At 30.6% G+C, this 288,358-nt stretch overlaps 8 protein-coding genes and 2 long non-coding RNA genes across 34 annotated transcripts; 5 read left to right on the forward strand and 5 right to left on the reverse strand.

The window, feature by feature from the left end:
* Positions 1-5,233: 5,233 nt before the first annotated feature.
* On the reverse strand, positions 5,234-9,567 carry LOC100883024 (uncharacterized). Its single transcript, XM_012283122.2, has one exon. The coding sequence runs from the start codon at positions 8,683-8,685 to the stop codon at positions 8,182-8,184; it is 504 nt and encodes a 167-aa protein (XP_012138512.1). The 5' UTR covers positions 8,686-9,567; the 3' UTR covers positions 5,234-8,181.
* Positions 9,568-9,638: 71 nt separating this feature from the next.
* On the forward strand, positions 9,639-13,504 carry LOC100883357 (bolA-like protein 3). Of its 2 annotated transcripts, XM_076531206.1 has the most exons (5): positions 9,639-9,736; positions 9,863-10,392; positions 11,344-11,470; positions 12,096-12,184; positions 12,263-13,504. In XM_076531206.1, exons 2-5 carry the CDS (start codon positions 10,384-10,386, stop codon positions 12,326-12,328), a joined length of 291 nt encoding a protein of 96 aa, XP_076387321.1. In that variant the 5' UTR covers positions 9,639-9,736; positions 9,863-10,383; the 3' UTR covers positions 12,329-13,504. The 2 variants fall into 2 exon arrangements, with proteins under 2 accessions (XP_076387321.1, XP_003702388.1); XM_003702340.3 differs by lacking the exons at positions 9,639-9,736; positions 9,863-10,392 and adding an exon at positions 10,921-11,112.
* LOC100883468 (sodium-coupled neutral amino acid transporter 7) lies at positions 13,370-15,485 on the forward strand. The gene is made up of 4 exons (XM_003702341.3): positions 13,370-13,503; positions 13,707-14,067; positions 14,135-14,384; positions 14,482-15,485. The coding sequence occupies exons 1-4, from the start codon at positions 13,398-13,400 to the stop codon at positions 15,136-15,138; spliced, it is 1,374 nt and encodes a 457-aa protein (XP_003702389.1). The 5' UTR covers positions 13,370-13,397; the 3' UTR covers positions 15,139-15,485.
* A 409-nt stretch (positions 15,486-15,894) lies between these two features.
* On the reverse strand, positions 15,895-21,143 carry LOC100883692 (Kip1 ubiquitination-promoting complex subunit 1). 4 transcript variants are annotated; one of them, XM_012283140.2, is made up of 11 exons: positions 21,023-21,143; positions 20,444-20,746; positions 20,053-20,375; positions 18,935-19,879; positions 18,727-18,863; positions 18,526-18,626; positions 17,224-18,353; positions 16,821-17,149; positions 16,580-16,745; positions 16,360-16,500; positions 15,895-16,299 (listed from the first exon to the last, which is right to left on the reverse strand). In XM_012283140.2, exons 2-11 carry the CDS (start codon positions 20,539-20,541, stop codon positions 15,971-15,973), a joined length of 3,699 nt encoding a protein of 1,232 aa, XP_012138530.1. In that variant the 5' UTR covers positions 20,542-20,746; positions 21,023-21,143; the 3' UTR covers positions 15,895-15,970. The 4 variants fall into 4 exon arrangements, with proteins under 4 accessions (XP_012138530.1, XP_012138533.1, XP_012138532.1 ...); XM_012283143.2 differs by having other exon boundaries at positions 20,444-20,582; positions 21,023-21,141; XM_012283142.2 differs by having other exon boundaries at positions 20,942-21,068.
* Positions 21,144-21,217: 74 nt separating this feature from the next.
* On the forward strand, positions 21,218-26,859 carry LOC105662212 (uncharacterized). 2 transcript variants are annotated; one of them, XR_001095638.2, is made up of 4 exons: positions 21,218-21,306; positions 24,176-24,878; positions 25,069-25,383; positions 25,841-26,859. It is a non-coding gene; the product is annotated as an uncharacterized LOC105662212 (long non-coding RNA). The 2 variants fall into 2 exon arrangements; XR_001095639.2 differs by lacking the exon at positions 21,218-21,306 and having other exon boundaries at positions 24,205-24,878; positions 25,885-26,859.
* Positions 21,601-139,148, reverse strand: LOC100883803 (SLIT-ROBO Rho GTPase-activating protein 1). Of its 17 annotated transcripts, XM_076531266.1 has the most exons (16): positions 90,356-90,492; positions 89,519-89,610; positions 89,232-89,449; positions 73,014-73,315; positions 54,155-54,338; positions 48,201-48,366; positions 32,465-32,689; positions 31,673-31,801; positions 30,481-30,702; positions 30,093-30,368; positions 28,930-29,525; positions 27,691-27,912; positions 27,545-27,615; positions 27,283-27,463; positions 25,970-26,246; positions 21,601-24,209 (listed from the first exon to the last, which is right to left on the reverse strand). In XM_076531266.1, exons 4-16 carry the CDS (start codon positions 73,057-73,059, stop codon positions 23,166-23,168), a joined length of 3,639 nt encoding a protein of 1,212 aa, XP_076387381.1. In that variant the 5' UTR covers positions 73,060-73,315; positions 89,232-89,449; positions 89,519-89,610; positions 90,356-90,492; the 3' UTR covers positions 21,601-23,165. The 17 variants fall into 17 exon arrangements, with proteins under 17 accessions (XP_076387381.1, XP_076387383.1, XP_076387382.1 ...); XM_076531268.1 differs by lacking the exon at positions 89,232-89,449; XM_076531267.1 differs by lacking the exon at positions 89,232-89,449 and having other exon boundaries at positions 89,519-89,630; positions 90,356-90,491.
* Positions 90,821-144,692, forward strand: LOC100883135 (intraflagellar transport protein 74 homolog). 3 transcript variants are annotated; one of them, XM_076531273.1, is made up of 3 exons: positions 90,821-90,956; positions 142,264-142,510; positions 142,835-144,692. In XM_076531273.1, exons 2-3 carry the CDS (start codon positions 142,338-142,340, stop codon positions 144,357-144,359), a joined length of 1,698 nt encoding a protein of 565 aa, XP_076387388.1. In that variant the 5' UTR covers positions 90,821-90,956; positions 142,264-142,337; the 3' UTR covers positions 144,360-144,692. The 3 variants fall into 3 exon arrangements, with proteins under 3 accessions (XP_076387388.1, XP_012138514.1, XP_003702386.1); XM_012283124.2 differs by lacking the exon at positions 90,821-90,956 and adding an exon at positions 140,740-140,932; XM_003702338.3 differs by lacking the exon at positions 90,821-90,956 and adding an exon at positions 141,071-142,185.
* On the reverse strand, positions 144,326-147,627 carry LOC100882802 (leucine-rich PPR motif-containing protein, mitochondrial). Its single transcript, XM_003702335.3, has 3 exons — positions 144,801-147,627; positions 144,549-144,702; positions 144,326-144,480 (listed from the first exon to the last, which is right to left on the reverse strand). Exons 1-3 carry the CDS (start codon positions 147,474-147,476, stop codon positions 144,386-144,388), a joined length of 2,925 nt encoding a protein of 974 aa, XP_003702383.3. The 5' UTR covers positions 147,477-147,627; the 3' UTR covers positions 144,326-144,385.
* Positions 147,628-263,458: 115,831 nt separating this feature from the next.
* LOC105663232 (general transcription factor II-I repeat domain-containing protein 2A-like) lies at positions 263,459-265,445 on the forward strand. The gene is made up of 4 exons (XM_076531178.1): positions 263,459-263,776; positions 263,890-264,088; positions 264,375-264,988; positions 265,404-265,445. Exons 1-4 carry the CDS (start codon positions 263,459-263,461, stop codon positions 265,443-265,445), a joined length of 1,173 nt encoding a protein of 390 aa, XP_076387293.1.
* Positions 265,446-266,984: 1,539 nt separating this feature from the next.
* LOC143264274 (uncharacterized) lies at positions 266,985-269,463 on the reverse strand. Of its 2 annotated transcripts, XR_013037876.1 has the most exons (5): positions 268,840-269,463; positions 268,567-268,723; positions 267,646-267,795; positions 267,345-267,558; positions 266,985-267,219 (listed from the first exon to the last, which is right to left on the reverse strand). It is a non-coding gene; the product is annotated as an uncharacterized LOC143264274 (long non-coding RNA). The 2 variants fall into 2 exon arrangements; XR_013037877.1 differs by lacking the exon at positions 268,567-268,723 and having other exon boundaries at positions 268,840-269,462.
* Positions 269,464-288,358: the final 18,895 nt, after the last annotated feature.

Here is a 288,358-nt window from a genome sequence, read left to right on the forward strand (position 1 = left end):
CGGTCCGCGCCGTAGTTGCAGTTAGACTGACGACACAGTCAGTTCTGTCAACATGTCGACACTAACAATAAACACTTGATTGTACACTTGATCTAGACAAGGAAGACCAAAGTAGCCTAGTTGTGATCACATGTATATTTACCTCTTTATTACTTATTTTTAATTGTTCATTCGGTTTACGTCACACTAATTTTTGTCTGTTACAACCAGTAACATGAAATTGATTTAACAGACGAAAATTAGTGTGACGTAAACCGAATGAACAATTAAAAATAAGTAATATGAGACCGACGATGAAACACGATGGTGGAAGCTTGATGTTATGGGGCTGCATTTTTAGTACTGGAGTAGTGGGGCTGGTTTTTATTGAAGATATTATGGACAAGAACAAATATTGAGACATATTAATAAAAAATTTATTAAAAAGTGGAACAAATATAGGTATACGCGACAGTTTTATGTTTTACCAGGATAACGATCCAAAACACAAATCGAGAATAATTCAGGAATATTTATTATATACTTGTCCCAAAGTGCTCCATCCTCCACCATAATCACCGAAATTTAATCCAATTGAAAATCTATGGGACTTATTATATCATAATATTAAAACCACCCCCATAAAAACAAAAGACGAATTAAAAAATGCGACTAACGGAAGAGTGGAAACTCATTACTCAAAATTATTTAAATAAAATAATTTCGAATATGCCAACACGTTTGCAACACGTCATCAGACGTAAGGGATGTCCCAAAAAATATTAGATTAATATTAAAATTATAACTTCGTTGTTGCATACACTCTAAATAAGAAAAAATTTTATGTAATATTAAGTATCCGAATATTTTTTCGACACCAATATCGGGTCTAATTTCATTTATCATTCATTATGTAGAAAACAATAAAAAATAAAGTATTTAATTTTACATATTTGTAAACTAAAATATGTGCTTTAACTCATTACGGATCAGAAAATTCAATAATTACATTGCAAGTAAGTACATAAAGCTTTAATTTTGCAAATACCATAGTGTCCGAATATTAAATCGAGTAACTGTATATTTCCTGATACCTAATATCAATGAACAAGTTGTTCTTCTGATTGACCACATCGCAATGATAGCTTTTGTTATGATTATAAATAGTAGAGATATAATGCTTAATCATACATAATTGGTATATGTAATTGCTATATTAATTTGTTGAAAACACTCTTTATTTAACGTACAAATTTCGAAGCGTATAGATACTCACTATTTCATTATGTTTAAAACTTTATATAATTTTTCTAAATATTTATTTGATGAAATTTTTAAATATATCTGACATTATAGACTCTACTCCAGCGACTAAAATAAATTAATATTAGTAAATTAACAATTCAGCTAAGGAAATAATATGGGCAACCGGAAGATAACCGAGTGACTAAATTTTTGAGACTTTCGTGTAAAGGAGTCGAACTCACGACACTCAAGATTACGCTCTTTTAGGATTGCTTTTGAAAGCGTTGCAGAAAGTACATTGTTAATTTATAAAACTTTTGCACAGCCCTAATCCGGCATTTTATATCCTTATTTGCTTCACATACGTACGCACCATAAGCGATAAAAGTATTCTACACTATTTTCAGCAGAATAATTTTCTTAAAATTGAAGCAAACCAGTCGAGGTTTGTCAGAAAGTCAAACAATTAGTTTTCTGAATGACCCACTTTTATCATTTTCAAAACATACCAATTTGTTAAAATCACGAAGAAAATAGTGAAGATCATTATTTGCATTTTTTTAATCTCAGCTTATAAAAAATTTAAAAGGTATACATATTTATGTATTTAAATAAGTTCAAAATTTCATCGAAATCAATTAACATAACTGTCAATTACAAACAATTACCAAAATACGTCATTGAGAAAAAAACTGCAAGCTATTTGATTAATTTTAGAAAAGGTATTCTGTTTGAAACGGGGTATAGATACCTTTTTCATTCATTATAGCTGATAAACTGTTGTTTTAAAGATCGGATTTTACGCCTAATTAATTTAACGACTGGTCAATACTTTTTCGGCAACTTTGATACTCTTTAATACTCTGATACTCTAATCTTTGATAGTTCTCTCATTTAATAGTGTCATTTGTGTTGACCGCATTAATGATTCGTCAATTTAAGAAATATCAAAATTGTTGTTTTTCATTTTGTTATTATGAAATTGGTTCAATCGAATAACTAAAATCCGTACGATAAAAGTAATACTAAACACAATATTATTTAAATAGTATACAGAGAAAATAATTAGTGGTAGTATTTCATTTTATCTTATCTGTCTTCAATGTATCTCATTCATTTATTCAAGAGGACTGCACAACTATCCATAACAAGAAAGAAATTTGCACTCGAAGTTTTTGTGATATTTATGTGCTTTGCTATCGTAAAATAGAATAAAACATTCATTGTAGACTAATCACTGGTGAAAAAGTTTTTTTAAGCCAAGAATCACGAGTTCGAAACTTATAACACATGCTGTTTTTTCATTTTTTAAACTTTTAATAGTTTTAAACCTTAATAAAAGAATTAATATAAACAAATTTTCTTTATTCATTAAACTTTTAAATACATTAAACTAGATATATTTATTTATAATAAAATTATTTACATTTTATTATTATGAAGTTTTAAAACAATTTGTGTTTAAACGAATTTTAACAAAAAATAAAAAACTGATAAAAAAAATATTTCGTTTCAATTTTCAAACAATTCTTAGAACATTTTTCATTCACATATACCTTTTTCTTTATTTTAAAGGGACGCGTGTTTTAGTTTTATATAATCATTACCTTTAGTATTTTCTACAATTATGAAAATTTCGGACGACAACAATATTTTGGAAGTTATACTAACAATTTTACTTATTAACCTGACTAAATAGCAGTCGAGATTGTCTATCGTCTGTGACTATTTACAAAGTACTACTTCTTTTTAAAACAGATAATGCAAAAGAGTGAAATTTATAGGTCATGTACTTTTTATTACTTCTCATTTTAATAAGATTGAAAATTTATATACACCTACTTATTGTGCAATCATTTCAACGTTTTAAATAATCTGCTTAAATTAATATTTTTTCGATAACTTAATAAATTATATTGATTATACTGTTTACATAGGGAGAGAACCATTATTGAATGATTTTATAAAAAACCAAATTTCAATTTTATGTATATATTATAATATAATTAATAGGATATACTTTCGAATGAACCCCATCGAGTTGAGTGCTAAAATTTTGTGTGCGTATACAACTTTTCATGAGAATTCTATATCTGTTTTCAGAATCAACGAGTCTCTGATGGTTCGTGATATATTCGTATTTTAATGTTTGAATTGCTTATATAATTGTTCATGGAAACACTAATGCGAAAGTAAAATACATATATCAAAACCTGACCTAACTGAACCTAATTTAATCTAACATAACCTACCATAACCTAACGTCATTAACACGCTGAGCGCGACGCCGCGCCGATTTGCTATGCTTTACGCTTAGCCAGCAGCAGGCGAATACTTGACGGCGCGAGTGCGATATTTGTGATGGGGAGGATAAACAGAGGATTATTTTGTTTTGCTTTATTATGTTTCTTTTTAACTAAAACAATGATGCCACTACAAGTAGAACTGTATACATACTTCAAAAGACAGGAGGAAAGGTGCATAAATGGTGCTCAACGTGTTAATATTGGAATTAACTTGAAATGTGAATATCTCGCGAATGGTAAGAGACCCGTTGATTCTGAAAGCGGATATGGAATTCTTGTGAAAAGTTGTGTATGCACACAAAATTCCAGCACTCAACTGGATGGGGGTCATTCGGAAGTACGACCAATTAATATATTAAACCGTTGTAAAAATATTAATTCAATGTACACATAAAGAGGAATTATTTCATTAATCTTTATATAAAACGGCTTAGCCGTTTCCAGTTGGCAATTATGTGAGAAGATAGCAAGGTACACCTCTACACGTATCAAAATGTTCATCTATGGCCACAGGTGTGCAAGTTTGTGTCATTTTTTTGATATCCACTATCACTGATGAACAAGGTGATGTCAAAGATGGCATATTATGTTAAAAAAGAAACTTAAAATATCTTAGAAATTATCATTTCTTTACCATTATACCCTAATACTTTTTTATTCAGAATATTTCAAAGAATCGATTTATCTAAGAAAAACTATATAGTTCCATTTAAAAAATTATGGGTCATTTTCGTTCTTCCAAAAATATTGCAAATATAAAAAAAGTGCACACACTATTATATCAGCAATAAAGAGCAATAAAACTTTTTCCTCTTTCATTTTGTTAAGACACTTATTATTAATGAGAAAAACGTTTAATAGTAACGAGATACCACCTCTGTCTGTCGAAATTCCATCAAACTTTCGGAACCAATTCCAAATTATCAAATCAAGACACATGACAACCGATTTGAAATTGAGACAGGATCGTTTAAAGTTACTTCTCACACTCAAACCATCAATGACAAAGAACAGCAGTGGCTAGATAATTGTGTGAAAGGCAATTCGATTTCCAATTTCGATAACTTTATCATTCCTCGCATTGATAAACAATAAACTCACTTTACTCGCGTAGCGAGTATACACTGCTAGTTAATACAATCCGTCAAAATATTATTAAATTACTAGAACGTTTATATTTGTATATTTTCTATCATAAAAATATTATGTGATATTAAAGCCATTTATTTTATGCCTATTAATACTTCACGTTTAATTACAGAAATGAAAGATATCACATTAATATGTTATTTAAACTAATTTAAAGCATCATTCGATGCTTCATGTTAAATAGAATAAGAAGGATTAATGTAAAAGGAAAAAATAGTCATCAATTATATATAAAAAGTAGCCTCTGATAAGCCTTTTATCTAAAGATTAATGCTTTTAATCAGTATTACAGTTTTGAATTTCGAAAGTGTACACGCATGAAATGTGAAGGCCGTTATACGTATTTATGTATATCAATGATGACTATACATCGCAGAATACTTGAGAGAAAAAATAATTCTTTCGGTCGTATTTTCTTCTATAAGGTGAGCTTAAAAAAGCCTTATAACAAATTATTAATATTTAATTTAAATTCAAATTATTGGTACAATAGCGATGGACATTAAAAAAAACTATTTATCCATAATAAATTTGGAAAATATTACAACTCAAAATTAAATGTTTTATTTCTTTATTCATAATTAAGGTTAGTCGGACAACAAATCCGACCATCACAACGAGGTACAACATCCTCAATTTACGCTTTAAGGGTAAATTTAAAGAGGTATCTCTCATTATCTACGCAGATATAACTGCATAGTTAGAACTTCACACGATATCAAAGAAAAACACACTAATTCACCATTCATTCATTCGTATAATCACACGTTCACCGGAATTATTGGTCTAACTCAACATTTGCAGTTAACTTATTAACGTTTGTACACTGCGTATAGGTAGCACACACGTGACTCTGCACACGTATGTATGTTTTTGGGCTATAGAATGTTACGTTTCTGTTACACAAATCAATTATTGCGTCGGTTCTTCGGTTCCCTTAAATGAATCACACTGTACCGTTAAGCCAGTCACGCATGTGCATGCAATATATTTTATTTACACAAATTTACACGCGCGTACAGCATTTGTTACGTCGCTAACAATCGATAATGGTAAATAACTATAGTCTACATATGCGGATAACCTACGTGTCAATCCTAAATATGCCCACACGCTTACACACTTTTTTTATAAGCCGGCTGTGCTGCCTATTTAAAGAAATTTACTATATTATTGACGCATGAAAACGATAAACTCGTGGGCAAAATTATGGAACTTAAACGAAAGTAATTTAACAATATCGTTTTCCGTTGCTCACAATCAGTCGAACCAAACAGGCCCTCTGTTCGTAACGCACAAGTAAAAACAAATAAATGAGATCACTATCCTTCAAATTGCAATGCTTGGACGCGTAAAGACGTTCTAATTCGTTGATTGATTTTCACAAAGAGAAATCGTGAATTAGATAAACGCTTCTTGAACGAAATTGGGTTAAAAATATAAAAACCAGTGTATATAACTAATTCCGAAAAAATTAGACGTTAACGCTTTATTTTCAGTATAAAAGGTTAAAGTTGAAATTTGTAAGTTATCTTCTACAGGTTAATAGGTAGCAATGGTTGCAAGTAAAACGTTTAAATTATTAGTTGAAAATTTTCAATTTCGCAGTAAGTAAATTTTTTTCATATTTAACTTTGAATTATATTTTACGTTTCGTAATTACTATTTATAATTACTAATTATATATACATATAAGTCAAAGTATACGTTTATTATATTATACCGTTTGCAACTTGTTTTAAAATAAAATGTGACTATTTGAAAACAAAGTTGTATGCTTATGTGAAATAAATAAAAAAATTTTTAATAATTAAGACCAGGTCGAATCATGAATGTACTCTCATCAATTTTTACTTCCGTTCCATGACCTGTTCTAATGTACTAAATAATAGGTTTCAACCTTGTATCTCCCACTCACTTATACTCAAATCCATCTCTATTTCAATAACTGACCAATCACAGCAATATCGAATTCAATACAGAAATGACATAACCGTGAGTATTATTTCATGAACCATCAGTCCAGACCAGGCCACATACACGATTACGCATAACCCTCTCACGTATTTTGTGTATCACGATATAGTGTTTGCTACATCGAATAAAACTTATGAATGGATTGAAACTGTTAATAATCTAATGTTATTGTTCACACCATCTTGAAAAGAAAAATAAAAAGAATTTCTATAATCAATCGCAAACAAATAAAAAAACAGCAATCTTTTTTTGAATTCACTATTTATCCATTCTCTACAATAACGTTCACAATGTAGAATAATGTTGAGAAAAAGATGAAAAATTAACACAGAATTCCAAACTATAATGAATAAGAAGTAATTTACTAGATTATTGCCAAATTTTATGTATTTAGAATTATTATATCACATAGAGTCAAATATGGAAAAAAAAATTATTCGTCAAATATTAAATCCAAAACTTCAAATTGATAACCAAAACCTTTTTCACTTGCAATTTAAAAATTACAATTTTCAAACCAATTTTTCTTTACTCAAAATTAAAAAGTTAATAATTGATTTGTTACATACTCGTTGTTTATATTTCAAACCCAATTTCGTCCAACACGCGTTCCCCCAAACTTTAACTTCTCCTTATTAGACGATTTATTATTTCTCTACTAGTAACTGGACCATATTATCCCGAATCGATCGAGCGAAATTGTTCAACTAATATCCTATAGGATACTTCTCGTTCATACACGTGCTCTTTTTTCGTATTTCGCGCTATTACAAGAGTTCTAATCATATAACAGAGGTAACAGATGAGCTTGCAAAGGTGTAGAGCTACTTGATTATATCGTCGTTTACGTCAAGTCATAATAGATACCGTCGTCTTTTTTTTAAACGTCTTTTTTATATTACACTATGTGTGTTTTCAAATTATTTATACAACTTCCAGAAAAACGTTAAAATAGAGAAAATAAATAAAAAAATTGCAAACTCGTTAATTGAAAAGTAATAATAAATAAATCATACAAGCGACTTTGTAATGTCATTGATGTGAGTTGCACTTCTGTTACCCTGGACGCGAATAGCACTCAGGAACTGTTTTTTATTAAAAGAGAGTTGAACCGGTAGTTAAAAAAACGATGAATGTTGTCATGTAAATCGAGTCAAGAGCTTGAATCGAGGCAGCCATGTCTTCCACGTAAGCTTCGTGGATTGTCGATATAGTGGCGATCTTTGCCGAAGTTGCACGAAGCCATGTGTGAAACTGCTTTGAATAACAACATACCATATTTACAAACACGGCCATGTAAGGCGGGTTCTTGGTTAATTACGTTTACCTCGTTGTACTTTCTTTCGATGTGACCTACGGTGCTCGAGACAAATATTCTCGCTTAACGACATTTTTCACACGCACATCGAAAGTAAATGAGGAAAAGAACGGCCGTTAAAGGAACACCGAAAGTTTTGACCCTGATCCATACTAAAAATTTCTCCTTCAAATTTAACACGGACGAAACCCACAAAATAATTTAATTTCACAGCTCGAGTGGTTCGTATACCGGCGGTAATTGTTCATCTTCAGAGTCGTAAAAATACGGTTTTCTTCTGTATACCACAGACCGTTGATCATTTTCCTCCTCTTCAGACATATCCAATTTGTCGAGATTCGCTTGAAGTCTCTTCACAGCCTCTTTTATTAAACCACCTTCTCTGAGCAATTCCTGTAAAAGCTCGTAAGGATCGTCTTCCGTAGAAGTGGATCTTTTATGATGATGACTTATGTGATGACGATGATCGTGAGTTCCGGCATTCTTCGTGCCACATACTTCACAACTGTTTGGATCTGCCCACGATCTCGATGGTATTTGATAAGGTGAGGGTCGATTTTTGTAACTGATACTCGACTTAGCTTTCAAGCTGGACAATCGAAGATTCTCTTTTATCTGTGATACAAGGAGGTCCACGTCGCGAGAGAGGAAATCCTGCTTCGTGTTAGGCACTACTTCAAATAAGTATGTTGTTTCTTCGGCGCTCGGCATGGCGTACTTTCCCCCGTTTGCCGGGTACGAGAACAAAAGGACAATGGCACGAACGTCGTGTTTACACCTCCACGTCTGTGATACGAGCGAGTAGAGGCTACAATAAAACCGCTCTCGATCAACGTGTTATGACTCTCTCTCACTCTGTCTCTTCTTTTCGAAGATACACACAAATGCTCTTCACTACACGTACAACGTTTTCAAATTCTATTTTTTTTAACAAAACACTTATTTGGCACAGTTAGACAGGTAATTAAAACTGTTCGATCAGTGTGCTTAGCGTTTCTCTGACTCTTCGTGCACGTTGATGTTTACGAACATATTTAAAAACGTTCGTGTAAACATAGATGGCCTAAACTACCAACCGCGTCTCATAATCGCATGAAACGCGTGATTCACTGGGTAAATACGCACCATCTATCCTTCCCCTTCTCTTGAACCTTTCCTTTTCTCGAATGTTGAACGAATCATCAAGTTTTGTTTCGTACTTTGTTTCAAAGAATTGAATGAATGCACTCACGTTAACACATACACCGGTTCATTATATACGGTACTCTGTTCAATGTATGCAAATACTTCTTTATTCCTTCTACATTTGATCGTGATTACTTCGGCAACATTGTTTCTTGATCTTATTACATTTCAATGTGAACGCACGTTGCACAATAATACACGTTTTGACGCAAGTCTGGCTCTGGCTCAGGCAGCGTGTACGTTGAGAAGCGAGAAATATACACACGCAGTAAATATTTCAACGAGTACTAACTAAGTAGTCCGAAAAACGTTGAACTTGAACGTTTCGTTTAATCGAAGCTTGTACACGTACGAATTAAAAGTACGACAACGTTCGTACGCCCAAGCGAGCGACCGCTCATCCGCCAGCCACAAACCTTCTACTCTCTTATTATTGTTTTGGTTCTGCGGCGCATGCGTATTTTCCCCCACGCTCGTGTAAACAAACCGTTAACTCGTGAGCTCAGGCGAATCGATAATACCTATGCCACTTCCTTGTTCCTCGGTCCCCTGCCCCTTCAGAAAACTATAGTGAAACGTAAGCTGAAACAACTTTACTCTAATCGTCATTGGATTTGTAACAAACATAAATTCTGATATGAATTAATTGAATAAGTCTACTTATATGTGAAAAGTGTTGTTACTTCAGAAGTACGTGTTTCAGCTTTGGACAAAATTCCAGGATCAGGGATTGCAGGGTAAAGGGAGAGAAACTGCAATCTACGGATCAAGGTTACACTCGAGCCCGTGTGTTAATCTACGTCATCCTTTGCCAAGTTTATCGTGCGTGCGCACACGCGCGTGTTCTCGATTTCTAGTTGCGATATATATGTTTACTATACACATTTATCTGGAACTAGCGAATTATTCATTGTCCTAACCTGCAAGACAACGTTACCTGTTGTATAGGTATTTCAAAGGACTTATTAACTAAATATTACGAAATTCTAAGAAAGGTTACTCTAATCGCATCACCATGTATGTGTACTTTCTTACGTAGATAATTGCCTAAAAATCTATGCCGTATCGTTGAGCTAGATAATATTGTATTACGATAAATATATCCATATATTGTTAGTGAATGCCATGTGCAATAAAGTTACATAATTTGTAATCGCTTATGTAATTTTTTTTTGTTTTAAATGTCAGTAATATGTATAAGATGTATTTATATACACGTATTATATGATAAAGGTATTATTAATATATTAACCATAAAATTATGTTTTATGGAAATAATGAGGAATAGATTAATTAAAATTTATAAACAGATAGTTTATTTCTTAATATTTGACATAAGTAAGAAATATTATTTTTAAATCTAAAATAAAATAGATTCTTGTTGATCTTAATATGAAATATTATACATTAATATGGAATACTTTTAAAACATTTTTGACTGTTGATGCTTCTTATATTTTAATATTAAATACCTGAAGGTATTTTTAATAGATATTATTATTTTTAAAAGTTAATATTGACAAAATTTTGTATATTCTTGCTTGGTTACAGTACGCATTGCATATTATAGCTCTAATAACCTGTAAAAATAAAGATAAATTCGCATTTATATGATTTCTATATATAATGTGTTTAAAATAAAATAGGACGATATTTTGTGCATATATACATTTTTATTCCTTTCGTACAACAAATTTATTTCTTCTGGGAATACATTGTAGTTATAGACAGTTAGATGTCGCCACTATAGATTTTGCACAAATCAGCTGATTGTAAAGAATGTAAAATATTCGTATTCATTCGGTTTCGTCCAAGTATCTTTTTCTTCAATTATTTTTACTGAAGAATTATCACGTTATAAATTTTAAATATAAAAACAAACGAAGTTTAGCACGACCTATCGTAACAACTATGTTTGGTCGTGTGTTTATGTTAAATTTTCGTAATATTTCGGTAGGTACAAAACACGTTTTCATATAAAGTTTCTATATTATAAAAATTATACAATAAGTAAAATGTTCCTCATCTATATGCTTAATGCATTGAAGCCAGATCATTAAATGTTCAGTTTTTATATTCGAAGAAATATGCAATTTCTTTTTATTTCCCATGCATAAAACATAATAAATAAATTAATTAAATCTACTAAGAATGAGAAAGATGAATAAAATGAAAGTTTTGCAGCTTTTATCACGGGTATGGAATGGACCCAACAGAGTATTGGCTGGAAAACAGGCTGAACAAAAAATGATATCAATTTTAAAAAATAAATTTCCTAATGCAAAGCTTATTGAAGTAAATGATGTATCAGGTAAAAAAGCCATGAGAAGGGCTTAAAACATTTATATTAAAACTAATTATCAGTATTATAAAATAATCTTTATAATATGTGTCATAAATTAAAAATAATTGATTAACTTTAGAGAACTTTTCATTTTTTTTTTAAATATGTAACTATTATAAGGTTAAAGAATTGTGTTATTCCCAATAAAATTATTATTTTATTTGTACAATTATTTAGATAATATTCTGTGGCAGTCAATTGCTGTAACTTGTATAGTCTGATACTCTTGCTAGTAGACTCTAAAGCAAATGCAACCAAATACACTGCTCGACTGCTCTTTGCTGTGCCATAAAAGGTCGACATGGTCCAATATCAGCACTGGTTACCAAAACAGAAACAACTAAGTTATGTATACAACTATATATCCTAGAAGGTGGGAAAGAAAAGAGACCGAGTAGAGTAGTTGATGACACTTTCTTTGGAGTATACTAGTGAAAGAATCGTCCTGTATATGTATTATGTGAAAGTAATTAAAAAAGGCAAATCGAAATAAGTAAAAACTAATCCAAAATAAATTCTGAATTGTTTTTTATTATAATATAATATATACTTTTGTTAATTTAAAAAAATATTTTTATAATTTATTTTTTAGGAGGATGTGGTGCAATGTTTGAAATAAACGTTGTTGCTGCCGAATTTAAAGGGCTGAACACTATTAAACAACATCGAATGATTAATGAAGTAAAAATCTTTAGAAAAGTATAAGAAACCTAGTATTTGTATTAACAACTTATACTTTTATCATAATTATTTTTGTAGGCGCTTAAAAAGGAGATTAAAGACATGCATGGTATACGAATATACACAAGCGTTCCTGAACCATAGATGATTTTTAATTTTCTGAAGATTCATTTTTTAAATCTACAGTTATATGTATAAAGCATACACAGACTTGCATATTTTGTATACATATTTATATATATGTACAGCTGAAATATTTGCTATACAATTATCAAATAAATAATAAATATTAACTAATATTTACAATAATGTGAATCATATATAGGTAAATGTACATTGAACAACTTAGCAACAAACCTGTATATACAATAAATAATTCAAGCAGTATTTCAATAAATATAAATATAATTTTAATATACATTTTATTCTTGTGTATAAGATTATCTGAATTTTTATTATTAAAAATCTATCCATAAGTAATTAAAGTATTCAAAATATGTTTCATAATAAATATTTAAATAAAATAATATCAATTTTATCATTTTTTACTTAACCTTCAACCAGATCATATAAGAAACTATATGTATATATATTAATAAATATGTAATATTTACTACATTATAATTTATTATTTAATAAATATTTAAAATTTTATGATATTTTATAAAGCAATGTCCTAAAGATTTTTACATAATTTCGATATCTATGTTACTTGTTTCAGTATCAGCAGTTTTTAATAAAGTTTCCAGTACGCACACGATTTACATAAATTTACAAAAAATACTTCTTAAACTTTCGTTACAACCCTAGATAAAAGTATTATGAAACACAATTTCCACTGTTTTCATCGTAATTTCGACCATTAGATTCTTTTTCAAAACAATAAAATCACGTGATCTAGTAAATTAATGTTTCTAACTTCTGTAAAGAACTCAAATTATTTGGTTTAATTTTGATAAAGTTATTGTTTTAAACAGTATAGTAATATTTTTTAATACTGTGTGTATTTATCTATACATGCATATATATAAGTATGTAAAACATTAAACACGAAATGCCTTTTCTTAAAATGACCTTTGGTATAACTTCAGTCAAATCGTAGACGTTATATACTGATAAATGTTCTTTTTGCTTGCAAGAAAGAATCATTTTAGATAAGAGCGGCATAAATTGTTAGTCAGAAATAACCGTTCAATCTGTAGTCTCATTTACCATGAATTGTTTAATTGGTGAAACTGATCAACTCATCAGTAATGATATGTTATTATGTACTGCTCCAAATCCTTCATCTGTCCGCGATAATCAAACTGGCCGATCAGGTATATTGTATTTATTGTTTTAAAATCTCGTAAATTAGCGTTACGATAACATGTTATTATGAATCTTTTTTTATAATAGTTGAAATAAAAGTAAAATTGTAACAGCAATTACAATTCTTTTTAAAAGAATATATATATATATATACAATTTTATAAAACATAACATAATAAAATTCTACAAAAATTATTTGTAATTTTTGCAGGAACAAATATATTAAGCACAATATTTTTAATTACCAATGCTACCCTAGGAGCAGGTCTTCTAAATTTTCCACAAGCATTTGACAAAGCTGGAGGAGTAGCTACTTCCATTATTACACAAGCTCTTTTCCTAATTTTTATCACTGCTGCGCTTATAATTTTAGCAAATTGTAGTGATGTTACAAATACTTCCAGCATGCAAAATATGTTTTTAAAATTTTATGGACAGAAATCATTTTATTTATGTGCGATATCTATTACGCTATATAGTTTTGGAACTTGTTTGACATTTTTAATTCTTATTGGTGATCAGTTTGATAGAGTTTTAGCAACATATTATGGATTCAATTATTGTCACACTTGGTAAGTAAAATTTATTTATATAATGTTGTGAATATATTTAATATTACAAATGTATTTAATATTTCAGGTATTTGTCAAGACCATTTATCACAGCTGTAATGTGTAGCATATTTATATTACCCTTATGTTTTTTTAAAAAACTAGATGTTTTAAGTTATGCTAGTTATGTTGGTTGTATAACTATTTTGTATGTAATATGGTTAATTGTTTATAAAAGTTTTACAAAAATTGGATCTCCTATTAATCCCATGAAAATATGGCCAGATGATAATTTTGAAATACTTCAAATAATTCCAATAATTTGCTTTGCCTATCAGGTATTGTATTTTAGTAATATAAAAATGTTAACAGCAACAATTATATATTAATTAATACTAAATATGTAATTACATTATTTCTAAACTTCATTTACAGAGTCACATGACAGCAATACCAATGTATGCTTGTATGAAAGATAGAAAGCTTGGAAAATTTACATTTTGTGCTGTAGTAAGTATGATGATTTGTTTTGTTGCTTACACAGTGGTTGGAATATGTGGATATGCAACATTTGGTAGTGGAAAAGTTCCTAGTGATATACTTCAAGGATATGCAGAGAAAAGTATACTTATTACATTAGCTATTATATTTATAGCAATTAAAAATTTTACCACCTACCCAATTGTACTGTATTGTGGCCGTGATGCTCTTTTAAGTCTTTTTAAAATGGATATTAATGTAAATATTAAATTCAGAATTTTCATAACATTGATTTGGTATATATTATCTTTGTTAATAGCAATAATAGTACCAGATATTTCACCAGTTATTAATGTATTAGGAACATTATCAGCTTTTTTTATTTTCGTTTTTCCAGGCATTTGTTTGTTTCAAAATATTCTTTTAAAAGATTCAGAATTACATCTAAATAAAGATCGCTTGCTAATATTTTTTGCCATTTTTATTACTGGACTTGGTGCATTTGTATCTGGTGTTATTTTTATAGAAGTTATAGAAGATCTAATTTCGGTACCAGACAAACCATCATTAGTAACTGGTTTTAGGCAGCTAAAAGAAAATTTGTGTAAATGATTTTTTTCTGAAACTTAATGTTTCAAAAGTTAGTGAAAAAAATCATCAAAGATTTAACAGTAAACTGCCAATATTGAAGTCAACAAAATGTGTAAAGTTTACAATAATGAACTGCTTAAAAATTTGCTCAACATATAATTTTAGATTAACATTATAACATATACTCTTATAGAATTTTAATGATAGTATTAAGTCAGAAAAGACTGATGCATGTACAAAGTCATTGCCATATCTGATGCATTGTGTCAGAAAATTTTTTAAAACTAAAATTTGTAATCTTTTATTTTTGTATTACATTTATGTATTTTGCAACAAAGAATACTAAATAAATAGAACTTTATATGATATTTTTTACAATTTTCTTATTTTCCTGTAGAAATATTATTTAATTATTAGAAATTGTTTCAAAGGTGTAGAAATGAGAAAATTGTAAGCCAACAGATGGAGAGAGAAAAAGAGAGAGTCTGAATTTATAAGTACAGCTTAAGATGAGTGTATATTAAGAATAATCATTAAAAGCCCTGTAACATAATTAATAAAAATGATTTAAATTTTAATTAATTTGTGTTATTAATATATGTAGGTATGTATTATTATTATTATTATTACATATATATATATATATATATATATATATAATATATATATACCAAACATTTATATATATATACACACATAATATATATATATATATACACACCAAACATTTATGTTCAATATGTAATGTCTTAAATTCTTTAACAACAAGAATCTATATTAATCTTTACAAGAATTTATTCATAAAATTAATTTCATAACAATCGTAATTTACAATTCATTTATAACATTCGCATCAAGATAATTCTTCAGATTGCTTCACAAATGTAGTTTCATCACTAAAATCGTGCAATATGTTACCGGAAAGATCTACAACTTTATCAATTGTCGCTTTACAGAAAAAACATTCTCTAGCATTTAGGAGATGCCGATCAATACAAATACGACATGTTTGATGATGACAGGGTTCAAATGTTGCTGCGATAGGATACGCATAACATATCGTGCAAGTATTGTCGTCATCACTTAATATTTTTGAATCTGGCAAAATAGCACGACATTTGTCTAAATATTCAATCATATCTTTAACTTTTTTTATTTCTTCCTTTGTTACATCATCTGGATCTACAACAAACATTATATATTTATTAAATATTTAAAATTTTGTTATAACTATATACTCACAGTTCGAGAAAGAGAACGGCTTTATGTTTTTTTCCGTTTTAAGTTTTGTATCTCCTAACATGAAGTAAAGAGAACTTATTTGAAAACTAGGTTCCATCAGTAAAGTTTGAGTAACTTTTGGTACCTCGGTTAATGATTTTGCTAATGAAATTTATTTTCTTTGAATTAAATTATCTATTATGTATGTTCTATTAATACTTCAATTAAAAGCAATACTTACATTTAAAATTAGATATATCGTCATTAAGTAGAGCCAATAAGATACCGGCAACCGCTGCCAGTATTGGAAAATGATCTACTGATTCTAAATCTGGAATTTCCAATAATACAATATGTTGGAAACAGCTAGTTTGTGAACTCATTCTATTTAACACTTGACACAGTAACTGTAAAAATAATTTAATATTAATAATAGAGTTCTAAATAAAGTATAAAAATATTAACGATATGAAAACACGTACTTGGCATAATCTAGACAATAAATTTTCACTGGAAAATTGTGATGGATTGTTAAAAATACTAGGGGTCACTGTAGCAATCATCTCTAACACTCTTAACAGTGAAATAGCCAAGTCAAAACATGTAGCACAAATTTTTAGTTGTCTAGATTCAATGAAGACTCTTTCAGGTCTTGATGAAACATTATGTATTTCTTGCACCATTCCAATAAATTCAGAAAACGCCCAATTCAACTGATTTAGCAAAGAATTTAAAAGTTTTGTTGTAGCTTGTGGATTCTTTAGTAGTACGTCCCTCACGTGGTTTTGGTATACAGCAGATGGACATGGTTCTAAAAATTTAAAATTATTAAGTTTTCTGGATATTTAATTTTTCAAATATTTATTGAGAACAATGATTACATACTTGCAGGTTGAGAAATTGATTCTTGTAAAAGTAATTTCGGTCCAACTTTTTTTGAGAGATGCGGACTTTTTTCATACCGAAAAGCAAAACCATTGCCTTGCCAGAATCTAACTAGAATCCAATTTGATTCAGCCCATGCTCTATTATCATATGATTTTAATAAATTCATGACAACTTTTATTCTACTTTCTTCCGGTACATTTTCTAAAATTTCCAAAGTAAGTGGATTGAATACGAATCCAGCTAGCGTTAAAAGTAGTGTGCTTTTTGAGTTTGCGTTCACTATACGAGAATCCATAAAGTGTACGCACAGAAATTCAGCTATATCTAAAAGCATTTCTCGATAATCTGGAATTTGTTCGATGCGTGCTGTTGGGTGCATATGGTTCCGTAAACCAACACATAAATCAGCTAATGCATCCAAGTAGTAATCAGGTACAAAGCTAAACATGTTTCCTTTTACGCTGGCATTTTTTAAAGTTAACGTGACTACTTTCAGAAGCCACGCTAGCTGTGATTGTTTTTCTTCCGAATAAACAGCAGCTCGAATCCATGCCATATGTCTTGCTTGTTCTGTTAATTTAATATTGAAGACATTTATTGTCCTTAATAGTTCTTGTTGAACTGATTGAGATGTAAGATCTTTCTTTTTCTTTGCTATTTCCAATCTCGCTTTAGTATCTTGAATAGCAGTGATATATTCTGTCATGCTATTTCTAAGAATGGCTACCTTTGCTAGCTGTTTTTTTGCCACTACGTGATAAAATAAAATAATGTTGTCGAGTAGCTCAAGCAAAGAGGTCATTGGATCTAAGGGGCCTAAGCGGAGCGGACTTCTATCTTCCCTTGTATATGGAAAATATCTTACATCAAAGGTCATTGAATTTCCTTGACCTGATGTATTTGTGGCAGTCATTCGAGCAAATGTTGGAATAACTATAGGTATATCCATCAGTCTTGTTCTGTTGTGAACATTGGACGAATCTTGAGTTTGATCCATTGTACTAATTACTTCGTGATTGGGTCCTAACAATTGTAGTAATTCATTCCTGAATGTTTTATTCAAATGAGACAAGACTCCACCCAGTCTCTCAGTTCTAGAGTAATCGATCGATGCGTCGTAGAACGCCCTGCCCATTCCAATTTATAAGGAAATGCTATTACGTAAATTAAATACGGCTCAATAATGCTTACAAATATACATAAAGCAACATTTATTGTTTATCCCTTGTTTGAAATTAATTAAAATGCACGTATCAATAACGATTAAAGAAATGGTAAATATATTTAATGGAATTTTACCTGCAAGGCACATAAACAGGAGATGTTCCTACTTCAGCATCCCACAGAATTCTGAATGCAACCAAAAGTCGATGGAAACAACATAACGTGATTGGTAAAGTCTGAAATATTAATTACTATTTGTAGAAATACTGTTTAAAAGTAAAATACTAATAAAATAATTCAAAATTCAAGAGAAAATTTGGTAATCTTTGTACTCACGCGACTCGATTCAAGATTTTCTTGAACAGAGCGTTTAAATTTCCTTAAGAATATCGTTCTGGATGCTGGCCTTTTTTCATTGCCATCAGAATTATCAAGCAGAGTCACTAATAATTCTACTTGCAATGTTTCTACTTCTACAAAATATGGATTGTAAGCATAATAACTTTGTGAAATTAACTTTTAAAGTATATCAAATTTATCATACCGGATATAGCAGTCTTAATTTTCTCGCAGGCATTCAAATAACTTAGTTTATTAACTTCAATTGTTGGTTCTACAGGGTTCATTTCCCACCACACATCATTAACTACATCAGTTAAACCTTCTTCGTCCAGTGGTTTCACATGCATAAAATTTGCAAACCTTACTCGATCAAAAAGTAAATATTGTAATAAATATTGACGTGTCAATGAATGTTGACAAACTTTTGTTAACAGATGCAAACTTTTACATTGATCAGGATATTCAAGTAGTAAAGAAACATGTCTGAATGTAGACAACAAGTACAGAACTGTACTTTCTAAACATGCTTTCATTTCATCTTCTTCAAGAAATGTCCATAACAAGTCTAAACAAGTTAACAATATAGGAGGATCCGCTTTTGATTCAGAAAGTCGTAGCATGAATGGAACTAAAATATATTCTGTAATATATGGAACAGTAACAAGTGGTCCAATATATTTTAAAACAGATCTTGAAAGACACATTAAATAGGCCTGAACACTCATATTTCCATCGTATAATACACTTTGATCATTCACAGTTTGTCTTGTATTTATTACCTCTGTTATTCTTAAAAACCAATTAAATAAAAGTGTAGCTTGAGCTATATGTTGCTTGGGAGCTGCTTGTAAAGGTTCATATCCTTCAATAGGATAGCGTATGGGCGTAGAACCAAAATTGGCTGTTAAATTTTCCGTCAGTGCAAGGCTTACTGTAGGAAAATATGCAAAACCAGCACCTATAGTTATATTTTCAAATGCTCGACCTAAGTTTCTGCCATTTCTATAAAAATCAATAGTTCCATTATCCATATCTATAGCACATCCAATAATATCTCCTGGAAGCCATGATTCTCCATATTTATGTGTAGCTACATTCCATTTTCTAACACGATTTCCATCATACGCATAAGAATTAATAGTGTCTCCTACAAAAAAAATACATTTGTTAAAACTGATATATTAGTGAATTATTAGTGTACCTATTATTAATTATAATGAAAATCTATATAAAATAGATCTTAATAACACATAACAAATAATTACAGAAATATTGTTAAAAAATTCATATGTGTATATTATATTAAAACATTTCTCTTACCAACTCCCAATTGCTGATTGAATTCGCATTTAGCAGTACTCCAACCTACTTGCATAACACCTTTAGATCCCAATTGTAATTCATACATCCACTTTCCCTTGTATACTGCTACATTTGCCTTCATTGTACTAAAGCTACTATGAGAGTTAATACTAAGTCTATCTGGGGAAATTATATAAACTCCTTGATGCGTTGATATATCAAATCTGACCAAATTTGGACCTATTCGACCAACTCTATTATCTTGCACATTTTCCGTTAGAGCATTTTCCCCCAGAGTAGCTTCAATATATTGGTCTATCAAGTTTAAACTATTTGATATTCTAAAATATAAACATATATTTTAAGAAATAATAATTAAAAATTATGGAAAGCAAATTATTTTAAATACCTTGAATGTTTTGCACTTCCTTTCTTAGGCTTTGTATCTGTGCTCCCTAAGAGCACATCAGATCCAAAAATTTTTTTCACAATTTCATTGATCTCCATATCCAAACACTTTTATCAGCAGTTAGCATTGAAAGCATTTACTATAAACAAATTTCAGAATTCATGAAACTTTACTACATAATTTGTTCACAGAATGAAATTAAAAGTAATGATTTTTATCTGTTGCTCAGTATTCTATTTTCAATGCAAGAAGTGTACTAATCAACATTGTTATTTTCCTGACACTTTCAATTTGCTATATAATCTGCAAACAGTACAATGAATTCAGATAATCGCCGCAAACTATGTCTTAGTTAGGAAATCAACGGCAGCATTTAAATCGTAATTAAATTTGGAGAAAAGCATTTAAACACAACTGTGATACTCGATATGGGAACTGACAAAATTATTTTTATTGTTAATAAACATGTATACGCGTGAAATGCATTAGCATTCCTACCGTTTCTTGAACGACATTTACATCAGCTGACATCAGCTGATCTTAACCGTGCTTGTGTATTTGTGTTGAGTATAAATATACCTTTCCCCACTATCCTTTTAACTTCTATTTGTTCTGGATGTAGTAATGCACAAAAAATTATACGCCGTGCCAAAACGTTTGTAGTACTTGTAGTAACATCAAAAATGTTTATAAATAATCGGTGATATTAAGATCCAAATTTTATGTTTATTTTCTCACATTTTCTGTTAGATTTACTGTTACTTTTTGGGGCTGATTCTGAAACATTTTTCACGCATCAATAGTTTCTATCCAAAGAAAGTGAACGACTGAACAAAACATGGTTTTTAAAACATTTGAAAAACGTACTAAAATAAATTTTGAATTACACACATTAATCATATTTTCGCTTTATTTGATGATTAAAAAAGATAGTCATTTTAATTGTTTGTATTATTTATTTCGTTTATAACAAGATTTAAATAATCCTAAAAAAATAAGAGAAAATTTGCGAACATACTGTTTCATATTTACGCTCACGTGTATAGATTTAAATCCTTGATTATTCAAACCGACATAGCATTCTGTCGTAAAAAAGGGAAATGAAAGTAAATACTTACCTTGAATAGATTTAGATACTAAATTAGGAATGCTGAGAATTATTGCATGAAACGGCCAATGCAGCCTGCAAGTTTCTTTATTGAAATTAATATTAGTAATCCTAACGGAAAATCGTCAAATTAAGCTTTCGCTTCTACTTAATGGGTTAAATTGACATAAAGATGTAACAAGATTAAATTACGCATTAAATTATACTGCATTCTCTCAAAAATAACAATTCGATACAGTAGAGTATACGAAAACGATGATAAAAATGTAACTCTCGTTGTGGTATATAAAAACGAACGCATTGTAGAAAATTGAAGCTTTAGCGTGTTCTTTCAACAAATATGATGCAATCAAAAAGAGGGCAATAATTCATTGGCTTTGGTATTTCTTATTGCGGTGGGTATAATGCGATAATATTTAGTACTAATATTTAATCAGTAACTATAAAGTGTATTAAGTTAGTCACCCTAACTGCATTCGCAATTCTTGTTACTTTGGGCTGGGATCATTTATGCCCATTTCGAACAACTTTATTTTTTTTTGTTCCGAGTATAATTATAGAATACTTGCATATCGGATTACTGTACGCATATTATTTAATCGAGTATAATTTTTTTTTAATGGGTTATAAGGAAAAAGGGGCATGAATACGTCGAGGTGTTACATCGTTTTCTTCCTATTTCGTTGAATTTTTTATAGCAGAATTATCAGTAAATACCTAAAGCTGACGTCGAATCATTAAATATTCGTGCATTATTGTACACTTATTACTCTCGAATAAATCGAACATCATTGTCGTATAGTTCTTAATAAAGATGTCTGTGACATGTTATAATGTCCAATAATAATAATAATAATAATAATAATAATAATAATAATAATAATAATAATATAATGTAATAATAATAATGATAATGATAATGATAGTAATAACCCCGACTTTGGGTACCGAACTCATCTCATTCATTCCTCCTAAGAAATAAATTTCTGGAAAAAGTTATTTTTAAAATTCATGCTCATTCATGTGCATTTCAAAGGAACATCGAACACGTTTGTTGCAAACTTCATACTGATACACCTTGAGAAGAAATATTCCTTGCAATAAATTACATATTGTCCAACGTACAAAATCTTTTTCTCCCTCTCTCACACACTTTCTTCCTCACTCTCACTCTCATGGTAAACAACTATTTAACTTCGAAATTGTAATTGTTTTTTCGATGTATTTTTTCGCTCACGCATCGTTTATCAATCGTCGCTCGATGACTAGAAACATCGTTTCGCGGGTCATTTGGTAAAAAAATTCTGCGAAAATGGAAAATAGTTGTAGAAAAAATAAACTCGGCCCGGAGACAGCATCGAACCTCGTATGTAGCGTATTAGCATTTTTAACTCAAACGTTATCATATCAAGGAACTATACTGTCCGGCTTTTCTTTCTTCTTGGATACAGTAATTAACACACTTTGTTTATGTCCTTGCAATTGGGCGGAGTATCTGGTCAATGGAAAGTCAATGGCAAATCTACGCGTCTGGAAATCTTACTCAAACACGCATGGATTGCTAAAAATAAATACATTTTTCGCTGCTACACCTCTTCGATACTTTGGCAGCAATTAATTCGATTGTTCAGCGCTCTGCGCTTGTTTTTCGATCTTTCTTGCGAGCTCTGGACTCATATGCGAATGAGGAAATGGCAGCACCGGCTTCCTGAGAATCGTCGGCTTCACCTTCACCTGTGGTTTGAACGAGGACACCTGACTGCCACGGCTTAGGTGCATATCTGCGAATTTCGCAACAACCTTAGGTGTCGAACGCGAAGGAAGCGGAGACCTTAAAGATATTGAGTCTGTGATTTGATTCGAACTAGTCGATCTGACCATTTCCTCGATCTCCTGTTCAGGTTCGTGTTCAGGTTCCACGCGTTTTAATTTTGGCACGTCCGGATTTGTTTTCGTATTCTTTTTCAAGGTGCATTGATTTTGTTTAGCAAATCGTTCTGCAGCCGTGCTCATATCAGGAGATTCGGGTCCACCCGTGGGTGACGTAGCTGCTTCGGCTCGTGATGGTTGATTTAAGTTTGGGCTTTCCTCGTCAGAACTGCTCAGACTACTTGATGAAACAGATTTTTTGCTAGCATCTTGCGCGGACAAAGGTAGATCCATCACAAGATCCGGTGTATGTTTTTGGCGCATTTCACGAAATTCTTGAGAAGTGCGGAATATCTTATGATTCGGTGGCGCAGGTGGATTTAATTGTGTTTGTGACGTTGCACGTCTTTGCCATAGTTCTCGATTTGCCGAAAATGTTGGTTGTTCTTGCGGTTCTTCTTCTTGGGTAACCGTACTGCTTGTTTGTAGAGAGTTTACTGTCTGCTGTAAAGTGTCTCCCATGCTTTGAGATTTCCAATGTTGTTTCCTACTGGTTCCACGTTTTGCTCCACTATCTAAATTCATCAAGGAGATTCGTTCCGCTTCTTCACCGCCAGCTTCTTCATTGCGTTGTTGTTGTTGTATCGATGACTCACTAAAATCCGACATCTTTTCATTTTCCACATTATTACTAATAATGACTGGTGCGGTGTCTGTACGAAGATCTGAAGTAAAGATGTGTTTTTCTTTTTCAGGCGTTGATACCTTTATCACTCGAGATCCACATTCCTGAAAGCAATTTAATGAGATAAATTGAATATAAATTATGACGAAGGAACTTGTAGAAAGCTTTTGAAATGAAATGTTCTAGTACATAATAAAGGGAAAGCTGGTGATGTTTTCCAAGTACCAACCATGTTTGTTGCAACGAAGTGCAAATTATTTTCTGTTGTTATGCACATGTAGTGCCCTGGAACTTCCCTTCAGATTGTTACTTTTAGTAAAAAACAAAGGATGATTATTTGAAGTTTATTAGACTTTGGAAATATCCAACTTGCATGAAGATTTATAGATTCCTATTTTTAATTTTCCGAGTGTAATGATTAAGAAGAGTTACTATAAAAATTGAATATTTTAAAAAGTATGTAATTAAATGTTAATAATGAATAAATATAGGAAATTTGTTATTTCCAAAAACGGGTGATAGAATACAGAGAAGTATTGAAAAAATTCACCTGGAGCATGGCGAATAATTAACCCGTGTGAAATAATCTGTAAGCTCTAATTTGTATAGGATACAAAAATGAACAGACGATTAAGATTTAGATTTGCATGCATTAATATGGAAACAAGGACTGAATATACATAAATGCACAAGATTGATATTCAAGCCAGGGAGAGATTAAAAACTGCTCGTAAAATTGACAATGAACAGGATGAATATAAGCAGGCAAATATGTAAATATGACAATAACTATACATTTGATACCTATCTCTCTACAGATGCCAACGATGAAGTTAATATTAACTGGTCTGGGGGTGAGATGTATTTTTACTCACCTAGGCCAAAAGAATATCCACTGCTTAAGTAGGCTCTGCGAGTAGCATTCCTTTTTGGTTTCATCTATAGACTGAAATTGTTTTACAGAATACTAGGATTCACAAACCAATCGAACTGTTAAAAACAGATGCACTCCTTCAATGAAACGAAAAATACAAACGATAGAACCACACAACACTGGCGGCAATTTTATCGAACAGTTTTTAGTCCGTTTCACCCACTACCTATTTACGTGAAACTTTTCTTGTCAACTAAAGGCTGATTAAACGTATATCTGGAAAAACCATCCCAACTATTAACATCGAAACTCGTAATCAATACACAACAGAAAAAATGACGCAAGACTTAAAGGACACAGGCGGCACAAGACAAAGGGACAGAGGCACATGCAGCAACAAACATGTATATTTCTATTTTATTTACAAAAAAACATATCATACAAATTATTACAGTTAATTGAGATACAACTATCTCAATGTAAATTTAACTTAACATAGCCTTAGTGTCGTCTCCTGCCATTTGGTGAAAATAAGTTCGTGGAATCATAAAATCACAGATTATAGTCCAACAAAATTTATGTAAAAGATAAAAAATAACATGTTTTGGAAATATAGAAAAAGTTAAAATAACAGTCGTTCTCACGTATAAGATTGTCATTGTTCAAATTATTGCTGATTTATATTTGACTTTGATTCAAATAAATAAAAAAGGTTCGTTTGTAATAATAGATTTTAGTCCCATAAAATAAGCGATGCTGATTTCTATTAGGCATGGTGTACAGGCAACGAATCTGTGCCTTAAATGGCAATGTGCATTCTAATTTCTCATTGCTTTTTCACTTAAATAAAAAAAATAATAGCACAATACCCATGCACTTGTGCTATGAAATTTAAACCTTTTCAGTGCGTCGCAGAAGATGTACAAGCAGACAAATGTATGAAAAGAAAAGTCGGATAAGGTATTTATACTAAACGGTAGTTTCCAATACCTCTCGGCTGATGATTGGTTGCGCCGAAGAGATGCAAGGAACATTTGTCACAATCGTTGAGATCACACCGCTGTTACTGATATTGTCTGTTGCAATTATATTCGTGGTAGCCGGTGTGTCGGATGTGGTACTAGAGGACCAAGTAGTCGGATTGCCAGACGGTCCCATGAGTGGTGAATTGTTACTCGACAGAATACTATCAGCAGAACTGGAAGTTCTTCTTCGCATTGATTCTTCACTCGACGATTTTAGAAGTTCTTTTTCACGTTCTTCATCCCTGGACAAATAAATATCAAACTTTTTATAATACAGAAACGGTTGATGAAGTACGGTTTATTTATAAGAAAAAGCGTCAACACTTTTATAAAGAAGCTTCAATGTTTTACGTTAAAAAAGCTGTAATTAAAATTCTAATCTATAATAAGGCCTTAGAAAAATCTCTCTGCAGTAAATCTCTTTATTCAACAACATATTTGAATGTAATTATTACAGTAATAGAAACTGTAATTATTGCAGGCACCGTACAATATTATAATTGTACATAGTACATAGTATAATTGTACTCAGTTATAGAAATAACATATAATTTATTCATGTTAGTATAATCAAAATGCTTAAATATTTTTATGTTTTTGTCTTACTAGTAAGGCTTACGAGTAAGCCTTATGTATTGCTTGAATTATTAAATTGGATTGTAAACATTTTATGTCGTAGAGAGATTTTATTCATACACTGTAGTGAGATATTTTCATTTTTATGTTTTATATTTAGTTATTTTCGCAAGCAAATTATTTGCTTATAAATACTACTAGATTAAAATGTTATGTCCCAATGAAATATATGTACATTTTCTAGCTGTATATTTTAATAAAAAAATAGGTACATAGTAACTTGTATTTTTTACCCACCTTAAAGTTACGAATGTTTAAAATAGCAAAATAAATGATATTAAAAATAAAGCATTGTCGTCTAACGATTCCAAGTACCATAATAATATTGGTACATGCATTTTTATATTTATTGTTAAGATTCAAGGTATACATACATTTTATTAAGACATTTTGCAGAATAGAATGTGAAAAGCAGTAAACAATGGAAGGGATCATACAGGGAAAACGGTTTACTCCTTAGAAGTAATTATATTAAAGAAGTATTTTACGTGAAACCTAAACATTTTTTTGTTTTGATGTAGCAAAAATTTAGATTGATTGAAATTTTGTTCCCTTTGGATTATTAAATTCAGCCACTAGTTAAATAGCAGGCATTCTTTGAAAGAAATAATTCACCACTGCAAGTGATTAAATCACACTTACTTTATCTTGATCATAATATATTTATCAGGAATAAGCCCTTCTCTACCAGCCAAGGCACCTCGCCACCAATCATTACTGACTTGTGTGTATAGAGTTAAGGTATCCCCTTTTTTGAAGCTTAACTCTCTTTCGGACCTTGCATTGAAATCGAATTGCGCTGTGGCTTCGAGGTTTTCCGATTCTGGGAATACACAAAACGTACGTAGATCCCGCTCTGTTGATGGATTCTGAGCGATAAATTAAATTTTATTATCTCACTCACCATCCTCGGATGGATACACTTCGGAATCCATGTCTTCCTGGACCTGATCCGTCGGCGAATCTCCTACGTCTCTGTATTAAAAATTTTCTTTGATCAGTAACTATACGTTAGTAAACGATAAAATTAAGCTTTTCAAATGTACTTACACGTCATCTGGTTCTCTACTGATGTATTTTTCGTACTGAGTACCTCCAATATCTTCTGGGAATATTTCTTCACAGAACGTAATGATGTTTTTGATCAGTTCGTTTACTTGATTTTGGTATTGCACCTGATCTTTGTCCTCAGGAACAGGTACCAGAGTGGGACCAAAACAAATAGCTAAATTGTAGGGGTCCATCATGTTTTCGTCCGAAAATTCTGAAAGGCTATTTTACAACAAAGAAAAAAATAAATATTATAGAATATTAAAAATTCCGTTCTATTACATAACAATAGAATTGTACGTAAAATGGTTTCAAAGAGGGAACAACACAGTGACGTTCGAATACGTGTAGTTTTTTATGAGTAACATATAATCATCGAATTGTTACTGATAATGTATACATATGCACATATTTTGTACATGAGTAATAGTAGTTTTAGAGCAATGCGCATTCAATAGAACTTAATTTCTTGATTCATTTGTAGAATTAGGTCATGTTTGAAATTTATATTAGCATTGTTTCACTTATGTATTCGAAAATATAGTTATTAATAACTTTGGAAAAAGAAATAAACATTATTACTTTTAACTTTTCATAACTGAATACATTTTAATTCAGAATAAATGTGTATAAATAGAAGCTGCTTCCCTTAAAATTTGCGTAGAAAATGGTACAATCAGTTCGAGAAACATTTTCTCGAGCTTGATGTTTCAAATTTTTTTATATTTCGCTTATCAATAAAAAATTATTTCTGATTGTTGTATACTATAAATCCAAATTCCAATTTTTAAGCCACGGGCAGTATCTAAATAAGATGTCATTGCTATTATCAAATACACCAAATTGTTAAATGAGTTGCTATTTAGTATAATAGATAATGGTATTAAGTAGCAATGTGTTAAGAATTCATTTACTTTTTTTGTACATATCCATTCAAACAATATTTTAATAACATTATTTTGTATATTCAACGCGAGTTAGCATTATGTACCGATTCATATAGGAATCAATTTTTGTGTTCATATTCATACTATTTAGGCAAGCGCTCCTCCATATTAGCACTTAATATTTTAGAAATATAGTTTTGAAGCGCTTATTTCAAAATTATAGAAAAAAAATTTTTTCGAATTGACATCGGATTGTTCTCGTCAGGTAATTTCCATTAAATAATCTAAAATTTGGGATTGTTGTAAATACTAGGATACTAAATTTTCATTTGAAAGAAATATTGATGCTTACTGATTAAGGAAGGCGAAGAGATATCGCATTACAATGACGACTGGTCTTGGAAGACTTGAAATTAGTTCCTTCATCTTATTAACGAACTCCTGTTTCGATTCTAATTGTGCTAATTCCATTAAATGTTCAAAATAAATAATTGGAAAAAGTGGTTCTCTCAATTCTCTCAAATAAAGCTTCAAAACACCAGCAACACTATTAATGTCTGACGCATCCGTAACATCAGCCAAAGGATCTTCTCCTCGCTCGAACCATTCACGGAAGTTGTTGATCTCCACCTGGGATCCCGAGACACGAAAGATACCCTGATGATGAAGACCATATAGATTGATTACTCTGATGCAGCTCTTCATAATTAAAGGTATCTCTTGATTTGTGCTTTCTAAATATTCTTCTAATGAGCCGCCAAATAATTTTGGTTGACCATTCATCTGCAATCTACCAATTCGTTTTCTTCGGGCCTGTTTCTGTTTCGTTGCCGACATTGACGGGTTTGGGCTAGCAGTGGAGCCATCTAATAGGCTCTGTCGAATATATTCTTGCTTTGCATCTAACCTAGCTATTCTTGAGGTGCCAAGAAGGTATTCCCTGAATTTCTGTAAAATTTCAATAAACAGTATACTTCAACTTGATTATATGTATATTACAGTACACTGATAATAATTAATATTAGCTTGTAATTTTGTAAATCCCACAAAAATTGATAACAGCACATTTAATTTTTCTTAGTTGCAAAGAAAATATCCTAAAGGCAATTTATTTTAAAATTTTGCTAGTGAAATAAATTTTTTAACTTATTTCATGCCAGTTGAAATTTTAAAAATATTTAAATGAGTTAGTGAAATTAGTTTCATTTATGTGAGCTTGACGCGTTGAATACAATAGTAATCTTATTTTTAATCCTATATGTAAAGATTTATTCTAATTTAATTTTGAATATGGAATTGTGAGTACGTACGGTTTAACTGAAAATGGTAGAGTATCTCACAGTAAGTTAAAATTATTAAAAAAATACTATAAAAGTTATTTATATTGCACAGTGCAAATAACATTTTGTAAGTATAATAATAATAGAGAGAATGTCAAAATTAAATTAATGAAATAAAATTGGTTAGTTAACAGTCCTGCATTCTAGTTATAAAATACTACTACTTAAAACTCACCGTGAGGTAGAATTCTTCAGTTTCTTGTCTGTCGGCTCTAAGCTTGATCTGCACAGTTTCTGGAGGTCTAGATGTGGGTACAGCGTTCTCTCCAAAATATCTAGAGCAATCGTAATCTTTCGCAGTTAGCATTTCTAACAGACTAGCTTCTGCAGTTTCTAAAGTTTTCCACACTTCCTCAGATTCGGTCCTCAAAGACATTACTCTTTGCTGTAGTTGCGTCAATCGTTGTTCCATCTCAGCGTGTAACAACTTTTGCAATTCGGGTTCCGGAGTCTGGACAGTCCGATAAATTTTATGAAGTTTGTATGTATATTGCTACTTATTATAATATTTTAATATGTGTTTTAACAGTAAATCGTAGTAATCAATTTTTGCATTAAAGTACCTCGTCTCCTCGTTGTCCTTGGAACTCGAATTTTTTCGGTATCATGAAAGCAGAATGATGGGATTCTAGAAACCTTTGTTTATCTGCCCTCGAGTCTAAAGCACCGACACAGGCAGCCAATTGTTCAGCACCTGATTGCAAGGAACGTTGCCTACCCTCTTCTGCGCTGCAGTGCATTAGCAACGCTCTGGCAATGCAATTGTGAAAGCCAAAATCCATGCACTGGAAAAATGACACCAAAGATTATAGACGATTTTACAAGATATCGATGGTATCATGAAAGTTAAAAATACGCGAGTTAGATATAAAAGTAAATTACAGTGAACAAATTTAGAAGAATCTTTTAATTATTTATGTACAAGTTAGAATTAGATTAAAAGGTTTTTGATGTTTGCATACCTATAACATTCACATACTACATGCAGAACCAGGAAACTAGGTGGCCAAATTTTGGTAACATACTTTATTTTTTGTAAAGATAGAAAAAATTCTGAAGACTCTTTCTGAATTACGAATATTTTCTATTTGTATCAAGCTGTAAACATTTCGTAATATGAATAGCTCTTGTCATTTTGGTCTTTATTAGAAGTCAATAATGTAATAAAGTAGGTTCTCTTAATATTGCAAAGAACATGTATTGTTGCGCGGAGAATTTTTATTCGTTTTTAGATGCTTTTTCGAGTAAGTTTCAAGCATTTTTTCAACGCAGAATTTTCAACGATGAATGATGTTATGACTGTTTTAAATCGTCATACCACCTCCAACCTCTTAACAAAGAAGAGCTGCTAGTTATCATCAGATGTATAAGTCAATGAGTGATTGTTTGGAGCAACGATCACCAAAGGCGATTAACACTTTCAGGTGACTCAACCGATTCAGTGACCTACTATCAAGTCACGTGTACGGTATCAAGAAGCCAGATTAGTGCTGTTTCAAGTTGCCCTCAAACTAGTGCAACTTAGTTCATAGATATGCCTATCTTGACGTTAAATTGTTCTACTCTGTTTCAACAAGCAACATAATAACTGTTAAGCCAATTTTTTATGAAATTTTGAAGAAATAATTACTAAAATTGATTAATTTATGACTGAAACAATCAATACTAAAAAACTTATTATACACAAATTAAAATTCTCTAATTATCTAAGGAGAGATATTCAGTTATAAGGAAGGTAGTATTAATGAAACTTACATCAATGAGATCCGAAAGATCGTCCACAAAATATTTGTGTATTGTCGTATTTGATGCTTCGAGACACAAAATGTATTCGTTTCTTGCTTTCAACGCTTTCAGCTTCGCTTCCTGATATTTGCTCTTTCTCTAAAGGAAACAAAAAATCAATAATTTGCATCAATATTCAATTTAATCGTAGAATTTAATTGAAAATTTTCAAATCACATGCATAAAAAAATGATATGTATATATGTACAGGTATATTTGTAAGGACGATCAATGAGTTAGCGCCAAGTTATTTTAAACACATAAATGTTTCTAATATAATTTTCTTGAACTACATGGATACTATAAGCTTCGAAACTTAATAGTAACTAGAAAAGAATAATGTCATCGGAAACAGTATTAATTACAGGATGCTCAAATTTAATAATTCCAACTGAATTATAAAGGAATCATTAACGACTAAGGTACATTAATTGATTTCCAGACAATAACCGCTTGGCATCGAAAAGCCTATTAATAGACTTCCGGTTGGTGAAGTGGTAAGGTTCGAAGCATGCAAGTGATAGATCAACAGGGTTCTAAAATTGACGGAACGCCGTGATACTTGGACGTGAGATGAATGAAACCGTGCTTTATTCAACGAGACCTCTGTTCACGTGTTTTCAGCGGCGAGAGCTTTCGTGACGGAAATCGATACTTCGTGTCTTGAAGTACACTCGACCCTTCCAGGGTCAGCCAACAGAGTTGAATCGAAACATCAGAACACGGTTTACACTCAAGAATAACCTTGATGTTTCATTCTACCTTGTTCACTTCCTTCTCGATTAACTTGTACTTCTTGCTGCGTGCTAGCTTTTCGGGTGGGGCATTTGCCACTTCGAGTTTGCTACGCTGTTGTTCAGCAACCCGAAGCTTTGTTTCCGCTTGCCGGGATTCTGCCTGATAAGCTTGATAGGTTTTCATCGTTGTGTGCAATTCGTGCAATACCCGGAGGATCTCTTCGTGCGTCTCATATCCTATCTCACGGCACTAAAACAAAAACCAACCTGTATAAAAGATAATGTTAGGGAAAGACAGGCAAAGGATAATATCGGATATTTTTGTGTCTTTAGTAGTAAACCGTAAACGGTGTAGAAAAACAAATGACAAGCCTTACTTCAGAAGTAAAAATAATTAATAAATCTATTATTAAACGGTCAATTCTTGTATATTTATACGTTATTTTTATCTTGAAAATGAGTTCAATGATTTTTGTGACAGTAATCATTAAGTTAGATTTTTCTGTTTAGGAATTGTGCCACCGATAATTCTTCCCTGAATCCAAAACTTTTTGGTTCTCCATTTTTCAACATTCGAAATTCAAATTATCAGGTTTACTGTGGTCGATATAAATATAAATATTATATGTATATAGGAATCATGCCAACCTATGAATCTAAGAATATATGAACAGAGTCCACAGCTCATTTATAAAGAAATATATGGATGGAGCTTAAACTTGATAGTGATAGCTTAACAGCTTGACCATTTTATGTTTTATATATTTTCTCTTTCAGCATCATAAATTTCTCGATATTTTAATGCTTGCTATCCCGCCAATTATTAGTTATTCACTATAATTTCTTCCTTTTCGATAGACAGGCATGATCTCCTCTAAGATAAGAGTTTGTGCCTTGATGAAAAGATAGAAAGGTTTTGTCTTTTTGATTGTTTGATTCGCTGGATATCTTAGCAAGATAGAAACAGAGGAATCTGCAGCCAATTTAAAATATTTTTGTAATTTCTGTGAATTATATTTTTTTATTCATTCCGTCTTATAAATATAATTTTTTTCAACGCATATATATATAATACATATACTACCGTTCAAAAGTATCCGAACATTTGCTTTTGTTACATAAAACATAGTTGAACTTTGTACGAAAGGTATTTAGGGCTATTATATCATTTGTAATAATTATTATTATTTTTTTTGAGGTATCATAACGTAATAGAATTAATTTTTAAGTACAAATTATACAATGAGAGTACGGAAGTAAAATACCTGTCCAGAAGTACGATATCTAATGGAACGCTTTCGATGCTAAAAAGAGTCTCAATTTCTACTTTGTTTCATTTCCATGGTGTAGAACGAATTCAGAGAGTTCTTCGATATGTTTTAAGTGTTTGCAAATTGTTGATGAGATGTTTAGGTTCTCTGAATGGAGATAAGAATGGAGGTAACGCTATGCACTCGACAGTTTCGATTTAGTTCGTCTGTAGCTTCTTTTCCATCGAGACATGAGTTTCAAACGAGAATTATTAATCGAAAAACGTTCCAGTATTCTGACTCTTGCAGAATAAAAATCGATTTTAGTTACTGTTGGAAATATTGAAATAACTTTTATGCAACGCGAATGCATATTTCGCATGTGTCCGGATACTTTTGAGCGGTAGTGTGTTACCTGTAACGCTACTCACGATTTTTCTCCCACTTGAAGCCACCTTACGAAAAAAAGTTTAGAACAATATTTGCAGGGTATGAAGTGCACAATAGATATTAGTAAAGCAAATTTTGAAAACAGCTTTTTCTCTTGGCAAAGTCAAGGTCACCTTGGGTTTTTTAAATAGGAACATACATTTTTTTTTATTCATATCGTTAGAGGACATCGAGACGAATTCAAAACATATATTACATGATATTTTTATTAACATATTACTCGATTTACAGAAGTGGAAATGTGAAGTAAAAGACCGGAATATTACGTGATGGAAGCGGCATACATTTTGAACATGTAATTAAATAAAGTGTATTTTCTTACATTCTAGTCGCGTGTTTACATTCAGTAATCTTTTCGGAATCAAATAATGGTCACATTACCAAAGTCAAAAGCTAAGTACTTCATATTTCCACTCCTGTAAATCGAGTAATATGTTAATAGAAATATCAAGTAATATATGTTTTGAATTCGTCTCGATGTCCTCTAATGATATGAATAAAAAAAAATGTATGTTCCTATTTAAAAAACCCAAGGTGACCTTGACTTTGTCAAGAGAACAAACTGTTTTCAAAATTTGCTTTACTAATATCTATTGTACACTTTATACCTTGCAAATATTGTTTTAAACATTTTTTCGTAAGGTGACTGCAAGTGGGAGAAAAATCGTGAGTAGCGTTACAGGTGTAACATCCCTGAAGAATTTTTAAACTTTTATTGCAGTGTCATTTCTTCAATTATCGACTGTATTTCTCCCTTACCGACCGCGACATTAGACAAATCGAGTATCATAAGAATTCAGTAAACTGTCGGTAATAAATGTGTAATTCTATAAGGAAAATTCCGCAATGCTATATGTTTACGTGCCGCGAAGCTCGCCCCGAATTTCCTGGAATTCTCGCGTAGTCTTAGAGAAGGATAGAAATACATTTTACAATTGCGATATTATTAGTTATTAAAAACTATTAGCTAAACAAATCAGTTAATATATATCAAGCGTACTAATATTATGTTATCCGGAAATAGAGTCAGATGTTAGTTTATTGCAGTATATATTGTAAATTATAATATTGTTCAATGGAATGTTCTGGAAGCATCGTATGCTTATACATTTAGCTCCGATTCGTATAGAAGTCGTGCACAGCGTATAGAAAGAGATAGAAAATGCAATTTCATTAAAACACTATTAAATTACTATTTTTATATCAGAAATGTAAACCATAATGTAGAATGCGATATTAATAATGTAATTAAATCGGTTGTTTGTACAATTAATGTCTAATTACGAATTTATACGATAATTATATATTTCGACGTTATGGGGGGTTTCCAAGAATTCGCCAGGCTGGCCGAGCGGAGCTCGCCAAAATCGCAGAACAGTTTTCGAAGTCGAGCCAGCTAGAAGTCTTCAGATAAGTATAACCGGAACAGTTTTCGCTGTGAAGAGCCGCAACGATTCTTAATACTTGACTGGTAAAGCGGGTATACGCCATTTGGATACTTGGTCGTGGGTCGTTCTAGTAGCTAGCTAACGCAGGCTCCCCATTCAAACGGTCTCGTATCTGAAACTCCGCTAGGAGAGTGCTATACTTGGCGCCAAGAAAGGCTAAGATATCGAAAGGATAGCTCTCAGCTACTCATATTTGATTTTACATCGGATTGCTAACGCGCCATCAGATTCTCGGAGCTCGCTCTGGGTCGTTTCGTAGCTAGCTAACGCAGGCTCCCCATTTGAGCGGCTTGGTCTCTGAAGCCCGTGTCTTTTGGGTGGCAGTTCAGCAATTACGATTTTATATTAGAATCAATTGATTTGCTACCCTGTCAACTTATACTGTTCACCCTTTTCCTGTATCGTTGGGTCGTTCTAGTAGCTAGCTAACGCAGGCTCCCCAATTAAGCGATCTGGTTTTGGCTGTCAGTGTTCGTTTTGACGAAAAGGGTCATGGACAATTAGTTGTCGAGTCAGATTAAAAGAGTAACTGTTCCGAGTAATTAATTCATTTAGATTCAAATAAATTTTGAACTTGAATTAGTAAAAGAATATTGTTCTGTCATTAGCGTAATCTCAGTAGTCGACTACACCGCGTTAGATAATAGATAAAATCGTTAATCTGTCTAACTTTGCGAAAGCGTATTTAGGCACACTTAGAGAATCACACTTAGGTCGTGTTCCTCGCTGCGGTAGACTATCACGCGCTAATATTAATAATTCCGAAAAGAATATTCATTATATAAACTACAAACGTATTAATTAATATAAACTTTGTCATTGCGATAGCGTTCAAAACAAGAATTAAATAATATAGAATATCAAATTCAGTAATTATATAAAAGCGAAGTCAGACTTAGGTACGAAATAATATAAAGTATTAACTAGCGAGAATCAGATTTAGTTAGATTCACAATTATCTATTACATATTGTTTAATTTACCAAGTTCTATTATTTCTATTATCAATATTATATCAAAGTCTATTTAGTTTCTTTTGATCAAACCAGTATGCTTTTCATATTTTGTTGTTATTTGTTACTTGTTATTTGTTAAATTCATCATCTTCGTTATTTTATTGAATAAACCTTATTGTTGAAAGATATTGACCTGTGGATTTCACTCCTTAACCGCACACCACACGAATCCCACAATCTTTACATTTAGTTATTTTCCAAAACGAGTCGTTCAGTTGGTAAAAGCCGCTCTTTACCTTACTAGCGCTAGTAACTATCTGAATCTAGGTTCCAGAGTCGTTACACAGGTAACACGCTGTATATACAGGGTGTTCAGAGATTTACTAGCCAGCGTTTTTCTCGTAAACGACTGATACGAGAAAAAAATAAAAGAGGAAAAAGTGATAGTGTTTTTTATAATCAACATAACGAATTACATAAATTTTTCGTGTTTATATTATTTTTTGAGAAGTGAAAGTAACCTTCAGTTTTTTAAGTGGAATGTTATATATTTTTTTATATCATATGAAAGGGCGTATCGAAACGAATTCAACGATGTACCATATCATGACCTTGAGACCCATTCAGAGTCAAAAACAAACGAAATATTTCAAATATTTCGTATTATTGTACTTACTGGTATTTCTTACTGATATGTTTACATTTCGTGTTCAATGTGGTTTCCATTAGCTAGAAAGCACTTTTCGTGGTTTTATGTTATGATTAGGTAATGATAATGGTGTTATGATAATGGGAACCACATTGAACACGAAATGTAAACATATAAGTAAGAAATACTGGTAAGTACAGTAATATGAAATATTTGAAATATTTCGTTTGTTTTTGACTCTGAATGGGTCTCAAGGTCATGATATGGTACGTCGTTGAATTCGTTTCAATACGCCCTTTCATATGATATAAAAAAATATATACCATTCCATTTAAAAAACTGAAGGTTACCTTTACTTCTCAAAATATAATATAAACACAAAAAATTTATATACTTCGTTATGTTGATTATAAAAAACACTATCACTTTTTCCCTTTTCATTTTTTTCTCGTATCAGTCGTTTACGAGAAAAACACTGGCTAGTAAATCTCTGAACACCCTGTATATACGAGGTGCGATCATTAAGTTCCGGGATTGTGTCTGCTGTGATCAAACGGATCATACGATTGACTTCTGCTCACAGAACATATGAATAACAATCTTCGAGACATATGACACGAAATTTGGAAGCGATATTTTCATTGAATCCTGTGTTATACAAGTTTATAATAGCATACGCACGCTCTCCTTTGTGAAATCACGATGGACTCTAAATTGGAACAAAAGGACATAAAAAATGGAACATGGTTGTCCTTCCTTACCTTCCGTATTCACTATATTTGGAACCCTATGATTTCTTTTTGTTTTCTAAAATCAAATTAAGGCTCAAGAGTCGCCGATTTGACACGGTGGATGAGATTCAACGCGAATCGCAGCAGGTGCTTGACATGCTTCGACAAGAAGACTTCTAGGAAGCTTCCCAAAAATGGCAGAGGCGCTGGGATTGGTGCATAGCTGCCCAAGGGGTGTACTTTGAAGGGGATAGTAACCAAATTTGAAACAGGTGATTTTATCTGCATATAAGGGACCAGTCCCGGAACTTAATGATCGCACCTCGTACATACTTATACATATACATATATATATTTATTTATTTATTTATTTGTTTATTATACATAAGTTATGTCAGCACAGAATTTAAATTGAGATTATGAACTTAATGTCACCGCTGGAATTTATTATGAACGATACTCAATTTAAAGAATTTTAAATTGCGCGCAGTTTTTCGTACATGTCTTTGTTTCATCATTGTTCTCACATTTATATTAGTTATATTGGAACTACCATTTCGAAGATTACGATTCCAATATCAAATTCGATATCAACCTTTTCAAAAATCCCTTAGGGCTAAATTTTCTTCAATAAATTTTACTGAATTTGTCAACAGTTATAAAAAAGACGAATTGTTTTAAGCACTTGCAAAAATATACAATTAGCAGCAGATTCTAAACATTTGATTTAAAAACATTTAAAAAACTAATTCGAAAAGTTCTTAATGTACGTATTTATCTTTACAGCAGTTATTCCGAAATTTACACCTTTTCCATCTAAATGTATTCCATTATTCATGTGTAATAAAATTTTTTACATCACATGATGTTCCCCTTCTACATTAAACAACCTTCATAATAACAATTTTTCATATCTTCAATCGTTTGCGAGATATCAAGTCTTATGCAGTTATAACCTGATCTGGTAGTACTTTGGTCTCCATCTTGGTATAGCAATGTTTGCAAGTACATAGTTCTTAATATCATGTAATATGACCGAAAAATTTTTAGTCCTATTGATATGACGGTTTCCAACTATGAAATTTAACACCTCTAGGTGTACAATGATTTCAATTACACTGACATCAAACAGACTCGCATTTTCGTAGTTGAAAATTAATAATTTTGTTACTGAATAATTTCATGTAAAAACTTCCATCTTATAAAGGAAATGGGCGGCCTTCGAAATACGAATTTGGTATAAATCTAGAAGGGACATTACCCAATCGACACACGCCGATTTCGACGCACCTTAAATATGATATGGAACTCGAAAAAATATATGACACGTATTTTTTTTATCGGAAATCGTCTATGCTGAAGCGATGAAAATAGCCCCTAAAGTTGGGGTTGCAAAATATATTTTCTTGAATATCTCAGAAACTATTAAACGTAGGCGAAAAATTCAAAATGACATTTGTGTTTTTGGATTGGAAATTTTTCTGACCATTTTTTTGATAAATTTATTTATTTAAAAAGTATAATGAAAAATAATATATTTTTGCCATCCTGTTTTTGGCAAAATGTTGATCTGTTTTTATAAAAATTGGTATAAATAAATTATATATCTTTACAAAGAATGCGTCATTGTTATTACGTCGCAAATTGTACTCACATCTCGACTCTGCTGCCCCTCTATAACGATGTCTGCGTTGTGTTTCTATAATCTTATTTTAAAATTTAATATATTCACCTGATTTTTTTTCTGTTTTCAAGATATACGATGCAGGTAACTTACACCGTAATATTTCTTACTGTTTGGACCTGCCGTTCCGATCGTAGACCCTCGCTATTGGTTTCGGCAGGCAGAGTCAAACATGTGGCACTACAATAATGTTTTTATGACTTACTACTCAAATTCAGATGTTTCTGCTGAAAATCAGTAATTTTTAAGCGTTATATCTTGAAAACTAATAAAAATCGGTTGAATACATTAAATCTTAATATATTCATTTTGAAATGCACTTTCGCGTGATCGAAAAAAATAGTTCAAGGCCAATACATAGATCACATTTTATCCTGCAATTTTCGTGTAAATAATTTTTCGTGCTATCAATAGTTCTTGAAATCGGAGGTGGTTCCCTTATTTTCTTCATATGCATAGTTACCATTTCTTTTTCCTTTATACCCGTTAACTATTATCGCTCGTCAAGAAATGGTCACTAATTACTACGATTTATAATTGCCTAGTGCAAAACGATTACATTTCACAATAGTAAGAATACAATGGAAATTTTCGCGCCACAGTTAGAAACAAAAACACCTATACTAAAAGGTTTCCTGTTTTAAATAAGATTATTTAAGTATAAACTTTTATACATAAATATTGTTTAAATATATCTTTTTAATAAAGAATAGAAAGCCCTATGTTAATGTTATATTTTGTTATTATTTTCATGTATGCAATATGTTGGTAAGGTTTAGCTATAAAAAACTAGAGCACCCTATATGTATATATAATAAATATATAAATAAACAACCTGTTGTTATTTCGTTTTTTATCATAACTTTTTAAGAAAAAGTTTATGAGTATATGTTTTTATGATATTCGTTCATTCCTTTTATTAATAAAATATGTGGTACAACAAATGAAAAGGATTTGCTTCTACTAGTGTTTGTATTTATTATAACCATGAACAATATTATTATCTATTTCCTGTTACAGCATCACTATTCTCAGGCACTTTAATCTTTCGATAAGATTAAAAACATGTACATTTCATTTGATAAGTGACAAATGTTTTGGAAGATGGATACCAATGTTGGATTAGTCGTGGTTATACTGTAAAATGATCACTAAAAAGTCGTAATAATGCCGTAATAATAAAAGTTTGATTGGTACGTCACCCGTATTTACACATATAATGTCGGTTAAATTTTCATATAGTTCTACGTATCACCCATATTATTACGAACAACAAAAACAGGAAGTAAACTCCAGTAGAAGCAAGCTTGCAAAGATAAAGTTTATAAATAGTAGAAATGTATCAAACAAACCTTTAAGGTGGTTTTTTCGAACACAAAGTATTTATACGCAAAAATTTTACTACACATTTTCAACTTATTTTTTCACGAGAAATTATTTCCTGTTCGGTTATACTGTAAATGTCATATGCAATAAATTATTAACTTGACTCCGGGCAAAGAATAAGTAGATAATTTATTATGATGCTCATTTAATGGTTGCAATATTTAATATTATTTGAAGCGTTTAATGCAAAAGTAATGCAAAAATAAATGTCACTTTAGGGGCACTTTACCACCTAATTGTCACTTTCCTTCCAATATACCTAGGCCAATTTTTGTCTTCTATCGAAAGATAGATACTTTCATACTAAAAATCATCAAAATTGCTTCACTGGTCTCAAAGATAGCGCAATTTTATCCTCACATTTTGGGGGGTTGTTTCATACCCTAAATATATTTTTCTGTAGATAAAAAAAATACGTGTCCCTTATTTTTCCATATACTATAACATATCCAAATTTCAGAAAAATTGGAGAGTCACACTTCCGTAGGTTTACTTGTTAGCTTATTTGACTCACGCCATTTTTGCATTAAATGAATAGATTGCAACTGCTATTTTTGTAAGTAGATCCGGGAACTACTAGACATAATTTTTTTCCAACTTATTTATTTTTAAATGTATAATAGGCGAGAGTCGAAGACACTGGAAGTAGGTAAAATAGAATTATTATTATTTCTTATGAAATTTAGATGGAACGTCGCTTTTATTGATATAGAGTTATCAGTTTTTTAAACATTCAATATGATTCCGCTAGTTTGGTTCTGCCAACTTAAGATAGGTGCAACTTGATCTTCGATGTATCACAATTTTTTCAGACTTTTTTAAGTGTCAATAGAAGGGAAAAATAGGGCGCAAACTGAAATTTCGAATTTCACCTGTTACATTTGAAGTTTTCAAATTTATTTTTTCCGAAAGTGAAGTCACATAAAAAAAATTGCATTCTATATTTTTTACTTATTTTTTTATGCAACTTCACTCTCTTTTCGGTTGTATCACCGCTTCGAAAATATTTTGCAGAGGATACGGATACAGTAAAAAATATGACGCTGCAGTATTTCTGGCTAATGAAATATGTTTCTTAACACGATAACGTTTGACCACCACTGTTTTATGTGATTATTATGGTCAATCACTTGCTTCGTTATAAGGTTTGTTCCACACCTAACTGTACGCCTTATTAAGCACCATTGTAGATAACGGTTTTTTTGATCGCTGGATTTAAATTTGATGTTACAATGCATATTTAATAGGTCACAACTTAAAATATCACGTACAGGTTAGGTCATCTCGGGTCAATCAGTGACATCCTAAATCCTCTTTAAGTTTTAGATATTTTAACCTTCCTATTTTGAATATTGCCTTGCTGTGCTTTTGTGTCGGCCAAGCTACTGATAAGTTGATATGCATTAAGATTTTTAGAATCTGATATAATTGCTCATAGATTACGTTTTTTATGTTTACTTTATTTGTTAGATTTATGTTATAGAAGAATTAATAGTGGATTAATAGTTACTAACGAAGAAGTAATAATTTTTATATCTTTAATATCTTTAATATCTTTAATATAATATAATATCCATTATGTCCATGTAATATATGCGCCTGTCTTATTTAATTTAAATGGTGAAATTGATTTATTAATAAGTTTAATACGATATTTGAGAATATTTATAATTAATTTTATATTTTTTATTAAGATTTATATATTCCCTATATTTTTTGATATATCAATTTTTCATTTCAATGTTACTACGAATAGCGGAAAATTATGTAATTTTATCAATTTATTGATTTCCTTTCAATTTAATAATTGCAAATTAAAACTTTTTTATTTGATATACATGCATACAGACAACACTATAAACCAACAATTTTAATTGACAATTAATAAGGGAGAAATAATCATTTGAAAGGAATTCATCAAGTTTTTCAATTAGAAAGTTTTAGAGATGTTACCTGACAACCTGACAAAATGCTTATAAGTGCATAAAATAATTTTAAGAAAAAAAATACACCGACTTCGAAATGCACTAAAAAGTATAAAATAATTTCTATTTCATTCAATCATACAATTACGTCACAGATATGAATGAAACCTATTTACTCGTTAGGTAGTGTATTAAATACATTTCAACCTTTTCGGAGGCGGCGCAAAATTAAAAGATTTTCTTGAACATGTCAACCTTTAGACAGCCGAACATAGGCAAAGCTTGTATAGCTATTTTTTTTCTATATATATAACTCGACAGCACGCCGCGAAGTAGGTGTTAGTGCGTATAGAATGGAACTATGGTCTATCTAGATTCATAGAGTATGCGACGGAAAGACTCGATCGCCGCATATTCTATAAAGATAGAGCCGATCTGCCGCAAATTTGGTAATTCCTGCGTCGTGGGCTCCGTTCATAGGTTCTTAGATCCATGGCTTCCACACGCGAAAGAAGTAGATTCAATTTCATTTATATCAGAAACGTTACGAAATGAAGATGCAGTCGTTACATTTACGTATAGTCCCAGATATATCTATAATGAATCATATTCTTTCTCAGGATTTATTAATTTCCAATACGCCATACCACAATCAACTGATTATTGGCAGCAACGTTTACTGAGGTATTTTTAATTTTGCGCCGCCTCCGAAAAGGTTGAAATGTATTTAATACACTACCTAACGAGTAAATAGGTTTCATTCATATCTGTGACGTAATTGTATGATTGAATGAAATAGAAATTATTTTATACTTTTTAGTGCATTTCGAAGTCGGTGTATTTTTTTTCTTAAAATTATTTTATTTCACGCTTTTTAGTGGAATGGGGAGAATTTTATAGGATACTGTGAGACAGTTCTTCCGGGCTTTTTTTTTGTCCGCGTAAATGCCATGAACATAATTAAGTAAAAGACAACATGGATATTCGTTTTTCAATTTTTTTTTTTTTATTAATTGTTGTAAAATTGGTAAATAAAATCGGCGATTGCATGTTGACTCATACACTACCAGAGGCACGGAGGCATACGTAGAATTCAATATACAGTATTCACTCCGTAAATGTTAAAAAGATCTCTACCGTAAATGTTAAAATTGTATCCCCACTACTGGGGGATCCCCCTCGAAATCAGTCAAGAATGAAACACGATCGGTCGCCGAAACGATGAGGATCGAATATCGGTGAGACACAACTAATGCAAGCAAAGGAAAAGATTGTAACTTTCTTATTTCTTACTATTTTTTCATGAAACTTTTACTGTTGTATTTGTCTAGATTTCCTGATTAAAATGACACCAAACATGATATAATTACGTTAACAATTGTGTGTGTAACGAGTGATTAAAGTTTTTAACATAAAAGAGGACGGCGAATAGGAAAGAAAGAGAAGCAGAAGGTTGACGCGTTCGGCAAACGTGAAACACTCGTGCGTCTTCTGTCTTTTAAATTAAAAAATAAAAATTCTTTATTTTTGGGGTTTCATCAATGAAGCTTTGATTATCGTATTCGTCTTGTTTTTCTGATTAAGATTAAAATGGTACCAAACACGGTATAATTAAAATCATAATTACTTGTATAGCAAGCCTTTAGAAGAAATTCGCACCTCTACCGTAAATGTTACATCCCAAACTTTTATGGCTTGTTACATAAGTAATTACGATCGTAATCATATCGTGTTTGGTGTCATTTTAATCAGAAAAACGAGACAAATACGATGGTAAAAGTTCCATTGACAAAAAACCAAAAATAAAGAATTTTAATTTTTAAATTTAAAAGACACAACACGCAGTCTTTCATGTTTGCCGAACGCTCGAAACTCTATCCCTCTTTGTCTTTTGTATGGCTGTCTCTTTCTACGTTCGGCACACTACAAAGAATGTAGGACCTCTACCGTAAATGTACAATCGAGACCGGCAAAAGTAACATTTACGGAGTGAATACTGTATTAGTAACAATAGTTTTTCGCTAATAACTCAAAAACTAAAGCTTCCCCTTAATTGCGGATAAGGAAAAAGTTGTTCCGAATCGTGCCCCTGATAACATATTAAAAGGACATTAAAATCGTCCAAAGTTGATTTCAAAACTTTTCAACAATTTTTCGCTAATATCTCGAAAACTAAAGCTTTCCGCGAAATTTTTATATGAACAAAATTGTTCAGAATCATGTCCGTGATAAGATATTAAAAGCGCACTAAAATCGAGAAAAGTTTATTTCAAAAGTTGCCGGTTTTTTTGCAATAACAACACTTTGCAATTGAAAAATGAAAAATTTTTTGATAATGGTACCAATGGGGAGTCAGAACCTACCAGATGCAAAAGGTTTCGTTCCGATCGGTGCATTCAGCTAGGCGTAATAGGCGGGCACACATAGAAAATAAAAATAATAATAAAAAAAAAAAAAAAAAAAAAAAAATATACTGATCGAATTGAGTAACCTCCTCCTTTTTCGAAGTCGGTTAAAAAGTTTAATGAAATAGAACAGATAGTCGGTTTTTTTGTCTTGACAAATCGTCCTTCATATAAAGTTTGCGACGTTCCATCTAAATTTCATAAGTTTTATTTTTTTAAGGTAATATATTCAATGTAATGAATATATTTACGTTTCGATAATACTTGTGTCGCTTGAATAATATAAAATATAAAAATATAAAATTTTAATAACGAAAATACTTTATTAGGCTTTTTGATATATAAGATACATAATAACTTAGATTCAATATCTGTACAGGAATTTAATCTTGTTTTCCATTCGGCCTTAATAGCATTTACAAGATCTTTCTGTCCAATACACTGACAATTACTCGTATAAATTTATATGGATAGGTGCCTCTAAACACTTTCAGATATTGTTCAGAATCTATTAACAGTATTAGTCAATTTATATAAATTATTCTTTGATCATTATATTTGTTCTTAATTAACTCAACTGGCTGATCCCATTATCCCGATGATATATCCATTAATGATATTAGGTTATGTGAACAATTTTAGTTTTTGTTGATTTTCATATCTTGGAATATTTTATGCATCTTGTTGCCCTTTTCTTACTTTTAAACCAATGACTGAAATAAATTATTCAAATGTTTTTTGACAAGATGATTGTATTAATGTTACAAATTAATTTTTCGTGTTGAAAATCGAATTTTGACTTGTTAGTTAACGAATACGGTTAGTTAACTAATGCGTATGAATTTTTATCTCGGAAACTATTTTTCATTTTAATCTTTGTGGCGGTTTCACTCCCACGCTCATCGTTACTAGACGGCGCATAGAATCGAGACCTAGACTTTCTCGCTAGTACTCCAAAAGCCTTCCTATTCATATATATGTATAGTTCCTGTCCATCCCTTCCTTACATCCCCGCGTCTAAGGCAAGGGCCTGCTAGAACGCCTTACTGATGAGTCCACTAGCAGGCCCCGGACGAAACGTTCTCCCTCTCCTTTACTTTTCCTAGCTCCTTACCATAGCTTGCTGAACCGCCAAAATCTTGAATATTTAAACTATCATAATTATTTTTTTTCATTCTCAAATTAATTTTCTAATGTGGAGTGTGGAATTATTTGTAAATAGTTGTGAATATTGTGTTTGAGAGAATCGATTGTAAATAGTTGTGAATGTTGTGTTCGAGAGTTACCGATATGTTTAAAAATTGATAGCGAGACAAAGAAGCGCGGAGAAAAAAACGGCAATCTCTGAGCGAATTTCAGAGGCGAAAGACGTTTCGAGAAAGTTGTCGAGAATGAATAGAAATACGAGAAAGTTATCGAGAACAATTAGAAATAGCGTTTGAGTGTATTAATTTCGTTAAAAACAGTTAATTAAAAGTTTTGTTGTTATCCGTGTTAGTTTCGTTTTGTTAAAAATAAATTATTTTGTGTGTTTTGTTAAAACCTTTGATTTAATTCCCACACTAATATCAAAAATTCTAAATAAATTTTTATTTTTTAAACTTTTGTATAAAGTTTAAATATCTAATATGTAATATATATAAATGGATATGTAGCTAGAAGTATTACTTACAAAACAGGACCTTTTGCAAAGGTCAGCGACGACATATTTGAAAAACATCCGAAAATACTGTTGTCGCGAATGATAATAAAGCGCGTGTGTGAACAAAAATGTGAATAACTCAAAAACCTGCAAATTACCACAAGATATCGTTACAGATCCTTGCTCGGGAAGCTTCCAGCTTTCATTGGAGCCTATATAGTGGGTGAGTCGAGGTGAAAATCGCAACTGTTACCTTGAATAAACATTAAATATGTCTATAGCTTATATCTCTTTCTTTAGTTTATATCAGTGTTTAAAATAAACATTTTGATGTGCAACTTACATAATTATAATACTAAAGTATCATGTAAAAAGCCAATAATACTGGATGAACATAATATTTAAAAAATATTGAACAGTATTATGTTAAACTTTGCCCGGAAAACTTGACTTTAAAAAATGTTCAACTTTAGAGGCTCATATCTTCGAAATGGTAATAATAAAATCATTAAAAGAGAACATTACGCACAGATTCGTTATAAACTAGGTCCACTGAACGGGTCTCAAGAATTGCGATTTTCATTTTTTGACTTTTGTCCATGTTTTCGCCGTTTTTTGCCACTGTGCGACGACTACAAAATTTGTAGTTTTGCAAATCATTATTGATCATCTTCCATGTTATCTTCATGACGAAATCTTTTCTTTCCTCCCAAAATTGTGGAAGTAAAATAAGTATTCATTAGAGTTATCTAAATTAAATTTCTTTTCCTTAGTAAATACTAGATTGTCGTATACTTATTTCTTCTTTTCTTAGTTTTTAGATGTGAACGAATGATAATTTCGTTCTTCTAATATTTCAAAGCCTTTTTCCTTATAATATTTTAATAGTCTCGACGAAGGAAAAGAAAAGTAAGAAAGATAGATAGACAAAAAGATATTGTTTAATTGCTAGGCCACATGAATACTTTCAGATTTTAACTAACTTAAAGCTTTTTAAATAAAAAATTAAAAAAGCAAATATTCTGCCCTTTTGGATAAACGTGTTTAATTATAATTTTACATTGACTAATTATATAAGAAAGTTCAATGATCTTTTATAATCTTCTTAAATTGTAATTATCCTTACTTATTTGACCATTGGAAAATTTACCTCAACGAATAGGCTCTGGAGTGCATTCGCCATTAAAATTTTCCTATTATCAATTTTACTATTTGCTATCTTAAGATTATACTTACTCGTTTGTATATCCGCTGTACGTCTTCCATCACCTGGTTGAGACGACCAACGAGATGTGTGCTGTAGACCTCCGAAAGTGCTGCATGATCTCTGCTTAAGGACTTTGTTTCGTTGATAAGTTGTTGCCAGCAAGCGTAGCTGGAGAATAGGGGCCACTGTTCTCGCCTAGAAATTATTTAATTAATTAAAATGCCGGATACGAAATTTGTATAATATTAACACTTTTATGATTTTTGATAGAAAATGCATTTTTCCATTGTAAGGAAATAGAAAATCGACGAACGGTCGGCACGGGCCACGCGCTTTTTGTCAGTGCATTCCCCTTTCTCAGGGAAACTTTGCTGAGCCTAAGTGCCATAAACAGCCATGCTGACGGGGGTGTCCTCAAGACGGGATCATGTCTAGAAAGACATTCTTGTATTGGCTTTTGCCGCGAAACATCATTAGTAAAGCATTGCCAGTCTACTTTTAAAAATCGCCCACAAGTTATTTAGTATACCTCACCAATAACATTCCTGATTACCCTTACACCACTTTTACAAGTATGTAATATTAAGATAACAAGAACAAGCAAGTATTTTTTATTAAAAAAATTATTCAACGAAAAATGTTATTATATTGAATATTTGCAAGATTTTGTGAAAGAACAATGAAAAATTATGATTACGATAGATGAAAATTATTTGAAATAATTTCGAAATTCAAGACTTATTTATAGTTGATGAAATACAATAATTTTACAGTATATTATTTTATGTAGCATATTTACAACAAAATTCAACGAAGGGTTGAAGCAGTCATATACTATTATTATCAGATAATCAGCTATTAACTATTGTTCATAATCCTCGTGTATAACCTGCAATCTTATTAGTTCTGTTGAAAGAATTTAACGATTCTGTTTCCGAGTAAATTTTATTTGTACTTTAATCTTACTTGATGGAATTTTCTACACTACATCAAGTCAATCGTAAATTTTCTCCTAAAAGTATTCTCTTTTTGACAGATATTCAATGATTTAGATAACGAGATAGTTAACAATTTTTAAGCAAATTGAATAAGTCTTAAGTAGGTATACTTGATAGTATTTATAAAAATAATGTATGTATTTACAATCTTTTGACCGAAGAAAACTAAACGTTTTATTGTGAATGATCTACAAATGTACAGCTGTCGGAAATAATATTATATCTATAAAATAATATTATATCTATAAAAAATTATAGAGTTTAATTTCGCACATATTTTTGCCGAACGGTGCAGCGTCGCACTTGCTTGTTTACGGCCATCTTATTTGTTTACATTAGCATCTGTCTCAAACTTGCACCTTTCAAAATTCGACTTTCTTAAATATGAGATATTTATTGCTGTTCAAAAATACCTGACTACCCTGTAGTGTAGTCTAGTGGTGAGTGGTGTACTCATTAAAATTTATTTTTGAATAAAACGAGTTTATGAAATTGACCATGAAGCTCAATGATTAAAAAAATGGAGTTTTTATGAGTACAACACTCACTAGTAGACTTCATCACGTGGTAGTTAACTATTTTTGGGCAGCAATAAATATTCGCACATTTAAATTTGAAACAGATGCTAATGTAAATAAACAAGATTGACATTAACAAACAAGTGTGACTCTATGTCGCTAACATTCGACTGATTTGCGAGGGATTATGTGGATACATTTTCTAGTGTAAGGATGCCTATATTTTACACAGAAACTTTTACAAAAATTATTATCGTTCGATTTCTTTCTTCACGTTCTCTAAAAAAGTTGTCCACAGAATGCATTGTTCCCGTGCCTTCCCCAATGTTTTATGGGGAACGCATCCTCACTTTGCACTTTTGGAAAAAACACAAGCTTGCCTGTTAGCGTCAAGCCGTGTGCAAAAGTGGCACACGTGTCAGGGTCATCGTATCTCGGATTTTGACCCGGTTCTCAGGGGTCTTGGGATGACAATAATATAAACTTATGTCCGTCATCGAGCTAAGGATCGGTGGTGTGGTAACCGATATCTACGGACCGCGAAAAATTCTAAGAGTCGCGAATGTTATGGTTAGAGGTTGATGCCTTTTCCTTTGAGGATCACCGAAGGTGTCGTGCCTCGTGGCCGATGACCCGACGTCATGGTGCTGCGTGGCACATGCACAGAGATTAGGGTATTCTAGTAGGATCTGGTCACAGAGTGGGGAGGATATTGCATCCTTCGTTAAGAGGACTTTGAGAGACGGCAAGATACTTAACCCAGAACCGTGAAAGAATGCGCATCGCAGATTATTATAAGAACTACTATTTAACATGCCGTTACTACGGGCCTGGAAAACATCAAGTGGCAATGAGGTGAAAGTGACCGGGTCTTGCACGAACTTGGTCACAATCCTCACCGAAGGTCCTGATTTACCAGTGAATCAAAATTCATTACAGTATTCTCTCCGTAAGTGTGAAAAAAAATCTCTACCGTAAGCGTAAAAGTTTTATCCCCACTATTGGGGGAACCCCACGGAATGAGTCGACTGTCAAACACGATCAATTGCCGAAACGACGAGGATCGAATATCAGTGAGACACATACAGTAAGTAAAGGAAAAGATTGCAATTTTCATATTTCTTATTGTTTTTTCATGAAACTTGTACCATGGTATTCATCTTCTTTTTCTGATTAAGATGACTCACCAAACACAATATAATCATGTTCATAATTACTTGTGTAACGGGTGATTAAAGTTTTTAACGTGAAAGAGGATGGTGAATGGAAAAGAAAGAGAGGCAGAAGGTTGAAGCGTGCGACAAACATGAAAGACTCGTGCGTGTTCTGTCTTTAAAATGAAAAAGTTAAAATTCTTTATTGTTGGTTTTTCGTGAATGAAACTTTGATTATCTCATTCGCCTCGTTTTTCTGGTCAGAATGATACCAAACACGATGTAATTAAGACCATAATTACTTGTGTAACAAGCCGTTAGGAAAAATTCATATCGCTACCGTAAATGTAAAGTTTGTCGAACATGTGAAAGTCCAAAACTTTTATGGTTTGCAACACCAGTAATTATAATCGCAATTATATAGTGTTTGGTGTCATTTTAATCAAAAAGATGAGATGAATACGATGGTAAAAGTTTTGTTCATGAAAAAACCAAAACTAAAGGCTTTTGATTTTTTTATTTAAAAGACAGAATACACACGAGTTTTTCATGTTTGCCGAACATCCCGAACGTCAGTCCCTCTTTGTTTTTGTGTTGCTATCATTTTGTACGTTCGGCTCACTACAAACAATGTAGTGTATACATATTCTAAAATGTGAAACTCCAGACTCGAAGGTTTGACACTTGTGGAGAGAATACTATATTCAATCAAATTGTAAATTAGTACGAAACAATAAAAAGAAAGTCTATGCCAGTGGAAGTTGAATTACTTTGCGTAATTATATTTACATTTCTTAAAAAATTCATACGTAGAAATAGTATTTATTGAGACAACATTCTAAATTATATAAAAGAGGATAAAAAAAATTTAATACTTTCAAACATTTTTTGCGTAAAATTTTTGTTTAGCGCTTTAACCAAAGACATTTATTCAAGTAAATGTAAACAAAAATTAAAAATATCTATTCTAATTATCTTTCCTTCAAATCAAAACTAAATTCTAAAATAAACAATAAAATAGAAATTGGCTAAACTCGTATAAAAAGAAATTTAACTTATGTAGTTTGCGAGCTTTTCATATATGACTAGTACGCTTACAAAAAACATTGATGACATATGAAACATCAAATAGTATGCATTCAGAAAATATAGATTCTTGTATAGTATTTCATCATCTGTCCTAATAAATATCTACTAAATTATTGATACTTAAAAATATTTCATATAGAAGTTGAATGATTTCGAGAAGTATAAATACTTTGACATGCGTTGAACATTAAGAAATTGTTAATTATAATATGTTTCTATTAGATACTAATACTTGTATGCACAGAATATTCCGACGAACTGATCTATGTAAAAATAAGTATGAAGTTCATTAAGGGAACAAAAAACGTAAGTACATTTTCTTTTTTTAAATTGAACTGCGCAACAATGACACTTTTGTTTAAGGATACCGATTCTCCGTAGCTTTATATACTGATTCGTTAATCGTTTTTGGGGAAAAACATAATTTGTTGAAAACATTATATTATAGTAACATATACACTGCTCAAAAGAAATGTGGCATAGAAAAATTTTAGGCAAAAATTGGTCAAATTTGATTGATGATAACTCCGTGAAAAATCATCGCAAAGTTATGCTCCTTTTTTTAAATTAAAGCTTGAGATCTCTACTTTAAGACCCTGTAGTTTGATTGTAGATGTGATGCATCCCTACCACAATAACACCGTAAATGTGAGGTCATGTTTGCAATATTGAAAATTACAAAGTTTGACGAAATGCATGGACTTGCTACATTTTGTTTTGGTGATACTGTTTACAGCAGCATAAAGTCCAAAACTTCATCTTTAATTTCCAGTATGTGAAAAATCGCTACCATTTTTTCAGCAAAGATACAGAACTTTAAAGAAACCCTTGCATTTATGGCATATACCGCCGGCATTAGCATTATCCGATATGCACGGTTGAGGTTGCTGGACAGATTTTGCACATCATATGGCTCTGACAAGAGCCTTTTTTGTGTGTGTTTGTGTGTGTGAATTATCGTCGAGAAGCCTCGTTGAGAATCATTCTCGAATTTTGCAGACCCAATTCAATTCGATTGTTTCCACATCAATGTTAAATGATTATAACAGAAATGAATTTTTGTTCTTGTTCAGATTGAAAGATAAGAGCTGTTTAAAAGGCAAAATGGAAAAGATGAGAATTAGTTTAAATAGTACAAATTAATACAAATTTAGTACTGGATGTACCCGCTTTGTTTTTTCATTTTTTCAATTTTGATATTTAATCTTGCTAATTCAATATTAAGTTATTAGCACCACGATTTTTTCGAAAACGGTGTGAAGTACAAACTTACTTTTTGTAGTACAAATTAGTATAAAATAAGCCAGCTTAGGAGAGGTCTGTAAATCATTGACGCGATAAAGAAATTTCCATATATGTTATCCTCGACATGTACGTTGCAAATTCGTCACCATTAATATAGGATGTTGCATCAGATTAACTAAGTTAGGATTCACTTTAATCAGTTTTTACACTATCCTGATCAATTTTATCAGGTTTCACGTCAACTGGTTGGTAATATGTACCATGCGGAAGTCGGCTCAAATGATTAAATCTCGCACAGCTGAGGCAATCATCGCGTTTATGGTGAAAACAGTGCCGAATCAGTTGCAATAATACACATCTTATTTTTATATTAAATTCTTATTTTATTGCATATATTAGATCTAACTCGTAAATGGTAAGTAGAAAAACAAGAAAGTTCATCTATACTCTGATGTTGCTTTTTTTAATCTATGCATGAATCTTATTTATTACGGTGGTATTTATTTAGCAATTAAAAATTTACAAACAAGAATTAGACTGCTAATTAGATGAAACTTAAGTGCGCAATGGAAACTGCACCTCACTGGTTACAGATTATATTATGCTAACGCGAATTAGAGTAACATTACGTGGAAATAAAAGTGGAAAATATTAATCAATGAAACTGCCTCATATTTGAGATAATTGTGTTTCAAATTTTTTTAAATATTTATAGTAAGAATATGCTTATATCGTAGTATGATGAGTTTAATATTCTATCATAGCAACGCTTAAATTGCGGTAACACTTAATGGTATACGAAAATTAAATCTCTTTCTTCAATTCCTCAAAATATCGTCTTTAGATGTATATTTTTCTATAAGTATATGCTTATATTTTGATCTTCATATGAATGCTTTATATGAATATTCTTTAACCCATTAATTCAATTTTAATTGTTCACAAACAATATTATAATTTTAAAAGATAAACTACGCACTTTTGCTTTTGCTCTTTGTGTCTGAGCTGTATACTTCTGGCCATCTTGTCTAGAGACTTGCTGTAATCGAGCTCCAGCTCGGCTCTTCTTCGAAAAAAATCCTGAAGCTCCGCCACGAGGGCGACTTGGGCCTCCATCCTGATGTCGAGACATCTCAGCTGTTCGTTCAGCTGCAGCCGTATGTCTGAAAGAAAGAAAGAACATTATAAAGATGAAAGTCTTTTTTCAACCTTTCCTTTTCCGCTAAGATGGTTCTATCACAAACGTACTGCTTTAAAACTTAATTAGACGTAAATAGTATTGTTTTATAAAGATTAGTCAAATTTAAAATATTCTAACAATACCAAAACCGAGATATTTTAGAATAATAACATTTAACACGTAAAATATAGGAAAATCATTTTCTAAACGTACGTTTTTTATTACAACGTGAAAATGTTAATACACTAGTCAAAAAAATTAAGGGAACAGAAAAATTCCTTAAATTTTTAGGCCATTTTCAAATTGCTCTGCCTCCGTTGAAATTCATCACAGAAGACATCCAGAATAGTCATTTTGCAGCTTCAGGTCTTTAGTTTTCGACCCTTTATCTCAAAAATTTTTTGAGCCTATTATCATTAATAAAACATACAAAAAATCGCGATGAAAAAATTTTAGAATTTTTCTTCTTTTTTTTAAGGTTTGTACAGACGTAGAAAAATTTTGTTGATTAATGCCACTTCTAGACTGCTGTTCCCTGTTCCTTCCCCTATAATTTGCACGTCCATGAAATTCGTTTCGATGATCGGTCGCAAAGTTCCGAGCTATCAAAGCCGAAATGACGCTTTTTCCTTTGATAGTCATTATCTCATGAACCCACCATCGAACAAAAATTGTAAATACGGTTCCAGAAAACGGAGAGTGTACCCTTTAAGATGGGTATCAATATCACGCATCAAAAAAAAACTATCCAAAAACTGATATACCCATCTTAAAGGGTATATTCTTTGCTTTCTGGAACCGTCCTTAATTTTTGTTCGATGGTGGATTCATGAGATAATGACTATCAAAGGAAAAAGCGTCATTTCGGCTTTGATAGCTCGGAACTTTGCGACCGATCATCGAAACGAACTTCATGGACGTGCAAATTATAGGGGAAGGAACAGGGAACAGCAGTCTAGAAGTGGCATTAATCAACAAAATTTTTCTACGTCTGTACAAACCTTAAAAAAAAGAAGAAAAATTCTAAAATTTTTTCATCGCGATTTTTTGTATGTTTTATTAATGATAATAGGCTCAAAAAATTTTTGAGATAAAGGATCGAAAACTAGAGACCTGAAGCTTCAAAATGACTATTCTGGTTGTCTTCTGTGATGAATTTCAACGGAGGCAGAGCAATTTGAAAATGGCCTAAAAATTTAAGGAATTTTTCTGTTCCCTTAATTTTTTTGACTAGTGTATTTCACATATTACGTTTTTCTTAAAATACTAGTTTCAAGTAAAGGAGTATATAGAGTAAACAAATACATATAATATGAGTTAATTTTATAGATATCAAGATAATTGACCGCACTACATCAACAATAAAGTCATACGAAAATAGGAAGTATTTTCCTTATTACTATCCTGTATCCAATAATTGATAAGAAAAAAATACATACGTTTTGTTTATTTTATATAGGTCAGCTATTTTACGTACTTCTCATTAATATTATATTAAACGTGCTTTCTGTATTAAAATATCTGATTTAAATTAGTTTAGGTATCATATTTATCAATGTAGATTTGTTTTTTTCAATATAAACATCTTAATCACTTGAACACTTGGGTTCGTTTCGCGTTATAAATGAATAAATTATTGAGGAATATCGTCGGTTCATAAGGTCTATATTGCTATACTTTGACTAATGGATTTTTATTCGTTGTGATAAATTACAATTCAAAAATTAATCATGAATTACTTTTCATTAAAAGTAAGGATTATTTTTTTTTTTAAGACTGTACTATTTCTTATGAGTGTTATTGAATTAAAAATAGCTATATGTACGAGAATCAAATGAAAAAGCTAATAAAACAACATTTTTGTTATTTTCCTTAAGGAGAATTATAATAATAAATTATGAAATGTTTCAACAATAAAATTTAAAAGTAATTTTACAAGTTGCATAACATTTAAATTTTGTTATAAAATCGCTGTGAAGTTCTTAACATATATTTTTCTACAAAATTTTTAATTTATTTTGGCCCTTTAATCAGTTTACTGCTAAAATAAAATATAATGATAAATTTATCTTAACATTAAAGCTTTACATATTAAGTATAGGGTTGAATAAAGGTTAAATATAGATTAAATAACATTTATTGAAAATCAAAAATTATACAAAATAATAAATAATGTTTATTGTTACTCATAAAAGAATAAGAACGTAAAATTTAAACATATATAGATTAAGCAGAATTACAGAGTGAAGAACGTAAAAAGATGCATTTCTGTAGGAGTCATCATTGTTACGCCAAGGTCTGTATTTCACCCTTTGTCACTGACCCAGCTAAACAAAACTTGAACTCTAGTTTCTAGAGTTCCCTATAATTTGCATCTAATCAATAGATCAATGAAGGTCATTGTAACTCGAGGGAAAAGAACGAACCATTTGTACCGACCCCTTTCTCATGGATTAAACGATTCTCTTTATAGCATTCGAGAGAAGAAACGGCACAAAGAAGAAAAAAATTGGAATGGGACCACAAAAAGAGCAGAGAAATGTTGCCCATAAAAACTTAACGATCTATGGTATTTCCTGGCAATACAAAAGAGGAAACCATGGTGTTTCCTAGAAAACAAACTGTACACATGGTTTATCTATTTATATTCTAATTTGGCGGACATTAAACTGTTTTATTAAAAAATTGAATATAATTTTAAATATAAAAGAACATATTTCGAAAATTTCTAGAAATGTATATACTTTTTAAAACTCGATGTCTCAAAACTTAACTGCAAATATAAAAAAATCTATCTATTACAATTGGAGAAATTAACTGTGTACTTGAAAGATTAAAATTTAAATTGCGAAAAAGTATGGTTAAATATAATTTTGAAAATTTATAAATGTGTTTTCATTAATGAATTTATGAAGTTCATAAATTTTGGAAAGGATTTGTTTGCTTATTATTAGTGATAACGCTTTTCTTAAAAAACCGTATTTTCATAAAATGTCAAAACTAAATCTTATAAAACTAGTACAAAACCAAGTTAAACAAATTTAAGAAAGAAAAACACTGTAAGAAGATCCGATGGTTCCTCAAGTTTTTAAAAGGCAAACGAAATTTTTCCCTTGAACCTATGTCTCCCAAGATGAACTTGCACCATTTGTTACCGAATCCGCTTTGGAACGTATCGATTTTTCGTGCTTCCGTGGTGTGTGATTCATTTCCCAAGTGGCCACGAGATTCTCAACCCCCCATAGGGGCTGAAATATATGAATCGATCTAGCCACGTCCCTTAAGAAGGTAAATAAATGCACTCCGTTGCATGCTGGGACATGTTGTCGGAGTGCAAGCGTCGCGTCGATCAAAAGGCGAGTTAGGGCAACCATAGAATGAGGATATCCAATATCCACGTCCGTGATAATTTCCTCTAAAAAGCCGTTTGTTCGATCCCTCGCATACTTTCTTTTATCATATCGGATAGGTGATATTTTTACGATAAATCATTTTACGATTAATAATAGCTCAGGCCTTTATGCTCTACATGGTTACCGACATTATATTACATAATTGACCTTAATAATAATAATAATAATAATAATAATAATAATAATAATAATAATAATAATATGTAACACGCGTTTAATTTACGTGAACGAACAGTCAACAAGTTACGTCGTGCGTAGGTTACCGATAATCCGTTTTATGACTTTCAGTTGATTTTATCGGAATATGAAACGTATAGACGATACATTTTACACGATTGACTTTATAAGAAAGTCAATCATAGTGTGCCTGTAAAATGTAAACATACATTTGCATGTCATCTATCATATTATTACAAATCTCCTTATTAAGGTTTTGACCAGAGACAGTTAATGATGTATAATGTAACAGTTAGTTTCAAAGAATGCAATGTAAAATTATTCAGCTGTTAGATTGCTATTAGAAGGTTCTACATTTGCACGCGAATTTAAATTCTCACGGAGTAATTTCAATTTTTTTTATAATTATACAACTGTTTAAACCAGTTTATGTGGTATGTTGTAGGAACTTTATAATACGTGTAATACTGGTTTTCAGACACCTTTTTACGTGCCTTTGCAGATAAAATATTAAAGAGACTTTGATACGAGTTTATTACTCAAGTTTGTACTTAAAATTGTTTTGTACTTTTCACAATATATTCAATGTTTTCTATTTCTCTCTCTGTTACATATTTTATATAATTTTAACTTAAAACTATATGTTCAATAAATGTAGGCGAAAAATTTAAATACAGCAAAGATTCTGAAATTAATTCTTTACTATAATTGCATAATATAAACTGTAAAATTATTACAATGCAATGCATACAACTTGAGCATGCAATGATTTAAACCTATACACAAAATGGGAGTCTTTGTTCTTCGACAATTTACAAGCCTACCGATTATTCTACATTATATTCTTTAAAATTAGCTATAAAATACAACAGATACTATGCTGCACCGAAACTTCAATATTGAATATTTTTGAAATTACTGATTATCTGCTACCAAAATCATTGGAAGTATAGTCGGCCTTTTGAACAATATACCTGGATACTTTTTTTAAAACACTTCGAAGCTAGCCATGTTTTTATTTCAGAAAGACGAGATAAGTTCTAAATTATGGTAGTACGATAGACAACAGCAGTGTCGTCTATTGAAAAAAAGACAATAGAATTTTTATTTGACGTAATCAATATTTTGGCGAAGAGTCGTAACGTATCAAACATCATACAAAAGCTAGTTCTTTCTTTTACTGTTATTTGGACAAATTTGATAAATAAAAAAATAAATGAATATTATATTTTTTTTTCTTAAGTATTTCCAGTCTTCAGAAATATTTACATTGATGTTCTATACGAGTCATTTTTTATAGTTAACTTCTTATTTTTCAGGTAATGAAATTATGTTGTTATATTACGTAGATTATTCATAGACTAACAGGTACACAAGCTTTGGCTATTGTAATTTTCTTTGTATTATTCATAAAATCTAAGAATTTCTGCATATGCCTGTTGTGCACAGACCACTATGCAATCTTCAAGTACTAGTCAATCTTCCAGTTGACTGTTCAAAACTCTGGAATTCATTGTCATCACTTAATTTGCATATGTACCAATATTTCGTTTCAATCTTCTACATTGAACGTATCTTTTGAATTTACGAAAACTGTTAAAAATATTAGTCCCGCAAGTAATATTTTGGAATAAAGGATTGTAAGAAGAAAACGATGAACATAACAATTTGAAATCCTAACACCAGTATCTTTTATAGGAATTTAGAAAAAAAAAGAAAAATAGTAGTAAAAAAAGCTGAGAAAGTAGAAGGGGAATCTGAAAAATCAAGATCGTAGAGTGGTTAAAATAATAAAGAAGGAAGTTTAACAAGTACGAAAATAGATTTTGACGAACAAGTCATCGAGCAAATCTTTCGCAAAAACTCATTTTATGAAGACTAGGTGCAGTGTATCAAATGTAAAGGTTGCGTTCATGTGTAATGCACTTACAGCTTAAAAAAATATCGATAATTTTATTTGTGATATTTGTAGATAAACGACAATTTTTTGTGCGCTGCAAATTGGAACTTCTGTATCTCTGTGCATTATTAATATTTACGATAAAATTTAAGAAAGATGATGCATTCCCTTATATCAAGTACTATAATATTACAAACTACTTCATCCAAAATTGACTTCTATTAAGTGTAATATACACTGACGTGCAAAATTTGAGGAAAACTAAATTTTGAAGTGTAATAACTCTGTAACAAAACATCCTACAACGATCATTCTGCACTCATTTTGAAGCTTACAAGGAAAGGCACGCAAGTGTCCCCCTCCGATTTTGATGAAACTTCGTAGGTTTGTTAAGCAGGCAAAAATAAGGGACACGTATTTTTTTTATCGGCTGAGACGCGGGTTTAAGGGGTGAAACGAGCCCTTAAAGTTTCGACCCCTTTTGGCTATCTTGAAAACCATACGAGATACATTAAAACTTCTAATAGAAAAGTTGTATGGTTTCTTGCGTATAATAACAGGATGTTAACGAATTTTGCAAAATACAATTTGTTTATAACAAAAAAATTTTTCATAACCTTATTTTACAATTTATTCAAATTTGTATAATGACAAAAAGCGTAGAGAATTTTATTACAAATCCATTGGTATATGTATATACGATATTGCCTCCTACAATTCCTCAGATTTTTAATATAAACGTTACGTGTGCGCGCCCGCGACGCGCCGCACGATACTAAATAGGATGAAATCGCACGATATTGCACTGTCAGTCAACATTATTTATAAGCATAAATGAGAAACAATTACATTTGCGTTATAATTAACATTTATCGTTAAAGTACAGAGGTATTCTATATGTTAATTTTATTAGGTAATGAATGTTTGAATAAGTATGGGAACATAATCACGGCAATGATGGTATTGCTCGAAGAAATGATTCAAACGGTTTTCGATGCACCATGCACATGAAATAATTGCTGCGTCACTACATATGTGGCATAGTGGTTCATTATGTGACGTTTAGCAAAATACGGGATTTTGAAAATGAGGCCTTGACGATATGTATCTACTTTATACCATGGAGTATTTGAACCTCGATTACAGCAGACCATGTTCAAGGCGATGAATATTTTTGTTATGGCATCGACATCCGGAAAACTTACAAAAGAAAATTTTAAAACCTGGTTAACAGAAGTTTATTCTCCAAATACAAACAACAAAACAGCTCTATTATTAGATTCTTGGAGCGCGTATTGTTGTCGTAGGGTTGACGAAGCTATTCCGATAAATAAAGAAATAATGTTATTTATGATTCTATCTGGAACTACAAAATATTTACAACTATTATACGTGTACGGATTTCGCGTATAGAAAAATTTTGTTTGTCGCTTTTCGAACATAGTTGTTATATTGCAATATGATATTAATCTCCACACACGAGATAGCATTCTAAAACTACAATGACTTGTTCATAATCAGTTTTCTTCACCACGATTTGAAAATTTCATTTTATGATATAAAAGTGGATTCATATCGTCAAAACCACCTCATTTTCCAAATACAGTAGAATTTTGCTATGCATCACATAATGAACCACTATGCCATATACATATGCCGTGACGTACCAATTATTACATATACTTAATGTCCGAAACCGTTGTGTTTGAAACATTTTTTCGAAGAATACCATTATTGCCACGATTATGTTCCCTAACTTATTCAAACTATTCGTTACGTATAAAATTGACATATACGTAGAATACCTATGTACTTTAACAACAAATGTTTTGTAATACAAATTTAATAAAATTAACAGTTATGTATAACGCAAATATAATTGTTTTTAATTTATGCTTAAAAATGACGTTGACTGGTAGTGTAATATCGTCCGATATGATCCGGTTTAGTATCATGCGGACGCTCGCGCGAACTTTTATGATAAAAATCTAAGGAATTGTAGGAGGCAATATCGTATATATATATATACCAATGGATTTGTAATAAAATTCTCTACACTTGTTGTCATTATACAAATTTGAATAAATTGTAAAATAAGGTTATGAAAAATTTTTTTGTTATAAACAAATTGTATTTTGCAAAATTCATTAAAATCCTGTTATTACACGCAAGAAACCATACAACTTTTCTATTAGAAGTTTTAATGTATTTCGTATGGTTTTCGAGATAGTCAAAAGGGGTCGAAACTTTAAGGGCTCGTTTCACCCCTTAAACTCGCGTCTCAGCCGATAAAAAAAAATACGTGTCCCTTATTTTTGCCTGCTTAACAATCCTACGAAGTTTCATCAAAATCGGAGGGGGACACTTGCGTGCCTTTCCTTGTTAGACCAATTTCCTTACATCAATTTTTTAATTGTTTGCATTATTCTACATTCTATACTTTATGTGCAGCATTGTATAACAGTCGTAGTACTTCCGTTACGTTTCTATTAAGGCTTTGTTTGAGAAGGACTTTTTTACATATTTTGTGGCGCCCTTGGCACCACATACGCCATTGCCTTTTCTGTTTTCTATATTCTTTCTGTTTTCTAAAATTCTGTTTCCTGTTTTCTATCTTCTTTAGCTTTACGTTCTCTAATTGTTTTCGCTTTCTATAGGGTCTCGCCGGGGCCTGGTCAGTGTGAACGCTCAGGCCCTTGCGAACCTCTTTACTCTCTGTTTTATGATTCTCTTCCGCTGTACCTCTCCTTTTCCGAACTTTCAACGGTTTTTCTGGATTTTCCCACTTTCTACATTTTCTCTCTTTCTAAACTATTCCTTTCTTCTTTTACTGATGAGTTTTCGAGGAGAGGTTTTAACCAGCGACGAGACAGTCCGTCAGAGTCGTTCGTATATCTTACATCGTTTTTCCTGCTCGTACGCATTTAATAAACTTGTGTGGAACGCAACTTAGTCTTGATTATTGTGTTAACCTTTATGCGAATCCCACAATTTATTTGAACGAGCATAGCTGAATAAAAGCATAAGAAATGTCTTTAAACGAAACTCAGTTTATATATGCCACTCGATAGCTTACCAAAGAAAAACATTTTATTCCAAATTTTAACATTGTATTTTAATTTGGAAAGGAATTTTAAAGGACAAAATAAAATTCACTGTATTGCGCAATTTCTTTCGACTTAAAACATGAATAAATTTTGAAAATTAAATTGGAAATTTATATCCAAAAATACATAAAAATCATAATTTTCTATTGAAGGAATTGTGGATCAATGTTTATATTTTTTGAGCGAATGGATATTATTGATATTATTATTATATAAATATTTATTTGAAAATTATTGGTTAGATGAACTATATGTAATTAGAAGAATCAAAAGTCGGCTTTTTTGTCGTTTTTCTTATGTAAATTGATGCAGTAACTCATGCAACGAATTGCCGTATGTTCTTTATAATTAGATAACAACATTCAAATCATTTTTGCACATTTCTTTGAATCTCACTTAGACTTATCTTTTTATGCAAGTTATATTTCTTTACTATCAAACTTTGTGATAATAATCAATATTTGCTTATAAATGATTCACGAGTGTTTTATCTTAATATTTTAATCTATGATACGAGTAAATACGATTGTAGAGTAAATTATAATTTTAAAAGTTGGCGGTTTAAAAATCTCCTTCATGTATTATTTAAATGTAGAAAATGTTAAATAATAACATAACTGACAGCATATGTGTTAAAAGAAAGAGTAGCATAAAAAGCCTTAAAATCTCATTTACATTTTAATACAGAATATCTCAATATTTTAGGGCATAAGCGGCACAATTTCATATTAATTCAATTTCCTTAGCTTTCTTAACTCTTGTGCTGAATTAGTGAGTGAAAAAATATTTAATATTGTGTAAAACATTTATTTCATAATTGACATAAGAAAGTTTGTCACTGGAATCACTGTAACACACAAAAAAATAACGGCAAATTGATTTACAATTTGCTTAATTACGGCGTACTTAATTAAAAAGTCTCAAACAAATATATATACAATAATAATGTCATTAATATATGTTTACTCAGAAAATATAAACAGTGATTAGTAGCTCTTTCAATATAAAATTGCTATTATTTATATCCTTGTTAGCCTTTTACAACCTTTTACAACTTCTATCTGCTGCGAAATCCAGCAGATGTGAAAAATCTATGTTTACATATTAAGAGGATTGTATGTCAACATACTATTGTATACGAATGTCGCATCATTGTAAAACCGAATGCGATAATATTTCCTTAACATATAACTTCTTAATCTTTAATAAATTCATCAATCACTTGCTCAATTAATCAATTACAGTTAAGCAATTATTCGTTTAATTTGTAGTTAATGAGGACTACTTTACTATTTTCTCTAGTAAAGTATAAGTTTTCGCAACGAATTTTTCAAAATATTTTACGTACGACTTTCTGCAGGGACAGTATAATTTCGTTACATCTTTGCATTGAATCTTAAATGCAAGTTACGCTCTGGTTGAGCTCAAAATGCGAAAACGCTACGTAAAGAGAAAACAATCAGAACGCATTGCAGTTTTACAGTGCATTTCATATTAGAGAATTCATTTCTAAAGAATTATAACAGATTCAAGCACATTAAAAACGCCATAATGCTAAATTCATGTTGTGAATGTCGGGGGAAATGGACAAAACGTGTTTCGGCCTTTTGAAAATAGCACAACGAGTTGTGATTATTATCATTTGTGTTCGTATTATGATGCGAAACAAGTTTATAACAGTATTCGAAAAAGGTAATAACAATCTAAATTCTTTACAAACTTACTTCTTTATTAATCAAATATGTATGTACGCAGAATAGATAAACTTACTTGTTGAATAAGAAAAGAAATTATATTTGTAAAGAAGTTATTTACAGATAATTAATTCATTTGTCTCCCCTTTGTAAATATGATTTAAATACAAGTATACTTGTAAACAGTTTACTGACAATTATGTTTTTTAAAACTTGTGGAGAAATTGCTTCACATCGCATCGTAATTGTAAAAAGTAACAACCATAACGCGTTGCAGTATTGTTTTCATAATACGAGAAAACGTGTTCTCGTTATTTTTTCGCTTATCTAACATTTTTCGTGCTTTCAGTTTAACACATAGACGGGACAATTCATTACTATTTTTATCACAAATTAATTAAACATCATTTTTCTATATATTAATTTATTAATTTATCTATTGATATAATTTATTCAGATGAAATATTTTAAAAATATACTAAATAGATATGTAGACAACAAGAGTTATATATATTTGTATGACATTAGGATTTCAGATTAGGATATTTCAGTTTTGAATTAAAAAATCTCGTAAACTACTGATTTTGTTATTTTTATATGATATTTTTTCACGCAGTGCATCTCAAAAAATAGATTTGCGCAAAAGAAGTATAATTCTATGTAAAGAATTAGTGATGAGTAACTGTGTGCATTTCTAGGTCATTCAATTTTCAATAAAAAAATTAAAAAATATCGTAATATTAAGGTGTTAACCTTTATAAAGTTGAAAATATGAAATTACTGAATTTTTAAATTTGAAATTCTGAATAATAATTAAAACTATAAATAATTATAAACTGTACAATAATAATTCTGATATTGTGGATGTTAAAAATTTGAGATGTCTGTGGATATGCAATATCTGATTACCGTATACATTCATCTCGGTACTCGAGAGCTCTTCGGTGGACACTCACTTTACCCACCACTGACCTAAACGAAAGTTATAACGATAATAAAGTGTTTCTTTCGAGACAGAATGACTTTAGTTTGAAACATTTGTTAGAAACTCACCAGTCCAGGAGATAACTGTATGGATAGGATAAAATGGAATACTTTGTATTCCATCTTGTTTCACTACCATACATGATTTAATATGATAATTAACAAATTTATAGCAATACATTTTACACAAACTCTTTTAAATAGTATGGGTATATTCAACTGTTGCGATTAATTAAAATAATCATACATATTAAGCATTGTATCTTATAAGTTCCTTTTGAAAATAAGATATGTTCATTAAAAATTCTTTTTAATATCATATACGAAATAAAAAAACTACGGAATAACATTTTGTAACAGAATTTAATTAATTATAGAGATATATTTAAAAATTTTAACAAATTGTGAATTGAAATAAGCAGGGTCACGTGAAGGTCATAGTAATACAGGCCGTTGGCTTCGTGTTGATCTCAGTTATCACGTCATGGTAATGAAAATATATTTCGTAAAAAAAATTTAATGGCCTTGAAATCTTGGAACAAATAACCTTGAAAAACATTTGAAAAATTGTCGAAAATTGTTTTCTTTTTTAAAAGTTTTTACAGTCGTAGGAAAATTTTTTTGATTAACGGCATTTTTGGACTGTTTTTCCTTGTTTCTTCCCCTACAATTTGCACGTCGATGAGGTTCGTTTCGATGATTGGTTGCAAAGTTACGAGCTACTGAAGCCAAAATGACACTTTTTTCTTTGATAGTCTTTATCTCATGAACGCACCATCGAACAGAAATTGTAAGGGCGATTCTGGAAACCTAAAAGTATACTCTCCAAGATAAATAAATATAGTTTTTGACAAAGTTTCAAATTGCTCTGATTCTTTGTTCCCTATGTCTCGAAGGATCAAATTTTGAGATTTGTGTGAAAAAATTCAAGAAACGTCATTATTGTTTTTAACACTGACTAATTCGTTTATTGGCTAAACAAATTTGTTCCTCTACATTCACCGGTACTCTTGCTGAATTTTCAACAAAATTTTTGGTTTGGGAAAAAAACGTAAACAAATTTTGTTTGTTTAAAGTACCGAAAGTATACCGTTAGTAGACGTTACATGAACGGATTTACGCTTTTTTTGTATGTGTGAGTATGCTTTAAGTAGTTCTAATGCTGATAATGGATGGTAAACAATTTTTTTACATTTTTTTTCTGAACACTCAACAATGCGAGCTATTTTAATTCGTACTTCAATAAATGTAATTGGATATAATATATAAATATTTACATTTCATTTTTAAAAAATACTGCATGTTAACTTGCGTTGTTTTATTTGATGTAGTTTGTATATTTACAGTATTTTGTATAACATTCTAATGTATCTGCTAATATTCTATTTGTATCTACTAAAACAATACATGGAAAAATAAGTCAAAAATATATAAGAAAATTTTGTCACACACGGTTTCGTTTTCAAGAGAATTAAATTCAAAGTTCTTCAAAATATTTGCACGATAATTTGTTACTACAAAAAAATATGACATCGTTAACAATTTATTCATTAATTTAACGATTAATACATGTAAGTAACGAATGTAATTTAACAAATGTAATTTAAAACTGCTGAAATATATTATCAGTTATCATACTTTGACGTTGTTGATACGTTAATGCATAGCGTAATACATGTAGATTTATTCGGGAGGCTAATAAATTCGTGCGTAAATAACAAAATTATGAAGAACACTGACTAATCTTATATTTTAGCAATATTAAAAGTTATCGAAATCGTGATTTTTTTACCGTAAATAAATGTTCGGATAAATACTTTGAAAAATATTTTAATTTAATTTACTAAAAAAGACAAATGATTTAGCCAAATGAAACACCCAATACATCAGTTGATAGCATATCCAAAAAAAGCATCTCACACCAAGTTTCAATCTCGTATCTCATCCGTGGGGGCAGTAAAAAGGAAAAATCGAAATTCCGGTTTTTGGCCCCTTTCTCCTATTTAATTTCGTACAAAAAATTTGAAACATTGACATCTACATACTGTATATGTATTATAGAATTTTTTCAAATTTTTTGATCGCAAACTGTAGTTGTAAAATGTGAAAAAGCACAAAAAAATTGTACATAATAGTATACATATATTAGGGGTACCGAAAAGTAATCAAAATTTCGTTTGCTTTCAAAAAACATTTATTTATTAAAGAAATCTTAAATGTTAATCAACAAAATAGTTTCTATCATTTTCAAAGCAATTGTTCGATTCCCTTCTTAAAATAAGTCCTTCGATATTTCATTAAAGAACTTTGAAGTCATCGAAGAAATTTTGAATACTTTTCGGTTCCCCTAATATAATATACTATCGACCAACGTATTGAATATTTCATTTGATTCAAGGGCATTTTTCGCCGTATTTTATTCGGCTAGGCCCTTTAATAAAATTTTCAACAGAGTTAGAATTCACATTATGTACAGTGTAAGTTCTATTAGGATTTCTAAATGAAATTCATGATAACGAGTTTTATGCAAGCAACACAACATGCAAACTGATCACTTTAATACTTTTGCAAATGTTTAAATTAGAAATTGGTAATATAGTATTTTGTATTGGAACAAAAAACTGTAATAATGAATTATAAAAGAATTATATTAATGTAATCTTCGATATGTCCTTGAAAAGGCTTTCCTTATCACTGCCCAGTGTGTTTATTAAAATATAATTATTCTTTTTTTTACATCTTTATATATAATGAAGTAACTAAAGACGACAAAAATTGTGATGACAAACTCTATAGCTTAATTTCTTAATCTAAACCTTATTCTATTCATAAAAATAAAAAAGGATGTTATATCGATGTAGGAGTCTAAACACTTTATTAAAAAGTCATAATAAAAACGTGAAATGATAACGGTCTGCTTTGTTATTCAAAATCTTATAAAGGGTATTTCAATTTTGACCGTGTAACTATCAGCATATTTTATAAACAAAATAAATAACGTAACAGTCTATATTTATATAATATTATTTAATCGTCTTTATTTGCAGAATATGATGGTGAAGTTTTATGTATCAAACTAGTACACACTGTACGTGGCATCGAAAAAGAAAGCAGTCCGAAGCCATTTTGTACTTTTTTTATAAGTTGGTAAAGTTTAGTGGTAAAAAACCGGGGTAACATGTATATTTGATTATTTGTTGTAATAGTAACAATAGTATACAAAATTACCCACCATTACGAAATTCAATTAGAACTTAAAGGCAGATATAACAAAATAAGATTGTCAAAGGAATCCCTAAACCAATTTTATTTGCTGATATACCGTTCAACAATCTACCCAAAAACATATCACACACCAAGTTTCGACTCTCTACTTAAACTGGAAGTTGTTACTGTATAAATTCGGATTGTCGGTTTACACCCTACATCACCTATTTGTAAATAGGTAAAAATGACATTCAACAATTCTATCATTGTAACAAAATATGTTACAATGATAACATATGATACACAATTTTTAAAAATGTTTTCGTCAAAAATTTTAAGTGCAAAGGATTAAAAATATGTAAATAATTCTGCAAAAGCAAATTTCATACTGAAAAATTAGAGTTGTTTTTACAATAACAAAGTATTGATTATGTTTTTGCAAAAAAATCAGTTTTTACTTGTCTTTAATTTTGGCACACCATATCAAACAATCTAAGAAAAACAGGATAATAATAGTCTTGTTTACGTGTTGCTACTTAGAAGAAGTTGTTACAATACTTTAAAATTTTAAACATCAATACGAAATTTATATTTTCCAATATTTTTTCCATTTTTTACACTTTGGAATTTTAAAGAAAATTTTACAATATTCCAAACTATTTTTTAAATTTCTGATTACAAATAAGTAAATAGAATATGTAAACTGATAATCCAAACTTACCTTGTATCTATTATTTCGATCGACTTAGAGGTTTGAAACTTTGTATACTTTGTTTGAAATATTGTTAGGTAACACCTTCATAATTTTTGTTTTTATTATAAAGTAGATGATTTACTACGAATTTAAATAGACGATTTACCGATTTTTTATCTAAAAAAACTCAAAGAATAAAAATAAAAACAAAGTAAAAATTAAAGACACGATAATGCTTATTCATTATCTAATAATAATTGATACATTAAAAAGGCAGAGGATTGATTTTGATCCTGTTATATTCCGTTCGTTATATGTATTTCGATAATAAAAACTCTTACTTTCCCATTATAAAAATTAATTGTAAAAAAATTGCAGATTTAAATATTCGTATGAGTATAAAGGTTAAACAGAATAACATTGATTCACTATGTGTTAAAAAAAATCATCTGATCGCGGAAATATCAAAACTTTTATCAGTTTCTTTTATTTGTCATTTGATTTCTGTAATTTGTAAATGTCTAATAATTTTTTCTTAATTAAGCTGTCATTTACTGATATAAATTGTTCAGCTAGGAGTATAATTATATAGAAATCCTTAAAAATTCCATTTTACAGTTGGTTTGGCTTCTTTCGTAAATGACAATATTAGCAGTTAATACCTTTAACATTTAATTTCTATACGAAAACGTACGTATTTAGTTTTATAAATTAAAGAAGGTTAATGACTTTTCAAATGGATTCAAAAGTATCTGTTTTTTAACTATATATGTATAACATATTTTGATTTTCTGTGTGAAGAACAAGAATTAATATGATTTTGCCAAATTTTTATTGCTATCTCATATTTTAAGTACAATTTTTTAGTTGGTATAAACATCAAGTGCTATTTCTTGCAGTATTTTTAATCATTTAATTTTGAATATTGCTAATACTTCGCTAAGAGTTTAAAAAATAATATGATATGTTATTCAAATATTCAAAATTATCTGTTATCTAAAGATTATATATAATATTATACATATATACATGATGATATAAAATTGTTATCATGTTGCAATTTTTTATTTGTTTGATATTCATAAAAATTGGCAGATTCAAGGTCGATTGTGTGCTTTTAAATAGCAATGCATATTTCTTCTTCTATTACATTAATTTTTTAGAACATTCTGTATAAAAACATGTTAGAGAAAATTTGTAAAATATTTCAAATTTGATGTTTTTTGCGATCAGATAGTTGTATTAACACAGAGTGTGACTTAATCTTTAAGCTATAACATTCGATTATAATATATATACAATGCATATTTATTGAGATCGACTTAAGCTCACAAAGAAAGTTTGCTAAGTAGGCAAAAATAAGGGACACGTATTTTTTTACACAATTCGATGACATCCTGTCATTATACGCAAAAAACCATACAACTTTCCTATTAGAAGTTTTAATGTATCTCGTATGGTTTTCGAGATAGCCAGAACGGGTCGAAACTTTAAGGGGTCGTTTCACCCCTTAAACCCGCGTCTCAGGCGATAAAAAAAATACGTGTTCCTTATTTTTGCCTACTTAACAAACGTACGAAGTTTCATCAAAATCGGAGGGGAACTCAAAATATGTAAGATTCATATTTTTCAATAATAAATAAGCAACAGGAAGTGAAGATAATCTAATATAAAATTGATAAAATCATCGTTAATAGTTATAAAATCAAGAAAGATAAACTCTAGAACGGATAGAAGAAAAAAATTAAAGTTAATTAAAAATCTGTTGATCATAAAAGAAAAAAATAATAAAAAAGGATATTCGCAACAAATACCATCTTTATACAGTAAATGTTGCACTAGTTTAGTCAGCACTATATACAATTAAAATCAATAGCTACGATTCTTACTGCATATTACACTCATTTTTCTTTCGACTACATTATTATATTATGTATCTCTTACCAATAATACTCAAAAATTCTTGAAAAGGAAAATGAAGGTTATCCAACTTTTTTCCTTCATGAATTTGCGCTATTCAACCAATATTTAATTATTACATAATGTAATACATAGTTAAAACAATATATTGTCTCTTTCTCCCTAATTTGTCCGGATCATAATGTATCAAATTGTTACAAAAAACTATACTGAGACTGCTTTTGGATTAATATAATGGAGCTTAGTGCATGGACATTCAATTGTGCCAGGACTGCATGACATTTGTATATGCAGGATCCATGCATCTATTATGCAGAGAAATCATTTAAGACGTTAACCTGAAATATCTTTAAAATTGTCGATCATACCGGAAACTGTTTCAAACAAAAATTAAACGGAGTCGTGAAAAACATATGCTGATACAATTAGTTAATTTTTTGAAGTAAACATACGAACATGTGAATAGTTGTTTTTTAACAGAATCCTGTACTCTTAATACGATAGAAAATTCCGTTTATTATTTCTGATAACAAAGTATGAAGTTATTTATGTGAGAAAATCGATTGTTTAAAGCTTGATATTTTGCTTGAAACATTACGTAGTGATATAGTACATCTACTTACATTACATTTTTGTTAACGAAAAGTGATGTCCTTTTTCTACAAAACAATAAAAGATGATGAGTTGAATTTATTAAGCAGCTTAATATATTTTTATGAGAAATAACAAATTGAATCAGTTAATGAATGATTCAATTTTGGAAAACAAATTCGTCCATCACAAAACCTCTATACGTTAATTCAAAGGAAAAAATGATCCTACGGAATTATATTTTCTATAGTATCCTTTTACCTGAAACATTTGTTAATACAGTCAAGAGTAAGCCTGGTTTTCTTAAGGAAAATGACGTTATGAAAGAAACTTCACGACTCATGTAGCTTTTATTGGAAAATTTTTAACTTTAGATGATTAGAAATTTTTTAATTTACTAATTTTTACATTTAAAAATTTGAGCATTTTCATATTTTGAGGTTTAGAAAATTAGAGATTTGAGACTTGTTGGGTCCGTAAATTTAGTTTGGAAATTTTTGAGTTTTGGAATTTTGGAATTTATTTATTTAAGAATTTAAGAGTGTAAGGATTTGAATATTCGGGAATTTATGGGTTTAGAAACCTGGGAATTTCTAGATTACATAATTTTGAAAATTTAGAATTAAAGATTTAAATAAAATGGTACGGAAATTAGTCGCTTTTACTTTTGAACATTTGTAAATTAGAAAATTTGACAATATAAACATTTGTAAATTGAAAAATTTGAATTTTAAAATTTGGAAGTTTACATATTTGATTCTTCTATAAGCGTATTGAACCAAAGTGTCTACGTTGCACGCAAGTGTACAATCAACAATTTCAAAAATACTTCAGGTTAAAATGTTCAATGATTCACCCTGTATGACTATATATGACCGCACTTCCCACTCAATATCCCCATTCAATACAACAGGCTCATATCCCGTGGGAATTGATAATGGTTACGATTTGTAAACGGCTATGCCATTTACCTTTCGTCCAAGCCTCCCATTCTTGACGTCCGGCGAGCTTGAACATTTTTCCCTGTGAATCCGTGAACCCTCCACTGATTTCCGTTGATGGCAATTGTCCTTGTCGTGCACAAATCACTTTTGCGTTACTCTCACGCGGCGAACAACACAACACGTGGTCACGTTTTATTTCACGCTACTCAACACGTCGTTAAACTACTTCCCATTTTACGAATCTGCCAGTTTCTCGAAGACGCCCGTGGTAGCACCTGGATCACTTTGTCTGATTTCTCACGTTCCTCGACTTCAATAGCCGATCGCATCTAGATTTCATTTGACATTAGTATAAAAAGCTATTAGATCTGGCACGCGAACATTGATGGAGTGGAGATGTAACGAGCAAAGCCGTAGAAACTACAATCTAATTATCAGTTGATTGCAGTAAATGCATCAATCTAATTCCGTTATTTGTCTCGATGATACGTTAGATAAGTATATTGTGAAGAGATCAGTGAAAAATAATAGTTATAAAATGGAAATGATAATATCTAATGGAAATGATAATATCTAATGAAAATGTTATGCGCTTCTACACAATGATTGGGAGTGAAAGAAGAAGGAAAGTGCTCGAAATCGCTCTCTAATACAGTACTGACTGTTAATGTGTTTTCGATGTAAATAAATTGATCGTTTACTGTGAAATTATAATAGTGATCAAGTAAATTTATAGCAGTGATTTGTATTCTTTTTGCAAGCAAAATATGTAAAGAACCTTGCTTCTTAAAAGACTGATATATGTACAGTGGCTCACGAAAGTATTCGAACGCTTACATATGCAAACTTGAATGACCAAAATAATGTACATTCTAGCAATTTACTAAAACAAGTAGATGTCAATAGGAAAATGGAAGTCTTAAGATTATGCCAGTAAAATTTGAAAAAGATTCAATAACGTAAAGAGGAGTTATGATACATTTATTAGAAACACGTATGATAAGAGACTCACAAAAGTATTCGAACGCTACATGTATTATTAAATTGTATATATTAATATTTTGTTGGACCACCTTTAGCTGCTATAATGTCTCTTAGCCGACGTTCCATACTATAAACCAATGATTTTGTAAAACTACACTCAATGGAGTTCCATATTTCTATAATTTTATATTTCAGTATTTGCTTCGAGGTTATTTGAAATTTATTTAATCTTTTTCCGATTTCAGCCCATAAATTTTCAATAGGATTTACGTCTTGACTTTGCGGTGGAGTAATTAACATGTGTGGTGTGTTGTATATGGTCCATTCTTTTACAATTCCAGCAGTATGCTTCGGATCATTATCTTGTTGGAAGTGGAAATCTTCCAATAATCCTAGTTTACTGGCACTTTCTTTAAGATTATTCTTTAGAATATTTAAATACTTATATTTATCAAGTATTTCGTCAATAAATATTAAAGTTCCGGTGCCACTGGCAGCCATACACCCCCATACCATGACCGATCCACCTCCGTGTTTCATTATTTGATGTAAATGTCGAATTTCCAATTCTGTATTTGGTTTTCTGACTCGTTCGAAAAGATAACTTTACCCCAAAAAAAATTATCTTTATTAATGTAGGTTTTCGCAAAAGTCAATCTTTCTTTACGATTTACCGCATTAATATAATATGGCTTCTTTCGCGGTACTCTGCCATGAAAATTATTGTTTCGTAAAATTCGTCGACATAATTCCGGGTGAACTTCTTTATGAAACATATCAGCTACCTAACCATAGTTGCGAGTTGAGGAGCGGATATAGTAGGATTCTTTTTTAATTCGCGAATGATAACTTTCTCCTCTCTTCCAGTCAATTTCTTTGGTCGACCTGATCGAGCTTTTTTGCAAATGTTCCCTTATTCTTTGACTTTTTTATGATATAATGTACTGTAGACTTACTTCTGTTCACAATCCCGGCAATCTCGTTATACGATTTGCCTCATGCAATCGTAATATTATTTCTCTTTCACACTTTTTGGTTTCAGACTTTTTCGTGTTCATTTTAAATACTATTGTACACACTTTTACGTTACTGTTACTGAAACGATTTCCTAACATCAAGTGAACGTACCAATATTTTCATTTGGCAATGATGTTTACATTTGGTGCAAAGGAAGATGAAAAACTATCAACAGTGTTACAGCGTTCGAATACTTTTGTGGCTCACTTATCATGCATGTTTCTAATAAATGTATCATAACTCCTCTTTACGTTATTGAATCTTTTTCAAATTTTACTGGCATAATCTTAAGACTTCTATCTTCCTATTGACATCTACTTGTTTGAGTAAATTGCTAGAATGTACATTATTTCGGCCATTCAAGTTTGTACATGTAAGCGTTCGAATACTTTCGTGAGCCACTGTAGAACATATTTAACAAATTTTTATCCAAATGACTAATTGTATAGGACACACTATGAGAAATATTTTAGAAACTTTTACAATTGCCTATAAGCGTCCATAAAAATAAGAAATAACAACGAAGTCAAATTAAGGATAACAGTTTCAAGAATAATTTTCTGCGATGATTATTCAAAATAATTCAAATCTTCTTTTAACACAAGCCTGATCTAAAATTATTAATTTTTCCCCTCATTCTACCGTTGCATTTATGTTAGACCTATGAATGTGCAAATTTTTACTTTTTGAATTAAAGCATACTAACTTTATGCGGTCGTTCATCAGTACTTAATGATGAAAATATTTTTGCTGTCTTGATCGTATGTCTCCTCTCAAACACCAAGACAAATAATTATTCTGATCATACATTACATCAAATCGACATTATGTTGGAGATACGGATACGGAGATAAAGATATGTACTGTCATATTCGAAATGTGATAATAGCATCCAAAAGAATAATCCATAAGTTATATAAACTCATGATACACCTGGACATCAATAACGTATATGAAGATTGTAATCTTCAGAAAAAGATAAAAAAAAATAATAATTTCTCATGTTTTCTTTTATACATATAGTAGTCTTCATATAATGATAAAGAGCGCTACATTATCCGACTTTGCAGTCTCTGATCTCTGTTCGTTATAACATTTTAAAAGCGAAATTGCAATATCGGATTCTGAAACACCTTCTACCACCATACAAAGGATATTTTTTAAAAAAAAACCATAAGAAAGTACTGTCTTTTCACTTCACATTCTTAGAATAATGAAGTCGTATCTTTCAATGCCAGAATGTTTACTGTCTGTATTTTTTCTGAGGTCCCTGAAGTCTAAAAATCTATAGTCCTGAAATCTAAACCCAACGTTCCTAAAATCTACAAATTAAAAAATGGAAGAGTTTCGGAATCCAAGAGTTCACGTTAGTCAATGCTTTGAAATACATATACCGTATACTATAAAAATGCTATTAGAATTAAGAACAAATACAGGGTGCACCAGTTTTACATAGCAATACTTCATTAACATATTCAATTTGTACAAATGCGAAATGACAGTGAAATGCTTTATTGTTTAATATCACATATAATACGTTTCAGTTTTATCTGTACAATGTTAGTAGTAAATTCTACAAATAATTATTTAAAAAAATGTTTACATAAGGGTCATTCCACGCCAAATCGATCATTTTTTGACGTCACCATCTACGATTTTGCTCTAATCAAAATATGTTGTAGTCCATGTGAAATTAGGGGGAGTCATCATTTCGTCGGTTTCGAATTTGTTAAGGAATAACAAGCCTTTAATGTTTGCAATTTTTGCCCATTTTTGCGAAAATAGACCTCACTTACGAATTTTTTTCTCAGAAACTACTCAATGGATTTAGCTAAATTCTTTTTTGTTTTATTTATGAAGGATTTGACTATTTAAGAGTCAACATTTATATAACATTTTTTAATCGATATCATTTATAGAACATGATGATGAAGTTTTACGTACAAAACTGAAACACACTGTACATGGCATCCAAAACTAAAACAGTCCAAAATTATTTCGTACTTTTCTTATAATTTTTTAATAAAGTGTTCAAAACTCTTCATTAATACACTATCTTTTTCTTAGTTTTGTATATGAAATATGTTGTTAAAATTTAGCGGTAAAAAACGGAAATTATGTATATTAATCGTAGTCCCAAAATTAACAAAAATAGTAACAGGTGTCAGAAGCTTAACCTATTATAGTCACAATTAACAAAGAAATGATGGATGGTCTATGAAAATCAACTTTTTAGTTTCTTCCGAGCGAAACTGTAACGAAAAATACATAACGTTTCTATATACATACGTAACATTTCACGATTAACAAAGCGTACAAAGATCTACTTTGCATCGCGTGCTAGAAAACTGAAAGTGCGGTGGCATAAAAAATTGCAACTCGTATGAGTTTCAGCGGCCATTATAACCCGAGAAAGGATTCTGTTAATAGAATGCAACGATCAGCCCTCGGTCTCGTTCCCTTGCAAGCTTTTGTTTTACGATTATCGGCTCTGATAGGTTAGATGATGCACGTTGTGCGTGAAGTTCTCAAAGAACGACCAGCCCTGTTTTCATAGTGCGATGGTTGTGCAAAAGACTATTTTTATGCTGCTTGTGAGAATGTCCTTAATAGGGCAAAACCGTCCTTATTAATAACTATTAAAAATTACATACATTTATCAATTATGCACAGAAACAGCCCTTATTCGTTAAAAGTAGTATATTTGTAAAATATAACGATTGAACGAGGTTATTCGCTGCAAAATATAATCTTATCAATTTTTTTTTGTTTGTTTCAATTAGCTGAGTAAAGAATTCCTTTAAAATAATAGTACTGATGATAATAGTAACTAAATTAATTTAAACTGATTAGACTGATAATGAAATTCGAGATTATATTGATAACGACTATCAATTTATCACAAATGCTAAGCACACAATACTGCTGAATACACAAACATGAATCATGTATAAGGATTATGACAATGAGTATATGTTTTTTGATAAAGCGTACAAAGAAACAGTATTATCGCTGTTTCAACAGATGTAGCTGTAAGTTTTGTATTTATTTGTTTAGTATTATATACGATTTCGCTTGTCAAACATTTTTTTTTAGCTTTCCTTTAAATAAAACAATTGCGATTACAAAACGAACTCGATTAAAATAGCATAGGAGTAAGTCGATGTACAATGCCACAATTAAATTTGTGATATCTCGAAAATATAAATACGTACAAGAAAAAAAGTAAAATTATATGATAATATGATTGAAAAGTGGTAGATACTTTAACATATTGTATACGGGTGACGAAATATCTTGCCATTAGCAACGTCGTGACCGGGCGACGAGATATCTCGTTTTCAGGTTTTTTTGACTCAATCAATGATTTAAGGAATTAAAAATAGATTTTCTTGTTACGTTACCAGGGCAACGAAGTCTCGCGAATTCTTTTAACAAATGGTTAGCGAAAGAAAATTAATGTCGACATTTCGAGAGTGCAAAACTCAGTCAAAGTCTTCCAAATACAATATAGGCTCTTGGGTAATACGAAACAACATACCCTTGAACCAATAATAGGCAAAGCCAAGAAGAAATTCCCAATAAAAAATGTAGTCTATGTGTCCAATGAAAAAAAGGAGCGAAACCAAATATAGTTGCAAATTGTGCCAAACACCATTGTACAAAGAAGAATGCTTCACCAAATAACATAATCTAAACAATTTTTCAAGTTTATAAAAGAAATAATAGTTAACATGTAAGAAATGTAAAAGATGTATAAAAAAATATGTAGTAATATTTAAGAATACCTTATGTGAATATTGTAACAAATGTGAAAGTGCATATGTATATGCATCGTACAAGATGTTTTTAGAGCACTTAAAAATGTGCAAGATCAAGAAAGTGAATGTAAAACTAGTGATTCAAAATTCATGAAAATCAACAATAGAGTAATCCAAACAATAGAGAGATGATTAAGGCCTGTAGAAGGACAATAGGTTATGGCGACATTTTACATATTAAATACAATATTAATTAAAAAACATTTAAGAAAAAAAAAGAAACAATAATAAAATTACCATGGCTGAAATTAATGTATAATTAATGAATAATGGTAAAAAAAGTCTTCGTAATTAGGTAAACGAACATGTATTAAAAAAAGAAATATCTATTTTGGGCAGGGCATACAAGAAAATTTAATAATCATTTTTTATTTCACTATAGCTTTCTGTAAACTTTCCTTTGACTAATAGTTTTGAAAAAAAAAATAGAGTACACAAAAATAAAAGGACATCACGATCCAACTGTTGTGGGTATGTTATTTGTAACACATTGTACTAACAAGCATTTTACCTCGCAACCCTATAAAAAAAAAAATTGAAAATTTCTTCTCAAAGTACCTGATTTTAGTGTATGCTTGAAAGGCTACATAATTTATTCGTAAATGTAATTTATTATAATATCTCAATTAACTGCCGTACTAATCGCACAAATGCATAATTAACACTTTAGTTAATAAATAAAGTCACAACTTCACTGGAACTGTTAGGCATAAACAGAAATAACTGCAAATATCTAATGTCGTATTACATTGCAGAACAATTAATTGCGAAACAAAATAAATACTTAAATGACATTTCTGAATGAATTAAGAACTTGTTAAAAAGTTGTCTATTGCATCGAGTTATTCTAATAAATTTCTCGATCAATTTTCTGTGCAGTAACTCAGGAAAGAGCTATAATCTGATCTAGTTTCCAACATCATTATATGCAAATCTACATGTAACGAATCCAATGGACGATTGTTCCGTAACCTTTAAATTATTCCTCTGCCTTAACGACTTCCTGTTTCAAATAAATAATTAAGTTGAACCTAATTTTATCTGAATATTCGATGCTGAACTAGAAGAAAAAAACACAAATTTTTTTATAGAAATCAACTTTTAACCTAAAAATATTCATGACTATTTAAATTAAAGAAATGTTTATGGAAAAAATGCTATCATTCGGAAATTAAACATTTTGGCCGTCACAATAAGAAGAAAACTTGAAAATTCATTTTTATTATTTATGACTTCACACAGTTAGTATAACATACAAGGACGAAGTATTTTCTCATTTTTGTTAAGTTTTATGACATTATAATAAGTTTATAATATACCTTCACTTTTTGCACTATTCTAACCAATTGACTTTTCTCTCAAAGTAACAGAAGTGTCATTCCACGCCAAATCGATCACTTTTGGAAGTCACCATCTCCGATTTTGCTCTAATCGAAATACATATGTAGTAGTCCACGTGAAATTAAGGGGGGTTTAAGTCATCATTTTGCCGGTTTCGATTTTGTTAAGGAATGACAAGCCTTCAAAGTTTGCAATTTTTACCCATTTTGGCGAAAATAGGGTTCACTCAGGAATTTTTTTCTCAGAAACTACTTAACCGATTGAGCTAAATTGTTTTTTGTTTTATTCATGAAGGATTGGGCTATTTTAAAATATTTTTTCTAATATTGTCAATTTGTTATAAAATGTTGGAAAATTTAAACAAATTCTTTTTTTGCGTTTTACTCAATGAGGGGCGTAAAGGGTTAAAATTAAAAAAAAATATGGTCATATTCTTTGAAGCTTCCCTTTTAAAATGAGCCCTTCAGAACGATGGACCCTCGAAAATTGACGTCCCTACAAGCTGGAAAAGGACGCGTGGTACCTCCGTTTCAGGTAGGTGGGTCGTGTGCTCCGATATTATGATCGGTTTTTTATACCACTGGTCTTAAAACAATACGACAAGACTTTCTATACGACTAAATGACTCTATTCATACCTAGTAATGTATACTAGCACTCACTTTTGGAGAATCACACATTTTTTAATCATAACTTCATTTATAGATAATAGTTCCTATATTTATTGCTTATATTTTAAAAAAGGCATCATTACTTGATAGAATCCGCGAAAAAGTGGTGGTTTCTTTCTATCGCAATGAGATAATGATGGGTTGTGATCAAAAGTATGGAAAGCATTGTGTGTAGTTGGAAAAAATATAATGACAGATAGTTCATACACTAATTGCAAGTGCAGAGCCATCATTATCGTACGAGCAAGCCCTACTTTATTTTCTTTATTTGATAATGACGCAAAGCTATAAAAACTTTTAGACCCTGTTATTGATAATGCTGTTGCCAAAGGAGCTTATAAATAATCGGTATATTTAATATATTCATTTTGTGTTACATAATTAAATGCTATGTTCGAAAAATTCTGCTCATTCAAATAAATCTTTAGAAGTGAGAAATTAATTTACTAACAGTCTTTGTAAACTAGCGTACATTGCAAGTTTTTTAATGCTCCCTTCAATAAAATAGCATGGCCCCTCTATCATGAGTTGTTGTACAAGAATGCCGTTTTGCAAAAACACCGAAATCACTTAAATGAATAGTTGAATTAATAAAACTCTTTTTGCTTTTATATTGCGTAGCTGTCTCGTCAGACATGTTTTCTAGAGAGTAATGACTTTTACGCTTTTATTATTTTCAAACCGATAACCAAACAAATAGTTCACTCTTATATCACTTTAGGATTAAATCTAACATAACTATAAGTGCATCATTGGCCAAGAGTACTCAACTTCCATGAAAATTTGTTTCGTAGTATTCGTAGTATTCGATTAATCATTGTCATTGGTGTATCAATACATATTGTGCAAAAGAGTGATTAAACGGAGCAAATTTAATAACATGCACCAGCGGAAGGGGAAGTCGTATGTCTGACAATAGAAGATAGAAGAAAATAGTTCGTCCGTAAGTTCGTTCATTCGTTTGTTCGTCAACGAATCAAACGCCCACGGTCGATTGAAAGCGTCTGACTGCGGCACAATTGCCCTTAAATTAAAATGTACTTTTGACCATACTGTTTCGTTTGATACACTTGAAGCAGTGACGGATTCAAAAGGGGCCATAAGGATTCTCAACTCCAAAAATGATGTATTCTTAATAATGTTAATTTATATTGTAAAATGATATTGTATTTGACAGTAAGATACATAGTGATCTCCAAACAACGAGTACCAAATCTCATGAAAATTTGTCAGTTCCTTTCCAAAAAAATCTTCAATCTTTTTAAATCTTTAAAGTTATTTTTTTAAATAAATATAAATATTTTTAGTTAGTATGGATATAAATAATTATAACATTTGGTTATGTGTATTATGGATCTTAATTATCAAAATAATATCTAAATAAACTTTGATTTGGCTGAATTTTGAAAATTGTGTAAACAGCGTACAATTAACCAGTTAACTGTGGCGATTTTTTTGCAAAGCGCGCACCAGTGTGTGTCGCGATAATCAAGCGTTGACGAGTTAGTTCTCAAGAATTTATGAATCCATCTCAAATCATTTACACTTTTTATGTGTTTATTTCATTTCGTGTTGACACCTAAACATTCTAAACATATTACAATTTACGAATATAATTTAGTTTTCGCCAAAATTACAATTTAAATATCAAATTGTAACAAAATTTTACGCATGACGGATATAGTCGTCATGACACAAAATTCTGCCACATCTCCATGACGGATACAGTCGTCAAACACACTTAACTGGTTAATAGTTGCCTCCAGTAACAATCTCTGGAATTTCAAACACAATTGACCGTCATATCATTATTAATAGCAATTTCGCTTGATTAATTTTGCATATTAATAATTAGCAATTATTTTTTGTATAAATAACTTGTTGAAACCTTGACATTGCTGTAAGGATATAAGGACCTATATTCCATATTTTACATATAATATACAGGAAAATTAGTGGTTTCTCCTTTTTTTCCATCTACATTTGTTTCTTTCGTTCAAAATATTTGAATATTAAATATAAAAGATATTTGAGTTATATACAATATCCATGTTGGCTAAAAATATTTACTAATTGTTTTGTAAGAAAAATACGAAAATAATGAATTTCGAGTCAAAAGAAAAATTGTAAAATTGTTGAAGTAATGACATTATGGAGAAAAAGTATCTATTTCGACGAAGATTTTGTTTCTTTATTGCGAAATAAAAACAATTTTATTATTGTTAGAACTTCATTATTTGAAGAGGGTAGAAATATATTTGAAGACAGAAGTAGATGAACTCGTGTCACATAACATTTTCACAAAAATTTGATTTTTTTGGCATAATAACATCATATTTTCCTGGTATCATTATTTCCTTTTATTTTTATGATAATAGTTTTATCTTTATCTTTTGAAAATTCACGCGACTACTTACGCAATTTTTTATTTTAAAAGAGAAAATGTATCTTTTCTATCAGTACAGTTAAATAAAAATAGAATGTATATAAAAATTTCGGTAAAAAGTCTAAATCAGCTTTATTCCTAATAACGAATTTATAATACGTTTTATATTTTTGTACCGATAAAAATGAATAAGTTAATTTCTTTCGGTTTATGTTGTATATTAGTTTCAAAATAGTAGTTTTAGGAGAAACGTGTTAAAAATTTATCATTAGAAATTTGTTAGCTACCAACAACTGATTTAGTAATCTATTTATACTACATAGGTGCGCACAATAAACTCTTGAACAATGTTGAACTACTAAATTGCTAATTTATTATCAATTTAAATTCTCTAAATTATCTCTAAATTAATTTACAGATTTTTAGCTCTTAATACAGTAGTATAATTTTTTAATTGTTATTTTTTTTTACTGCAACCTTTTTGATCATATTAGTGAGGGTTTTCCAAATAAAATGAGACCAAACACGATATAATTTGGATAATATTTAACATTCATTAAAAAATTCTCATTTTGCAACGAAGAGCGCGTATCCCTCCTTAGATCGGTCCGAAAACACGTTCCAAATTCTCACTTTGCAACGAATCTACTCTAAATCCAATTCCCGTATTGTTTCTAGAAACACTGATGGAATATCATTAGGTATTTAAATGTAACCGCTTTAAAAAGCGTTAAAATTTCTAAATTAGTTACAAAGAAAATACACGAAATAATCTAATCATGACTAAATTTTCTTTTAGGGAATAGATGGATAGATAAAAAGGAACATGAAATACCGATTGCATTTGAATTGAATTTGTATAAGATATATGGAAATATACTTGGCTACACGAATCATTCTAAAATTGTTTGAAATTCAATTTAGTTTGAGTAGTGGTATTTCGCTTATCGATATGGACTATTTTGGAATACAAATTCCTATTTCCAACAAATAGGTTAAATATTGATTGTAACTGAACTTAATTTTAATCGACCCGTTCACTGTTTTTTCTCACTGTCCTGGATATAAACTTTATTAGTATAACAGTAACAACAAAATCGTTACAGATCGTTGTTACACAAAGCTATTAAATTTGAAGTATTAATTCTTGAAAATTTAATTAGTTTTTAAAATGGAATTCATTTTTTTTTATCGTAAAGAAATAAATATTGTGCCAATCATGTTCACTACTTCTATGAAATTAGAGTTTGTTATTTTATACGATCAGATAAAATTCATTTACATTTTGAAGTACTACTTAATACAGAATGTTTCATAGTGTGGAGATAAAATTTTGTCAGTATATTCTAGAAGTGAAATAAGAAAAAAAATGCATATACATAAGTCTACAAATACAGTGTCATTACTTTGCTTAAAAAAAAGTATCTGCAAAACATTTTTCATTGCTGAAAATGTATAGTTATATAACGTTTACAATTTTTAATAATATTACGTTAATATATGTTAATAATATTAGCGTTATGTAACCTTTATTAAAGCATTTTATTTATCCATTATTATATTTGATCTCTCCCTTCCTCTATTTAGTTATTATATGTCTAATTTTTTACCTAGTTTCACTTTATAACATTGTTGTGAATTTTATCATTGTTATCAAAAGATTAATTTTTCCACTACAAAAACACAATGAACAGTGAACGGATTGTTAAGAAATAGTGAAACAAAGTCACGACAAGATAAACAGAAAACGATATTATTCGCAATATTCCAAGTAAATTACTAGTGCATTATTTCTACTAAATGTTTCGCGTATGTTTTGTGAGCCAGTTACATATTCCTTCTTGGATATGCTGAACTAAGCAGTCAGCAATTTCAGCACTACGTAATTACAAAACGTACTTACACGAATATTTAAATATAATTTGCAAAGTATGTACGTGTGTTATGATAACAACATAAAATTGTCTAAATATATATAAAAATTTAAATTTATTAAAAAAAGATCTCGTAAAAATAGCTTGCTTTCCTTTCCTGTCACATTAGTTGCCCCCATAGAATATGTTTCCAAACGTTCAGTTACAAAATAAAAAATCAAAATGCAATGTTTCTGATGGTATACTTAATTTGAACCTATTAACCATTTCATTTTCATATTACAAGTTAAATTTAAATATGCAGTTGATTTTCGAACCTGCAGTGATACATAAATTAGGTTTTATGGTTAGCATGAACATTTAAAAACAAAATATTCATTCAAATTGAAGCACTTTTGCTTCTTCATATTTTTACTAAATCAGACGCGAAAGCTTACATTTACTAGCAGCAGTTTAAACATTATGACTTGTGAGTACATTTACTTAGCAGATTACTAACTGCATACATTGTACTCACAATCAGTGCATACTACATTGGATAAAATGTACAGTTTTATACATATTACATACATGCTTTGTTTACGTAATGCTAATATTGTCCATTTGCGATTAGGTAAAATACCAATACATTTATTATAACTCAAATTTCCATATGTCTTCATAAGTATTTTATTCTATTGTTACGCAAGTCAGCCGTCATAAAAAGTGGAATAGAAAATTTTATTGTAACAAACTAATTAATTTTGGATTTGCTAAGATTAGATTAGCAATAGGCTTGGATTGAGTTTGTAATTAAAAATAATTTCGATAAGTGTAATTTCTTTTACTTAAGTATACATATATGTGTATAATCTAGTACAGTTCTACTTCTATAAGTACTCGTTTATTTATTTCTTGAATAGATACGGAGAAAGAAATTACAAATTAAGTTTTGCCTGTTTAATGTTGGATCAATTAATGTAAATCATATGATACCAAATATCAAGCATATGAGCCATAATCATTAATTATGCATGGTAACATGTGATGCCGCTATTCAAAATAAGTACCAACAAAAATACAATATAATTAATTTGTCTGAAACAGTTCAAATAATGTATACCATAATTACGCAATATATGAACTGATAGTTTTAAACCATTATTAATTTCGTTATGATTTAATAATCGTACATATTGCATAGAATCTACGCATTGCTTATAATAGATACGTTTATCGAATTAATGCTTTTATTCACCATGCTAATTTATTAATTTGATGTTGATTTATTATTATTTCATCGAATTCAATTTAACTTATAATTATCTCTTTTAATCATGTAGAACTAACGGGGTTATAAATTCCCATTGTTTGCTGATGAGAACACAATTACTGAAAATAAACATGAATATAATAGTTGCGTACAGTATTTTTTATTTTATATCTTGACACTATAAAATTATTTTTTTTTTATTACAGCAACCTTAATGTAAAAATTAATTGATAGAAATTAACTTCGTAATCAAATATATACAAATACTAGGGGGCGGTGCCCCCTGGCCGCTTCGCGGCCCAACCCCCCGAGGCGCTTCGCGCCTATTTCGTGTGAATACGTTTCTAAAATGACATGGTGAGTGGACCTTGGACTGTGGAGTAGAGGGGGTAGCGATTCGCGTGACAGCGTTACGCGTTATGTTACGATTTTATATTATAGAGTATGAATAGAGTATGATTTGCAAAACCGTTAACGAAAATATAACAATGCGAGTTTATAATCGAATTAGCTGTATATGACTGAAACAAATAATTATATATTGAGATGAATACAATTAACTTTTTTACTGTGATTGTATACAGGGTGTTACCTGTAACGCTACTCACGATTTTTCTCCCACTTGCAGCCAACTTACGAAAAAAAGTTTGCAACAATATTTGCAGGGTATGAAGTGCACAATAGATATTAGTAAAGCAAATTTTGAAAACAGTTTGTTCTCTTGGCAAAGTCAAGGTCACCTTGGGCTTTTTAAATAGGAACATACATTTTTTTTTATTCATAGCTTTAGAGGACATCGAGACGAATTCAAAACATATATTACATGTTATTTTTATTAACATATTACTCGATTTACAGAAGTGGAAAAATGTAAAGTACTTAGCTTTTGACTTTGGTAGAGTAACCATTATTTAGTTCCAAAGAGATTACTGAATGTAAACACGCGACTAGAATATAAGAAAAATACACTTTATTTAATTACATGTTCAAAATGTATACCGCCTTCCATCACGTAATATTCCAGTCTTTTACTTCACATTTCCACTTCTGTAAATCGAGTAATATGTTAATAAAAATATCATGTAATATATATTTTGAATTCGTCTCGATGTCCTCTAAAGCTATGAATAAAAAAAAATGTATGTTCCTATTTAAAAACCCAAGGTGACCTTGATTTTGCCAAGAGAACAAACTGTTTTCAAAATTTGCTTTACTAATATCCATTGTGCACTTCATACCCTGCAAATTTTATTCTAAATTTTTTTCGTAAAGTGCCTGCAAGTGGGAGAAAAATCGTGAGTAGCGTTACAGGTAACACCCTGTATATATACATATATATATATTGTATATGTATATATACCTTCATACGTATATTTTAGATTACTGTTGACATAAAAATTACATAAATGTAATTTTCACGTATAATTGCAAATTAACAGTACAAAATTTTCAATGCCGCTTTATTGATAAGGCAAATGCACGTTTGTAAACTTGCTGATTTGGCTTAACCTCCCTACAATTATTAAAAGTGTAAAAATTAATAGTTTTGTGAAGTTATAATACACTTCTCCAGGAATGACCGAAATTCACGTTTTTTTCTGTATACATCTGTAATCAGCCACAAATTCAATTCTTTTCTAAAATTAAAATAATTATACTTTCAGAAGTATACATGAAAACTCGAAATTTAGTTATATTAGTACGAATTTTAATCTTAACTTCTGCTATACCATTGTTAATTTAGTCGACTGTGTTAATAGTGCATTTAAAATACACTCAATTTACCAAAACATAATTTTTTAAATATATCAGAAGTTAAATATAGAAGTAAACATAATAAAATTAAAATATACCGAAAATTATTTCTAAACATTTTATTGGCAAAGTGTTAAGAAGATAGATAACACTGTCCAACAAATTTTAACTTTTTTTCGACGTTTCTATTTTCGTTCAGTGATTCTTATAGCATTTTTCGCGCTGATTACGAATCTGCAACTCATTTTTGTCCAGCACGTACAGTTTTTGAGAAATTTGAGTTTGAAAAAACACATTTTTAAAATTTTAACCAATTTTGTAAGGTAACTATAAAAGATATTAAGATTCTGTTTGCATCAAAAGATTCTATAGACTTTCCCGAATACAACGATATCTGCGTTTTATGCATTCTGAATGTTTAAACATGTTTAAATGGTCATTGAACGCCGAGAGACACGGATTTTGCACCAATTTTTACGTACATTTTTCAATTTATCTTAAAAAGTAAGGGTCTAGTGGAAAATTGAACTATACTACGCGATAGAGCAGATTTTCACCTTTAAAATGCACCCATAGAAAGTTGCAGCGTCGTTTTTTTTTACGATGCCAGAAAGCAAAATAGCAACGCGCGAGACGAAGCAAGGGCGGTGGTGCTTCGCGCCAGGGCGCCATCGCGTTATTATTCGCGCGATATGGAACGGCCGCTCTAACATGATTCTAAAATTGCTTTACAATAGGAATTTTTTCCGTATTTTTTAAAGTACATTCTGATAATAGAAAATTAATTTTGAGAGGATGAATAATTATGCAAACTTAAAACCAAATCACCAAGTTTACACGCCTCCTTGTAAACTGTACACTACATTCTGGTAATAATAATACACGATAATAGGATTAATGTCTATGAATACATACTCTCAAGTACACAATAATTTTGAATAAAAAAATAATATTCAAATGGCGCTTGTGAACAATTCACAAATATACAACAAAATGCAATTCATTCTATCATTAATTCGTATTTCTCTTACCTAAAAGAAGCAAACACTTGAACAATTAATAATTTAAAAAATGATTTTTCAGTGGCAATCAACGATAATCGACATAGATTAGCGGTTTATGTGCTCGAGGGATTTTTGTCTCACCTTTTACCGCGTTCAATTCTAACGCAAACAGTTTCGCGACTAGTACGATATTTTTGTTGAAAACGTAAATATATATTTCTATGACTCAGTCGACTTTTATGCAAAAGATAAGGAAAGTTCAATACAGCTGGTGTCTTAAAGTTTTACTCCTACTACATATTACTATTATGTTATACATATTTCCACCATTACTGAACTGGTTCCTTTCAAATGCACACCTATAAAAATATTATGTTGCGAAACTTGTCGCATTTGCACAGACTTAATAAATGTTCATTTTAACTCACTCCACTAAAAAACGCGAGCGTTGAACTGTAAACGGGAATTACCGCAAATGTCATGCGTCTTTAACGGAAAAATATCATCGAGATCTCAAACACTATAAATATCGACGAGACACTGAACACCAAATCACCAAGCACGCGACATATAAAACCAGCATTGTTTTGATTACCGAGGTTTGTGTATTCACAAAGACGCGACATCCGGAACTTAAAGGAATTTAAGAGTCTGGTTATTGCGTCTTATGGTAATACAGTTGTCATATTAAGATGGTTGTATTATGAAATTCTTTTAAAATTTGACAAATAATAATATAATATATCGCTAAAATTTTAGAAAATCTCATGGTACCAAGCAAAGCCAAAATAACATTTGAAATTATAATATTTAATTTATACAAATGAAACAAGCATTTGTTAGAAGTGCATTTTTAATTACAATGCGAGAAAGTTATTTTTAATGTCTTTTTTAACTTTAAAATATTCTAAAAGGATATATGTTACTTCAAACAAACAAAAAATGATAGAGGAATATATGTATAGAAAGTAAGTACACTGCTCGAAAAAAAGTAAGTACACTCCTTGATAATAGCATGTGTCCGATGATAAGCATGAAAATATTTTCTGTTTATTCTATATTGTTAGGGTATACAACTCACTTCAGATCAATATTATAGTACATTAGAGGTTATATACTTTACTATTAAAATATCCGACCGTCAACAAGATTAACTTGATTTCTGTCGTATCTATCAAATGTCTAAACTTTTGAATTCGACTGTCACACTACAACCACCTTAAACTTCCTTTTTTTTCATTGACGATCATTTTTCGGCGAAGTACCTAATATATACAATCCGAAAGACCGTTTCCACAAAAGAGGCAACACTGTACTGAACGACTTCAACAGTTGACGAAACGAAACTGCGAATCGGACGAAACTCGATCGAGACCGTTTCCCGTCGATGCAATGGTTGACGTTAACTCGACTGAAACTGTTGTGCGTTCCGAGATAGCGGAGGATATCGTATCATAAAATTCGCGTTTTGAGATAAAAGCAAGCAATGCTACGAAATTAGCAAAGCGTTTCGCGTTCGTAGGCAAATCAGGACGGGCCTACACCAGACACATATCGATAGCAAATAACAGCGACGTGCGGTTTCGGTGACCGCGAGAGTATTGCACATTGACCGACCAGCCGAGAGGGACTTGGCCGCGTGAACTGACCAGTAAGGACAGCTAGCCGTTGCTTTGACTGTCGTTAAATTAACCACAATTACCAGCAAGGCCTACACGCACGCGCCTTCCTCTCTACGCCTACTGGTCTATACAGAGTCTTTCAATAATCATGCTACAACCAGTCAAAGCTGTAACCTAGGAAGGAACTGATTCATTCTTATCAGAAATATTTAGAATCGAATACACCTATTCTCCGATGTACAAGGTACTTTGTTTACGCAGTATTTGACATTAGATTTACAGAACTCGCCATAATAACGGAGCTTAGATGTTTTATTTTAAACTACCAAAATTATTAAGAGCTTTTGTCAAAATACATATAAACTTTTGTCAGGATAAAGAATCATTGTATAAGCTAGTTTACGTATTATACGTTATTTATCTATTTTTGTAGTTTAATTGTAATTTAAATATAAGTGGTAATTAATCATTGGTAAATGTAAAGTAAAATAACGAATTTAAAAAAAAAATAATGAAACTTTTAAGAATAAAACTTATTTTTTTTTTTATTATGAAACTTTTACCGACAGATTTTTGTCATTCTTTTTATTCAAATGACATTAACACGATTTAATTTAAACTATATTTTATTAACTAGTTTAATTAACAGGAAGAAATGTCGCTTAAAAATTTAAACAAATTTTTTACACTAAGATAATGGACACGCAATTTCAGTCATTTCATAATTAATTGTATTATTATTTTTTTTATTTTTTAAATATTTCTACTTATATTTTAAAGAGTACTTAAAATCAATTTTCTCGAAAATCATTTACTAAAATTTTCTCGAGGCTGGCGTAAATAGTACTCAATAATTTTTATTTATGCTCTGAATGAATAGCTCCTTTCTAATTCTGTCGAGATTATTTGGACACCATGTATTAGTGTACTGGGTGTCTTGTGTAAAATCGAACATTTAATATTTTATTTGTCTTTAATGATGATTTTTACCATAAAATTTAAATTTTGAATGATTTCGATGGAAAATATTTCATCAAGGAAACGACATTTTTTTTTGCCTTTTGTCAAAGTTATTAATATTTTTTTGCAGAATGTTACTTTTCTAAATTACTTTATAACATACAAAAAATTCTAATAGACAAGTTTGCATCGTAACTTTCAAATAACCTTGATGGTGATCAATGATGGTCATTTGATGATCATAACTCATAATTACCAGATGCAATGGAAAGAAATATATTTCTCTGCAGAAAAAAAACATAATAGGCCACCCGTGTTCGTGGATTCAATATTCGTTATTTCACTTATATGCAATTGACCAAGTTGATATACAGGGAAAGATGTCATTCTACTCCTTACTTTTCAAATTTAAAAATTTTTTCATTTTTAAATCTTGTAGTTCAGAAATGTTCAATTTTACAACTTCAGTAATTCGGAAATTTTGGGGGTTTAAAAATTTTGAAAAATTTCGAAATTTAGCACGTTTGAGAACTTAAAGATTTGACAAACTTAAAACTTAAATTTAAAAATTAAGAAGTTTAAAAATTAGAAAATTTGAGAACTTAACAGACTTGGCAATTTATAAAATTTTGTAATTTAAAATAAGACATTTATCAATCAGTTGATCGCTTTGGTAATTTTAATATCAAAACCAAAAATGATATTTAGGTGTTCAATTTCACGTGAGACACTCTGTAGTTTATATCCGCTCACGTATATACATCTATAAATACATCCGTTTTAATTTTGCTCGTTTGTGTGCATTTATGCTCTCGCAAAGACCATTAAATCAACCATACAATGAACTTTATGTAAAGCTATTAACAAGAAACATTGTCAATAATGATTTTCGTAAAAGGCAGAAAAAAACTGTTATTTCTAATTTTAGAAAGTTAGCAAATTTTTAATGATTTTTACACTTTGTACTCGGTTGCTCCCTCTGAAGGAACATTTTAAATGGTAGAATAAATTTACAAAGGGTTAATAATGTTAAAAATGACAACTGATGTTACGTATTAATGATTTTGATATGTGACGTTTCGTATAAACGATCTTTAGATTATTTCTATTTACTGTATTACGTATTAGTTTCAACTTGAGAGGTGATAATGTTCAAGAGTACATTATAGGCACTCTTCAAAGTATTTCACAAATTTGTTTTGTTGATATATAAGGAATTTAAAAATACACTGTTTTGACGCAATATACGACCATCAAGATATTAACATTTATACTTTCTTCAATGCAAAATAAGAAATTAAAGAAAATGTTTAAATTATTTCAAAGCCTTTACTTTAAACTAAAGCAACAATTATTAAACACAATTTAAGATTTAAAATAACAAGACTTAAATGTTAATGTTTGAACCACAGAGACCAATTATGTTTCATTCCTATTCTGTCTGCGGCTCCGCAACGTTTTATTTAAATATAATATCCTTGAAAATAATCAAGGCATACCTATAAGATGTATGGCATTTCTTTAGTACACAAAGTGAAACAAGCAACAGTTTCGAGCCTCGAAATTAGCAAAGTATCCCCACTTCTTTGATTGAAGTCCGCTGCCGAGTGAGAGATCCGAGGAGTGAGAAGTCCGCGAAACCGAAGAAGTCATAAATTTTCACGGTCGACTGAACAACTTAGTGAGTGGAAAGAGGACAGAACATATATAATATATTGTTTTCTCACTCTGATGCATGGCGATTCTGTCGTATTATGAAAAGTATATTCTCCGAAATTATATTATATCAATATGCTTTTTTTTTTATATTTAATGGCTGACAATGATCAATAATTTGAGGTACATTTATATCTATAATTTTAATTTATTTATTTAACAAAAATAAAAAAAAGTTGAAGGAAAAATTATTTAAGTGTAATACACTATATATAATATATAATACTATACAGGGTGTTACCTGTAACGCTACTCACGATTTTTCTCCCACTTGCAGCCAACTTACGAAAAAAAGTTTGCAACAATATTTGCAGGGTATGAGGGGCATAATAGATATTAGTAAATTTAAATTGGTAAGTACTTCTGTAAATCGAGTAATATGTTAATAAAAATATCATGTAATATATGTTTTGAATTCGTCTCGATGTCCTCTAAAGCTATGAATAAAAAAAAAGTGTATGTTCCTATTTAAAAAACCCAAGGTGACCTTGATTTTGCCAAGAGAACAAACTGTTTTCAAAATTTGCTTTACTAATATCCATTGTGCACTTCATACCCTGCAAATTTTATTCTAAATTTTTTTCGTAAAGTGCCTGCAAGTGGGAGAAAAATCGTGAGTAGCGTTACAGGTAACACCCTATATAAACCATGCACACTGCAATGGTAATAAAACTAGCTACTCATTTAACCAGTTGACTGTGTTCGACGTGTATACACGTGGAACCAAATCTCTACTGCGGTGCGTTTGACGTGTATACCCGTCGTGCAAAATAAAAAATTACCATTCACTATAAAAACTCGAAATCTCAATAAAATGTAATAAGAATATTATTTGGTGGTATGTTCCCTTTACATTACCAATACGACCGCTACGTATTAGGTCTAGCGGAAAGTTCTCTCCGTTTTAGAATGGTTAGGTTAATTCTAAAAACGGACAGAACTTTCCGGTAGACCTAATATTTCATATGGAAATATTCCATATACTGGAATGTGGGGCTCGCGTATCAAAACTAATTACATACCTAACCCGCGACTTGGACGGCCAGCGTTGACTTGCTGAAAAACTGCGTCAGTAGTTAGCAGGGCCAATAATGGCACGTTGCTCTGTGAGGTAAAGTCTTATACATTTTTACACAAGACTTGTTTATGTATAGTATTATTTCTTGACAATTTTCAAACTTTTAATAAGAATAACATATCCAGAAACGAATTGTTAGTTTTTTTGACGAATAAAAATGTATAATAGTACCATTTGCCCTGCGTTCGACGTGTATACACGTTTTTCCTTGATTTTAATTCCGCACCCTGTGGTGACCTTTTGAAAGTAAATTCCACCGTCAACTGGTTAACCGTAAATTTTTCCAAGTTGCTTTATTGTCGCAGTAAGGGCGATGACCTACCATTTGTGCACATGAATATTTTTTAAACTATTTTATTTCAACAAATAACAATAGCAATAATAACACAACACATACATATGTAGGTGTATGTTAATATTCACATAATTGTAAAAAAATATGGTGAAGTGTGACAAATTAGGAATTGGAGCATGTTCCATTCATCTGATTCTACATTGATGCTTAACTGTTATTGTCTGAACAAGGATAAAACATAATGCTTTCTCACTCGGCGGCGGACTTCTATCAAATTAGTGCGGATAAAAATTTGCTAATTTCGAAGCTCGAAACTGTTGCTTGTTTCGAGGCAATACTGTATTATGTACATGTTCCATTCATAAACTTTTACTAGTATTAAAAAGGGAAAGCATGTTATGTTCTGTCCTCGTCTAAAGAATAACATCGCTGCTCGACCGATTACTTTATAGTTTACCGCTACACCCAATCCCCTGTTTTTTTTACGCGATTGCCGTCATCGCGCTCGGTAACAAAGGCAAGCCGAATAGCATACCACCCTCAGAATAAGCAACTGGCCAGTCCCAACCGTGTTGCTTGTTTCAAGGCAATACTGTATAATTAATTAGTAAGAAAAACACCAAGAACGCACCAATTTTTCGTGATATTTTTCAATTTATTTAAAAAACTATGGGTCTAGGCGAAAATCTAACCATCGCACATGACAGAGTAGACATTTCTGCAGAAGAAAGCATCAAGCGAAGTTACAAAATCGCCTTTGCTTTCTTTTTATAAAAAAAATAGTTCAACAAAACACGCGCTGCTGTCAGTGATACTCAATGTTGGCGCAGCGCGGCAGTCGCCCTGCCTATTGTCTTGGAGTAACGAAATAATTATTTCGCGACTCCCGCGCCGCGCCAACATTGAGTACCACTGACAGGGCCCGTGGTTTGTTGAACTATTTTTTTTATAAAAAGAAAGCAAAGGCGATTTTGTAACTTCGCTTGATGCTTTCTTCTGCAGAAATGTCTACTCTGTCATGTGCGATGGTTAGATTTTCGCCTAGACCCATCGTTTTTTAAATAAATTGAAAAATATCAGAAAAAATTGGTGCGTTTTTGGTGTTTTTCTTATTTTGATCATCATTTAAACGTATTTAAATATTTACAATATAATAACAATTTATATAGTTTTATTCAGGATAATTCACAGATTCTTTTCGTGTAAAAAGCCACTGAATAGCTGCTACGGTAAAAGCACAAAAAATTTCCAAAGTTGAAAATTTGCAATTTTTTTAAAAATTAATTTTCTCCAAAACTGTACGTCCTAGAGAAAAACGGATTTCAGATTCGTATTCAGCTCGCAAAAATCTATAAGAATTTCATAGTAGCCGTTACGAAATCCAAAAAAAGTCAAAATTTATTGTACAGTGTTATCGTGGCAAAGCAACTGTTATCAGCAAAACCAAATCAAGAGCAAAATTCAGCGTGCACACTTATAGTTAGTAATAAGAATATTTTTTTATTTAAAATTATGTTATGCACATAATAAACGAAAATAGGGATAAAAATGAGAAACCATCGTATACGTATAACATAACCTATTCCCTTTCCACCTATGTTTTTTTTAGTTTGCTGACTAATAAATTTTAATTATTTCTACGTTTGCAAATCTCGACTCGAGTAATACTTGATTCTAGTAGGTTTTCATATGCCATTTATAAATTTGAAAACAGTTTTTTGTCACTTCCAGTTTCTAAATAATTTCAGTTTAAGGAAGAATGAAATTTTTAATTTTAAAATTTGATATACTTTAAAATTATGTAAGTACTTGTAATAGAAAAAGCGTTGATAAATTATGCTACATATAATGAACGTGTTTACATATTTATAGTATTACAAAAATGTATTATATTATTTGTCAAGAAAAATCATTTTCTACAAAAAATATTTTAACAAATTTAGCAACTGAAGCAATATTTTAAATTGAAAATTTTACGTCCTTTCTTAACAATGAATTATTTAAAGAATGAGAAAGAAAGAGGTCTCTCGGCTTACAATTAGTAAGCAGTATATATGAAAATCTACAAGAATCATTTATCAATTATTGTAAACAAAAATACGTGGCGATCGATGTGGAAAAAGAAATAATTCTAGTTGTATAATTATTAAAATTCTTCATACAATTAAACACGAAGAAGCAATTTTTCTGGATAAATCCTCCATTTTGAGAATTCAAATGGTGCTGAACAATATTTGAGGAGCAACCGATATGTGATTCAGTGACGGCAGATTTAGGAAGGAGGTGGCTATGGTAATTAACAAGTTAGTTGCCAATTACCACGGTATCGTTCGTGACACCGTCGCATGAGCAAACACGTCATGCGCAGAAGTTGATAGCTTTATTAAATTAAATTGTTTACAATTACGCCACCAGACGAAAAAGGAAACAGAAGGAAATGGACGATTTAAACGATTTTTACTGGATTATCAATTGTGTTTAGTTATCATTTTATATAAACATAGAAATCTAGCAATATTATTTATAACAAGAAGTTTCATTATAGAAATATTGATATATGTATTACCTTTTAAAGCTACTTATATATCAAGGCAATAGGAAGATAAAATTCCGAAAACAAATAAATTTCAAAGAGAGGTTTCAGGTATCCGTCGTGGTTTGCTCTGGTTTTCGTATATTTTCGAAAATTGAAAATTAAGAAGCATATATTTTGGTCCATTTCTATATTTCATGGTTTATATATAATACTTTATATACGTACATATGTATAATGATGCAACTTGTTTTAACGAAACCACTTGCAAACCAATAAATACACTAGTCAAAAGAATTAAGGGAACAGAAAAATTCCTTAAATTTTTAGGTCATATTCAAATTGCTCTGCCTCTGTTGAAATTCATCACAGAAGACATCCAGAATAGTCATTTTGAAGCTTCAGGTCTCTAGTTTTCGACCCTTTATCTCAAAAATTTTTTGAGCCTATTATCATTAATAAAACATACAAAAAATCGCGATGAAAAAAGTTTAGAATTTTTCTTCTTTTTTTTAAGGTTTGTACAGACGTAGAAAAATTTTGTTGATTAATGCCACTTCTAGACTGCCGTTCCCTGTTCCTTCCCCTATAATTTGCACGTCCATGAAGTTCGTTTCGATGATCGGTCGCAAAGTTCCGAGCTATCAAAGCCGAAATGACGCTTTTTCCTTTGATAGTCATTATCTCATGAACCCACCATCGAACAAAAATTAAGGACGGTTCCAGAAAGCAAAGAATATACCCTTTAAGATGGGTATATCAGTTTTTGGTTAAATAATTTTTTTTGATGCGTGATATTGATGTAAAGAAACGTCAAAAAACGGTGTTTTTTCCTCAAATTACAAAAGTTACGGTATCTTTATAAATAGGTATCGCAATGATTATGCCTAGGTTTTTTTTTAAGCTTATAGTGTCCATAAAAAGTATGCGAAGTTTCAAAATTTCCGATTCTTTGTTCCCTATGGCCTGATGGTTCAAACTTTGAAATTTGTACGAAAAGAGTTAAGGAAACGTCATTACTGCTCCTATCCGCGACTAATCCGTTTGTTGGCTAAAAAAATTTGTCTCTCTACATTTACCGATACTATTGATATCGGCAGAAAGTTTAAAAGAATTCACCAATTCAAAAATTCGGCAAAATTTGAGTGAATAAATCTGAAAAAAGTACATGTTACATATTAATAGAAATGTAAACTGATATATTATATATGTGCTGACTCGCGCACGTTTATTCAAAAGGAATTAACCTTAAGAATAATATTTTAATATGAGACCGAACGATTGACTCAGAAAATTTACTATAAGTCCGTAACGAATAGTTTTCGTAAAATTTCTAAGTCCGACTTAGATGACTTTGCTCAGGATTAACTTTGTGTCCGAAACGATTGGCACTACTCTGTTTATTTTTAAGTCCAACTCGGATGACTTGTATTTGAATTCTAACGATGCGTTTCGTCTTCGCTTCCCTGAAATGTCGGAAGTGCAAGGAGGCATGCTGATTGGTTCTCATTAGAAACGTTGATTTTCCAATCAACATGCCCCTTGACTTGGGCCCACCCTCTCTTGCGCTCTGAGCGCGCCCTTTTTGGAAGAGGGTTGGAAAAAATACCGATGAGTACGGGAGGATCTCGAAGGTCGACAACGCCGAGATTTTTCCCTCCAGGTGACACGTACGTTGTCCTAAAAAGTACCGCTAGGACGGAACCGAGGCCCATCCCCGGTGACCCTTCAGAAAAAACCCTGTTTATGACGGAGTAGTTATTGAAGACTAAATGAAACTTAAAAATTCTAAAGGAATTGTCCGAAAAAATGTAAAACTAAATTGCCGTCGATGGCTAAAAATCTGTCTTTCAAAAATAACTGTTGGACCCGGACCCATCATAGACTACCTACGAAATCCTCGCGTACTGTGTTCCGTCGCACGTTCGGAACAGTATATGTATATACATTTTTCAATAAGACTGTATTTAGAAAAGTGCCCTTAAATACATTTTTATCATGATATAATATTTGCAAATGATACAATATTAAAGAAGGAAATCACCCCTCAAATTTAATTACAATTATACAAAAAATTGATCAATAAAGCAAAATTCGAATAAAAAATTGTAAAGAAAAAATATGTTACGCATTAGTAGGTGAACAAGTTGACGCTTTTTAATCCTGTTTAACATTTGTTAGAAATAAAACTTTATCCCTTTTAAAACAGTATTTTGGAAGCGTGAAATTATTTGATTATTTCGGAACTCTACAAAATCATTACAAACAAAATATTCTCAAATTAAACCAAATAATGTTTTATTGAATCCTTTATGAAGTGCTGATTACCCTACGGAAAAGTTACATCCTCAAATAAAAATACTAGTAGGAACAAGTTGGACACAGGGTGTCTCCATTGATATTTACATCTTCATATCATTATAGATTTATGTCATTATTATTACCGGTAGCCGAAAACGTTTCAAATAAAGGTGGAATGGTTTCAAGAGGATATACATATTCTGATATTATTAATCTTTTTAGGTAAACGTTTAAAGGTCATGGAAATCAACTACATTGTTTTAAACTTTGGTTAATACATTAGTCAATGTAGCTGGATATTGTGCATAAAAGAATAGTAAACCATCATACGTAGACTGAAATGTTAGCTTTATTTACAGAAAAATTTCTGTCTCTGCAGACCTACAATATTTATGATTTTATCAATTTGTTGTAATCTAGATTATCGTTATATTGGACTAGGCACATTATATTAAACAACCAGATAATCTCATGTTGATAAAATACCTGTTTCAATAAGCTGCGATTTCATATTTGCTAAAATAGAACTATTTTTGCTAGGGCTTTATTTTTACTAGATTATAATACTTTTTATATTTATTCATTCTTTGTCAAACAAACCTGTCCTTTTCTAATAAAATAAAAGTTGTTACGTATAACACGTACTCGGTAAAATACACGTCCCTGCCAGTGATACTCAATGTTGGCGCGGTGCTGGTGATCGCCTACCTACTGTCTTGACGTAACGGAATAACTGAATGGCGCAACGCGTCACGTTGAGTACCTCTAGTAGCGATGAATGTTTTTCCGAACTATTTCCCTTATAAGATGTGATTTCGTAAGTTCGCTTGATATTTTCTGCAGCAAAAATGTTTGCTCAATAACCTACAATTTAAATTCTTGCCTAGACCCATAGTTTTTTAAATAAATTGAAAAATTTCAGCAAAAATTTGTACGCTTTTGGTGTCTTTCTTACTTTCATTATTATTTAAACATATTTACTTAAATGTTTACAATGTAACAATTTACATCCTTTTTCAAACAAGATACTTGACTTTCTTCTTGGACACGCTCTCTTTTTACTTCTGTTGATCACGTCACCGACACAAATTTTCTCTGACCTAAATTTAATTTTTTCTTAAATATTAAACAGTTCATTTATTTACCACATTTTGAAATTTTAAAATGTTCGCAACATTTTAATTTTTATTTATCTTTAGGAAGATATTCGTTAAAGAGAAATATGCATCATTTAATACGATTTCTGAGAAAAGAGCATATAAGTAGGTCAATATAACATGTGTAAGTACATCTACTCTTTTCCCATCCAATTTTACATATACATTTATATATACACAAATATATATGTATAAACGTTGAATCGACTAAAAACAGATTAAAATACATATATTTATACGATCAAGGACAAATATAACTTTCTCATGAAATTTAACAAAGTTTGAAATTTAGGGATTTAAAAATTTAGGAATACAGAAATTCATAATTCTCGAAATTTCGAAAATTTGCGAATTTTCGAATTTAGAAACGTAAAAATGTGGAAATTTTAAAATATGGCAAGTTAAGATTTGTGAATTGAGATTTGAAGATTTAGAAATTTATGATTTAAAAAATTTGACAATTTTAAATGTTGAAAGTTTTAACATCTAAAAATTTGCAAATGAAAACTGGAAAATATGCAAATTTTGTTTGGGAAATTTTGAAATATAATGATCTGGAAATTTAGAAATTTAACAAATTGAAAGAATAACTTAAAGAACTTGAGAATTTGGAATTTGGGGAATGTAGGAATTTAGGAATTGGAGATTTACAAAGTTGGAAATAGTTTACCATTCCTATACATATACATAGATTACCAAATTCCGAAAAATTCCGGAAACTAAATGATTTGTTACGATACTTTTATTAAAATCTGCGTATATTTATCAAAATATAAAATTAATGTGTATATTATTATGCTGTATCGTTTGTTTATTTATTTTTAAACTTCATTTTTAATTTCAAATTAAGCGTATGGTATACACCAGTAAGTTTAGTGTTAATTAACTGCGCAACAAAAATAAATTGACGCATATAAAATTTAATAAATAAAATTATTTGAATTAATATAATATTTCAACGTACTAGGTTATTGTACATGATCTTGTATTTTATTAACTTGAAACGTAAATTTGGTCTCAACTCAAAATTTATTCTAAAAGGTGTAACATTCATCAATGTCAGTATGACGACATTTTCTTACATGACAAAATTAGTTTTGCGAATACAAAGCAGTATCAAATAATGTAGAATTTTAAATCGATTTTATTGCTTTAATTGGTACATAATCACAACAGAAATGATTTCCTATTAAAGCTAAGTGATAGGAGTTGTTTAAAAGGTAAAATGTAAATGACCAGAATTAATTTAAGTAGTACAAATTAGTACAAATTCGATACTAAATGTTCTGTGTGCTTTGTTCTTTTAATTTTTGTTAATTTTGACGTTGGATCCTACTAACGCAAATGAAGCTGAAAGCGCCAAGATTTTTTTAAAACATCACGAGTTACAAAATTACTTTTTGTGGGATAAATTAGCACGCAATAACTACTAAAGTTAAAGTTAAAAATTTTTTTAAATACGTATACGAAAATTTATCTATAACAAGAAAGATAGCGATTTTGTACATTTGTTTGTTTGTTAAATTAACAATTACTGGTTATTATAATCTAATAAACATAACTTTTAGCATCATTAACGTTATTTAATTTGTAACATAGCAAATGATAGGAATGAATAACCTGTTAATGAAATGTAATCTTAATATCTTCGGCATAATTTACAGAGGAGTAAAACGTCTTTAGCAAGTGATCAATTGTTTTAATCGGTACTAAAATAGGTCGACGTTAAAGTAAATATTTTAATTTGCTCATTTGCATATTAACTTTATAGTTTTGTGTCAATTTTATGAACATTTGGAGTTTCGTTTCTACTTTCATTTGCTTACTGGACTGTACTACATCTGTGACGTCTGCCACCGCTCTATTTCATAGATTCAATGTGTTAAAATCACCTTTTGTTATTGATTAGTATTCTTTATTATGTTGCTACTTACGTACATTCTGATTGTACTTACAAGTAATTTCGTTACACTGTATACATATTAATGCACCAACAATGTCATGCATGACAATGACTAGACTGCGCATGTTTATGCATTTATGATATATCGAAATCTGCGAAGTAGTAAAGACCCGACAGATTAAATTGATTTATGTATATTTGACACATTTTTATATATCATAAATGAAAAACTTTTTCAGTAAAATGCAAAAAATCCCTCAGTGAAATATATAATAATACTCTGCATTTATAGTGTTTTATATCTAATACTATTTTACAACTTTTGTTCACATATGTTTGCTAAAAAAATTTCTGGGTAAAAAATAATAAATAAATCTTTTTATAGATGAAAAATACGTTACATAATTTAAAACGTTAAGTACTTAAAGATTACATAAAATAACCAAATTTTTGTGATGAGAGATTGTTTTTATTTACTAAAAACGATGTAGTAAATAAATAAATGCTATCAAAACATTTGTTATCAAAGGAAAACTATAACAATCGTTTTAAATTTTCATAAATATTTAAAAGTTAAAAAAAAACCAGAAACAAAAAAAGTTTTTAATGTGATCATATAATACCATAAACGAGATCGAAAAAATGTAATTAGGATGACATTGGAAGCAAGATGGAGGGAGAATCTTCATGCACGAATCACACACAAATTGATATGCAGTGCAATGTTTCTCTATCAGCTTCCTTCCTGTACGAATTGAAGGGAAGCGTTAAATGGTTATTGCGTCGTCGCTTCAGTTCGCTTTTCGTTATCTCAATTCTGAAGCACACCGACGAACTGTAATTGTGTCGAAGTTCATGTATATGTGACCAACTAGAAACAGTGCTGTAACAGAAGACCAAAACATAGTACGATGGCTTCTGAATAGTTTCGCGAAGAAAATTGCTCATTATGGTACCTGCATCAATTAGTCTGTGATTAAGGGAAATCATTGATCCATAAAATAACTATTAAATTACTTAACTTTGATTTTGTCCGCAAAAATCTATACTGATTTCCTTTGTTAAATATTTAAGTATTAAACATGTGGTCAAATGTGGTCAAAACCGATTCAGATAAAATTTTATTAACAAATTCTTTTTAGATAAAAAATATCCAAGGAAAGTACTTCCTGATAACTCAAAAAATACATTCAACATTTTTTCATTATACATATATGTATATGGACTTGCAACGTGGTGAATACGAACCTATCCTATTTTCAATGTTTTACTTAAATCAAAGTACAGCAAAGGCCGCGAACAATGTAAACAACATGCACTGTAAACGTCACGTCCTCTAGTCTACATTAAAATAAATGTCATAGAAATAATAGACATTAATAAGTATGGGAAAAATAAAAATATATTAGAAATATCTTGTTTTGTATCGTTTTGTATGCTTTCGTATCGTTTTTACCTACAACAAATTTATTATTATATTGAACAAAATTTATATTTCGTTTAAAAATTTTGGAAAAAATATTTTCTTATCCTTATTATGTACTAATGTTGTTCTTGGAACTGCGAATCTATCCGTGTATCCTTCCTCTCCCATATTATTAGCAAGCTTGTTTAGAATTGTATGCTTCTAATTAATATGGTACGTACTCTATGCTACACTACCTCACAACAATATTTTCTTTTTTTTTAATTTCGTTGGTCTAATTAGTGGCATAAATAAAAAGGACTTAATTATAAAAATAAAATATACGAATATTAAATTACGGAACAAAATTTTATCGCGAATGTAGTACATATTAAATTTTATAAAGCGTACTATAATATTAGCTAAATCATTACATAATACATTATTGAAACAAATATAAAATACAACATGTAAAATTATTATATAAAATTATTACAATAATACAGTTATACTGTTGAAATGATAAACGAGTATATTGATATTGAATAATATTTCATTTTTATATATAAAAAATATTAAACCTTTAACATCACTATTCATTTTATTAAATTAAATCGTTTTATAAAATAATTTGGAGAATATATGAATAAATAGATGCCTCAAGATGAAATAATTCCTTACTGTCCTACGGCCATTAATAATATAATCTCACAATACCGATCTGTAACGGTTTCTTGTCACGTATTGTTATTTGTCAGTCGAAGTATGTTGTATACTAGGGCTCCCTCTGTTATCCATAAAAGTTACGTCTTATCTGAGGCAATATGTTCTTTAATGATGTATTACATGCTGTGTAACTTTTGTTAGACACGGTTTAATATGAGCATTGTTTTATTCGTGAATTTAATCATAATTCTCTTTATTTTGAATTCTGTGTATGATATTTTTTATTCGCTGGTTATTCCAATAAATATATACAACTCTAAATTTAAAAGTTGTAAATACATACATTTTACAAGTCCGCATCTAATAACAAATTGTTTAATTTTTAAACAACATCAAAAAATACTTGTATCTGAGATTATATGCATAAATGTTTCAAATTAATCGAAGTTGGTGATAAATAAAAACTATTTGAAATGTATATCTTAAAACAAATGAATAAAAGTAATGCTTTTACTAAAAAGAAATTTTACTTTCTGCAACGTTTTATTCACCAAGGAGTCACTAATGCAACCGTTAGTTTCACGTATCGCAATAATAAAAATTAACATCGAATTTTAATTTTATTTATGTGCTTCCCCATGTCAAAGTTAAATTGCAAAAATGAAATAGAATAAGGTAACTGACTCAGTGATCAAATGATTAAAGAAGCAATTAAGATAACTGCAAGTTTTTTTATATTTAAATCATATAAAATTATAATAAAATGCGTTTATCCGAAAAGGTACAATTCCTGCTTTGAGATAAAATAATAAGAATCTGCATTTCAGAGAAAACAAGATTTTAAATTAATTAAAATCTGAAAATGTTCATACGACTCACTAACTGAATAGTTCTAATACCATGTTCTAGTTATTAATTATTATTGTTCCAAATATTGAACTCTATTAATTTAATTATTTTCATTATTTCGTACAAAAAAAGGCAAAATAGTAATGTTTTAGTAATTCACTTCATTTATTGTAATAGGATTTTTTTTCCTGGATTAGTTTTGGCACATAAAATTTTTCGCTGGCAATTAGTAATAAACTGTCTGTTCTTAAATAGTGTTATTGCTGTACGAACGTCTTTTTTTGTGCCATTTTTTTCCTCCTGCTTTTTCTTCGGCATTCTAATAAATTTATGATGGTTTATGAATTCATGATTTATGACTTCATAATGCAAGAAAAATGATTAAAGGTATGTTATACAATTTTAGGTCATGTCGATATTATGAAGAAGTTAAGAATAAATAAAATTATATTTCTGTATATTCATCATTAACATAAATGTACAGAATACAAAACATACTTATTTTAATGAAATAAATATTAACAATATAATAGAATCACTAAAACTGATTCATTCAACAATCCGGTCTCATGCGAAATCGTGTGTCTGTAGATGACATTTAATACTAAACCTACCGAAGTATAATGCACTTTATACTTTAAAGTTATAAATGGAACTAAAAAATAAATAAGCAAACGATAAGACATAATACACATCAATTTTTTTATACTTACGAAAATTAGTATACATTTCAAAAAAACTACCTTAACGAATTTCATAATTTAAAATAAAACGTTTATAAAGCGTTCAGTTAACTGTTTCGATAGTTTTAGTATTAATGAATTGTCAACACTATGTCAACATTACTGAAAACATAATATTTAATTTGAATATGTAGACAAAACGAATAAGAAATTAAATTAATTTAAATTCCCTACTATTTAATAAATTCAGAACAACTTTTTTTTTTATATATAAAATCATAGAACATTAAATAATTAGAACTTTAACAAAGCTACTCCCTTATTTTGCTTGTACTATTATAAAACGAATTTAAGAATATTAAAACCTGGAGTATTAAGAATTAGAAAGTTACAAATATATCCATGCAAAGCTAAAACAGTTTACTACTATATTTTGATTAGTAGAAATGTTTAAAGTAAACAGAAATATTATTAACGAAATTCCCACTCGACTATTAATTACGTGTACTCATTTGGGCACTAGGATATTTACCTAAATACCTTGAATAAAAATGAAAAATTACAGTAACTTAAAATTTTGACGAGTTAATGGTTCAAACAGATTACACAACTGCAAACGATCAGAAAGCCACATGGAACCCCGATTTTCCGTGCGACATGTTACTCGGGCCTTCACGAGCGTCTCAACCGGAAACTAGTTTGCTCACAGTTCGTAACGCCATATGGTAGGAACGAATTCGTTCACTAAACAGATATAATGTACAACACGTAACTCTGCTCGGAAACAGTGGCGTCACGGAAGCGTGACTTTAATCGTTTAAAGTTTAGAGTTTGGGAAATTCAAACTTTTGTGAAACTTAGAAGAATGTAGATTCGGCCGCGCCTCCTCCTCGAGTATTTCACCGTGATGCTTTGCAACGAAATCATTAAAACTAAATCATAATGGTTGACTCCGAGCCTTAAATAATAAGGAAAACTAAAGTAATAGTAAAACAAAATGCTGACGATGTCAGTAAATAAATAAATGTATGCATATACACAGTAAAAGATAATTTTAATTTTTTACAATTACATTATAAGTTGACCAATCATTGTACAATTTAAAAAATAATAAACAACCGTTGAATATATTTCTTAAAAAACAGAGATCATCGGAGAAAGTGCTGTTTATAACGGAATAAATTTTTCATCGGCACTGCACATAATCGCATCATAATCATTAATATTTAATGCATTTTTTTAGTGGAAACATTACGAGAAATATAAATAAAATAAACTATTTTGTATATTATAAACTTCAAAGAATTAGAAGAATTAATATATTTAATACTACATACTAACATGTGTATATTACACAAATTTAAATGTTACACACATTATTATGCGTATATAATAAACTATCTTCATGTTCTAAATACAATTTAAAACACTTCTCCACGAAAACATTGAAATATTTATAAAAAGGAATCAATTCCGATTTCAATTATTTTTTAATACGTTGCTAAGTCCATCAGTCTTAGTAGTATTGTGAACATTTCATTTGAGTTCGCAGTTTTTTAGAAAATTATTGTCAAAAAATGTTTACCCAAAAGTACATAATTTTTTAAACACCGTTTGAATTTAATATAGTGCGCTTTAATGACATTTCTTTATTTATGCGCAATAACTCGTATAGCTTATCTTTGTGTACTATTTTTCATGAAATCTATGCTCACAATTTTTATGATTACGTCCTGTGCATTTGATTTTTATCTTACTTAAAAATATATTTGTATTAGACTAGATTTTTTTTAATAAGGCTCCTTCTTCAGTCCACCCATGTATTATACAAAGTCTTCATTAAAACCTTTTCAACACTATTATAGGGCGGTAGCCTTGACAACGTATTAAAGAATTACTGAAATTGGAAATGATTCCGCTTTTATAAATATTGATAGAATAAGATGTTCTAATTACGAACGAATAAAAAGTACGTTATAAACAAAATTTGTATTTTTTCTAATATTTTGTAAAATATATAGTTGTTGGAACAATACTTCAAAAACTGAATTTATCACAAAAAAGGGGTAATAACTTTGAACAATCAAAATTTAACACAGAAAAATAATGTACACAGGTACATGTATATTCGACGTTAAAATACGTAAGAATTTTAATAACGCTAATATGTTTGTTGTTATCAATTCATTGGGTTTCACCAAGATGTATACGTATATGTATACGATAGAAATTAAAAACAACAATGTACAACATTAAGCATAACTGCTTGTTTCTTATAATCATAAATAATAAACTACTTTTGTTCAGTGCAAATCAAATACCTTCCCAACGCGTAATTCTAACAATAATACAACCGTTCACATCGTTAAAACAGTAAATTCACGGCATAATTATTTTTCAATTAACTCGCCAAAGTAAGGATAAGCAAGAAGGAAAATAAACTGTATTCAATCTAACAATTAAATCGACACAAAAAGTAACTTAAGGAATCAAGAATGTCGTTTACAGTACATTCAACTCTAGAAAAGTTGCGCAAAGATCATGAGAACGCCACCCTTAACACGGCTTAAATTAATAACGCATCATACGTGTTTTATTTTATTTATTTAACTATACCTATAGCACGTCACACAGTGATGAAATGTTTCAAATATACGGCAAAATATCAGTCAAATAGTTTTTATCAATAAAAATAATAATCTTAACTCGAAAGCGATGATAAAGTAAGGTCTATTAAAACTTTGTAATATGTGAATATGTAAATATGTAAATTTTTAAATAAGGTAATCAATATGACACAATATACCTCACAGTACCATCTATTTTGCTGATGTTTTCAATTTATCTGTTTGTAAGGTTCTACTACATTTTCTGCGTAACCACGTGATTACCGTATTATTTAATAGTGGTATTACCACTTTTTTGATTCTACGAAAATTGATTTTTAATCAAATTTCTGATTTACAGTAAATTAATATTATATTAATAATTAGACGAAAATTATTGCTTATATTCCTCATATTATATTACTCATATTAAATCCTGCAGCTAACACAATAGTCAGTGTTATGTTGCTACGTTAGAAAAACTTACTTGCTCTTATTTTCTGTTGCTAACAAATAGATTTACTAATTAGAAATAAATTATTCATGAAACATTTTCTCCCACACTCGGTCCTACATACGCTATATAGGAAAATGTGTAAGAATTAAAGCTGATTTAAGGACAGAGTAAAAAATTATTAACTTACATGTTACAATCGATAAAACAAAATTTTGCTGTTTAATGATAGTTTTATTATAAAAATGTCACAGATGTGTTTAATAAATTTACATTAATAATTTAAAAGTAAGTCACAGTTAATTTTTAGAGCTGGACAGATCTCACGCTTAGAAACTGCCATACTTTTACCGATATTTAAAAAAAATGTAAATGACATCTGAAGCAAAGAAATATATAATTAGTTATTTTCAATTACATATGTTTAATAATTTTAGTTTAGGTATCGCATACTCTAAGAACGACTCTGATTCAAACAAAACACTATTTTTTCTATTCAAAGAAGTTATCCTTCAAAAACGCATTGCTGAAACTAAAATTGCTATTATTGATTTTCATTACAAAGTAAAACGAGTTACCTTTTGTTGTAACTTTTATCAGTATTGTGTTATTTGGTAATTAACAATTAATTTAAATGTCGTTTATTTATATTTCACATATTTATATTCCGCTTAATTTTGAATCTTATGTCGAATAAACATACTTAAAGATTTTTCTTTCTTTTCTTGTCAACGTTGTATAGCTTTTCGCGCATTCCGAGTAACACGAAGAGAGAAATTCTATACATTTAAACGAATGTTCACACGACTCTACATCAACCAGTGGCATTAGATGTCCTAACCTATCTAGAATTTCCAATATTGTATAACGCGTACACATTGTGTGAACACGATATACGCACAAAAACGAAAGAATGTGATGCATAGAAAGAAGTTTAGGGAACAAAAAACGTACGATGGTGATTTAAAATGAAAACGAGAAAATGAAGTCGACATAAGCAACATGAAACGAACAGAGCAAAGCGACAATTATCTAAACACAACGAATTTTAATAATTAACTAACTTGAGAGACTAGTGGCACTGACTCACGGTTTTGAATTATACATACAACTAACCACCGAAATTTTACTGAATTGATTACCATATGAAAAAAATGATATTGCTTCTTTTACGTTTAAATTTTATAGTCCTCAACTACTTCAGATGCAATGAAAAAAAATGTATTTGCATCTAATGAACCATACCTGGAAATACGTCCTTGGTGTCAGGATTATAAGGATGAATCCATCCGTTCCTTTGCTGAATAATACACTGGAACATGTTGCTGGCCTATACGTAGATTTCGATTCGCGTTGATCGGCTATAGCGAACGACCGAACAAGAGAAGGAGGAGGAAGAGAGATAGATAGAGAGAGAAAGAATAACGTCGAAAAAAAAGAAAGATGAGGAAATAGGATGAAAAAAGATATGAGATCCGTTATAGTTGGCAAGCTTTTTCAATGGGCCAACTTTCCTCCCTTTGTTCCTTTTAAGAATATCCCTAGAGCACTCGAATTGTTCGCGACATCAATTCAGTGAATCGATTTCTTTATCGATTATCGACTAATCTTATCGAATTGTAAAATCTATAACAAGCAAACGGCTATGCGCAATTTCTTGATAATGTTTTCAGTTTTCGGTTCTTTTCTAGAACATAATCGTTATTTTACTTCTTTCTCACTAATCAAAAAATCGATTCGGATCACAGAAGTAACCGACATCGATTCCAGCTATCATAACGCCGATGGCAGTTGTACGTGCAATATCGCATTTCGAAAATATTTCTTCAGTTATTTGTCGATTACGTTCCATCGAAGTACATCGAGATATTTGGCAATTTTTATTGCATAACGAAACTCACAAGGATCGAAGAACTTCATTTTTCTAGCAAAATTTTGCCGAACTTTTATCCCCTTATTGGTTTTACTCTACGTCAAACTCCTCTCTTCGATGCTCGGCTCTCTCCTTTCTTTTCGAACATGCGTGTGCATCCACACGCACACTTTCTTCTGTTTTTATCCCTGTATCGCTCGCTCGTTTTATCTCTCACCAACGAGGTTACTCTTCTTTCTTCCGTTTTTTATTCTCTTCCTTTCAACCGAGGCTTCCCCCGCGGTAGCCCATTCTAATGACCACTCTCATCATAGCAATAAAATGAAACACTGTCCTAAGCGATTGCACATTCGACACACAAACACGTTGCACGCAACGCACTCTCGATCGACCACTACGGCCGTGAAAGCAGCAGTTCTCTTCTCGAACTAACTGAAATCCATTACCATCCGAACGGTACAGCGAACCGACGTACTCTGTTAACACGAAAAACGGAGGGGGTTGAGCAAGAGACTATCCAGCGCAGCCTGGGGAAATAAAGGCGCGGCGGTGTAGAAAAGTTAAGAATGACAAGAAAAAGGAAACGAAGGCAGAAGGTAGTCGCCTTCTCTCGTTGCTCCTGCGTCCAGAGGGTGGCTGGTCGGCTGGCTGGGATCGAACTAGATGGCTCGTCGCCAGGCAACCGGATTTTCTTTCTCTCTCTATCAAGCCTCCCTCCCTTTACGCTCGTTCTCTCTTTGTCCAGCTCTCCCTTTCTCTCCCTGTTTCTCCGTCTCGGTTTCGTACCGGTGCTGGTGCTCTTCTCGTATCCGCCACTAACCTCCGCGCCCCACCTTCTCGCCCAGCTCTCTGTTGCTCTCTCTTCTTCCCATCAGAGCCGCAATACACCGGTTCCTCTTTTGCCAACTTGCCACCCCCTGCATCCTCCGGAACGCAGAGGATTCTCTTGTACCTTGGCCGATGACTTTAGGCCGACTGCACACCGATGCGCTGCGCCACCAAAATATATTGGATGAAACTTTTTAAAAAGTCACACTACACAATCGTTATGAAAAAAAAAAAACAAAGAAAAATTCTGTCAGTGGATTCCTTTATTCCGACCTTACTATAATTATTAAAGTGCCTTCAATTGTTTTTCACTTAACTGTTATTGTACATAAATTATGCATTTCTAATCATTTGCATAGTAGATTATCACATATATGTACACGATCGGTCGTGTCAAAAGGACTAACGTGGCGTGGCAATTCGATACGAGGTTAATCCGATGAAGTACCTTCAGCCCCGTATCTTGCACTGGGGACGTACTTTATGAAGAATTTGCAGAAGATGAAGAAATGTAAATGAAAATCTTTAATTGTGATATTCGATATCTGAACTACAGATAAATGTCTCAGGGATCAACTGCAAACACTTCATTTAGAATCGAGGATACCTGAAATACGGAAGATACGCTTGTTGGAAGCGAAATAGGCGTTTATTCTATTTCTTGACGCGTGTTGTTTTCTCCATTGCAAAACACTGGCACATCTTCAAAACAATTCTCACAACAGATACGACAATTCTAAGATATCAGCGAATCCCAGTCGTTATAGACGTAGGAAAAAAGAGAAAAGTCGAAGTTGTTAAGCCAAATAGCAGAGAACTTTCTACGTTGAAAGCGTTTCACTTGCAATCGGAAAAAGGGGACGGGTCTGTAGAAAACTGATTACCAAAGAAACTCCACCTCCCGATGCACCATTTCGAAATCAACTGAATCGCGTAATACCGTTGTGGAAGCATCGAGCGGAAAGTATATCGCGCATCCAAGTGAAAGAGAGAGACGATCATTTGCCGAGAGGGAAAGAGTTAATGAGAGGCCAAGTGAGAAAGAGACGTCACCAGAAAGAGATGAAACAATCGTAATAAAGCAAGTGGAACGGTGCAAAAGAGATGGCCGCATATGCTGGTAGGGGAATCAATGAGTTACTCGCGCTACGGCTTTTGTTTCTCTCCTCGGCCCCTCCGCTCGAATATACTCTGTACCGCCGGGGCTCCCATCGTGATGTCCTATATAGACTCATCCAACCCTCGAAGCGTGACCGTGACTGTGACTCTGATCAAACCGAGTGCACGTGTCCACCGTGTGTACGGTACTCCCTGTGCGATTCTGTTCTTCTTCGTCCTGCCACTCTATGACTCGTCTCTCCACGTGGAATCGCGTCATTCTTCCTTTCGTGGCCATTATTTAGTGCAACAACACACGAGCTAATAAACATCATAACTTTTGGCAAGCCCTTCGACGATCTCTTCAAAACTAATAAAATGCTGGATTTAACAAGTTCAGATCGTATTTACCTCCCATCTGATAAAATATGGATCTATTTTAACACCTTTTTTATTTTTTTAATTACCTTTACATTTGTAAACATCTTTATGGAGTTCTGACCACATTTTAGAGCGAGTATACATCGATTATAGGTTAACGAAATTCATAACAAAAAATATTTTCATAATGTCGGCAAAGTTGGACTTGCTATAATTTTTACTCAATACTAAAGATTAGATTTTTTAGTAAATTGGAAATGATCGACCTTCTTAATTGTCTTACAGTATTTATCGTTCCGAATCCAAAATAATCAGTTTTAATTTTTGACGTATATTGGATCAATACTGGAAAAATGTTTTACAAGAACAAGTTTAATTTATTTATACAAATATTTATGCTTAAACTACATCACTGTACATTGCACTATATATTTATAAAAAAAAAGGTGAGATAGCCCACAACAGCTGCACAAGAAAAAGAAACAAATATAAAGCAGTAAAACATGAAAATACAATGAAAAAAGAATAAAATGTATTTGTGTTTGGAAAACTACTAAACATTTCGAATGCACTGGAACAAAAAATAAAATATGGTATTCAAAATGAGTAGAAGCCAATAGGACGCCACCTAATCCATCAAATATGTTAAAAATGCTGAATTTTATGTATGATTTATTTTTAACCTGGCGGACTTTCAAACTTAAAACTTGTATTTTTTAATTCTATTCGTCAAATATTATCAGAATATGTAAAAAGCCGATAACAACATTTAGATTCCTTCAATAAAGTTTACCTCAAATAATCGATACATATGTGTATGTATAATACCATACTCCTACAATATGATTCGAAAATGGAAAAGATTTCGTCTAATTTTAAAATTAAATAATGTATCCTAAAAAGCATTCAGAATAGTAGTAATCTATCTAAAGCAAAAAATTTTACAAATATTTAATTCCATACTATAAAAAATGATGCCTTTTAGGCCATGTAACAAACACTAATGCGTTATACATTATTCATTGTGTAATGCTCAAATACAATTGCGAGATATAAAGATTAGGATCAAAGACTGTGAAGGCTAGGTCCTACGAGTAAGAAATATGGGAAGTTAAAAATCGAAAATCGTCCATAATCATTTATCATTTAGTGTACCCTAACATGTCAAACACAATAAAAATATTTTGTACGTGTTCAGAGGATGGCTTAGTGAATGTACTTCCAAATATCTTGCATATTTTAGGTACCGTATTGTTATTACAATATGGGCGTAGCATTCCATTGTGGAAACTGCATTTCTACAGGTAGGAATAGTAATGCACTTTTATTTACTTCTTTCAGACATACTATTTTGTTGTCTATTGTTTCTGTTTTACTGAGTTTACGAAATATAATCTAAATTGTTTAAGATGATCCATACTCTAATACATTTGACCTCCCATATCAGATATCTTACTGTACATTAAGCATAGATATGTATTTTAAAGCTGTTCGCAAATGGTTCAAAATCTATATTCTATAAATTAGGACACGATTCTTTGTCAAGAAAATGTAGGCGGCAGAAAATAATAGATTTTTTTTGAGAAAGCAGGACATATAATTTAAGATACTTGGAAAAAAATCAGACGATGAGAATATTTTGCTAGAACAGAAAGCGCTTTCATTTAAACCTTTAAATGTCACGGTTCATCACTAAAGGTGCACTCCACAGTGGCACGAATTTTTCATTACTGGTATATGTATACGGACAAAATGAGAGGAACCCTTCTCAAGCGCCCTCTCGTAAGAGAAAATAAATACAATACAATGGTATATGTATATGTTACATTATCTAGTCATTGTCGACATTAATTGACTAATGTTATTACAATGGGAAAATACTTTAGTTGAACTAATTAATGCTTACTTTAACAGACGAAATGCAGCTAATGTTCAAAAAATCGTTTAGTTATTATTTTTTTCCACTGCGATGCAATGTGAAACAAATTGTTGCTAGCTTTTAAACCAAAGTAACGGTAAATGAACTTTTCACAAATTTTTTTTAGAAATCTTAATGCATCAAGTAACAAGGAAAAGCGTCATTGCAAAAAACAAATCTACTTATAAGAGGACACAGATATATTGTAAGATAAACAAATAAATTTATTCATCTTACAAATAGATTTACTTTTTTTTTAACAATGGCAGATTTTAATAATTTTTGTATGACTGACAGTTACCATTGTCTTTGGTAATTTTTTAAAAATATTTATACTCTCATCGATGCAGTGTCAATTACAACAAAGCCTATTTGTTACAGAATTTTATTGTAAACACAAACAAACCTATTTGACAAGAAAATGAGTTTATACAAAATAAATCTATACTTCTTTTGCAATAAATTTGTTTGTTACATATGTATATTTAACTAACAAAGAAATAGACTAGTGTTGGATTTGCTATCTACTTGTCGGTTTTTGAAACACAAATGCTTCTTATAATGTATTTAAATATGGCATATTCTATTACTATGTGTCCACTACAACACTGCTTTTTTCAAGTATATTTTTGTATCATATTTATTTCAAGTAAACTATATTTCAATATGGTATATTTTACTATCATGTATTTACTAATCAAAACAACTGATATTTATCTAAGTTCATGCAACGGAGTATAAGTGATAATGACGATATATCGAAAGGTAATGTAAATAATTGAGTGCATCATACTTTTAACATTAGAACTACTAATCAGTAAAAATGACTGATTTCAAATTTTGCATTTTATATTACAAAATTTTATTGCTGTGTTTTTGTTGAAATATTTGTCATATTTTGTTGAGGTAAAGAATGGTTGCGTGTGTATGTTAGTTGATGTTTCAGTATTTACTTATTTAATTTTCAATTTTATTTTTAATTTAAATAAAAATGTTTTAACACTAGTAGTTTTAATGTTATAAAAACGATCGTATAGTGGATATGTATGTAATAGTAGAATATGTCATATTAAAATTTGTTATTCTATTTGTGTCATGATAACCTATAAGTACCAAGGATTTATTTATTTGTACTTCCTCCAGAAAATTAGCAAAAGCTTGTTTCATATCATATTGTGATGACAAAAATTAACAAGTACAACGCGTTGTAGTAACTTTTTACAACAGCCACCTGATATTTCCATTGGTTTATTTCGCTCATTAAGCATCTTCAAACTACGAATTTATACGTACATATACGAAATATTAGGTTGGGGAATAAGTTCGTGGCGTTTTGACATTTTCTTTTTTTTACAGCGACATTTTACAATTTGCAAGGGGTTATAATATTCATTCGATAGAGCTCTTTCTGCTGTACAAAACTATGTTAATCGTTTTTTTCAGTAGTTTCATTCGTTATTACTATTGAGGCTTAGAAATGGAATATCCAGGAGGTAAAAATTAGCACTTTCGACACCTGCTCTTCTTCGCTTTCTATCGCGGCCAAAAAGCTGCTGAAGCAGCCCGGGATATTTGCAATTTATACGGAGAAGGTGTCATAGGTGAGTCAACAGCACAGAAATGGTTTGCAAAATTCAAAAATGGCGACTTTAACGTCGAAAACCCGCCCCGCAGCGGAAGACCTTCTGAGTTCGACGATGAGCGTCTCCGAGAACTTGTGAAGTAGGTTGGTCTTCAAACTAGTCGTGAATTGGTCGAAAAAATGAACTATGATCACAAAACTATTCTCAATCATTTCCATTCAATGGGATTTGTCGAAAAATTGGGAGCCTGGGTGCCTCACGAAGTGAACGCTACGAACTTATTGCCCAACCTTAGGTTGAATTTTGCAAACCATTTCCGTGCTGTCGACTCACCTATGACACCTTCTCCGTATACATTGCAAATATCCCGGCCTGTTTCAGCAACTTTTCACAACTTTTCACAACTTTCTGGCCGCGATGAAAAGCGAAGAAGAGCAGGTGTCGAAAATGCTGCTTTTTACATTCTTGATATTCCATTTCTGAGCCTCAATAGTAATGACGAATGAATCTACTGAAAAAAACGATTAACACAGTTTTGTAGAGCAAAAAGAGCTCTATCCAATGAATATTATAACCCCTTGCAAATTGCAAAATGTCGCTGTAAAAAAAAGAAAATGCCAAAACGTCACGAACTTATTCCCCAACCTAATACATTGTGTAAAAAGAGGTTATATACGTACTCAATAGGTAGTTTTTGCGTACTTGATCTACATTTCTAATTTTAATGACGTGTAATTAATGTTTACAATAACTAGGTAGTATGCATATCCCCCAGTTAAAGTTGGGGCCACACTTCCATTTTTCCACTCAAACTGAAACACCCAGTTAATACTCTACTCTTACTTACCCTTACCCATCATTACCAACTGAATCCTCGTATTAATGGAATTTTCCACGTTAACATTAAGATATACATGTATCATAAATCATAACCGTTATTTGGAAAAAACATTTTACACGTTACAAAGAATATAATGTCCTTCGTAACTTGAGCATTTCGAATACCTTGCTTACTTCTTATGATAGAAAAAAATATCAGAGGGAAACATTATTTTGTTCAAAGAAACGAATATTGTGACGATTAAAAAATTTTTCTGCTGAAAACTTCATTTTTTCTCGTTTTTCAAGGAATTTTTTTTTAACGAAAAAGCATTATTTCGTTACCATGAGATAATATCCGAGGTTAAGAAGAATCCAGCGACCTATAATCTTCACATGACTTTGAGTACAAAAAATTCACAAAAAATACATAATTGATGAACAGAGTGAAATAACTAATAGAAAGATTAACGAAGAAAATTTTATCATAACAAGTTCTCGAAATGATGATCTGCAGAATGCCACAGTTTATACATTTAGATTCTTTTTTTTTAAGAGAAATAATATAAGTGAACAAGTTAGAAGAAACGCCGAAGACGTTAAACGTTTGTATTTTCTGTTAGTTATTTCACGTAAAAGTCATAGAATTATATGTCATTGGATTTGTCTTAACTCCAATAATTTATATCATAATGATGAAAACATGTTATCCTATTTAAAAAAATGACTTTGAAATCTCAAAAAAGATGACCTCAAGAATTGTCAACTTTCTTAATCATAATTTGCTTCTTTCAACAAAACAATACTTTCCTCTGATATTTTTCTCTATCATAAGAAGCAAGCAAGATATTCATGATGATCAAGTCAGATGTATGTAAAATGATACATTTTGAAGATTATTATTTTGCTGTGTACTTATTTTTTACATGGTGGATCTTTTTATATGAGGAAGTTTCCCTACAGATGATTTTTCATGCATATTACTGGTATTCCTCCAATATGATAACGTATAGAAATCCACGGAGACTGTCTGCTTTCGCTGTCTGCATTTTGTGTATTTTGTGCAGTCTCGATGGGATAGTGTGGTAAGTCATCAGTGATGGAACTAGTCAAGTTTGTATGGCCCTTTCCATAATTTTTCTGCCCTTACAATTCCTACAGCATTAAGGGGGGCAATACCTTTAGACCGATGAAAATAAGCTGATTTTTGTGAATTTTTTTGTATAGAATATCTTTGTTTTGCGTTTTTGAAATTTCAGGTATAATTTATTATAACTATTGTGTATTATACAATATTTTTTGTTTTTAAATACATTTAAAAATGGCGGAATTATAACAGTCCTTCCTGGAAGTGTTTGGGCGCGTCTCGTGAATCGGTGTGGGTTCTAGCTTTAGATATATTGGTCTGAAGCAAGTTTGCAGACAATATTTCGAAAACTAACATTCACAGTTAGTAGATGAACCTCAGAAATGTGCAAAATGTGTAAAATTAAAGTAATGGCACGCTTTTAAAGAAAAACTTTGAATTTTACTAAAAATTTTTGCAATATTTTGCAATAAAAAAGGACTTTAATGTTCAATTTATTTCATAAATTTAGGTTCATATGTTAGATAGTATTGTCATGGATATGTACAAAAAATTTGAGCGCGATTGATAAACTAGTTTTTGAGTTATCAGCCACACCAATTTTAAGAACGTAGTTTTGAGAAAAACACGATTAAAGTTTCAGTCCTCCGCACTGAACGCGTGTACGAGGTGTGACACAACAGTAACGAGACTAGTCCAATAAATCATTCTACCTGCAGAATCAGTTCTCCGTGACATTATCACCTTCAAAGTAGTCCCCTTCAGCATTCACACACTTATGCATTCGGCGCTGCTATTGCTGGTAACAATTCTGGAACGAGGTTTTTGGAAGTCCTTTCGGACGATTCTCCGTTTTTGCCTGAACCTCTTCAACTGAGGTGAAATGGGTTCCCTTTAAGCAAAATTTAATTTTAGGAAATAAAAAAAAGTCGCATGAAGCCAAATCAGGCGAATAAGGAGGATTCCCTATCACAATAATAATTTTGCTGGTCAGAAACTGCTTGACAGATAGTGCCGTGTGAGCGGGTGCTTTTGTAACGTCCCTGGGGAAAACTTTTTTTCTTTCTACCGGCATCATCGCGACAATCTTATATCCATCGATTAGAATAGTCAATTATCGACCATAGTTGCCAATTATCGACAGTACATTAGGTATCTATTACCATATCTATCAAATTCGACAGTCGGTAATCATAATATATATATATTATCATTTACATTAATTATCTTATAATTTTGAGTTAGAGTAGGTAATATTTTCCGCGAAAATAACTGAACATTAAGTTTGAATCATTAAAACAAAATTATGTATTATTTTATTTTATTTTCTAATAAATAGTTTGTACGAGAAATTTCCGTTACGCTATGATGTGCCTACGTGCCGCGATACTCGCCAGAAATCCTTGAGATCAGCGCTAATCCTAGAAAAGGATAGCGATACTATTTCTATTTTCGGCATTTTTGGACATTAAATTAATTAATTAATTAAATCAATTTATATACGTAAAATCAACCAGTGTTAAACTACTCATGGCCGGAACCACCTCTGATGGTTCTCGCCTCTGATAGAAAAGGACAGAAAATGTATTTTTCGTTAAAACACCATTAGAGTACCATTTTAGTATCGAAACGATAGCCAGAAATTAAAGAGCGACATTTAAATCATAATTAAACCGTTCGATTTTATAATTAATGTATAATAACGAAGTTATATGAAAATTTAGATATTCTGACGTCACAGAAATTCCAGGAATTCGGCGAACCTGCGAGTATAAAAGGGCGAGCGAAACCCATCTAAGCAGCAGAACAGTCTTCGAAGTCGAACTACTTACAACTCTCTGATAAGGAACAATTTTCGCTGTTAAAGGGCCAACAGATTCTTAATACTTGACTGGTCAAGCGGGTGTTTGCCATTCGGGTACTTGGTCGCTGGGTCGTTTAGTAGCCAGTGAACAACAGGCTCCCCGTTTAAGCGATCTTGTAACCGGAACTCCGTCAGGAAAGTGCGATACTTTGCGCCAGAAAAGATTAAAACATCGAGCGAAAAGCCCACAGTTACTCGTACTTGATTTTAGTCAAATTGCTGACGTGCCAGCGAGGGCAGTCTAGCAATTACAATTTCATAATTAGAGTCAAGTTTGATTTGCTACCCTGTTGGACGTATATTGTTCATCTGACTCTGGATCGTTGGGTCGTTTAGTAGCCAGTGAACAACAGGCTCCCCAATTAAGCGATCTGGTTTTGGGTGTCAGTGTGCGCTTTGACAAAAAGGGTCATGGACATTAGTTGTCGAGTCAAATCACAAGAGTAATTGTTCCGAATCATAATAATTCATTAGATTCAGATAATTTTTGGTAACTTGAATTAATAAAAGAATACTGTTCTCACTTAGCGTCTTTTCCGTAGTCGACTACACCGCGTTAGATAGTAGAATAAATCTGTCTAATTTTTGCGAAAGCGTATTTAGGTGCGTTTAGAGAATTTCACTTAGGTCGAATTCCTCGCGGCGGTAGATTGCGGAACGTTTAACATTATTAACTTTATAAAATTTCATTTATATAAATCTAGATACCGAATTGCTCTTAGATTATAGCGTCGAACACAAAAATCGTGCATCAAATTTAGTTAATATTACGAATGCGAAGTTTGCTTTATCAGAGACCCGATTCAGATACGGTCCAATATAAAGTATTACATAGCGAGTTTCATATCGTTAAATTCACAATTATCAATTACATATTGTTTAATTTATCAAATTATATTACTATTATTATTTCAAGATCTATTTAGTTTCTCTATTCTAATTAATCAATTATAATCTATATACTTTTCTTTATTTGTTGTTATTGTTATTTGTTAGTTTTATTTCTTTTTAATGAATAAATTTAATTGTTGAAAGATATTGATCTTTGGATTTCAATCCTTAACCGCGCACCACACGAATCCCACAATCTTAATTTGTAGAATCGAGTCGTTTAGAGGTAAAAGCCGCTCTTTACCTTTTAGCGCTTGTAACTAGCTGAACTTAGGTTCCAGGGTTGTTACACTTTGTCCCGGAGCAACAGCCATCCATCGCTTCACAACTGTGGCCTTTTTTTCCTAATTTTTTCACAAAGTCTTTTTAGTATTTCAATGTAATAGTGTTATTTAACAGTCTGACCACTGGGAAACCACTCAATCATTACAATTCCATTAATGTCGAATTTTGATTTTGACATGCGTTCTTTTTTGGATTTTGGGGATCCTGAAGACTTCCATTGCATCGACTGGCGCTTACTTTGTGAGTCATAGGTAAAAATACATGTCTCATCACATGTTACAAAAGATTTCAACAAATTTTACAAGAAACTTGATGTTTATTCGCTGTTCGGTTTTTACGTTAGACATTTTTCCGGCAGAATGCAGTTGCACGTGTTCACTAAATAACGCAATATTTCCAAATGGTATGACCGATTCAATCGAAATTGGCAACATGGATAGAGGAGGTATGTGGGATGATGCCACAAAAACAATTGCTGCTAATTCCATTGTTTTTTCAAGTTACAGACCTAGTCTCGTTACTTTTGTGTCACACCTCGTATATCCGTGGCGCTAATCGGCCATAACTTCAAAAGGGATTCGTATTTCACTTTAAAATTTTGAGACAATATTTTTAAGATGTTACACTAACATTTTATAGAAAAACAAAATTTTGTAATTTTTTAAGATTCTAAAGGTATTGCCCCTCTTAAAACAATATAGTGAGAACGTACACTCGACAAGAAATCTGACTTTCTTACAAATGATGAAAAACCTCTTACGTGTTTCTACTTAAATTTTATAGGTTTCTAAGTGTCTAGACCGAGAAATCCGTAAACTCCTAAACTCTTATACTCAAGTATTCTAAAATTTTCATATCCTTCAATCCCTACATTCCTGGAGCGCCAAATTTCTAGCTCCATGAATTCCTATGCCCTTCAATGTCTGTAATACTCGCAAATACCTAAATTTCTGTATCCATAGATCCCGAATAACTATAACTCCAAATTCCTGTATCCCGAAATCTGTAAATTCCAACTAACTCGAAAATCACATTTCTTGAGTTGTATAATTTTAAAATATATGTAAGACATATTATTTTATGATAAAATGATAATATACAGAACGTAACTCGTCTAGTAATGCAGTCAAAAACAAGATAATACAACATGAAAAGATAAGTAAAATAAGTAAGAAAAAAATGAATGAATTCAAAGGGTATAGCCGGATAAGATAGTCAAATGTGCCCTTGAGTCAAATCAAAAACTTAATACGTCAGACGGTAGGATATCCAAAAAAAACATCTCATATCAAGTTTCAGCCTCCTATCTCATCCATGGGGGTAGTAAAAGGGAAAAAACGAAATTCCGGTTTTGACCCATTTTGCCTATTTAATTTCGTAAAAAAATTTTGAAAAAATTCCGAGACATTGACTGAGACATGTTCTCGTAGCGCATATTATAGAATTTTTTCAGATTTTTTGATAGTAAATTGTAGTTGTAAAATATGAAAAAATAAAAAAAATCCGAAAAAATGCGATTTTTTTATGAAGATGTCGAAGCACTACTTTTATATTAATGTAGTAGTTACATATTAGCAGAACTGATATTTCCTACTTTTTTTAGATTTTTCGATGATATGCGACGTAGTTAAAAAAATGAAAAACCGATATATTCCTTCAAAACAGTACTTTCCACTTTGAATTTGCGTGCACTCGGTTACCTTTATTCATTAATTACCTAATATAATAACCACGAATAAAGAACGTAAAAAATATACTTTTCTAAAATTTTTGTTTTATTTTAATAAATTTTTTACATAATTTTACTGTCTGCAGTAGACAATTTTTTAAATTATGTAAGAAGATTGTATCGACAGTTCTTGCCTTTTTAATTGAGATTTTAAATGGTCAATGTTTAAGATAAGTAATTTTAATTTTAATTTTCTGACAGTGATGTAAGGGTTTAAAAGAATTGAAATAATAATACATTGTGGAAAATATTAAGCAACGAAGGGTGGGGAGTTGGAAACATAAAATCTTATGGATTCCTGTACCGAAGAGATAGTTTTTAGTAAACCTATAAGTTTATTGGTTCATTGTTAATTGCGTGGAATATTCTGTACATTATTTTTTAGTCACATTAGTTGCATTGTTTTCTTTTTATACGTTTCAATTTTTATTTTGATAAAACAAAGTAGTGCATGTTTCATTTCTATGTATTGCTTCTATGTATCTATCTTGAAGTTAGGAAAGAAAAGTATATGACTTTTTATAAACTCTGGTAAAAGTACACTTTTTGCTATTTATGCATCATTTTAATTTTAAGATTTTGTACTTGGAAAGTATTAATTGGAAATCTATTGCCCTTTTTTAAGAAATTAATAAAAATATAATGAAAGTATCTTGAACTTCATTTGAAAATTAAGTCAAAAAATGAAAAGACATCAAAATATATTAAACAAGCCGTAAAATACATAATTTGATCAGCTTGATACTTTTTCAGATTTTTAAATTTAAAAATTGGTATATAACTTCGGTGGATGATATTCTTATTTATTAATATTATTTTTAATTATGTTTATCACTTTCTAATGTTATGTAATTATTATTAACCGTGTCGTATTCCGATCGTAATAATTACATAAACATACAAAGTATTACGTTTCTAGTATTCAAATATTATGTCTAGTAAATGATAAATGCATTGTGTAATTAAACATATACAAGGTGATTCACCTAACTTTATCATCCTTAATTATTATATTATGTATAAAAATACAAAGAAACATGCTTTGAAATGAAATTATTTAACATTGCTTAACATTAACAAAAATTAGCAGTAGGTACATGACACATTTTGAATTTAGAAGTAAGAGATTTTATACAAACATCTGATATATTCTGCGAATCGTTGTCTTTTTTTTCATAAAATCTTAATACTTTTTTTGTTGAATGTTCACAAGAGTTTATCTGTGTTAGAAGAAATATACAATTTCAAATAAAAAAATGTGTATTTGTACTTCTTTTCTTTTTTGCTTAACGGAACTGTATACTTTTTTTACGTAAATCAATTCTTCAAAACATTTTACGTAAAAAATGTTAAGGTACAATCTAAAGGGAATAAGTTTACAAGGTATTTTAAACTTAAAAATGAGATATTTCCTATACAAATTTAAATGACATGAATTTTCAATTTAAAAAATTTTTTAAATGTTGCACACTAATATTTTTGTATGTAGAATATTTCAAAGATTAAAGCCATTTATAAGAGAAAATACTTCGCAGGACTACATATTAAAAAAAGAAAAAGGATCTTCAAATGATATCTGACCCCATCACCTAAGTACTTTTGCGCTTGAAACATCATAACTTTTGTTAAACATATTTTTGAGTATCTAAATAATCTCTTATGAAATTTTACAGTAATCGAAACTATTACTGATGTATAAATCTGCCCTAGATGTAAAAGGGACATACTAATCGACATTTCTGCATCGGAAATAACTATTTTAGCTTGACACGAATTTGATGGGTCAATGAAGATTTTCGAGTAAGTGCACAGTAAAAAGGCCAAGTGGTACTGAATTTGCACGCTTATCTAGACGAAGGTCGAAACTCCGAATGATCTGTGGCTTTAAAATAGCAGTGCTACGTAACGATCACATGCATAGAAGGTTCACTTTTAGAATAGTCACACGCTGAATGAACTTCATCTGCTATGCTTATCTAGCGATTCTTGTTTCCTATAAAAGCTAGTGCCCAAAATAATATTAACAATGATTTTGCGCCGCCTCCGAAAAGGTTGAAATGTATTTAATATACTATCTAACGAGTAAATAGGTTTCATTCGTATCTGTTACGTAATTGTATGATTGAATGAAATAGAAATTACTTCATTAAGAAATAGAAATTATTTAATACTTTTTAGTGCATTTCGAAGTCGGCGTATTTTTTTTCTTAAAATTATTTTATTTCACGCTTTTTAGTGGAATGGGGAGAATTGTACAGGATACTGTGAGACAGTTTTTCCGGGCTTTTTTTTTGTCTACGTAAATGCCATGAACATAATTAAGTAAAAGACAACATGGATATTCGTTTTTCAATTTTTTTTTTCGCTAATATATCAAAAACTAAAGCTTTGCATCAATTATGCATAAGGAAAAGGTTGTCCAGAACCATGTCCCTGACAACATATTAAAAGGACATTAAAATCGTTCGAAGTTGATTTCAAAAATTAATAACAATTTTTCGCTAATATATCGAAAACTAAAGCTTTCCACGAAATTCGTATATGAACAAAATTGTTTAGAATCATGTCCGTGATAAGATATTAAAAGCGCACTAAAATCGAGAAAAGTTTATTTCAAAAGTTGCCGGTTGTTTTGCAATAACAATACTTTGCAATTAAAAAATGAAAAATTCTTTGATAATGGTACCAATGGGGCCTACCACATGCAAAAGGTTTCGTTCCGATCGGTCCACCCAGCTAGGCGTAATCGGTGAACATACATAGAAAAAAAAAAATATATATACTGATCGAATTGAGTAACCTCCTCCTTTTTCGAAGTTGGATAAAAAACGCAATGAATGTAAAAGATACTTTTTAAAACAGAATATCGTTTTTAAAATCGGACCAGTCAACTATAACTTCCTTCAGAAGGTGGAAAGATTGATTTACAAAATGATGTACTTTTGTTATGGTGAGATAATCACAGTTGGTTGAAACCGGAAAGACAACGCAGGTCACCTTTTATCGCTCTTTTATGCGAGTTTGTAATGTTTAACAGATATTTTTGATCAATTTAAATAATTTCCGTGGATATTTTTATAAATTTAAATAATCTCATATACATATGCTGGAAATTCTGTTGAATTAATTAGCGTACTTATAACATACAGATATTTAAAAGCGGTGAAAATTTCAGTTTTTGACTCATTTCTGGAAAAATATATGTATAGGTTCTTTTATGTCTGTTTTTTATTACTACATCAATTGATTTCGATGAAATTTTCACACGCCAGTTTAATACACAATTCGAGGCTCTAGCGGCCTAAAATTCCAGGAACCATGCATTAAACGTGAGCCAATCACACGCGCAATTTCTTTATAGGCTGTTTGTTTATTAGTTGGACAAGCCACGCTTGTTAACAAAATAGGTTACGCGCATGCGTAAGTAAGGGTTATCGCCCATTAAACAGCGTAACATGAAAATAACACGAAACTGACATTAATATATTTATATTATTAACGCACATTTCGGTACAACAAAGGTTGTTTTTGGTTAACGATAAATGTAAATAGAGGAATTTCCTATCTTCCTCAAATCAACAACTATTAAAATGGTCATATGACCTCTTTACAAATGCCCTATGTTAAGTTACAAAATTTGTTAAAGTAGTTTTCTTGAAATCTATGTTGATTTTTATGAAGATAAAACATTATTATTTATAATTTCATCTTTAATTTAAAAAGAAATGTGCATTATACGTTAGTAGATTTAGTGTTAACTACCCATTTTCATAATCATTTGCAGGTTTTTAAATTTGCACATTTCCAAATTCGAGAATTTTAATATTTCTTAAATCCCAAATCTCTGAATTTCCAAATTTCCAACCTGCTAAGTTTAATAATTTCCTAATTCTTAAATCTGCAAATTCATAAATTTAATATTCTCCTTAGTTTGAAATGTTCACAGTCTCAAATTTTCAAATTTAAACATTTCCAAATCCCTATTTTTTCAAATCTACAAATCTCGAAAATTGTAAAAGATTCTAAACTTTCAAATTTCAAACTCTTCAAATTCCCAAATGTTCATATTTTCAAATTTCCAAAATTCCAAAATAATAATTTAGAAAAATGTTTAACTTTCGAAATCCTCGAATCAAATTTCTAAATAGCTATATTCTTAAATTCTTATATTAAAAACTCTTAAATTATGCTTATATTCCTAAATTCCCAAATTCCTACATTTCTGAATTTAAAATATTCTATATTTTTTAATTTTCTCCAAGGGAAATCAGATGTGCTCTCGAGTGTACGTGAGTAGTGAAGTTATTCTGCCAGTTGCAAATTATGTAATTATGTATGTATAATTACGAGGATGTATTGAAGTTGATCCGATACCGTTCAGGTGTCATGTTGTTAAGTGGACGATAATCCTTATAAGCATAAGCGATAGCAGTTCTTATCGTGTGTTGAGCGTGCGTTCCTTTAATTTACAAAAGATTATTTCTATATTTTTATTGCAGATTCGCATAAAAAAATTGTAAAAAGCACATTTTGTTATTTACTTAGCGGGTTTTTTTTTCTTTTTAAGTAACGACAGTATGTGATTAACTCGTTCAAAAAAATTTGAATCCTACAGTCTGTTTTTAAAGAAAGTTATTATTCAAATAATGCATGCATATTGAATATTTTTTTATCTCTTACATGTTTAATTAATAATTCCACTCATTCATTTAATAGTGTAAGGGATTCGAATTATAAAAATTTTATTGCTCAAGAAACAAAAAATGGTCACTGAACTATGTACAAAGAAAGACATATTGTGGGTGACACGATGGTACGCAATTTCTGCTCGAAAAGATAGACAGAACTATGGAAAATATTAATGACGTTATTGTATTTATTTAATGGATAATTTAAGATGAAATATGATCGAAGGTCTAAATTTTGGAGGAAGAATATACAGATGTGCATAAGTGGTATAAGAAATGGAACTATTTAAAAGGAACAGTTATAGCGAAATAACTCAATTGTTTGAAGAGTGACCGATGGCTTGAATTGTTATTTAAATGTATATACATATAATTAGCAAATATAATTTACGTTTGATAGTAATATCTAGTTTATTGATTATAATAATTTATTTAAATAACATATGAAGATCTTAATATTGAAAACATTAAGTAAATTATTGAAACTTTTTAAATATTTACAAATGCGTTAAAAATTAATCTTGTGTTGAAATTATAATGTCTTCTTTAAACTATTTGAATTAGTAATTTAAGTTTTGAGTAGAAATAATAATAATAATTTTAAAATAATAATAAAATAGAGCAAAGAATAATAAAATTAATCAATACACATATAAAAAAGAATATTAGATATTATATTCTTTCTATCTTCTAAGCCTTAGAATCTAAGGTGTTATATCAAGATATGATGAGATCAAATCGTAATTATTAAACGTCACTAGATAATGAACTTAAAAATCAGTACGGTAAAGGAACTTATGTTTTTCTAATCGTTTCTCGATACGTATGATGCAATAACTATCAAATTATCAAAGCGCATTTAAAATATAATAATACAAATAAAAAATATAATATACAAACAGTAATAATGTCTATGAAAAATTTTGAATATCTTGTTAACGCACTCAAAGCATTAAAAACTGTAAATAATTACAATGATAACAAAATCAGAAGTGCAAGTAAAATATAACAGTATAACAAATTACGCATAAGCTTATTATAAAAAATATTAATACTTTATATGTATTGATGTTAAAAAGAATCTGTATAGAGAGTATACCAACTTCTAAATCTTACTATATCTAACATCAAGGACAATATGCACATATATGCGATATAGTTTTTTTTTAAGATTTTCAAATTGTCAGTAAGTATTAAAAATGCATATATCGTTAATGATAATTATATATACTAGTAAAATAATTCAAAATTACTAGAAAATATTTGGAAAAGTCCAGTTAAAAATCTTGCAATACGTCACATTATGTAAACTTGATCATTTTCAGTGAAACATCCTTGATGCTAAATACTATAATACGATTACATAAGTAGCTATTAATTCAATTTTAAACATCATATAATTTCCCATTTAGACAAATCTTATTTAAACACGTTTAAATGTTAAAATGTTTTTATGTTGGAAAAATATATGCCATTTTATGTATAACATCTTGCATTTTCTATAACAAGAATTTGTACGAATTTTACAGTTAAACTACAAAAGATTCTTATAGCTAAAAGTTTGGCCCACTTTCAAAATAGAATTCGGATTTATAATCAATGCATGAAATCATATAATAATCAGTTAATCGATATTGCAAAATATTACAATTTACTATTCAATTGTAAATAATGTAATTTACAAATTCTTTAAACGTTATTTAGTATTCATTAACGTTCATTAAAATGTCGTGTTTTCACGTTATTGAGCTTTCAGAGATAATATAGAATTGATATTGAAATAAGAACGACATTGGTCGATAATTATTCACCACTACTGTAGCAGCGTCAATGAAATAATACATTATTCCATTGAACCATTTGGTTGACCTAGCCCACTTGCAAATAGGCAGAGTTCAGAATGCATTTTTTATACGTGCTTTTATAATACTTGCAGGCTTCATTCTCTGAACGAACCAGAACGATCTCTATTCTGTAGTCATTCTCTGGTGACCAGAACAAGTAATAGCCATACCTGTACAATAATGTATAAATTCTCTTAAGGCTAAAAATTAAAAAATTTTTATTTTCCAATTATAAATGAGTGCAACAAAAAATTAGGAAAATAGATTATATTATATTTTAATTTCATAGAGTGTAATGGAAGATAGTACAGAAATGTCAAAGTACAAAATACAATAAAAGAAAAATACGAGAAAGTATAAAGCACAATAAAAAGCAAAGAAAGTGAAAGTATAAAGATAGTTCTTTATAAAAAATATATATATTTTTTCTATGCTTAGAATACAGTAAAAATAAATGTGACATTCAGATATTTTTGGCAAATTACTTAAATTTTACTTTAGTTACTCAAATATAGTTTGGCATCATTTGATATTAGTATAGATAGAAATACTTTTAGGTGAGGACAAAAGTATTCTTACACTTGAAATATGGAAATAAAAATAACAATATTTTCTATATTATTAAGTATATACACTGCTCAAAAGAAATATGGCATAGAAAAATTTTAGGCAAAAATTGGCCAAATTTGACTGATGATAACTCCGTGAAAAATCATCGCAAAGTTATGCTCTTTTTTTTAAATTAAAGCTTGAGATCTCTACTTTAAGACCATGTAGTTTGATTTTAAATTTGATGCATCCCTACCACAATAACACCGTAAATGTGAGGTCATGTTTGCAATATTGAAAATTACAAAGTTTGACGAAATGCATGGACTTGCCACATTTTTTTGGGGCGATACTGTTTATAGCAGCATAAAGTACAAACCTTCATCTTTAATTTCCAGTATGTGAAAAACCGCTACCATTTTTTTCTGCAAAGATACAGAACTTTAAAGAAACCCTTGCATTTATGGCATATATCGCCGGCATTAGCATTACCCGATATGCACGTCGGAGAGGTTGCTGGACAGATTTTGCACATTATATGGCTCTGACAGGAGCCTTTTCTGTGTGTATTTCTTTTGATTTCCATATTTCTTTTGAGCAGTGTATTAAGTCATATATAGTTGTATATTAAACATTACACTTACAGCAACAAATGACCCAAAACAATAACATCATGTAGTAACTTGAAATGACTTGAAATTCACGAGATTATAAGAAATCGCCGGGACAGAAGTATTCATACATTATCATTTATATTGATAAATATAACAGTTGCGATGGCATCAGGATATTTTGATTAATGTAACCATTAGATTAGATGATGTTATGTTAGTGTAGCCAGTAGTAATCGTGGCAAACACACTTTAACACTAATATTTGCAACAAGAGGAGAAACCGCAATGAAACAACATTAGAAGAAAAAAAAATTGTTATACGGTTACATGAAAAAGGTAAATTACATAGAAATAAATCAGAAATACTAAAAAGAAGTCGATCGACTTCTAGTATAGATCGACGAACTAGTATAAAAAAGAAGGAATATTGCGGAATAAAGATTCGTCCAAACTATTAAAGAAAAACCAGATACCAATGCATCTAAAATTGCAGCACACCTTAAAGAATATATGTTGAAGGAAATTTACCCTAAAACAGTATAAAGAGTGCTGCATCAGGCCAGATACGAGGTGTGACACAAAAGTAACGAGACTAGTCCAATAAATCATTGTACCTTCAGAATCAGTTCTCCGTGACATTATCACCTTCAAAGTAGTCCCCTTCAGCATTCACACACTTTTGCATTCGGTGCTGCCATTGCTGGTAACAGTTCTGGAACGTGGTTTTTGGAAGTCCTTTCGGGAGATTCTCCGTTTCTGCCTGAACCTCTTCAACTGAGGTGAAATGGGTTCCCATTAAGCAAAATTTAACTTTAGGAAATAAAAAAAAGTCGCATGGAGCCAAATCAGGTGAATAAGGAAGATGCCCCAACACAGTAATATTTTTACTAGTCAGAAACTGCTTGGCAGACAGTGTCGTGTGAGCGGGTGCATTGTCCTGGTGCAACAGCCATCCATTGCTTCACTACTGTGGCCTTTTTTTCCTAATTTTTTCACGAAGTCTTTTTAGTATTTCAATGTAATAGTGTTAGTTAACAGTCTAACCACTGGGAAACCACTCAATCATTACAGTTCCATTAATGTTGAATTTTGATTTTGACATGCGTGCTTTTTTGGGTTTTGGGGATCCTGGAGACTTCCACTCCATTGACTGGCGCTTACTTTCTGGGTCATAGGTAAAAATACATGTCTCATCACATGTTACAAAAGATTTCAACAAATTTTACAAGCAACTTGATGTTTATTCGCTTTTCGGTTTTTACGTTAGACATTTTTCCGGCAAAATGCAGTTGCACGTGTTCACTAAACATCACAATACTTCCAAATGGTATGACCAATTCAATCGAAATTGGCAATATGGATAAAGGAGGCATGTGGGATGATGCCACAAAAACAATTGCTGCTAATTACATTGTTTTTTCAAGCTACAGACATAGTCTCGTTACTTTTGTGTCACACCTCGTATAACAGTAGAGTTGCGAGGAAGAAACCACTCAGAAGCAAAGTAAACGAAAAAAGGAAATTATAATTTTGAGAACAATACATAAATGCTAGCAAAGACTTTCGGAAAAACGTAATATTTTCCGACGAATCAAAATTTAATATTTTTGAGTCGAACGATAATAAAAAAGTTTGACGGAAAGCTAATACTCAATTGGATTTCCAAAATATGCAACCAACGACGAAACACGAAGACGGAAGTGTGATGGTGTGGGGACCTATTATTGCTTCTGGAGGCGGCAATTTAGTGATAATAGATCAAATAATGGATAAACATTTATATTTAAATATTTTAGAAGAAAATTTACGAAATAGTGTAGATGAATTAGAATGAATTAGATTTACAAATTACATGAATTTTATTTTCAGCAAGACTGTGATGCGAAACATACAGCCTATATGTATAGTACATTTGTGATTGTTAATACCAATACTCCCCACAGGTTAGCAACTCTTCCACAATTGCTTAACTTAAATGCTATTGAACATGTATGGGCGAAACTAGAAAACAATGTGCGAAATCATGATAATATAACGTTGAAAGAACACTTGAAAGAAATATTAAAAAAAGAGAATGGTGTAATATAGAACCTTACTTCATTAAAAGTTTAGTGTTGTCAATGCCTGATATATTACGTGAAGTGATTTGCCAGAAGGGTTATCATACAAAATATTAATTTATAAAATTCCTGCTAAAATAATTGTAACCATAATTAAATGTACGAATACTTTTATCCCGGCGATTTCTTCCAGTCTCGTGAATTTCAAGCTATTTCAAGTTACTACATGATGTTTAAATGTAATGTTTAATATACAGCTATATGTGATTAAATATACTTAATAATATAGAAAATATTGTCTCTTTTATTTCTATATTTCATGTGCACAAATACTTTTGTCTTCCACTGTATCTATGTGCATACATATAGATATAAAAGAAATGTGAATGATGAGATAATATTAATTTTGACGGAGAGACAAAATACATTTACAATCACCACGAAAAAATAAAAATTACAAAATTATGAGGTGAATGTTACAATATGTATAAATTCTACAATCAAGTCTATCAAAAACGTATATACGATGATTTAAATAAAAAAAATTCGAAAACGGAATTAAAGAAACATATTATAGTTCATTATTTAGAAGTAATTATTTTTTACCTATCCACGCATGCGTTGAATATTACGCGACAAAATAAGTATTCCAGAAAATTTTTGTTTTATTTCCATAAATTGAACTTATATATCGTCTAAATACTAGTGTGATATTGAAAGTGAGCAACTACATTGTTCTTCTCTAATTAAATAAATCGCTATACATAATAAATAATTTAATTTTTATATTTTATTATTTTTAATTGTTATATCTTTGTTCATTCAAGAATTAGAATACAATACAAAATTTTACATTTTTCTCATTTTGTGCAAATTTTCTTAAAATATAAAGCCTAATTGTTAGAAATTATGTGTCCGACTCAATGAAATAACACGCGTACAACGATACCGCTTTATTCACCTTATTTCATTAATAAACTCTTGGCAGTTTCTGAACAACATGTGACATTTTCCTTCTCAAGTTCATGACCTGTTTTATACATACTTATTAATATTTTTTCAGAATATAAGTGCAAACGGTTATATGTGAGAATAAAGTTCCAATACTCGAGTATAAATGTTTATTCAAGAAATATTTCGTTTATCAGCAATATTCTTTTACTTATATATTAGCTATATAGAATTTAACAATTAACATTAACAATAAACGTTATATCAGTTTCTGTTTTGAAATAAACTTTAAATTAATAAATTGAAAATTAAGATTTTAAGAATTATTATTTTTTCGTTTAAATTATTCATCCATTGTTTAAAACTTGAATATTTATATGTGTAGAAACATTTTCTTTACCAATTTAACAGTAGTGCATGTGGGTTTTATTTATATTTCAATTGCTACAAAAAACTTAAAATATTAGAGCAAATTTATCCACCAAATGAAAATTCCTTCCAAATTTTTACCTGATTGTATTTCCAACACAATCAGTATCAAAATAAATACTAACTTTGTAAAGCATAATACGTGATAATTCTCGAGTATGTATTATGTATATCGAACGACTACTTTTTCCCTACCACCATTTTAGCATGGAAGTCAATCGTCCTCGGTATTATACATATGTATAACAATTGATCATCATTACAAACGAATTACTCGACCAATTTCCAATCCATTTGTTTAAATTAATAGTTAGTTTGTAATCGTGCCATGTATCCACATTAAAGCTTATACACGCTACGAGTTAACTGATCTAACAATAATAAAGGATATACACTGTTCCTTCATAATGTCTTTGTTATATCCTATCGGAACTTCATCGTTAATGAGCTGAACTGAAAATGGATAGCTGGCACACACACACACACGTGTGAAAGAAATTACACCGCCCTAGACACGTATGTTACATCACATAACTAGGAAAGCTGGATAAATATTAGGGTTATATTTATAGACAACGAACACAGGTTAGTCATGTAGTAACAAAAATTATCAGGCTTAAAAAAATGATCTTTTCATTTTGAAATTGTATATGTAGTAATAATGTAACATTTGGAAAAGAATGTGTGACCATATAAGATAGATATTCGTTGAGTCTGAAAGTGGTACATGTGTTCGTAAAAACATCTGTCGCAGAAAGCAGGAAACGTGGTTCATTTTTAGTTCTTTGTTTCTTCCAGATTTCTCATGTAAATTTATCTCTAAAATAAGTTTAAAAAATATGTAACTTCCCTTCTTTATTCTTTCGCTAACATCAGTTTTCATGTTTATGAAATTGCAAATTACTGTAATTAATATTTGCTGAAATATTCAAAAAGATTGGTACTTCATGAACATAGAAAATGTACAAGCAAAAACTATTTAATTTGCTAACAAATGAATTCAAATTTAAAGAAAGAGATATTTAAATATTTATGCAAAAGCAATAGTTTAAAATATATCAAATATATGCTACAATCTGTGGTAACGAATGATTTAGAAGGCCGCCAAAAAAAAAAACACGAAAAAGCTATTAAAAAATTATTTTTCAATTGTTTTATAACCTGATTTTGAATGCGATGCAATATATTTTTCAAACTGTCTAATGTCAAAATTTATAAAAATCATTCACATAAACATATTTGCGCTTTTATAAGTATTACATTCCTGACTCCGAAAATATCTATCTAGTAAACAAAATTTGTAAACATGTTTAAAATCTATCACACCTAGCATGTCTACCTCTGCATTCTAACGCCTCGCACCGGTGAGACGCTAAAATCGATATTGAAACGGACAATGTTGCAACTGTGTGAACGGACATAAACACAAAAATCAAAATGCACAAAAGAAACGGTAGACGCAAGCACGCACGACACGTGGAGGGGGTTCCCTGTGAACAACACGAATGTACGCATGCGCGTAAGGGAATGAAAGAATACATAACCACACATTCAACACACGATATGCTGAAAATGTTTTCTAGCGTGTGCATGTATTCGCAGAACAGGGGAAGAGAGCAAAGAAAGAAAGAAAGGAATAACGTATATTAAAATAAAATCAACCGAAATTTTTTAAATGAAAATAGAGGGATGGGCATCGAGACACGTTCGTCTGAGAATTTTTAATCGAACCGAATAGGAGTGCCTGTAGCGTACAGAATGTGATGCGTAATTTTATCGTTCAAATCTATTTATTGCAATTTAAACTGAAGACAAAAACCAAATTTAGGTTACACTTGAAATTCAAACACGAATAAAAAGAATCGAATGAGAACATTAACTGTTACATTCTATTTTGACCGGCTCCTTTAGCAATAATATGTATCGGCAATTAATATCAATACCACTAATGCATAACATTCTTTATTTATAGTGATAAAGTAAATTTAATAAATTGTTGTCCCCAACAGTATTGGGTTCAATACATTAAATATTAAATATATAATATATTATGATTAATGTTGTTTATTGGTAATATAATTTTATTTGAGTCTCGATCCAGTACGCTAATAAACTACATTATTGATACTAAATATCACGAACGAGTACGTGTTTAAGACAAGGGATAATGGAATGATAGGTATAGTTGACAATGCAAAGTATGTATGTGAGAACGTAGAATGCCATGAAACCTATCCCTGTTACTTCCCACGACTTTAATATGCAGACGAGGCAATTTCAAGTATGGTGTGCCAACAGTTCAACTGAAAGACGTGCAAATACCTCAATTTATTCCATCGAAGGCAATTAGTGCTACACGATTATTCTATGATTTCGTAAAATATATTTTTCTTATAAACATGTCAATGGTAATTTTTTATTGGCATGATTAATATATAAATAAAAAAATGTAATATAAAAATTTACTATTTAAAACGAAATTTATTATACTAACAAAATTTTCTAAGCGGGTTATATGTTAATGATTTATATATATATCTGTGATAAATTGCTAATTCTTTATAGAAAAGTTGGAATCTCATAATTTACGCTATACGTTGGTATAACATCTTAACCATTACTTATTAAACCGCGAGTAAATAGGAATGTCTAACGCAACCTTTATAAGCATCAGCATTCCACAGAAGGTGTTATGTTATAGTATAGGCACCATTTACTTTTCAGTACAATGGTTTAAACTGATAACGACGAAAAAAACTACTAATATTTGTAAAACATTTTTATTCGCTAATAATATGCATTCTACATTTGTTATATGTCGTAAGTACAAATGCATCGTTTTTAAAAAAATAAATACATACATGATAAAATTTAGGAGAATAATTTTGGTCTCGTAATATCGGATGCTATGTTGCAAAAATATCGCTGCATTTCATACTTGCACGGGTATTTTCTAAGTAAATATTGCGTCGTGAAAGCAAAAAAATAAAATCTTTCTTCAAATAACACAATCGACATGTTCACGTTATTCCATGAAGCCTAGTACTACTGTACACGCACCATCGATTACGTGCTATAAGATTTTCTAACATCAAATTGCTAAGCTTTTCCTGCATTCCACATTTTATTTACATATAAAAAGATATGCATATTTTTTACACTACTAATGATCAATAAAAACAGAGATTATATCTGCTTTATCAATCAAATAAATACATACGCTCTGTATCCATTTAATGGATATTAATATATATTTTTTCAAATGAATTTTGACTTTGTTCAATCCACGACTAAATTTCCACGACCTTCCTTAAGCAAAGTGTATGTATAATTTGTATCGAATAATAAAGATGAAAAAAATGTTTATATTTTCGTAAAATAATCTTGAAAGCTTCTCTAACCATAAAAACATTTTGATCGCAATAAACTCTATAAATAAACAATAATTTAAAATCATTAAAATTAGACAAAGCAAGCTTGCGATCGGATATGTCAACAAACATATCACAGGATACGCCACTTACAGAAAAATAAACTTTCTTTGCAAGTAAAACAAGATAAAAATTAGTGTGTAGAATAAATAAAGGAAGAAAGAGAATGCGCGCGCGAGAATGCGAGAGAGAGAGAGAGAGAGAGAGAGAGAGAGAGAGAGAGATGACAAGAGCGCGATTGTAACTTACTGTTAAAGACGAGCAGCTTCCGCGTGGAGCCAAGCCTCTTGATGGGCGACTTCACACCGTCAATTTCTTCTTCGTCCATCACAATTACCAACACTACCAACAATTTCAACTCTGTTTGAACCTCACCGGATTGTTGATCCTGTTCACTAACGTACAAGCCGATAGTTTCTATAAACGTGAACACATAAAATACCTGTCACAGTTTTATAGCATTCTCGAGCACGAGGAGGTCACCGCTTCGTTGCGGTGAAACCGGTTTACTGTGCAGCGTGTACGCTATTCTATGATCTGCACTAGATGGGCTATCAACGAATACATGTGTCGACCGTATATACAGTAAACGTATTGAATAGAAAAGAAAAAAATGAAAAGATAACTAAGAAGAAATGCCAACACAACGAGCGGGCGAATGAGTGAACGGCGCGGCGGGTCGTTTATATGCGATGGAATAAATTGTAATGCTGCAGATAAACGTGGCTACAACACGACTTACTGTTGTAACATCAATTGCTTTCTGGCTATCCCAGAAGCACACTGAAGATATTCTTGGACTACTGTATATTAATTCGAGTTTGGAGGATCGGCGTCGCTACCGCCGTTACGGTCGCCGCGTCGTCACCATCGTGCATTTGCTACTTGATTGCCACACCGCGTCCCTTTTGTTGCTTAGCAACTGCCCCCAGCAAAATAGTAAAGCCTACTGCCATCTATCGTCACTTTGCATTTTACGTAATTTAAATTTTTTAAATGCATCTACTTTAAAAATCAATAAAAATGATTATGAATCATTTAAATTAAAAAATTAAGGTAAAAAAAAAGTAAAAATTAATTAAAACAATTGAGTGACATTAAATAATATTTCAATACAGAGGTGACGAAATGCAGTAACAGATCGAAGAGTTTCTTAAAAAATGATTAAATCTTGAAAAAATTTATTTGTATTATAAAATAAAATTGAAATAAAATTTTAATTTTACTGGATTTGAGTACTCATATTTTTTTTTTAAATAAAATATTGAATCATACATAATAATGATAATTGTTCCGTTTTTTATAATACATAAATAATTTATTTAGGTCACTATCGAATAGAAATTTTTAATGAATAAAATTCAAATCATACAAAACTGATTCCAAGAGATATTTTTACCATTATTACCATTATTACAAACATTTTATCTAAACATTAGACTTTTAAATTGACTTCACAGTGCAACTAAATCATAATTTGGTATAATATAATTTTCATGTTGTATATAACTAAGGTAAGAAAAAGTAATGTTCTTCAATTTTTGTAAAATTAAGTAGTACATTTTATTTTGCTACTTTCTATCTTGCCTTTAAAAAATGAAAATATATAGTATAAATTTTATTAGATTTTTAAAATTTTAAATTGCATCGGTTGTAATATATTATATAATTTAAATTTAAGAATAAAAAATTGAAAGAGATACCAATTGGTGGAAACCTCTGCTTTATTTTTATACATGTAAACAATAATAAGGAATAGTGACATATATAGAAACATCTGTTTACATGGTTTATTTGAACAAAGTACTTCTTTTCGATCATTAAACTCATAAAATTCAGTATTTTTTATATCTGAAGAAGTTATATATTAGTTAAGTTCAATGATTATGCAACAAAAATTGTAAGCTAAATTAAAATATAAAATAAAATGTATTTTGATAAAATTCTCAAGTTATTGAAATTGAAAACAAGCTCAGGATAGTACGATCATTGAACTCTGCATTTAGTGATTATCACACAATATATATATTTTACTAATATGTCCCTCCAGCGAAAAGTATTAATACTGTATCACTGATGGCAGATATTTAAAAATTTATAATAGTAAACTATTTCTTCCTTAGCTGTTATTCAATGTTTTTTGTTAATATTCTAATCAAATATATATAAAAATACAATTTATTTACATGTTATTTACATAAATTATTATTTATATTGCACTATTTTATATACAAATTTATCTCGTATTTTTCCTCATGCTAATTGTTACTTTCAAGAAATTACACTTATAGAAATTACATTTAGAAACTACATTTATTTTTAATTACACTATTCATAAGTGATATGTACAATTATTTTTAAAAAGAATGATGACAACTGCTTGCTCCTGATACTTGTGAAATAAAAACAATAAAAGCTTTTTTCAATTGAAACTTTTGTTACTCATTCATTTAACGAATGAAACAATTCATCAAAAAATATTATAATTATTACTGTTTCTTTAATCACAAAACATAATTTGTCATGATTCAAATTACATTTTAAATTATATTTGATATTATATTGCAGCTCTAATTTTCATACTTACTGCTGCGAAATATTTTTAATGCTATTTACATGTCCTTTATGATTGATTGGTTGATTAAATCCTGAATGCAAACAATAGCAACAACATATAAACCTGCGAGTAAATGTATGTATCAAAGATTATGTTATTTATTAATAAGTGAAGAAATATGCACTATTGTCTGCAAATAATCCTTTCATATTTGATATGAGTAAATTTTTCCTCAAGGCAAGATTCTTGATCACCAATTCTTTCTTTTTTAAATACTTACTATAGAGTTTAATAATCAATTTTGATTTAAGAAATCCATCTTTTCAGAAGTAATGTGTATATGAAGTTGAACATTTTTAGCATATTTGAAAGATTACTTTGACACTGCATTAACCCATAATTCGTCTAGTGAGTGATCTCGCTGCTTGTGTGCAAATTGAGGTAGTCCTACTGATTGCTACCCGAGGCGGCCGCCATAAGTGTCAAAGTCGGCCGAACAAGTAGCGCGTGGCAATAGAGCGATAATTTTCAAATGTTTCCGACTGTCCTATGTTGTTACAGTTCCTTACTCCGTGTGTTAGCATCAAGTCTTTTGCATTTCGTTAGTTCTGTTTAAATAAACCGAATATAATGTGTCGCAACGTGTTTTGATTCTCTCGTCCCTGCGAGATATTTTCTTTTAATAATTCTATTTCATTATATATTTCAACATTATGTTTATTTTTAAATGTATATTTAATAAACTGCATCAAATACTTTTACATTATAGCGTGATTTTGATGTTTTAAATTAAATATATCCAAAATACCTCAAAAACTAAGAAAATTTAGAAATCTTCCTTTTCTTTTCTCTCCCTTTTTTCCATTTTCTTGATTAAAACACATGTGCATTTATTACTACTTAGATGCGATTTGTGTATAAGTAATTACTTGACAAGACGCGTACACGTATTCGAATAAATGAATTCCTCAATTCAAAATTAACGTCATTAAATTCTATTCAATAAGTATTTTCAAAAAAAAAAAATTGCGACAGAAGAAAAGGTTTCTCAGCAGAATAGTTTACTTTTCTCTGCCATTAACTATTCGCTTTCTATGAATCATACCAGAGAGAGAACATATCTAACCATATACATATTTCTGTCCTTTAGGATTGTTACCAATTATCTTTGCAAAACACTCAGTCCACTATAAATATAAATATGCTATAGATAAAGTTGTTTCTATGGTAACCAATTTCAAAACAATAGGATACCAAATTTTTTAAATACGTTACATTAGTAAAGTTATTTAATTGTGTAATCGTTTATATCATTTATAATTAACAGTATTTGTTGAAACAAAAAAGTATTTTAGGTAAAGTGTTCATAATGCAAAGGCCACAAACGGGTAAAATTTGGTTTTAAAATGAAGTTGACAGATTTTATAAAGTAATGAAGATTAAATTAGAATCTTATATTGTTTCAGGAAGTAACTATCCAGCAACTTCTGGTCAAAATGTACTTACAAGACCATTGTCCGTTTCAATTTTACATAACCAAATGTCAACAGCTAATTCACGGTCAAATACAATTAGTACAAATAGTTCAGGGCATTTAAATGTAGGATTTCCCACAATTGGTTATATGAATATAAATGTTATGGAAAGACCAATTACACAACATGGGGTTGCAGCTATTAGGCCTGGAACTGGTAGGGGAATGCCAATAACAAGGTATATAAATTTACATAATGCTAAAAACTCATAATTATATTATTATTATATTATATTATGTAAGTAGCAGAAATAATAAAACTTAATATAGTCTGTTCACGTTGAGTCATAAATTATAAATAAACACATGCAACATTATTCATGTAGGATAAAGGCATTTTCATAATTTTCGTATATAGAAAAGTATGAATGTAGACTTGTTTTACAAAATTATATGAATTTGTTGTCTCTTCCATATGCAGTAATACATGAAAATTTTGTTTACAGCTGGTAACTTAACTCACAGTTTTTAAAACGATTCATAATTTAAATTTCTATTTATAGGCAAATTCAGGATAAGAGATACTATATTGGACTTGTGCAATTAAAAATAAGGGAATTAAATCAAGAAATTGCTGTTATTATGAAAGATATTGAAGATCAAAATAGAGAAAGGGCTACTTATATACATTATGACAAAAGGGCCAAAGACTTAGCAACTGAATTAACAATTTTGCAAGGGCAGCTAGCAGATTATAATATTGTTGTGGATAAGATGACTTCTGACATTGGAAAAGAAATCATTGAACAAGAAACTGAGGAGCTTGCAACAAAAAACGAACATAATCTATTAAAAATTGAAAATATGTATGAAGAAAGAAAGCAATTAGAGAACAAGTTAAGTAAAATAGAAGAACAATTAGAAAATGAGAAAAGAAAAACTGAACGACTTGTGGAAAGTATGAATGATAGTACAAGAGAAAAATATGAAGAATTATTAAAAGAAAAAGCAAGCTTACAAGAAAAAACAACTAAGATGCAACAAGAGTTAGATAAATCATATAAAGAACAACTTTATTTGGAAGAAGAAATAGCATTATCTCCTTTAAAACAGGAAGCAGTTAAATTACATCTCAAAATTATTGAAACAGAAGAGAAAAGGAATAAGTTGCAGGAGAAAGTAAAACATAGAATTTCACCAGATGAAGAAAGAGAAAAACTATTACAAAAAATAAAACAAGAAAATATGGACATAGCAGCAGCAGAAGCACAATTAACTGAAAAAAAGAAACAAATACAAGAAGCTGAACAAAAACTCGAACAATTGGAAACTGATATAGAAGATACTCAATCTGAAAAACAAATAAAGTATAAAGAACTTCGTAAACGAGAAGAAATTATAGAACAATTTATGATTACTTTTGAACAAAATAAACAGGATGAAACAATTAAATTGCATAAATTAGAAGAAACAATTGTTGAATATTTAGGAAATATTTCAAATATGATAAACGTTAATATTAATTTCAGAGGAAGCGACGAGATAGCTATCTTAAATAATTTACCTCCTTTTAATGAACATGAGTATATTAATAACGGACAAAGCTTTGAAAATTTATCAAAAGATAATTTGAGATTGCAACAAATTTTAAGTGAAATGGAGATGTTAGAAACAAAACTTAAAACAGAATCTGATGATCTTAATGAAAAAATGAAACAAGAGGAAAAGAAATTAATAACATTAGAGGATTTAGATAGCTTAAAAACTAAGTTGGCAATAAAACAAGGGCAACTAACAAAAGAATGCGAACAGTTAAAGCAGCAGCAGGCAATGCATGAACAAGAACTTAAAACAATTCAATTTGAGTATAATGAAATAAAACAACGATTAAAAAGCAATGATGAATACAATCAAATTAATATACTACAAAATACAGTGGAAAACTTAATAGAAGAACATAAAAAAATTGAAAATTTTATACAAAACCAAAGACAACGTAGCAATTATGGTCCAGTGAAAACAGATGTTTTGAATTCAATGAATAGCTATAATACTTTGTTAAAGCAAAACTTAAAACTTATTTATTAGATAAGATTTTTCTGTATGACTTTTTTTTATCGTACATTTGATGTTAATAATTTACATTTTATATCTTTTTCTTTCATCCATTTCTTTAATTCCATGGCACGTTCGTAATCATTCCGTTCATCTGCGTATTAATATAATCAGTTATAAAATTTTATATAAGTATTATAAATCAAACACGACATTACTTACCGCATATTTTTAGTGCTAAATGACATATGAACTCCAAATTTATTTTTGTCGTATCTTCAACACTTTCCAACATGTTCAATGTAAATGTTATAATCACATCAGTTTTTAAAAATTGAAGTTGATGCAATAAAAGATCCTCTCTTATATAGTTTTTCTAAGAGAAATAAATTATAACCTTTTTGTATATTTTGTGTATTTTTAAGATCAATGTGCTACATATAATTGCAATTAAAATAAATATTAATGTAATACCTTTAATAAAGATTGTAATTCTTTTATTTTGTTACATGCACCAAATGCTATTGCCAAATTCACATCTGCTATTTCTTTTCCACTCGCTTTTACTATGAGATCATAAATATTTTGCAGAAGATTCCAGTTTGGTGAAGAAGAGTCTGAAATCGATTCCAATATTTTTATTAAAAGTTCTTGTTTCGCAGGGGTTCTCTTTTGTTGTTCAGCACAAAGTTTGAAAACGTCTATAGCTGATTTTACATCATCTCTCAATATGTAAACAAGAATTAAATATTTGAGAATATTATCAGAGCCTGCACAATATCCTCGTTCCACAAGAAGATTTATCATTTTTGCAGTATAACTACTAGTATCTTTTGTGACTAATAAATCTAATAATTTTCTGATTGATGTCTCTGACTTTGGTTTTTGATTAACTGTACATGTATTTATGACATTAAGAGCTTCATCTATTTTATTGCACTCTATTAATAATGTAGCATAGTGTATAATCTTAAAATTATCAATTTGAAACTGTGGAAATTCAGATTGAAATTCACATAGTGTAAGTGAAGCTTCATCAAGCATTTTATTTCTTACAAAATAATCTAATAAACATAATTTCATTCCTGGTGTCCATTTAAAATTCTTGTCATTAAGTTCTGTTACAATTTCATTCACTCGTGTATCATTTTGATTACAAAACATCATTAATAATTTTCGTAGAACTCCTCTATAATTTTTTCCGTCAGACTTAAGTTCATGAAAATGCGAATATAATTGTTCTGGACTCATGAATTGTGGATGAATAAGGGTTTTATAATTATAATTATCCATAACAGTTGCAGCCATTTTAGAAATTAAGTTTAAAATATAATTCTTTTTAGAAAAAGGGTTTTCGATAATTTTATCTTTTATATATTGCATATCAGAAGGTGGTATTACTGTTTTATAATGACTCATTTCTATAATAAATGTAGCTATATCATTTAAGTCATTCGTACTATGGCTTAGGAGCTTTTTTAAAAATTCTACAGCAAACCCATTACCATTATAACATGACTGAAATAAAAAATCTATACAGGAATTAATGTCTTTTGATTTTGTATAACTAGAATATATAGAATCTAACAAATTGTTACAATGTATCTTTTTCTTGTAAAAAGAACATACAGTTGAACTTTCCTTCAATCTACCAGAATTTAATAAAAATGTTACAAAGGGCATTATTATATCTTTAACTGGCACTCCATTATTCAATAATTTTCGAACTGTAACAATTGGATCACTTGTATCAACGTATGGAAATATATAATCCGTAAGTGTTTCAGAGTCTATTTTGACATCTAGAGCTGTCATCAGCTTAATAATTGAATAAATATGAGTTTCTCTGTCATGTACATTTTCATTTAAAAAGGAAGGCCAAAAATAATTACAATTAATAAGAACTCCTCTTTTTTTCATTTCATTAAATATTGCAATGGTTAATGTTTCATTTCTTGTTCTCAAAGATAATAAAGCTGTTTTTTCCAAAATCTCTGAAATACACTGTTCTCTCATTCTCTCCAAATCATTTATAAATTGTAATATAATTTTTTGATCTATGTTTAATTTAATCATTTCTTCTAAGAGATAAAGTGTAAAAGTGTCCTTTATATGTTCAGCTTCATTTCTTATAGGAATATGAGTTACCACCTTGTAAGCATCTAAATAATGCCCTGCATGCACAAGTTGTACAATGACTGAAATGACATTATAATCTTCGACTGTTAATGGTTCCGAGAAAATTATAATATCTGGTATATGTATTCCATGTCCTGATAGACTAAGAAATTTAATAAGTTTCATAATATGTGCCCTAGATGGTTTGTAAGTTGATAGAATATGAGTTAAAGATTCAATATCATTATTTTTCGCATATGCATACATTAAATGTATGTAAGTTGTGGCAGATGGTTGAATGTTTCGTGTTCTCATTAATTTAATAATATCCTCAGCCTTTCTTGTATTTCCATTTATTGCATATGCATATACTAATGCATTATAGATTTTCTTATCATAATGTGAATCAGGTGTTTGTATATCTGCAATCAGACCTTCAGGTTCAGTACAATCAGTTGTGTTTGGTAATATTTGCAGCAAAAGGCAATAAGTATCATATTCCGGTTTAATTCTCATACATTTTAAAAACTCTTTTGTATCAATACGATAATCATTATCAATGTAAGTTTGTAGCAAGGCATGATAATGATCAATTGTTAAATTACAACTGTTTTTCAAGAGGTTCCAGACACGATTAGCTAATTCTTGTCGTATTTTTAAAGGTTCATTGTATAATACATGTCCACAACACTTAAGCAATTTTAAACTTAAAGTTTCTGGTATATCATAAGCATTATTTTCTAAATCTTCAATAACTGATGTTATCACTTTTATGTTTACATTATGGTTATAAATACTTTCATCCAATAAGTTTTCTTTCATTTGAATGCTTTGTACGTTGGTTACATAATTATTATAGTTTAAGGCATTAACGTTTTTCAAATTATATATATGTATAGGTATCTTTATTTTAGAACATAAACTATTACATTTGTAACATAAATCAATTATGCCGAATTGTGAGCCACTTATGTTATGAGCAATTATATATGATGTTTTAAACAATTTTCGCCATTTTATTATTGAAATCATTTTATCAATTTTAAGTTAATCGTGCTAATTTAATTTTTTAAAAGTATTATTATTATTCATTATTAATGTTTAATTTCTTTTAATGTGATGATATAAAAAGAACCGTAAAAATAATTGTAAAACACAATTTTTTCAAGTATATATATACATAAATATTTAAATTATATTTGGTAATATTTATATTTATAACTGTTATTTACTTGTTTATTTCTATTATTATATACTCGTAATAGAAACGATATGTATATTCCATTATTACATGTAGTGACTATAGCACAGTGTAGATCAGAGGCGACACTCTTTGTAGGTACTTTCGATCTCTCGAAAACGCTGTCCCTTTAAATTGCTTGTACAAACGAGCGGGAAAATGAAATCAAGCAAATCTACTTTCATGTCAATCTCTAATAATTTGGAATGTTACCGTGAAAGATCGAAATTGGAGAATGTCGACTTTCACCGGTGAATGTAAACACATACCAAATACGTCGGTGAAAGACCGACGTATTTTATTACATTCTTGTATATTCGGACCCTCACCGGTGTATGTCGACAATCACTGACTAAGTTTCCATCGAGGGTTCAAATCGGGTCAGAGTCGGGTTAGAGTCGGGTTTGAGTCGCGGGTTGGAGTTGCGGCAGGGTTGAACATTACCAACTGCACAAAGTCAACTACCATATTCTGACATGTAAAGGAGAGCAATATTAATTTTACAATATCAAAATAACATACAAAAATTATTTCTCAGATTACAAGATCACTGACAAAAAGTAATAATAACCTCTTCTACACCGATTAATACAACACGTGATACACAATGCAATTTGGATTTGTTATGTTGGCAACACGAACTCGACTCTTGTCGTTTCCATCGAACCCAATTGAACGCTACCCTAAAATTTTGTAGGGTAGAGTTCAACTAAACCTTTGGTGTTTCCACCGTAAAAGCGCTCACCCCAACCCGACTCTGACCCGATTTGAACCCTCGATGGAAACGTAGTCACAGATATGCTCTGGTGGAGGTCCAAAAGAGAGGAGCCGACAAAGAAGCGACTGGCTCTCTCCCGTCAAATCCTGTATTCTACGCGGAGTCAGTCAGCTTTGTCAATCTTATGCAAGCTTTGATGATGCGAGAAACGTTTTCTTAATTTTTTTTCCAATACCGTAATTTATACTGAATGGATACTGCAGTAAATCGTGATATTTTTCTTGAAAAGTTAAATGCATTAATTGCGAGAAAACGAGAAGACAATTGTTTTTATTTTTCTCAAGAAAAGTACTCTAAAATACTTTCTGAAGTGGTTTCTGCTAAAACTAAGTGCAACACATCTTTGGATTACAGACGATTAAAACGTTTTGACGTTTTAAAAATTAATGATGAAAGGAAATTAATTATACCATTAAAATCAGGGGAAATGAATATACAGTATTATGTTACCAATGAAAAATTGTTCAGTATACTATATGAAACTTACGCCAGAATAGGCCACGGAGGAAGAACACGTATGCTTAGAATGAACTATGTGTTTTAAATTCTTGGTTACTCCTCTCAGAAAAAGAGGCGAAAAAGTTATGTCACCCTTGTGACGTTTTATAGCGACTGAATTACGGAGAAGAAAATATAAATCTCCGACATGTTCAACATTCACCATTAGTACATGGTGAATGTCGACATTTACCGGTGTAAGTCAGAAATAAGGGCTTAAAGGGTATTTAGCAAATATTTCGGACATACACCAAGCGACTATGTGAATGTTGACATTCAGCGGTGAAAGTCGACATTCTCCAAATTTCAGTCTTTCACGGTAACATATATGTAATAAATTTTCTATATACATTATAATATTGTCTTTTAAGGTATTTGCATCAATTTGACGACGTTGCAAAGTTGAAAAAGAAAAGAATGTACTAAAATGATTACTCTACAAAATATATTTGAAGAATATGTATTACGGAAATGATTATTACAAATAACTTATAAGAAAATGGAAAACTATACATCACAAGAAATTACAGATGAATGTGTTACAAAGATATGACAAAATATTTATATACATAAAATTAAATTTAATATGTATGAAAGAAATTTTGACATCTAAATACAAAATAATAAAAAGGACAATAAAATATGATTTACAATTTAATCTTAAATAATATAAAATCCTAATATGAATGTATACATTTCGTGATACAAAGGTATGTTGGCGATACAATAGTAATATTGTTATATAATCTGGTTCTAACGCTGAATAGTTATATTTACGTACTACTTGTATTGACTGAAGGTAATCACTTCTACTTTATCAGCCTTACTCGTTTTTTTCGATTGTAGTTTCTAAATTTCCGTTCTGAAATATAGAGTGCACAGTAAGCGACGTCGGTATTTCAGATCTTACGATGCGAACAACAATCTCATGAGTACTTAGTTTCTTGCATGCGATATGTTAGGACATTCTTATTTTTCAGTACAGTGTATTTGGCTTCCGGTTGTACTTCTGAGGGTCTGCCACGCTTTGAAATTTTGCAAGTGAAATTTTGCATTATTATTTACTTTACAACAGTCAGGAACTATGTGTATAATAAAAGAATTTAAAAATCCAACTTTAATGGTTTTGAATTTCCGCTTGTATGGCTTTATTTCTGCTAACACTGTCTGCTCACTAGGAGTGCGACTCTCCCGCCATACTCCTGCTACATCTGGCAAATCATACTAATATCAATTCTTTTTTAAATTTTTTATAGGAAGTCGGTGACGTTATAGCTAATCTATAAACTAATCTTGTCTTTTTTATGTTAAATTATTTTCGCGTTTATGACAGTATCGTACGTTGGTAATATAGGGAATAGAAAATACTTTTTGTGATCATTATTTTTATCAATTTAGGAGCCACTTCTAAAATTTTTGTAAATTCGGTGCATAGAGTCTTCACAAGTAACATTATAACTTTATTTTGCATAAAATCAATATTTGGAAGAATAAATTTTGGCGACTGAAAGAAATTGTTGACGATTTTAATGTCATTCTCTATTTTACCGTTAGAGTATATAATATGTTTGAAATTCAGTATGAAGACAAGGTTTCCGCGAGATGGAGGATTGTGGCCAATTTTTGCAAACAAGCTTCTTTTTTCAAAAGGAAACATCTGTGAGAACGGGTTTTAGCGATTCGAACGAAAAATTTTTACGGAATACATTGCAACCAGCATTTTCATGTTGACAGTATATGCATTAATAGTATTCAGTATTGCTGCCTCCACCAAAAACTTCACCGAACCTAATCAGGCAGTATTTCTGTGTAGACAGCATTTACATTGACAGCATTCAATAAAACTAAACATGAATTTTCTATAATGTACATGTGCATATACATACACATACGTTTATTATACGCGACATCATTTTCAGAATATCGTCGGTACAGTAGGGAACAATACGAAAATGGCAAACAATTTTTTTTCGAGTTGCCAAAAACCGTCCTCACAGATGTTTTCTTTCTTAAAAGGGAGCTTATTTGCAAAGTTTGACGTGGTTTAGAGCATGACAGTTTTGCGAAGAGAAGTCGCGAGATGTAATACATCACGTAATAAAATTTGTTATGAAAACCGAAAATCGAAATTATATAATGGTTAAGGTTTGTTTGTTAGGTATATCTCTTCTAGTACAATGTATTCGAATACAATTTGTTCTGCATACCTATAGTTCGTGGCTACACTTCTGTTAATCTCCATGCACCGAGTTGGTTCAAATTTTAAAAATATGTAGACTTTAAACAAAATTTATCATATGAATGTTATTCCTTATTTTACCAGTACAGGATATTACGCTTTTTACAAAGCAATCGAGATAGTTAAAAATGAATAGACTTAAGTAGTGAATCTGATAAAAATTAATCGTTACTGATATCGATGCTTATAGTTGGCGTGGCCAGTCGCCGTGAGGCGACCGAAGTATTCATCTAAATCTAGCTTAAACTAATCTAATTCGCAGAAGTTAAAATTTGGATAATGTTTGCATGAAAGTTTGAATAGACCTTTCCCATTTTTTTTTGTTTGAAAACGCCACAGAAACTCATATATGTGATCAATGATAGTATTTTCTCCACTACTTCCTGTACCCAAAAAAGGCACCAGGATGATTCAATATTTTGTATATGTATAAACACTGCTATCTGTGTCTACAAAATTAGTGCTATGGTTTACAGTTTTATGAGCACAGTTATATTTATTTTTTACGTAAACCTTTCAGGCTGATATATGTTTCCTAATTAATAGAACGAGAGTATTTTCGTCTCGTTTGTTTCCAGTACATACTTCTAAATGATATTTTTGTCCTTCTGGCTCTATTATCCTTATTCCAAATTTTTAATATAAAATAAGAAATAAAAATGAAAAATATATATGTTGAAAACAACAATATCTATAAAAATTGTACCTAATATATATGTTCCTTCACACAAACATTCCCATTCAAACTTCTTACGTCTAATTTTGCACTCATCAATTTCAATTATTACACTAGGACCGCCGATTAATCTTCCGATTCATATTATATGTAAATGGCTAAGATACACATTTCCTCACATAATGAAAATTAATCAGCAATTGATTCTGTTGAAAGTGTTCCTCATGTTGAGTTTCATTAGATGGAAATCGCCATGCAAAAGCATAAGTTATTTATAAATTTATAAATAACACGTATGATACAACCATTATCTTAAAACAAGTTAAATAATAACTGCTAATAATTGTGTACAGCTGCATTACTATGGTCATACTTTCCTGATTTGTTAATGTTCGGAAATTACCTTCTGTTCCTATTTTATTAATGTAAAGCATCTTCCTTTCATTTTTTGCACACCACTTTTCCCTAGGAATTAAAGTTGCTTCTTGTAGTCATGTACTCATGCTCTCTCATGGACACTCATTTTCTCCATAAGAAAATATAATTTAATGTGATTCATTTTTGTACAATAAGCTTATTAGTAACGAAGTACAACGGATAGAGCTACATGTTACATTGTAATTCTATTATTTCTGATACATCGATACTTTTCGAAAAACAATTGAAATTGGTAGGTTTCATAGCATCAGAACCGCCTTCAAATCTGCTTCAAGTATTCTTGCTGGTACAATTGCGTCAGTAAAATAAGGAAGAACACCTAAATGACAACAAGATTTTTTCTCGAGTCATTATTTTTATTAAAAACAAACCTATACCCAAAATTCCAGCCAATTTGGAGCGTGGAGATTTTCGGAAATACAACCAGGTTTAACTCTTCTATATGCTGTGCATTCTACTATATAGTATAACAGATTGCAATCTAAACCTTCCATGTTATGATACCCGTAATACTGTCGAAATTTTGTAGCAATACCAAAAAGTATATTATGACGATAACATAATGAGTGATATTAAAATAACCGAAAAGTTTTATGTAAATTACTAAAAGACCTATTTGTAAATATTATTTTTATGCAAAATTGAACTATTTGTAACTCAATTTCATCAAAATTAGGTTTTTGTAAGTTAAACCTGATATCCTTTGTTCCCATTAAAAAAAATTGAAAATAGTAAGAATATTAAAGTTGATAAATGATGCGACTAGGAAATTGATCAGGATCAAAGGTATCTTGTATTACAAATCATAAGTGATTTTCATTTTTCCTATTTAAATGTTAGAAAATATACATTATATTAATGTATTATTGCCATATGAGGAGTAATGTGAATTACACAGTGATACCGTGTAAAGTATTATACCTTGTTATTAATTTTTCGCTTTAAAACAAATGTATTAAATGCAGTAGCTTATTACCTTAATGAGAAATTTCTTGTCATCTGCAGGATATAAGTTAAATAGGTACATACGTGTGACTTGCGCGTATAATATAAATATCCTAGTACTTGAACGCAATTATCTTTAAAAGAATTAGGAGCATGGAGAAAGTTATTTTTATAAATAGAAACTGTAGAAAAATTATTGTTGTTTAAACCAAATTTCGGTAAGATATATATAGTTCACCTAAAGCATCATGTGAAAATTCCAAAAGCACAATAAATTTTAAAATTTTATCAAATTTTTTATTGAGATACAGGAGGTGTTCCGATTGATTGATTTTATAAGGGCTTCGACTGCTATTGATATGTTAAACGGAATGGATCATAAAACAATTACAAATTATGTGTCTGTTGTCAGGAATTTTATTTATACAATTTTAATATATAGTTCAAGAATAAAGTTAAATATTTTTATAACACCAGTACGCTTGTCGGTCAAATTCATATTTGTTGACATTTTATATTGTAGTCAGTATTATTCCATTTTATGAAAAAAAAGCGAAATATTTATAGTATTGACATAACATATTTTATGTATAAATCACACGCGTCACACACAAATTTTTAAGTATATACTTGATGAATATATTTAAACAATCCCATAAATTGATATAAATATTATTATAATGAATAAATACTTGAAACGCACACACACACACACACACACATTGAAAGCCATAAATTATAAAAGGGATATATAGAAAGGAGTATATATTACATATGATAATCTTACGAATTAAAATAAATAAATTAAATGCGATTCATATGATACTCACATTGATCGCAAACTATTCTAAAGAGTGATAAATATGTAATTAAAGTATATACATATACAGTGTTATGCATCTTATCGTCAATATGATATAAATCAAACAAAATGAAATTTTCAATACGTAACTACATACACATATGTTTCCAGTCGTGTTCCGATATCGTAACCTTAATTATTTCGTTTCTTTCAAATTGTTATAGACTAGATTACTCACGGACTGAGATCAATTACTCTACTAAGTTTGCCAAATTGAATAGAGAAATAAATTACATAATAAAGATTAAAATTCCAGAATATATGATTAATATGATCGATGTACAATTTATACTTTCTTATTTTTTTTTTCTTTCTCATTCAGCTGGTTTAAACTGTTCGAGTTAATGTCCGTGAGTTCATTGACTAGATAGCACTCTTAATAATATACTTTATGTAGATAAATTATTTCTAATAAATAATGTTATATGCTCTTTGTTTTAGAAATCTTTGTAATTAAAATTACTATTGAGATCAAAGCTTTCTTTTTCTGACTTAGATCGATTTAGTCTAGATTTGCATCAAAAGATAAAGTAGGTATTCTTAAACGTAGTCGGTAAGATCAATACTCATTGTACCGCCAAATGTCAAGACAGAAGATAAATTACATAAATACAAAATATTATTTTTAATCATTAAACACAGCCCACTAATACTTTGTTAACTTGCATTTTCTCTCTGAAGCATACATAAATATATGTATTAATTTTTTAAACGTTACTTATTAATTTTTCCGTTTGAAAATTGTGTAAGTAGCTACCAACAAGGACATGTTTGCTTATTTGATTTGTTAAAATTAAGATTGTATGAACATGAATTAAAATAATCCAAAGAATAATGTATCCTGTGTTGGTAACATTTATTATTTTTTTCTAAAGATCATTTTGAAATTAATTAATTATTTTGCCAAAACCAGTTATTCTAACGACTACATTCTTTTATTCGATTATCTGCAATTGCCATGATTTTGAAGTTTTGAAACCTCTTATTTCAAAATTTCATACAATCGCAATATTAACATCAAACACACTGGCACATTTCCCAAAATAAATAAAAAAGTTATATTTACAATATTACATTTCTGACGTACATTGACTAGAATTACTTTTTAAAAATTATTGTACTTACATAAATCTACATCTGACAGTGTCATCTAGTGATTGTACCCTTTTACATTATAACTGATGATTGTTATATGTTTTGTGGCGTAAGTTTTGTATGGCATCTTATCCACGGACGATATTCCTTTTATAATGTATCTTACTATGCAAATAAATGACACAATTATGTTATACTTCAAAATAAAATTCAAAATTGCATTTATTTGTGGCCTGCATATTCTACTTTGAATATGAAACAATACTTATGATATTTATAGAAATGACTAGAAATACGAAGAAAAATTTACCACTAAAAATTAAAACTAAGACAAAATTTCTTGAATATGACTTTAAATTAGTTTACACGAATACACGATTAAAAGTCATTTACTCGGGACTCAAATCTGAATGACTAAATAGTACATGACTAGAATACAGTACTAAATTTCTTTCTGACTAGATTATGACTATACTTTTCTTTTGGTGACTAGATATTTTTATTCTGATTATTTGTATCGACTAGAAAATTCATATCACGTTTCGACTAGATTGTCATGTTGCTTTAACTTAAGTACTATTCCTACCGCTTATTTTAAGAGAATATTGTCTCCTGCATATAATTAAATAAATTAGAAAAAAGAAATAAAATTCAAATTTATAAGTAAAGTTGTTGTCTAATGTTTCGATATTTTTAAGAAAGTTATAAATTCTAACATAATATTTTGCTATCAAATAAAATTAAATATAATTCTAAGGTCCTAAATTTAATTGTATCTACATATAGTTAAATTAATATTAGTAAATATAACGCTAAAATCATTCATCACATATATTTACATTGGTATTAATAATTGGGGATTTGAATCGATAGATTTCATAATACGAAATTATTTTGTTTTTTTGATCTTATAACAGATGATGAGGAAATAAACATAATTTTAATTGTCACACCAATGGAGCTTCGAAGTTAAGAATAGCCGTGTATCAATGAGTTGTATCTTCATCCTGCTGGCGACATGGTTAATAAGTTTTTCTTTGTAAATAATTTACTTTTTAAAAATGGACTTTCATATTGTTTTCCAAATTGTGTTTACACAATACATTTATCCATTACTGAGTTCAAAATTAATTGTCATACTTTCAGGTTGCACTAATCGTTATTAGTGATCTACAATGTTGACTAGTGGTAAATAAAGAAAATTCTTATCCCCTGAACATAATTGATTTGAGTAGCGTTGTACTTTTGACATCAGTACTCTACATCTCTCTCTTTGTAGAAACATAAATAAATATGTAAATATGTATAAGTTTATTTACAGAAATCTTCGATAGTCGAAAACGATGACGATGGTCTTCATCAAAGAACAATTTTGTTTTTCTTGTCTTCTGGATTTCGACATCATTGACCATTCGTCGAATTAGGTGTCAATCGGATTTTCTAGATAAATGCGTATTGATCAGTGCATTTTGAAAAGCCTTGATATTTTTTCAGTGATGTCGATCATTATCTTTACATGAATTTTTACTTTCGTTATGGACATTGTCCTTGATTACAATATCTTTTAGCAGTACTCACAGTGATAGATGTCGGATTACTTTTCAGCAACTTTCACAAATTTGGCCTTGATGTCACTTTAGAATTTTGAAAAGTCTTGTTTCAGGTCCAATCCAATCTGAAGAGATTTGTATCAGTTTCAAGTGTGCTTGGGTAACGTTGATTGAATGATTGTTCCCGGTGATTTCAATTCAATGCGTCGAATCGGAATTTAAACAAAGCAAGGAGTTGTAGGCCCTCGGAGATTGAAGCAACTTTCAGGTAGCAAGAAAAGAGAAGAGACAGGATAATAAGTAAAAAAGAAAATATAAAACAAGGAAAAGAAAGGAGAATAAAAAAGGAATAAAGTTCTCCGAGGGCCACGCAAGCGCACACTTGCTCGCCTGCTTGTAGACTACCTCAAATTCTGTTCGATGCGCTCGAAGATGCATATTTCCCCTACTCTCTACTGTCCCCCCTCCACTACACGACAATTCGAAGTGTAAGTACAAGTTGGCACGTGCCCCACTTCCACGCTACCGTTTTGTAGCGTTGTTGCTTTTATTCCCCCCAAACGTTGCCTTTCCCCTCTTTGCCGGACTGTTTGTCACATCCTACAGAAACGTTTTCAGACATTCCGTTCAGGGATTCGCGCGGAGATTCCCCACTACCCAACCAATTTCGAAGATTTTTGCCCCACTGAATGTGCGCGTGCGCGTGTGCGCATGTGTCACGCCATTAACCGTCAGTGACATTGTGTTGCGAAGCAATGCCAAAGGATCTTTTCTCGGAGATTTCACTTTGCGCATGCGTCCGTAGAATCCGTACAGATTGCCACGTGCGATCTGTTATACATGTTGAACACTTACAGGTTACTGATTTTTATGAGTATTATAATAGAATTTTAAAGTATGAAAAAGTGAAGCGTAAGAGATCCGTTGATTTTAAAAACAGATATGGCATTCTCATAAAAAATTGTATATGCATATAAAATTTCAGCACTCAACTCGATAACGGGGCCATGCGGAAATATATCCAAATTTTTTATTACGCTTGAACGCGTATCAAATTTTATAAAACATTAGATTTAAGTAAAATACAGTCACACAAATATAAAATTATTCTATTCATATTGTATTATTATCATTTCTACATAGAACTGCTTCAACGGAGTGAACGTTTGAATTATGGACTCGATCATAATCGACGATGTCTCAATTAATTATCAATTATTAAAAATAAGAAAAATAAAGGCTTTTATTTAAATGTAGAGGTTATTTCAATAAAAATTATGTCTCTTTTTAACACTAGGCTTACGAGACGCGTCATTTTGACGCATTTCGAATTTTTTTTGGAAAATTACAAAAACTGTTCGCATTTTTATTTTATCTCTTGTATTGACTTTTATCCATCGAATGAGATAAATACAGTGAGTTCCAAAATTATTCGTACCCTCACAACTTCCAACTATAAATGATTATTCATATGTTTAACAAATCGTAACAAAAATGTTATTTATGCGGTAAGATAATATATTTAATAAGTTTTTATTTGATACCAATTTTATTAGAGAAGTAACAAATTAGTATTATATAAACGTGCCTTCTTACAAGTACATAGATAGAAAATCAAGGAAACAAAAGTATTCGTACTCTTCAAAATTAACATGATTTCTAAACATAACTGTTTAATTAATATTTAGTTGGATCTTCCTTAGCTTAAATAATACTACGGGGACGATCTGGTATGTTGTGAACGAGATTTGAAGTGTAATTGAGTTGAATATTATTCCAAATTTCTGCTAATTTTTCTTTTAACATTTCTTTATTTGTTATAACATTTTTTCTTAATCTTTTTCAATTTCGGCCCATAAATGTTCTATGGGATTAACGTCGGGACTCTGAGGAGGAGTAATCAACATGTGTGGAGTATTGTATAATATCCATTCATTAACAACGTGGGCCGTATGTTTGGGATCGTTGTCTTGTTGGAAATAAAAATTATTTTGTAACTGTTATTTTTGAGCACTAGATGGTAAATTTTCTTTCAAAATGTTTAAATATTTATTTTTGTCTATTATTCCATCAATAAAACTAAATTTCCAACACCACCTACTGCCATATACCCCCAAACGAGTACAAAGTCTTCTCCATGCTTTACGGTCGGTTTTGCATTTCTTAATTGTAGCTCTGTGTTCGCTCTTCTCCATACCATCGAACGTCCATCTGAACCGAACAGATTAAATATTGATTCGTTTGAGAATATTACATGGTCCCAGAACGTATCCTCTTTGTCCACGTGTTCTTTTGCAAATTGAAAGCGTTTGCGTTTATTAGTGTTACTAATAAAAGGCTTCTTCCGAGCTAGTCGTCCATTAAAACCTTGTCTCCTTAAAATTCTTCGACATGTTTTGCCACTAATATCCTTTTTGAAAGCTACATTAGCAATAGTAGCTAATTTTGGTCTACTAATTTAGGATTTTTTAATGAATTTTTTATGGGGTTTGGTATCCGATTTGTATTATATTAGGGTATTTTTGTTGCATTCATGTTATGTTTCTCACGTTTATTTCAGTGCACTCGTGGAGCGAGCAAACTAGTAATAGGTATGTTATGATTATGATGTTGCTCAAGCAGTATTGATAGATACTCAGTGGTGAAGTATTATGATATTTTAAGCATACAATATGAATGCGTATAGTGTGGATCACAAAAAATAAGTTGCGGAATGCTAAAAGGGCAAAAGAAGAGCTGTTATGCACGTTGTATGAGTATTTTGAGATACATAAGTTTATTAGTACTGTACTAATAGTAATTGTACTAATAGTTTCGTCTAATAGTAAATTGCGACCCGAATATACGTGTGTGTCGGGATGTACGTCTTCAATCTCATCAATCAAACCTGCATTTCTTTTATCAGACTTCTTGTGTGGGACGGTTCAACAAATTATTAGTCAAAGCGGCTACATAATTTAGTGTATCACAAAAACATAACGTGACGAGACGTACAACTAACATTTTCTGTGGATTCCAGTGTTAGCCACACACTGATTTGGGTCTGTGCCTAATTTCTAAAGGCTTCAAGTGTCATAACAATATTGGATCGACCACATGAACAAATTCCGTAACCTAATAAAGCTCCAGCTACGTAGGTGCCCTGTCTGGCTCGTAACACAGGCATGAGGAGAACCCTCGTTCACACCAACCGAGTCTCTCGAGTTACATAAGTTTATTAGTGAATGAGACTGTCACGGCAAACGATCAAAACACGCGAATCATATATGCACGATCGTGCCCCAAACAGGTGGGTTATATTATGATAGTATAACCAATAGAACCCGCACTTCTTTCATGTTTAATCTTTCCAGGTTTGAATCATATACAGGGTGTTCAGCGATTTACTAGCCAGCGTTTTTCTCGTAAATGACTGGTACTAGAAAAAAATGAAAGAGGAAAAAGTGATAGTGTTTTTTATAATCAACATAATGAAGTATGTATTTTTTCGTGTTTATACTATTTTTTAAGATATGAAGGTAACATTCAGTTTTTTTAATGGAATGGTATATATTTTTTTATATCACATGAAAGAGCGTGTTGAAACGAAGTCAACAATGTATTATATCGTGACCTTGAAATCCACTCTGAGTCAAAAGTAAACGAAATATTTCAAATATTTCGAATTACTATACTTACCGGTATTTCTTACTGATATATTTACATTTCGCGTTCAATGTGGTTTCCATTAGCTAGAAAGCACTTTTGGTGGTTTTATGTTATGATTAGGTCATGATAATAGTGTTATGATAATGCAAACCACATTGAACGCGAAATGTAAACATATCAGTAAGAAATACCGGTAAGTACAGTAATACGAAATATTTGAAATATTTCGTTTGCTTTTGACTCAGAATGGATTTCAAGATCATGATATAATACATTGTTGAATTCGTTTCAACACGCTCTTTCATGTGATATAAAAAAATATATACCATTCCATTAAAAAAACTGAATGTTACCTTCATATCTTAAAAAATAGTATAAACACGAAAAAAATACATACTTCATTATGTTGATTATAAAAAACACTATTACTTTTTCCTCTTTTATTTTTTTCTAGTACCAGTCATTTATGAGAAAAACGCTGGCTAGATAATTCGCTGAACACCCTGTATACATATACATATGTATATAATATTAATGTATGTGAAATAGTAGCTGTATACTCCTGGCCGGATTAAACCTTTTGGAGGCCGCTAACTTAGTAAGGTGCTGCTTGGGTCATTAACTTAACGGAGCCTTGATTTACAGATGAGCAGAAAAAATTTATAAGTAATTACTGATAAAATGTAATCAACTCAATGTTTTTATTACCTAATACGAAACATGTAATATGAATGCATTTTAACTTAAAATCTTTGATGTTTGCAGCGGTTTTAGTGGTACGCTCATTGCCACTAGATGGCGCATAACATTTCGAGACTCCCTGTCTCGCTAATGCTCAACGAGCCCTCTGGTTCGTACAAATAGTTCCTGTAAAAAGTTTTTTAAAAAGTAAAAATATAAAAGAACTTATTCTGATCTACCACCAGTATTAGAATTACCTGAAGCGCACAACACAGAAGTTGCTTGGTTGGATTTACGCTTCGTTGTGTGTGTGTGTCCCATTGATGGTGGATTAGAAATTTTTTTACATTTTTGTTTTTTAAAAAATATTTTTTACAAATTCGACAATAATATCTGCAAATGTCTAAAAACAAATTTTTGTTAATCAATAAAGGAATTAGCCATGGTTAGAAACAATTATGACGTTCTTTTAAGTCTCTTCACTCAAATTTCAAAGTCTGATCCTTTGGGCTGTAAAGAATCGAAGCGATTTGACACATTTTTAACCGACTTCGAAAAAGGAGGAGGTTACTCAATTCGATCAGTATTTTTTTTTTTTTCCTATGTATGTTCACCGATTACGCCTAGCTGGGTGGACCGATTGGAACGAAACCTTTTGAATCTGGTAGGTTCTGATTCCCCATTGGTACCATTATCAAAAAATTTTTCATTTTTTAATTGCAAAGTGTTGTTATTGCAAAAAAACCGGCAACTTTTGAAATAAACTTTTCTCGATTTTAGTGCGCTTTTAATATCATATCACGGACATGATTCTGAACAATTTTGTTCATATACAAATTTCGCGGAAAGCTTTAGTTTTCGAGATATTAGCGAAAAATTGTTATTAACTTTTGAAATCAATTTCGAACGATTTTAATGTCCTTTTAATATGTTGTCAGGGGCATGGTTCTGCACAACCTTTTTCTTATGCATAATTGACGGAAAGCTTTAGTTTTCGAGATATTAGCGAAAAAAAAATTGAAAAACGAATATCCATGTTGTCTTTTACTTAATTATGTTCATGGCATTTACGCAGACAATAGAAAGTCCGGAAGAACTGTCTCACAGTATCCTATATAATTCTCCCCATTCCACTAAAAAGCGTGAAATAAAATAATTTTAAGAAAAAAAATACGCCGACTTCGAAATGCACTAAAAAGTATAAAATAATTTCTATTTCCTAATGAAGTAATTTCTATTTCATTCAATCATACAATTACATAACAGATATGAATGAAACCTATTTACTTGTTAGGTAGTATAGTAAATACATTTCAACTTTTTCGGAGGCGGCGTAAAATTAAAAGATTTTCTTGAATAAGTCAACCTTCGGACAGCCGAACATAGGCAAAGCTTGTATATCTATTTTTTTTTTCTATACATATAACGCGACAGCACGCTGCGAAATAGGTGTTAGTGCGTATAGAATGTAATTATGGTCTATTTAGATTCATAGAGTATGCGACGGAAAGACGGAAATTTGGTAATTCCCGCGTCGTGGGCTCCGTTTATAGGTTCTTAGATCCATGGCTTCCACATGCGAACGAAGTCGATTCAATTTCATTCATATCAAAAACGTTGCGAAATGAAGATGCAGTCGTTACATTTACGTATATTACCAGATATATTTATAATGGTTCGTATTCTTTCTCAGGATTTATTAATTTCCAATACGCCATACCACAATCAAGTGGTTATTGGCAGCAACGTTTACTGCGGTATTTTTAATTATGGGCCGCCTCCGAAAAGGTTGAAATGTATTTAATATACTACCTAACGAGTAAATAGGTTGCATTCGTATCTGTTACGTAATTGTATGATTGAATGAAATAGAAATTACTTCATTAGGAAATAGAAATTATTTTATACTTTTTAGTGCATTTCGATGTCGGCGTATTTTTTTTCTAAAAATTATTTTATTTCACGCTTTTTATCGGCCGGCAAGACGTGTTTGTAGAAACAGTAGAAAATCGGCGACTGCATGTTGACTCACACCACCAGAGACACGGAGGCATACGTAGAATTCAATATATTAGTAACAATAGTTTTTCGCTAATAACTCGAAAACTAAAGCTTTCCCTTAATTGCGAATAAGGAAAAAGTTGTTCAGAATTGTGCCCCTGATAACATATTAAAAGGACATTAAAATCGTTCGAAGTTGATTTCAAAACTCTTCAACAATTTTCGCTAATATCTCGAAAACTAAAGCTTTCCGCGAAATTTGTATATGAACAAAATTGTTCAGAATCATGTCCGTGATAAGATATTAAAAGCGCACTAAAATCGAGAAAAGTTTATTTCAAAAGTTGCCGGTTTTTTTGCAATAACAACACTTTGCAATTAAAAAATGAAAAATTTTTTGATAATGGTACCAATGGGGAGTCAGAACCTACCAGGTGCAAAAGGTTTCGTTCCGATCGGTCCATCCAGCTAGGCGTAATCAGCGGGCACACATAGAAAATAATAATAAATAAAAAAAAAAAATATACTGATCGAATTGAGTAACCTCCTCCTTTTTCGAAGTGGGTAAAAAAATAGCGCACGTTGATAAAAATACCTGTTTTTAAATTGTCACATTTTCGTATGTTTGATATAATTTACTTTACTTAAATGCAATTTCTTTATGTTTTGGTCAATTACGGGTATGGGAGGTTTTACTATACCTTCGAACATTAATATGTTTCCAAACTGATTGATTGAACATAATGTAAATTAAATATTTTATGATAATTGATAGAATTGCAAATATTTAAGAGAGTAGTACCGTTTAAAACTTTTTGAAGATGTTCTTACAATAAGGTGTCTTAAAGTTAGGTTAAAGATTAAGTATATGGCCTCTCTAAAAATTGCAAAATACCTTGCAAAAAAAGATAGTCTAGGTCGCAATAATCATTATCGTAAGTGTCCGTGAATCGAATAGGGGTTTGACAATTGGCGAACAATTCTTAAAACATCACGTGTTGACGGTGAATATCAATGTCATGCCCGCATTGCAAGAATACGACGTGGTTTTCTGTAGTTAATTAAATGTTTTTAGATAGATGGTAATGTAGAAACGAGTTTTACAAAATTACAGACTGAAAATAGAACAACTACGAAATTTTCAGCTTGGAACACTCATGAATATAGAAATTTGATGAATATAATATGTATTTGTGAAATTCATAACGAGTGATGTTTTTTGTAAGATTTATTTAGAGCATTATTAAGGAAATAAAATTATCGCTATATAAAAATATTTTAATAAATATAACAATCATAATACTTCTTTTTCCAATTTAAACGGTATCTATAAATAATTATTAATAATTGATTCCATAAATTCGTGGAATCCAGATGGAATACATTTTCATTTCTTTAAGAAACATATTGTGTGCAATTAGGTTGTTAAATTTTGTAATGAATTTTTATGCTTAAAATTCTCTCACTAAATTTTCAATAATCAGTAAAAGTCTTTGATTTAATGATTATTTTAAATGAGTAGAATTATGTATTTAATTAGAGATTGAAACATAAAGTTTATTGCATTCTGATAAAATTGAATACATTGAATTTGATGATATGTATTAATGAGATTCCAGTTGTCTTTTGAAAAGTATAATGACTAAAACACAGTCGTGATTCTTTCGATATTTAATCACATATCGGATATACACAGTTGAAGACCACGTTTATCTTTTTATATATTCTATATTTGAACAAATTCGATATTAATCCAGGGTACTTTGTGGAACGTTGATTTTATATTTTGGGAATCAAATATTTTTAATGACACATTATTAATGTGCTATTTATTTGTATGATGCCTAACGTATCATTATATCTTTGAATTCTTTTCAGAAGATGTGAACATTAGTAATTATTGTAGACACATAACAGTTTATTCCACTTTGGAACAAACTGATACTTCTAATACTTCTATAAGTGACTGATACTTCTGTTGCCAATGTCTTAAGATAAAATTTGAAAAAATTTCCATATATTTTAAATATTGCCGATAATTAAAAAAATATACTACAATAAAATGCTGTTGTTTTATGAAGATTGAATGCCTTTTTGCTTTTGAAGGATCGCTCATAATCGTTCATATTAGGATTATGTAATTACAATATATTTTGAAAGACAATCTTTATTTTTATTCTTGGAGAATTACGTGTATACCGCATAACAATATAAGGTAATTATATGGAACATTAAACCACCTGCTGATATCACTGCCCTTGACATTAAGGTCATCAGTCTTGAGTAGTGTTAGGAAGGTTTTACTTACTTAGCGTTTCTTTCTTTTCGCGGTACATAATATAGATGTCAACCCATAAGTTGACGCGTGAGGAAGTCGATCAAAAATAAAAGAAACTACGCCTATCGTCATCGTGAACACTTTCAGCTTTACATTTCAACAAATAAAAATAATAATGACAATAACAACTTCATCACGCAATTCGAACTATCTCACTCATTCTCAAGTTGTTTTCCGACTAACTCAAGATTGTTTTTACTCTAATTGGTCTACGTGACCGTTCAAGCCAATTGTTCCTACCGCCGAAAATACGTGTGAGTCTAGGCTTCCATTTTTTTATTCTGACTAATTTGAGCTCTTTTAAACATTTAGGTCAGCCTTTTTATACGCTAACTCGTGCTTTGACATCGGTATATGTTTCGATATTTCTGAACTGTTGATATTTGCAAATTCAACATTGAAAAAGATGTTATGATGAATCAGTGTAGAAAAACTCGTTGTTCCCTTAACATTTAAGTATTACGAAATTAAATTTTACAATTTCATGTTAATCGAAGAATGTAATGCGTAAATAAATAAAATGACTACACTATAAAAATATTGGACAATTAAACTGTAATCAATCACTTATTATTTATTGCACATTCAGTAGTGTCAGGAAACCAAACGGCGTGAACGTCAACGAATACATAATTTATAATTGAAAAATAAGTGCTCTAAACGGAACTTGGTTTTTACACATTGTTTGTTGTTACATATTTACTACGTTTTCATGATGAATACTTCTCGACAAATATTTTTTAACCGACTTCGAAAAAGGAGGAGGTTACTCAATTCGATCAGTATATGTATATATATATATATATATATATTTTTTTTTTTTTCTATGTATGTTCGCGCATTACGCCTAGCTGGATGGACCGATCGGAATGAAACCTTTTGCATATGGAAGGTGCTGACTCCCCATTGGTACCATTATCAAAAAATTTTTCATTTTTTAATTGCAAAGTGTTGTTACTGCAAAAAAACCGGCAACTTTTTTCTTTTTCTATGTATGTTCGCCGATTACGCCTAGCTGGATGGACCGATCGGAATGAAACCTTTTGCATATGGTAGGTGCTGATTCCCCATTGGTACCATTATCAAAAAATTTTTCATCTTTTAATTGCAAGGTATTGTTATTGCAAAACAACCGGCAACTTTTGAAATAAACTTTTCTCGATTTTAGTGCGCTTTTAATATCTTATCGCGGACATGATTCTGTACAATTTTGTTCATATACAAATTTCGCGGAAAGGTTTAGTTTTCGAGATATTAGCGAAAAATTGCTATTAACTTTTGAAATCAACTTCGAACGATTTTAATGTCCTTCGAATATGTTGTTAGGGGCGTGGTTCTGGACAACTTTTTCCTCTTGCATAATTGACGGAAAGCTTTTGTTTTCAAGATATTAGCGAAAATTGTTGTTAACTTTTGAAACCAACTTCGAACGATTTTAATGTCCTTCTAATACGTTATTAGTGGCATGATTCTGAACGAGTTTTTCCTTATGCATAATTGACGGAAAACTCTAGTTTTCGTGATATTAACGAAAAACTATTGTTATTAATATTAGTGAAACGCCCCGTGCCATGCACGGGAAAGACAAGAACGGGCAATTACAATGCACTGTACCAAAACGCTAACTAAGCTTTACCGCTCTGACACGCGACTTATACAGCAAGATGAGTTCACGTTGACGTTGGTGTATTATTCTTATTGCTTGGTACAGTCTCCGTATCGTTCTAAAAATGCATCAATTTGATTTGTTAGAAAATTTGTTGCGCAGGATCTGCTATTATTTTACGAATACTTTCACCCTTGCGCAGTCCTAAACCGTAAGAGATACACATGTGCAGTAAATTTTTACAAAGAAAGTTAACAAAGAACAAATGGATGAAGCACCCTCAATCATGATGTAATTAGTTTGTACTTGTCCCTGATAGAGTGTCCCTGATTTTTTTTTCTATGCACTTTCGCCGGTTTTTTCCTAGGTGGGTGATCCGATCGGAACAAAGCCTTTCGCATCTTGTAGAGTCTGACTCCCCATTGGTACCATTACCAAAAATTTTTTTATTTTTTAGTTGCAAAGGATTATTGTTGCAAAAAAAATTGAAAAACGAATATCCATGTTGTCTTTTACTTAATTATGCTCATGGCATTTACGCAGACAAAAAAAAAGCCCAGAAGAACTGTCTCACAGTATCCTATACAATTCTCCCGATTCCACTAAAAAGCGTGAAATAAAATAATTTTAAGAAAAAAAATACGCCGACTTCGAAATACACTAAAAAGTATAAAATAATTTCTATTTCCTAATGAAGTAATTTCTATTTCATTCAATCATACAATTACGTAACAGATATGAATGAAACCTATTTACTCGTTAGGTAGCATATTAAATGCATTTCAACCTTTTCGGAGGCGAAAATACTGAGGTATTCTTAATTTTGCGCCGCCTCCGAAAAGGTTGAAATGCATTTAATATGCTACCTAACGAGTAAATAGGTTTCATTCATATCTGTTACGTAATTGTATGATTGAATGAAATAGAAATTACTTCATTAGGAAATAGAAATTATTTTATAGTTTTTAGTGCATTTCGAAGTCGGCGTATTTTTTTTCTTAAAATTATTTTATCTTAGTTAGACCGGAGACTTATTGAGTGACGTGTTATAGTAGTATAATTTACATCGCTGGAATATTCCAGAATATATTGTGCTACCGCGAAATAAACAAAAATCGGGCAACGACGTCGTCGCCCGGCGAATTATGTGCTTTTGTCAATAAATATCCGTACGGAATTAGTTTTCTTTTTTTTATGCTCGGAGCCTGACCTACTACATGTAAAAATTGTAATGTAAAATTTTACTTATGGTATCAATATTATGAAAAACTCACACAGATATTAGAGATATGTATACCAACCTTGCAAAGAAGATATTTTGTGATCGAATATTTTTGGCACTAGATATTTAATAAGTGCACTGACTCTATTAGTACAGTTTGCACTCTTCTTGGATCAACATCAACATAGCTATTTAGTCAAACCATTTATATGTAAATGGTTTGCGTGTAGGTAGATGATGGTATGAAGCCTCTTTTAATTCACGAGCCATTGTTTTGTCTTTCGGGACATTTAACTTGACACTTTTAATTATCTTACGATGTGCAATAGATCGATTCAATAATGTTTTACAATCCGATTATTCAGCATTTCTGAAGTACATCATTTATGACCATGTCACACTATTTGTTACGTACAAATTTTTGAAATGGCACTTTTGCAAATACTGAATTTTCAATGGCGATACCTTCATACAATCTTATAAACGATCAGAAATTATTAAATTATTAAAAGAAACTGAGTACCACTGTTCCTTTAAAATAAATATTAATTGATACAATCTATACATATTGTTGTATTTGGGTTGATCTCAATTCATTATAGACACTTAAAATTTCGAGTTTAAAGTTACAAAAGTAAAGTGATCTTTTACTTCTTCAATTTCGCATATTTATCATAGTAAGTACTGTGCAGTAATCTTCAGCCTTTGCATTATGTATTGTTGTGTTCTCCGATTCGATATCACATAAAAATATTATTGTGAAATTCTTCGAAATTCAACGTTATTAAACTTGTTTCATAATAACTCAAGCAAGCAAGGGAGTTCTTTTCTTAAAGTTATAATTAATTAATGTCATATAATTTGTTATCTAATAAAGTTATTTTAGATTTATTAAACAATAGCTAATGCAAATTAATCTTCGGTCTTGTTAATTTTGTTTATATATTAAAATTAACTATTGTGTTTGCAAACTTTTATTTTCGATTTTTGCATGTTAAGTTATTTCAAATAAATATAATTAATTTAAGTAATTAAATTATCAAAAAGTAGTTAAATGAATGTATTTAATTTCTTTCAAATTTTACATATATCAACAAAAAATAAATTAATATTGCTTCATTATTACTTCACTATCATTGTAGGTAAGTTAGAGTAGATTGATATAATTTAAAATAAGCTAATATTTGTAAAAATTATGCAAAATGACTTCTCTATTAGTTCTTAAATAATATAAATAATTTTTTGAATAGGTACCAGGTTTTATCCGTCTCTATGTGAAGAAACTGAGTTATGCATACTTCTAAAAAATCTTGTTTTCCTTTTGAGCCGAATATTATTTCTCAAAATCCTTATTTTCAGATCGTGAAAAGTCTAAGAAAGGTTTCTAAAAGCATATAAAGTTTGTACTATTTAACATCTTTTAATAGAAAAATACTTAAACTATTTAGGGGTACTTCATTTTCCTCTACTATTCAATTTCTCTTTGTCGTTCACATTCCAGATTTTTCTCTGGAAAAATTCTCTGTACATTATTTGCCGCACTCGAGTAATTTCTCCCTTTCGAAACTCTTAAAGTCTTTCTCACCCAATCATTCACGGATTTCACTTCATCGTACTCGTGATGAAATGTGAGTTACTTCATTAAGAGATATCTTCCATCTTTATTATAATGATTATAATAATTTAATTTTCGTTTATTTTTTACTGTTTGTTATATTATATCATAGATGCGTTAACTTTCTTCTCAAAGCTCTGGTTTTGAAGAACGAAGATAGAAAACGAAGATTTTGCCAGATATTAAATAAATATAAATGAATATTTGGCTATCGCAAATGAAACATTTCGTGATAGAATAGTATGATTCATGTCTAGCATATGGCGTATTTGACGAGCCAGGGCAGAGTTAGGTACTGATATTTAATCTTTTACAACTAGACATTTAATTTTATCGTGGAATAGTAATTTATAATCTCTGGCTCATTTAAAAATTTTTGTTACAGGTCGGTTTTTCGGTGCAAATATTTCTCTATACATCGATTATTGTATGCAGTTCAATTTTTAATAATGCTATGATGCAAATGGAGTCTATATTCATCTACAAATTGCGTTTTTCGAAGTTCGAAGAAATACTGTATCACTCATCTATACATCTAATATATTTGATTTATTTTTAAAAATGATTTTTTAATAAACGCAGAAATGACCGAAAAGAAGATTCTAGAACTTATTCATTATCTCGTGTATCTTCGAACAATTCCTCTTGACTGTTGAACTTCGCATGCTCTCTTGTAACCCAATCTTGAAATGAGTATCCTATACGATTTAATTAGCTAAGTATGCCTGCGGCGGGACATTATTACACCACATTTTACTACCCACCAGGCAATATTTCCATTCCCCTCTCTATCATTCTCATGCAAACAGCCGACCCGAAAGGGTACCCAGTCCCATACGAAATCTTCAGTCACGCTAATGTATGGAATAGATGTTATTGATACGCTTATTTCTGATACAGTCATATTTGTCCTCATTTCCGCTTAGCTTTTCAAGACAAATTCGCAATTTCGTTAAATATTTCTTTTTTATTTCTATAATTACGTTTTGTTAAATATATTAACTATTTTATTGCTGTTATTACTCCTACAATAATATTAAATATCTTCTTATACACGATGCTGTGGAAATATGGTTTAGTATGAGATGACAAGTATATTCATATGAAATTAAATATTTTTGTCAAGGTTGTGTATCTGAGATATCTATTAATGCCAGAGCGGTATTTGGATTGAGATAAATATTCCTATTCCGATAATATTAAAGTATTAAAGATTCAAATTCACCGAGATAAATATGTCGACCTTCCAAGGAATGTAAATAATAAAAAATTTTGTTTTTACGGTAGAAATGGAGACTGAATTGCGTATCATACACATATAGCACAAGAACTAGTGCAACGATTGGAACAGCTACTATCACACATGAATTAAAATCACTGATAGAAAATGTATTAACACTGATGATCATTACTGTGAACATTTATTTAAATTTTTTGAAGATTTAATAGTTTTAATTAGATAATTGCTTAATTTAGATTTAAAAATCTTTTACGGAATACGTAATTAAAATCGACTTGTTGAAAGCGTAAGGAAATAACAGAAAATAACAAACAGAATTGGGATTAATTAAATTATTTATTTACGAACACAAAAGTATACAATTCGAAATACAATAACGACGACGATAATTAACGAGAATAATTGACGATATATAATATACAATAAATATATAATATATAATATATATAATAAACAATTACAACACGTATTTGCAATAATATAACAATTAATAATCATACAATAAGGAATAAATATTAAATAATCGGCAATAATTGTGCAACAATTATGAAATAATCAATAATTATCGATAATAAGGAACGCAATATCTCAGCAATAATACTAGTGAAAATTGGAAAAGAAAATTAATTTTGTATCGTTTTGTAAATCAAGTACGAGACGCGTGAGTACGGAACGACTGAACCGAGCGGCGGCTATCGAAAGAGTGATAAGGGGTCTTAATCCATCGCGGCTCGGACCCCGCCTAGTCACGTGGACCTTCCCCCACTACGGAAAATATCGATCCGGAACCGATTCGAAAACCTGGTGGCTTTGCTCTTGGGTTAGCCTGTATGTCTTGGAAAATTACCGAAGTAATTTCCGTCCGTCGACCCTCACAACAGGAGATGCCTAGCATCTCCCGCACGGGGCTTCATGGAGGCCTCAGAGGGACGTTGTGAAGGCCCCCTCTAGCCACGGCTTGTCGGTCCCAGGTTCGCATAAAGCGCCCCCATGCACGCAAAGAGATCGCCCACCAGTCCATCAATTAACAATAAACTATAAGCAATTAACAATTTAACAATTTAAATGCCTCTCGTTTCGACTCGTTATTCCTTCGTACCCTTCACAAGCGTCTCCATAACTCAAATCATTATATATAATATCAAAATCGCAACAAAATTAATAAACATTGGTAATTAATAAACTAAACGAAGTATACGAGCGTTCCTGTATTCAACACGACTAGTGACACTTATGTAAGTAAGTACTTGGAATGAAGGGCAAATACTATAAAAATATTATAAATGTTATGAGAAAAGTAAGGCAAGACGAGAAGACATTACATTTTTACTCGATATAAAATTAACAATTCGTTACCGTTAAACGTAATAAAATACTGTTTTAAAATTAACGTGTATATACGTAGAATCCAGTTTAGTGGTTAATTATGTATATACTTATATACTGAAAAAAACACTGCTTATTCTATCATTTAACTCCGACTGCACAATTTTTGTCGCAAAAATATGATTTTTTTATATCAAAGTCATTTGGAATTTATCATATTTATCTAATTGAATTTTAATTTATTTAAGAAAAAATCGCTAAACTTAATACTTTGAATAATGGTCTTAATTAATGGACTCAAAGTGCAGTGGGGTATCAAGGGTATCAAGAAATATGGATGTTTGAAATAAGTCGAAAATCTCACAATAGTTTACGTAAAAAAGTATGAAAGTACAATTTGAAAAGAATACAAATTTTGGAATACATTTTAAATTGTTGCATGAAGTATTTCAGTATTGCAGTTAAAATATATTATCATTTTATGCTTTTTTATGCAAAATTTTTCGACGAATCAAATCAAGTAATAAGAATATATTGTTTAAACTTAAAAAAGTAGAACTGACTTCGAATTTTATAGAATGCCACTATTTCCGGAATCGTTACATGTATCACATCACATTCTAATCTATACAATTTAATTTTGCATAATAAAACTTTTTCTATCTTCCATTATTTTTAAGTTATAGCTTAGCCCCGTGGTGTAAAACAATTCTATAAATGCAAGTAGGTTTACACTAGAGGTGTTGGTTAGGTATATTTGTCATGGAAAACAGTGCTATTTTAGTATGGAAATATGTGGATATTGCGTGTTTCGCATTTTATTTTTGTTTGATCCAACTTCGATCGAATCAATATATAAGTTTCGAAGATAATTAAGTTACAGCATTGCTCGACCACTGACACAATAGATTGATAGAGTTCGATTAAAATAGTAACGTGGGACACAACGGTTGGGGAAGATCACTTTTTTCTTGATACGGGATAGAGGAAGGAAACGAGAAAGCAGATGTTGAAATGACTAGCAGAGTTATTTTTCAATTCTTTAATGGGATTCTATTATTAGAAGGCATAAAGAAGATTAATTCTTTCTGGAAAATAGTATTAATAATAACATTTTTACAAACTTAAATACAATTTAAGTTGTTACATATTAGTCAATTCTTTAATTATTTTTCTTACACTGTTAATGTAGGATATATCAAGAGAATAAAATGATTTTTGTGTTATTTATGCGGATAAGCAACAACGGTTAAATAATACAAGTGATGTAATAATATATTGCTATATTTTACATACTTACATTCGCCACTTTATACAATGTCAGATATACAAAATTATAAAAGATTACATGTAAGTCACTAAATAATAATTTGTTATAGATAGCCTGCTTACTTTTCCCTTGGATTCCTCATTTGATATTTAATTTTATTAGCTTATGTAGATATACATACATACATTTTTGACTAATGGTAATCCTCTAATTGTCGTTGCTTGCATAAGAATTTTATAAATGAAATTAATTGAAAGGATTAGAATAACTGTAACTTCAACCGTTCATTTTAGAAACTATGAAATATTATAAACTTTATATAAATTATTCTTAATTACGTTTTTAACAAAAATAATATATTCTACGATGTGTTCAACTCAATGTCTTATCACTGACTATCAACTCTTTTGATCACCCGTTACGGAAACGCTGAAGAACAAAAGATTTTATACAATATCGAACGATTCATTCGATTCACTCTCGTACAACTCTATATCGAAAACCGTTTATTCAAGACGCCAGTATGGGTGACTTCGCACGTAACACCCTACGCTACCCTATAGTATGGTTGATCAATTTTGACATAATTTCTTGAATTCCTTAAATTGAGCGGGGACACTGAAATCCAATCAGCATCCCGGAAACCTAAAGAATATGTATGCATAAAAGATTCGAGCAGTGAAAAAATTAAATATTAAATTACAAATGATCCGTACGATAAAGGCACTTTCACTCAAAACAGAAAGCAAGTTTGGCAATTCGTGTACTGTAAAGTAAATCTTAGTTAATCCAAATCCTAGTTATAATTTAAAATAAATGTCCTAGTGCTCAAACGAATACTGAATTCCGTAATTTACAATTTAGTACAAATTTTATTGGTAACAGTATTTCTGCTTATTTTAAACGCTTAAACTAATCAAAACGTATTAGCTTCACATGAAAGCAATATAATTGATGAGTTATTTGTAGCAGCAGAATTTATAGTAAAATTGTTTGCAATTTTAATAATAAGGATAATTCAGAATTCACAATTCAGAATTTGGAGAGTAATTTATCTTTAATTGCTAATATCTTTGAAGCAATCTATCTATCTAGCTATCTATCCTCAAAACAGAGTATACGAATGTTCACTGGATTTCCAGTATATAAGGAGATAAAGTTTTATAAAATGAATGAGCGTTATACTTGGAAAATTCTCCTCGTTAATGCTACCACGACTTTTAACAACAAAATCCAATATTTGATATAAAAAGTGCATTACAATTTAGATTAATTGTTTTGATTGAAATTTTAATATTTTAAATGAAAGAACACTTTTTTTGCTTAATGTTTAGTTAACATCTAAATAACGCAGTTCACGTTTTAGTCTACAGTGAATCTAGACACACGATTTTGAACAAATTACGTGCTCTTCTATTACTCCTTTATTGATTGAGGATCCGGTTAAAGATTCCCATATATTGTACGACGGTTAATTAAATTCAAGGGTTTGAATAAATACACAAAGAGCCTCGTATAAGCATGATGTACAATAGAAAAGAATAGAGGGAAGTGTCATTATTTTTTGCCAACGTTTAAAGTATTTGGAAGTACCTCGTAACAATCCTATCGCGTTTGATGCTTCATTATGTTCCACAGTATTCATTGTATTCAATGACGCCTTTCACACGAGACGCGATGGGACAAGTGTCATTATACATACGTATGAAGGAGATATGAAAGAGATCGGTGAGTGCTCTGAAAGAGCCCACCTGTTGCAGTCGCTGCTATAACAACTCGTTAGCTTGATCACCGCACCAGCACAGCAGGGCGTGTTGGAGTTCTGTGAATTTGCAAGACAGTAGTGTCTAACTCAATGTCTGCAGCAAATGCTACAATTAGTGTTTCATTATGGAATGGCTTATTGTTTAAGGAATTTCAACACTAACCGTTTCGGCATATAATGCATACTTACATTAAAATTAAAAATAAATAAACAAATGATAAAACATAATTGAATACACACATTAAGTCTTCATTTCCATAAAAATTAATACATATTTCAAAAAATGCATCTTAACAAATTTTTTAATTTAAAAAAAGAACGTATGAACTGGCCGTTTGTCTGGTTTGGTATAGTTATTATTAAAATATGTAGTTATGTAGTTTATTTAGACAGGGTGCTTTGAAACATGCATAGTCAATGATATGTACAAGGTATTACATGTTCTTTCGTCCCTAAAGATCATAACTCATGTCAATAAGAATAGAAACACAAGAGATCTATAACGAAATTAACTGTAACAATTAAAAACTGTTTAAAGTCGGCTTTTACAAAGAGTTCATCAATTATAATGATAATCTTTTTATTACAGATGTCCACTACCGTTTCTTAAACTATTTCACAATTTACTATGTTCAAAGATATATGAGTTTATTGTACCATGGAGTAGACTGTATCTTTTCAAAAACGTAGAAATCTAATCACTAAAATGTTAGTCACTAAATTGTAAATTAGAGACTGTGACAATTTTCCTATGATCCCGACAACAAGGCCCCATTGTAATTTTCATTGGTTCCAAAACAACGCTAACAATAGTGTTCGAGATATGATAGGCCTACTCGTTAAAAAAAAGATCACTTTATTTCCGAGTGGGGGCCTTTTTTAACCGACTTCGAAAAAGGAGGAGGTTACTCAATTCGATCAGTATATGTATATACAGGGTGTCCCGCAATTAGTGTAGGACCCGAAAAGGGGTGGTAGGTGGGGCGATTCTGAACAACTTTTTCCTTTGCCAAAATATTGGTTGAGGCTCCATTTTCGAGTTATTAGCAAAAAACACTGACCAATGAGAGCGCGCATAGACCAGGCGCGCGAAAGCGTGAGCAAAAGCTTCGAATGTGACGGCTGATCGTCGTCGTGAACAAATGTATTGATACCGCGTCGGTATAACGTCGGTATAACGTCGGTATAATAGAAAGCTGTTAGGTGAAAATTACATCGAATAATGAATAAAAAATCTGGATTATTCTTGAATTATCATTCATTCATGAATAAGAAATAACGAAATCAGTCCGTACTCACGTAATCAGAATAAATCGAATTTATTCGATACGTTTATTCGTTATGGCAAAGAAATAATGGATAAAATATGGAAAATTATTTTCGTTCGATATTGTGATGATGAAAAAGAACAAATTCTCATTTTTTAAAAATTAAATAACTTTTCTATTCAACAAATAAAAATTTGAATTGAATAATTAATAAATTTAAATGTAACTCACCCATTGAACCGCAAATAATCACGATGAAAATGCATCTCTGTCATTGGGTCGATCCATCGATCCTTACTCATAAATAATATAAATTCTGAAAAAACTCTCAAGAAACTTCACTGTCACCTATCACTGTCATCTCTCATTATTAGTTTTCATTATCACTTTTTTCTGTCATTTTTCACTAATTTTCACTAATTTTCACTGTGAGTTCAACACATAAATACGACGAATGAAAACACATAAACGAATATTCATAAATAATTTAAACTATATTATCTTGAAAGCAAGAAAACAGAATTTTTTATTAAAAACAACGATACATTTTATTTCAACACGTATCTTTCGACAATAAACGATGACTGTCGATCGACGCCGCAGTCGTTCAACAGATCATCGTTGCATGGCAACCGTTCGCGACGTATGCCTCGCGATCGAGAACGAAACCGCGATCCGTGGCCAGTCTAACAATGTCTTCTAATAAAATACAATATAATATCGATTCCTCAATTCGGATACCTTATAATGAGAATATAGCGTATCGTTAAACATACATATTTATGAATAATCGTTCACGCGTTTTCATTCGGTCCGTTTACCGGTCGTGCTTATGTTGTGCAATTATTAGAAAGAGACAGTGAAATAAATTGAGAGTTCATTGACCCTGCCAGGATATCAGCTGTTGATGCTCTGATCGGTGGATCTACCCGGTGACATAAATATTTTTTATCGAAGCTAGTTTTTTCATGAATCAATGGGTAAGTTTTATTTAAGTTGTTTCCGTATTTTTAAAATTATACGTACGCAGCAATTGATTTATTTCATTTCAATGAGGTACTGCATTAGATATTTTATTTCAATTTTATCCCATTTCGTAGGGAAGGTACTCATTCGTTTTGAAACGTGAATTTATTCATTTGCTTCATTAGAATAATCGACAGAATGAATTTTCGTGAATTTATTCTTTTTCCTTTTTGAAGGCTTAAAATAAATACAAGATACTTGGGTAAAAGGGTAAACAACAACTAATTGGTTTATCTCTCATTCACGAATTACGAAGAACTTAATATTATTCTTAACTTCTTAATTCATTATTCAATTTACCTTTCACCTAATAGCTTCCTGTTATACCGACGATATACCAACGTTATACCGACGTTATACCGACGGTATCGATACGTTTGTTCACGACGACGATCGGCCGTCATATTCGAAGCTGTCGCTCACGCTTTCGCGCGCCCGGTCTATGCACGCTCTCATTGGTCAGTGTTTTTTGCTAATAACTCGAAAATGGAGCCTCAACCAATATTTTGGCAAAGGAAAAAGTTGTTCAGAATCGCCCCACCTACCACCCCTTTTCGGGTCCTACACTAATTGCGGGACACCCTGTATATATATATTTTTTTTTTTTTTCTATGTATGTTCGCGCATTACGCCTAGCTGGATGGACCGATCGGAATGAAACCTTTTGCATATGGAAGGTGCTGACTCCCCATTGGTACCATTATCAAAAAATTTTTCATCTTTTAATTGCAAAGTGTTGTTATTGCAAAAAAACCGGCAACTTTTGAAATAAACTTTTCTCGATTTTAGTGCGCTTTTAATATCTTATCACGGACATGATTCTGACCAATTTTGTTCATATACAAATTTCGCGGAAAGCTTTAGTTTTCGAGATATTAGCGAAAATTGTTGAAGAGTTTTGAAATCAACTTTGGACGATTTTAATGTCCTTTTAATATGTTATCAGGGGCACGATTCTGAACAACTTTTTCCTTATCCGCAATTAAGGGAAAGCTTTAGTTTTCGAGTTATTAGCGAAAAACTATTGTTACTAATATATTGAATTCTACGTATGCCTCCGTGTCTCTGGTGGTGTGAGTCAACATGCAGTCGCCGATTTTCTACTGTTTCTACAAACACGTCTTGCCGGCCGATAAAAAGCGTGAAATAAAATAATTTTTAGAAAAAAAAATACGCCTACTTCGAAATGCACTAAAAAGTATAAAATAATTTCTATTTCCTAATGAAGTAATTTCTATTTCATTCAATCATACAATTACGTAACAGATATGAATGAAACCTATTTACTCGTTAGGTATTATATTAAATACATTTCAACCTTTTCGGAGGCGGCGCAAAATTAAATAACATATTCAAAATAATCTTTTAATTTTGCGCCGCCTCCGAAAAGGTTGAAATGTATTTAATATAATACCTAACGAGTAAATAGGTTTCATTCATATCTGTTACGTAATTGTATGATTGAATGAAATAGAAATTACTTCATTAGGAAATAGAAATTATTTTATACTTTTTAGTGCATTTCGAAGTCGGCGTATTTTTTTTCTAAAAATTATTTTATTGTACCTAAGCACCACCTACTCTTGGGAAATGCTATTGGTACCGACATATGTATGTATATTAAGGGAACCATTATTCGACTTAGAATCACAGTTTTTCGTGGCTATAAATCTTTTTTTGTTTAAAAACATGTAACTCTCTTTATTTATACTTTCAATAGACATAGTATACATTATATGTATATACAATGTTGGTCTGAAGGGTTAGTCTGCAACTTTGAATCGCATATAATCTATGATTATTCTATACATATAATGTATGTGTATATGTTGTATATCGTTAGGTTAACCATTACTTAACTTAACCCTTCAGACCGACATAATACATATAATACAACAATGGTACTATGATTAAGATTGAACAATTGAAAAAGAAAATATTAAAATATGAATCTCAAATTTAAGAAATTGAAAACAAATAATTATTGCTTAAATGAATATTTATGAATATCTATGTATCCTACATTAAATGAAGCAATATTTTCCAACAAACTAACCATCATGTGTTTAATAATAAAAATTCCACACCAAGCCCAAATAATATATGAAATAAACTTATTGAAGTCTCTCTTTAAACTTGAAATAAACTGCCTAGATATACGCCTGTATTTGGGTACATAATGTGTTGTTTAACTGGGAGAAAGCCATAACTATACCCATTTCCAAATCAAATAAAGGTAAGTACAAACCAAAAAGTTACAATTTATCTCCTCCCACAAACGCCATGTATAAACTTCTACAGAAAATTATTAACAGAAGTGTTCAATATTTAGATGATAAATAAATAAATAGAATTTATCTTAAACGTATTCTTGTTCATATAGATTAAAAATTCTCAAAACTGACAGGAATGCTATTTCCTGTTAGAACGTTTACCGTCAACAAAGTAACGGCTCGTAAAAGAACCGAGACGCAGGGGGTGCAATAAAACTTGTGAGTGTTCTGCACAGGTTCTACTAATTACTGCGAGAGAGGCGACAGCATCAACAAACGTAATTTTGCAGCCATATCATTAGAAATACACATAATGTTTATCTTCAACAAGAATATTTCAATGGCAATTAGAAACCAATAACCTTTTAATGTCAATTCGGTATTGATTTCGACAGTACTGCTCCACAATATATGTTTTAATCATTACAAAAACAAATATGTACATTGCCTTACAAAAAAGCGAATATTTTGCTGCTGTATACTTTAGTAACGAAAAACCATACATGTCTGAGAACCCGAAATTGTTAAAATTCTATCCATGATAAATGTCAATGGATACATGCTGACAGACAAATTAATTCAAGTAAAAACTAGCAGTACAACATTAAATCTTATAAAAATACAGAATGAAGAATACCAAGAATCTACCATAATCGTCACCATTATTTCTGGCTGCAATCAGTGATATCTCAAAAAACGTAAAAAGCTCTCAATCAACAATTTTATAATAATCTGTCATGGAAAAATTCTTAATACTACTATAGTACTGTACTATAGCTTTATATCTGCAAGTAATGCTACAACAGTTTTGGCCATCTTTTTGTGACAAATGTCTCATTGTGCAACGTAAAACGTTTACAAACGACAAAAAATTAAATTAAATTTATATTTTCGACGCCCGAACAGCGTAACGTTACAACCTCTACAAATTAAAATATTAATTATTTTAATTATGTATCTGAATGTTCAAGCCATTATGTGGAAATAATGTAAATTAAGAATAGAATGTATTTTATTGTTTTATGCGTGTTTTTATTGAATTTTTTGTTCTCCAATTATTCAAGTGTTTATAATCATACCAATAGCATGCATATTATCAGTAATCAGTAGAGTGATTCCGAGCAATTGACCAATTTAGTTATTTCCCTAATTATACGTTTAAACAGTGACTAAATCTGACATTTCGCAGAGATTGGAGAAATACTGAAGTTTGTTGCCAATTCTTGATAGAAGCAAACCACTACCGGTAGTTAATTGAAGCTAGACCTGTTAATTTATAAGATTCTTACATGTAGATAGACAAAAAGTATCCAATAACCCAAATAATTCACAGATCTTTACAAAAAATTTCTAATCTGTTCAAGTAATGTAAAAAATAAAAATTTGTAATAATACTAACTAGAAAAGCAACTGGATGTGTATACTTAAAGTTCACATATTAAGCTTTCGCTTCATATTTTTCGACCAGGTTATTGCAAAGAACGAGGAAAATAAGAAAAAGATACTTAAATAATATAAAAATTAGACATATTTCATATTGCTGAGTGTTCATATTTAAAATTTCATGAAGTTAAAAACACAACATTCGACATAACAAGTCGAGATTTTTCCCACCCTGTTCCAAAAAAGGCGCGCTCAAGACGCAAGAAAGGGTAGGCCCAACGACAAGGGGCATGTTGTTTCGAAAATCAACGTTTCTAATGAGAACCAATTAGCATGTCTCCTTAAACTTCCGACGTTTCGACAAAGTAAAGACGAAAACGTATCGTCAGAGTTAATACAAAAGTCATTCGTGTCGGACACAACGTAAAAGAATTCAGATACAGGTCAATCACTTCGGACCTAGAATTCATATACTGGTCAGTCGCTCCGGACCTAGACTCAAGTATACACGTCAACCATTTCGGACGTAGAATTCATTATACAAGTCAACGTTTTAAATTTACAAGGGACATTACCCAATCGACACACGCCGATTTTTATGCACTTTGAGTATGGTATAGAACGCAAAAAAATATTTGACATGTATTTTTTTTTATCGGCCATCGTTCACATTGAAGGGGTCAAAATAGCCCTCAAAGTTAAGGGTTGAAATCATATTTTTGGGAATATCTCTGGAATTAATGGAAATAAATGGAAGCTTCTTGTTAAATTATTGGTCTTTAAATAGGAAATTTTTGTGCGTAAACAAATTTTAATAAACTTTATTTGTTTAAATAATATTTTGAAAATTTATAATTTTTGTTTAAATATTTGTACTAAATGTTCAACTATTTCTTTGCAACTTTATGTACGTAAACTATGGATTAAAATAGAGAATACGTGTTTTTAGAATTTGTGGTTTGTAGCAATGCTTATTAGATATACATATAATTTAAAATCACCTCCTGTAAATAGGGGCAATCAGCATTTTTATTAAAAATATCATTATTTTTACAACCTTTTACAATTTTCTTGACATTTTGTAGCTCTTCACATGCGTGGCGCGGTTCTAATCACCGCCGCAAGGAACATAGACTTCTATGGCCAATATGGTTAAAAAATAATTTAATTCTATTTTCTTAGTTTCTTAAAAATGTCAATGTTTCGAAAAGTTCTAAATATTTTATTTGGATTGAAGACTTTACGGCTGTAAAAGTATAAAATCAGTATGATCAAATTTAATGTTATGACGAAATCTGATAATTTTCATACAAAATTTTTCCATGCGCGAAATCCGGAAACATCTAACGATTGAATTAAACGTGTAGTATTTTTTGGGATTTTTAAGATCTCTAAATTTATTCCTCCTGAGGCAATACTTTAAAGTTCACTGTGATACAGTTACCAGTAAAGACGTAGAAGTTCTTTACATACTTGATTATATGCATTCGAGAACTGCGTCCCGCAAAAGTACGATAAGAATACAACTTTGTTACCTATATTTATAACGTAAAAATGAAAATTCCATTTTATCCGTATTTTATACCTACTAGTATACGTTTCACATTAAAAATTACGGGAAGATATAACAACATTTAACCAAAAAAATTAACAAAAAACTGTCATTTTTTAATATATTATTTAAACAAATGCGAATTTTTTAAATCCATTCGCACATTTGGATTTTAAATTAAAAAGTACATAACTTTGCAATTTAAACCATCCTTCTAGCTGTACTGGTTCCCGAGATATTCCATAAAATGTGATTTTCATCCCCTTAAAAAAAATGGGTGTCGAATTTTTTTCGAGAACTATATTATATTCAAGTTTCATCAAAATCGGAAATTATCACTTCGGGATGGTCCTTGTAAGACAAATGCTGTAGTATGTAGAAAATACATATATTTACTGATGTAAAATCATAGAATCGCTCTGTATGTTACTAAAATATTGCATTTATATATATCACTCTTATAGTTAACCACGGATAGAAGAAAATAAAATAAAATAATTCGATTGACCAGCTCATTTGCTGTACATAGTATATAAACATGACAAAGTGTATGGAGAGTTCTCGCACAAAAATGTTGGCGCAAATAATATTAAAATAATTGCAAAAATAAATTTATTTTCAGTAACAAATGAATTAAAAATTGTTATTTAAAAATGTTAGAAAAATATTGATCAAGATACATACTAAAAAGTTATAATAAAAGGATAAAATGCTTTTGGATTGTTTTGCTTTCCTTTGCCACACGCAATGTTTTGCACGCAAAACTTTTCCAGCATGTTTTATAAATAATAAAGATAAGAAAATATTATATAAACATAGGCTCTAATATGTTTTATTGAAAAATTGTGAGAAATGTACGAAATGATAATGTACAATTTTCATCTTCAATGCTACGCATAAATAATTGTAGACTGTCATATTTTAACTTTTAATAATGCATTCAAGAGCCTATACTTGTATAAACAATTTTTCTTATTGTTATTTATAGAATATGGTGTAAAGTTATACAGACACAATTGGAGCATCCTATATGTGATATCAAACAAGAAAGCATTCTACTGCCATTTCGTATTTTTTAATGAGTTTGTAACTATATGTTGATATAATATTCTCCGTTTATTTTAATTTTTTAAGGAATTTACACGATTGTAAGGTAAAGTAAGACCTTTTCGTGGGAATTTTTGTTATAAATATTTTACGTTAGTTAAACTGTAGAAAAACGCCACTTTAATGCATTAATTTTAAGGGAAAATAAGAGGAAAGATTATTACCTGTCTAGGTTGTTTAACCGTTAAAATGTCACTGGGCATTTCAAGTTCCGCTCACCTGCTCTAGATTAATTTCTTTTTCGCGAGCAGTAGCGTATAATAAAACCAAGCTGGAAATCTTTCGTGACGGATTTATATGAATTTTACTTGTGCCTCGACCAAGCGTTGCATTATTATAAGCAATTAACGATAACTTCACGCCAAGTATAAAGTACCGTAAAAGTGACGGTGTTAGGTTAGGTGAGCATGCAATCTTTAGGTTAGTCGAGGTACAATAAGGACGGTATGTATCCTTCTGCATGTTTCGAATAAAATTTTTTATGAGAAGATCCGACGGCTTGATTAGCAACACTTAAACTGAATCTGTAACGAAAATTTTGTTATTTTTTCAAAGTTAATTTGTGTTCAGCCAAATGTGCAGTAATACCTGATAATATGATTTGTCACATTTCTAATTGCAATTGATTGAGAACGAATTATACATACATGATACTATACAAATATATTTACATGTGTATACATACTAAATGTTTCTTAATAATTTTTAAAACCTTCTAAATTAAATTTAAATAAAATAAGTAAAAATTTCAAAGTATAAAGCTGTGCTATTTATAACAAGATTTTAAGGTTACTGCTGTTTTTTTTCTTTTTAATTAAACCATGTACTTTTCTGTTTATATTCTTACAAAGGGTGAAATTATAAATTCAGCTGCCTGTAACAGTTTCGCTTCTCTGATCTTAACATATTTACGGTTGACTTGTATAATCCAAAGTTTACATATCTTAATTAAAATAATGACTGTGCATCTAGTAATTCTTGCGAAGTATTTTTAAATGTCTCTGATGTTGGTTGATTTCATTAGATTTCTATGTACAGGAAACGTTAAAAAATATTGTTTACTAGGAAAATCTACGACGCTACAGGATATCAGGCAAATAATTACTGCGTTGCGTGATTCAATTATTACGCAGAAAATACTGCATATACAGATCATTTATTATAAGACTTAAGTACCGCATCAAAGCAGCAGTCATTATTTTGAACAAGACATGTGAATGTGAAAAACCAAGTTTAATTTGTAATTAAATTCTCCATAATGATATGAAATAAAAAACAGGATTTAATTTAGAAAAAACAGTAACTTGGAAATCTTAAAAAACTGATCTTGAGAAAAGGCTTTTCTATCAACGAATTAGTCTTTTAAAATAGTACTACTTTGTCCTTTGGAATGTTTTAAAACGACTGATAATTACGAGAATATTTAGGTATTCTCATTTAAATTCTACATACATATATATGTATATAATTTATTATTAATTACTTGGCAAATATAAATTTAATTCTTGATGAAAGGTATTCTACTACCTTCTTACAATTATTCTATTCTAGTATATCTTAATAATTTATCAGAGAATGGAAGAGATTTGAACAGGATTTTAGTGAAATATGATATTGTGCGGAAATTTGTCGGAAAATAGAAATTTATAAGAAATCTGAAGCATGAGAGTCGATGAAGTCCCAAATGGTACTTTCCTCTTGAACTCCTGTAACTTTACCATGATCTTTTGTTTGATATAAAGTCTTACGTTCTGTCGAGTTTCTCTTAAGAATATTATATGAACTTTTCTTCTTTTCGTTATAACTTTGGTAATGGCTAATTGACCTAAAATATCGTTAATGTTGGTAAGAAATCTTCGATACTGTATTTACATGGCAGATTCCATTCTTATAAACCTCATCAATTTTCGACCTTTTTACTGTTCTACAAACATGGGCAAACTATTTCATGTAATAGAGACGATGTAACAAATAAATAAAGCAAATAGGAATAAAGATGTATTTATTTTAAAATTTTTTTAATTTCGCTCTAAATGAGGGTAATAATAGTAAAAGCTGGTGTTTCGATATTTGTCAAGTTCCATAGTTTAAAATCTAATATCCTAAAAAGAAATGCAAAGCGTATCGGAAAATTATTGTTTCATTTATTCTAAGGAAGAGTATGTTATAAGTATACTTGTAAATTATACTTTATAAATAATACATGACGATATTGAAGTATAATTATAAATTACAAGCTTTATTCAATTGTTAAAGAAAGTGAATGAAACCTTCAGAAATTCTGATGTACATACATTTTCGAAATAAAATGGACACGGTTGTATAATAACTTATAGAAAACTGTATATCAACGAATCAAATCGGATATATCGCAATAATCGTAAAATAAATAATATTCTTCGATAAAAGTTCAATTTTTAGTTTTATGTTACTTTGATTTAAAAATGTTGAAGCGCTTAGTTTGTTTCGTAATTGCAGGTAGAAATATTGAGCGATATTTCTTAATGTTCGAATATTAACGCGAGCCATTGCAGAGGGTGTGCAAAACAAAGTACCAGTAATCGCCAGGTAGAAAACTTTGAAAGTAAGTACCGTATCGATCTTGAGCAAGAAAAAAAGGTGTGCTCGTGGCGACGATAAGGGAGAAGGGAAAATGATCTGTAACGATCCAAGGAACTACACTGCAGTGACCCTATCGGAAACTGCAATTTTCTGGCAATCATTTACCTGCGGCACAATGTAGCATTTACCGTTTAGGACGAGCGTGCCTCGTGCATGTCTCACATACACTACTAATCTGATTACAGATTATATGGACATCCAACCTTTTCTTAGCAACAATTGAAATACATTTTTACAGGCTATCCGTCGTACATCTATAATAAAAAATGAATGTTATATCAACATAGTCTCAAACACCTTATTTAAAAATTATAGCAAAAATATGGAATGACAACAAACTGTTTTGTTGTTTGATATCACATACGGAGTGTAACAGTTTTATCTGTACAATTTTACTAACATATTTTATAAATAAAAATAAGAGAAAATATTTATACGAATATAAGCTCTTGAATGCATTATTAAAAGTTACTAAAAAAATATGGAAGTCTACAGTTATCCTATATTATGTTATCATTATAGGATATACAGTTATCATACAATTATCATATACATATAATGTAACATATATTATGTTACATTTTCTATTTTCAGATGAAAAGCAATTTAAGATTTTTCAATGTGACTGACGAATGTTAATTTGATAATGTTCAAATATTATATTAGATCAAAAGAAACACTGATGATGTAATTAATACACAGGGAGCGATATAATAATATGAAGATGTATCACCCGTTACGATTATATTATATATTAGTTATTACTGATTTTATATTAAAAGTGATGACATTTGTACGAATAAAAAGAATATTATTATTCCGTTTTCTGTAACGTTTTGATAAAAATTATATTTACTTTCTGACTGTATTCTATGTTCAGGTTTTTGCATATTATCTGTAAGCTTAATGTGAACAGTAAATAATTAAAAATAATAGTATAATAATTATTTGATTATATTTTAAATTTCTACATATTGAACGTGCAAAGAAAGAAATAGCGTTGTTTTTTACTTGTGCAAATACCAGCGCTATTCATTGCATATTGGTAAAAAAAAAGTTAAAACAATTTTTGTATGATTATATGTTATATAACTAATAAAAACAGAAATAGGTTTATATTTAATGACTTTTTGTTTTAAATTAACAAAACTAGCTTAGTGCAAACTATTGGGTTGAAAATTTGTATACTCTTTTAGCGCACATTAATGTAAAATGAAAAGAAACGATTTTTAGTTATTTTGGTCTTTTAACGACAACTAATCACGATTGTTGTATGTCTTCTATCGAGTATTCCCAGCTGTCCTGTTTCGGTTTTATGCTACTTCAGCTCAGAAAACTTGTTCAGGTTTCTTGTAAGGTTTCTCGTCATTTTTTTCTGTTACAATTTTCTACATGCTACTCATTTTCAATAAAACATGTTGAATAAGCAACTGTAAATGGAAATGTAATTTTATCATTATATGTATATAAATTGCAACTAATCTTAAAAATAAGCATTGCTATTATTCAAGTATAAATCCAAAGTATACGAGTAACAAGAAATACAAGTATAAATCACAATGCAATCTCGTTATTCAAATTCAGTTGAGAAATAATTAAAAATGAAAAATGTAGATATTATAGAATATCGATAATCTTCAGTAGTACTGTATTTTATAACATGTGATGTATGCATATTTTATGAGGAAGTTTTACTTTTTGAAATTTTGAAATAGTTTATTACAAAGAAGTATAATATACTGAAGAAGTAAACAAAAAATTTTAATGTTAACAAGAAATACTTGGAAACATGGTTCTAAAACACAATATTCATTTCTAATGACATCTGAAGAGGAATGTGTTAGGGATGTTAGGAAAAGGAATAGCAAGGTTAATGTCTGACAATATTGTACTAGTCGCATAAGAGATTTAGTTTCTATAAGTAGCGTTGTATAGACGAAATGCAAGATGTTTAATATTATATGTAATCACTTGTTTTCAAATACCGTTGAGAAGTTGCAAACCGAAGAAAAGTTGTAAAAATATGGAATTTCAATCAACGAAAGTAATAGGATGTCATATTTTAGTACTAAGGTCTGTATAAACTTAGGTATGTACCTTGTTTTGTGACATATTAGACTTCTTATTAAGAATGGGAAATTAATACAGTTAAAAATTAAAAATGGATATACTAAAAATACAATATTATATACAGAATTATACACGAGAATAAAATCACAAAAATTAAATTAATTTTTCATCATTGTAATCTTTTCAAATTCTTTTAAATAAACGAAACTGAGCATTTGGATCTATCTTCAAATTTCATGAAGATGAGTTAATTCACTATATGTTTGATCGATCTACTTGTTCTATATAATGTCCTATGAATAATCTTGTGATGTTAGTTTTACTTTGAGAAATTGATCGTTTGCGGAAATAGCTATACGTATAACCTTATCAAAATATTTAATATATCTTATAGTACGAATAAATTTCCCGGAAGAATTCAATTCAGTGCAAATATACTGATGTTGTACTTACCTACGTTACTTAATTACCATACAATCAAGGGACCCACAATTTCGGATTACGTCTGGATCAATGCAAAATAAGTCGGTTCAAGTTCTCACGAAACAATCATCGTGGAGAGCCTTCGTGTTAAACGACAGTATACGTGCAAGTGAACCTAATAAGATCTCTATCGAGTGGTGGTCACGCCGGTAATTTTCATCTGAAACTTGTTTAATTGCGCGGCCATACGTCGCCGTGAGCTAGCTGCATTAAGAACTAATCTACTGGATTGGTAGCAAAGATAATGTTTTAACTGGTGTGTAATCGTTTACGTACTGGATATTTCATGCAAAAAAAATTTCGGTCAGCTACGTGTCACTTTTAAAATCCGGGACAAAAGTATTTAAATTATGACAAGGCAAACGACAAATGCACTCAGTGTACGCAAAACTTTTGCTAATGGAAAGTGTCATAAAACTGTACATTGTGATCAATAATAGCTAATTAACAAAATTTGCTTGTTTCAGTGTTTATTATAATTTTAAGAACCGTTTATGCATTGTATGACTGCATAAAAAAGTATAATGAGTTAGTATAATGATACACTCTTTAAAACAGAATAATATTCTTAAAACCGGATTAAACACAATTGATCTTTTAGCGTATAGAAAAATTAGTTTACTACCTGCAGTACCTCTGTTATTTTGAAAAAAATGCGAATTGGTTGAAGTCATGAGGAAGAAGGTAAAGGATACTTTATTAAAATAATTTTATCTGATCTTGTAATAAAAATTTAAAATGTAACTTACTCAAATCCACAAAAGTGATATGTAAAATTTTTATTATGAGATCGGATTAAAAAGTTTTTAAAAGCGATTTAAAGTGATATCATTTTACAAGAGATATGTATTTTTTTAATGTTAATGCTAAAAGCAAATTACTGGAGATTTTTTAGGACGTTGAAAATAATTAGAAACTTTTCGCTTTAGGTTAAAATATCGTAAAATCTTCACGTGATACGACTAGATTTATAATCAACGCATCAAATTCTGCCAGACGCGACCTAGTTTCCTTAATGGCTAGAATGGTGTTGACTAGTACTATTTATTCGGTGAAGTTCTCCAATAAAGAACAAACTTTTTTCTATGCAACATATACATTAAGTCTTTGAAGTTCTCTATTGAATTGTATATACTTCGTATTATTCAAACTTCATTTTGAAAAGTATTATTTAAATAGATAGTCATTTACGATAAGAAGTTGCCAATTAATTATCCGATCATTTTTTGTACTGACTTCGTTCCCTGATTTTTTAATCGAAACAATTACTTAACACTATTTCTACCAAGAGGAGTCAAAAGGCACCTTTCGGTCGAAATAGGTATGTTACCGTGAAAGACCGAAATCTGGTGAATGTCGACATTCACATAATCGCTTGGTGTATCTCCGAAATATTTGCTAAATACCCTTATTTCTGACTTACACCGGTAAATGTCGACATTCACCATGCACTAATGGTGAATGTTGAACATGTCGGAGACTTATATTTTCTTCTCCGTAATTTAGTCGCTATAAAATGTCACAAGGGTGACGTAACTTTTTCGCCTCTCTGTCTGAGAGAAGAGACCAAGAATTTAAAACACATAGTACATTCTAAGCATACGTGTTCTTCCTCCGTGGCCTATTCTGGCGTGAGTTTCATATAGTATACTAAATAATTTTTCATTGGTAACATAATACTGTATATTCGTTTTCCCTGATTTTAATGGTACAATTAATTTCCTTTCATCATTAATTTTTAAAACGTCAAAACGTTTTAATCGTCTGTAATCCAAAGGTGTGTTGCACTTAGTTTTAGCAGAAACCACTTCGGAAAGTATTATAGAGTACTTTTCTTGAGAAAAATAAAAACAATTGTCTTCTCGTTTTCTCGCAATTAATGCATTTAACTTTTCAAGAAAAAGATCACGATTTACTGCAGTATCCATTCAGTATAAATTACGGTATTGGAAAAAAAATTAAGAAAACGTTGCTCGCATCATCAAAGCTTGCATAAGCTTGCGAGCCAGTCGCTTCTTTGTCGGCTCCTCTCTTTTGGACCTCCACCAGAGCATATCTGTGATTGTCGACATACACCGGTGAGGGTCCGAATATACAAGAATGTAATAAAATACGTCGGTCTTTCATCGACGTATTTGGTATATGTTCCGAAGCGCTCGGAATATAATTAGCGTAATATTTATGGGTGTTTTGTCAAACCTTTACTCTTGCAATTTCAAACGGATCTTCAAGACCACATGGATGTCTCTACAGCTTGACATTCTTAACTATTGACAATAACCTTTTAACAGGCCAGAAAAGCACATCTTTATAACGCCAATATATCTTTCCTTAAAGAAGTTTATGTCCATAGTCCTAAACTGTGCACCCTTGCTGTGTGCAGTGTTTACGAAAATCCTTGCGTACTCGGCGGACCAGGCACCCTGACTCGGTCATTCAGCAGTCTCGCAATGTGTCCCATTATTTAGTTCTTTTGAAGGACCCAAATCATTTAACTGTTTGGGTCACCTTATTAACGAAACGTTATTTACAACCCTGGAGTGAAGGCTAAAATCTTACAACCTCATTCGTCGAATCATCTCACCAATCACTGTCTTTTACAAATAATAATCTGTCCGGATTGGTCCCTTTTGGCAACGCCTTCACGTCCTGAACTTCTTCCTGTGCTTTCTTTTCTGGCTGTTTAGAAGCAACTAGTCAGTCTTAGATTAGCTTCGTTGAAATATACTTACTTTAGTCGGTCTTAGATTAACTCTGTAACTATCAACTACATCAACACACAACAACCAGTATAACTAGTGGGATGATGATCTACATCCTTCATTGACCTGGACACACCAGTGTGGAGGACTCTGAGCCACTATATAAACTCTACTTTACAATAAAATTCTACTTCATAATATTAACTTTAGAAATATTCCACGACTGTAACAGGTTTTGGAAACGCCATGGGTCGACGAAGATTTACAACCTTCGTAAATAACTGTAAACAGTTTATATTTTACCCATCGCGCGTAACATTTGGTCCTTCGAGCCGGATTCTACGAACTTGCTCAGTGCATAAACTCAGTTACAAGTGCAATAAACAGGATTATGTGTTACAATGTGTATCATAAGTGTTTGAAAAATCACAGTGAGTGACCACACTGGTGTGTTCCCATACGTGTCAAACGGATTATTAAGTTTAATCAACTCTAAAACATGTCAAACAACGGACAATCTGAGGATATTCCAGAGGCTTCAACAAGATAAGTCGACAAACCATATACAATTCCGCTTCTCTAAAGTAGGCTCGTTTAATCGTTTCGCCAATTCTTTGATATTCTTGTTACACGATTTTATGACGTCAGATAGTCATGTCAAATCCGTCAAGTATAAACAAAACACAATTCTTAGTACAAGGATTTAACATTAACAGCTTGCGACACAAATGAAGTAATAATATCAGCCAGGTCTCTTGACACATGACCAGTTTTCACGATTACGAAAAGTCACATCATTACGATGTATCATGTTTTCTCATGTAAATACAATTACTTGATTTAAATATTCAATCTTCTCGACAAAAATCAACTTTAATTGTTCCATGAATCTAAGTAAATATATAATTTCAGAATTCAAAATAATTATTATACCGTCATAGCCAAGGTTACATTATTACTCTGGAAGAGTGTCCGACAGGTCCTTCGACCCACTGTTTTAGCGCACTACCTGTCTCTCGCATAACTACCCTAATGGTCATAAAACCATTGCAAACACGTTTGCACGTATTCTTTGATAAAACAGGCTTATTATCCATTCATCTTCTTACATTTATTCAAGATCGTACAAAATGCATATAATAAAAATCTTCAAAGCAATTCTTACATCTGGTTGTACAGACAGATGACCAACTAACTTGCGGATCTTAATATCATTGGTTGAAATTACAGGTTTCTATCACAAATATGTTCTATTTCGATTATATTTCATATAATTTCAGTCTAATAGTATTTCGATTCTACTGGAATTTTCAAAGTCATTGTACATCACGTCAACATATTCAATCATTATGTACTATTAACCAGACTTGAATGAAAATCAGCACACGTTAACTTTCTTAACCAGATTAGTTTTATCTAATCATTCAGATTTAGTGTATCAATCATTCAATCCTCACTATTGTTAAGTATCTGAAATCTTTTCCTACATCGATCTAGATTCGTGCTTCTAAACATTTAATCTGAATCGGTTCATCGGGGGGAGCTCGACAGTTCCCCAACTCATACAAAATATGTCGTCCCGTGTGTAATTCAATTCACTTTAATTTGTAATGTAATCATACTTCGATTTGAAAAGTGACAGAATGAACAACAAGTTCAGCATCTGCAAAAATGCTTACGTCCTTCTTCTACTTTTCAGACTCCATGAACTCTTCATTTAAATTATCATTTAAAGTTCGTAATTCAATTCAAAATGAAACTTATTCATTGAATTATTTTCAAACTATTAGAGATTGTCAGTAATATGAGATCGATTGTAAACTCATTTATGATTTTCTTTTAAGAAAATTCAATAACTTTTTCCAAAAAAACGTGGAACAGTTGTTCAGGTTCGTTAAAAGAACGCTGACTTTGGGTATGCATATACACGATCATAAACAAATTTTATTCAATAAAAATTCAATGCCGACCTTTCGTCAGCTGAAATCAAGTGTAGAAGACGGTCATCAATGACATACTATTGTTATCAGGTTTCGACCCTCGTTTAGAATACTACCTGATGAAACCTTGGCTATCCTCATGGTCACAGAGTCCTATTTTTTATCAATTTTACATTATTCTATCATGAAATTTACTTTTCTTTAACTTCGTGGAACAAAACATCAGAAACACCACTAAATGTTATTATTGAAATCTATATTACAGATTAAGTTTGGATCATTGTTTATGATCAAAGTTTCATGAAATATTTCAATTCTGAAGATTTACGACCTTTTTGAATTGAAAATTCTGTGTAACACAAAAACAATCTACAAATACATGATGTTCCATCTAGAGACACCAAAACACCACGGATTCATGTTATTAAAACAGTTCAAACATTGAGGCTCATCCTCTATTTCTTTCTGACAGTTTTGAGGCAACTCGTTTAGTCTTGGTTTTTTATAACAATCAAACCTGTTCATTTGGCACCCTTTGTGCATCCCAGTTGTGCGCATTATCTTCCAATTCCTTGCTTTCTATCACGTCTTGTTTAGCTATCGTAAGAAAGCCAATTTATGATTTCGGACACTTTCCTCCTTTCATTCAACTCCTGAGAAAACCCAAACGGACAACATAGAACTGACTTTTCTTAAGTTATCACTCTCTGTTTCGGGGTCACATAAACGTACCTCCTGTGGTGTCACGGTCCGCGAAGTATGCGTACTTCAAGGACAGGGTCCCAAGTCAACGGGTCTTAACAAAATAACAGCTGCCCACGTGCACCACAGCCGCAGGTTTTTTCCAGGTAGCATACATGGGAAGCGTCTCTCGTGTTGGTAAAGGGGCTAGACGAGGCTAGCTCTCAGTCACAAGGTGACGCCCACGATTAGACCAACTCCCTGACGCTAATCACAATTATAAGATAGACACGAGCAGAGAATTGATTTGTTATAAAATGTAAGAAGGGAGATTCTTGCAAAAACAAACAGCATACATGGTGAAGCGTCTTTCGTGTTGGTAAAGGAGCTAGACGAGGCTAGCTCTCAGTCACACGGTGACGCCCACGTTAGACACACTCCCTGCCGCTAATCACAATTCTAAGATAGACACTTGGGTCTAGACAATAAACAGCTATGTATGGCGCCCGTTCTTTACTTCCTTTAAAAATCCAAATCATTCAACTGCTTGATCACCTTGCTAACCATCATAATGGCCAATAACTGAACTATCTTTTGGTGACGCACACTCACCTTTGCGAACTCATCGCAACAACAACATACGCAATCAAGACACGAGAATACACTAGAACACGAAGTGAGACGAAAAACCAACTTTCGTTGATCGGATCAATTTGAAACAATCTGTAAACCACACAAGCTCAGTACAACAGTGCCTCAAACTGTCTTTCATATAAGTTTACAACTTTAATATTCTTTGAGGATCTATCAGTCACGTCGAATGCATGTAACTGATTCAATTACCAATTCTTCTTCAAACTGTTTTCATCACAAATTCACAATGAAATGACAAACACAATCCAAATTCTACTTCGAATGTGTCGCAAGAACTAAATTATTTACACTGCAAATTACAACATGTTAATCATTCGAACAAAATCATTGTGAAATCACGCTTGTTCATGCTTATCACATCAGACGCAATGATTTACTATTCTATATTTCGAGCAACTTATTATTGGCGATTCATTAACGAGTCCTACAGAAGTAAAAGTCAAATCATCAAATAAAATCATCAAGATTCATTGATCAAATGAAAGAAAGCATCATTAAGAAAACTAAATACACCATCACTGCAATGGTCTCTTGGTGCCATGATACACTCAAGATCAGACAGCTCCATCCAGGAGTTCAACGTTCAAGATGCCACAACAATTCTTTTACGAAATCCAGCGAGTGTCACTTTCTACCAATCAAATAGGACAAGTACACTCGGTAACATCAAGATAATCGTAGGTGATACCACACGAAACTCTACAGTTCAAAGATAAGTACCCAGACTTTATTTTATTGATCGGTACCCTCTCAACGGGGGGAGGATGTTCCGAAGCGCTCGGAATATAATTAGCGTAATATTTATGGGTGTTTTGTCAAACCTTTACTCTTGCAATTTCAAACGGATCTTCAAGACCACATGGATGTCTCTACAGCTTGACATTCTTAACTATTGACAATAACCTTTTAACAGGCCAGAAAAGCACATCTTTATAACGCCAATATATCTTTCCTTAAAGAAGTTTATGTCCATAGTCCTAAACTGTGCACCCTTGCTGTGTGCAGTGTTTACGAAAATCCTTGCGTACTCGGCGGACCAGGCACCCTGACTCGGTCATTCAGCAGTCTCGCAATGTGTCCCATTATTTAGTTCTTTTGAAGGACCCAAATCATTTAACTGTTTGGGTCACCTTATTAACGAAACGTTATTTACAACCCTGGAGTGAAGGCTAAAATCTTACAACCTCATTCGTCGAATCATCTCACCAATCACTGTCTTTTACAAATAATAATCTGTCCGGATTGGTCCCTTTTGGCAACGCCTTCACGTCCTGAACTTCTTCCTGTGCTTTCTTTTCTGGCTGTTTAGAAGCAACTAGTCAGTCTTAGATTAGCTTCGTTGAAATATACTTACTTTAGTCGGTCTTAGATTAACTCTGTAACTATCAACTACATCAACACACAACAACCAGTATAACTAGTGGGATGATGATCTACATCCTTCATTGACCTGGACACACCAGTGTGGAGGACTCTGAGCCACTATATAAACTCTACTTTACAATAAAATTCTACTTCATAATATTAACTTTAGAAATATTCCACGACTGTAACAGGTTTTGGAAACGCCATGGGTCGACGAAGATTTACAACCTTCGTAAATAACTGTAAACAGTTTATATTTTACCCATCGCGCGTAACAGTATATGTCGACATTCACCGGTGACAAAGAAGCGACTGGCTCTCTCCCGCCAAATCCTGTGTTCTGCGTGGAGTCAGTCAGCTTTGTCAATCTTATGCAAGCTTTGATGATGCGAGCAACGTTTTCTTAATTTTTTTAAGAACGTCGACATTCTCATATTTCGGTCTTTCACAGTAACAGGTATACACAAAATTGTGGTAGAAATGCTGTTAATTCTGCATTCCGCAAAAACGTCTGGATCGGTTTTAAAATTTTCTTTAAAACAGTATATTTTGTACTTTTGTTGCTTTAATCTTCAAAAAATACGTTGCATCAGACATGACAATCTATTACGATCACTAGAGTTCATATGATTGATATTTATCAGACAACCACTTTGTGAGTTTCATAGATGCTGGAACTGAAACCAATTTCTAGATAATGGAGGCCCAATGAAAAGCACCGTGATTCCGACTTTATAGGGGCAGAGGAAAGAATTCCGGAAAGAGATTTGAATTACACCTCTACGAAGAGAAGTCAAGAAGAAAGGACTTGAATTATTTTCAAAAATGACTCCATCAATCCAATTAGATGATTCAAGAGTCGGGTATTAAGTTAGATTAATATTATTAGGTCATCTATTATGCAAGACGTTAACAAAATTGTTTTTATTTAGTTATTTGATAGTTCTTATCAAATAGAAGAATAAGGAATCAAACTGAGAAATATTTGTAAGAAATTATGTATTTTCCAAATTATATGCAATTTTCTGTTTTAGTTGTAGGGATTTACTTGCTTCTGGTAAACAACTATGTCCATATTTACAGGAAATTTGTCACACTTTTTTCTTTCATTTCCGTAAAGCTTTCATATTTTTGTATAAGAGACTTTTAGATTTTCATTGCATTGATTCACAAGTATTTTCTATACGTAATTTATGTACATTGTTTATTAATGAAGTATCCTGTAAAAGTAACAGCAAAATATTTAGTTATTTAAAAAAATTATGCAATAAATTATGTAGAAAAATACACAAGAATTCTATATTTAACTGTATTTTCCCCAGCATCCCTCCGTGGACCTTTCCAAGAATTAACACTAACACCTCTCTACTGAACTACAGTCAAAAGAAATCTGATTCAATCATGCTAAAGGCTATGTTTCAAGAATTAGAAGCGGGACTCGCAAACCACGTGCACATATACACAGACGGATCCGAGACACCAATCGGATCCGGATACGCAATTGTCAGGAACCAGTCAATCGAAAAAGTTAAATTTCACCACAAAACACCTATCTTTCTATGCGAACTTCAAGCAATTAAACACACCATCAAATCAACTTTAACCGACCAAAATACAAATTTTGCAATTTTCTGTGACTCCACAAGCGCCATCTCAGCAATACAGAAACTATGGACAAGTGACCCTGTCATCCAAGAATGTCAAGAAACCTATACCAGATCAAGCCAAAAGAACAATTCAACAACAATAATATGGATTGCTTCCCACATTGATATAACTGGCAATGAAAAAGCAGACCGCGCAGCTAAAGAAACAGCCAACTCAAATACCCCCAACCACTTCAACAACAGCACACATCTGGAAACGTTACTCTCCACTCTTAAAGAAAAAATTAAAGATTTTTGGAACAAAGAGTGGAGTACATTAACAAAACCCCGTATAAAATTAATAAAAAACGACTTTTACGAAAGATCCATTACCTGGAAATTACCCAGACCAGACCAAGTGACAGTATTTCGAATTATTATAGGCTACACTAAACTGACCCATCAACACCTCCTCCACAAAGCAGACCTACCTAATATGCGAAACGTGCAATGACCACATCACAATTGAACATATCATCATCCACTGCAGAAAATATATTCCAATCAGGCAACGGCATAACATAAAACTAACCCTAAAGGACAATATGAAGGATAATACATCGATCCAAAATCTACTACAGTACCTCAAAATGACTAAATTGTACAACAAGCTCTAATAATGTACTTTCCGAGTCGCTAATAACCCTTAGCGGTTGATGCGACTTTAAACAAATAAATGAAACAAAAAAAAACTGTATTTTACTTATATTACGTGAAAATATTATTTTACAATACAAAGATTTTTGAAATTCGTTTCATAATGACTCTAGCAAGCAAGCGAGTATTTTTGTTAAAGTTTTAATTAATATTATATAATTTTTCACATAGTAAAACTGTTTCAGATTTATTAAACAATAGAGAATTCAAATTAATCTTATTTCTAGTTTTGTTTTAATTTTGAAATTAAGCATTATTCTTTTATTACTATGATAGTATGATAACATCCGTATAGGTGAATTTTTAAATGTACAAAGCAAGTTCATGTTAATAATAACTATACAGAAATATAATTTTGCTTATTCTTAAACTTGTTATAATGTCAAGATAACATTAAATTGAACAATACTTTTTTAATAATTTTTTTTACAGAAAAGAAAAAGAAAAAAAATATCACTCAAAAATATATTCATGCAGCAGGAAAGCCTCTAAAGCACATACTTCGTTAAAGGTTGCCAGTAAAAAGTTTTATGCGCCAAAATTAATTGAAGAAAGAGACCCATTGTAAATGAATACAGTATAAATAAACTATTTTTATTCCCTAAAATTTCACCATTTTAACTCTATTTTTCATTAAACGATAAAAATAATTAAACTAATTCACATTTAATATTTGTGACATTAATAATTAATGATTAGGACATGCGATGAAATTTGTTCAATTACTGGGCTATATGAACATATTCAGATTTTAATTAATTTAAAACTTTTTCTTTGCAGATGTAAATTCTTATTATTTTATCTGAAAGTAGAAATTTTATCCTTTTGAATAAACGTATTTAGATACAATTTGACATTGTCTAATCGTAAATGAAATTGTAATTATCTTAACTGCTTCCTTAACACTTGGATATTTATTATTCTGTTTATTAAGAGAGTAGGAGGAAAGGGAAGATAAGAATAGAAGATATAATCAGCAGCAGGAAAAGGGAGCAAATAGTACACAATATAAAACGACAAGATATCTCAAAATTAGTTAAAATTAGTTCTACAAATCTGGTTAATTTCGTGACTTTGAAGGTGAAAATAGTAAAACTTAAGTTTAAAAGGAGCTGCTTTTATAAGTTATTAATTGTTCAAAATAGGCCGCAATTAAATATTCATTTTACAGCAAAGTTGATGTGTATTGTAACGCATGGTTTTGATTGAAATATTTGTTACATACGTCATCGTATATTCTGAAATAAAGTAATCTAATCGAACCTAATGTGTACGTAGAATGAATAGAACTATTTTATTTTACGTTTAATTCATGAATGAGTTGCGTTATAAGAGTAGTAATTACTGCAATATACTTTGATTAACTCTTAATATACATATGTATTTTTGAAAGCTACTTATCGGATAATCACATTTTAAAACATCTAATCACGTATGTTTTTCTTTGAATTTCTCAACCACGATTGATAGAGTGGATTATGTATAACTCGTTTAAATTCAGTTTAATTTGTTTATTGCATTTTGGATACGTCGGGTAATTTGTAACGATTTCTTCGATAATTATGAATCTTATTGAATCACTTATAATTGTACGTGAAATAAAGAAATTTGGGAAACAATACGCTACATGAATTCAATATTTTAAAAAATATTTTACAATGTTTCATTATTTCTCATCATACATATAAGCTAAAATGAAGAAATTCGGCATTTGCTTAAAATAAGTATCCTATACTTGTACATGACATAACAGAAAACTGAAACATTCATTTTGAAAATGTTCTATTGTTAATACTTAATATACGTATTATCATAAGAACCATTATAATGTGGTTCTCCGATGTGGTTCTACATGAAAGTGACTGTTCTTCTAACTTTCTTCGATTGTCTCTTACAAGGTAAATGTATCCTTTAGCAATCACCGCCTCATTAATAACCAATCCCCACTCCGTATAATGGACAAACTTGGAAATTTCGCAGTGTTACGAAATTGATTTAAAAATAAAAAGGTTTGTGAGTGTTGAATTTATTCTCTTTTTACTACATTAGATCATTCACGATATGATATAATATGTATTTTACACGACTAAAATACTGTTTATAATTAATTTATAGAAAACAGTAGATCAATGTTTTTCGATCAGAACTTTTATTAAAATTTTTGGAAGCACAATGCATATTCTTTGATAAATATTTACAGCACTGTAACATATTAAAATTATCGTTTCTTATTTTAAGTTTATATGCTTATTATTCATTTTGTTCAAGTTATTCACAGAATATCTAAGATATTTGCGTAATAAGGAATAAAACATTTTGAGCTGCAGTAATTAAATAACATCTAATTACCACTTTAAAAGTTACGAGTAGAATCGTGTCTATTACGAAATTAAATGTATACCATTCTAATACCATATAAGTATCTAAAAATATAAAATTTTATAGAAGATTAAGTACAATTGATCATTTCAGTCCAGTTTTATATTTCATATTATTATTTTGAGAATAAAGTCATTATCAAAATGCAAATTCTATAACAGCTTTAACATTTAAAGAAATTTTTTAATTTTTCCAGTACAATATAAGTATATTTTCGCCTCTGTAATTAATATTCTGTTTAAATTTTTAGATGATATTATATATATAAAAAAGGCTACTACATTTTTAATTTTTTACGACATCTAAAATCGTCAAATAATTCGTTTTCGGTATGTATTAAAAACACTATTTTTATTGTAGTGCTCCTTACTGAAACCTGCAATGTTTTATTTATCCAACGATGAATAATTTTATTAGATCATTCAAAGTATATGTAGTAAAAAGTAGTTGATATCGTCAGAGTAATCGATTACGTTCGTTGAAAATAAAATTACTGCTCGTTGAGACTTTTAATGGACTTAACGCGATGGTCAAAGTGTTCAAGCAAAACGCGATTTTCTTTTTTCTCTTGTCGACTACTTGTTCATCGCATGTTGCATGAAAATGAAGGTTTCCTCGCGAAGATAAAATCGTGTTCAACAGTGATGCACGATATAATGGACAAATAAAAGTTCACTATATCGTTTGGTAAGGTACCTAGGAATTTTTGACACATGGTCATGCGAAAACCGTAACAAAATTGAACTTTACTTTTGATGCTTGTTTCTTTTATTCTAATTGATTACGTGAATACGCATTTTGTTGTATAATACTTCTATCCGCATAAAATACAAAACATCTGATTTAAAATTGACTAGAAATACGAAAATGATTCTTCTTTTGAATAACGTCGACGTGTAAAACATTTCAAAATTAATAGTTTAATCATTTATATGTATAACATAAATAATATGTACAGAGTACTTCATACAGCAATATCTATTTTTTTGGAATCACTTTTAATTAATCTGTTGGATGAAATTAATGCACGAATTTTAGTTTGTTTTTAGTATATTATAAATTTCAATAATAGAGGTTTTCAAAATATTTTTCTTTCTTACAAAATATCATGTATTTTTAAATATATGTTGGTTGATATAACTTGTTATTTTTATGCAAAAGTTTTAAGTAATTTGTTTCACGAAATCAATGGTCTTTTATGAGCCATTACTTAGTTACTTTAATGGATATTACACCTACAAATTTTTGCAGAATAATCTCCGCTTGCATAGGAATGTATTTCATCAAATAATAAATGGAGGTAAATAAATATTTATTTTTGCAAAAGGTGTCATTGAATGAAAGTTCTAAATTTCTTTAAATTTTACTTACAATGGACTATTCAAAAACACTCTCAAATTGATGATGTTTTCCCGTTTAGTCATACAGATTATACAGTTAGAGATAAAGTTTATTTTTCTACTTAGTTATTGAAATTCCATATTATGTACTGTTGTAGTTTGGGTGTATTTATCTTGCATGTGAATGAATAATTTACTTAGATTATGCGAAAAAGTGACGAGTCCGATAAATAAGTACATATTTACTTATTTGTATACTATCACAATAATTTTAAAGAACATCATCATGTCAAATAGTAACAATCTACTTCCATGAAATTACCAATTATATTCTTATACTAGAATCATGATTCTGAAATCTAAAAATACACATAATTTTCATATTTTAAAGATAATATTAGTTATTTTTAGGAAGAAGACTAGTTAAAAATAACTAATTAAAAATAATAACTAATAAAATAACTAATAAAAAATAACTAATATTACATTATTACGGATTTAGAAATGTGAAGTTCTGACATGATTTGGTGACATAAAAGCATTGTAAAACAATATTTATATTATATTAATTCAAAAATTAAAATTTTTGTAAAAATCATTACATTAACAGTTCATTAAATATTCTGAATGAAAAACTTCTGATTAGTGACTACTAATTACAAAAAATGTAACAAAAATGATGAACCTATTTACATTTATAAATTAAATTGAATATTTCATAGATGAATATATTTATTGAAAAAATGTTGTCAAGACAATAGTTAGGACTTGCTGTTTTTTCTGTAGCAAGCCCCCAAACCAACGGCACGTGCGGAAGGTAGTGAAACCCGACGTCCTCCACGAAACATTATAGCTTTAAGATGCATCTGGTGCGAAATTATGTATATCTACGTGGGTTCCTCTATATCGAATATATTTAGCCGGTTATGTATAGCGTTATTGGTAAGAAGGAAACACGTAAAAGGATCTCTGCTGGCACGTGCCAGGATGCTACGTGTCTTACTGCGTATATGCGGTTTATCGATCTACAGGAAGTTACCTGTATCGGTGTTATACGCAGTCTTTCAAGTTCCAATGCGACCGGTTGAATTATAAGTGAAACAAGATATTTTACATTTCTGTTTTTATTCAAATCAGCTCACCGAGATAGCCGTTAATATTTGTCGGGTTTCCATCATATTGTTGAATTTTCATTTCAATGAAATTAGCAAAAAATAAATGCCTGTATTGAGAAGTCGGTAATCAAGTTCGTGCGTTTATCGATTACTTGTAAGATACCGCGCGATTTTTATCGCATCTTCGTATGTTAATAAAATAAAATCTATATATTTTTTCGCTATTGTTTTTTCTGATATAATAATTTTTTCACACGTATAAAATATAGTGGGTTATTTAGAATTGCTTTTTCAATATTCATAAATCCAGTTTAATTAACAAATTTTTAAAGAGGTCCTTCTAAGTCGTTTTTCTTAAATAATGAATTCATTTAGTCTTTTAAAAATTATTGTGTTTTTGTGTTATTTTAATTATAGTAACCTCCCATATTCCATCAAGTACCTTATCAATGTTTTGTAAACGCTATAGTTTTATCTTCAGTGGTGACTTCAATCTTACAGGAAATACTAAAAATACTGGCAAAATTCTGATGTTTTTATATTTGTTTTGTTACATCAAAAGAATATTACAAATACTGACGTAATATAATACAGCGACATTTAAACCTGTATAGTATGTTGACACCTGTATGTTGATAAATATTAACAGAAGAATATGAAGGACTCCATTAAGGATTGATGGTGCATGTACTAATATCGATTTGTATATTTTTAACAAATTTTATTTGTCTTATTATAATAAATTTTGGAATAGTATACGAATTGACTTGTCAATCTGCACATTTCAAATACAGGTATGTAAGTCATAATAAATGGCATTATAATAATCCAATCCACCCTGAAGCAAACAAACGTAATGGAAGTTGAGAAATAGTTTTCAAGATAAAGATTCCTGTGTACAATCAGCTTTTACGAAAGTGGGAAAAGATTTCAGAATTTAAAATTAATTTCACAAGTACTATGACAAATTTCTTTTGGAATAAAAGTCGTGATATTGATGTCTAAGTGATCGTAGAATCATACAGTAACTTCATTCTTTTTTATTTCTTTCCATTCGAACCAAAAATAATATCTTCATTGTTTACACATTAACTTTTAACTATTACATTAAAATTTGAATAATTACTCTAAAATGTTTGACAGACCATTAATGACTATTACATTATTATATAAATGCAAATAACGTAAAAATTTCAACAATATTTATTTTTATTCTATAAATTAATAATATGCAGTTTCATATGCAATTGAGCAACAGGAAATGTATTCAAAGAGTTATACGTTTTTTAAAAATTAAAACTTTCTCAAACCGCTTATAGTAATTAATAGTTAACTAAAATTTAGTTGTCATTGGTATAGTCTGTTTGGGGTATAGTGTGGGTATGAATTAATATAAGAATTATTTTCATACTTGTATATTTTGGAACTTTACACTTTGTACATTTTGGAATTTTTAAGTTTTCGAATTTTTTAACTGTGCAGCGATTGAGGACTCTGATATTATGACATGTAGAAAGTATTGAATTTTTATGTTTTGATAGTCTGGAATTTTTTAATTTAGGGACTTTGGGATTTTTATTTCGGGTCTCTCAACTTTGGAATTTTTAAACTTTTAAATTTTGAGATCTTGCGGTTTAAATTTTGAAATATTGGAAGTTTAGAAGTTTAGGATGTTTGATACTTATAATTTTAAAATTTTTTAATTTTGGGTCTCAGATTTAAAAATTGTGAAATTTTTTAATTCTGCGACTTTAGATTTTAAAAGATTTTAGACTTCAAACTTTCGAATTTTAGAGTTTGAATTGTAAATTTTTGAATTTTGAAATTTTGAGATGTGAACAAATTTTTATTAAAGTTTTTGAATTTTAAGATTGCGAGAGTTTGAATTTTGGCATTTTTAGATTCTATCACGTTTAAATTTTGCAATTTATGTACACTTCAATTTTTGGTGCTCTAGGACTGACGTTTTTTCATTCCTGAACTTTTACATTCAGGACTGTACTACGATGCCGAGTCGATTATGCAAATCAAACATTTGTAGTTACTAATTAAATATTTACAAGAAATTTCGTTGATTCTTGTGTCCAAAAACGCATTTCGCAGTAATGATCCTGTATTGTATTAACATTATTATTTATAACGATTCCTATGTTTGTATGTATAATTGCCACTATAATCTCGATATAGATTATTATTACAATATTAAACATTACATGAGTTATTAATTTTTGTGATATTTTACTGATATTTCTTTTATACTTCATATTCCTTCTAATATACTTCACGCAGAATATTTTAAAAAATTGATTTTCGTTTATCTATTTTCTTAAAGAACTGTATTATTTTTCATACAAATACAATTTTACGAATAATCTAGTTAATAGCAAATGAGGGTACAATGACAAAAAAGGGCAAGTATTCATTTATCAATTCAAAATATCTCACGAACTCTTTAATACAAAATTTTTTTATACGAAATTTATAAACAATATAATTTTGTCTAAAACTTTGTACCGTTTGAACCATGTATTTATTAAACCGCTATTAATTAAGTTTCTTCCTAACAAACGTAATTTAACAGCATTAATCTTTTGTCATACAAAAATCAATTCGATTATTTATTTTTGCTTATTTTAATTTACTTTTTATTTTTACTTTACTTTTCAATTTACATTCTATAAAGCAATACTATTTATTAATAGTGTCTCGCCGATAATATGTCAATTGCAGTGCTTACAATGAAAGTAATTGTCATTTAATTTTAATTTGTATTATAAGTTTATATCATGTTATAAAATGAGTTACTTACTGCAGATCAACGGTATTGAATTAAAAAGTTAGTGGGCAGTAAAGAGGTTTAGGCAAAAGTTTAATAATTAATATAAGATATCAATGCAATTTTTTTAGTTTGCCTATTTTACCACTTTTCTATGTTATTATTTTATCGATTTTATTTTTTTTATTAAAACTACAAGTTTCAGTCTGTAAACAATTTGGAATCCATGTAGATACGTAAGTCTAGTAAGAAGCTCTCTAAGAATTTGACAAAAAGATTTAAGGTATCGGTCAAAGATAGATGAAACCTTCTTAGGGCGAAATTAAATCTACCCTCTTTTCTCAACTTTTAACTGCTGTATCTACGATCTTCATTGAGAGCTCAGGCATAGTGAACACACAAATTATATGTAAATAGTATTAATAAAGGATTGTTTATGTAGGAGGTAGGTATTATTAAATAAAATCTAATATAAAATAGTCTATGACCTAGTAAGCAAATGCTTCAGTGTAACTGCCTATAGTCATATGGCAGTTCAATAACATGATTGATGATTTTTTATAATTCATATCTGCAGATAATTCATTATACACTAAAACAAATGTTCTTGTTAAAATGGAACTAAATAATCTGAGTTTTTGCATCAATAAGAGCGTTAGATGATAGTTTCTTATTTTGTAAAATCATCATATTTATTTTGTAGCTTTCTATGATTGCTTTTTCAACAAGATGAATCGCCAATCAAAAAGTGGCCTGGCGACTAGGTCGTTAGGATCGTTAGGATCAGATGATATGGGAATTAGTGGCCGGGAATTTAGTATGGCTTCAATCTCGATTATAAGTGTGTTGAAATTTTCAAACGTGAATAGTTCTTGTCCGGCAACACGTTTCAAAAGGTACTTGAACGATGTGACGGCTGCTTCCCACAGACCACCAAAATGTGGTGTTAATAGAGGAAATGAAACTCCATTCTATTGATTTTTCTGCGAGAAACGTGGTTACTTGATTTCGGTGGTTTTCTGATATCAGCAAAGATTGAAGTTCGCGTAATTCATTGTAGGCTCCTACGAAATTTGTCTCATTGTTCGAATACAGGTGCGAGCAAAGCCCTCGTCTTGCAATAAACCTTCTAAGTGCCGAAATAAAGGCCTCGGTGGTCATGTCACTGACTAATTCCAGGTGCACTGCTTTTATGGCCAAGCAAACGAAAACTGCGACGTATACCTTTACTCGACCGCGGTTCCGTACTTTCCGTTCTTTTATGAAAAATGGTCCACAATAATCCCCACTTCCACATGCGTGAATGGTCGAGATTCGGTTATTCTGGCGGCAGGTAGGTTTCCCATTAAATAATTGATAGGTGGTGGTTGGGCCCGACAACACAGTACGCAAGTTTTTATTGCCTTCCACACTTGTTGTCGAACATCAATAGGCCAGTAGCGCTGTCTGACCGCGTAAAGGGTAGCCTGGGTACTCTCGTGAAATTATTTACGATGTTCATACTCAATTATCAAAGTTGTAATTCGAATTTTTGGTAAAATGTTTTAAACGACCCCCGACACGCAGAATTCCTTCGTAATCTAGGAACGGATTCAGCCTCCTTAGTCTATCCTTTAATTGGTGATGATTGCCTTTAGATAATATTTTAATTTCCTCTGCAAAATAAATCCTTTGTATAAGCTTGATGATAACGTCATGAGCTTACCTTACTTCTGGAGCCGTCAATGTTCCCTTAGTAAGATTAGTTGGCTTCCACCGGAGACACCAGGCAATTACCCGTATTAATTTTTCCCAGGAAGAGAATCGGTCAATGATACTATTATCAGGAAGAATTGTTGTTAAACAGGTTACCTTTCTTTGTTCAAGAACAGTACTCGGAGGTGTGATTGGTATAGTTGGCCAAAAATTTTCATGCGTCCACAACTATTTCGGACCATGATGCCATATCGATGGATGTAAGAATTCTTCAGGTAGTTGGCCTCTGGAAATTAGATCTGCAGGATTGTCTGCAGTTGGGACATGCCGCCAATCTTCAATTTTGGTTCTGTTTTGGATTTCGGTTACTCTGTTTGCTACAAATGTTTTCAGCAAATGTGGTGATGTTTGTAGCCAATGGAGAACTATCACCGAATCAGTCCAGAAGATTGTTCAGTTGATGGTGACATTCAAGGCCTTCTGAGCTGTAGTAACTAAGGATGATAAAAGTAATGCCCCGCACAATTCCAGTCGTGGTATTGATTGGCTTTTCAGAGGAGCAACCTTCGATTTAGCCATAAGCGATTGTACTTGACAGTGACCATGTATGTTGATGGAGCGGATATAAATACAAGCCCTGTATGCACGTTCACTGGCATCACTGAAGCCGTGTAGTTCGATCAAGCTGGGCTCATCAATTAATAATTGTCGGCTGAATGATATGTTATTTAATAATGGTAATTGTTTATAATATCGGGTCCATTAAATGTCCATAGGCAAGGATTCGTCCCAATCTATTTTTAAAGTCCATATTTTCTGAGGTATAACCTTGGCTAAAATAATGACTGGTCCTAACAGTACTAAAGGATCATAAATTCGTGCAATTACGGAACTGATGCTCCGTTTAGTGACGAGGTTAGTTGAAGAACAGTTTGCAATGGAATATTTAATTGCATTATCAGATGAGTCCCAAAATATTCCTAATGTTTTAATGGTTGAGGATTCGCCCAGATGTAGCTGTTTGTTTATCGCCTGTTCTGGAAGATCTGTCAGTAATGAATTATGGTTGGATGCCCATTGTCGGATATTTAAGCCTGCCCTTTTTAAGAGTTGTATTAGTTGGTCTTGCAGCATCAACGTCTCGTCGATTGTTGCTGTTCCAGTCAAAAAATCGTCTACATAAAAATCGAATTTCAAACTACATCAAACTACATCATACATAATTGAATTTCAAATCGTCTCGCCCCTTCGGATTCATCCAGTTCCTCAATACTAAATTGTAAATCGTCGAATTTTTTCCAAACCTCGTTCAATCCATTGATGTGCATTTGTAATAAATATGTATCATTTGAATTTGATTCCTCGAAATATTCTAAAAAAGTTGCCAAAGATGAAATTTGTCCAATGATGTGGCCGCGTTTGCGTCGCAAGGTGCTAATGGTCAAACCGCCGCGCCGGTTGCAGATTGATTGTGAGATTGATTGGAATTTGTGGACGTGTTTGGGATTATGATGGTAATTTAAAATAATATTAGAAAGGATTGATCGTACCTTATAATGGATATTGTCTTTTTTAGTAAACGACCAAGTCGTAGGAAGCTCCAAATTTTGAAATTGAATGGTTAAATATTGATATAAACACTTCCAGTGGACGGGCCCTTTTCCTTGATTTCTATGATGTCAATGAAGCTGGTTGCAGATTTCGAGCTGCCTGAATTGTCAATTATACACTGAAGTTGGTGTTTGTGCTTCACTTTATTATCCGGCTCGAAGGACCAATGTTCTATAACGCGTTGTTTGATCGTTAATCTTTGTATTAACTCCCGCACTTTTCGCGTTTCCTTACTCCTTTTACGGAATGAAGGATGATTCAATATGTTATCAATGCTCCTTTTGAAACGAAATATAACTTGGTAAGAAAGATGTTGTTAGAATCTGATTGTGCGATAACGCTGCTCCGTAACGAAAGCTAAATCGACTCTATCTGATCGTCAACTCGAAACCTTAGACTCTGAATATGTCTTTTCGTTATAAATTGAAGTAATATTTACAATTGTCTGAACTGAACTTGTTCTCTTATTGGTTTCTTGTAAACCGATTCATCTCTCTGTCCTGTCCAATCTGATTAGCGATTGAGCTTCCGGAAGTTGGTCTAGCTTGAATGTCATCAAAAGTAACCAATTAAAGTGGTTGTTTGACCTTTGAAAAGATATGACAGGTTAGTTTTGAACAACCGTAAACACTTCCATTGTATGCCCGCCATAAATCCTGCTGCTGTGGTGCACGTGGTAACTGGTATATGGTTCAAGCCCGATACATTGGGAACCCACGTCCTTGAAGTATGTTTAATGAGAGGACCCCTTGATAGGTCTCATCTCTGACTTCGCGGAAAGCACCACAGGAGGTTTGGTGAAGACACGGGACAGAGATTCAGAGATGGTGCAAGCCAGTTCAGAATGTCGAGAATCAATTTCTATATACAATGATCAAGACAACAATTACAAAGATTATTTGAAAAAATGAATTGACTGTATTGCTTGTTAGAACTACATATATTTGCAACTCTACGGAACATCTGTTCTGTTCAGAATACAATCAGACTTTACCTTAAATCCCAAATTTCCAAAATAAAATAAAAGGTATTTAAAAAAATTTCATTTCATGCATATCACAGATATCTTATTTCCTTTAAATGCTGTTTTAAAATCTATAGAAATTTGATAATATAATTTTGTATTCAAAATAGAATTTTTCAAAAACTGAGAATGGTGGAAAACGACAGTTAGAAGTACATGGAAATCTACAAGATTTACTTAGTCTTTTAAGAAATTACTTATATTATGGTGCAGATGTAAGTAACGAGTCGATGTTATCTACGAAATGTTATGGAATGTATTTTACTTTTTGATCCATAACACGATTTTATACAACGTATGCATATACATTATAATTATTTAATTTACAAATATCAGTTTTTAATTTGCTTCTCTAAAATAAGATATTAATGACAGTTTAATAGCACCTTTAACTTCATTTTTAGTTTTCACTTTCTTTCCTTCTAATTTTGGATTGTTCGATTATATTGAATTTAAAATATCTGGTGATTTCGATGACAGTTAAATTATTATAACTTATTTGTTACTTGTTTTATAACCTGAACTTAAATATGGTGGTCATATTAAATATGTGTGAACTTGTACGCAGTATGTAGAAAACAAAAAAGAAAAATAGAAAATAAAAATTAAAAAAGAAATGTAGTTTTAAAATCATGTAATTACGGAGCAAATTGTTTATGTTGGATTACGTTCAGTTATTTTAATTATTTTCTATATATATATATACATTTGCATAAACATTTGTACCTCAATAATCAGAAAAAGCGAGTAAAAGTTTGTGCGTATTTTTAGTCGGTAAGATATTTACATACGTTTACTGGTGGTAAAAACAATCGATCAGCAAATGTGCATTCTTCCCACGGTGTATGATAGAAAAGGGGATGATGGTACACAATGCACGGTTTAACAGGAGGGTGTACCTTTCTCGCACAGGTGGGACAAATGGATGAGTTTTACGGTTTTTTTTGTCGTGTGTAAGTATGGGAACTTGTTCCCTTGTGACACAAATAGTACGAAGTTTAGTTATTCCGTGAAATTTCGAATTAGTCGCAATAAAATTTGATCATAACATATAATCGTATTCAATATATATCCGTATTAAAAATTATTATACCTGAACTATTAATTCAACGAAGGCTCTTTTCATAAAACAACGGCACATAAAATGCAAATATAAAATGAAATTCATTTTGAAATAAATTATATTTAAATTCTTTTACTACATTAGTGTGCACAAATACATACATAAATAATAATATATAAATATATAGTAATTCTATTTTTAGCTAAAGAATTTTCTCTTACGTTTTTCTTCAGTGAACAGTTACAGATGAACATAGATTCATAAAGTACTGTTATTAGATTCGTGTTCAGCAGAAAAATATTAGTAACTAAAAATATCGGTAATTTCTCAGTTTAATAAATACGCAGGTTAAATGTACATAAAGACATTGCATTCTAATATACATGCCTTCATTTCAAACCGCCATTCTTTGTTTATAAAAAATTAATTACAATTTGCAGTCTGTTATTAAATGTAACTGTTTGAAATCAGTAGCCGAGTAGCTATGGCAAGTTTCTATAGAGCAACCTGTACAATTTGTCTTAAAAAATTAAATAGTTTTTAACATTTTTCTTATACAACAAACAAAATTTGTCTTATGTAAAATTAAAATACAAAAGAGTACTAAATAATGTTTTTCGTTGTTCAAAAATTTGTATTGAATAATATTATTTGTTGTGCTGCGCGTCAACTTAATGCATATGCAAGCTGGTTAGGTATTGTATCAGTGACCACTACTCCGATAATATGAACAAACAACTGTTGTAGGAAGTATAAGTTAAACTTTATTTTTGTACTTAAAAAAAATCACACGACGTGGTAACGGACTTTTTAGATGGTTATTCGTTAAGAGCTGGCGAGAGAATCTATCTTGTCCAACATGAGTATTTTCCACGAAAACTAAAAATGCGGAGTGGGATCGGCATGTATTTGGGGGTAGACGAGCGACTTGTCAAAATTAACCATTAGATTGGTTGACAAAATATTCCAAGAAGGGGTAAGAACCGCCCTAACAAAATGTTGAGCTCAGGTCAACTTTGACCTGAAGAATGTCAACTACACCGTCGCTCGTCACCTAACGGTTGGACAGTCATAAACATAAATTATGTTAGGTCTTAATAAAAATATAAAAACATATAAAAATTTCGGAGATACAAATTGGTCCACAATAAACCGCTGCAACGGTAACGGTCATTTGCAAGAATATTCTAAGTAAAATAAAAATACGGTCTTAAAATACTAAGATTGAATCTCAACATTATTCTTTCTTCATTTTTTGCGTATTGAGTATAGTGTTCACACATGAATGTATTCAATCCATTTTGTTCCATTATTATTGGTATAATATATTTAGAAAGGTAAAGATATAATTTATAATACTATGAAAGATTTCTAGGAAACATTTTTCCTAGAAATTGATCTTCATCTCTACAGCCAAAGACAAATTTTTTTATTGTCGTATCAAGTACCGAGGGGATAAAGGTTCTAAAAGATACATTGCAAATCAACAATTTCTATAAAGAAAAACATCAACCACTCTCCATTAGTAATTGTGTTAATACGTTTTGCAATAGATGTACTGGTAGAAATCGGTTTACTTATCAGTTACTTCTTACATTGCAATTAAGAACTGCATTCTAGGAGATAAGTACATTTTAGCAATGGATATTTAAAAGAAAAAATAACCGTTGTTCTTAAAAGTAAATAAAGTTTTATTTATGGTATATTAACATTCCTATTACAAATTTAATATAAATAATCAGTTTTATCGTCTCACAATTAGTCTTAAACAGTTCACAGTCAGTTCCATGAGATTAACATTACGTTTCATATTTTTACGTGTTATTGACAGATCTGTTCTACAACTCGCATAAAATATCGTAATTCAGTAACAAATAATAAAAGACGACTAAATTCACAAATCTTTGGGGAACAGGAAGTCCTTGTGTGCATTTGTGAACACAAGAATACCAACAGAGAGATCTACGCGATTGATAGGTGTCCTATGTCAACACTTCCTAGGATCAGTTGAATGAGTTCATACGGTCTCATTATGCTTACTACGACTTTTTAAGTGAACTGTCTTAAATCGGACAGCGAAAAATACGTAATTCTACTTAACTCATATTTGGTGGTTCATTTTATGCTAGTCGACCGGTTAACTAATTCCTGAGTGAATTGTTTGATTCTTGGACCTCTTTCTGCTTCATTCCCTGCCGTATTTTGAGGCAATAACATTTGTGGTTCGGTTCGAATCTTACTTATAATTAGCATCTACACTTCTATTACATAGGTCAGAAGATTCTGTTACATCTTCTGTTAGATACACCCAGATTATGCACACGTTCAGTACATACACGATTTAAAAATTAATGAAACTATCATTTTCAAAACTAGTGGGTTAATTTGTGATAAACGATTGCATTAAAATATTTTATCTTTGCGACGAGTATTACGCAATAAACAAATTTTGCTTTTATAATTGGAATACAGACATCCCGTAAATAGAATTTACTTTTTATATTTATTTAAACGCAGTAAATATTATACCTTTTATTCCAAATACCTTATCCTACGATTAACTCTCCACATGTCGCTCTATTGTTAATTGTAATCTAATAGCCGATATTTCTGATTTCTACTGATATGTTGAATGCTCGCATCGCGTTTAGTGGAATCTACCATCTAATACTGTGAGACCCCGCTTAACGGTGCTCCATTTAACGCTGTTTCAATATTACTATAAAATTCTAATAATATACAAAAGAAAAGAAATAAGTATATTGCGCATCTAAAAAGTTACGATAAAACCAATATTTTTCTCACTTAAAATATTTCAAAGAAATCAGAGCTTGAAAACCAGGAGATGGGTGGGGAAATTGTCAAGGTAGCTATGAAACAAAGTTGGATAATATAAATGAGCAAGATATTGAAAAATTTTTGTAAGCTTCAACTGGTGAAAATCTTTCGAACAATGACTCTAAAGATTTATAATTAGAAAAATCACAAGTGCACAAAGATTACGAAATTAGTATTTCTAAAGGTAGGCAGTAAGGAGTCATCAACACTATGCCAGTAACCCGTGTTAGTAGCATTGCTAGTAGGCAGTCGAATTTTTACGTTTCGTACTTTGCTTGTACTGGGCCTGTAGTTGGAAAAAGAAAATGGTTTCTTTCCTTTTTGTTTCTACTGACAGACTTGGTACAAGTAAAGTAAGATACGTAAAAATTCAATTACGTGTTGGCAATGCTACTAACACCAGTTACTGGCATAGTGTAGACAGTTTCTAAAAGGAACTTTCAACGCATTTTTTTAAATGAAATTTAGCTTCTATAAGGAAATTATAAATCAGTTTATATGAAATGATTTAAATTTTGACAGAATTTCAAAAGCAAGACGAAGTGTCATTGATGCGATATTTTTGTATCGCCAAATGCCGATAAATAAAGAAGAAACTTCATCATCGTAAACATAATTTCTTTACTCGAACTTTTTTTAAATTTTTATGAATGCTTTATGAATAAATGAGCGATAAATAAATTAATAATTAATATAATAAAAACATATTTATCAATATAGATTACAAAATAAAGCAAAAAGTATTGATAAATTTTCTTATTTTCTATTCTGTTTCACTTATTCCTATTATTATCGTGTCAAGATGATTTTATTTAACGCTGTTTTATTTAGCACCGGAACTTATTTCAATGTATCCCTTGCGTTATTTGGTGTCAACATTTGTTTTACGGGAATGGTTGATTTACAGCAAATGATTCCGTTCAGATTTTCTATCCTCTTGACGGGAACTACATGATATGAAAATAAACAAACTTTAACCTTGAATTGGGGGTTAAAATCAGTTTTGCGATCATTTTGATTTACAGAGCCTCCCTAATCCAAAGGTTTAGTATTACGTTCTGAGGTTTGCGATATATCATCTTTTTTCAGCTTGTACGGGCATATTTTAACGGGTAAATAATAATTACCTCAAGAAAAAAATTAATTTAATAATGAATTGCTTCAGAGCGCTTAACAACAAACACATTTAACAATAAATCATGCGAAAGTAATATTTTCTTATTTTACCTTCATTGAAAAAATTAACTATCACACTTGACTTTTAAAAACGTTCACACAACATGAAATGCAACAACATTTCGCATTTAACGACACATTGTTAACGGTAAAATTACGGAAAATGGCCAATTGACTGTTTTACAAGTTTCTTATTTTAAGTTACAAAATTTATTAAGGTGATTTCTTTGAAATTTGTGTAGCTTTATATCAAGATTGAGAATTAATGTGTATTATTAATTTATGTTTTACCGTTCGTTTCTTTATTTTCCAACTTTATTTTTAATTATAATGTTGGTGTGCATTACACACTCGTAGATTTAGCGTTAACTAAAATTTGAATGTTAGTATGATTGTTTTTTGTTTGCAACAAAATATTTGGCATAATTATTGATTGATTTTACTACTTAATTTACTATAATCGTGCAGTTTAATTTGAAGCAGCACCTAAATTCCATATTACATTCCATATAAATTCCCAAATTCCAATTTCAAATTAAATAAAGTTACTTTACATTTAACATTTTGCATTTAAAAGTTGACTCACTATTAAGTTTAATATAAGAATTGATATAGGCATCTTTTAACTTTTATAGTGTTACGCATATGATTTGTACACATACTGACATAAACAATAGTGACAGTTAATAATATAGAAACAATAACTTCAAAAAAATTGGTGAGGTCAAAAATATTTACTTTGTAAGTAAAAAGATTTAGATCAACAACAAAAATACCTTCGAGTACAAAGGATTAAATTAGACATATCATAACTGCCATGTATTCAGCTTTAATTTATAATAAATAAGTAAGAAATTTCCTTATAAAATTAGAGATTTCTCTGATCAAAAATTAAAGTTACTCTGATGAAAATTACTGAATTACTGATTAATATAGTTACAATTTTTTATATTTAAATAATGTGAAGTTATAACCAAATATGTTTACTTGAAACGATACAATTTCCGTCTTTAGATATATTAATACGAATGTACATATACATATCATGAAATAATTAAACGCTGTTAATGGCATGTATTTATCCTTACTTCTTACTGTGCTAAATATTAAATCTGTATTTATTTTATTATTTTTATTGCTTAATAAAAAAAAATGAATTCATATAATTAACTGCAAATAGGCCTTTGTCTAAAATTTACTTTGGTACATGAAAGTTTTCATTAGAAACCTGTTATGCAAAAAATCTCTTTTTGCATTGTGCTTCCCTTTTTTTCTCTTTGATTACAACGTAAAGAAAATTGTTAAAAGTGTTTTGTAAAATGTGAGATTATGTTGACATTATGATGAGTTTATGAATAAGAAGAATTATATTTTTGTATAGTTATTATTAACGTAAACATTTAGAAAAACAAATATTAAAGATATAATCAATTTTTTTAGATTGATTCGATTAATAATTTTGTTTAAACATTCAAAATAAGCAGAAGTCTTATTATTAACAAAATTCTCATTCAACTGTTAATTATCGGGATTCGTTCGAGTCTTATCGCTTCAACTTTTATCGCCGATCTCTTGATTTTTTATGGATAAGAATACAGTACAAAAAAGACGGTCGAGAGGAGTATCGATGACGAATATCGTTCGCAGCATTCGTGCGGGTTCGAGAGCATGAGACACCGTAGAAAGTAGATAGGCAGGAGGCGTTCAGGAAGGAAGTGTCGGGGTCGCTCTTCCGGACAGCTGCTCTGGATATTGGCATACAGGTACTATGGTAAAGTAATCCACTATAGGACACCGTACAAGTGCCATTACTACTGGGAGGGGGCAGGGGAGGAGGTACCAAGGGCTTCATTTAATACCTCGTGGTTCATAATTACGATCTGAATAAGTATTATATTTACTTACGTTTTCCTTTTCATTTCCTGGTGTCGTTATTTTCTTTGTTTCTTTTTTTATTCGGTTAGCAGCTTTCCCAGTATTGAACGTGGGATTTTTTTATGGTATTTCAATGTTCGTTATGTGGGCATATAATACCGACTGTAATCAAAATCAATTTTAACGATGGCCAGACATTCTACTTAATTTTGGGATTCAAACTGTAATTATATTCATAAAGAAAAATGTGTTGATAAATGTATCGATAATGTATACGTCACAGGTATAAGATACTAACTAAAAACATTTGTTAGTAGTGTTCATAAATATAAATGTTATACACATTGCTGAATTCCTGTTGAAACACGTAATAAATTAACGGTAATAACAATATGTTGATTAAATCGCCCAAAATTTTATACTTCAAATATCATCAAGATTGTCGATTACGTTGTAAAGTAGTTTAAATGAACAGGATTTAGCAGATATAAGTTACGGTCAGTTTCACATTTAAGCAAAACGAAAATAACATGATTATAATTATAAATTACAAAAGAACAATCGAACAGTTAGAAAATTAGATAGATTACAACTAAAGTATTAAATGTAAATAAATTACTATCATTTACTTAATTTATTTAATAATATCTAATAAATTTGTATTATTTCTATAAAAAAAGGAATTCTATACTTTGTAAGTGAACAGGTTGCATGTATCATTATATTTACCATTTTAGTGCAAATTCTGATTATTTTTAATGCAATTCATAAATAAGTATAGTGAAGTTAGGCACGTTTTATTCTATTATGACAAAAAGAAGGACTATTAGCTCAGCAGCCTATGTGTATAAACGTTTTTTTATTTGGCAAGATCTAAACTATTCAGATCATTTTCATAATTAGGGTGTAATCCGATTTGTCTTGAAGATACAAGTGTCAGAACATTTAAAACATAAGTGATCTAATTCATAAACTATTTTTGTATATTAAAAGTGGTACTCATAAGACGGACAAATATACATATAGAAAATTATACTTGGTCAATCTGAGCATTTGAGATATCAAATAAAAGAAAGTTTAAGGGTAATTTAAAAATGTGTAAGATGTGTAAAAAACACGGCACGTTCATACAGATCGTTACCTTTTTTATATACATTAGGGCGATGTTCAGTTAATAAAGAGAATTTTGTTATACTTCTTCACGTGGTACCCTGTCAATGTGTTCATCTTTATAAGTCATGTAGTATTTTCTATATATCTTTCAATTAAATATTAGAAGTTGTTACAAAGTAAATTCGTGAATTTGTAAGGACAACCACTTTACACGTATAAACATTTTTTTCGTTAATAATATATTATTATATTAATCCAGTCGATTTCTTCATGGGAGGAAGTTTTTATTAAAGTTGCTTGTTTATTAACAATTGATATTGTTCTTCTCCTTCGTTTCTGACCTGTAACTGGTTAATAACCCGACTATCAGATTATAGTGATAAATAAAATAAGTGAAATATTAATTATGACAATACCTCTTTAATGCGACATGAACTAATTGAATATATTATTTACTATTACAAGATTTTAATTTGTGAAATAGAAGATCTTTTATTTTGAACTATGAAGCCATTAAATTACAAATAAGGTATCATTTAACTCTCTCAAATAAAATAGCATTCCATGCATGTATCTGATTGACTGACAATTATCTGACTGACAATGGGAAAACGACTCCTTATTTCGTATGGAGTGATAAATAGAATCATTTGAATTATATTTTTACAAATAACTGAATAAAATGTTTATTTTCATTTTTATATAATTTACTAATATTCGATAACGTCAAAATTTGAAGTATATTTATATTTGTAACTTGTCCTTTTTTTATCTAATATTCGATTTATTACTGTACCAACGGAAATGAAACATATTAATAAAAGTGGACAATAGATCTAGGTACCAAATTTCGTATTCTTTTAAAGCTATTAAAAACTGGAACATATAATTGTAGTTATGTATTTGAGAAGACGTAAAGAAGTCTCCGTTAGAAGGGTGGTGCCTCGGTTCGATGTATTAATAACCCACGATTAAAACTTCATTTCAGTTGGAATTTTAATTACAATTAGGCCAGCGTGCCCGCCACTTATCTAGATAGAAATTAAACCAAGGATCATATTGAAAGTAGGACCGAGGTTACTTCGACTTTTCCGCGAACGGCCGATAATATTCTTCGGGGAGTACTTCAAGAGTTTTATGAGAATGATGTTGTCCTCCTGAATGCTTTCAATTTTGTAGCAAACAGACAATATGAGGAAGAAAAGGTAATTGTTAATGCTTAGCTTCCGAAATAACTTGATATTAATAACCGGTCATTTTACGACACGATTGCTCCTTTTTGTTCTTTGCGAGACAATTATGAAGATATTAACCCAGCCGGCATTTTTCCTCGTGTCCGGAATCTTTTCCTCCTCTGTACCTGCTTTAAATAAAATTAATTTCTCTTTAGTTATAGTTTCATTTTATGCCAAGAAGGATAGCAGTTCATTGATTGCAATTTGGCGTTCATTAAAGTAACATAGCGGATACGACATTTTAATCGAAATATAAAAATAAAATGTATATAAAATAATTTTTAGAAAAAAAATACGCCGACTTCGAAATGCACTAAAAAGTATAAAATAATTTCTATTTCCTAATGAAGTAATTTCTATTTCATTCAATCATACAATTACGTAACAGATATGAATGAAACCTATTTACTCGTTAGGTATTATATTAAATACATTTCAACCTTTTCGGAGGCGGCGCAAAATTAAAAGATTATTTTGAATATGTTATTTAATTTTGCGCCGCCTCCGAAAAGGTTGAAATGTATTTAATATAATACCTAACGAGTAAATAGGTTTCATTCATATCTGTTACGTAATTGTATGATTGAATGAAATAGAAATTACTTCATTAGGAAATAGAAATTATTTTATACTTTTTAGTGCATTTCGAAGTCGGCGTATTTTTTTTCTAAAAATTATTTTATTTCACGCTTTTTATCGGCCGGCAAGACGTGTTTGTAGAAACAGTAGAAAATCGGCGACTGCATGTTGACTCACACCACCAGAGACACGGAGGCATACGTAGAATTCAATATATTAGTAACAATAGTTTTTCGCTAATAACTCGAAAACTAAAGCTTTCCGCGAAATTTGTATATGAACAAAATTGTTCAGAATCATGTCCGTGATAAGATATTAAAAGCGCACTAAAATCGAGAAAAGTTTATTTCAAAAGTTGCCGGTTTTTTTGCAATAACAACACTTTGCAATTAAAAAATGAAAAATTTTTTGATAATGGTACCAATGGGGAGTCAGAACCTACCAGGTGCAAAAGGTTTCGTTCCGATCGGTCCATCCAGCTAGGCGTAATCAGCGGGCACACATAGAAAAAAAAAAAAAGAAAAAAAGAAAAAAAAATATATATACTGATCGAATTGAGTAACCTCCTTCTTTTTCGAAGTCGGTTAAAAATATAAGAGACTTATTTGCAAAAATTTAATGTAAAGAATGAAACTACCTTTTCAATTAAATATATGTGTTAATTGATAAACTAACATTGAATAAACGAAAGTAAAATCGGGATTGGTTAATTATTTTATATAAATAATTTAAATACAAATTGTACAAATTCTTAGATGAAAATTATTGATGACAGTTACAGGATTTGTAGAAAGTAAAAATATTACCCGTAATAGACGAACAAAACCAATAAATTATAATCAATTCGCAAAATACAATGTTTCGTGTAAGCGCGAGCGAAATAGGTCTTGCTTGCTCAACAGACAAATTTATAATGAATATTCGGGCCTCGCTCGAGCAATTTTCGCGATGTGCTCGGGCCTTTCCTGGAATTCTACCCTTATTTACCATAGTGGCTTTCCTCCTAGACCAGCCTAAAGGTCCCGGTTCTTCGTCCACTGTCCCTTATTACCGGAGATTTTCGACATTTCCTACTGTGGGACTACCAGCCTCAGGGCGATACATACAGTACCTCCCCTAGCCGTTGGCCTGAACGGCCCCAGGTTTGCCGAAGCACCCCTGCACGCAAGGAGATCGCCAGCTAGGCATTATTTCTAAGAAGTTTACTAATGCTATCTCGCTCGCTCTTACTTCGCTCTTCGATACAAAATAAACTTAACGCTACATTCGCTTTTACAATATAATATTCGCAATTCGCAATATTTCGCACAACGGATAACCATGGTTATTTTACATTCACTCACACATAACCCATACTTATACAATTTTCACTTAAAACTAAATAAACTAAATAATCTACGATAAGTCTTTAACAATATGTGAATATGATATACAGGTATTGTCGATCATAAAAATCTCCGTACAACATATAGTTCTTTACTTGACGTTATAACCACAATTACAGTGTTTATTGTATAATTTGAATATAAAAGATATTAAATAAATACGATATGACTTTATTTAAAAATATACATCATCAGTACAAGTAAAATATTATTTCCTTCATTTTTTAACAATTAAATAAAAGAAAAAGAATAATATGATGAAAATGGAACATATTTATACGTATATTATCGATATGTCTTAACTGCTGATCAGCTCGACCTATTTTTATTTTAATAACTTTTGTAGTGTAATAAAAAAAAATGTTAGTCTTTCCGCCATTGAAATCCATAATATTTTAGTCCAAATATTTTATTTTAATGAATATTTTAAACTAATATTTTAGTTACACATATATAAGATAACATAAAAGTAACAATTTTTATGAAAAGAGAGTATATTCATATTTATACGATTCATGAGTTTTTCTCCTTTGACCATTTTCTGACTGGATGATAAGGAACATTAACGTTACTGTTTTAGACAACATTAAATATTGCGAGTAAATGACACTCATTTAGAACAGAAAGTATTATATATTAATATTTTGCAACTATTATTTTGTTAAAACTAATGTACCATCTAGATAACTTCCATTGTTAGTAGTTTTCAATTACGTTGAACCTTGTAATTTGTCCATTACATGCGTTGGCTGAAATTTCTTTTTAAAACTTAAATAATTTTAAAAATTAAAGGATTTTTTAATGTTTTTAGTTGTTTAAACAATAATTATATTTTACCGTAGCAATTAAAGGTTAGTACGAAAATTTGATACTTTCAAAACCTAAATCAAATACATCAATATAATATCGTGGAAAAAGCTGTTAGATCGTTTGTATGCATGTTTGCATGTAAATCCTTTAAATGCAGACAGCATCTATTCAAAATCTCTGATATTTGAATAGCATGCTCGATCAAAATCTTTATAGCTAACGACACTAATATCCTCTAAAACGATGCTGGTAGTAGCACAAGCTGAAAAATCCGTTAGATTTCGGACGTAGAAAAAAAATAAAACTGAAAAGGAATAATCATACAGTTCATCTACAATCTTCTTGAGATGTCTCTAGTAATAAGCCGCATAAATCGGACCCGTATATTTTTGATGTATCATATTGCTGGCAATATGGGCACTTGGAAATCTTTCAAAAACCTCGAGTCATCTCGAAAATATCTTCGAGTTTTTGCCCGTATCCTTTCAGGAGTATTTCAAGTGTACTCTTTTACATACATACGGTAAGGATAGGTCGCAAGTCGATTGAATGCACTCCCTAAAAAGAAATGGTAGGGATGATGACAGTATTTCTTAGATTCCTGCTGCGACCCATATTCTGCGGGCTATTTAGAATTACTCAGAAATACCTAGGACATTTATAATGCAATGAAAGATCTGTAGCTAGCTGGTGGCGTGTCTCGAAAGTTTTACTAATCGTGGGGATAGTATTCATTTTTCATGGTCTCGACGGGTTAACACTTCAGACTCTAGATTCTAGAGTCTAGACTTTAGACATGCAAATACACAGTATTATACATATGTACAACATTCATTTGAAACATACAAACAATGCTATGTAAAAATGATTTTATTATTCGGTACAAAAAAAATAATTAAATGACATTTACACATTATGGTTAATCAAATAGTAATTATATGTATAGTTTAGTGGTTGTTTTTAATTTTAGTTTATTTATTGTGGTTCTTTTTTTAAAGAGCTTTATTTTATCGCCTAAACGGAAAATTAAGCGCCGATGGTCGAGAAAGTAATGTAGTTTTTGAGATATCCGTAAAAAAGTACAGTATATGTATGTCAGCATACGGTGTACACATAAACACATATAAAGACCTTGTCACATTTGAAAAACAGTATGTATAGCGGTTAATGATAACAAGTAAATGAAAATGGTGTAATAATTTTGTAAAATAATTTTTGTAAAATAATTCTGAATTTTGGTTTGCATTGTCGATCATTTTATGGCAGCCAGAATATTAATATGGCCTAATCTAACTTAATCCACTTATAGAATTAGGATATGTTAAGTCAGATAAGAGTAGGTCACAAGATTCAAAATTATTGAAGTCTATTGCCATTATGTCAAAGAAATGAAAATAATTCTTCGTTTATATAATTGATGGCATTGAAATGAATCGATTTTTGAAATATTTTAAGCTGTAATATCTTCTGCAGTATTTGTACATTTCATGTACTATATACCTTTAAAATTGACATGGAATTGATCAATATAATTTATAATTTTTGTTTCAATAAAAGTTCAGCAATGAAAATGTCTATAGATTCTACAGATTTTCCGTAATTCCATATATTGAATCTACTATCATTCCATGTTTATTCGACATGTTGAGTGCGATTTTTGTTTTCGTACATTTTACAAAGGCGAAGTTCTCCTTACATCCGTTGTAATATGTCTTTTTAACAATAGTGCATTCAGATCACATGTTAAGCTAAATGCCTTAATCCTCATACCAACACTAGTAGTTAATTGAGGAACCGATTTAAAGAGTTCACGCCTTACATAACATAACACATATGTACACAACTGTACTTTTTAACGTGACGATCGCTGAATCGATTTTTATGTGGTTTTCTTGTATATGTGAACCAATTATTTAATCAAGTTTTAGATTATGTCTGGTTAGAATTTATTTTTAGGAAACTGAGCAATTAATATTTTTGCATTAGGGTCTTTTTCGTTTTTTAAGACAATATATGCATATCTACAACATTCTGTTACCTACGTCTAGTTTCTTGTAACTTTGTGAACTAAAGAGTTATGTTTGTGAAATAAATAAATAAATAAATGTGTGTCAAGTAGAAGAACAAGATTGAAAATTATGTACGAGAGATATTGTACAGTTTTTTCAATAGTTTTACAAAAACACCTACAATAGTCTGTACATATCGGCTCTAGGCAACTCACAATAATTATTTATATAATAAAAAAATACTATTCTTTTTCATTATATTCAAAGTCAATCATTGTAAAAATCTACACACAGATGTACAGTATATCCATTATTAGTGTACATACGTGATCATTTGAGATAAAGCGTTTCAAATAAATTATATATAATATCGAGGTAAACATATAATACTCTTATTTATTTGATATTGTGATAAATTTTCAAACAAGACGACATATTTTCTTACATGATTTAATTTGTTGGAACACTTTGCGGAAAGAAGTATTAAGGTATTATATATAATAAAAACATATCAACAGTCTGCGAGATATATTAAATTAAAACATGGCATATTTTACATAAAAAATTGAAATATTTTATAAAGCTTTCGACAAAGTGCCTTATAAATACATAAATACTGCTTTATGTAGCACATTTCAAAAATTCGACATATGGATACAAAAGATATATGATTCCATTGTTTAAAAATGTACATTTCCAATATTTTTTAATGGAATTATACACCGTTTTTCAAACACATTAATTTCTTTCTGCATTAGAAACTATTAGTATACAATGCCAAAGAACTTACAAAATTTAATACCGTTTTTGGCAGAATATATAAAATGTTTTATATTATGTATTGAAAAGAAAATATTACATATGTAACTAAGTTAAAAGTTAATAACAATCATTACTGACAATGAGTGTATTATATATACTGACTTCAGTTAAAGAAACATGTAGTGCAAATTGTGTAAATAACAAGGTACATCTCTCAACAAACATGCATGTCCCTTCCTGCCTTTTTGTCATTTTTGTAGAAAGTGTTTTGATGTAAAAATATTAATAAAATGTGGGTAAAAAGTTAATGATCAAAATTTGTGAAGAAAATCTGAATTTTATAAAAATATCAAAACTTAAATTAGAATATGAAAATATAATATATTAGTTAGTTAAAAAAATTAGGTGTCTTCTGTTGATTCCTAAAAATAATGATCTTGTGTCAGCGATATTGCGAGTGCTTTGAAAAATCTTTTTCAAGTTTTTAGGTACAGTACTAATTAACTGCAGGTGTTAAGAAAAGTAATTTTCATATAAATGGCTAATACATACAACATATAAAGCATATTAGTAAACATTTTTGTTGCCATTTTTACTTTAAGTATTGTTGAAATATGCGTTTATGGAACAATACCGTGTTGAAACAGCTAAAATAACTATTACTGTTTAAACGCAAAACATTTTCAAAATTGGAAAATTGATTCTTTTTTTAAATAAAAATTCTCAAAAACTGGCAAAAGTAGTTTACGAACATAACTGATAAAAATATGACGGTTTACTGAATATCGATTATTATCGATATAAAAGCATGTCAACACTGTTATTATTATTATTCTTAAGCAACTATTATTTTTATATGTAAGTAGATTGTTGTGATTAATATTTTTAATTACATTTTATCAATACTTTATGTTACCAGCATAGATGATGCATATACGAAATTAAAGTGTCGGTTTCGAAGGCGTAATCAATTTTGTCCCCCATAGATACCTAATCTGCGATTAAGATCTCACAACACTATACAATATGTATATGTACCTTTCCTTGTCTGTCTCTTTTCTTCTCTTTACTGTTACCAATGGCCAAATACGCTCGGCATGTGGTCACTGATGGGACTTCTAATGTTCCCGTTGTTCACATTCTATGCGTTCTGTAGCCGTATTTATTGAGGGATGCTGGTGGACAGATGTGTAAGTGGGTGCACCCCCCATAAAGGGAACTTCCAGTGACCTCCCGTGACTTCAGATACGCTATGTTTCATTCCAATGATTTTATTAATCGAATAAAGATCAACCCGAGATTTTTTTCTTCGAATAATAATCAATAAATTTTTGAACATTTTAAATTTTTTTTTAGAAAACACATTCATTTTGTGCTAGTTATATCTCGATTAGTAGTTCATTAAGTTAGATTTCTACAAAATCTGCTATTTTTTCACAATTTACATAAAATTGTATTTAGTTTTTTTTTTTATGAGCTACAATTTTATATTTGCAACAAAACGATACAAAATTTAAACAAGCTATTTTTATCCATTGCCTAATCTCAATGTTTTTACATAAGGCAGATATATATCAAATAATTAGTTTTAGAACTTAAATGAAGATTTCTTAGGAATAGCAAAATGAAATCATAATGTAACATTCGTGGTAATGGAGCATGTTCTATTTATAATCCTGAATGCATAAAAAACGAATGCCCACCGAGTCCGACGTTGCTTAAACCGAAATCAAGGTTTTTGTATAAGTACTAACAGAGATATGAAACATAGAATATTATTATAAATCGAATTATGATTTGTATTACTCTGTTAACATATTACTTACAAGTCTGCTACATTTATAGTTTCTAAATATAACAAATAGGAATAATACTATTAAACTAATAAAAATCGCGACTTTTAAATGTTTCTAAAAAAATCTCCAGAGTATAATAAATTAGCCATTAACTAGTTAATGTATAGCACATACTAACGAAGTGTTTATCAACAAAAATTTTAAATATTAGGTTATACTTTGAAAACTGCAAATGTAACTAGCATATAAAATATTAAAAGCACAAGTCATATGCAGCTTAATGAATAAATTTTCAAATTTATAGTTTTGTTATTCTGCGATCAGTACATATCAATCTTTGACTCCACATTTCAATCTCCATTCCTTTCATTCTAGTCTAACCGTTTGCCTACATTGAAAACCAGGGTGCACTAGATAGCGTTGGTATTACGATACCCTAACTACTATGCGTGCACATTTATTACGCTTGAGCGTGCACGATCCACTCGATTGATGTCATTATGCTACTCAAATCCTCAAAAAAAAGATGTGCGTGTACATGTTAAATATGTTGTGCTTTTGTTATTCTTTGTATGTATATACTTGATATGTGAAATATTCATGCACAGATGCGTATGAACGATTTCGGAAATAATGAATCGGTGATATTTAATATTCTTACTTTAATCTTTAAAAAGTTTTAATCTTGTAATTTAACAGCAATCATACTAAATCGGTGAAACAACCGATTAACTTGTTACTTATTTTAAATTATAAATTTGTTTGTTTATTTCTTTACTTTATTTTTAATTTTCGAAGTATGTGTGCATTATACGTCAGTAATTAAAACGTGTTGTATAACCTACGAAATAACGTATGTACGACAAACGTTGCACATGATATGAAGTTATACATATTATTATATTATAAAAAAGTTTCGAATTAGTCTTATTGGTGAACACGTTAATTTTGTTCGATTATAATTCGTTATACATTTTATTTCAGAAAATTATTTGTGTAAAATCTGTGCTAAAACAAATGTATACATACAATAATATCTATTATTCGTATTGGTGTTACTATTACTAAGTTCTAATATTTGTGCTGAAAAATATGCACAATACAACGTGTGGTTTTATTTAAATTATTGCGTTTTAAGTTTTATTATCCTTCCCAAAATAAAACCATAGTTAATTTTAATTAATATTACGATTTTTCGTAAAGCTCTTATGAATATTTAAAAATACTTTTACATTAAAAGAAAGGAAATTAGGAAGTTTTTAATTTTTCAAAAGTTATTGAGAAATGTTACTACAGATTTTGTTTTCATATTTATCTAATGTATTTTTTTAATCGTTGGTTTACGGGCGTTCCATGAGTAGTTACTTTTATATTAAAAATAAAGTACAACCCGAATTAATAAGGGATGAAAAGGATGAAACCATTAATGTGTTCATCTTACATGTTTCATAGTGGTAAGTATCATTAATAAAACATAAACTTTCATGCTTTACAATTATGATCATCTGCTAACAAATAAAAGTGTTCGATTTGTACTTTATGAATAGTTAACGAACAGTTAACGAACTCGTTTTACATCGGAAAGTTTTCGAGGTGAATTAAACGAGTTTCGTTAGTAAATGCTGACTAAATAAACGGTGTGTCAGAATCTACCCATGAAATAAAATTGAATTTTCGTCCACGTGACGATCGGATCACAGCCACCAGCTCTGATTATGGTCGTTTTGACCGAAAGTTACGAGTAATTAACAAACTTCTTTTCTGATTGACGACGATCAAATACAATTATCAGTACATCAAACATGATCGTTTATCGAATACTGCTTTGCAGGGGTGGGATGCGATAACAGATAAGATCCAGTATACCTATTATTATGAAAAACAGATTCCTAATGCATGTTTTTTTACAATTAATAACCCTTTTAGTCACTGTTTACTTTTAGCTGTTTTAAATGCATCATAAAAAAAGGTAGGAAGAATTCTTCCACTGATATATTTTTGTAAAAGACGAATATTTATTTTGAGAATTACTCAACAATTTGTTCAATATAATTTTATAATGTTTAATTTTCATTGGAACGTGTTTTTTCTATGGTTGTCACGATTGTATATTCAAAAAAATAATTCAATATAAACAAATCTTTAAACATTTAAATCGACCTCTATTATGCAAATTTTCATTTGCATTTTGCGTAAAACATTTTCTATAACAGTGAAGCATCTCTATAATATTTATGGTTTTTTATTAAGATATTTAATAATTATGATAAACTTAATAGTTGTCTATGTCCATCTATGACTTATTGGCTCAAACATGCTATAGCAATACTATCTCTCTACAAAATCTTGATAATTTTAACAAAATTTAAGTTGCTGAATTAAAATTTTATTTATGTACTGAATGCGAGATGGTAATTTTTCATACAAACATTCGTTTTAATTTTTTCTACTAATTTTATTTCTCATTGTTATTTATAGCCCTTTTTAAATAATGTCATGGGAAAAAATTATTTGCATAAATGTATACTCTTACATTTCCTACATTAAAAATTATCATTAACAATAATACTTAAAAAATAAAAGAGTGTACTGGTTATGGATTAAGAAATAATATAATGGATTTTATTTCGTTTTTATTTATACAAATCCAAAATAATGTTACATGACAGCTACATACACTAATATTATTAAAAATGAGTGGTACTTGTCAAAGTGTAAAAGAATTCTATTTATGGAACCCGAATTAAGTAATTTCTTTGTTTTATGTAACTTCTCTCACATTTTTAGGATTTTTACTGCGTATCATTTAATATAATACGTTCAGATATATTACATTATTTTCATGCATGGTTAAATACGCATTATTACATATGAGAGCAGTATTATATTAATAGCATTATGTATCATAATGGTGTTATAGTAGAATAAGTAAATAGAAAAAGATTTAATTCATGAAAAAATTCTTATCTAACAGTGCTATTAATTATCTGCCCCTACAATGCAACATTTCTATAGACAGAACATTAAAATGTGTCAGTACCCAAGGTTCGAGCTAAAGTAACAATCTTACGATCACGTATTCCTCCTTGTTAAACATAATTTCCACTATGCTTTTCAAGGTTATAACAAAGTGAAATAAGTAGGAGTATAGAATGTATTTCATGATACCATATCATTTTTATCCGAAACATTTGTCGATGTCGTTCGATATAATAATGATTAATAATAATTATGATTACAGATATTTAATATAACAATTCATGCGCAACTGTTATTAATTTGTATTGTAAAATAGGCATGCATGACTTTTTACGACTTACGTCGTTATTATTTAACCAGTTAATTGTGGCGATCTTTTTGCAAAGCGCACATCTGTGTGTGTCGCGATAATCAAGCGATGACGAGTTAGTTCTTAAGAATTTATGAATCCATCTCAAATCATTTACACTTTTTATTTGTTTATTTCATTTCGTGTTGACCTCTAAACATTTTAAACATATTACAATTTACGAATATAATTTAGTTTTCGTCAAAATTACAATTTAAATATCAAATTGTAACGAAATTTTACGCATGACGGATATAGTCGTCAAACACACTTAACTGGTTAAAAATGACAAATACGGTTTTCGACGAAATCGGTAAGTAATGAAGTACATATTACTAATAAAGACGAATTTACAATTGTGCAATATTATAAGATTTGCTTTATAAATATAAAAATGCTTCACAATAATCATTAATAATATGCTTAAAAGAAACAATACGTTTCTTTCTAACGTATATATTAGTAAGTTAACATAATTAAGAAAGTTACTTTTCTGTCGACATTTTTAAGTTTGTTTTTACTGTATATATAAATACTAATTCTATATAAATATAAAGAACATAATTTTAATTTAATATATGTATCTAATTTAATTACTTTCGTAGACAGATTAAACTAGAAATAGCATTCGAGAAACGTGAGAAAGTTGTAAAACTGTTTCGATTAGCCGGTCGATTCGTCGAATTCGTTCGCGACAAAGGGGCGCGTGCCGTGCCGCCTGATCTTATCTATGAAAATACATGAAAAAAAGTTACGCATGGTACACTACATTAGTACCAGGTAACCATAAGTGTATAATAACCATAGGCTTTATGTACAGTTGAAAAAAACCGATATCTGTTGATGGTCACGCGTCCAAGTATCTAAGTAAGCAAGATATACCTGGTATCAGAGTGTAACCCTTTCGGATGATTAGCAATTATCTTCAAAATAGCTTTTCAAATTACGTATTTGCTTTTTCCTGGTCTGAATTACATATTTTAACTGGTATATCAAGTACTATCAAGAAGGAAATGTAAAAATCTTATTTTACGTTTATTTACAAAAATTTTGTTACGTTTACAAAATGATTATTTTATTGCGTTTTGATGCTTATATTACAATACTGTGTATATTATAAATTTAAATATTCTTTCACTGTGTTGTTGTTTTGACAAGAGATTACAAATGTTGCAAAGCACCATGTTATGTAGCTGCATGATTAATGCCATCTCAGAAATCAGCGGGATGACCATCGGCAAAATGTATATTAGCCATTATATTTTCCTTAGATATTTATTAAAAAAGACGTTGTTCAAATAAGTAAAATGTATTATTAAACACTAGGAAAATGAGATATCGAATTTATGCATCTAATACAAATTAACCTGCGAAAGAAATCTTTTACTCTTTAAGAAAACTGTATTAGTGACCTAGTAGCATAATCTACAATAGCGAAATACCATAGTAATATCTAATAGGTTACTATAGTGGTAGTAAAACAAGAGAAATTTTAGTATCAGATTGCAAATCGTCCAGTTACAAGTTTCAGTGTAATTTCTGCAAATAGCACGGGTTTAGTTACCTAAGATGATAATGGTTTGACAATAAAAGTTCATTTATGTAGCACATTACATTACAAATTTTTAATCATAAATATTTCTGCAATTTGCTTCCTCATCAATCAAACGTTAATATTATAGATACGAGACGTTCAGGATTTCTCTCACTCCGAGGAAATATCGTCTCTTTCACGCTTAGGCGTGCCAAAACAAATCTGTTCGAAACGATTCACGCATTTCTATCCAGAGACCAAGCGCGTGCTCGTTAAATTCATGTATACCGGTGCTGTCGTGTGTGAAAATGCACACGTGCCATTGCAGCCCGTGCACGAACAGCCCGGTGATAGAGAAAAGACCAGGCTAGTACACCCATGAGCCACCCCATACGTATGTACGTCCGAGCCCGGTGTACCTAAAGTTTCGAAGGGTGCACGACCCCCTCGTGTACACACATGCAGATAGGGCCAGGTGGTATGACGTGGCTCTCTTATAGAAACGCGTATGGGGGTTCTTCTGCAGGCAGCTGCAACTTGATTCCGACAATGCACCGGCACAAAAAAGCATGAAGGAAAGACCACCGTGGCTTCATGGCGTGCCCGGCACCGCGATTAGGGAACGACAGAAGTGTACCCATAGGCTTAGCAACCTTCGAACTTCTAAAAATCTAGTAAACTTTTACCAGTCTGCGAAATCTGGGTTTGAATCTTGCAGAATCTCATTTACTATTATATATTTTTCACCGATGACTGTTTTGTATTAAAAGTCCGGAAGCAGTTATGCATTTAATATTAAGTTGTATTATTGATTGTAAACGAAGATAATAGATACTGATTAGTTGTAGCTAATATTTGAATATGCAATCTTCAGAATTGTTTATTTTCGAAATTAATAAACAAAGTCTCAAGGTAAGCTTTTTAAAAGATTCTATGGTTACGCCAGTGTAACATCCAAAGACGTCACGTGCACCTTGGCAGGGTGTCTCAAAGACGAGTGTGTTTGTAAGAACCGTGACGTCATCACATAAACGTCAGAAGGAAACAGGTTGTATTGGAATTGTGCTTATAGAGCGGCTTAAGGCGTGGCTACGGTGAGGTCCATTCACTAAGATATATCTTTTAGTCGCGTGCCGCCTAACAACAGGCGTCTCGGAAGAGGTGTATAAAGACGTTCACCTTACGAACGTACCCCAGTGGTCAAACGATTAAGGAAGTTGTTAAGATGCAACTAAATATGTTTATCCGAAAGGATAAAATTTCTATTTTTAAATAAAATAATAAGAATTTACATTTGCAAAAAAAGTTTTGAATTGTTTAAAATCTAAAAACGTTCATATCATTTAGTAATTCAATCAATAATTACTGGCCCAAATATTGAATATGTATTAATTTAATTACTTTCATTATTTAATAAAAAATAATCAAGATTATGATATGTTGTGAAATGAAAATATTTTATGTATGATAAATTCATTTAAGTAATCTATTGCATGGAATAGATGGTACATGCAACTTTTCATTGATAATTTGTAACGGTGTTTGTTTCAAAGGTACTTATTGCTGCACAAATGTTTTTTTTTGTGTAATCTTTTTTCTTGTCCTTCTCATTTTTCATTGTGAAAAATTTATGTGACTTTATAAGGTAAGTAAAATGATCAAAAGTGTATTACAAAATTTTTAACCGACTTCGAAAAAGGAGGAGGTTACTCAATTCGATCAGTATTTTTTTTTTCTTTTTTTTTCCCTCTATGTATGTTTACCGATTACGCCTAGCTGGGTGGACCGATCGGAACGAAACCTTTTGTATCTGATAGGGTCTGATTCCCCATTGGTACCATTATCAAAAAATTTTTCATTTTTTAATTGCAAAGTATTGTTATTGCAAAACAACCGGCAACTTTTGAAATAAACTTTTCGCGACTTTAGTGCGCTTTTAATATCTTATCACGGACATGATTCTGAACAATTTTGTTCATATACAAATTTCGCGGAAAGGTTTAGTTTTCGAGATATTAGCGAAAAATTGTTGTTAACTTTTGAAATCAACTTCGAACGATTTTAATGTCTTTCGAATATGTTGTTAGGGGCGTGGTTCTGGACAACTTTTTCCTCATGCATAATTGACGGAAAGCTTTTGTTTTCGCGATATTAGCGAAAATTGTTGTTAACTTTCGAAACCAACTTCGAAGGATTTTAATGTCCCTCTAATACGTTATTAGTGGCATGATTCTGAACGAGTTTTTCCTTATGCATAATTGACGGAAAACTCTAGTTTTCGTGATATTAGCGAAAAACTATTGTTATTAATATTAGTGGAACGCCCCGTGCTATGCACGGGAAAGACAAGAAAGGGCAATTACAATGCACTGTACCAAAACACTCACTAAGCTTTACCGCTCTGACACGCGACTTATACAGCAAGATGAGTTCACGTTGACGTTGGTGTATTATTCCCATTGCTTGGTACAGTCTCCGTATCGTTCTAAAAATGCATCAATTTCATTTGTTAGAAAATTTGTTGCGCAGGATCTGCTATTATTTTACGGATACTTTCACCCTTGCGCAGTTCTAAACCGTAAGAAATACACATGCGCAGTAAATTTTTGCAAAGTTAATAAAGAACAAATGGATGAAGCACCCTCAATCATGATGTAATTAGTTTGTACTTGTCCCTGAAAGAGTGTTTCTTATTTTTTTTTCTATGCATGTTCGCCGGTTTTTTTTCCTTGGTGGGTGGTCCGATCGGAACAAAGCCTTTCACATCTTGTAGAGTCTGACTCCCCATTGGTACCATTACCAAAAATTTTTTCATTTTTTAGTTGCAAAGGATTATTGTTGCAAACAAAATTGAAAAACGATTATCCATGCTGTCTTTTACTTAATTATGCTCATGGCATTTACGCAGACAAAAAAAAAGCCCGGAGGAACTGTCTCACAGTATCCTATACAATTCTCCCCATTCCACTAAAAAGCGTGAAATAAAATAATTTTAAGAAAAAAAAATACACCGACTTCGAAATGCACTAAAAAGTATAAAATAATTTCTATTTCATTCAATCATACAATTACGTAACAGATATGAATGAAACATATTTACTCGTTAGGTAGTATATTAAATACATTTCAACCTTTTCGGAGGCGGCGCAAAATTAAAAATACCTCAGTAAACGTTGCTGCCAATAACCAGTTGATTGTGGTATGGCGTATTGGAAATTAATAAATCCTGAGAAAGAATACGTACTATTATAGATATATCTGGTAATATATGTAAATGTAACGACTGCATCTTCATTTTTCAACGTTTCTGATATAAATGAAATTGAATCGACTTCGTTCGCGTGTGGAAGCCATGGATCTAAGAACCTATAAACGGAGCCCACGACGCAGGAATTACCAAATTTGCGGCAGATGGGCTCTATCTTTATAGTATATGCGGCGATCGAGTCTTTCCGTCCCATACTCTATGAATCTAGATAGACCATAGTTACATTCTATACGCACTAACACCTACTTCGCGGCGTGCTGTCGAGTTATATGTATAGAAAAAAAAATAGCTATACAAGCTTTACCTATGTTCGGCTGTCCAAAGGTTGACATGTTCAAGAAAATCTTTTAATTTTGCGCCGCCTCCGAAAAGGTTGAAATGTATTTACTATACTACCTAACAAGTAAATAGGTTTCATTCATATCTGTGACGTAATTGTATAATTGAATGCAATAGAAATTATTTTATACTTTTTAGTGCATTTCGAAGTCGGTGTATTTTTTTTCTTAAAATTATTTTATAGATTGTATTAATATAATCACGAATTTAAGAATAAGTAAACTTATATTTTTGTATAGTTATTATTGAACTATACAAAAACTATACATAAATGTACAGTATAGGAAACATACTTGCTTTCATATATTAAATATTAATAATGTAATATTATGAGCTCAAGAACATTTACTTTATTACATTATGTATGTGTATTGTGTTTAACGCTCGTATGTTGTTTATGTATATGTTTATGTATATTCTGTTTCGGATAGAAATTTTTACTGCTAAAAATACTCCCCACGTGTTACCTTTTTGCGATGAACTCTATTTAATGAATTATTCATGTCATTTCTGTGAAGATAATGAGTCACGTATTAATTTCGTATAAATCTTTTAATACATACTTAACTTATGCAGTTTCTAACGTAGCCGTTATATAAACGTGGACGCAATTTTACTGCGTGTTACGTTCAAATCTTAATATCTTATGTACTCATTGATTGAAGGATTTGAAATTTTTTTGCACAGTGTGTTTTGCGGCTTGAACAAAAGTCCGTATATGTCTACTGATTGTGAGTGTCAAATAAACTTTATGCGAGCTTTTAATCGCAAATGAACATCAATTTTAAAGTTGACACTGATATAAAGTGTAAATTTTCCAAGGGAAAAACAACTTCCCTTGCATAACACACAACAGTGTAAAATTACGACATGTCTGAATAAACACAACTGTGTCAAAAATTTTCATAGTGGCTATTTAGTCAATTATTCATATGTTATACACTTAAGATAACTGTTTGATTTGTCAATCAATTTCTTTTATAAACAAAACAATATTAGAAAAAAGGTTAGATAGAATTTAGAAACTATTTTTTAATAATTATTTAACATTTACATATACAATATTAACAAATATCATTAGTATTGCAAAAGTCATGTACGCGGAAATTAAAAATGTTTATATGTTTGATTAGAAATACAAAAGTTTTAGTTAATATTATTTTTTAACAATTCAAAAATTTCATTTTAAGTATTTCAGAGATTAAGTAACTAAATTTATATTCTGTAAATTGTCAAAGTATATGTTAAATCTTAATATTTTTTTCTGAATGAAGTGAACCGTTTATTTTTCAGAGGATTGGTATGCTGATGCGGATAGAGATTTCCCAAATCATTGTCTCGCTACGAATAATTACGTAACCCTGCTTAATTACATTAATACGATGTAATTACACTGATTTATCATTATAAGTAGTAACCAAATGTTTACTTTTGATAACACATTCAATCACAGTTCCCTTGTGAGGACAAATATTGATCATTTTGTTCAGGAAATACATATTATCCATGATCTAAATCTAACTTTGCAATTTTTCAACGTTATGAATTATGTGATAAGTAGCAACCAGAGCCCATGTTTTTAACCATGTAACGAAAAACTTTCAATTTTTTTAATTATAGACGACTGGTTCTGTAGATCGCTGCAATAAAGTTCTGTCTTCTTAATTAACAAGCACGTGTTCGCTTTTAAGGGAGAGCACTATATCTGTCGCATCGCATGCCCATCTGGCTCACTGTGTTTACAAACGCGTGTGGCATTACGATGATCAGCTATTAATTAATTAGAACCGTATTTAGTATACGGATAATAATGTATTTCATTATCAGTGTAACTATCAGTACTGTTCAGTTTCCATATGCAATACGTACATTCACTCACAGCTAACATTGTGGTGTATATATTTATACAAGTTTTGTCTTGTAAGAAACGTCTTTTATGTCGAAAACTCAAGGAATCGTATTATTGAAAGTATAAAGCATTTTGGTTTTATATGGAATTGCATATTCGCTTTCACATAGTTCAATTCTTGCGAACATTTCGCAAGAAATAATTAAAATCTTATACAATTGTATACAATCTCTCACTTTTTAAGATATGTTACTAATTATCAATTTTTTAAATATTATGTACATTTTCATATTTTCTTCGTATACGGAATTTGATTTGTATAGAGAATGGTCTAGAAATTTTTCTCTACGATTTTTAATAAACTTCTGATGGTTTAAGAGAAAGAAATGTTGCAACAGATGGTGATCAATTTTGAAATATCTTTTCCGATAAGAAGTCGTGATTACCTTGATTTATTTAAATAGCATCACATGTACATATAATATTAATAGCCTGACATTATAGGCAATTTCAAAGTAAAATCAATGATCTACTATACTTTGACCTTGAAGTGACCTCAAACTGAGAAATTGTTGAAAATCTGTCATCATAATATTTAAACGTATGTTGTTAGTAATAAATTTCACACTAAATTAAATGTTCTATGATTGTATGATTGTATTTCAGCGTTTTGTATCATGAACGAAATAGAAAAATTCGCTGGGCCGAAGTAAACTGAGAAACTTTTTCGTTTCTCTTACTGGTTCTATCTTTTTGTAAAAATGATGGATTTCCTTATTGAAAGAAATACAAATATTTTATTACATGTTATTAAGTAACAATAGACTCATTCAAATATTTTGATAACAGACAGTTTCATAGTTCAAGGTTATGTCAAGGTCATTGAATGCTAGCTCATGTTATTTATTATTTTATAGTGTATTTAAAAAAATCAAAATGAATTCGGATTTTTATTGAAAAAATACCATTTTGAGGTTTTTCAATTGCAATTTATGATCAATTGAAATCTAATTAATTTTTGTTGCAATATATTTGTTGTCATATTGTCGGTAGTACTTCAAATTGTTATTTTGTCTTGAAATTAAGAAGAAATGGACATACAATATTATTTAATAAAGAGTTTATTCATTATTTATTCTATTATATATTTAATACGATATAATAATTAAATTAAAAATTGAGTTAAAAAATGAATAAACAAACGATGAAACATAAATCAATACCTACGTTAATATTGTATCTTGATGAAAATCAATATAGATTTCAAAGAAGACACTTTAAAAAATTGCGTAACTTATAATAAGAAACTTATGGAGCGGCAATTGGATCTGTTTGGTAGTTTTAGCGTTGATAATAAATTGGCAATAGCGTTAACGCAATTAATTCCACGGCAACACTGCAGAGTCCATTGCTTCTCTGAAATCTATAATAATACATAACTGAGTTGTAAGATATTAATTTAAGTATCAGATTTAAATTTAGCAAAAGAATTGTAAGAGATGATATTTCATCGTTTTGGAATTAAAAATATACGTATCGTCCTCTAAGAATTAATAAATATACGCGATAGATAACGAAATGTTTAAACGCGCTTCTTCCAATGTGACACAGCAAGATTTTATTACTTATTCTTCCAATTAGTAAATCGAATGGTTACTTCTTCCTAATGTCCAGTTCTTTGATATTATTTACAGAATTGATATTATTTTTAATATTGCACGCTAAATATGAATATTTCAAAATACAAGGTGTTTCTCGAAGCGTTCATTTTATTTACTTGATACTTTAAGCGTTTTATGTAATTTTGAAAGAGTAAACCATGCCCAGCATGGTTAATTATTTTTAAACAATGACAAATAAACACGACGATAGTGAAATATGTGCACTTGTAAGATTAAAATAAAATGTAACAAAATGTCAAACTTCCAAATTGTTTTCTTAAAAAATGTATACTTTTATTGCTTAAAGATTCGTTAATATCTACAGAATTTAAAGTTTGGTTAATTCGTAAACGAAATAAATAATTAAAATTATAATCAAAAATAATTTCAATCAAATATATAATCAAATTTATTCGATAAATTTTACTTACTGGTATAATTAAGTCTCTCATTTCATATTTAATGTTTACTATTAATGTTTACTCGATTTTAATTGTAATGTATTACAAATACAAATATTTCTTCTCTTACCTCAATTTTACGTCAAATAGCAACAACGATATTTTTTTCTCGAAAAGTTGTTCAATTTTTATGCTCGACAGAAACATTTAAAGGATTAATAGGGATTGCCATAATTTCGTCGTGAATCATAGGAAATATATTTTTTCATGTAACATTTTCTGTAATAAATAACATTTTACATGCAGAAAGGACAAATTCTTTCTTGTAACAGAAATTTAGTATACGAATTTCACGTATAAAAGTGACACAAAACATTTTTTAAAAAGCCAAAAAATGAAAATAAAGCAGTATGGTATTCTTCTAGTATTCTTATTTTTTTACTGTTCTGATAATTTCAAATTTTCAAAAACTAACATTTTTATTGTTTGTCTGAAAGTAGCAAAATTTATTAGTGTTTTTATCTTAAAATACATCTGTATTATTATTACTGACCGTAACATAACTTTCGAATTATGCAATAATTAGTCATGTATTGTAAAAACAGAATACAGAAAGCTTTATTATAAATATTAAATATGTAACATGATGTTTTTTTCTATTTTTGTTTTTACTTATATGCCGAAAAATAAACTTTAGGATTAAAAAAATTTAATTGTTATTGTAAGAAAATATTTTAATTATAATCATTAATTGTTAATTATATTAGAAATTGCATAGTACTATTCGACGTAATACGATCATGTTTTGAATTTCGTTTGTAATTTTGAAGCATTTAATTGATTGTAATTTGCCACTGAAGGGCTCGACCCTCGGTTCGAGAATATTTTTCTCAAACTCACCCTTGAAACGTACAGGTTTACTGCTGCTGGTGTATACGTTTAAGAATGCTCAGTCTATTTGCACCCCTAAATTCTTTATAGCCACTTTTCATTCTTACGAACACCATACGCATCAAACTTGCCCTAAATAGGAAAGTCGTTTCCTGTATCTGAGATTGTTAGCACGTGATCGGTTTTTCCGAACGTTGAACACTAAAGTGTTTTAGACATTATCTCAATTTGTGTGATACGAACAAATATATCGAATTAATGAGCAAAGGAAAATACTATTTAGTAATGTGGATAAATAATTTGATAACAGAGTACAAACTCTATTAACAAGGCAACTATAAACTAATTAAAGTAAGTGATATGGAAACGATAGTGAATATTCGAATTTTTGTACAAGAAATTTTCATTTGTAAATTGTTTCACATGAAATTCTTTATTGCATAAATATACAAAGTTTACGATAGCTTTAAAAATTAATTTTCTTTGACAGCGTTAGGTATTTTATAATTTTCGAAGCATTCATTAATTCTCTCTGCTATAAAAGATTTTAGAAGCGGGTTTTCATTATTTTTTGCCTTAACTTTGTAGTATTCTCGTTGCATTCAAGTCGTTAATTATTGTTCATTGAATAGTTGTAAACTTTAATTAAGCAATAAGTATGTTTATATTTATGTTGGTAAGAAAGAGTACGAGGTGTGACACAAAAGTAACGAGATTAGTCCAATAAATCATTGTACCTGCAGAATCAGTTCTCCGTGACATTATCACCTTCAAAGTAGTCCCCTTCAGCATTCACACACTTATGCATTCGGCACTGCTATTGCTGGTAACAATTCTGGAACGAGGTTTTTGGAAGTCCTTTCGGACGATTCTCCGTTTTTGCCTGAACCTCTTCAACTGAGGTGAAATGGATTCCCTTTAAGCAAAATTTAACTTTAGGAAATAAAAAAAAGTCGCATGAAGCCAAATCAGGCGAATAAGGAGGATTCCCTATCACAATAATAATTTTGCTGGTCAGAAACTGCTTGACAGACAGTGTCGTGTGAGCGGGTGCTTTGTCCCGGAGCAACAGCCATCCATCGCCTCACAACTGTGGCCTTTTTTTCCTAATTTTTTCACGAAGTCTTTTTAGTATTTCAATGTAATAGTGTTAGTTAATAATCTGACCACTGGGAAACCACTCAATCATTACAATTCCATTAATATCGAATTTTAATTTTGACATGCGTTCTTTTTTGGGTTTTGGGGATCCTGAAGACTTCCATTGCATCGAGTGGCGCTTACTTTGTGAGTCATAGGTAAAAATACATGTCTCATCACATATTACAACAGATTTCAACAAATTTTACAAGAAACTTGATGTTTATTCGCTGTTCGGTTTTTACGTTAGACATTTTTCCGGCAGAATGCAGTTGCACGTGTTCACTAAATAACGCAATATTTCCAAATGGTATGACCGATTCAATCGAAATTGGCAACATGGATAGAGGAGGTATGTGGGATGATGCCACCAAAACAATTGCTGCTAATTCCATTGTTTTTTCAAGTTACAGACCTAGTCTCGTTACTTTTGTGTCACACCTCGTATACGTACCTGTGTTCCAGAATAAGTATTTATATTAAATATTAACAGAGATTATGTTATAAATAAAGGGACCTAAGAATTTTACAATTTCATATCACTTTTTATATCTAAAAGTGTCATAAATTTTCAGCTTGCAATTATCTAATTCAGCGGGTAAAAATATTCTAAAACATAATGGCATCAATCATCAAAGCGCTAATCGTTATTAACCTTGACGCATGTTCGCATATACATATAGATAGGTAAAGTGGGACGCTTAGCGGAAGATAGAAGATCGGATAGCTCAAGGAACATAAATCAGTACGCAAAATATTTTCTTTTTTTACTATTTTTCATTCAGTAATTATTATATACATATATATAAGGCATACTTTATTTGAATGAAAGGTGTTATTATCTTCTTCAACCCGAGATTTACAATACAAGTAATACTTGGCATAATCATAGGAACAAATTCTCCAGACACGAACAGATTTGGCGTTGATATTTGAAATCGATGAATAGGGTTGATATTCGCGATAAAGGAATTGGCTCGTGTAGACCTTCCCTGGAGTGGTGGCACACGCCACTTGGGGCTACAGGAATGCATACATTTCGTGCTAGACGCGTGCTGTCTAGGATGCAAACAATGGCAAAAATCATGCATTGTGGCGGCTCGCATTGTAAGTCGGAAAGCTGTGTGTCATTGAGTTCAGGCAGCTGCTTGCTACTTCCCTGTCCCCACCGTTCTGTAGATCCCTTGTTTCACCCCCTTTGACTGGTTCCTGTCGGTTCAGGGGTGGAAGGGTCCTACGATCCCCGCGCCCACCGTATCTGCGGAGAAAGTAAATACTTGCTGAAATTTCGTTTACCCAGTATTATCTTTCTGAAAGCTGGTCTGGCTTAATGCTACCTCCTGGTCCATTAGACTTTTTCTGCCCTGTTATGACCATGACTGCCTATACGATGATGAATTTCCAACGATGCTTTTAGATAGAATGACATGTTTTCTTGGAATGCTTTACACATGAGATTATGAATTATGTACAAGGTGTGCCGTTTATTGAAATAAGAGTTAATTGCAAATTTTAACATAAATTTGTTAGAAATGTAATTCGAGTATAATTTGTTTAATGTTCATATCTATGATGATTGTAAGGTTCAAACGTATTTTGTTTTTAACTGTTTGGCTATTTTGTAATTCATAGTCTGAATAAAAGGGTTACTAAATTTTCACTGAATGCAGAGTTTGTCGCAAATGTCAGAAAGAGTTAAGAACATGATAGAAAGGATGCAGCGAATCGAAACGTGGAGCTGAAATCTGGTAATTCATTCTAAGCACCTGGACAAATCCATTCAGGAGGATGCGTTAGCACGCGTCGAACAGATGTGTAAGTTCATGGCCGCAGGCGGGTCAATCCGATCGATATTATGAATCAGGAATATTTTAGCACGTTAAATAAGCAACGAGAAGATTAGTTTCAGAATGTATCCTTTTCGAAAACAACAACATATAATATTTTATCTTTTCTATTATCATAAAGTGATATTTTATATTTTATAAGTCAGTGTATTACGTTCAATGTCGTGGTAGGTTAAAATAAAAAATTCGCCACAAACTTTACTTTAATTCTTGTATTTTTACATAACAAACCGATTTCTGTGTTTTTATCACAAATCGGTTCACTGCGAAGGAATCATCTGATTGATTAAAGTGTAATATTTACATCATAAAACTATTCTCTAAAAATGGTGATTTTCTACAATCTTTGATGCGGTATAAGTGACATTTCAAGATACTTTTGTCATCAAATTAACATCATACTTTCAACCTAATAATGTAATATTTTTTGCCATATTTTTTACAAAATAACACTTTGTATCGCTTCACATTGTCCTTTCATGTGACCCCCACATAGTACGCTATAAATTCTCGTAGTGTCGCCAGCAATCGTTACGGTTTCATTCACCGTCACGTTTCGGATCTTCGAAAGCACGAGACAGAATGAAGGGAAGCATATCTATGGGTTCTTGCCATAGGTCATATTACGTCTTCTTCATTCATGAGTTAAACCCACGTAAATACACGTAGCCACTTACATACATGTGTATATACATCATTGGAAACCCAAATACCTCGTAGGTCTTATGCGGTAGGGTAACCATAAGGCCTCAGCTTCTTTCCTTTCCGTCACTTCATTCATTTCCATGGTAGAGATGAATGCTTTCCTACGTGAATGGGTATTTATCCGTGTGATAAATAATAATAATAATAAGTTTCTGTTTAGGTGACTTGATGATGTCTGTGATACAAGAATAATGTCTGAAATGACGAAAGGTTAGGAATGTTTATTCATTCTAACTGAAGATTATCTCTTGTTAATACGATTAACGTGTACAGTCACCAACTAATCTGGCTTTCCTAACAAAAACATGTAGTTTCTTTAAAAGAAGAAAAATGTAAACGCACATTTTTTATTGCATAACTGTATGTTTGCTATGATGTCATGATTTCAATTCCATGTATGTACAAAGAATAGGTATTAGTAATTTTTTTATTGCACAAAAAAATAAAGCAAAGAAAATTGATCTTTATCTCTAAAAATTGTTGGTTGTGTTTTTAATAAAATATATATTTTTGCTTTAACCAATCAACTGTGTTCGACTTGTACACACATTATCATTTACTATAGAAACATTTTTCTATAGTAAGTTTAAAATTTGTAACAAGAGCATGTGTTCTGCGTTTAATATATATATTTGTCGTTACTTAATTTTTATTACTCATCCCTTAAAGCATTTTTAGAACTAAATTCTGAAGATAACTGGCTAGTAGATTTTCTAGGATGCTTTAACCTTGGTTTATAACAAAAACTTATAACACTAAGTAATATAAATACTTGTGTCCCCGTTAGTAATATAAATACTTGTGTCATTCTTTCTTCAGATCGATGTGTAAACGATAGGCGGCAATCCTACAATTTGCAATGAGACGCGTGACTTCCGGCGGAGGGGTACATTCGGGAACACACATACATATACAGCACATACTTACTCAGCAAGAGCTTCCAAAAGGGCCGACGACGTGTTCTCTTGAATGGAAGAAAGATTACGAGGCCCCTTTTCCTTGGGGCGAGTCTTGGGTTGAGGGCTTCTCGTATAAATAGAACCTGGTAAGCACAAGGTGTTATACGCTTTGGCACACGACAATCGACCAACAGGTTTCACTGTCTTCGAATGTGGTTGATGGCCTCAAGGAATTCACAGAGGTTATGTTACCCTATTATTTGTATTCCTTTGTTTCTGGGAGATAAAGGTAAATCAACCTAATCGAGAATATAATGTCATCTTTAATAGTGCTGATTGTGTTTATTCTTTTATGTATCATCTTTTGCGTTATTTTCTAAATTGATTTATTTTTAAGCTAAACTTTACTTCGAAGCACGATCTTGTTGCGTAATCAGATAGTATTCGATAATTATAGATAAAATACAACGATTCCGAGTGCTGGAATCTGTTGAGAGGAGTCTCAAAAATGTACATAGTCATCGCGTGTTGGGGATGATCGACACCAATACAAAGGACTATCATTTGATTTTAATCGAGAATTGTGCGGCGTCTACTAAACATTAGTTACGAAGGAACACATTAATGTCAACAATGAAATTCGCACGAACTGTTTCAAATGTCACATTGGGCTCAGTGCAGAAGGCTACATACAATACGAATGTTAATTACAATAAAGAGTTCGTAGGTGAGTATAATTTATTTCAAATTTTAGTCAGATTACGGCCAAACATGGTTAAACTTTAACTATATGAAATATTAATTAGCAAAGATATGCACTCAAAAATGGAATCCTATTGGCGTTTTGCAAAAGATACAATGAGAGATGTAGAAGGGAATGATGAAGATCTATTCGCGACATTGAATTTGCACATTAACTTTCTGAATATTTAAATATTTATTATAAAATATTTACTTACCATAAAAAATTGTCGCCTAAGGAATGTTAACCTAATAGCAGTTTTAATGGATGCAAAGTACAATATGTGTTTTATTGAATAATAATATTTGTCTACTGTAGTTGCCACTGTAAAATAGCATATATTACCAAACTTTAATAATATATGTATAACTTTTGAAAAAATGAATTCTGACATTCAAAATCATTATGTCTTATCCATATTTATTGAGTACTAATAAATCATGTAAAAAAATTAGGAAAAGAATAGTGCTCCAAGATGAAGCTGAATCATTGCGGAATATTAAAAGTTTTGAGAAGTTATTCTCTTAAAGATCGCAAAATAAAAATTTCATACAAAGCGAAAATATTAAAAAAATAAATAATACATTTTTACTGAAATATGGTTTTATTCAAAATAAGTTTTACTTTTTTATTTTAGGGGTAATTGTATTTTATTTTTTATTTTCATTCGTAAATTTTTGAATATATTTTTTGACGAATAAAAAATTATTCGTTACACTTGAATACCATCCTTTTATTGAAAGTTTTAATTTGACAATTATTCGAATAATGCTCAATTTTGATACAGTAAAGGTGTATAAAATTCAATAAAATATTTGCAAGGAAGCTTATTTGGAGTAAGAAAGATGAAAATTTCAAGTTTTTCGTTAATTTTACAATAAATAAGAGCCATTAATTATTAAACATAATTATTAGTACAAATAAAACCTATTATAAATTATTATTTGATGTAATTGGTGATACGTACTAATGTACGTATAAAAGCTGAAAGTGTGACAAATGCACACATAATTAACAATATCATAGAGACGTTAATAATTACATGTATTAATTTATAAGATTCATTAATTTCTAAATTAATCCTGTGGAGAATGAATTTTCTTACAAATATTTTAGCAAATTATCGAATTCATGTTTCTCGGAAACCACAGATATGAAAAAATTGTATTGTAAGTTCTCAACTTATTTTCTCATGTAGAAGCACTTTCTTTCCGATTGTACCACGATTTACAAAGCACCCTGTATAGTGAACAATTTGAATTTACTTTACTGATATATGTAGGTGATATTAAGTCAATATTATATTCAAACGGTATACCAACATTTTATCTAAATTATTCATAAAAAATATATCAATGCTTACTAACGGTTCATGCTCGATTTTTAATTGTTCTGTAATCTGTACATTAACACAAAAATCTGAAATTATTTAACACATTCACTTTGAAAGCAAACACTGATTTTCTTTTACGTATAAAATTATGTAACACTAAGAAATATCTGTAGACTTTACAAACGTGAATTATAGGCCTATGCTATAAAATACAAGTTAAATACTTATAAAGATCGTACGTATTCTTTAAGTAAATTTTAACATGTGTGGAAATTCAGTCTTCGGTTTCGAAATTGTTAATACTTAGTATTCTTAAACCGAATATTTCGTACTGAAAATTTATTGTCTATTTTTCGTCCTATTATAAGCTATAACACATATAGAAAATCACACAGATTGATATAATGTACGAGCGTATAATATACCCTACACCGTTTGACAAGCGCGTGTTCGAAAATACGTTGAAAAAATATCGGCAGGCAAGCAGATGAGAACATCGCTGCACGCTTATAGAAAACGTATGTATGTATGTATGTATATGAAGGTACCCCTTTGCTACTCTTATGGGGTGAGTCATCATCTGGCTTTAACCCATAAAGGGAGAAAAATAAGCTCATAGGACTGCCGTGTTATGTTCGAGGGGTGCACGAAGAGATTCCGGCTGGTTGATGCACGAAAGGCAGGTGAGGACAGGGCTATCAACCAAACAAGTTCGCTTACAGTGATAGAAAGCATTTTCACACTGTAAAATATCTTTCCATCAATGATTTTAACTTTTCTGTTTAACTGCGTAATATGAAAGTTACCATTGTTTACCGCTTACGATGACATTCAAGGATTTTTATCTTGAAGAGTTCACTAAATTTTAAAAGAAAGCTCAACGATAAACGTTATTACTCAGTTTTGATCGTAATTTTTGAAAATAATATTATAAATATTAAACGAAAGTGCTAAAGGAACATTTTACATTCATGGTAACATTGGCTTATTCTAATCTAGTATAGAATTCGTTAGAGTTGAAAATGAAACTAATCTACTCCAATTTTAGTAAAATGTTTCATTTTAGTAAATACTGCTGGAATGTTTATAGTTTTATTAATCTTTGAGTTAATTGTTACTTATCTATTCCTTCAATCGAGGTATCAAGATGCGTCAAAAACGTGGTTCAATAGCTATCCCAGTGATCTAGAATAGCTAGTACACTGTTCTAAACAGTGATTTTTAATCGTTCATCGTCAAACATTTAAGTAAATCAGCAAATATACGAAATGTTATCGACAAAATAATATTATGCTGATGTAATAAAGAAACGTGCAAAAATTAAAATTGATATTAGTTTCAAGTTATTTAAGCAATTGTAGAAATGTTATAATTACAAGAAAACACATATTTTCATTATAAACAAACCAAAAATAATAAATATAAGCAGGTTAAAGTTTTGTAATTTTAAAATAGGAGCCAACGAATTTAAATAGACGGAGTACTAAGAACAGGATGGCAAAAGACATTGAAAATAGCTTTGTTTCAGTGTATCTGATTGATAATTCTTATTGTTAGTCAAAGTTAGGACTACTTATAATTTTCAATTACTATTTTACGTACTGTTCGATTATTTCTATCATTTTTACCATTTTACAATTCTACCATTCTACCCCTCTATTATTCTACTGACCTATTACATATTCTATCATTCTACTATTCTATCCTTCTATTCTTTCACCGTTTTACCATTCTATTACGCTACAATTCTACTATTTCACTCTTTAATAAAACCATTATCATATTACTTAATTATACTATTTCACTATTTTACTACTGTACCATATTTTATAAAATAATTTACGGCTCTTCAAATTTTTATTACTTTGTTATATACTTAATAAAACATTGGAAATTTAAAACGATTAGATGACATAAAAGTACTATAAAGCAAGACCACGTTAATCTAAAATCGGATTACTGTATAGCGTACATTAATCAATAGAATGTTATCTAAGTATTAGCTAGTTTGTACTAAAAATATTAATAACGGGTTCGCGTAATTGTTATCAATGGACTTAATAAATATGAACGATACTTTCTGATAGTTTCATAATAAAACAAATCTTCGTATTATTTTTCTTGGAAACAGTTGAATCACATCAGTAGTTTTGAAAACGCTTGCATAAAAGTCCTAGGCAATTGCAGAAGTAGCTATAATGGACCCTGTAGTTTAATATGCTTCTTGATTGATGTTGCGACGATCGTTAAACGTCAATGTCAGCTTTTACCAGCAAACTGAAAGTGGTCGAGTCGATTGAGATGTTCAATTTATTGCTCATTTTCTGTATTGCTTGTATGAAAGTACACGTGTCCTCAATTACAATGAGTCATCTAATTATTAACACAACTTAAGAATTTGGTACAAATGTCTACAATAAATAAATAATACACTAATTTTCGTTATGGTTTACTTACGGGTATACGAAATGTTACGAAATAAGCACCAAAAATTTGTGCGAGAAAGTTGATATATAAAATTAGTTAGTTTTTCGCAACTTCGTTACTTCGCAAAATCTCATTTCAGTTTAATCCAACTAAATTAGCAGAAAATAAATTAAATTACATAATGCTTTTATTAAAAAAAATTATGAACAGAAATTATGATTAAAATTTAGGTATGTGATACTTTTAATAAATTTAGTAGATCGTGCTCACCTCACACAAAAATCCTTGTTGCAATAAAGTTACTGAAGTTACTATCATATACATAACGTAATTTGATGAAGTTTCACAAATTCGAGGGGGAAATATACTATTATACATATATATTTACGTCCTGTAATCGTTTTTAAGGTCATTTAATATTCATCTGTGTTTTTTTAAATAGTAACTGTATTTTTTCTTCCTAGATTCTTATTTTACGTAAAAAAAGAAGAAAATTTTATATGAAACACTTTTTTATCAAACTTCATTCTACTTTTTATATTATGGAAGGAAAGTTGAGTGATACAAAAGAAGCTTCTTTAATTTTTTTCAGTAATTATTAATAATAAGGTAAAATGAATAATAACTTCCTCTTTTTACAGTATTCTTTTCTAACACAAGATAGCGAAACATCTTAGAAGGTTTTCAAAATATTCCCTATTTTGTGCTAAACAATAGTATAATCTGTTAACAAATACATTTCTTACTTTCTCAAAGTTTCTTTTGTAATGTTAGAACATTTCTTTGTAATATAATGTTTCGCATTTTTTTTTGTTTAACACAAATTTTATTTTGTTATTAATAGTTACTAAAAAAGTTAAAAAAGTTTCTTTTGTATCAGATTGAAATGACTTACTTTCAGAAAATAATGTTTTGTATAAAAGTTCTTTTGACAAATGAAATTGAAAACGATTAAAGAATAGAAACGTGTAGTATAATTGCATTTCCCCCTCGAATCTTAAAACTTTTGTTTCGAACATGTTTCCCTGAAATACGTAGTTTTCGAGATAATTGAATGTTCCATTTTCAAATGATTATTATATCTATTGTATAAGATTACTGTAGCTCATTAGCATATTATGCAATATACATTCTACAACAAAACTATAAAATAATACGTAAAATCGTCCAAATCTGTGTTGAATGATACAACTTTTCCTCTCTGCGTACGAAGTATCACTGCAGATTAAATAATTACTTTGGCATGATTAATATTTACACCCTTAAACAGAAAGCTTTCGTCGTACGAAACACTTGATTATTACAAGTAAAGTGTCTTACAGTTTTCATGCATTATGTTCCGTAAAGTTTAATTTCCTATCGTATTATTATACACATATTTTATAGTTTTATTGCGGAATGTAGTTCATTGGTTCTCTCGTGTAAACATAGTACACATTTTTACTTCAACTATTCACCCAACTTAACTGTCACTGGATATGTTTTGATATTAAAATGTCTATTTAACACTAGTCATTAAATTATCCCCTTCCCGTGCCGTTTATTTATCAGATGCGTCAGTCAAGTCTAGCTAATCAGGGTTATAACATTAAAACGAATAAAGAAAATTAAAATGTTGTAACTATTTCATATTCAGGGATCCTTGATAATGCAACTTATAGTTGGACCTAAATTTCGAGTTGAAAAGCATTCAAAATTTAAGTAAAGTTTGTCATATTTGTGCTATAAGTGCGTCACGAGTGAGACTCGTCAAAGCACGGGAAGGGGTTAACTAATTTAAAAACAAAAATTATAAATATTTAACAAAACAACGAAGATACAAATTATTAAGTATATTTTGTCAAGCATTTTGAATTTATTAACAATCTATGATTGTTTGTTATAATTTATTTTTTTTACTAGAAGCGACACAGATTAAGTACTAATTATTATAATACTATTGATAACGCTTTTATAAGAACAGAAAAGATAATTTCGACACGTGCAAGAGATACTCCTGATATTTGTTTGATATTTCGTTTCCTTGACATGCAATGTCGTTCTTTCGGAACCTGGTCAATGATAACTTATCGACCAATCGATCCTTCACTTCTATTTACAAACTAAATTTATGTGCACAATGTTCCTAATTTTATCAGTTCACCGATTTTTGACAAAACAGCAAAAGCTGGATAAATTTAATAAAATAATAAAATGCAAAGAAATATGTCTACATATAAATATATTGCAAGATAAAAAGTATTTTCGATCATACACATAGCTCATTTTGTGTATACAGTATATTTTGAATAATTTTTTCTTGGGCTTTGATTGTTGATTATTTCCATGTAGGGCCTGTTAATCAAGGTTCTGCTGTATACAATACTTTAGAGATTACCATATTTTGTTATTTTTTTATTAATTCTTTCAATGTTATTAGACACGAAAAATATTAATAGTCAGGCGTTATACAGTATACATATAGCTAATAGCGAAAGGAACAAAGGAAAGGAGGATAGAAGAATGATTTATAAAGGTGGAAAACTTTTGGACAATTTGGACGCAAATAGTCCTGTACTAGTCGAGCTTTGAATCATTATTCTAATAAAATTTGGAGGTACTTCGTATACACACATTATTTATTCTTTTTCATAAATCTTTTTTTCAAGGTCCAAATATTTATCCTTATCTAAAATTTTGTCAATGAACACCAGTTTGATAAACTTTGGGAATTCCTGTATCTTGTTGAGCTGGCAACAATATTGCGTGCATGGTTTCAGTATGATAGTGCTTCTGTACTTTTTCATCGGATAGTTCAAGCCACTTTACATAAAATATTTGCTAACCGTTGGATTGAACGAGGTGAGTGTATCGAATTTCCGCTAAGTTCAATAGATTCGATAGCCTTATATTTCTTTCTGTGGGTATATTTAAAAAGTGTACAATACCAAGTGATTTGCAAAAGAAAATTCCTTATGTATACCAAAAAATTTTTTCGGAAATGTTATATTGAGATGGAAAATTGTTTAGAGGCCGAATAAATGTCTGCATTCAGAGTGAATGGAATATTTCTGAACACCACTTTATGAACGTAAAATTGCTACAATGTGTACTTTAGTACTTGTTCCGCTATCTAAAATAAACATGATAATGTCTTCCAAATTAATGACTCTTCGTTATATCTTAATACTTTTATTTATATAGAAAGTAATAAGATACGTCGAATGGTGTATTAAAAAATATATAAACCTCTTTGAAAATACAAAGTTGACCTCGATGTCTTCTCTACGAAGAAAACTGTATGCTTTAGATAATTTGTTTCCTGAAATTATGAAAATTTTGTCTAAAAAATTTTTGTGTAGTTTTGAAGATATTCGAGTGCATCGATTTGAGTGTGACATTCATTCCCACTGCTACATTATTACGTGTTAAATAAAACGAAAGAAGCACACAAATTTAATGTATTTAATTTGTTAAATGTATTTAATTTGATAAAGCTTCTCCATTAAAATGACAAAAGCTTTATATGTTTCACTGAAAATTTTTCAGAATCAATTACATTCGATCGAATATTTTTAAACCTTAATTTTTTATTCATTCCCCCCATTGGAACTTACATCGACACCAAATGAATGAACGTATATAAACTCGCAGTTTCACGCAATCTATAACTTGTTTAAAATTTTACCAGCAGAAATAATATACTCGATGAAACTTTGTTCGGTAATAATCCCAGTTGTTTTGAAGGGATGTCGTGAAAGTTATTACGACAAAAAAATCCCCAACAGTTCTATGTTTACTGTGAGCGATCATTCAGGGATGAATCTTTTCAATGTTGAATCCAAGACTTACTAATTTTCTACTTCGTTTTAACTGAAAAGGAAAATATTACAAAGCAATAGTTTATTATTTAATCATTCAGTATTTAGAAATACACAAATTTATAAAAATTTAAATGTGTACAAAGTATGCTATATAACAATTACTTGTGTTAAACAATCACTGTGATTTTAATGAGTTACTTGAGAAAGTTGAAGTAGGTATTTGTATTGTTAATTAAAATTCAGAATTTTCGAACTTTCATCTAATTTATTGTATTTATTCCTAAAATTTTTCATCTCGGGATTTTAAGATCATAAACTTTTATGTTGCTTTGGAATATCGATAATTTCATTTAAGAACATGTTACTGTAAGTAGAATCTGGAAGCTTTGAGATAATGTCATAGTTTAATTTTCACTATTAAATGCAAGAACTTTTTTCTTATACGTTTTTTATATTCTTTATTAGCATAATAACAATAAAGGACAGTGCCTTCGATTTCTGATATGAGATCGTAACTTTGTATTTCATGTTTTGAAATAAAATGTAAATTAAATTTTATTACATATAAGGTCCAAAATAAAAGATGGGGACAAAGTTGTGGAGACGTATATGTATGTATTACTAATTACAACAAAGTCGTATTTGTTAAATATGGTACTTTTATATTTTTGCAGAAGAATGCATTTTTTTTATGTATTGCATGTCGTGCGAACTTTGTTTTTCTATAGCATGTGATGTCGCCCGAGTGTGTTGTTTCTTCTCCAGCATTCTGCACGATAGAGTAACGGTGGTACGTGTTCGGCTATACATACATATATTTTGTATTAATTAAATGTATCAAATAAATCTTATTATTCTTTAATCAGTGATGCTCTCCAATAAAAAGATAATTAACATATCACAAACATCAAGCATGTACTACTTAAGTTCTTGCATATCAAACAATATATTTCGAATTCACATAAAGTTTGATACGATTGGTTGACATAATAATTTTGTAAAATAACATTTTTACCATATCAATTTACAATTTAACCCTTTCGCTTCGGCTGTCCAGTCCGCCGAAGTACTGTAACTGAACGGAAGCGAGCGCCGTGAATACGTGCAGTACGCGTTGTTGCTGTATATACGTTTTCCTGAGTCTTAAATGACTATTTTGGCGAATAAAGCAAAAATTTGCTACAATATAATGAGTATAATTTAGATCTTTCATATGAAAACATTTATAACGTACAATTATAACTTTTATAATTTATAAACATTTATAACATACAAAGCTACAGTATTTTACAATATTTACTATATTTACAATATTTTAATTATGAATTAATTATGATACGCAAATAAGTTAATATATTAATGTGAAATGATTAATAAGCATGATTATAAGCATGTATGATTAATTTTGTTAAACGACACTCGTACCCACAAGTCATATTGTGCGCGCCGCTTATAAGCGGCGCTCGAAGCGAAAAGGTTAAAGCACATAGTACAAAGTACACCAATATAATTTTCAAAACGAAGGATGTGTGTTTTTGTTACTTAAAGGCTTCTTTCTTGGAATCTGTATTAATTATAATCCTTCCACTATTACTGGAAAACATTTAATTGGAAATAATATACGGTAGTCAATGAACTGTTAAATGAGTTGTCATCAAATTACAACGCAGTTCGAAAAATAGCAACAGTATACTCGATTTTCAAGACACGTGGTTGTCATGGACACCCCTTGTGGTGTGTATGTATATGGGTGTTACGTAGTCAGGCCTTTTGAACATTGACCATATGGTGCACCTACGACAGAGCCATGATTTATACGGACTCCCTATTTTACCTTATAAGTACGCAACCGTAAGATTTTATTAATTAACGTTGTCACGGAAGCGTTTCATCTGCATAAAAAAAAGGCAAACCGGAAAATGAATTTTACGCTCCACGCATGTCGCTTAATTGTTGCACATGGCAATTTCAAATTTGTTTGATATAAAGATATTATAGGGTCGGCATTCTTGAAATAGAAGTTAATAGAAATTTTACAAAAATTGAATTTTTATTTGAACAAAATAATAATCATATACTAAGAACAATGTTTTTAGTATTTATTCTTAATATTTTTTTATTTTTCAATTTTAAATTTAAAATATATGTTTGAAAAAAAAATATCGAGAGATAGAATATAAGGTGCAATATTTTAGAACTATTTAATTTAATCTGAAGTATTTATAAATATTACAACAAAAATCAAAATGAATTATTATTTTAGAACGTGATCGTTAAAAAGTAGACATTCTTTAACGCTGTATACATATTTTTATATAAATTATTCAGCATTCGATGTTACTCCCTCCAAATTCCTAATTAAGTCATTTTCAGGTGCAATAGTGAATATTTATAAAATTAACGAAAGTTGATGAATATTACATTGACTCTGATATCTGCCGTGAAATAAATAAAAATTAATGTTTTTTTGTTATTATACTGTTAATATTTAGTAAGTTATCTTATAAAAATCATATTTATGAAATTGTAGTCATAATTATACTCATGAAAATATACTTGTTAATAACCATCTAAGTACAAGAATAATTATTAAAAGAGTAAATAAAATACTTGTAACTGTGACGTTTTAAGGTTTAAGCGACAAATCGTTTTAATTATATTCATATACGCTTTTTATGAAACTGATGACTTTAGAAATACATATGTATTTAGTAACTTATGTGGTTTTTCTGATGGGAACATGACCTCTTTCGGATATGTACATATCTTATCGAATAGATATTTAAAAGAAACTCATTCATTTACATAAATCGTGTAATATGGAAGGAACAAAATAAAATACATTGCTTCTCAGAAAACATAGATTGAATACTGTTCGAAGATCGAAAAAAGATGCGAGGGATGCGTCGAGGGGGCAAATGGTTGCAATGAATTTGCATTGAAAGTGGCTTTTAAACGACTTCATCCACCCCTTCTTTTAACCTCCATACAGTCTCCGATGTTACTGAACCTACGAAGATTGTAAGGTAAATTTCTTACAAATTTGATATTAAATTGTTTAATATATTCATCTCGCCATAAATGTTCCCCATTACCTACTACTCACTGGAAGTTGTAAAATAAATTAAGCACGGAAGTTCAAATATATCGTAACACGATTCCTTTTTTGTCACACGAAACATTAAACCAGATAGAAATCATTGTCTGGCGATGGATATGAAAATGTTTCAAACGGTTATAGATTTTATGAGTACAGAAATATTCAAAAATCGTATTATAATCAAAAGATCGTCTTTTTATTTTTAAACTTGAAAATACTTCAATCCTAATATTTCCTTTCATATCATAATAGTATCAATTCTGTAAATTTAACTTACAAATTTAGTTTTAAAATTTTACTCTGATATCCTTTATAGAAATTATTTATTAATCATTAATATACTATTAGTATACCAGGCGGCTGAATTGTTATTATGTGTGAAATATTATTATTATATATTAAAAATATAAGGTAAAGAACATGATACCAAGAATATATGAGGGACTGACATATATACAAAAATCCTCTGTTGGAATGTAAAGCTAAAATAAGAATAATTAGTCATTGCACCATACATCGTTATTTACATAAATCTTGAAAAAAAGTAATAGAATAAAGTAATTAGAAGTGGTAATTACCACTTACTATTCTATTACTTTATTCTATTCGTAGGCTAATTAGCCTAGAAGTATTTAATCATTATAGAACGATTTGCAAGTGCAGTACGAATTGTTTATTAAGCGTTTCTGAACGTTAAGCCCAAGTAACTTTGGCCAGATTAGCGCTATTTTGTTCCAAATGTAGAAAATGATTATTTTTAATATTGTTGTACCACGAAAACATAGAAACATTGTTGTTCCGTTGGAATGTAAAGACAGATAAATGGCAACAATGATCAAAAAGTACTAATGAGGTAATTTAGCAATTTATAGAGCAGTAAGATAATAACTGATCCTGCACCTAGCGTTACGCTAATCTGGTCAAAATTGCTTCCGGTACTGGTAAACATGGGGATGTTGCAACTGTTGTATAGCTAAGTATTTGGACGAAAGTATTGTCACAAATAATATATTAACATAGAATCACGAGTAACTTCGAAATAAAATATCACTTTTCCTTTAGTTTTTATTTTAACGCTATTTCTATCACGATTTTATGTTTACCTATTTCGACCCAAAGATGTCTTTTCATATATTTTCGTTTGGATGTAAATAATTGTCAAAACTGTTGGGATTTCAAATTGTCAGTTAAATGTAGATAATTTGAGGAATATATAATTTATTGATACATTGATGCGTTTTTATTAAAGATTATTTAATCAGGTTGTAAATTCTAGCATAACTCATCAATCTACAAAATATAAATGTAGCAATGTACACTAAAATGTAACATGGCGGGAAATAAGGGAATATCAAAGTTATGCCGCAACTTCTGCATTTTGCATTACAATTGAGATCGAGATTCTCTAGTCTGATAATAATTGATATGATGCTGCAAAATGGTTTTGATATTTATATGTAAAATGGTTTAAAATTAGGCACTGTTATAAAATTTTTAAGGTATTAAAAGACACCTCATGGTAAAAATAAGTATCTCATATGCACATTTTTAGATCTGCGATGAGCTGGAAAAAAATGATATTGCTGAATTAATTTAAAAACTATTGTATGAGAAGTCAAAAAATTAATTATGGAGAAACGATTCAACTCGGAGAATAACTTTAAGTTAAAATTTGAAAGGTGTCGTTTGTCACTTCTTGGTAGAAATAGTGCTAACTATAATGTATAAACTGTAATGTATAAATTAAATATATAAAAATCTATTCATTTTATCAGATTTGTCAAGAGGTTCTTGAAAACAATGATTTAAAATTGCCCAAGATTGCAATCGTGTATTTTAGAAAATTCTAAAGATGCTATTGGCGCTTTATCTTTAAATTAAAATATCCTTTTTAGCATGATAATTAAAGAATTAAACATATCAAATGTGTTAAATAAGAAGTTAAATAGTTAATGAATAAATAGTGGCGCTCAAATAGAAAAACAGAGTTCTGATGAACATAGGTTAACATATGTATATTCACAATTATAAGTAATTTCTTATTTAAGTATACATAAATTACTCATATTTATCTAGAATCAGAGAATAGGTAGAATCAGTAGAAAATGATTCCTTCGATCATTTAATTTTATTTCTTTACATTTTTTCTTATGAGCGTTTTTTTAACGCGTGGCATATTTTTTACCGACTAATGATGCGTATGAATTACGTAGACGAATAGAAAATGTTTGTAAGTGAAGTGATTCCATATATTCTTATTTGAAGTCTATACATATGCATAAATAATAGACTAAAATATGCTTGTACCACTAATAGCGTTCGTTAATTGTATCATTTTTACATTGCATATGTTATCGCCATTACTACAACCTACGAATTAGAATCTTATCGACTGTAATTAAAATAATTCAACAAAACAAGGAATTAAAGTAGCATTTTCGCAAGAATGATAAAAGGTAAGTCCAGCAGTTATAATACAATTGATCTTTTAGTATATTCGAAACCTAATTGTTTGAAAGTTTTAGTGCAGATAAAATAATTTTAAGAAAAAAAATACACCGACTTCGAAATGCACTAAAAAATATAAAATAATTTCTATTTCCTAACGAAGTAATTTCTATTTCATTCAATCATACAATTACGTAACAGATATGAATGAAACCTATTTACCCGTTAGGTAGTATATTAAATACATTTCAACCTTTTCGGAGGCGGCGCAAAATTAAGCATAAAAAGAAACATCTAATCAGAAACTGATATAGCCATCTTAAAGGGTGCATTCTCCGCTTTCTGGAACCGTATTTATAATTTCTTTTCGATAGTGGGTTCATGAGATAATGACTATCAAAGGAAAAAGCGTCATTTCGGCTTTGGTAGCTCATAACTTTGCGACCGATCATCGAAACGAACTTCATTGACGTGCAAATTATAGGGGAAGGAACAAGGAACAGCAATCTGGAAGTGGCATTAATCAAAAAAATTTTTCCATGTCTTTACAAGCTTTAAAAAAAAGAAAAAAAATTCTAAAATTTTTTCATCGCGATTTTTGTATATTTTGTTAATGATAATGGGCTCAAAAAATTTTTGAGATAAAGGGTCGAAAACTAGAGACCTGAAGCTTCAAAATGACTATTCTGGATGTCTTCTGTGATGAATTTCAACGGAGGCAGAGCAATTTGAAAATGACCTAAAAATTTAAGGAATTTTTCTGTTCCCTTAATTTTTTTGACTAGTGTATTTACTTGGGTACCACATTTTTTCAAGGATACTCGAATGCAGTTAATATGTCAAGCATCTCACTTTGACATATCATCTGAATCAAATATATTTATCTTCTAAATATCCTGTGAATTTCCTAAAGTTTGCTCAAAGAGTTATTCTTAAAAATTGTGTTATAGAAATTTCTTTGGAGAAATACTATACGATCCGTGTAATATGTTGCGACTTTATCACAAACAATGTGGTCAATAATCTCCCAATTAATAAATAAATGTGGTATATAGGTATAAATGATATTACACTGTATAATAATATGGGAATAATATACGTATGCATATATCAATACATATGCATCTGCGTATTTCCTAATCTTCATAATTACCTTAATAACATTTTTTTGCCTCTGATTTATCTTATTGTAAAAATAAATTATACAACTAATATCACGCAAGTATGTAATACGCAAAATAAAGCTTTTAGTCCACAATAGTTTGTATGTATTTAAGTTTTGGTGGAGTTAAAAACTGCACGGGTTTTCAGTTACGCTGGGTGTCAGGAGTTTGTTAGGACATAGTAATCTACAAATTTGGAGATATGAGAATTTGTGCATCTAGAAATTTGACGATTTAGTCATTTAGAAATTAGGGGATATATGGATTGGTGAATGTAGGCATTTGGAATCATATAAATTTAGGAAGTTAGAAATTTAGGAATATAGGAGTTTGGAGATACAGATATTTGGGTACTTTGGTGTTTGAGTATCTAGGAATATGGGAACTCCGATTTACAGGTGTTAAAAATTTGGGGACTGTGGGATTTCTGTGATGGGGAAATTTGAAAATTTAGATATACACAAACCTAGTTTGTAGATTTTTCAATTTTTAAATTTGAGAACGTGAAAATTCGAGAATTTGAAAATTTAGAAATTCGGGAAATTGAAAATTTGGAAACTCGAGAAGTTGAACATTTGAGAATTAAAAAGTTGTAATCAAAAGTGTCCTTATCCAAAGGAAGGTTACGTTTCCTTTAGGTGTACCTAATTTTCGTCTTCTTCGAGAATCAACTATACTCATTAAATTGAGCAACTTTTCATACGTTTTGAAATCTTTAAATAGTTAGTATGTTCAATGGAGAAATGTTTTTAGAGTTGTAATATTGGAACTATGTTTATAATTTTAGAATTATAATGCTGTACTATAATTATTCACAATGCAGAACTCTTTGTAACCATCTATTTCGTTTCTAAAAGTTGAAGAGAAGTATCACCGATGTGTCTAGAAAGTCTATTAATTATTATTATCTTCGAATATTACTAGTTCCGATCAAATCCAGAAATATCTCGTCGCAATACACGAAATGTCACGGTGGTTAATTGTGTTTCCATTTCTGTGTTGCTAACAAATCTATCTTTCGAGAATTGGTAAGTAACGTCCACGGCGAACTTGACGATTTTCAATAATTAATTGTCCTACCAATCTCCCTTTTATTTCATCTGTTGTTTTCACAACGCAGAAGAACCAGCATTTTTTGTCTGATCGTAAGAAACCAATGAACACATGTCTATTATTAAGTGCAATCATGTGGACTGTGATCGCTTTGTTATTTATCCAGATTATAATCTAGTATATATGTCATAAATTTGTTCAAAACTACTGTTACGTTACAATAGCATTTTGTCAAAACATCCATTATTTTATTAAAGTTATATATATATATCGATCTGTTTACTACTAACAATAAGAGAATGATATCATAAATTTCGTTTTATTTCTTTAGCAGTTACAGAAACTGGTAAGTTTAATTTGTAGTGTAGCATGTAGAATAATATTAAATAGATGTAGTTAGAAAAGTAAGAGAAACGCCGAGTACATAAAACACTTGCGTTCGGAGTTAGGCTTCGCTGATTGGGCGGGCCTAGTCTCTAGTTTTTGTATAAAAGACGAATATTTTTCACAAAAAGGGAGAATTACCAAGCCTTCCTAAGAGAGAAGACAACACCTCGAGCTGCTCGGCACTCTCTTAGTCTAGGCCAGGGGTCGGCAACCTGCGGCTCGCGAGCCACATGCGGCTCTTTGGATGTGAAGCTGCGGCTCTTTAGTTCCATACGCAAATATTATTTATTTTATCAAAAAAAAATAAAATTTTAGAATCGTTCTGAATCGATTAACGTGGATTAGACACCGATTCTATCTCTCAGCCACTTGTACCCGCTTTTCACCGCACCCCTCCCCGTGATACGCGTCGTCCCTGTCGTCAGTCCGTCGGAAGCTCTCGAATGACGCCGTCATCGGATGTTTCTATGTAGGTTTTAATTCGCTTTCGACACAAGACAATTTGGCATCTTCACCAGTGCTTTGGCTGTGACGTACAGTTTGTTGTTTCAAGTAAAAGAGTTAGAAGCGAATTATCTTCTCAAAGTTATGTATATATATAATAATAAGAAAACCGAAGTAAAGGTAGATAACATAATAAGTATTAAATTTTTAAAATACATATTATACATATTTTTTTCCAAATAAGATACCTAACTACTTTTTTGAAGTCAATAAGAATTGTCAAAAAAGAAACAAAGTACTACTGTTGGATATTACTGCGAAAGTGTTTTTATTCAAATATATATTTAATAAATTACCTATTTTATTATTTATCTATTTTATAGCTTTTATTATTTAAAAATTAGCGTTAATGTTATATACGCGATTGGGAAAGTAGTCCCACAAGCGGACTGCACGACGCGGTTACGAAAATCGCCGGGGACACCCGAACAGTACGGAGCGAAACCGCGCGAAAATTCGATTGTCATTTGTTTTATACCGCGTCTTCCCGCTCGGCAATGCATTGGCGTCATTCTGCGTTTATTGGTTTCATTGGTTTCAGTGTTCTTTGGTTTCCTCCGCCCAAACACAATAGTTAAAATAATAATTATAAGGGTAAGTACCTATAAATTGTTATTTAATAAACCTATTTTCGAACTCTGAGGATCAAAGTAAGTAGGTATTTGCAGTTTTAGATTGTTTATATGTTTGACAATTTTCATTGATTTCGGCATAGCTGGGCATAACACCTTTACTCGTAAACTAAGTATCTAATATTTGCCAAAATTAAAAAAGAAAAACTAAAATATGCAGACTGTGCCGTGATAAATACATTCTGACAAGTCCGTTCGAGCCAGTCGGAGATCACCGCACACGTGCAGTACAATCAGTACGTGAGAGAGTGAGACAAACAATATTTCGTGTCTAAATTATTTATTTTAATAATTAAATTATTAGAGAATTATTTATTTTATATAGGTAAGTATTTTTAATTGGGAAATATCGTTGTAAAATGTTTTTTGATAAATTATATTTCATTATGTCCAGCTTCTCGTATGTATTTACTTAGGTATACGTTGACATAATAAATAATTGCAAAACTTGTCATCTGCTGTTTTGGATACCTAAATCATAATTTTAAAAATTCTTTATTAGAGCTTCACCGCAAGCATGGCATCTACAAAAAAAAAGAGAAGAACTGAAGAAGAGCATCGAGAATTCAATCGGGATTGGACGAATTCGTTCGCTTTCATATGCAACTCAGATGGCCTTCCGAATTGTCTCATTTGCCACGAAAAACTCGCACACAATAAGAAATCAAATTTAGAGAGACATTTCACTACAAAACATACTCAGTTTGCTAGTAAATATCCAGCCGGCGAAGAACGAAAAAAAGCTGTCGACGAGCTCCAAAAACAAAAACAGCAATCAAGTTCCATGTTAAGTATGTCAAAGATTGCTTCATACGTGCATCTGAAGAACTGTTTCGTGATTTCAAAAACAAACCAGAAATCTTGAAAAAAATCAAAGATTTGTCACTATCCGCTAAAACAGTACAAGATAGAATAGCTAAAATGTCTTCAAATGTAATATATTTGCAGGTAGAAGATATTCAACTTTCTTCTGCCTTATCACTTGCTATAGATGAGTCTTGCGATATAAAAGAAGAACTTCTAGGATTGCTACCGCTCTCGGGACAAACTAGAGGGGAAGATATAGCGAATGCCGTGCAAAAATGCCTTCAAGACAATAAGATCGATTTAAATAAAATCGTTTCAATAGCAACTGATGGAGCCAGAAGTATGACAGGAAAAAATAAAGGTGCAACAACGATTCTTCAGAGCAATATAAACCACGAAATTTTTACGTTTCACTGCATAATACACCAAGAAGCGCTTTGTGCCAAAACATTTCCGGCCGAAATAGTTGAGGTCATGAATTTGATAATCAAGATTGTTAACAGCATCTTGTCAAAAACACTCTACCATCGTCAGTTTAAAGAATTTTTAAACGAAATGGAGACTCAGTATTCCGACCTCCTTGTTCACAATAAAGTGCGAAATAAATACATTCCTAAATGAAAAAGGTATTAATCACCCTGAATTAGAGAACGACAAATGGTTGCAAAAATTTTACTTAATGGTGGATATCACAGCAAAATTGAATGAGCCGAATCTAAAACTGTATGGAAAGGGAAACCCAGCCTATGTTTTGGTAGAAGAATTGGTTTGTTTTGGAGAAAAATTAATTCTTTTTGCAGAAGATATTCAGAGCAGTAAATTACTTCATTTTCAATTTCTAAAGCAATATCGCGATAAAACCAGTGCAACTGTTGACACGAATTACTTCAGCACAGTTATAAAAAAAATTCAAAATGAATTTACTGACAGATTTGAGCAATTCAAAACCAACAAAACCACTCTAGCATTCATAGTAAATCCTCTCAACACAAATAGTAACGAAATCCACATTGAGCCATTTGGAATTGATACTGCATCTCTAGAAATGCAATTGATCGATTTAAAAAGTAAAGCTTTGTGGAGTGGAAAATTTACAGAGTTGAAAAGCAAGTTGGAAGAGTTGGAGGTCCAGAAATGTATGTACGTAATGCAACAAAAGTGGACAACTTTAAAAGAACTGCCGCGAGTTGAGGCACTTATATTCGACGCATGGAATAGTCTTCCAGATTGCTACAGTGAGGTGAAGAAGTTGGCATTTGGAGTGCTGACTATCTTCGGATCGACATATTCGTGCGAGCAAGCGTTCTCTTGCATGAATATAATTAAAAGTAAAATAAGAAGCCAACTAACAAATGAAAATTTAGAGTCGTGTTTGAAACTTAAAACAACAAGTTATGAGCCAAATTTATCCAAACTTTCTAAAAACATGCAAAGCCAACGCTCCCATTGAATTTGTTTGCTCAAATGTATGTTATTGAAGTACAAGTTAGTGTTGTAAGTAAATGTTTAATTGTTTTAATTTTTTCCTTAAATAATAAGTAATTATCTAATAATGCCATATATATATTATCTAATTTGTTGTGAAAAACACTACTTATATATGAATACATAGATATTTTTCCTTATGAATAAATAGATTGTTTTTTTTTTTTTAGTACTATCTATTGTTGGCAAGAAAAAATTTTGTGGCTCTTTAAAAACTTTGAAATTTGGTAAATTGTAATTTTTGACTCTTCCGACTCAAAAGGTTGCCGACCCCTGGTCTAGGCCTATTCCAAAACCTTACAAGCTAAGAAGACGTTTCTTACGGCACCTCAGCTTTCCTTAATTTCTCAAGAAAGAAGACGTCACCTACGGTACATGACACTTTCAGAGATTATCTCTTCCTGACTTCAAGACTCCTTTCGTCACCCCATCAGATTTTATAAAACCTGGATTGCGCTGCGATAATTTACGTGCCGAACTCACTTTGCTCGTGGAAACACGCGCACTCATTTTTTTTGTACTGTGTTTAATTAAAATAAACACCTTTCTTTAATCAAATCTACAGTAGAATTATTTTCAAAATGTCATCTTTTGTATTTACAGTTGACCGTTTGAGTTTAGCACTAAACCTGTTTCGCCATTTATATTCGTACAAAGTGATCATATAAAAATTAAGGTTATTTTAAAGAAATTTTAAAGAAATTAGTTTTCATACAAAATTATTAATTGCATGCGGATGGTTCTCAAAAACCGACAGCCCAAAAATAAGCCTTATTTTTCTGTTTCTTATAAAGAAAATTCTCCTTCAAATAACTAAATTAGACAAACTATTTGAAACTTGTTAATTTTTATTTATATATTTATTTTTATAAGGGACTGATCATTGGGAAACAAAGTATTAACCATAGTTAACAGCGTAGACGCTCTGTTAAGAGCGTAGAGTAGTCGAAACTGTTTGTTTACAGTCATGTTTTTTTACATTAGCACCTATCTCAAATTTGCACCTTTAAAAATTCGACTTTATTAAACATGCGACATTTATTGCTGTCGAAAAATACCTGACTATCTGTAAAAACTTTATTTTTGCAATTATCGAGCCTCATGGTCGATTTCGTAAATTATACATACATATATACCATTATATATACCATAATATATACCATTGATATTGTTTATATTCTTTTGTATTACATTATTTATTGTATAGCGATATATCATTGTACTACATATTACACAATATATTGTACAACATTATAACTAACAATGTCTATTACAATATACAAGGGAGTCATGTAAGCGGCGATACAGCGGGATAAAGACTGGTTTTATATGAAAAAATAATACATCGAAACTTTTTGAACGTTATTCATATCGAAAATATAAAATAAAATTTTGTTATTTGAAATTTCGTTTAAGAGAAAAACGGCTTTAAATATTGCCATTTTCTCTCTTACTCTTGCTTTATATGATTTTTGCGTTAGGCGGATGTAGTAATGCTTCGATCATAGCTAATTATTGTAAATATCGATATCCAAACGTGCCAATATGAGAGTTATTCAGGGAACAAAACGAACTTTATAGAACACGGTTATTTTGAACCGCTTAGTCGACTGTATAGGTCGCCATAAGTGAATTATTCTGATTGTGAGTGTTGAAGAAGGAATTTTGCAAAACGTAACGATACACCTGACACGATTATAAAATACCTTTCTTTGCAACATAATGTTAGTAAATGTACTGTTAGTCGCATACTAGGTAAGAATAAGCTGCATTTTTATTACATTTTTAGAATACAAGGACTTACAGTCTTACAGATTATGATAATCTTAAAGACTTACAGATTATGTTTCACAAACAGTATTTTGTCAATGACAATGCTATAAAAAATTTATAACGACACAATTTTTTAGAAGAATTTTAAGTACAAATGCAACAAAATTCCTGAGAGACGAAATGTTGACATTCATAATTTGTACCAAGGAGCATCTGAAAGCAGATTGTGTTGAAAAGTAAATTTCAAGTGAGGAGTTTGAATGTTGAATTAGAAGACTAAATTATAGAATTTTATTTCTTTCTTGATAGTGTAATGTCAGAATCATATTTTTACTTACTATGTGGCATACTGTTAGAATTTCGTACGATGTTGCGTATGCGATATGATTATCTACGATGTAGTCCCATCGTACATTAGTTGAGCTGTACGAAATTTTTTTAATGAAAAATACCAGTATTGGATCAGCTGCGATGGTAAAATTTCCGAATTTATTGTTATATGCCCACCGATGTAGCAGGTGGAAATACAACCGTGAGGAAAAAGCTTGGGTCCTAGTCCCGATTACAAGAGGTGCAAAGGAAATTAACTTGATTTGTGCTGATTAGATGAGTATAAAAATGTATATTTAACGAACTGACTGCAGTGGAGTAATTAATGAGAGTGTCGCATCTTCGTTCGGTCTTGATCAGGGTTAGGAGTTTTGGCCTGAAGGGAAGGGAGATTCCTGGTAGGTAAGCAGGAAAGGACAGTCGAACCGTGGGAATAGGATTGTGCTGTTCTTGCATATTCTTATCATAAAATTACACTTATGCTATTTGCTTATAATGAGATGATTGCAGTAATAATAATAGTAGTACGCATAATAATAATAATGATGATGATGATAAAAAAAATAATAATAATTATTATGATTATAATAATAACATTAATGACGACGGGAGGAGTAGGATATAACATTATCTTCACTGAATTTTTACTTGTGAAGATATGTTAAGTCTGTTGTGAAAAGTGATAGCACTTCAAATATTCAATAGTTATTTGAAAGAATTATTATTGCGTTCAGAACAATACAATTATATATGAAAAATCGTGGACAAAGTTTCCAGCAATTCGTAAGTTAAAAAAATTTCTGATTAATAACCACTTTCGTCTATCTTATCTTCTCACTTCAGAAATATGGATACATATAAATGCTTGCATAATAACTCGATTTATTTATATTAGTATAAATATGTTTAGAACGTTTATTAACAGTGAGCAGCTTTTGAAACGAAGTTTCAAATCAGAGAATCTTATTCTAAATATATTTTCTAAATATCTTTTCACGCAGAATTAGATCCTTTCTGGTTGTAACACCAATTGTGTAACATTTTGTATAAATGTAGCGATGAAGCGAACTGAATTCTAAAATGTTTTGTATGAAATAGTTATATTCGTTTCAGTAATTACTTCAAATAAATATTGATAAATTAAAAAAGAAGTACATTTAAATCACCAAGTGCTTTAGACATTTACATTATTAATGAAAATAAAATAGTTACAAAAAACAGTTTACTTACAAGAGTTAGAAAGTATAGAGGAAGCCTTAAAACAGTAAAATTTTTTGTAGAAAGATATTTTCATAAATTACAAAATTAACTTTGTGTTTTTGGAACAGCGACATTTTTTTACATGAGTAGATTTTTCAAAATATTCTATGACGGTAAAAAAGTATTACTGCAAAAAGGAAAGAATAAATAATTCATAAGATATTCAAAATTATATAACGTATAAGCAGTTTTTTAAGATTTTATTCTTTAGAGCTAACAATTTTTCTTATTCTTAGAACTAACCTTAAAATCTTCGAAGTATCACATTTACAAAAGAGTTATTGTTATTGTTATTTTTCTACGCACCATATTATTTTCATTAAACAACTTATAAGTATAGCACCATAAATATATGATGGATTTTTAATAGTCAATACAGTTATTTTTATTAAAAATACGCAAAATAAATTATTACAAAAAGACGCCGGGCGTCAACACCAACAGTTCTCAAAACACACAAACGCTGCACGGCAACCAAAAACAGAAAACGAAGGACCGCGAATTTTTTCATTTAAGAGTTTTAAAAGCGCGTAAATTCAAAACTCCAACACTCCCCCCAATTCGCGGGTCGATGCTACGCAATCCAAATTAACAATATACATTGTTTTACAAAACAGTCTTAAATTTCTAATTACATAATTTTAACAGTTCTATGCACTTTACATGTTCTAATCTTGGCAGTGATTTCTGCTGCCATGTCACTCGTAGGCTTATAACATACTTCAATATAACTCTAAGTAATTCTGACTGACTAATTCAGTCGACTGATTGAAAAACTAAGTATTCTGACCGACTGATTCGGTTGTCTAACTTATTCTGACCGACTGATCCGGTCACTGATTTTTCACGAACTTTACGATTGGAAAATCTTCGCTTCCTGGTCACCTTCCCTTCCAGTGCGCCCTTAGCGCGCTTCCCTGTGGAAGGGGAGGACGAAAACCAGAATGGGCGAAAGTTAGACCCAAAGCGAAACTAAGAGTCCCAGGAAACTGTTTTTCGTCACTCCTTGAAACCCCTAGTCCCTGCCATAAATTAGGCCGTACCCTAACAATAACCTTTTTCCTGAGCCTCTCTTGAAAAATGAAATCTTATATCAATGTGCTTACTTCTAGCATGATAAACATTATTCATACACAACGAGATTGCACTCTGATTATCACAAAATATTCGCGTCTCTTTAAATACAAAGTTTGATTGCTTCATATATTTCAATAATTCTCGCAAATATACAATTTCTTTCGTTACTTCGGAAAGTGATATATATTCCGATTCCATTGTGGAAAGCGCGACGCATTTTTGCTTTCTGGTCGCCCAGCTTATTGGAGCACCAGCTAAAAACGTAACAAATCCAGAACACGAATGTTTATCGTCGAGGTTTCCACCCCAATCGGAATCTACATACGCTTGTAATAGTTCATTCGTCTTTTCATACTTAATACAATAATTAATTGTCCCTCGCAAATACCTTAATACATGTTTTGCTATTTTCCAGTGCATGATTCTCGGATTTTCACAAAATTGACATAAAAAGTTCGTCGCAAACATTATATCAGGTCTAGTTGTATTTGCTAAATACAATAAGCTCCCTACTAATTGCCGATAAGCTTTTTCCTTCATATCATCAATTTCTACATTTGTCAGTGGTTCCAAATCTTTCAATTGTTGATTTACTTTAGCTTCCAAAGGTGTACTCACTGTTTTACAATTGATCATATTAAAACGCTCAAGTAAATCTTCTATATATATACTTTGATTTAACCTTATGCTTCCTTTTTGACCTTGTCTTTCAACACATATACCCAATATAGTTTTAACTGGTCCTAAATCTTTCATTTCGAATTGCTTTTTCAGTAAATCCTTTACAATTTCTAATTTCTTAAAATCGACAGAAACTATTAGCAAATCATCTACATAAATTATTATTACTACATCACTACCATCTGACTTATCTACATAAACACACGGATTTATTGCGGATTTAACAAAATTAACGCTTATCAAATATTTACTTAATTTATTATACCATTCGCGACCTGCCTGTTTCAATCCGTATAATGATTTGTGCAACTTGCATACCTTATCATCTTCTCCTTTTACGACAAATAGTTTTGGTTGTTCCATATATATTTCATCAGATAACTCGGCATGTGTATACGCCGAAACAACGTCCATATGATGAACAAACATTTCACTTTCGACACTTATTGCCAAAAATATTCTGAGCATCTCAAATCTTCCTACAGGCGCAAATGTTTCATCATAATCCTGTCCCAGTATTTGTTGATCACCACGTGCTACTAATCTTGCCTTGAATTGTTTAATATTTCCTTCCTGGTCCTGTTTTATCTTGTAAACCCACTTATTTTTTAATACTTTTCTATTCGCTGGTTTACTTACCAAACTCCAAGTATTGTTGTGCTTTAATGTGTCGAACTCGGACTTCATTGCCTCTAGTCAGAATGATTTTTCGGGCGAGTTTATTGCTTCCTCGACCGTGTTTGGTACTTTACATTCTTGACTTTTTGAAAAATTAGCATTATGATACAATTTTTGCGGTCTACCCCGCCGTCCGGTCTTTTTCAATTTTGGTCTACCACGACCTCTTCTTAGTGGAGTCTCATCAATTTCCAGCTCTTTTTCTACTGTTTCTTCTACTTCATTTTCCTCATGTAAACTTTCAGGATCATTCCTGCTATTATCTTCATACGATATTTCATGTTGCTCTTGTTCCCTGTCCAACTCTTCTGCTTTTTCATCCATATCAAACGATATATATTCTGTTTCTAATTCTGATTCTGGTTTCTTCTCTTCTTCGGAATTCAGCGACTCTCTGATATTTTCTATGAAACGTACATCTCTTCGTTTCACTACTTGATTTGTGCCCTTTTTTCATAATCTATAAGCTTTCGCTTCTTGACAATATCCAACCAGAATATACCCTTCGCCCCTTGGTGCGAATTTTCCTCCTCTGTTATTTTTATTTAACGCAATAACTCGGCTTCCAAATGTTCTAAAATACCCTACATACGGTTTCTTCTTTGTCCATACTTCAATTGGAGTTAAATCATTTAATGCTTTGGTTGGACATCTATTTCTAATATATGTAGCCGTATGCACCGCTTCTGCCCATAACATATAAGGTAAATTTGATTCTAATAACATACAACGCGCCATTTCCACCAATGTTTGATTTGCGCGTTCAGACACTCCATTTTGCTGTGGCGTGTACTCCACGCTCAGCTGCCTTTCAATACCTTCTTGTTTTAAAAATTCATTAAAAACATGTGACAAATATTTTTTAGCATTATCACTTCAAATCTTTTTTATTTGACAACCTGTTTGCTTCTCAACACGATTTTTATATTCTTTAAATGCTTTGAAAATTTTTGATTTTTCCTTCAAAAATACTACTTCAGTGTATCTACTGTGGTCATCAATAAATGTTGCAAAATATTTTGCATATTAATTTTCAAAGTACAATACAAGATGATTTAACCAATTCTTATGCAGTAAATATCCCGCGATAAGGTAAACAACATTTTTGGTCTCATATCTGGGATGAAAAGAAATCAAGTCTAACGTTCTACTCAATTTCGAAGAAAAGCCCTTTTAAAAGAGTGGGGGACTCAAAATCTATTACGTCTTCGACACTTCGCGTTGAGCCCCTAACTTATTCATGGACCTGTTGAGGCGTTCAAGATGCGTTTAGGGTTGGGGAGAATATGCGTCCCTCCTGTCGCAAGTAGATATAAGGGTAGTTAGCGCCCTTCCACCATTCAGGGGATGAAATCACTACAGTGACCAAGGACTCGTAAAATTGCCCGTTTAAAATACAGCATGCTACCGTTTCGCAGCATCGTTCGTGTAAACTGATGGATCTTTAATATCCTCTATAAATGTTAATGTCGATGAACATGCTGAAACTTTTTCTCGGTTATTTGTGTCCATAATTTACTCTGTGCTTCTTCTTTATATTCGGTAACTTTACAACGTGTAATTGGAAATTGTATGATAATTACTTAAGGACTTGTAAAGAGCTATTGACAGTTTTAGCTTCATAAATATAACTATCTCACACAACCATCATAAATTATTGTGCTATCAGCAGACTAACTGAAATTTTATGTGTTTTTAACATTTATAGAAAATTTTAATTTTTATTAATCTATAATTTTTTATAGATAAATTTATCACTTCTTTTATGCATAACATGATACGTAACTATAATCAAATATAATATTACATTAGAAAATTTTTTACGATTTTATATGTGTAAAATATTTTGCACGCCACATTACCGTATAATTTTTAAATAATTTGTTTGATTCTCCTTTATTGTTAATGTACAGTTACTGCTTTATATAATCTCTACAAATTCAACACATCGATTGTCTAAATTATATAATTTTAATATTTTATATTAAAAAATGATTACTTTTTGATCTGAAAAATTCTTACAGGATATTCGGAGGTACTTCTCAAATAACAAAAAATATAATGGAAAATTGTAGAAATAGAGAAGTATTATATATATTTGTAATGACATATTTCAGTTTTATTTTCTTTGGGTTCTGATGTATCTAAGAACTAATCGTTCAAAAATTCGTCTGTTAAGTATATTAAAGATTATAATCGAAGAAATTAGAAATATCATTACATTGCCGTTATACATATACGAAGGGCTAACAATATCTATCTATGTTCGCAGAGTTCCTCAGACCGTGATATTTACGGGTATGTGATACATAGTTTTATACTTGGGCACGAACGATGAGTATGTAGTACATTTACTTCAAACAACTTTTATATATTCATTGATGCATTTATATTATCTGGAAACGTAAGTATGAGAAGTATCATGATTTTTTTAGAACCTATATAATTTAAATTAATAATAAATTGGTGATTAATAAATATTTTTTAAATTGATGCATACTGACTTTTCTACTTTTCTGTGCATTAAGTTAAACATAGTTCATTAAAAACATTTATAAGCTATTTACGTTTTAATTATTAAAAACTTTATTCTGTTATGATGTAATATAACATTAAAACGCTGTAAAATATATCCATTAATTAATTAGAATATCTTTGGTTACTCTTTCGGTACAATTGTGTTGCTGTTCCTACGATTTTTCAGATGCTTCTGACAAGATCAAAAAATATGTTCTTAATAAAAGTTCATTGGTATTCGGTTGACTATGTTACGTGCGGGAAGCGCGCGTATAAAGCCTCGAAGATTTGTTTGCCCTAACAATATTAATTGTTAACGGGACTTAATGTTTTGTGGATCCGGAGATACGCTAGTCCCATACGGGCCCTTTCACAAGATCGCAATGATTATAGGATATGACGGAGGCAATAAAAGAAATGTAATTCAAAATACTTAAAAAAATACAAAAGATTATATTTTATAAAATATGAAGAGATTAGAATGGTAGCGTATGTAATATAATGTAAATCACAATGAACTGAACAGAAATATTGTAAATATCCGAGACGCGCAATTCGCAGATTTGAAGGAGAAACAACTATTCAAATACAAAATAATTTTATAATCCAGTGAGGGAAATCCCAAAGTTAAATAATTAACTACTGATTTACTTGCCGGAAAGTTCATCAAATAGCTGGAAGAATAAAGGAAACAACTCACCAAGATGTCTGTATTTGTATGAATTTAGAATTAATCAACCTCGTGCAAAACGTGAAATGCCAACTACGCCTGGTTCCTGGGAAGAACACACACACACATGAAAGCGCTCCACCAATGATAATTTTGAACTAACCAATTGTGAAATTCAATTAAACTATAAAATAAAATTATACTTTAAAAATTAAAAAGAATAGAATTGAATATAATTAAATAGAAAAATAGAATAATTAATTGAATTGAAAATTTAATGTGATTATATAACGCGAAAGTTTTACGTGAAGATAGAGTCTTTGTCTGAATTTTGCACTTTAACAAATTCAAGAACAAACTCGTCTCTAAACCACTTCACGGACCCTCGACACGCACCTCGCGATTATACACCGAAGAGTGTCGCAACTTGCACCTCTCGGAGAAGACCAGAGTGGGCCTAGTCCGAAATTGTTTATGTTGCATTGATATGCGCCTAACGAATTAGGCTGCGAGGCTAATGCGTAAGAGACCGTGATTCGTTAATTAGGCGGTGATGGTGAGTGCATGTGTTCCTCCCTTGTCCAGCTCTTATCTTCCTCTCTTTCTATATAGTTCTTTCCTTTACCCTTGAGCTATGGATTGTTAATTAGCTATTGAATAATTTTACATGCATAACCAATACAATATAAAATGTTAATCTGTATACATTATAAAATTTAAAATGAAACATTATCTATTTCGTTTTACAATTATTAAAGTTAAATCGCGCTCGGTACTATAACTATTGTGGAACTGATTGACGTGTGCGTATTAATAATAACGGTATAAAGAAATACTATGGGTAATTTATATAATTTTGTAGTGTTCCAAAGACTATTTCTATTACAATTTTATATTGCGTCGTGGGCCCTTGAGGAACATTCCAGAACGCTTGGCGTTATCGGACCACACGAGTGTGACTTCTGTTTATATTCGGCGGTTCGGAGAAATGAAATGATCTAAGATTTTGGCCGTGGGACCACGTTGATTTCAAGGAAGGAATGTAACTACAAAGGAAATTTTGAAAAAGATTCCTGTTCGGAACGTAACAACTATAAACTTCGATATAAAAAGTTACAACAGAAATTTTGTTTCGACAAAAATTGAGATCATCATAATATTCTAAGCATTACTATGCATTTTTGATTGTATGTATAACGTTGTAGTTGGCGCCAAGACAAATCTAACTACGGTTTGTGCTTTGCAATAGTGCTACGGTAATTTAGGCCAGTTTCTCGAGGAAAACGTTTCAGTGCTAAGTGTTATAGTGAAATTGTGATGTTAAAATTTATCATCGATAAGCACTATCGCTTTCTATCTCGACGTAGGTAGATTTTCAGTAGTGTAAGTACTATAGAAAAAAATAGAACGAATAAAATTTAAGTTGGAAATATGGAGTAGAGGTTATTCTAACACGAAAAAGCAGACAATACTGAGAAGGAAAATAAAATGTATAACCATAAAAACATAACAGTACAGTGGATTCTGGTTAATTGGGACATATCGGGACCAGATTGATTTGTTCCAATTAAACGGCTTTTTCAATAAAGCGAATTTCGACAGACAAAACCTGAACAATGTAAAAAATGAAACCAGCAACGGTTTATTGAAAAACGTATGTAACATTAAGAGGCATTATGTTACATAAAGTGTGCATTTAAGCGTACAGATACAGCTAATAATAAATAATAAAATAATATTATGTAATATATAAATATAACTATTTTTTTGAAATTTCTTGGATTTAGTATGTTAATCAGATCCTGCTTCAATATGATACTGAATTCTGAAACTCGTTTTCATTTATTCAAGTTGTAGTTTTCTATGTTCCAGTTACAATCACTACTTCATAATAAGCTTTACCGCATTTTCAACCGTAAATTGTATGAGTGTAAACTGACCTAATAAAACTGTAGTATGTCCCATATAAGCGAAGCGGAAACAATAGTTTTTGTTACCTTTCTTCAGTATTTGCCCCAAATAACCGGCAGTCCTGATTTTATTGTATTAGAAAAATGTATGAATTATTTATAATAATGTAATTATATAGGCTGTCATGTGACTGGCGGTACATCCGCTGGAGGTGATTCTATATGAAAAATACGTCGAAAATATGGAACATCATTTTTTCATTAAAGCTTGGACTTTAAAAGAATTGAATTAAAATTCATCAAAATATGTGTAAGGAAATTTATTTACGGCAAAGAGAATAAGTTTTCCTTAATTTAACCATGAATGAATGTTATAAATTGATAAATCTAATGATACAATTGATACAATCTAATTGATACAACTAAAATATATTATCAAAAATTTGTTATAATATTGTTGACATAGGTATTAATGCAAGTATAGCATGATGAGAGTAATATTAATAATTTTGTCGATATTATTAAATATATGTATAAGTTTATAACATCCATCACTGCTAATTTAACCAAGGAATAGTTCAAATTGTTATCTTTCTTACTGTAACAAATTTTCTTACAAATATTTGAAGAAATTTTCGATTTCAATTTTTTCGAAAAGCAAGCCTAATATAAAAAAATTGTATTTTATACGATCATGCGACAACACAAATTACCAATTTCAGCCATTTTGCAACTGAAAAAGTAAAATTCTTTTTACTGGACATTTTGTTCGTGTTTTTCTTCCAAGCTAACAGCATTTACGTGCTGTAAACTTTAAGAGCGCCATACTTGCTTACGTCTCTCGACAGAAAATAACATTTTTGTAATACCACAAAAACGTAGTAAATGTTCAAACTCCATTTTATTGAAAAGCCGAAAATCAAAAAATTCTGTTGTACATTTTTTTCTTATTTTTCCGTCAGAAATTACGTAGTATTCTGGCTTACATATTATTAGGCTGGATAAATAAGCATTAGGAGAGAATCACAGCAATGAATATTCGCGAAATCCTGTACGAAGGTTAAAAACCGAAAGATCTTAATTCTATGAATCTATTTAGTCTACGTAGTTTATAAGATATTTACTTATGATTCTTGAATAGTTCGAACAGTCTGTTTAAAATTAATGTAATCAGTAGCGTAATTTTGTTAAAAATGTGTTCATGTTTGAAAATAGATGTGACTGACAAGTAACAGTGTTTGCAATTTTCGTGCAGGATAGCAGAAAATGTTTCTTTGAATTCAAAATAAAAGATTCAAAAACGGACGTATGTAGAACAAAGTTAGAAACTTGCTTGCCTTTTTATGGTTTAACGTCTTTCGGTCTTATATATGACAACATTTAAATTGTTCTTCGCGCAATGAATTGTAAAATAGTAAAATAAGGAAGTCTATGGTATTCAATCAAGAGGAACAAACATAATCTAAAATGATATAGAAAAATTAAAGAAAAAAGAAATTTAACAAAAGTAAGCAATAAATAAGGGTGGTGGTATTTTGTATTTCCTTCATTAGCTTGAAGTTAAAAGATTTTACATTGTTTATAGCTTTAGAAATGTTAATACATAAGTAAATATTCACATGTTAATAAATATTCACTTGTAAATATTTACAAGTAAAGTTATTACCTTCACCAATACTTTTCTCTGCAATTTGTAAGAAAATTAACATATTTCATTACGCTCTTACTGAAATTTATAAAAGAAATTTATCCCACCGTTATGATTTTGTGACGTAACACAATATCGCTTTTGATGCGACAATAAATTAATTAAAAATTGAATAAATACAATTTAAGGTAAAGTTTTTAAGATTTAAAATTAAAAGGAAAGTTTCTAAATTCTATCGTTTTTTACGAAATTATGCTTATTTAAAGTCAAACGTTCCATAAACTTTTGATGCGAAATTACCTATGTTATATTTTTATTGAGCAATGTAATTCTTTAATCGAACTACAAATTATTAAAAGTATTTTATATTTTGTCTCGTATAACGTATTGTTGGATTACAAGAGGATAATTCGTGATAACATACATACATACTTGGAATCTTCGCTTCTTCAAACATTTGTATCACATTATATCTCAGTAAGGGATAGATATTATTTCAAATAATTTTTTAATGCAAATTTAAAGCGAAGTTTGAATATTTAATAATTAAGAATAATTTATTCCTTGGATAAAATTTCGTGCATAAGTCTTCCACACTAATTTCGAATATCTACTGGAAGTCTTAACTATTCGTACTTTAACTATTTGAATAAGTGTTTATTTCAGATGAAAATTTATTGAAATAAATAATTAATTGTTTATTCATAAATATTTTCGTTTTATTCATAACTTGGATCAGAAGATTATTTGAAATAATGCCCCCGTCTGGTCTCACTTTACATTATTGTTAGCGGATGCTAATTTTTCAATTCCATGATTGTACAAGGTTATTGTGTTTCCCTGGGTTTTATATCATTCACCGATTCAGATGTCAATGATTAGGAAATCATACTGAACAAAGTGATACTGCAGCAGGAGCATTTCCATTACACGCACAAACTGTAGGAGTCATATCAGGTTATTATGAATTATTAACGTATTATTGCAATAGTTTTACATATGTGTATGTATATTACTAGACAGTTGAAAAAGAAATCAGTCATATAAAGAATGACAAATCACAAGATTGCTGTAAGTCATGACATTATTTGCAAATACAGAGTACTAAAGTAAAATTATTCTATTACAGTTGTAATCGGATGTCCCACTTTTTTTCTGGCAAACTTTGTTAGCATAGTGGGTACACAAAAGTAAGAAAAAGATATTACATTAGCACAGGGTTTTAAACTGTCTATTACAAAGTTATAGTAAAAATACAAAATGAATTTGAACTGCTTCATTTTTCAACGCCACATACGATGTGTCCCAGTTTTAAATAAATAAAAATGATAAAAAAATGTTACATAAACATAAACTATTGAATGTTTTATTAAAAGATTATGAGAAATATACGAAATGTTAATGGACGATTTTCTTCATCAAAAACTTTTAATAACACATTCAAGAGCCTATGCTCATATAAACATTTTTTTTTCATTATTATTTATAGAATATACTACTAAAATTACATGGAGAAAAGTGGAATGTTAGAAATTTAGAGTTTAGGTAGATGCATTGGACGAGAGTAAGCCATGTGCGCTTCGTCAGAGAGCTGTCCCGGTCGCAAGGGAAAGTTTATGAGGCTAGTATACAATGTATAGTTTTAAGGGCCATGGTGACGTTGGTGTCCTTACGGCCAAGGTTTTGTCGAGAAGGCATTCTTGTGCAGTCTGTGATCGTGGCAACACATCACAGAAATAAACGAGACATCTAACAGTTAAATTGTATCTATTTTATTATTTCTTTCTAACCCGCTCGTACTTTCCTGATTTTCTTACAGGAACATCTCCCTTGTATCAAACAAGCAAGCAGTTCGTTATTATTTCGTACTTTATCATAACTTTTTAATAAGTTGTTTGAAATCCTATATTGGTATGACATTCTTTTTTTATTTCTTACAAAATATATTAATAAAGTTTTTCGGTAAAAAGGTCGACGCATTCTGAATAAATGTATGATCGTTACAAAATAGACATTTTTTTAACATATAAAAAGTTTTTCGTAATTTTCAATAATATTGATTATTTTATTATTTTATTGATAATATTGATAATATTGATTAATTTTAAAATACAATATTAAGTACATGCCAAATAATTATTAATGAAAATTACATTTAATGTGATGTTCCCTTTAATAACCATTAAAATTCTTTGTAACTGTATAAACAAAAATTTATATTTTCTTGTGATTTCATTATTAAATGTATGCTTTTTGTTAATTTTAACAAATTATCGTATATACTTATTTATTTCTTTCTTCTTGAAAAATATCTATATATTTAATAATTTATTTTCTTCATTCAAATAATAAATAAAACACTTTTGACCGTTATGTTTAAAGATTTTAGCTAATACGTTGTTCTATTTGTTATTTTGAATTAATTAAATAAACATCTTATTAGTAATATGGATATAGTCGTTAGTAAGTATATGTATCTTATGCGGAGAAATTATGTTCAATCGATTCTCGATAAACTTCAAGTAATGGAACTTGAGCTTGGTAGAACTATACGTATAGTCTTAAAACTCACATTAGTTTCTCAAAAATATTTCTTCATGATTTTATCCTTTGGCTTACTTTTATGAGAGGTATTAAATCATTAGATAATAAATAAAAATTTCTATTCAGCGACACCAAAAGGGTTCCAAATGTATTATGAGTATGATACATAGATGTCAATTTTAGTAATGAAGGCGTTTCAAAGATTCTAAGGTCGTTCTTAGCGTTTTAAATAGAATAGCATTTTCTTGTATAAATGGAACCTTTGGAATAGTCTATGTAAAAACGCTGATATTCCATATTTTTGTATAAACTATCTCTATTTCTATTAAACTAATGTTTGTTAAATTGAAAGAGAAAAAATAGTTTTCCAATTAATCGTTGGAGCGGAGAATGTTTGAAGCAACGGTTGTCTTTTTGCGTAGAATTATACGGAAACACAAAGCAAATTTATTTACTATTTTTGTAATTGAAAAATTCGTTTCCACCAAGAACTTTTCAATTTATCTCAAATATTGAAATACCACTATAATTATATTACGATGAAATGATAGTAATTTTGATGTCATTAACACACATGCAACATCAGGCATGAATTTGTATTATTTTTTTTTGTCCACCATTGCTGACTTTTTTATATTTCTTACAATAGCAAGAAATAATAAAAAAGAGGAGGTGCTGAGCGATACACATATTCTTCAAGGACGGATCGAAAGATTGAATATAATGCATCAAGTATTATTTTCTTTTTGTCATAACTTTGAAACCACAGTCGTTCCAGATTTTGAACAAATTCAGTACAGTAATGCATTTACGAGGTGTGACCCAAAAGTAACGAGACTGGTCCAATAAATCATTGTACCTATAGAATCAGTTCTCCGTGACATTATCACCTTCAAAGTAGTCCCCTTCAGCATTCACACACTTATGCATTCGGCGCTGCCATTGCTGGTATAACAATTCTGGAACTAGGTTTTTGGAAGTCCTTTCGAGAGATTCTCCGTTTCTGCCTGAACCTCTTTAACTGAGGTGAAATGGGTTCCCATTAAGCAAAATTTAACTTTAGGAAATAAAAAAAAGTCGCATGGATCCAAATCAGGTGAATAAGGAGGATGCCCCATCACAGTAATATTTTTGCTGGTTAAAAACTGCTTGACAGACAGTGCCGTGTGAGCGGGTGCATCGTCCTGGTGCAACAGCCATCCATCGCTCCACAACTGTGGCCTTTTTTTCCTAATTTTTTCATTAAATCTTTTTAGTACTTCAATGCAATAGTGTTGGTTAACAGTCTGATCACTGGAAAACCACTCAATCATTACAATTCCATTAATGTTGAATTTTGATTTTGACATACGTGCTTTTTTGGGTTTTGGAGATCCTGAAGATTTCCACTGCATCGACTGGCGCTTACTTTGTGCAAAAATCCATGTCTCATCACATGTTACAACAGACTTCAACAAATTTTACAAGAAACTTGATGTTTATTCGCTGTTCGGTTTTTACGTTAGACATTTTTCCGGCAGAATACAGTTGCACGTGTTCACTAAATAACACAATACTTCCAAATGGTATGACCGATTCAATCGAAATTTGCAACATGGATAGAGGAGGTATGTGGGATGATGCCACAAAAACAATTGCTGCCAATTCCATTGTTTTTTTAAGATACACACCGAGTCTCGTTTCTTTTGGGTCGCACCTCGTATATCACATACATGTAGAATAGTAATCCAAACCATTTTGGCTCCAAGGATTCTTTTGATGCTATGTATAAGACCGGAAGTAGTAACCGAGACCCCGATAGCCGAAAATCATATGGAGTTCCCCATATAAGTCGAGCCAAGTAGCGTGCAAGTCACGAATGTACTTCGACTTGAGTAAATGGGCGTCACCGATACGCATTACTTTTGCCTTGGGATCGTTGTGCGTCCGCCTTTATTGGGTTTTGAGAATTCGATGTTTATCGGGATTGATCGCATACCTGGCATGACGAGGCATGCGTCGCCACATTAATTAGTAGGGGGATGCGTGTCTTTACGCACCCGGTCGAAGGGGGCTGTGTTCACCAAGAGGGCGGCACACGCAACTTGCTATACCGACTATGATTCACCTGAACCATCGTGTTACTATAGTTACTTGATAGTTATCCATTGGCCCTTGTAACAAAGACCAAAGGTTTTACGCACATATAATTCTATAACGTATCTTCACTGCAAGTATCTTCTCAATTTTGTACTTAATGAACTTTCTTGCAGGACGATTTCATGTAAATGGACCACTAGAACAGTGGGGTAACTTTCTTATCGTTAATTGTGACCCTTGATGTCTTCTCTAATTGCTATTTGAGTGCTATTCGTAGTGTTGCTTATGTTATCATAGAAAAATGTTCTATTGATATTTTTTTTTTGGAACTAACAAAGGAGAATGTTGTATCATCCCTTTCCAGGTTATTTGAAAATAAGAGAAATAATTTTATTAATCAAATCGCTGAAAATGGATCTTAATTTACAAAGTTATATTCCTTTTTTATACATAGTAAAATGTGAGAATAATTTTTTGAAATATGCCAAAATTTTGAAACGAAGTACAAGTATTTTTAAAGAAAATTTAGATAGTTACTAACTACAAATGACGTACATTTAATAATTACAATTATCGTGATCAATAATAACTAAATAAGTATAATAATTAATAAGTTATAATAATTTTAGGTATTAAATTATTTACTAATTGTAAGCAAGTGACACTAATCATTACAAATTTCTTTAGTGAGTGGCTACAACAGGTCGATGCCTCGATAGCTAGTAATTAAAATAATAAGACTAATTTTCTTCGATGAACGTTTCGGCCCTAACTTGGGACCCTTATCAACAAAAATAATTTATTCTCCAAGTTATTGACAAAATTGAGAGGTACTGTAATATTTACTAATACAACAAAAATCGATATACATACAAGTTTTAACCATTATTTATGTTTCCTTTATCTTTCGTGATTTATGGTACCGTACGTTATTGTTTGAACATTTGAAAATACATAAGTGGATCCAAACAAATTTTTCGTGTTATACAACTGAATATAAATAATTTTAACTTTCGTTTTCAAATAGCAAAATTATACAACAAAAAAGTGGCACAGTTTTAATAAATATCTGTTATACTTTATTTTGCAAAATTCTAAGCAAACGAAATTCAACATCTAGTCATTTTCCAATAACATTGAAGAAATGTCTCTGCAGAAGAAAAATGTTTCAATTAACTGAAAATATTAAAAACTGGAGGATTAAATTTGAATAAATTATCTACCAGTTTATGAACTTTACACATTTCCATATGATACGCATTTAAAATGTATTTAGACTTTTCATTTAATTTATTAATTTCAGGAAGATATGTTCGTTATTTAAAAATATAATGTAAAATTTATAATGCATACACATATTTTTACAAAACTATAGAAACAGATTTGTCACAAAAATCAAACTGTAAAATGTAACGAATGAGGTGTTCTTGCTATATGTATAAAGAAGTGTACTTATGTTTTCAACTCACACGAAATTATTTTTAATGTGATCGACTTACTGCTCAGACAGATACGTCGTTTAAAACACGATATTGGTAGCTGTAATATAATCAGATCGTAAACGTATCAGTGAACATGGATAATGTGTTTCTACTTTCTGTATCGATCTCACGAAGTTTACGAGTAAATTAAAAAAAATTATAATATAAAATTGGATAGATCATTCAAATATGAATATTCAGTCTTATACGCGTTTTATGTTTTTTGTACTTCTTAGAAACTGAAGAAATAAAATTTAGACTATTTTAACGTTTTCCAATCCAAATTATCTTCACTCGATAACATTTATTTTTTAAAAATCTGGATACCCATTGAAATGTAAAAAAACATTGACCTAAGAAGAGTTGAATTAGAAAATTTCAAACGAAGGTTGCTATATGGCAACAGTGAATTTAATCAATTTCAATACAGATCACAACAATACATGCATTGAAGATACACGTCAAATTTAATGTCAATCGATCAAGTAGATCCGAAATTACGTGATTTCAATAAAATGTGGTTTTCAAAAACTTACTTAAGTCTATCATATTTATGACTAGAATATTAAAATTTACCTGCATCAATATAACTGATTGTCGCGTTCTTAAAATGCTTGTAACTTCATTCGCTTTTAGGAGTTTGAAGATATGGTTACAAACGTATATTTCGAATATTTCCATAAAAATAAAAGAAATCTCGTAAATTGAAATATTCAAAATACTTTAACAAAAATGTGGTACAACGCATTCGATAAATCATCACGTTATAATGCCGACATAAAAACGACCCGAAATTCTGTTCTTGTTTCTGATTCATACATTCCTTTTTTTCACGCTTTCTGGAAGGAACGAGGTTGCGGTATTACATACACCACTGGATTAGAAATCAAGAATGACTTCACCCATTTTACGAGGTAGCAAAAATAAGACGGCAGTGGACAAATCAGTGACGATGACGTTGGGGTGATGGCGTCTAGACGTTGTCGTCGTGGATGTCGTTGACGTCGTCGCACTGACTCACTCGCGACGCCGCCGTCGTCCGACTTGCAAGGGGGTACGGCTAAATATTGCGTGCACGCAATGACACACGATGCTTTGAAATAGTTCCACAAGCGAAGTAACGCACGTTGATTCGTCGTTGCATTCGACTCCCTATTCCTTCTTCAGGGTCACGTGAATTATTAACACCCGACTATATTAAGGAACTGGCATTGTCCATCATGCGTTTTGCAAAATAAAACGAGTACTTTAATAATTAACCGCTAAACCATTGTGTAGGCAATTGAAAATACCTGAGTAAGGTAAACGTCCTACTGCTAAAACGAGTACCGGTAATTAACGATCGAGTGAGAATTTAACTAATAATAACATTGCTGTTCGTTGTAAACGTTTAAAATAATCAAAATGTAATAGCAACATGTATTAGTTTTATATAGGATATAAATATAAGTTTCTATAATTTAATATTTATATTACGCAAAAATATTATTTTATAATACTCCAAGTTTCAATAAAATAATCTAAAGTTCTAATTAATTAATGTTACATAATCTCTTAAATGTAAATGTTTAGATTTAGTACATAATACTGATTAAATTAGGCTTATTTTTTATAAGTTTTATTTAAATATGAGAATTAAGTATAGTATTTTTACATTAGTAAAAATTTTTGACTTTTATATTTTATTTAAATATACAAGAAATTGCAGTTATTTTAATTGCTTCCTTAACCATTAGTATTATTATTTTTATCTTATTTCTTTCTTCCATTTCAAAACTAAGGTTTTTAGAATTTCTTCTTCACTCTTTCATTTGCTTTAAGAAATTACAGCTCGTGTATTTTTATCTGATTGGTAAAATCCTTAATTTTGGAATAAATTATGTCAGATATATTTTTGAATGTGTGTATTAAAATATATTTTCTAATACTAAATCGCATGTAAATTGGGCTAATTGATATTTAGTTAATGTTGATTACGCATTTAATATACTTATTCAAAGAATAATTATACAATGAATTTCACAATACGGTCATTTTTTCGTAACTATTGTAATTATAAATGTTCATTAAATCTTTAATATTCAATATTTTTTTACATAAATTGTTATTTTGGAAATATAAATAGATTATTGATAACAATTTGCTACTTCAATTTTACAATATTTTAATATCTTAAGGAATAGATAAACGTAATGTAAAAATTAATGAGATAAATGTTCCAATCATGAAACGATTAAAGAAGTATTTAAGATAATTGCAATTTCTTTTATGTTTAGACAAAATATAAAAGTAAAATTGTAACTAAATACATTTAAAACAATATTCGTGACATAGTTACATCATTAATTATTACTACATCAAATATGAAATGTGTAATAATTTAATTATTTTTATTATTTTATAAAAAAAATCAATATGATTATATTTTGTGGAATGAATAAATTTGATTTATAGTAAATTCATTGAATCAATTATAATGGGCCTTCTCTCTTGAATTAATATCGGTACATAAAATTGTCTATTGGCAACTTATAACAACGTGACTGTCTTAAAGGCTTTTACTACTGTGTATTCTTGTATGTATAATTGTTCTTTTTTTCCTTTTTCTTGGACATCCTTTGTAATGTAAAAAAACCGATTAAATGTATATTTTACAATTTATGTTACGCTGATATTATAATGAGTTTAAGAATAAGCAGAATTACATGTCTGGATAGTTGTTATTGGCATAATTGTCTGAGCGAGGCGAAGCCGAGCGAAGACTATACTTCGACTCATGTAATGCACTTTTCTCGAGAACCATCATAGATAGAGCCTTGAAACTTCACACATTTCAAGATCCAAATAAAAACAACTTTAAGTTCAATATTGAGCAAAATCGGATAAAAATTAAAAGAGTTAAACTTAATTTTAGCCCAGAACGAGGTCCTTTCACTAGAAATAGCAGAAATCTGGTCTTTTCTCCTTGGTGAACGTCTCATTAGACTATTTGAGGTCCTGAGAAGGTCTAAAAGACCGGTTTAATTAGTTAGGCGAATATTTTTAGTATCCCGGCTTTTTCTTCAGAGGAATTAAGGAAGTGGCGCATTAATCTTTTTGGCCTAGCATAGGTTCTGAAGGCAATATTCGAAATACTTTTCCGAAAATTTAGAGAGGACTTAGGAGTCTGGTTTCAAACAACTTTTTAATCGGGTTAGCTCTCTTGGAGGACATACTCAGGTACATATATATATACAATGGAAGAAAAGGGGCTAATATTTTTTCTTCACATGATTATTTATTATAAAAGTATTCTTTCTTAAAACTCTCTTTTAGCTAAAAACCATTGCATAAAAGCAAGTCTAAGTATGCCACATCTGAGGAGAACAAGACATATGTTGCACTTTCAAGAGCAAAAAGGCTCGAAGACATTGAACTACTCTCATATCCATCTTGGGAGCGTTTTGACTTGATAAGAAGGCAAAGAGGATTTAAAGAGAGAATTGAGTTTATCAAATCATAATGGAGCTCTGAGGAAGAACAAAGGGGATAATAAAAAATTGTTAGTTAATAGAAAAATTTATCTAGATAAGTAAATTCAATATTGTTTGTCTTAATTAGACTGATGAATCGAAGCGACTGTATGTCGGCTTTGAGTGAATTTAATTTATTATTAAAGTCTTGCTGTCAGCAGCGCCCTCACTGATTGTTTAAAAAATGAATATTTTATTGATAAACCGGGAGTAAGTTTGCAAAAACATTTATTCGGTCAGCGTCAGTTACGCTTCGCCTCGCTCAGACTCCACTGTGAGCAGTACTCCTAGTTGTATAAAGTACAAATATTCTTACTTTAACCCTTTCCTTACGGCAGTCCGCGCCGCGAAGTGTGCACTTTGCTCGTCAGTAGTCTTCGATATTCGGACTAACGTTTTTCAACGCCACTTTGTGATTGTCTTGTATGTACACTTTTTTAAGAGCCACATAACAACTGTTTCATCGTATTATAGGAAAAACATGAAAATGAGTATATTGTATGAATATTCAGTTATTTACATATAACACCCGTACACACAGGTCGTCGCGCGGCCGCCGCCTATAGGCGGCACCCGGAATGAAAGGGTTAATACTGTTACAATACAGAAAAAATACTTTATTACTGTTAATTACCGGGTCTCTTTTGAGCAGTAGAACATTTAGCATTTCTTCGGTTAAGAAAAGTTCCGAAAAAATGAACACTAAGAAAGTGGGGCGGAGTAATATTTTACAAAAGAATTCTATAATTGGATCCTTAATCTTGTTTACAGTGAAGAGATCAAGTGGTCTTTGTCAGGGTCGTGCAGGCCGTACGCTATGTGTCAGGGGACGCATTCCTACACGGGTGGCGTCAACCAAAATAGATTCGCCATAATAGACACTCGAGAACTCTCGTCGTTTCTGGGACATCAAGGGAAAAACGAACTTGATGATACCGTATTTCAGTTTCTGTCACTTTATCTCC

The sequence above is a fragment of the Megachile rotundata genome, chromosome 4 (assembly GCF_050947335.1).
Source record: "Megachile rotundata isolate GNS110a chromosome 4, iyMegRotu1, whole genome shotgun sequence".
In the NCBI taxonomy this organism is placed as follows: domain Eukaryota; kingdom Metazoa; phylum Arthropoda; class Insecta; order Hymenoptera; family Megachilidae; genus Megachile; species Megachile rotundata.

Bases quoted from the DNA above. Each gene is read 5' to 3' on its own strand.
- LOC100883024 (XM_012283122.2), bottom strand. From the start codon at position 8,685: ATGCCGAGCGCCGAAGAAACAACATACTTATTTGAAGTAGTGCCTAAC.
- LOC100883357 (XM_003702340.3), top strand. From the start codon at position 11,071: ATGTTTGGTCGTGTGTTTATGTTAAATTTTCGTAATATTTCG. The intron at 11,113-11,343 runs GTAGGTACAAAA...AAAGTTTTGCAG, and splicing joins TAAATTTTCGTAATATTTCG to CTTTTATCACGGGTATGGAA. The intron at 12,185-12,262 runs GTAAAAATCTTT...TTATTTTTGTAG, and splicing joins AACATCGAATGATTAATGAA to GCGCTTAAAAAGGAGATTAA.
- LOC100883468 (XM_003702341.3), top strand. From the start codon at position 13,398: ATGAATTGTTTAATTGGTGAAACTGATCAACTCATCAGTAATGATATG. The intron at 13,504-13,706 runs GTATATTGTATT...TAATTTTTGCAG, and splicing joins TAATCAAACTGGCCGATCAG to GAACAAATATATTAAGCACA. The intron at 14,385-14,481 runs GTATTGTATTTT...CTTCATTTACAG, and splicing joins TAATTTGCTTTGCCTATCAG to AGTCACATGACAGCAATACC.
- LOC100883692 (XM_012283140.2), bottom strand. From the start codon at position 20,541: ATGGAGATCAATGAAATTGTGAAAAAAATTTTTGGATCTGATGTGCTC. The intron at 18,864-18,934 runs GTATGATAAATT...CATATTTTGTAG, and splicing joins AATTAAGACTGCTATATCCG to AAGTAGAAACATTGCAAGTA. The intron at 16,300-16,359 runs GTGAGTATATAG...TGTTTGTTGTAG, and splicing joins GCCGTTCTCTTTCTCGAACT to ATCCAGATGATGTAACAAAG.
- LOC100883803 (XM_076531264.1), bottom strand. From the start codon at position 138,568: ATGGACGAAGAAGAAATTGACGGTGTGAAGTCGCCCATCAAGAGGCTT. The intron at 30,369-30,480 runs GTACTTTAATGC...CGGACTGTCCAG, and splicing joins AAGGACAACGAGGAGACGAG to ACTCCGGAACCCGAATTGCA. The intron at 26,247-27,282 runs GTAAGTGTGATT...TTATTTGTCCAG, and splicing joins TATATTATGATCAAGATAAA to GGATGAAGAACGTGAAAAAG.
- LOC100883135 (XM_003702338.3), top strand. The intron at 142,511-142,834 runs GTATATAAATTT...TTCTATTTATAG, and splicing joins AGGGGAATGCCAATAACAAG to GCAAATTCAGGATAAGAGAT.
- LOC100882802 (XM_003702335.3), bottom strand. From the start codon at position 147,476: ATGATTTCAATAATAAAATGGCGAAAATTGTTTAAAACATCATATATA. The intron at 144,703-144,800 runs GTATTACATTAA...TATTTCTCTTAG, and splicing joins AATTACAATCTTTATTAAAG to AAAAACTATATAAGAGAGGA. The intron at 144,481-144,548 runs GTAAGTAATGTC...ATTAATACGCAG, and splicing joins TTTAGCACTAAAAATATGCG to ATGAACGGAATGATTACGAA.
- LOC105663232 (XM_076531178.1), top strand. From the start codon at position 263,459: ATGGCATCTACAAAAAAAAAGAGAAGAACTGAAGAAGAGCATCGAGAA. The intron at 263,777-263,889 runs GTGATTTCAAAA...ATATATTTGCAG, and splicing joins TGCATCTGAAGAACTGTTTC to GTAGAAGATATTCAACTTTC. The intron at 264,989-265,403 runs GTGAAGAAGTTG...TTTTTTTTTTAG, and splicing joins TTCCAGATTGCTACAGTGAG to TACTATCTATTGTTGGCAAG.